The 240,728-nt window shown below is 44.0% G+C and overlaps 3 protein-coding genes across 10 annotated transcripts; 2 read left to right on the forward strand and 1 right to left on the reverse strand.

The window, feature by feature from the left end:
* The first annotated feature begins 28,525 nt into the window (after nucleotides 1-28,525).
* Nucleotides 28,526-149,822, forward strand: aig1 (androgen-induced 1 (H. sapiens)). Its single transcript, XM_068045569.1, has 6 exons — nucleotides 28,526-28,666; nucleotides 82,149-82,304; nucleotides 94,417-94,518; nucleotides 112,960-113,075; nucleotides 143,622-143,785; nucleotides 148,595-149,822. Exons 1-6 carry the CDS (start codon nucleotides 28,526-28,528, stop codon nucleotides 148,633-148,635), a joined length of 720 nt encoding a protein of 239 aa, XP_067901670.1. The 3' UTR covers nucleotides 148,636-149,822.
* On the reverse strand, nucleotides 76,460-206,852 carry adat2 (adenosine deaminase tRNA specific 2). Of its 8 annotated transcripts, XM_068045563.1 has the most exons (8): nucleotides 206,694-206,783; nucleotides 199,668-199,868; nucleotides 198,461-198,723; nucleotides 197,001-197,105; nucleotides 195,240-195,390; nucleotides 191,376-191,482; nucleotides 175,232-175,304; nucleotides 158,783-158,986 (listed from the first exon to the last, which is right to left on the reverse strand). In XM_068045563.1, exons 4-8 carry the CDS (start codon nucleotides 197,058-197,060, stop codon nucleotides 158,805-158,807), a joined length of 573 nt encoding a protein of 190 aa, XP_067901664.1. In that variant the 5' UTR covers nucleotides 197,061-197,105; nucleotides 198,461-198,723; nucleotides 199,668-199,868; nucleotides 206,694-206,783; the 3' UTR covers nucleotides 158,783-158,804. The 8 variants fall into 8 exon arrangements, with proteins under 8 accessions (XP_067901666.1, XP_067901663.1, XP_067901664.1 ...); XM_068045564.1 differs by lacking the exon at nucleotides 199,668-199,868 and having other exon boundaries at nucleotides 206,694-206,781; XM_068045561.1 differs by lacking the exons at nucleotides 198,461-198,723; nucleotides 199,668-199,868 and having other exon boundaries at nucleotides 206,694-206,851.
* A 222-nt stretch (nucleotides 206,853-207,074) lies between these two features.
* Nucleotides 207,075-234,549, forward strand: pex3 (peroxisomal biogenesis factor 3). The gene is made up of 12 exons (XM_068044180.1): nucleotides 207,075-207,528; nucleotides 209,332-209,463; nucleotides 213,076-213,157; nucleotides 214,994-215,037; nucleotides 215,651-215,775; nucleotides 217,299-217,365; nucleotides 223,188-223,242; nucleotides 225,501-225,669; nucleotides 227,436-227,506; nucleotides 228,405-228,527; nucleotides 232,661-232,757; nucleotides 233,986-234,549. The coding sequence occupies exons 1-12, from the start codon at nucleotides 207,456-207,458 to the stop codon at nucleotides 234,067-234,069; spliced, it is 1,122 nt and encodes a 373-aa protein (XP_067900281.1). The 5' UTR covers nucleotides 207,075-207,455; the 3' UTR covers nucleotides 234,070-234,549.
* Nucleotides 234,550-240,728: the final 6,179 nt, after the last annotated feature.

Consider the following 240,728-nt stretch of genomic DNA (forward strand, 5'->3'; position numbering starts at 1 on the left):
CTAGGGTTCTTGCTCCTCAGCACCATTCAAGCCCTTTTGTGGTAACTGCATATATATGGATGTCAGGTGATGGCGGGATTGGGTCCAACTGCCCTCTGCTGCCAATTTGCCTGCAAACACTGACTGTTAAATAATGGCCATTTGAGCAAGTTACATGAAGGTGATCTGATATGAGTGGAGCCATTACCCAGGAAGGATTCAGGAGAAGCAGGAAGAGGAATAAAATGGTCGGGAAAAGCAATAATGAAAGGAGATTTCAGTAACTGACTACCACGGGTTTCTTGCTCATATTTTACTTTTGACAGTGTCCAGGATGTCCTTTATTGTGTGAGATTAAACTAGCCAAAGCAAATACAGGATATTAAAACAGGCTGATTCATAGCACATACTGCAATGATCAAGCCAACATAGTAGAAGGTACAAGGCAATATGTGTTTTTAATGAATTCTCGTCATGTGGGCATCACTGGCAAGACCGACATTAAGTGCTCATCCCCAGTTGCCCTGAGTTAATACACCTGAGTAGGTGGCTCAACAACTGCGGAGGGCAATTAAAAGTCAACCATGTTGATTATATAGGCCAGACTGGGTAAAAACGACAGGTTTCTTTCCCTAAGTGAACCAGCTGTGTTTTCACAGCTTCATGGTCACTTTTACTGATGCCGGCTTTTCATTTCCAGATTTAACCTGTATTCTAGTTCTCAAAAAGCCGTGGTAGGATTTGAATTTATGTTCCAATGGATTATTAGTCCAGGCTGCTGGATTACCAGTACCAATAACATAACTGTTACATTCTGGGATTGTTCTCGGAGTGAAGGAGGTTGAGGGGAGAAATGACAGAGGTGTACAAGATTATGACAGGTTTAGATAAGTTAGACAAAGAAAAGCTGTCCCCATTAGCGGATGGTATAAGGATGGTATAAGGATGAGGGGACACAGATTTAAGGTTTTGGGCAAGAGATAAAGGGAGGATTTTAGGAAGAATATTTTTACGCAGCGAGTGGTAATCACCTGGAACTTGCTGCCTGTGAAGATGGTGGAAGAGGAACTAAAATTAGATGAGTAGTTGAAGGAAATAAACTTGCAGGGCTACAGGGATAGAGCAGGGAAATGGGACTGACTGGATTGCTCTACAGAGAGCCAGCACGGACTTGATGAACTGAATGGCCTCATTTTGCACTGCAATGACTCTATGACTACCGTAACCAATGTTGGCAGTATGCATTAGAGCAGAAAGGCCAAACAGGAACGAGATAAATGCCCATTTGATCTGTTTCTCTGTGTTGATTAAGGAAGAAATATTGGACAAGACACTTGCCTGCTCATCTTTGAGTAGCACATGGAGGTTTCCAATGTTCTCCTGACCAGACAGGAAAAACTGAAGACTATGGTACCTCCAGTTCCATGCACAAGGTAGAATTCCACCCACCAATGTTGACATACTGGGGACCATTCTAGTATTGGCAACATAAGTGAGACATGTTGACATATTTCCGTTTCTGTCCGGTCCTGCCTCTTATTCTCGTGTTATGAATAGTCAGGCACTTGGGGTTTCTGCTTTCTCACAGCAAACCTGGCTCTTAGTTACATTGAATTTTACAGCACAGCAACAGGTGTTTGTATACCACATGATGCTGCTGCTTATGTAGGGGGTTATTGCTGAGAAATATGCTGAATGGCTTAGCATTGGGAGGAACCTGTAGTATTGTTTTAATTCATGGCTGGAAATCACTGACAAGGACAGCATTTATTGCCCATCCCTAATTGCCCTTGAGAAGGCGGTGGTGAGCTGCATTCTTGAACTGCTGCAATCCATGTGGTATAGGTACACCCATAGTGTTGTCCGGAAGGGAATTCCAGGATTTTGTCCTCGCAATGATGAAAGATTGGCAATATATTTCCAAGTCAGGATGGTGTATGACGTCGAGAGGAAATTGAGTGGAACTCTTAGTTTAAGAGCACTCTTCCTACACACTGAGTGGAAAGGGGAAAGAAATCATGGTGTTTAGCATAGATCAAAGCTCGTTTTTAACTAAATTTTGCTGAACTTCAGTTATATAAACAGATCTTATGAATCACTTTGCTCCAAAGGTTAACTGGGTACTGGCATGATCGCTGCCATCAGTCAGGCAGGCTTCCTCAATCAGTGAAGATATTACTGGAGAGCTTGCCTGGTTCCATATGTAACCTTTACCAATGTATAAGTTATCCTTGATGTTAGTTATCTTATGATACACTCTGACCTGTCCACCACCACAACCTTTGCCTCTAATCTTTTCAAATAAGAACATTTAAAATCTGACTGATATGGCTGCCAAGGTTAGCCAATGTACCATTTTCAAATAACTCGTCACAATCCTTAGAAAGAGGGAAAAGCTATCAAGTCTGATGAAGCCATCCTTTTTTGACCAAACTCAACCTCAACTACCTCTCTATAGTCTTCTCACTACATCCCTTCTGTTTCACAAACGCTACTTAAATTCAATTTATGATTCCACTTCAGTAGCCATGGTAACTTATTCTACAACTTATTTACTCATTCACAGAAAAGGTTTCACTTTTCCTTCCTTCCTATTTGCAACTTCTGTTTCATTGGCTAAAGAGGTAAGGCTTCTGTGAAGCACCTTGGTCAAAGTTAGACTTGTACCCAGGTGGGTTTCCTAATGCCCTAACAAAAAATGGACAATTCCATGCTGAAATTGACTGCTGATGTAACTTTCCATTTGGAATTCCTTCCCCACTGATCAAGATGCACTAGGTCTCCACTCACTGAGGTGTTTAACACGGTTAAAGGATTTCACAGGATTGACCGAGAGAAATTATTTTCTCTAGTGGGGCGAGGCCAGGGCTTGGAGGACATAACCTTAAAATTAGAGCTCGGAGATTCATGGGTGATGTCAGAAAGCACTTCACACCAAGGGAGTGGAAATCTGGAATTTTATCCCCCAAGAAGGTTGTTGAGGCTGGCAGTCAATTAAAAAATATAAAACTGATTTTTGTTAGGTAAAGCTATTAAAGATTATGGAACGAAGGTGGAAAAATCGACTTAAGATGTAGAGCAGCCATGATCTAATTCAATGACAGAACAGGGTCAAGGGGCTGAATGGCCTCCTCCTGTTCCTCTGTTTGTATGATATAATGCATGTGCAACTTTCGCAGGTCACCCAGCTGTGAACATCATCTTGGGAAAGAACACATCGTTATCATCCTTCAGGCAGTATGTGTTAACGCCGAATGCAGGATCGCCAATGGACTTGCCAAATTTCTAGGATCGTGTTCCAACTACCATGCACTAGAAAACTCTTTTGTGGCAGAGATGTTTAACAACAGTGAGATGGCAGGTGACTGATTTGTGAACAATAAGCTCTGCTAGTATTAAGGCTGCCTAGGCTTGCAAGAAATTGCAAGCAATGTTAAGGGGAACTCAAACAAATGTTAAGGTGAAATCAAACAAATGGAGCCCATAGCGGGGAGATCAAGAGCGTTTAATGCATGGACATTACAACCCAGAAACAAGCCATTTGGTCCAACCAGTCTGTTGGTGTTTACCTTCTACAATCCCATATGTTCCCCCATCCCTTTATCCTCCTATCCTTCAACCACCTATTTAACCTATTTTTAAATGTTGCCATGGCCTCTTCATCAATCACTAATGCTGATATTACCTTCCAAAGTCTCGCGTTAAAAACAATTTCTCCAGCTCTCTGTCCTAAATCTTGTAGTATAAGTATGTAAAGGGTAATACCGAAGACTGTGAGAAAGACCCTTCCCACTCTATGAGTGATGATGCAACAGTCACATGAGATAGGCTTGAGAAGAAGAAGGTATAGCAGCATGAAGGATGCTAGTTTAGGTGGCTTGTGGAGAGTGTATATAGTAACTGTAACTAATAGAGTTGTTAGTTAACCTTTACCGGAGTCTAAGACTTTCTTTAGAATGCCCTATATTACTACTAATACAAATACGACTGAACCCAATATGGTGGCAGTGGTGAAAGTGATCAGGAGAATTTAAAGATCTCCTTACCTTTGAAAGAAACACAGATGAACAACATAGAAGTTTAAAGATAAACACTGGTCCGGTACATTCAGAAAACTACTTACCTGGAGAAGAGGCTGTGTGGAGCCCCACAGTTGTGGTGAGTCAGAGCACAGAAATACAGGCTGCACCACAGAACAGAAGCATGGTGGCCTGCAAGTAGAATCCAGCGATTGGGTGAGTCACGATACCAATGGTCTTGGATCAGTTTAAAAGCCCTTTGAAAAATTAAAGTAATTTTCTAAAGGCATCATGCTTGGGGAAAAAAAAGCAGGGAAAATTCAATTCTTCACTAGGGCTGAATGCGAGGGCTGAGAGTGGGAAATTCCCGAAAAGTGCAGGAACTCCTGAAAAGCACAGGAAAACCCTGGAAACAGCTGGGACACTTCCAATAATGCAAGCAAGCCTGAAAAAAAAAACCAAGTGAATTTCTCAAACAAAGGGGAAAACCCTTTTTAAAAAAGCCGATTAAAACAGCAGGGAACTCTCAAGAACAACTGGGACACCTCCATTAAGGCAACCAAGACTGAAAAATAAACAGAATTTCTAAAAGAAAGCGGGACACTCTAAAAAGTCAATTAAGAAAGAAATATGGATCCAAAATTAGGAATGTCGGAGAGTTTCCAGAATCAAGAGAGACCAATCAGATTCAAAACTGGCTACCATGGAAAAAAAGGTTCCTAAGTTTTAGAATCGCGTTGCAACTCCATGCAAAATCTGAAGTGGAACAAGTGAACGCCCTCTTATATTCATTCGGTGCAGTTGCGGACAACATAATTGTCGGATAAGGGATCAACAAGGCTGCCGATAAATTCAAAGAGGTACTCCAAGCCTTCGATAAATATTTTAATCTCGGTACCAGCAAAATCTTGGAAAGAGCCAAATTTAATAAGCAGGCACAGATGATTGGTGATTCTGTAGATCCCTATATTAATGACCTGTATAGATTGGCAGAAGGTTGCGAATACGGCAAATTAAGGGCAGAAGTAATCAGAGGCAGGATAGTCATCAGCATAGCGGATGAATCCTTGTCAGACCTGTTGCAATCCAAGGAAGACCTTACACTGGAAAAGGCCATTCAAATTGTAAAGTTCGCAAACAGAATAGGGACATCCTATGAGTTGAAGACAAACTGTGGATGAGAAGGAGTCCAATGCCCATACAACTGATTAAGCCTAAGTCAGCGTAACACTTTGAGGAACAGAAAAAGCATACAGATGAGAAGGTGCATGACATAGGAAAATGTTGTGGAGCCAGGAAGACCCACAGGTGAGAGCAGTGCCCAGCAAGTAAAGCTGAGTGTTTTAATTGTGGAATAACAGGACATTTTGGAAGATGTGCCACAGCAAAATTTAAAGTTACAAAGCAGGAGACCTTCACGCAAACAGCAGTGAATCAAGTGCAGCAATACCCACAAGTGCAGGAACCAGGAGAGTTCTTGGGAGAAATCAGTAATCCTGACCATGATTTCTGGACAGCAGATATCTACGTGAATGGACACCTCACGAATTTTAAGCTTGACACAGGGGCTAACGTCACGGTATTGTCTGACCAAGAACCTTGGGTGAAGAAACATTATCTGCAACTACCAGATATACAGTTGCATAGTCCAGGCGGGCCACAACTGCAAGTAAAAGGCAAACTCCAAGCAACACTTCAGCAATGAGGCAGACAACAGGTAGAACCTTATATGTCTTATGCAATCAAGAATATTCTTTACTGAGCAGGGATGCATGCTTGGAACTGCAGTTGATTGAAAAGGTCGCCGAAGTCAAGCAAACAAAAGGTAAACAATTCCTTCCAATCGTCAGCCAATGCGCTATTGAGGGCACCTGCAGATCATCCATTACAGGAAGATGTGAATTTTGCAGGTGACATAGAGTCATACTTACAATACACAGCATAAAATTGACCAGCAAGCACACAGAAGTTGAGGGAAATACGACAAGCACAGAAGAATGATAAAGAGTGCATTTGCATTAGACAATATTGTACATATAGGTGGCCACAAGAAAGTCCAGGAGGGAGAACAATGAAGACATTCCATGTTCGGGTGGCGCAGTGGTTAGCACCACAGCCTCACAACTCCAGTGACCTGGGTTCAATTCTGCATACTGCCTGTGTGGAGTTTGCAAGTTCTACCTGTGACCGCATGGGTTTCTGCCAGGTGCTCCGGCTTCCTCCCACAGCCAAAGACTTGCAGGTTGATAGATAAATTGGCCATTGTAAATTGCCCCTAGTGTAGGTAGGTGGTAGGAGAATTGTAGGGATGTGGTAGGGAATTTGGGATTAATGTAGGATTAGTACAAATGGGTGGTTGATGGTTGGCACAGACTCGGTGGGCCGAAGGGCCTGTTTCAGTGCTGTATCTCTCTCTGAATATAAAAAATACTTTACCATAATTGACGACTTATCAGTTTATAATGACAGAATTGTTATTCCTACTTCAATGAGATCCGATATCTTAGATCGCTTACACCAAGGCCATTTGCGTATAACCAAGTGCAGATCCAGGGCACAATCTTCGGTAACCCAGGATATTGAGACCATGATCAACAACTGTCAGACATGCAAGATACTGAGGCCAAAACAGCGCAAACTGCTGTTGACAACCCAATTTCCAACGAGACCGTGGCAAAGTCTAGGCATGGATTTATTCATGTTTGGTGGGAAGTCATATATCATCATCATCACCTTTTCCAGGAGGATAGAAGTCCGATGATTACATTCTACGACCACCGAGGTAGTTACCAGAGTCCTTACAGACATCTTCACGACACATGGGATTCCGGATGAAATATTATCAGACAATGGACCACAGTTTGCAAACGAATGTTTTTCCCAGTTTTCCGTGAAGATGGGCTTTCAGCATCTTACGAGCTCACCGAGGGATTCACAGTCCAATAGCGAGGCAGAGCGAGGTGTGAGAACCACAAAATCTTTACTCAAGAAAAATGAAGATCTTCCTATCTTACTCCTAGTTTATCGTTCAACACCACTGCTGTGTGGATTATCGCCAGCAGAATTACTAATGGGTAGGCAGTTAAGAACATAGCTTCCAGTATTGACACAACTATTAATGGCTGGATTGAAAATGCAAGGCAATGAGAAAGTGCGAGAAGGAGAAAACTCCTACAGAAGGAAACAAACCTGGAATTACAATCGGAGATTTTGAGCAAGAAGCTTACCCAAATTAAACAACAGTGAAAAAGTTTGGATGCGTAATCTGGAACGAGAAGGTACAGTAAACCATAAACATGAGGACGATCAGTGATCTTATGTTATACGAACGAATGAAGAACATATGAAGGAATCGGAGGAATATCATTCCTATTCTGCATAAGCAACAGCCAGTAATCCATCTGCAAGATCCAGATGAAGATGAACAAACCCAAACCAAACGGAATACTACAACTCATAGAAATGAAAAACCAAGTCAGCAACCCAGACTTCCTACGAGGACAGATTACAACCAGATCGGGGAGAGTTGTCAAACCTCTGATGAGACCAGATCTGTAAAGTCAAGAGACTTGCGGGGAGAGAGAGTAGTAGCAAAGTCATAAATGTATATATGTTTGGAAAAATGTTGAATAAAGACTTGGGGGCGGGGGGGTGGGGGGGGGCGATGTAGCATAAGGATGCAAAGGGTTAATACTGAAGATAGTGACGGAGAGCCCTCCCACTGTACGAGCAATGATGTAACAGTCACATGAGATAGGCTTGAGAAGAAGAAGGTATAGCAGCACGAAGGATGCTAGCTTAGGTGGCCTGTGGAGAGTGTATATAGTAACTGTAAATAATAGAGTTGTTCATTAACATTTACTGGAGTCTTAGACTTTCTCTAGAATGCCTGACAACTCTACTAACACAAGTACAACTAAACTCAACAAATCTCTCCCTTTTTTAATCTTGTATTGATGAGATAATAAAGACCTTATCAAATGAAGGAGGACAAAGGTAGCTCCCCATAAAAGACTAGAGAAGATCAAAGCGTGCTTCAAAGCCTTTAGAGAAGTGCTGAACTAATCAAAACTACAAGAAGCACAGATTCCTGAAAGAGCAATGACAGCACTTGAGGTGGAAATGGAGCCATCTGAGCTTGATCAGTCAGTGGGTCTATCGAGTAAATTATGGGCAAACTGAAATATTCACATTCACTAACTTCAACAGCTGAGTACATTAGGAAGTACTTTGTGTTACTGACCAGAATGATCACAAATTCAGTCTCCTGTCTGATCTGTGGTAACTGGCCTCAGTGGAAAGGCTGCAATAATTTGTCCTGCATTGGCTGTAGGATGGGGTGGGAAATCAATGAGTCAGCACTTTCAGGAGGGGAGGGGAGAAAGTCAAAAGGTAACAGTTACATATAAATGTCAGAATAATAAAGGTGCATGCGAATTACTCTCTTGTTCCTCTGCCAAGCTCCAGAGGATGTCCCAGCACATCCCTGAGGTAGTGCAAGTGTGTACAAACAAGAAAAGCAAATACTCCTTGGATTTCTGCCCAAAGATTCACAGATCTGTTCTCTATGTTTTGCTAGCTTGCTTGCTCTGTATACTGAGGCGATGGCGGAGTGGTATTGTCACTGGGCTAGTAAACTAGAGACCCAAGGTATTACTCTGGGGACATGGGTTCAAATCCCACCACAGCAGAAGGTGGAATTTGAATTCAATTTTAAAAAAAATCTGGAATCAAAAAGCTAGTCTAATGATGGCCATGAAACCATTGTCAATTGTTGTAAAAACCCATCTGGTTCATTAATGTCCTTACCTGGTTTGGCCTTCATGTGACTCCAAACCCACAGCAATGTGATTGACTCTTACATGCCGTCTGAAATGGCCGAGCAAGCCATTCAGTTGTATCTAACTGCTGCAAAGTCAATAAAAAGGAATGAAACCGGACGGACCACCCGGCATCGACCTAGGCACCGGAATCGTGTTGTGTGGCACTATCACTGTGCTAAATGACATAGATTTCGAACAGATCTAGCAATGCAAAACTGGACATCCATGAGGCACTGTAGGCCATCAACAGCAGCAGAATTGTACTCAACCACAATCTGTAACCTCATGGCCTGGCAGATCCCCCACTCTACCATCACCAGCAAGCTAGGAGATCAACCCTACTTCAATGAAGAGTGCCAGAGGGCATACCAGGAGCAGCACCAGGCATATCTCAAAATGATGTGTCCACCTGGTGAAGCTACAACAGAGGACTACTTGCATGCCAAACTGTATAAACAGCATGCAATAGACAGAGCTAAGCGATCCCATAACCAAAGGATCAGATCTAAGCTCTGTAGTCCTGCCACATCCAGCCGTGAATGGTGGTGGACAATTAAACAACTAACAGGAGGAGGTGGCTCCACAAATATCCCCATCCTCAATGATGGGGGAGCCCAGCACATCAGTGCGAAAGATAAGGCAGAAGCATTTGCAACATTGGGGAGGCGGTAGCATAGTGGTAATGGCACTAGACTAGTAACCCAGAGACCCAGGCTTATGCTCTGGGGACATGGGTTAGAATCCCACCATGGCAGATGATGGAATTTGAATTCTATTAATAAATCTGGAATTAAAAAGCAAGTCTAGTGGTGACCATGAAACCATTGTTGATTGTTGTAAAAACCCATATGGTTCACTAATGTCCTTTAGGGAAGGAAATCTACTGTCCTTACCTGGTCTGGCCTACATGTGACTCCAGACCCACAGCAATATGGTTGACTCTTAAATGCCCTCTGAATTGGCCTAGCAAGCCATTCAGTTCAAGGGCAATTAGGGATGGGCAATAAATGCTGGCCTGGCCTGCGACACCCACATCCCATGAACAAATAAATAAAAAACAATAATCAGCCAGAAGTGCCGAGTTGATGATCCATCTCGGCCTCCTCCTGAAGTCCCGAGCATCACAGATGCCAGACTTCAGCCAATTTGATTCACTCCGCGTGATATCAAGAAATGACTGAAGGCACTGGATACTGCAAAGGCTATGGGCCCTGACAATATTCCGGCAATAGTACGGAAGACCTGTGCTCCAGAACTTGCCGTAACCCTAAACAAGCTGTTCTAGTGCAGCTACAACACTGGCATCTACCTGGCAATGTGGAAAACTGCTCAGGTATGTCCTGTACACAAAAAGCAGGACAAGTCCAACCTAGCCAATTACCGCCCCATCAGTCTACTCTCAATCATCAGTAAAGTGATGGAAGGTGTCAACAACAGTGTTATCAAGCAGCACTTGCTTAGCAATAACCTGCTCAGTTTGGGTTCCGTCAGGGCCACTCAGCTCCTGACCTCATTACAGCCTTGGTTCAAACATGGACAAAAGAGCTGAACTCAAGAGGTGAGGTGAGAGTGACTGCCCTTGACAAAAAGGCAGCAATTGACCGAGTATGGCATCAAGTTGCCCTAGTAAAACTGAAGTCAATAGGAATCAGGGGGAAAACTCTCTGCTGGTTGCAGTCATACCTAGCACAAAGGAAAATGGTTGTGGTTGTTGGAGGTCAATCTTCTGAGCTCCAGGACATCACTGCAGGAGTTCCTCAGGGTAGTGTGCTAGGCCCAACCATCTTTTGCTGCTTCATCAATGACCTTATTTCAATCATTAGGTCAGAAGTAGGGATGTTCGCTGATGATTGCACAATGTTCAGCACCATTCGCGACACCTCAGATACTGAAGCAGTCCGTGTAGAAATGCAGCAAGACCTGGACAATATCCAGGCTTGGGCTGATAAGTGGCAAGTAACATTCATGCCACACAAGTGCCAGGCAATGACCATCTCCAACAAGAGAGAATCTAACCATCTCCCCTTGACATTCAATGGCATTTCCATTGCTGAATTCCCCACTATCAACATCCTAGGGGCTACCATTGACCAGAAAGTGAACTGGAGTAGCCATATAAATACCGTGGCTACAAGAGCAGGTCAGAGGCTAGGAATCCTGTGGTGAGTAACTCATCTCCTGACTCCCTAAAGCCTGTCCACCATCTACAAGGCACAAGTCAGGAGTGTGATGGAATACTCTCCAGTTGCCTGGATGGGTGCAGCTCCAACAACACTCAAGAAGCTCGACACCATTCAGGACCACGCAGCCTGCTTGATTGGCACCCCATCCACAAACATTCACTCCCTCCACCACTGACGCACAATGGCAGCAGTGTGTACCATCTACAAGATGCACTGCAGCAACGCACCAAGGCTCCTTAGACAGCACCTTCCAAACCCGTGACGTCTATCAACTAGAAGGACAAGGGCAGCAAATGCATGGGAACACCACCACCTGCAAGTTCCCCTCCAAGTCACCATCCTGACTTGGAACTATATCGGCGTTCCTTCACCGTCGGTGGGTCAAAATCCTGGAGCTCCCTTCCTAACAGTACTGTGGGTATACCTACACCACATGGACTGCAGCGGTTCAAGAAGGCACCTCACCACCACCTTCTCAAGGGCAATTAGGAATGGCCAATAAATGGTGGCCTAGCCACTGATGCCCACATCCCATGAATAATTTTAAAAAATCCCTGGCTCAAAATTACTATACACCTGTTAACTTTATGATAGATGCAAGTATCTGGAGCTGAGCAGAGAATAAAATGAGATTGATCCAACAGTCCTTTTGTTAAGTTCATTCTCGTGGAATGGGTGTCACTGGCAAGGCCAGCATTTATTGCTCAGCCCTAGTTATTCTTGAGAAGGTGGTGGTGAGCTGCCTTCTTGAACCACTGCAGTCCGTGTGGTGTAGGTACACCCACAGTGCTGTTCGGGAGTAAGTTCCTAAATGTTGACCCAGTGACAGTGAAGGAACAGCATTATAACTCCAAGTCCGGATGGTGTATGACTTGGAGGGGAAATTGCAGGTGGCTGTGTCCCATGTGCCTGCTGCCTTTGTCCTTCTAGGCCAGGGATCTGCAACCTGTGGCCCCAGAGCCGCATGCAGCTCATTGTGCAGCTCATTGAGGACTCGTGCAGCTCCTGACCTTGATCAATCGAACCCACTTTCATGATAATTAAATGGCTTGTTTCATTTTTTCAACTTTTATTAACATTCTACCTGTGAGAAATTAAGATCCAATTAGCATCTTTTTGTAAAAATCTTTAAAATGTTGTTGAAATGCATCTCTTTTTTTCCATTATTATTGGCATTTCAGTAACAGCATTTAGACTCTTAAGTTACTGCGTTTTGACTAAATTTTTTAAAATAAGTCTTCTTGTTCTTAAGGTTGCCGACCCCTGTTCTAGGTAGTGGAGGTCGTGGGTTTGCAAGGTCTTTAATCAGGTTTCTGCCCCTGCCACAGTACCAAAATAGCTCTTATCAAAGTCACGAATGGCATCCTATGTGACTGTGACAAAGGTAAACCTTCCCTCCTCGTCCTTCTCAACCTGTGTTTGACACATTTGACCACACCATCTACATGCTGCCTTCTTGAGTTTGGTTGGAACTGCACCGATCCGTGCAAGGGGAGAATATTCCATCACACTCCTGACTGAAATGAATGAGAGCCAAGATTAGATGGTGCCCTGTCGTCTCACTTACATGGTTTGCTGGTATAAACATCTCCTCAGCCTGGCAGCTCAGTGCCAAAGGTTCTACCTGGACTCAGTTTGGAGAAGTTTGACCTCGGTCTCCAGTAACTTAAAGCTGCTTGCAACTTAGCTTAAACTGGCACGGAATTTCTCAGAAAGGCCATAATGTTAGCTGAAAAACTAATATTGGCTCAGTCTGGTATGCTGTTCTGAAGCACATTGCTTTGAAGTAAATAAAGAGAAAGTGTTTCCATTGGTGGAAGAATCAGTAACAAGAGGACTCAAATTTAAGATAATTTGCAAAAGAACCAGAAGAAAGATGAAGAGGATTTGGGCGGCACAGTGGCGCAGTGGTTAGCACCGCAGCCTCACAGCTCTAGGGACCCGGGTTCGATTCTAGGTATTGCCTGTGCGGAGTTTGCAAGTTCTCCTTGTGACCGCGTGGGTTTTCGTCGGGTGCTCCGGTTTCCTCCCAGTCAAAGACTTGCAGGTTGATAGGTAAATTGGCTGTTATAAATTGCCCCCTAGTGTCGGTAGGTGGTAGGGAATATGGGATTACTGCAGGGTTAGTATAAATGGGTGGTTGTTGGTTAGTACAGACTCAGTGGGCCGAAGGGCCTGTTTCAGTGCTATATCTCTAAAATAAAAAAAATAAGAGTCTGAAACCGATTATCTGGTTAATATCGCATTGCTGTTTGTGGGAGCTTGCTGTGTGCAAATTGGCTGCCGTGTTACATACATTACAACAATGACTGCACTTCAACAGTACTTTGGCTGTGAAAGACTTGGGGATGTCCTGAGGTCATGAAAGGTGCTATAGAAATGCAAGTTTCCTTTCCTTCTTCTCAATGAGCAGGATTTTACCAGGAGCTTTGGGACCCTGATGTCAGGATTAAATTTACCTGCGCTTGTGGGACCTCGACATGGAGACGCCCTCAGAGAGGTAAGAAAAAAATTTAAAATCAGTGGGGGCCAAGTAGGCAGGCCCCTCCGGATGGCCCATTGGGAGAACGTCGGGAACAACACCCTTAATAGGGCCTTCAATTATTTAAATTGGCTGCATGCCTCCTTTCGGCAGCAGTTGATCCACATCCGGATTCACTGCTGGGAAATGTCCCCAGAGGCGTGACTGCAGCAGGGTGCTGTCCCACCGCCATTGTCTGTTACTTTTCTGGCCCCCACCCTCCTCCCAGCCCACCACCCCGGTTTGGGAAAATTCTGCCCAAAGAGTTTCTTTTGAAGTGCAGTTATGTAATGTTAGTTTAATTTTGTTAGGCAGGTTTACGCAACCAAGGTGGGTAGAAGTTAAGATACAGATCAGCCATGATCTAATTGAATGGCGAACTGGCTCGAGGGGCTGAATGGCCTCCTCCTGGTCTAATGTTCCACAAACATAACCACAACAGCCCGCATTTAAATAGTGCCTTTAACTTAGCAAAACATTCCAAGACACTTCACAGAAGCGCTATCAGGCAAAATTTGATGCTGAGCCACATAAGACCAAAAGTGTTGTTAAAGAGGTAAGTTTTAAGGAGTATCCTAAAGGAGGAGAGAGAGAGATAGAGAGGGGGAGAGGTTTACGGAGGGAATTCCTGAGCTCAGGGCCAAGGTGGTCCTTGGTGGCTCGATTAAAATGGGGGTGGGCAAGAGGCCAGAATTGGAAGGCAGTAGTGATACGGGCACACGGGGTTGGGATGCGTAATTGTAACTTTTGGGGATTGAAAAACAGGAGGCCAATCTGTTTTCCAGCCTTTCCCCCTTGAAAATTACAATGACTCCCTCCCCCTGCTATTTTCAGTCTAAACCAATGGGTAAAATAACTCTCCTCAAGGTTGAAATGCAACGTAACAGTTGGAGCCAAACCAGCAGCAGAAAGCTTTTTGGGACCAAAGATCATTTTTTCTGTTGGGACCAATTCACCTCTTTGTCAGAATTGTAACTTGAGAACCTAGATGATGGCAGAAAGCCTTTAATGAGAAAAAAATTCCGACATGTGAATATTTTCAGCTTTGCACACACGCAAACACATTCACCAATGGTGTGCAACATGGGATCATTTATGGAAAGATTATGAAATCATCAAATAAAATGCTCGCAGATTGTGGGGCTTTACATAAAAGAAATTGGAGCGTTCACTGAGGGTTACTGAAGTCAGCAAATTAAACTGAATGGAGCTGTGCAAACTCTGGGCTATGTGTGTGTGTGTGTGTGTAGGCGAGAGACACGTGGGAGAAGAAAGCTGAGAATGCAAAGCAGGCAGAGAGTGAAACTGTGAGTAATGACAGCTTAAAACAGGTGTTGAAATGGATAGGAGCAAGAGAGACTGGTACAGACTGACAAACACACACAAAGAAAGTCATACAGATACAGAAAGAGGGAGAGGCTAAAAGAGACATACACATAGCGAGAAATATGTACAGGTAGAGAAATATTAAAACAGCATGAAAGTGAGACAGAGAGGTTCATCTACACAGGCTGGCTGAGGTTGCAACGAGGAAAGGAAATCCTTCAATGGGTACTAGGCAAGGATAATGAGAATGTTTCAAGGGATCAAGGTTTGTAACTGCACTTGGTGCAAAAATGATGTTGAGCTGTAAAAATCATCTGTAAAAAATTGAGCTGTAAAAAATTATCAAAGCAAATGTGAGCCTTTTCGATGAGAGTTCGGGGCGAAATATTGGCTGTCAATGCCCATTGGCTGATGTACTTTTGAAGTGTAGTCATTGTTGTAATGTAGGAAACACAGCAGCCAATTTGCACACAGCAAGCTCCCACAAACATATGGACCGGATCATCTGTTTGTTTTTATCAGGTGCTGACTGAGGAATAGATATTGTCCAGGGCACCTGCAGTGTTGTAGTGTTTGGAAATTGCCATGGCATTGTGCATTGTGCACTCTAGAGGCTGCTGTAGAACAAGCTAGCAAAGAGAAAGTGAAACTAAAACAGACAGAGGCTGGAATATTACGCACGTTGGATGGGAGCTATCCACTGTCCGAAAGGTCGGTGGACATCCTGCCCCCGCTGGGCCTGGGGATTCAGTCCAGATTTTAAGTCCCCAGGCCCTTAATTGGTCTTAGGCGGGATTTCCACCTCATAGAGGCAGGAAGTCCCACCTAATGGAGCTGCTGGCCAATCAGCTCTTAGTCCCAGTAGCGCCACTGGGAGTGGTGGCCACTGCTGGGAGTGCAACCCCGCTTCAAGAAGAAGAGGAAGGACGGCCTCGGGACAAGGTAAGTTTTTGGGGCCTCGCCGGGGGTGATCGGCCGGGCCCTGGCGAGGCAAGAGTTGTCAATTGGGGGGATGGGGGGGTGTGTTGGACATTGGGGGCGGTTGGGGCATCGGGGGCAGCCCTCTGTCAGGCACAGGGTGCCTGATCAGGAGGGACCTTCCCCCGAGGCCATCAGAAAGCTGCCTACTTTTAACAGGCAGCTTTTCCCGGGCCTGGGCTGCCTGCCTGCCAACGGTAAAATCCCCGTGGCGGCGGGCGGAGGCCCTTAAATGGCCATTAACTGGCTACCTAAGGGCCTTGATTGGCCTAGGGCGGGCAGGCAGGCCGTTTTCCGCCGCCGCCACCCTAAGTAAAATGGCTCCCCAATCCCCTGCCACTCCATTTGACATTCCCCCACCCCCCCCCACCCCCTCCACCCCCTGCCACCATCCCGCTCTTTGGAGGGCGGGGGGGGGGGGGGGGGTTGTAAAATTCCGGACTGCGTAAGAGAGAAGCCTTTATGTTCAGCTGCTGCAGTCTTTGCTCTCAGTCTCTGCTTCATATCCTATACTAAACTGAGCTAAACCTCACTCAAGTCCCAAGGACATCACAGCACCGGTGAGAACTCCCCTGCTCTTTAAACAGTGATAAGGGATCTTTTACAGCCATCTGACAGAGCAGATGAAGACTTGGTTTAGTGTCACATTGGAAAGATGGCACCTCTGACAGTGCAGCACTCCCTCAACACTATATGCTTAGGTCTTGGAACTTGAATTCACAACCTGTTTGACTTAGAGAGTTCTATCCACTCAACTACGGCTGAAGCCATAACCAGTCTGAAACCAGACAAACAATATCTGTGGAGTGCTGTCGCACTCTGTTTAAAGTCTTGCTTTTCAATAATGCCTTTCATGCCCTTAGGTTGTCCCAGAGTGCTATGCAATCAATGAAGTAGTTTTGAAGTGTCAGCAATGGGTCACTCTTGCCTGTGAGTCAGAAGGTTGTGGGTTCAAATCCCACTCCAGGACTTGCGCACAACAATCTCGGCTGACACTCCAGTGCAGTTCTGAGGGAATGCTGCATTGTCAGTGGTGTCATCTTTTGGATGAGATGAGGCACCATCTGCCCTCTCAGGTGGACATAAAGAATCCTATGATCCTAATTCGAAGAAGAGCAGCAGAGTTCACCCTGGTGTCCTGTCCAATATTTATCCTTCAATATTGCTGAAAATAGAGACATGCTGTCGAAAAAGCTTTTCATCTTGCACTCATCAGGACAATCTGCAAGAATAACCAATGTAAGGGAAAACAACAACTACAAACATTGCCCCTGTTTCAGCTGAAAAAAATAAGTGACAGCCATTCACTGGTTCATTCCTCAGGGCAATGCCTTGACCAATCAGAGTCAAGCTGCCTGGATTAAATTTCAAACAAAGCTTGGCAGTTAGCTGTCAGTCACCATAAACTGGTGCATTCTCCATGTCAACCCTTCTACCAATCAGAGTTCACTTGCCAACCAATCAGCACTCTCTTCTCATGCAGTATAAGTTGCTGTTTATTCTTGCGTATTGTCCTGATGAGTGCAAGATGAAAAGCTTCGACAACATGTTTCTATTTTCAACAACGCTCAAGTTCTGTACTACTAAACAACTATTTATCCTTCAATAAACATCACAAAAAACAAATTAGCTGGTCATTATCACACTGCTGTTTGTGGGAGCTTGCTGTGTGAAAATTGGCTGCCACGATTCCTGCAATACAACAGTGATTACATTTCAAAAATAATTAACTGGCTGTAAAGCGCTTTAGGGCATCTTGTGATTGTGAAAGATGCTATACAATGCAAGACTGTTGTCTATGAGATGCACTCACTATTGCAATGCTTGGACAAATGGTGCTGCTGCATGAAGCAGGTTCAGGGTGAGTTGTTTGCACCCTCTCCCTCGAAAAACAACACAATATGGCTGCTGGAAGGTGGCAGTGATGCTCAGCAATGCCGGCGGGCTCCTCCCGTAAGACCTAGTTAAAACACATCCCCTTACACTCTCAGCCTTTGGTGATCCTTCCTACTATTGTCTTCTTTTTAGCATTTTATATAAATGTAAGTTGTCACTATTATCATTGTTTCAGCAATCAAAACTGAACATAGCACCCAAGGTGTGGCCTGACCAGGGCACTGTGCATTTTGCTTCGAAAGTATTGCTATGTTCATTTAGCAAGTTTTGAAGAAAGTACAATGGCAATGCTCTCCATAAAGATACAGGTGTACTGATAGCAGTTCAAGGTCACCAGACAATGGGAACGCAACAGCTCCTCTTCATTGTCAAAGGAAAACAATCTGACCCAACCACTCCTCAGAAAGGATTGGGGCATCCCTTCGAATCCATGTTGAGTAATTCCCCCTCCCCATGGCTGCCCCAATCCTGAAGCATTGTGTACCCATGTCAAGTTGTAAAAAATTAATTCAATAAATCTTGTAATTTGTGGGTGGGCACCAAAAAATGAAACTGCCAGGATCTTGGAAGGGACCCAGACATCCTTGCCATATCTGGCCTACATGTCACTCCAGTTTCACACAACGTGGTTGACAGTTAATGTCCTCGGGGAAACTAGGGTTGGGCAATAAATACAGCTTGACAGTGTTGCCCGCATTGTAAGAGTAATTCAGATTCATGAATTGTTTATCTGTAATGATTGGGCTCTTGTAATAAAGCCTGCTATTAAAAAAGAGGCAGCAGCTCTTTTACAAACCACTGGAGAAGAGTAATTGTCCTACACCAAGGGGATTCATTCAAGTTGCTGTGTTATTCTCTGGAAAAGATGTTGCCCAATTGGTGTTGCAAAACAAATTGTCAAAAATCTTTCTGTGCTTCCAGCAATTACTGTCAAGACGTTCGTGCTTCTCAGATTTGCCTCCAGCTGTACCCTGTTGCTGTTATGCCCCTGGATTAGCGAAATGGAAAACAAAACACCCAGGGTTCCTGCGACTGATCGCTACATCGTGACCCCCTTCTGAAAATGATCATCTTTCTTTGAGAGCATCTCCCAAACCCGTAACCTCTACCACCTAGAAGGACAAGGGCAGCAGACGCATGGGAACACCACCAACTGCAAGTTCCCCTGCAAGCCACACACCATCCTGACTTGGAACTATATCGCCGTTTCTTCACTGTCACTGGGTCAAAATGCAGGAACTCCCTTTCTAACAGCACTGTGGGTGTACCTACCCCACATGAACTGCAGCAGTTCAAGAAGGGGGCTCACCACCAGAGATGGACAATCAATGTTGGCCTTGGCAGTGGTCCTGTGAATGAATAAAAAAATTTGTACAGGCACCAGATAAGGAGAGCTTGAAGCTCAACAGTTGGGAGCATTTCCTAGTTTCATTCCAGGCGCACACAAGGATAATAGCCACTTGGATGAGGTGCTGAGGGCTGAGGACTGCTCATGGAGTCAATATGGAGTCAAGTGAGGGGGTCAATGTCATCAGGAGAAAATTTGAAGAGAAAGTTAAAATAGAATTGTAGAAATATACAGCACAGAAGGAGGCCATTCGGTCCATCAGGTCTGCACCAGCTCTTTCAAAGAGCAATGCAGTTTATGCCACTTCATGGCTCTTTCCCTATATCCCTGAAATTTATTTCTCCTTCTAGTATTTATCACTTTTGAAAGCTACCATTTCCATCACCCCATCCGGCAGTGCGTTTCAATTCCCAACCTCTTGTTATGTAAAGACGTTTCCTTTCATATCGCCTCTGGCCAATTATCTTCAATCTGTGCTCTCTATTTGGCGACTCTTCAGAGTGAGAATTTTTTAGGTTTGTCAGGAGAAAAAAGTTAATTTTTATCTTTGATCAGATTGGGTCCAACCTGAAACATTAGAACGAAGAAATACACTTGCATTTATAAATCGCCGTTCACATCCCAAGCCATATTATCACCAATGACTTACTTTTAAAGTTTGCTTTCACACAGCAAAGCTTTTTTTTTCTTTATTCATTCATGGGATCTGGCTGTCGCTGGCTAGGCCAGCATTTATTGTCCATCCCTCATTGCCCTTGAGAAGGTTGGTGGTGAGCTGCTTTCTTGAACCGCTGCAGCCCTTGGGATGTAGATACACCCAGAGTGCTATTAGGAAGGGAGTTCCAAGATTTTGACCCAGCGACAGTGAAGGAACGGCGATATAGTTCCAAGTCAGGATGGTGTGTGGCTTGGAGGGGAACTTGCAGGTGGTGGTGTTCCCATGCATCTGCTGCCCTTTTCCTTCTAGTTGGTAGAGGTTGCGGGTTTGGAAGGTGCTGTTGGAAGAGCCTTGGTGAGTTGCTACAGTGCATCTTGTAGATGCTGCCACTGTGCATCAGTGGTAGAGGGAGTGAATGTTTGTGGATGGGGTGCCAATCAAGCGGACTGCTTTGTCCTGGATGGTGTCGAGCCTCTTGAGCCACATCCATCCAGGCAAGTGGAGCGTATTCCATCACACTCCTGACTTATGGCTTGTAGATGGTGGACAGGCTTTGGGAAGTCAGGAGGTGAGTTACTCGCTGCAGAATTCCCAGCATCTGACCAACTCTTGTAGCCACAGTATTTATGTGGCTGGTCCAGTTCAGTTTCTGGTCAATGGTGAACCCCAGGACATTGATAGTGGGGGATTCAGCAATGGTAATGCCATTGAACATCAAGGAGGGATGGTTAGATTCTCTCTTGTTTGAGATGGTCATTGTCTGGCACTTGTGTGGCGCGCAAGTCCCACAAACTGCAAATAAATGACCAGCTAAAACAATCGATGGCGTTGGGCGAGTGGAGTGTTGGCAAGGACACCAAGGCAAATTGCTGCTCCTCAAGAGAGGTGCCATGGATCTTTCACATCTACCTAAACAGGTCTTAGTTTTCTTCTCATCTGAAAGACTGCACCTCTATCAATTCCAAACAAGTACCCAATTTGCTTACTCAATGTTAGCCCAGATTATGTACTCAACTCCTTGGGTTGATTGGGGTTTGAACTCACATTCATTTGTTTCTGAAGCTAAAGTACTCCCACAAAGCTTAACCTACCTTTCTTTGACTGGCATCTGTGCTGGGTCCACTATCGTTCAGTAGATACATAAACAATTTGGAAGCACTGTGTCAGAATTAGCAGATGATGCATTTCCGATATTTTCTGCTTGTATTGCAGATTTGCAACACTTTCTATTTGCGTCAAAAAAAAGTTCATCTGTCAGGCAATCGAGAGCACTGGCAGAGAAGACAGGAATATTTTTATCAGAGAACTCCGTGTGTACTCAATGAGAAGTGCACTGCTGTTATTGTAAAATATGGAAGAGACACACTCAACAGGTGTGCTGTCAATATTTTGATCTGGTGTTACAGCAATTTGATGGAGTGGAATCACAAGTGCAGCCACTTGCTGGGCTGGTAAAAACGTTTAGGCGCACAAACAGTGCGACAGTTCAAAACTGAACCCCTGACCAATAGACAGACATTCCAGTGGTTGTGGGCGATGATCATTGTCTGGCACTTATGTGGCGCAAATGTTACCTGCCACGTTTCAGCCTATACTGCTGTATGGGCTGCTTCATTATCAGAGGAGCTGTGAAAGGAATTTAGTGAAAGAAAGAAAGACTTGCATTTATATAGCACCTTTCACAACCTCAGGACATCCCAAAATGCTTTACAGTCAATGAAGTACTTTTGAACTGTAGTCGTTGTTGTAATGTAGGAAACGTGGCAGGCACTTTGTGCACAGCAAGCTCCCACAAACAGCAATGTGATAATGACCAGATAATCTGTTTTGGGGATGTTGGTTAAGGAATAAAAAAATATTGGTCAGGACACTGGGGTGAACGTCCTTGCCCGTCTCCAAAATAGTGCCATGGGATCTTTTACATCCACCTGAGAGGGCAGATAGGGCTTTGTCTCGTCCGAAAGATGGCACCGCCAACAGTGCAGCATTCCCTCAGCACTGCACTGGAGTGTCAGCCTAGATTTTGTGCTCAGGTCTCTGGAGTGGGACTTGAACCCACAACCTTCTGACTCAAACATGAGAGTGCTACACTGATCCATGATGGCAACGTATGATGTTATGAATAAAAGAAATCATGATTTGTTATATTTCTTCCTAGCCCAACCAGCTCTCTATCTAGATATTCCTCTTAAGTTAGTAGTTGAGTGAAATGCAATTTTCTTTGTTTTTATAATTACTAATTTCTATCCGTATTTCTTCCGTAATACTCCTTTCCCAATAATAGCCAGCATTTCCTAACTCTTCTTTCATTCTTTATCAATAACACATGTTCTCCATGTTTAATAGGTCTATAATGGGAGAGATTCTACATGCTATTAATTTCATTTCTGGGGCTATCTTTCAACTCACCTATATTTTGTTATACCTCACTTCAATATTATCTCTGTATATACTACTAATTCCAGTATGTTGCTTATGTTACCCTAAAGTAATTTAAACACATCCTTTGACATCTTTGCGAGAAAGAAGATAAATCTATGCAGTTTCTCTCATATTGTTAGACAGAGTTAAAGCTTCTTTCCTTACCTCTGTTCAAAGTGGAGGCCATGAGATGAATGCTCTTTGGGGACCAGGCCAGGTTGATTGATTTGAAAAGTAGACAGAATATAGGTGTCTTGTTTTTGATACTAATTATGTTATACACAGTCAAAGTATTATCAGGTATATGACACCCAGTCTGTTGGTGAGCACCTCATTATTAGCATGATATACAATATCCTCTACCATTGTGATATCTGCAATGACTGACAGGTTTGATATCGGAGGCTGTTGGATTGTTCAAGTCTGTGGAATATTCCCATAAGCTTTAGTTCTGAGTGGAAGTCAGAACTCTAAGAATGGGCTGGAAATTTGTACTATCCGAGTACAGCACAGCACGTTGAAGCTTTACAAAAGATATTTTCATCCAGAAATTCTATTGATTATCAAACTGCATATGGAAAACATTACAAAAAGGGATATTTGACCCTTCTTCATAGTCTGATTGTGCACACATAGATATTTAATGATTGAATTCACTCAGAGGGTTGAGAATCTTTGCAATTCACTACCCCAGAGAACTGTGGATGCTCAGTCATTGAGTTTATGTAAGTGAGAGGTTGATTGTTTTTTGGGTAAAGGGGATTAAGGGATATGAGGATAGTGCGGGAAGGTGGAGTTGATGTAAAAGATCAGCCATGATCTTGTTGCAAGGCGGAGCAAGCTCGAAGGGCCAAATGGCCGAATCCAGCTCCTATTTCTTATGCTGTTATGTTCTTAAATTAGGAAGGAGGTAGCAGAAGTATGAATATCTATTTAAAAAAGATAGAGATATAACATATATAAAAGTTGATCAGGTAAGGAAATAGTGTGAGGGGAATGGTGAACAACAAGTGTAATTCCCATCTTCAAAAAGGAAGATAGAAGCAACTAGGAACCATAGACCAGTTAATTTAATAGCAGTGGCAAGATCCATACGAGAATCTTTGCTAAAAGATCAGATAACAAAACATGCGCAGATAGAGAATACAGTTAAAAATATAGTTATCATGGATTTCTAAAAGTAAAGTCATGTTAAATCAACCTTATTGAATTTTTTAAAGAAACAGCAGAAAGAGTATACAAGATTAAAACAGTGCATATGGTATACATAGTCTTTCAGAAAGGTGCCACATAAGGGACTCGTGGCAAAGTCCAGGACATGTGGAGTCCGGAGTCATGTAGCAGAATGGATTGAATGAAAGCTACAAAACAGAAAACAGAGGATAAGATTGAAGGGAGGTTTATCAAACTGTTGAAAATAAGAAGAGGACCTTATAGGTATCTGTGCTGGGTCCACTATTGTTCAGTATATACATAAACAATTTGGAAGCGCTGTGTCAGAATTAGCAGATGATGTCAAATTGGGTGGTATAGTTAACAATGTGGATGACTGCACAAAAATATAGGAAAACATAAACAAGCTTGTAGAGTGGGTGGATAAATGGCACATTAAATTCAATACAGCAAAGTGTACCATGGTTCATTTTGAAAGGTGGAATAAACAGACCATTTATTTCTGGGAAAGTAAGAAACTAAATGGGATAGAGGAGCAAAGTGATTTGGGAATAATGATGCATATATCAATTTTGTGACTTCAGAATTGTCAGAACAGGTTATAGAGCTAGTAATCGCGTCTATCCCACTAGAGGACTTTCAAAAAAACCTGCTAGAAAAGAAGAAATGGCACATCATAGATGTATTACTCAATGATGGAAGGAAATTTGAAGTCATCATGGTTGGGCACCAACAGTTACAAGTGTTGGAGGCAGCTACGACAATTGCTATGGTAACCAAGGCTCAGAGGTCTGCTAGGCCTATGGCAAATGTGGCTTGACTCACCCAATACACAGTTGTCTGGTGTATCAGGACCACTGTTAGGCTTGTGCCACGTGAGGACATTGGGCAAGGCAATGCAGAAGGCCGAGCTCAAATATTGAACACAAGAATGGTGGCAGATCACACGCAGAGAGGATGTCTGCCAGACTGGATGGCAAACGCAATAAGATGTATGCAACACAAAACAGAAGCCCAAGCAGGTACATCAGATCAGCAGAGAGACAGATTGCCAGGAGGACACTGATAAAAAGTGCACTCGTGTGAACAGCCAGCAAACATTTCACATCATCGATTTGGATCAACGTGTCAACGCTATTACACAGTCTGAGGCATTTTTCATGATTGGGATTATATATCCACAGAAGAGTGGCAAGCATAAGCTCAGAGTAAAAATCGACACTAGAGCAAGTGCAAATATTCTGCCCATCTGTATACTGAAGGAAACGTACTTAAAGAAAAGGGAATCTCTGGTGCAACCCACCACGGCTAGGCCGACTGCCTACAACGGTCTCCAATCAAGTGCATTGTAACAATAACCTTACAGTGCAGCAATGGGTGCTCCGAATGGCTACCACAAGTGTTTTATATTGTAGACACAACAGGACCAGCTGTCGCAGGACTTCCAGTATGCCGAGGTCTATGAATTGTCACAATACATGAAGTCAGTAACGCACTGAAGGTGGCAGAAAATATCTAGGCTGAGTGTATGTCCAAATGAGCAGGTGGCATTGGTTGTATTGCCTTTGTGCCTCTGTCTGGGGCTTCCATGGAGGGGTAAGTAGCCACGTCTACAAGTGCTTTCTCTTGTCCCCTAGGATCTATCCATGCACCTTGGGGTTTGGAGTGAAGATTTGTGGCAGTGTGGACTGTCAGAGGATGAAGCTGCCAGGAAAATGAGCGCACACATGGAGGAAGCTCTTGTTGTGGTCACAGACCAGTTGGCCGTTGAGGGAGTGGAAGCCCTTCCTATTTATGGATCCCACTGGCCAGTCACTGGATGCCTTGACGGCCACATGGGTGCAATCAATGGTGCCCTGAACCTGAAGGAATCCAGCGATGGGGCAAATCCCACTGTCCTCTGTCCCTATGAAGCTCCATTTGCCGTGAAATTAATAAACTCTATAACTCTGGCAAAGATAGCATCAGTGTCCTGCCTGATGCAATGGTGTGCTTCTGTTTGTAAGATGCCACTAAGATTCACAGCTGATCCTTGGAAGGAACCAGAGGTAAAGAAGGCCAAGGCCACAGTGACTTTGACAGCTACAGGCAGGACATGGCAAGCAGTGCTGTGAGGTGTGAGGTCTTTGGCGACAAGGGCACAGATGTCTGTGACTATCTTTCTGAAGAGTCGCAGTCTCCTGCGGTACTGGGCCTCGGTCATCTCCAGGTAGCTCCATCTTCGACGGTTGATCCTGTGTTGAAGGTTTGGCCTCCACTGACTTCCTGCCCCTCTTTCCTCTCCTGTGCCCACCTGCTGTTCAAGGTTCTGCCCTTCCTGTGAAGGGTTTTGCTCCTCATCGCCACAGGGCCCAAAATCTGACTGTTGTGCTCCCATTGCCACCTGCAGCCTTCTCTTTGGACAGGTTGCCACCCTATTGTGATCGGCAGCCTTAACCTTTTCTCTTCTGCCCCCACGATGGCCAGGGGCTGGTGACGACCCTGTTCAATGCCGGAGCACTGAGCGCCCATTCTCCCACTGCCTGCGCACCTCCTTTCCAAATGTCGAGTTCCCCTTTGCCAAGCTGAACCTCTTATAGGTCGGTGGTGATTCCCTGGGGCAACCATGACTGGCTGCTCATTCTGTACCCTCCCCCCTTCAGCTGGTCCACAACGGAGCGCATGTGAAACTCGTGCACCCCCTTCAGAATTAGAGCAGTCCCTCTAACAAGCTGTTAACGAGTATTTTAATTGGTCTCAGTTGGGAGGTGGACAAGATCACAGTCCCACCCTCCCCCCACCCTGTGAACATTGATGGTGCTGGGAACAGCGTCTCGAAACTGACATGCCAGATGGCGTCCGTATTTTCGGGGCCCCCTCACCCCCCACCCCGGCCTCCATTCCTGACCTTGGGCGGGGTGGCACCAAAAGCTCAGCCCAATATTTCAGTTCAACAATTTATAATCAGATCAGTGCATAGACACTAAAGCGAATAATTTTTTTTATTCGTTCGTGGGATGTGGGTGTCACTGGCTAGGCCAGCATTTATTACCCATTCCTAATTGCCCTTGAGAAGGTGGTGCTGAGCTGCCTTCTTGAACCGCTGCAGTCCGTGTGGTGTAGGTACACCCACAGTGCTGTTAAGATGGGAGTTTCAGGATTTTGACCCAGCGACAGTGAAGGAATGACGATATAATTCCAAGCTAATGATCACCAGAGAATCAATAAGGCACCACTAGATACTAAAAGGTTTGTTTTCAATCTAAAATTGCTCATTCTGCACAGTTCTATCTGATGGGGGAGTCTGGGCAAACTGTATTCTGCAAGCAGAGAATTCTGTATTGTATTTTGTTCTGTTCTGCATTATGTTAATTTAATATCACGTTATTTATGTTGCCTAATACTAAGAGAAGTGTTTTCCTGCAAAGAACAACACAGCTTTCCTTTTGAGTAGCTGACATAATCTTTCTTTTATTCGTGGGTTGTGGGCGTCGCTGGCCAGACCAGCATTTATTGCCCATCTCTAATTGCCCTTGAGAAGGTGGTGGTGAGCTGCCTTCTTGAACCGCTGCAGTCCATGTGAGGTAGGTACACCCACAGTGCTCTTAGGAAGGGGGTTCCAGGATTTTGACCCAGTCACAGCGAAGGAACGGCGATATAGTTCCAGGTTAGGATGGTGTGTGAAATGGAGGGGAACTTGCAGGTGGTGGTGTTCCCATGTGCCTGCTGTCCTTGTCCTTCCAGGTGGTAGAGGTTGCGGCTTTGGAAGGTGCTGTCGAAGGAGCCTTGGTGAGTTGCTGCAGTGTATCTTGTAGATGGTGCACACTGCTGCCACTGTACGTCAGTGGTGGAGAGAGTGAATGTTTAAGGTAGTAGATGGGGTGCCGATCAAGCAGGCTGCTTTGTCTTGGATGGTGTCAAGTTTCTTGAGTGTTGTTGGATTTGCACTCATCCAGATAAGTGGGGGGCATTCCATCACACTCCTGACTTGTACCTTGGAGACGGTGGACAGGCTTTGTGGAGTCAGGAAAGTATGGACAAGGGAGTATTAATATTTGCAGTGGTCTGTCACTATGAAATACAAATTGAAAGCCACTGATGTTCCTTTTGGGAAAAATAAAATCAAATCAGGGAGACATTCAAACCAGGCATTAACATTTAGCATTATTAGCCTCAATATAGAAATCTGTGAGTGTGTGTGCGCGCGCAGAGCTGTTAAGACATTATCTTGCAACTGTAAAAAAGAGAGAACATGAATATTTATAATGAGTGGGTGGGAGTGATTACAGGAGCATAATCTCATTGAGGAGTTTGAATGACGTCATAACTACAAGATGAAATTTTCACTGTAAGCAGTCCTGCTTATTTTTTTTTAGACAGCATTGATATTTATAGTGTTTATTCAGTTATATAAAATAAAACCTCAGTGTGATCAAATAAATTAAATCTACAGAAGGAAAGAACTCTGCTTTGTGTATATTCTAACGAGCCACATTATACAATTGCCAGTCCTCTGGGGTAGGCAGACAATGTCTAGATATTAATTAGGTCCCTAGTTAACAGGAGGCTTGCTTTAAAAAAAATTCTGATAATTTGCTGGCTTTATTGTGAATATAAGCAAGCATTTATTCAGCAACAGTATCTAGTAACATGAGTTTTATGCATAAGTAACCACAGACATAACTACAGTAAAATTAAGATAGCATAAGATATATATTTGCAGATTTTGCATAAGGCATATATATATGGGGCATACATTAGATAGGATTAGATAGATAGATGTGGATATATTCACACACATACATATATATATTTATAGATAGATAGGTTAAAGGGTGGATGATAGATAAATTATGAATGAATAAATAGATAGATAAATGATGATGGATATTAAAGCTAGATGAATAAATAGATAGATTATGGATAGATAATTGATGGCTCAATAGATAGATATAACAGGAAGAAAACTTAATATTTATCCAATAACTGCATCTGTGTATACATATCAATACATCTGCAAGTATATAGATTAGGTTATATTTTATATGCCTGGAGAATAATGTATGTATTTTGTATGTTTTTTCTGTTTATGTCTTGAAGGCCTAAGTCATCCTGTGCCTACCAGCAGCCTGCCAACCCAGGTTTCCATGGTAACAGGCTCCCTCTGGGTCTGGGCGGTTACTAGGCAGCAGAGGAGAGGAGCAGCATCAGCAGCAGCAACATGGCTCTCATCCCCTCCCAGGTCCTGCGGGTCGCCATCCTGCTCTCCTACCTTTCCATCCTCTGCAATTTCAAAGCCCTCGACATCCCAGCTCACCAAACATACGGCGGCAGCTGGAAATTCTTAACATTCATAGACCTGGTAAGTCATGAAGAGCCTACACTCATGATTATTATTCTTATGGTGTCGCTGCTGCTATTTTTTTCTTCTTCTTTCTAAATGCAACCCCCCCCCCCCCTCCACACACACACACACACACAAAATTCCCTGCTCAATGAATATTTTTTCTTATTTGCTGTAGGTGTTTCTCCCCCTCTTTCCCTTTTCTAAAACAAACAGCATCTTCTAGACCATCATTATTCACAAAAGAGAGAAAGCATTTTTTAATTTTTTGACATTTTAAGTCTAATTTTTTGAATTTCAACCCTTTGCATTGTGTGGAAAGGCTAGCTAGCAGGCTTAACACTTTGAATGCCTCTCCCCTCAAACCTCATGCTGAGAATAGGAAATCACTGCTGTGCATTTGGGGAGGATAATGTTCACTAGTTTGCAGGAGGAAAGGTGAAGGGGGTTTAATTCAGAATGAAACTGTTGCAATGTTATTTTATATTGCCAATTATATTCACATAGGTCTTCATAAGGGTTTAGTGATACAATTTGCTTATGTGGAGTTTGCAAGAGCATTTATCGATATAGGGATTGGCATTGTTGAACATAAAAGGTATAATTGGTCTTGAGAATCAGGGTGTTTTGTTGGTAGCTGGGGTAGAGTGTCTGGACCGCCCTTACTTTGCACAGGAATGTCACAGGGTCAGAATGAGATCTTTGTGACTGAGGTGAGCGCTGGTTGCACCCCTGTCATTCCTTTTTGTGTCAGCCTTCCTATTTTATAATGCGCTCTGCATTTATCGCGAGGGGTGGTCTTGTTTTATACCCATTGAGGAAGGAGGAAATCCAGTGTGCTTGATTCTTTTCTGTCTGAAGTCATGATGGGAGGTGAGTGACGAGGTAAATACTGTAGTGATCAATTGTAATTGATTGAATGCGCACAAGCTTTCATGGCAGGCAACATCTGCAATACACGTGAATCATCCATTCTCTGTGTAAACATCAGAATAGTGCAATATATAAATTATAAATGGGAAAAGGAGAGTCTTAAAGAAAAACATAATCACTACAAGAACAGTCCACTGCATCTTAATGATAATTATGATTGTCATTAAAACCTTAGCCGTTAACTAACAAGGGCTCAATTTAACACAGACTACTGGACTGAAACCAGTACATTCAGCAGAACACTGGGACATTCATACAGGGACTTCAGTACTTCATAGTGACATTGAAGTTGCAATGCAAATTTGGGTCAGGGTCTGATCTGACTCTGGAAAGAAGTGCTGTAGAGCCCCCTGGAGGACACGACAAAGACTATGGCTCAAATTCAGTGTCATATTTGAGCTTAAAAAGTACTCAATGGATTCTGTAGACTTTTTGGGCACTTTTTAAACTTCCCCACGGTTGATTTAACTATCTAAACAGCTCCTGCCTGCACTTGTATGCTAACAGCTGGAAGAGGAGTGGTGCACATGCAATTAAGCATATGTGCACAGAGGTCTCTCCTGGGCTGGAAAATTGGAGTTTTACTGGGCAGTATAAATCAGGCACCATCTGGAATAGATAGGTCTCAGACCTGTGGCTGCAGGAAAAGTGGGTAAGCATCAGTGAAAGTATTCTAACACTGATTGTGTAACATGTGTGTGCATTTAAGGTGCAAATATAATTTTACAATTTTTCATTTATTTCTGTTGTGGCAAATCTCTTTGATTTTAGTCAGCTGAAAGTCTTAGCTCTACTTATTTCAAACCTTCACAAAGACAATTCTGGAATTCGTAAACCTGCTCCAGCTCTTTTGTCTATAGAATTCTTAAGGACCCTCATCACAGCATCTATCCACCTTGTGACTAATTCTAAAGTTTCTGCACGTATTAGAATTAGCATTAGAACATTAGAACATTACAGCGCAGTACAGGCCCTTCGGCCCTCGATGTTGCACCGACCTGTGAAACCATCTGACCTACACTCTTCCATTTTCATCCATATGTCTATCCAATAACCACTTAAATGCCCTTAAAGTTGGCGAGTCTACTACTGCTGCAGGCAGGGCGTTCCACGCCCCTACTACTCTCTGAGTAAAGAAACTACCTCTAACATCTGTCCTATATCTATCTCCCCTCAACTTAAAGCTATGTCCCCTCGTGTTTGCCATCACCATCCGAGGAAAAAGACTCTCACTATCCACCCTATCTAACCCTCTGATTATCTTATATGTCTCTATTAAGTCACCTCTCCTCCTCCTTCTCTCCAACGAAAACAACCTCAAGTCCCTCAGCCTTTCCTCGTAAGACCTTCCCTCCATACCAGGCAACATCCTAGTAAATGTCCTCTGCACCCTTTCCAAAGCTTCCACATCCTTCCTATAATGCGGTGACCAGAACAGCACGCAATACTCCAGGTGCGGCCTCACCAGAGTTTTGTACAGCTGCAGCATGACCTCATGGCTCCGAAACTCGATCCCCCTACTAATAAAAGCTAACACACCATATGCCTTCTTAACAGCCGTATTAACCTGGGTAGCAACTTTCCGGGATTTATGTACCTGGACACCAAGATCTCTCTGTTCATCTACACTACCAAGAATCTTCCCATTAGCCCAGTACTCTGCATTCCTGTTACTCCTTCCAAAGTGAATCACCTCACACTTTTCCGCATTAAACTCCATTTGCCATCTCTCAGCCCAGCTCTGCAGCCTATCTATGTCCCTCTGTACCCTACAACATCCTTCGGCACTATCCACAACTCCACCGACCTTCGTGTCATCCGCAAATTTACTAACCCATCCTTCTACACCCTCTTCCAGGTCATTTATAAAAATGACAAACAGCAGTGGCCCCAAAACAGATCCTTGCGGTACACCAGTAGTAACTAACGTACAGCCCTACCTGAAGAAGCATTCATCATGAAGAATTAATTCCTAACATCAGTCCTGAACTTGCCTTTTTCCAGTTTGTACCCATGTCCCTACACCATTGTGTTTTAACATTAAATCCTGTTCAGGATTAGTCTTCTCTATTTAATTATATTCTTACATAACTTAGATACAGCTCTAAGATCCCCTCTTATTCACTCCCTTTCTTGATTAACTCAACAACAACACCAACTTGCATTTAGATAGTGCCTTTGATGCAGTAAAAGGTACTTCATAAGAACATTAATCAAAACTTGACACTGAGCCACAGAAGGATATATCAGACGACCTAAAGCTTGGTCAAAGAGGGAGTTTTAAAGGAACGTCTTAAAGCAGAAGAAGAAGTAGAGAAGCAGAAAGATTTAGGAAGGGAACTCCAGAGCTTAGTGTCTCGGCAGCTGAAAGTACAGCCTCCAATTCAGCACTCTGAAACCAGGGACTGATCCTTTGGCCATTCTCTGCAACATTTCCAAAGCTTAGTTGCTTCGCTTGTGCCTTGGAAAGTAGAATTTAAGGCGTGGCATGAGCATGACAAAGTTTCACTGTGATGATCTCAGACTTATATTCTACTGATATCACAATATAACTCAAGAGAATTTTATTGCTTTGTTGCTTGCTTTTTCCAAATGACTGGACATTGTAAGTGCTGAGTCAACTTTTGCTCTCACTTCTCTTTCAACATCCCTCATTGTCACACCATTTTCTCTTCCAATATTAACACCTTTCACTTATTTTGCATTGAGTTTTATCTGCCACACTTCTACACTTTGGATTATTTGTCCAAGTCCTTTTTGTATTTCTTTGACTGCTATATCAGATTTTGTCAGTTCAGTGTCATCTTTAGTGAATTTAGCCAATTTGTTTCACTTTTCTGAATCCAGTTCATTTATGTAGATTTAGAACAGTAGGGGCACCGGAACCAATCTCTGGAGCCCTCCACCCAGTAAATCACTCCTTAACTGGTACTATGCAGCTTCCCTATTTCAGCCAATTTGTTATCTAGTTCCAAATTCTACCTACCCTAGTTACTTCCTTAAGCTGGTGTAGCAGCCTTTCATATAGAACTTTGACAGTGGTTCAGTATTTCACATTCTGAGACAGATAGTTGTGGGTTCAAGTGAAATTCCGGAGACCTGAGCATGAAAATCTAAGCTGGCATTCCTGTGCAATATTGAGGAAGTGCTGGATTGTTGGAGGTGCTGTCTTTCAGATGAGACATTAAATCAAGACCCTACTCTTTCAAGTGGGCATAGTAGGTCCCATGAAACTATTCCGAAGAAGAACAGGGGAGCTATCCTGGATGTCCTGGCCAATATTTATCCCTCAACTGACACCACAAAAACAGATTATCTGGTCATTGTCACATTGTTGTTTGTGGGAGCCTGTTGTGTGCAAATTGGCTGCCGTGTTTCCCATATTACAACAGCGGCTACACTTTAAATGTACTCCATTGGCCACGAAGCACTTTGAATGTCCTGAGGTTGTGAAAGGCACTATATAAATGGACGTCTTTTTTTATCAAAGGCTTTCTGGAATCTTGACATGAGGTGATTTTAAGTGCATATTTTCTACTGTAAAGCCAATATTATATACAGTCTCATGTAGCACTGAAGTCAAAGAAGTCAAACCATTCTCCAGTATATGTGTTCAAGGAGCAGTTTAAAAGACTGGGAAAGGCATGAAGTGTTGAAATAAAGGTCACAAAGCTCAGACATTTAGCTGAACAATATCATTGGTCTGCCACCACAAAAACAAGTAAAAAGGTTTAAATTATTTTGCAGCTTAAACACACACATTTACAAGTCTATTTTGAAGAAATGGTGGCTAAGCAACTCTGCCACATTTCCACCAATCCCGTCATTCTGCTGTGAAGTAACACGGTGTACTATTGCACCTGTGGTTCCTCAATATGATGGATTCCCAAACACATTCATGCAAAGGTCTGAGGGTAGATAACAATGCTTGTATTGATACAGCACATCCTCCTATCAAAATTTTGCAACATGCTTCATACAATTGATAACCTTTGGAGCACAATGAAGGTTATAGTTCATGTAGAATCACAGAATCCTACAGCACAGAAGGAGGCCATTTGGTCCAACATGTCTGTGCCAGCCCTTTGAAAGACTAATCCAATTAGTCCCACTCCCTGCTCTTTCCCCATATCACTGCCTATTTTTTCCTTTTTAACTATTTAACCAATTTCCTTTTGAAAGTAACTTTTGAATCTGCTTCCACTGCCCGATCATGTAGGGTATTTCAGATCACAACTTGCTGCGTCAAAAAATTCTCATGCCGCCCCTCCCCCCCCACACACCCCCGCCACCCCCCAGGCTTTTTTTTTAACCAATTATCTTAAATCTGTGTCCTCTGATTAGCAACCCTCCTGCCAATGGAAACAGTTTCTCTCTATCCACTCTATCAAAAATGCTCAACATTTTGACCACCTTCCCCTTAATCTTCTTTGTTATAAAGCAAACAATCCCAGCTTGTCTAGTCTCTTCACATGTGAATTAGATGCATTTCAGGGGAAATGATTGAAGGTTATGGTGAGAAATGGGTAAGAAGGGTTCAGATCTATCAAAAAGGGATTAGTTTGTTGACCCAGTGACTTTTTCCTGTTTGTAAAGTTTCTTTTATTGTGGATCAGATTTGTTAATGTACAGGTGATAACAGCATCATGCAAAATGCCCCAAAACAACATACAATTATGAATGTAGCTCTGCTAGAGTGCCTAAAAAATGTAATACTGGTAATACCAACAAGTCGGATTCAATGTGTACCATCTGTTTTAAAGTCATTCATCCATTAGCTCCCATGAAAGAAGGGAGGTCATGTTGGAGTTGTATAGAACTTTGGTAAGGCCACAGCTGGAGTACTGTGTGCAATTCTGGTCACCACATTATAGGAAGGATGTGATTGCACTGGAGGGGGTGCAGAGGCGATTCACCAGGATGTTGCCTGGGATGGAACATTTAAGCTATGAAGAGAGGTTGGATAGGCTTGGGTTGTTTTCGCTGGAGAAGAGAAGACTGAGGGGTGACCTGATCGAGGTGTACAAGATTATGAGGGGCATGGACAGGGTGGAGAGGGAGCAGCTGTTCCCCTTAGTTGAAGGGTCAGTTATGAGGGGACACAAGTTTAAGGTGAGGGGCAGGAGGTTTAAGGGGGATTTGAGGAAGAACTTTTTTACCCAGAGGGTGGTGACGGTCTGGAATGCACTGCCTGGGAGGGTGGTAGATGCAGGTTGCCTCACATCCTTTAAAAAGTACCTGGATGAGCACTTGGCACGTCATAACATTCAAGGCTATGGGCCAAGAGCTGGCAAATGGGATTAGGTAGACAGGTCAGGTGCCTTTAATACATCGGTGCAGACTCAATGGGCCGAAGGGCCTTTTCTGCACTGTATTATTCTGTGATTCTGATTCTATGAGTTCTAACCCAACTGGTGTCAGTAGTGGTTCAGTTGGTAGCACTCTTACTCCTGTGTCATGAAGGTTGTGTGTTTAAGTCCCACTCTAGGATTTAAGCACAAAAATCAAGACTGACCATCCAGTGCAGTACTGAGGGTCTGCTGCCCGGCAGGAGGTATCTTTCATGTAATATGTTAAACTGAGGCCCTGTTTGTCCCTCAGGTGGATGTAAAAGACTCAATGTGGAGGAAGAGCAGGGGAGTGCTCCCTGGTGTTCTGGTCAATAATGATCCCACGACCAACGTCACAAAAACAGATTATCTGGTTATTATCACATTACTGTTTATGGGAGCTTGCTGTGCACAAATTGGCTACCACATTGCCTGCATTACAACGGTGACTACACTTCAATAGTTCTTGATTGGCTGCAAATTGCTTTGGGACATCTGATGGTTGTGAAAGGCGCTATAGAAATGCAAGTCTTTCTTCTTTAGTCATCCCTTGCCACAATTTCAGTGGAGTGGCTCGTCTTTCATGGACTAATTGGCTAACTGTACTATGACTGACAGTATCAGGTGATAGTTAACAACGGTGAAAGGCTTTCTAACAAGAGCCTGTAGCGCAGCAGTTCATTACAACTGATGACAACGCTGTTCTATACGGTTCTTTCTATAATTACAGTGACGTGAAAACATATGGTACTTGCACGCCATTATATAATTAGTATTACAGCATCAGCATCATTACACAGCTGATGTGATAATTGCAAAACAATGGAAGCTACTTAAGGGAGTCATTGTAACACGTTGCAGTAAAGACAACCAGAGTTTACGAAAAGGGGAGATGAAGCAATTGTGCTGTGCAGTTTAGCAGGTTAATATATCCATCATTATACACATTGAAAGATTAATAGCTCCATCGGAATATTAGACTATCTTGTATATTTGCCTCCCTATTCGCGTACTAGCATGGGGTTGACAGATGGCAAGGGGATACGGTGATTAGACAGTCTTCTTTGGCCTCCTTGTCTCGAGAGACAATGGGTAAGTGCCTAGAGGTGGTCAGTGGTTTGTGTAGCAGCGCCTGGAGTGGCTATAAAGGCCAATTCTAGAGTGATTAGACTTAGCCCTTCCTAATTTTCATGGTGATTTTTCTATTAAAACTGCGAAAACCAGCTCCCGGTATTTTGAATGGTTAGTGCGTGGGCTAAGTAATCGAACTAGTCTGTGGCAGCAAGACGTCACTGCAAGTATTAGCATTTGAGTTGCTTACACCTCTAGCTTATTGCTGTGCGGCAGTCTGTATAGTGGGAGGATAAGTGAATTAAACTCAATGAGAAAGGGTAGAAAGACGCAACAAATAGATGTAACCTTTTAAAAACTCAGCAATGTCTGGATGATATATTTCATTTTGTATCTTGTTTAATTTCTGCAGATTTCTAGACCGTCAAAAGCCTGTAATATCAAAACCCATTTCTGTTTCAAAAAGATTGTAATCATTCATGTTTTCAATTTTTTTAACTGAGTCTATAAGCCTCAAGTTCAACAGCAGGAGTTATTTTAATTAGATTTTTGCTAACTCCTAAATGAAAGGGTACTTTTTTCCAACTTGTATCCGGTGAATTTTTAAGTTCATTAAGTTCAAACATTTCAGTACTATTTAGTGGAATGCTTTATCCATATTGCAATCCACTCAGTTTAAAGTAATTCGAGGTATGGTACAAAAGAACATAAGAAACAGGAGCAGGAGTAGGCCATGTGGCCCTTTGAGCCTGCTCTGCCATTCAATACCATCATGGCTGATCTTCTATCTCAACTCATCTTCCACTACTATCCCCAAGTCCCTTAATTCCATAGTGCCCAAAAATCTATTGTTCTCAGTCTTGAATATACTCAACAACTGAGCATCCACAGTTCACCAGTGTGGAGAATTGCAAAAACTTACAACTCTTTGAGTGAAGAAATTTCTCCTCATCTCATTCCTAAGTGGCCAACCCATTATCCTGAGACAGTGAGCCTGTGTGCTGGATTCCCCAGCCAGGGGGAACATTTTCTCAGCATCTACACTGTCAAGCCTCTTAAGAACTTTACATGTTTCAATTAGATCACCTCTCATTCTTCTGAACTCCAGGGAATATAGGCCTAGTCGACCCAATCTTTCCTCATAGGAAAATCCCCTCATCCCAGGACTAGTGAACCTTTGTTGCACTCCCTCTGGGGCAAGTATGTCCTTTCTTAGGTAAGAAGACCGAAAGGTATGGCAAGGACTGGTGCTCTCTCTGCCCTGTTACACTGTGGCTAAAATTGAACCTCAGAAGATCATTTCCCACTGTGCTAGTGCAAGTTTTCCACTTCCCACACCCCACCCATCACTGTGGCCTCTCGATGTGTATAAGGTAATGTCTAGCAGGTGCTGCGCACTCATCTGCCTCTGAAGGTGCCACTAAAATTAAGGGGATGAAATTTGTCTCAGATGTTAGCAGAATGTAAGCAATAACAAGGCTCTGCCTGATGTTCAATCGCCCGAGATGAAATTCACTCGCTCACCCCCTGTAGGACTCTTGCAGTTGGCAGAGACTTAACATGCAAGTTATCAGTGGGCCTGGATTTAAGACCCACTCTTAGTAATGAAAGCGTAGTGTGCTAACCCACAGGTCTACTCAGTCCCCTGGTGAGACAGTATAGTTGTTGTTCCAGTGGGTGATATTATGACCACGGTGGGATATTCCCGTGGAAACTGCCCACCCACTAATTATTCCCACTTTTTTTGAGTAGAAGCCTTAATAAGTTTGCTGTTAAGCCGGCCTGTTTCACTCTTTAATATTTGACCCAGTGGCACTTCTGTTCATTATATTTGTCTACTAAAAGGAAATGATTTAAAATCCCAATTTAAATGGACAGAAAAATGTTTCTTGGAATTTTTAAATGATTTTCAGGTAATGCATTTTTCCCATGTTTTCTGGATCAGATTATGGAAGAAATGTCGATTTAAGCAACTGAATTATCATGACCAATATCACAAGGGAATTAACTCTTTACAAGAGGTCAGCAGAATAGGAAGATTCTTAAAGGTGGGCTCTATAAAGTGCTGCCCACATGAGTCTATTACTACATCTAGTTGAAAGTGCTGTTCCATTTGGCAAGTTTTGTTATCTTATTGGAGGAGACTGCTTGGAAAATGCCTCCAGTCATATATTTCATTCTTTAGGTGGTACATGGTGAAGTAAGTCATGATGTCACCAACCTTGTCTATTGGCCCTGGCGCACATATCTGGGAGTGTCTGTGTGCAAATGTCTCCACAGAGACGGGTCAGAGGGAGCCAGTTGATGAGCTGTATCATCTGCTGCAATGATGCCAGCAGCCAATCTGAAATACTGTGTTAGTATCATTAATGGCATGTAAAGTTACCCATGCACTCAACATTTATGCTCTGTCTCCTTCCAGTGTAGCGTAGGTATCATCTATGCTATTTGTCAATATGCTACCCTCAGACATGAAACTACTGACAACATAACTCTCTATTTAGAATCATAGAATGGTTACAGCACAGAAAGAAGCCATTCATCCCAATGAGTCCATGCTAGCTCTCTGCAAGAGCAATTTAGCTAGTCCCACGCCCCTGTTCTTTCCCTGTAGCCCTGCATTTTTCCCCTTCAGGTTCTTATTCAATTCCCTTTTGAAAGCCATGATATAATCTTGCTCTACCACCCTTTCAGGCAGTGCATTTCACATCTTAACCACTCGTTGCATAAGAATGTTTTTCCTCATGTTGTCTTTGGTTCTTTTGCCAATCACCTTAAATATGTGACCTTCGGTTCTCAACCCTTCCAACAATGGGAATAGTTTCTCCCTAGCTACTCCACCTAGACCCGTCTATCAAATCTCCTCTACGGAGAACAACCCCAGCTTCCCCAATCTATCCACGTAACTGAAGTCACTCATCCTTGAACCATTCCCAAAAACCTCTTCTGTACCCTCTATAAAACCTTCACATTCTTCCTAAAGTATGGTTATCAGAATTAGACACAATTCTCCAGTTGAGGCCAAACCAGGGTTTTATAAAGATTCATCATAACTTCAGTCATAATTTCAACCCATGTCCTGTGGAGATGACAAACCCATCCAGCATCACTGCACTCTACATTTCCCAAAATATTTGATAGTGTCCACCATATGGCATATCTTAGTCACTGCTACTTGGTCCTCCTTACCTGCATTCAGTGAATTTCACCTCCCCCAACCCCGTCCCCGGTACTACTTCCTCAATCACGAACTGTGTTCTCTGAGATGTAGGTAGCTGTGTTGGTGCTTGCAAAGGTTGGTGACAGCGTAGGGTGGTGTGAGGTACTGTCTTATCCTGGCCCAATGATAATGCTCACGGGCTGCTCTTCCAGGACTACAATGGCCAAAAGTGACTAATGTTCTCTAAAGCGATTCCTTCCAACAAGGTGCTAATTATATTTTGTTCTATGTTTGTCTATATGCTTGAATGGAAGAGAGTGAGAGGGAGGATTAGTCAGAACAAATGGATTGTACTATGCCAGAGATTGAAGAGGTCTGTGGCTTCACCTTCTCTTCCCTTCTCAGTGCTGTCCAGAAGAGCCAACTGCACTGGAGTCAAGGACATAGGATTTCTGAGCCGTCTTCCAGCTCAGCTCTGCTCCTTGTATTAGGACAGCTCGACATGCAAACAGAGTAGTAGGCTTGACATGTTATAAGGAGCACATGCAAAGGATAGGCATGGCTTGTAACTGCAGCCCATCATCATATGCCTCAATTATATAACACCTCTCACCATCTTAAGACATCTCAACATGCTTTACATCCAACAAAGTGCTACTTTTTAAAGTGTAATGTAGGAAGCACAGCAGCCAATTTGCACACCGCAAGATCCTACAAATAGTAATGTGATAATGACCAGACAGTCTGTTTTAATGATGTTGGTTGATGGACAAATATGCATCATGCAGTGAGGTTATGTTGTACTGCCTTTGTACGTGAGGTGCGTTGAAAGTTGTCAGTGAACCAAGGCTTGTAATTGTGAGTTACAGCTGCTATGTGCATGAAGCTTATGTCAAGGCTTGAAATAAGGCAGCAGTGAATGTAAAACATTCTGCCTGGCAACATTTTATGGCATATATAGATGGGCCATGAAACTGGCAGATGGAAATGTTGGGTTGTCTTACCTTTACAGCATCCCCTTATTCCCAAATCCTACGCTAGTTGAGCCAACCTGTCATCCACTGCCAGCATGCTGGCCTTCTGTTCTCTGGAGATTAGCAGTCGCAAGTAGCAGTGCCTCCAATTTGCCAGACATCAAATATTGGTCTTTAGTGCAGCTTCACTCCATCACTAGTTTGCAGATTCCATTCCCCACCTCCATTCTGATTTTTTAAATTCTTTCATGGGATGTGGGCATTGCTGGCTAAGCCAGCATTTATTGTTCATCCCTAAGTCCCTTGAGAAGTTGGTGGTGAGCCGCCTTTTTGAACCGCTGCAGTCCTTGTGGTGTAGGTACACACACAGTGCTGTTAAGAAGGGAGTTCCAGGATTTTGACCCAGCGGCAGTGAAGGAACGGCGATATAGTTCCAAGTCAGGATGGTGTGTGGCTTGGAGGGGAACTTGCAGGTGGTGGTGTTCCAATGTGCCTGCTGCCCTTCCAGTAGAGGTCGTGGGTTTGGAAGGTGCTGTCAAAGAAGCTTTGGCGAGTTACTGTAGTGTGCCAGGCAGTGGATATTGCCAGTGCCAACTCAAACAGCATTTAAAAATATTTCCAGCCTTTTTGAAGGTGAACCCAATTTTTGCTAACATGCAACCATGCACCTTTGAGGGCATGCAATTTCCTGTCTTCTCCTGTGGCACTTTCTCAGCATTAGACTGAATATGGGTCAGTTGTTCACTGAAAATATACAATTAAGACGTTCCTGCATGGTCAGCCCTCTTCCAACGGGTTGGCTGCGTATTCAGTGACGCTTGTGTCCTGCTGCATTCAAACCCAGATGCAAATGTCTCTACTCTAACTCTACCAGTCAATATATTTCAACACACAGTACTCAATCTCTAGTACCCAGGAAGTTACTTCTTTTGTTGTCATGAGCTGCATTGTATGTTTCTCGGAAAAAACCCCACAAGTTATGATTTTTGTACAGGACTGCTTCCTCTCCATATATGGGCATGGCAGATCACGCTCACTGTTAAATTCCAACAGCTGCTTTCGCTTCAGCCACAGAAAAATCTTGCACTAAACACGGACTTTCCCAGCAACGCTCTGCCACCAATGCACTCAAGATGTTTTTTTTAAAAAAAGCAAATACGACAGCCCCTGCACTCACAACCACAACAGTCACCACAGAACCATTTCTTCTCCTGCGTGTGGAAAGACATTGGGGGCGAAATTGGTTTTCTGTTGGAGCATAAAACAAGCAGTAGCGAATCACAACTCAGCAAGCAATGGGAAAAGATCAGGCTGGGTGTTATGCTGGCTGTCTATTTACTATTGACCATTTAGAGCTACCAGCCAAAGATTGGTTTCTCCCTACATGCAATATCCCTTTAATATGCCACAAATTCACTCCACATCCTCTGTTATTTTCCAACCAAGTCAGAGCTCCAGAATGTAGTATTTTTCCATTTTCCGTCTGTAACTATTCTTAATTGTTATTCTGTTCAGGCTCTGCATACTACTAGTTCCATTTTATTTTAGTTTCTTTCATCATTCAATTTATTTTTTACCATGTGCCTGCCTATTGTCTTTTTTCATGTTTGTGCTTTTGGTTAGGGCTTTCATTATTCTGTCATTTAACACCCTCTCCGCACTAATGCTTTGTCTTTCACCACACCATTAACACACTCTTTGCCTTTGCCCCATGTCCTCTTTGTCAGTTATTCTCTGTGACCCTCTGTCCTATCAACACTTTCCATTTTGTTATCCTTTGCCCCAGCCCCACTTTATTTGCTCAAAACCTATTACATTTCTAACCTTTGCCAGTTCTGATGAAGGGTCACTGACCTGAAAAGTTAACTTTGCTTCTCTCTCCACAGATGCTGCCAGACCTGCTGAATATTTCCAGCACTTTTTGTTTTTATTTCAGATTTCCAGCATCTGCAGTATTTTGCTTTTATTACATCTGCATACTACTCATTGGTTTAAGTACAAATGAATCAATACTTGTTTCAAATTTTAATTTAAATGAAAAGCATTCTTCCTGCTATCTAATATACTGTGGCTAAAATGTTTCCAAATAAAGTTTAAACATAGAATGATAAGGACACTTGCATTGGGGTGGGTTTGTATGTAGAAGTATGCAAATATCACAACTAACATTCTAAATCTTATTTTTTAGTCACTGTACTAAGAGTGTTGCTTTTTTCTGATAGCCTGTCACAATTCTCACTGCTGACTGCATCGTAATCTCATGCCAATAGTCAACTAAAGGTGAAGCTAATACATTGCTCATGAAACGGGTCCTTTTATCAGTTAAGATAGAGTTAGACACACGTCCTTGGAGATAATAGACTTGTTAAATGGCCATCTTTAGTGTTATGGAGAAAAGAACAAGGAGATTTGATAAATGTCTTTAAAATTGTGAAGGGGTATGATGGAGTGAATGCGGAGAAACTGTTTCGAATTGTTAGTGAGCCCATAACAGATCCACTAACAGTTCAAATAAAAAATTTAGGTGAAATTTCTTTTCGCAGAGAGTGGTGGGAATGTGGAACTCACGGTCACATGGAGTGACTGAAGCAGTTACTGCATTTGAGGAGAGCTTGATTCATACATGAGGGAAATGGGAATAAAAGGATATGGGTGCAGGTTGGGAAGATATAATTAGTGGGAGGAGGCTTGAGTGGAGTATAAATCTCAGCATAGACTAGTCGGGCTGAGTGACCTGCTTCTGTGCTGTAGATTTTATATGCCATATAAAATCATACTGGAGTCGGGAGTCTGTTTTAAAGGAAGCTGTTCAAGATGATCTAGGAATACAAAGGATGTACAAATCAACAGAGATTTATGAAAAGCAAGTGATGTCTAACTAATTTGTTGAAATTCTTTGAGCGTGTAACAAAGTTAGTGAATGAAAATAATGTGGTTGACATCCAAAAAACATATGCTGCCCCTGACGAGAGACTTAAAGCTCGAACAAGAGCTCATGGTATCCACAGCGAATTGGTAGATTGGATTATGAATTTGCTAGATAATCAGAAACAGGCTAGTTATCTATAAATAAACTAATGTGTAGTTGTCTTTGGCAGCTGTGACCAGTGAAGTCTCCAGACGTTGATTCCAGTTTCTCTGCTCATCGGAATATTTATTAATCATCTTGCTGAAAGCATTGCACATAAAATGGCACATAACCTTACAGCTGATACTATGGAAATGAAGGACTGGAGCACTGCGAGTAGTTCTGCACACCACCCCTTAGGAAGAATATAATGGCCTCGGAGGGAGTGCAGCGTGGATGTACCAGAATTATACCTGGACTCCAAGGGCTAAATTACAAGGAGAGATTACACAAACTAGCATTGTATTCCCTAGAAGTTAGAAGGTTGAGGGGTGATTTGATTGAAGCTTTCAAGATATTATGGGAACAGATAGAGTAGACAGAGAGCAACTACCTCCCCACTGAAATAAAAACAAGAAATGCTGGAAATACTCAGCAGGTCTGGCAATTCTGATGAAGGGTCACTGACCTGAAACATTAACTCTGCTTCTCTCTCCACAGATGCTGCCAGACCAGCTGAGTATTTCCAAGCATTTCTTGTTTTTATTGCAGATTTCCAGCATCTGCAGTATATTGCTCTTATTAAATTAACTACTTCCACTGGTTGGGGAGTCTAGGACTAGGGCTATACTCTAAAAAGTTAGAGCCAGACCTTTCAAGAGTGAAATTAGGAAACACTTCTACACACAAAGGGTGATAGGTTTGGAAATCTCTTCCTCAAATGCCAATTGATGATGTATCAATTGTTAATTTTGAGATTGATAGACTTTTGTTCACCAAAGGTATTAAGGGATATGGGGCAAAGTTAGGTCGCAGAACAGCCATGATGTCATTGAATGACAGAACAAGCTCAAGAAGCTAAACGGTCTCTTCCTCTTCCTGTGTTCCTAAGCTTAGTAGAAAGTGTATTGCTTAAAAATCTGCAAAGACTTTAATAACATGGAGGATGCCAGGAAATGGTCATTAATATTGTGTAATGTAACAAAGATGATTGGATTGGTTTAAGCTATTGTTCAATAAAAGGTGAAAGAGCAAAAAGATTAATGTGTGATCACTGACCAACATAGACAGAATCATAAGACAGAAAGAAGAAAGGTCTTGCATTCATATAGCGTCTTTCACAATTTCAGGATGTCCCAAAGCCCTTTACAGCCAATTAAGTACTTTTGAGGTGTAGTCACTGTTGTAATGTAGGGAAACATGGCAGCCAATGTGCACAAAGCAAGCTCCCACAAACAGTGATGAACTTTAGTGGTATTGATTGAAGGAAAAATATTTGCTCAGACACAAGAGAATGCCACTGCATTTTCAGATAGCGTCATGAAATCTTTTACGATCACCCGAGAGGACAGACAGAGTCTCGGTTTAACATTGAACCCAAAAGATGGCACCATCAACGCTGCAGCACTCTCTCAGTGCTGCACTGTAGTGTCAGCTTATATTATATTACATGGCTGCAGAGGAGGGGTGTTGGGAAGGGGAAAGGAAGAGAGGCATCTTTCCAGTCCCACGGAGGCGGGCTGAGTGGAAGGTAGGATGGGGGAGGGGGCGTCAGGACAGTGGGCTGATGAGTTCCCGCCCCCTGCTGATTTTGATGGAGGCGGGGTGAAAGTGACAAAGATTACTCGCCCAGCAGCAGCAGGTGCCCTTGCAGTTGCCCCTCCTACAGCAGCAGCGCCTGGCTCTGCCGGCAACTTCAGGAACCCACCCACCATCCTTAATTGGACAGTGGATACGGAGGCTGTGAATTAGTAGGCCGCCTCATGGAAGATCATGCTGGTGGGCAGGCAGCCAGCATGTGCTGGGTCGTGACCTGGAAATGGTCCCAACCCGCAATTATTTTTAAAGATGCTAAGATTCCACCTGAAGTGTTTAGAAATGCTAATGCTCATTATACAAAATGGTATACATGCTTGAAGTTAGATTCACTTGAATAATTATTAACAACTTATTTCCTTGTTTTAAAATCAAAGTTCTGGACTTTAGTACACAATTTGCAAATCCTGCGTTGGATAGTACATAGATATATATTGAATTTTACAGCACCGGAAAAGGCCCAACTGATTCATGCTGGTGTTTATACTCCACGTGAACCTCCTCTCACTCAACTAACAACACATCCATATCTTCCTTTCTCTTCATATACTTATCTATCTAACCCTTAAACGCATCTATTCCAATCACCTCAGCCACTTGCAGCAAGTTTCACATTCTCAATACTGTCTCAGTAAAGATGTTTTGCCCAAATTCCTTATTGCATTTATTCATGCATCTGCTACTGCTTTCAAATTCATGAACTCTAAAGCAAGACCTGATTGACAGTGTTAATAGATGAATGTCTCAGTGTGCATAGTGAAGAGTTATTCCTACAAAATATTAACAACATAGAAACAGGCCACTTGATCCAACAGGTCTATGCCGGTGTTTATACTTCACACAAGCCTCAACATTCAAACCCACACAACAGGTTGAAACAAGAATTACTACTAACACAGAGATGTTAATGTTGATAACATACAAAGTCAAGATTTTCTTGCAGGATAGTTGAAAATTGCAACTCTTGGCCGATTCAGCATCCTATATGGTATGCACGGTGATGACTATATTGCTCTACATAACTCAAAGAAGCAACTTGGCTCTGTAGATTGTGAAGATTTCACCAGCTAAGCTGGATTGGCTCCATGTGGATTTCATTAGCACAAGATCACAACAATATATTAACTATCCTCTTATGATGTATTTTTCTTGCCTAAATCATACTTTACGTCAACACTGCTCTGCAGTAGGTGATGATGAATAGAATGAAGGTTAGGATAAAGGATGGTAAATACACTAATAATTATTAGTATGTGTGTTTGCAGTAGAGTAATCTGCACTGTGCATTACTTAAACTTTGTATAAATATTGTTTTAAGTTTTCACCTATTTTACACAAGTAAATTAGAGAATGGTCTCCAATCAGACTTCACTGCTGGTCAATGAAATTCTACAACCTTGAGTTTTGTGATATTTTGTTTTGTGATGTTCTTTCATCTGCACTTGCAGAAACATCTGATGCAGCCTATTCTGATGTGCTTTGTCTGTTTGCCTCAATTTTTAAATCCTCATCATTGTTTTTAAGGTCCTGCACATCCTCACTTCTCCCTTTCCCTGTAACCTCCTCCAGCCTTATAACCCTCCGAAATATCTGTGCTCCAATTCTGGCCTCTTGCGCATCCCTGATTTTAATTGCACCCCTATTGGTGGCCCTGCTTTCAGCTGCCTGGGCTTTAAGTTCTGGAATTCTCTTCTTAAACCTCACTGTCTCCTTGCCTCACTTTACTCCTTTAAGACACTCCTTGAAACCTGCCACTTATGACCAAAGCTTTTGGTCACCAGTCCTAATATCTCCTTATGCGGCTCGGTGTCAAATTCTGCTTGATAACACTCCTGTGAAATGCCCTGGGTCAGTTTACTACCTTAAAGCCTCTTATTACAACCAGCTGAGGAAGTGGTCCCAGGCTCCCCTTTTGCCCCTTCTCTGATTTGACCGCAACAGGGTTTTTTTCTTTTAACACAGTGATTTAGCTTTCCCCCTCAGTGAGCCCTTGCTCACTGTTCCTCGTATTATAACTGTAAATGAACCAATCAGACAGGTTTTCTTGATTTTAAAGAAGAAAGATGTAAGTTTATTAACCTTACCACTCTAAACCGGTTAAAATTACTAAAATATGCAATGTATTAATGCTTGCATTCATACGAGAGGCACACACACACACACACAAAATAGATACAGAAAGGAAAAAAAGAGTTGGGAGGTTGAAGTAAAGTCCATAATAAATGGAATTCAAATGCTGAGTTTCAATGTCCTTTGTTGAAGTTAAAGTCTTGAAGTTCCCGCTGGGGCCACGTGCACAGTTCAGGCTTGCTTCTCTGGTTCCAGAAAGCTGAAGAGAGGCTTTATCCAACTTCTTGATTGTTGTCTGTGAGGTTCTGTAGTCTTGCTGCAGCCGAGGTTCCCTGGGATTTTGCTGGAGAGAGAGACGGAGAGAGAGGTGCTTTCCTCTTGGAGTTCAGTTACTGTCTTTCTCCTTTCTTTCTGAGGCACAATTCACAAATTCAGTGTTACACCAGCAGGTATGTCATGTGACCACCTCTTTGTTTGAAAGCAGATGTTTCTGGAAGGTTGTTTGAAATTCAAAGTGCTTCAGACATACTTGGTTGGGGCGGGAGGGGGGGGGTGCTCTTTCAAAGTCAAATGGTATCGATGGCTTTTGATCACCACTATTGACAGAACCATTCTTGTTAATTGAATCAGGGAGCACCCCAATGTTCTAGCTAGACTGGGTAATTTACCTCTGTCTCTCAGCTGGCCTTTGGCTTCTCACATGCAAATTGTGTGTGGCCATCTTTAGCTGTTCTGTTCTGTTTTTTTAAAAGTTATTTGTAATAACGTCCAGTAAAAAGTTCTCAATCAAAGTTTCATGCGACAAAATTAATATTTTCCATTTGGCATGTGGGTTTTTCCATCACACGCTATATAAATACAAGTTTTTGTTGTTCTGCACCCAATCAGGGACGGGGCTGGTCATGGAATTCATATCATGGCCACTAAATGTCAATTCCATGAAGGCTCCCTGACCTCTTTTGATCCCACCTGTACCTGCTTTAACACCATTCATGGTATCTCCATATCACTCATAACTCAACCAACATTCGGCACATTATCGTCACTAAATTTAGTTTGTTATTGCTCTGCCCATTTCTCGATTGTATCTAGTTCTTTTGTAAGACCCTAGCTGCCTTCCAACTACATAACATTTCCCTCCCCTCCATATATTTATCTTCATACCAAAAGTCAATGGGGCCTTAATTTGAGATCCAATAACTTTCTTAGGAACAATAAAGATAATTATTTTTAACTTCTAATAAATTAAAGACTTTATTAGTAGAAGAAAACCTTTTCATTTGATTATTTTATTTCTGACAAAATCAGACTGATTTCAGAGCGCTGCTGTTTTCCAGAGGATAAATATTTCAAGCAGTTTATTTGAGGAACTTTATTTTGTAGCCATTCCACAGAAGGAAGATGCAGACCTACAAAACTACTTCAAAGCAAGTTTTACATATCAAAGACGAGCTATTCGGAATTTTCTTTAGTAATTTTGTTTAACCATCAAAGGGACATTTGGTAGTTCAATGCAAGGTTGTCTTTGTCCAGTGTGTTTGGCAGTTCAGCAGACATTGTGGATTATTCTCCTGCTGTTCTACTTACATTCAAAGTCAAATGAGTAGATTCAACCCTTAATCTACCTGCTGTGATACCAATGAATGGAGTTTTTCACCGACCTTGTCAAACTTTGTAGGAGAGCTTTCCTGGTGACTTAACTGTGAGGAAAACACTGAACACTAAACCATAAGAGTAAGAAAGATTCCAGGCTCAATCGCTGATCCCTGCTCAGTTAACTAATCTCTGCCAGGGGGTTAATGGAAATGGGGAGGGCAATGTTACAATTAGCCTTAACAGCTCTGCACTAGGGAAGGTAAATCAATCAGGGATTCCCAGAGTATCCAGCCACCTTTTTGGAAAGTGTACATGCGTGGCCGGTGGAGGAGAGAATTGGGTTGCTGCAAATTGCCATGGAATGTTTTCCTACATTAAAGATAGTATAAAAATGCAAGTTGTTGTTCTTGGATATCCTGCAATAAACTAGCCAATGGACGCGGGCAGTTAAGTTGCATGCATGAAGATTAGATATTTGGATGCGACACTGGAAGATACCAATGGAATCCATGAGGAGGGTTGGGGAGTCCGTATTCTAGAATCATAGAATTGTTACAGCACAGAAGGAGACCATTCGACCTGTCATGTCCATGCTGGCTCTTTGCAAGATCAACTCAGCTAGTCTCACTCCCCTGCCTTTCTTCTGTAGCCCTGCAATTTTTTTCTCTTCAGGTGCTTAACCAATTCCCTTTTGAAAGCCATGATTGAATCTGCCTCCACCAAACTCTCAGGCAGTGCATTCTTGATCCTAACCACTCTTTGCAAAAAAAGGTTTTTCCTTATTTCGTCATTGGTTTGTTTGTCATTTACCTTAAATCAGTGTCCTCTGGTTCTCGACGCTTCCGCCAATGGGGACAATTTCTCCTAGCCAAAAAAGCCTTGCTGTAATAGCAGATTATGTTGTTGACCAGTTGGTGCAATTGTTTCATTGATAAATCATTTATATTCCTCTGTTTACAAGTCTAATAAGTCTTGCAAGCAACATTACCAAATGACTGTCATTACCAATAACATCAAGAGCCCATTCCTGGTACTGGTTTATCACAAACAAACACAGCGCAAGTACTGCTGAAATTTGGCACGATTGCAGATTTTTACAGATTCTTAATAGAGCTGGACAATTTGTACAAAGTATTAAAGGGAGATGTTCAGAACATTGCAATGGTACACCTTTCTTGTCCTTGAGGCTGGTGTAGTACATTTGCAGTGTATTTTGAAAGCACACATTTGTTTCAAGCATTTAAATGAAAATGTATGTGTTTTTCAGACCTCCGACAGCAAGGCTGTATAAATTAGGTATATTTAGAAACATAGAAAGATTTACAGCACACAAGGAGGCTATTTGGTCCATCACGTCAATGCCAACTGAAAGTGAGTGATCCAGCTTAATCCCACCTTCCAGCTCTTAGTCCATAGCCCTTTGGTTACAGAACCTTAAGGGCATATCCAAGTGTTTTTTTTAAAATGCGATGAGGGCTTCTGCCTCTACCACCTTTTCAGGCAGCGAGTTCGAGATCCCACCACCCTCTGGGTGAAAAGATTTCTCAACTGTGCTCTAATCCTTCCATTAATTATTTTAAATCGATATTCCCTGGTTATTGACCTCTCTGCTAATGGAGATAGGCCCTTTCTATACATTCTATATAGGCCCCTCATAATTTTACACAACCCAATTAAATCTCCCCTCAGTCTCCTCTGTTCCAAAGAAAATAACCCCAACCTATCCAATCTTCCCTCATAGCAAAAATTCTTCATTTCTGGCAACATCCTCATAAATCTCCTCTGTACCCTCTCTGCTGAGAATTTTATGAACTCCTTTATTCAAAAAAGGTGGGGTGGGGGGGGGAGCGGGCAGACAGAAAGCAGGAATCTACAGGCCAGTTAGCTTAACATCTGTCGTAGGAAAAATGTTAGAAGCTATTATTAAAGACATTATAGCAGGGCACTTAGAAAAATTCAAGATTATCAGGCAGAGTCAACATCGTTTTGTGAAAGGGAAATCGTGTTTAACCAATTTATTGGAATTCTTTGAAGAAGTAACACGTGCTGGGGATGAAGGGGAACCATAGATTTCCAGAAGGCATTTGATAAGATGCCACATCCAATTTTATTGCGGAAAATAAAAGCTCATGGTGTAGGGGATAAAACATTGGCATGGATAGAAGATTGGCTAGCTAACAGGAAACAGAGAGTAGGCATAAATTTTCTGCTTGGCAAGAGGTAGCGAGTGGTGTGCCACAGGGATCAGTGCTGGGGCCTCAACTTTTTGCAATTTATATAAATGATGTGGATGAAGGGACTGAAGGTATGGTTACTAAATTTGCTGATGACTCAAAGATAAGTAGGAAATTATGCCCAGAATTTTACAGTGGGCAGACGGGAGCCGGCCTCCGACATAAAAATCGGTGGCGAACCCGCTTCCGCCTCACCTGCGGATCCATTCCATATTTTACGGGTCCCCAGGCTTTAATTGTTCCGGGGCGGGACTTCCACCGGCTTGAGGGAGGAAGTCCCGCCTCATTGAGCTGCTGGCCAATCAGCAGGCCGGCAGCTTTTAGTCCCAGCAGCACCACTAGGAGTGGTGGCCACTGCTGGGACTGCAGCCCAGCCGAAGATATAAGAAGACGTGGAGCTGAGAGAAAAGGTAAGTTTTGGTTGCCTCGCCGGGGGTAATCGGTCGGGCCACGGCGAGGCAAGGTTGGTAGGTTGGAAGGGGGGGGTTGCATGTTGGGTGCTGAGGGTGGATGGGGTAGCGGGGGCAGCCCTCCATTGGGCACCCTGTGCCTGATGAACAGGTTCCCCCCCCCACCCTGGGGCGATCAGCAGCCGCCTGATTTCCCAAGTGGCTTTTCCAGGCTCCAGGATGCCTGCTTGCCACGCATAAAATCCACGTGGAAGTGGGCAAAGGCCCTTAGGTGGCCGTTAAGTGGCCATTTAAGGGCCTTGATTGGCCTGGGGCGGGCGGGCTGTTTCTCGCCCCCCCCCACTCCCCCGCCCTACATAAAGGGGGGCGGTGTCGGGAGCAGGTCGGGAAAGCCTCCCGCTGCATTTTACGTGACACCCCCCCCCCCCCATCACCATCCCGCTCGTTGGGGTGGCATAAAATTCTGGCCTAAGTTGTGAAGGGGGCATAAGGAGGCTACAAAGGGATATATATAGGTTAAGTGAGTGGGCAAAGATCTGGCAAATGGAGTATAAAGTGGGAAAATGTGAAATTGCCCCATTTTAGCAGGAAGAATAGAAGAAGAAGCATATTGCGTAAATCGTGAGAGATTGCAGAACTCTGAGGTGCAGTGGGATCTGGGTGACCTAGTGCATTTATCGCAAAAGGTTAGTATGCAGGTACAAGAAGTAATTAGGAAAGCTAATAGAAAGTTATCATTTATCATCATTTAACAAAACTTACGATTAAAAGGGTGCAGAGAAGAGTAACCAAGGTAATGCCAGGCCATGGGAAGCAGAGTTCAAATGACTAAACATAAAGAAAACTGAGGAGAAACACGTGGGATAAGTCTTTAAAATAATGAAAGGTATAGATAAGGCGGAAGCTATTTCATTTGGACTGTAAACATAGAACCAATGAGCGCAGATACAAAATTCACAAGCCTTAGGCAAAGATTCGAAAAGTGGGGAAGGGAGGAGAAGGAACTTAGCATTTCTTAAACGAGTAGTGATGGACTGAGGGAAAGGGTAAAGCCGCAACAGATGGATATTGATTCGAGTAGGTTTATCAGGCAGAATGGCATCTCCTGATTTTGCATGCCGTTCTGTTCATTCCACAGGTACATTTTGAAATACTTTTTCATGAAAATTACAAAGACAGAGGAAGATAAAGTACACCAGTTTTCCACTGCCTGAAATTTGTCAGATGTGTGAATGAAGAACGGAATTCCGGAATTCCCAATTGTATGGCCACCGAGCTGTAGTGAAAATTGCTTTGTGACATGAATGCCAAATCATTCATACTGTTCTAACATTTTGAGAAAAGTTGCAAATTTTTCCACAGATATTGTGGGGTGGGATTCTATGCACAGTGTGATCAATCCAGTTCTGATGCTGTGACTAATGCTATTACTCAATTATACTATTAACAATATGGAGTAACTTGAAGTAATACATAAGATCAGATGAAATATAACAGAATGGAGCCCCCATTTTCATCTGTGGCATGCAATCAAATGCATTCCCTCTAGTTTTAGGGTAAGCCTTGTTAATGAGTAATTATGTGACTATCTTATATTGATGGCCTCTAGTTTTATTTTTTTTCCCCACAAGTGGAAGAACTCTCCCTGTGGTTACTCTATCAAAATCTTCCAGAATTTTAAAGATCTCTATTAGGTTCTCCTCACATGGCAATGGAAGTCCTGCTGGAACAGGTGCACTGGAGGAGGAAGGTTCTCTTTCCATAACAGGTTGCTGGGTGTTCAGAAGAGCATGTGTATTAGAATCATACATGCTAATGACACCACACAGCAAGCATTCCACAAGCAGTTTAATGAACTCACCAGGTCCACAGTCCACCATTACTATATAATAATGGCATATATTCAGCATGCATGACATGAACAGTTACTGGATTGTGAGCTTCTTTCGGGGTCAACTAAAGGGGATGTGGTAGATTGCCTTAAGATAATCTAATTTCTATATTATTAGGAAAGATTTTGCAAAATGGCCACATTGCAACTGAAATTCATCATCTTCTGCAGCATGAGCCACTCCAACTTTGGCATATGGTTGTCATTAATGATGACCTCAGTGGTGCTCAGCAGCATTCACCTCTCTCTAGTGCAGCTGTTGTTTGTCCACTGTTTCCATGATGGAATCAGTACTGATGTCACTGTCACGAGTAAATTGCATGATTGGACAATCTTATCTGGCCAACAGTGTTGTCTAACTGTTATATCTCAATCCTACCGATCTGAGTTGTTTCCATTTCGTTAGCATTGAAAGCTACTTACGCCCGATATCTTCTAGAACATGCAGAAACTGAGAATCTTTCTGCCTTGTTGCTGTGAAAGAGGACTGGGATAATAAGATATTGATGAAGTCTAGACTCCACTTGCGCTGAGATCACTGTTGATCTTCAGATGGTATGCAGTTTTTTCACTTGTCCTAATGCAATTAGAATTGTACCCTCAATACTTCCTGAGCATCCAATAGTCTTCACAAAGAGCCCACCCCAGCAGATGGATTTATTTATTTATCTCATCAGGTCGTAATCCTGACACCATCCTGACATGGGGCGGCACAGTGGCGCAGTGGTTAGCACCACAGCCTCACAGCTCCAGGGACCTGGGTTCGATTCTGGGTACTGCCTGTGTGGAGTTTGCAAGTTCTCCCTGTGACTGTGTGGGTTTTCGTTGGGTGCTCCGGTTTCCTCCCACAGCCAAAGACTTGCAGGTTGATAGGTTAATTGGCCATTATAAATTGCCCCTGGTATAGGTAGGTGGTAGGGAAATATAGGGACAGGTGGGGATGTGGTAGGAATATGGGATTAGTGCAGGATTAGTATAAATGGGTGGTTGATGGTCGGCACAGACTCGGTGGGCTGAAGGGCCTGTTTCAGTGCTGTATCTCTAAACTTGCAGGTGATAGGTAAATTGGCTGTTGTAAATTGCCCCTAGTGTAGGTAGGTGGTGGGGATGTGAGAGGGTAATGGGATTAATGTAGGATTAGTATAAATGGGTAGTTGATGGTCGGCACAGACTCGGTGGGCCGAAGGGCCTGTTTCAGTGCTGTATCTCAAAATAAAATAAAAATCATGTCTAATCTCTTTATATCAACGAAGATTACATCAGTTTCCTTATGCTGTGTCTTTCACTTCTGTCCATTGCATCTCCTGCAGTGGTAATAATCTGTTGGTCAGCCTCATCATCGGTGAGATTAACTTCATAAATTAATGGTTGGGTCACTAGCATCAAAGCGTAAGATGTAAGTGTAAGAACAGGAGCAGGCTATTCAGCCCCTCAAGTCTATTCAACTAGATCATGGTGGTTCTGTATCTTAACTCCATTTGCTCATCATGGTTCCTCACCCTTAATACCCTTGCCCAATAAAAATCTATCAGTCTCAGTTTGCCCCCACCCTTAATGACTTTTTGGGGGAGAGAGTTCCAGATTTCAGCTATCCTTTGTGTGAAGAAGTGCTTCTTGACATTACTCCTGAATGGCCTTGCTCTAATTTTAAGGCTATGCCCCCTTGTTCTGATCTGGCCCCACCCAGAGAAAATAGTTTTTCCCTATCATCCCAATCAAATCCTGTAATCATCTTAAACACCTCAATTAGATCACCCTGAGGACATAATGAATACAAGCCCTGTCTTACATTTTTAAAAATAAAAGCATGACCAATTGAGCCAAGCTGACATAGACATATTTCCTTCCATGTTGACAGTGGTGGAACGACAATGCGTGTGGGAGGGAAGGGTACACCCAGGGGACTTAAAAAAATATTGTTGACTGCTGGAATCCAGTACAACATAATTAGGTCTGAGTTGCCATGGTGAAATAACATTATCCAACTGACAGCGCATCCCAGACAGGTTTTGGACGGAATATATTCTGACTCTGTAAAACAGCACCACACTGGCCAGGAGTACTTAAACAAAATACAAGTGTATTTGTGATGTAGTTTCTGAATGATTAAGGGAACGCACTATAATTTCCAAACTCAAACCATTGAATGCGGTCGAGCTACTGGCAAGCCAGAGAGAGGAAGGGAGGTTTTGCAGAGTTTATCATAAAATACAAAGTTCCCTGGAAAACATTAAGCTGGCATGTTTAATAATAAAAATTCCTTTGGCTGAATAATGCACAGATATTTAATATTTTGTAAGAATAAAAATTTGTGTGCGTATCAGACAAAACTATGAGGGCTCCAGGAAACTGAACCTCAGGAATGCATGAATCATCTGAAGTCTTAGTACCTTCCATTCCTTCTCAGCAGGATGCTATACTCTGTCACAGGTTGGAGTGAATTTTCCACATATTTATGTATCTATCCTCTATGCATCGCATCAGGTGCTTCAGATGGCTTTGGTTATACACTGAATAATGTACAGGCTGGAGCTTTCTCCTGCACATTAAGAGTTAAGGCGAATATCATAAACTTGGTAGTTTACCTGACTTCTCTGATGGTCCAGCCCACTCAGGTGGTGATTACCTGAGTCATTCGGACCAGACAGGTCCTAGGTCTGGTCCCCGGGTCGGTGGTGAATTTGTAGTTGTCGTGACTGCAATGGACTGCTACACTTGGATGCAGTGGTCCAATCAGGCAATTTAGCATCACAATCAGGGAAATGAGGTGGGTACATCGTGTCCACCTTGATTTCAATGGGTGCATGAGTTTCTAGCCCTTTATGTCAAGTCTGCCAATTGCCAATGAAAGAATAAAAGCTTTATGAGAAATTGATGAAAACACGCGACCTCCACCACCTAGAAGGACAAGGGCAGCAGGTGCATGGGAATGTCATTAACTCCAACATCCCCACTCTTTGAAAGAGCTGGCATAGACTCGATGGGCTGAATGGCCTCCTTGTGTGCTGTTCTATTCTATGATTCTAAGCCACACAGAATCCTGGAACTTGCTACTAACAGCACAGTGGGAGCACCTTCATACGTACTGCAGTTGTTGGGCAATTAATGCTGCCTTGCCAGAGATGCCCACATCCTGAGAACGAATTTTTTAAAAAGGATCTTGTGCAACAACACAGTAGCATAAATATATACTGTCACATGTGAAGCAGACTTGATTATAGGAAGAGGCGCTGAAGCCACTTTAGCGATAAGCAGCCTGTTAATAATGATGTTATTTCCTGTGACTGAGGTCCTTTCATTCTTAAACTGACATTCTCCCTATTCTTAAAACTGTGCGCTGGGCACTTAAGAATTATTTAGATTTCCTGAGGTACTCTGACTCATGTATTTTTTATTTTTTGATCTCCTCAATAAGACATCGCCAACGTTTCTCGCTTCAACCTTGCCTAGCTGAACTGATTTTTAACATTCAGATAATTAATATATTTAAATTGTACTTAAAATAATGTTGTAAAGTTCATTATGAAGTAGTGTACTTAGTTATCCTGTATGACCACATAATTCCCTAGTCTCCAATTCACATTTTTTCACAGGAGTGCAGAGCATATGAAATAGAAAGATAGGTTAACATTTCGGATTCTCACAGCTTTCTCTGTCTGCCACTGCCTGACCTCCCCTGCATTGTTAACATTTTCACTTTCACCGTTTTAATCTCGATGTTTATGCGATAGGCTCAGTTGCTTGAACAGAGCTTTCCAAAACCTTTGCTATTCCAGGACATCACTTGGGAATTTGATTTAATTTTCTAGTCATTTGAGTGTCTTTCTGGATGTGGAAACAGAGAAAAAAATGTGGCAATGGTATTCTTCATTTTAAGGAAACATTTCCATGCACTTTCCACACTGTGCTGTTCCCAAACCACAAATTGCAGTAAACTATCAGCTCATGAGAAACTTATGGTTGGTTGAGTCCTGGTAGGAAAACAAAAAAACATAGCATTAAATCAAGAATATTGCACACCTGGAAGTGGGACACACATCTCAAGGTGGAATGGGTGGGTTGTCAGTTTAGGTCCTACTTCAAAAGAGTAAATATTAATTCACTTTTAAAATATTGCTCTACAGTTTTCTTTCTTTTCCTTTGTCTCGTTCCAAAGTGCTATCTCCATTCAAAAAGTATTGGTTGTTGCCAATGTATTGCAACCTGCCACTAGGAGCAATATGAAAGCAGCCTGAGGTGACTCTCTGTCCAGTTCTCTTTTATCTTGGAATACCACCCTCTGAGGTCTCTGCGCTCCTCCAAATCTGGCCTCTTGAGCATCCCCAATTTTAATGGCTCCATCATTGACAGCTGTGCCTTCAGCTATCCAGGCCCTAAGCTCTGGAATTTCCTCCTTAAACCTCTCCACCTCTCCGCCTCTCTACTTCTCTCTCCTTCTTCAAGACTCTCCTTAAAACCTACCTCTTTGACCAAACTTTTGGTCAGCTGTTCTAATATCTCCTTATGTGGCTCAGTGTCATACTTTGTTTGAAAACAGCCCTGGGAAGGGCATGTGGACATTATACTACGTTAAAAGTGCTATATAAATATAAGTTGTTGTTTGGTCATGGATTTAAATGTATTATAGTTCTCAGTTGAGTATCTTAGGCAATGTTCCCTCTAATTTTCCTTTGCTGTGCATAGGCCCTCGATGCATTGTTTGATGCACTGCGTGGGCCCAAACGCGCAGATCTTAAAGGGACTGCTATTTGTGCGCATCCTGTTTATTCCGTGTGGTGCATTCCTGATTGCTACGCAGCTGTGCACCCGTGCAGCTTAGAGGCAACGTTTGTCTGAGGGCTTTACAAATCTAAACACTCATTGCGAAAAGCCAATTTTTATGTATGTTTCTTACTCAATTCTGCATAATTATATTAAATTGCCATGAAATATTTATTTAGAGATACAGCACTGAAACAGGCCCTTCGGCCCACCAAGTCTGTGCCGACCAAGAACCACCCATTTATACTAACCCTACAGTAATCCCATACCAGCTACCACCGACCTATACTAGGAGCAATTTACAATGGCCAATTTACCTATCACCTGCAAGTCTTTGGCGGTGGGAGGAAACCGGAGCACCCGGCGAAAACCCACGCGGTCACAGGGAGAACTTGCAAACTCCACACAAGCAGTACCTAGAATTGAACCCGGGTCCCTGGAGCTGTGAGGCTGCGGTGCTAACCACTGCGCCACTGTGCCGCCCAGAGAATTTACTCGACTTATCCCTTCCTAATAACTTCAGTTTTAACAAGATATTTTTCCACAGACCAGTACAACTCCCCGACTTTGTTACCTTACCAGTTGTTTCAGTCTTGTTACAGGTAAGTCCTGTTCCACCAACTGAAACTTTTCACTATAATTCCGCACCATTTTGTACCAGTAAAGCTGGATGTTTGAGATCATTCTACTCCTGCTCCTCAGCACCTCTCCATGTTCAAAATAGGTAAAATCTCAGGACCCCTATCAATTAACATATCCCACACTCTCCTGCCTTCCCCCAATTTGGATGAGTGCAACTCCAACAACACTCAAGAAGTTTAACACCATCCAGGACAAAGTAACCTGTTTGACCCACCTCCTTAAACATTCACTCATTCCAACACCGACGCACAGTGGCAGCAGTGTGCACCATCTACAAGATGCACTGTAGCAACTCACCAAGCCTCCTTAGATAGCACCTTGCAAACCCACAACCTCTTCCACCTAGAAGGACAAGGGCAGCAGATGCATGGGAACACCACCATCTGCAAGTTCCCTTCCAAGTCACACACCATCCTAATTTGAAACTATAGCGCTGTTCCTTCACTGTCAGTGGGTCAAAATCCTGGAACTCCCTTCCTAACAGCACTGTGGGTGTACCTACTCCACATGGACTGTAGCAGTTGAAGAAGGCAGTTCACCACCATCTTTTCAATGGTAATTAGGGATGGGCAATAAATGCTGGCCCTACCAGCGATGTTCACATCCCATGAACAAATAAAAAAACTCCTCCACTACCCGACCCCTGCATGTCTCTCACACACTTCCCCTTCCTGTGACATAAACCCACCCCCCCCCCCCCCCTCTCCCTCCCTGACTCCCAAGGAAATAAAATGATAAACAACCATTCACTACTAACAGACAGGAAGAATTTTACATTATTCTTTTTTTTTTGAGGGTGGGGTGTCCAGGAAAGAGGTTAGGAGGATGAAAGTTGGGATTATGGGGAGATTTCAATGCCAACCACTGACACTCCCTCTCCAAGGCAGTGGGATGTTTATGGTTCTATGTTTTCCTTTGCAGAACTAACCATTTTTCCTGCAGTTGTTATCTGAATGTGACATATGTGAATCAGTACTCACTAGCATGTCTTTCAATTAGGTTTCCCAAAGTGGTTAAACTCACCATTGCTTTCAGGTCAGTGGCTCGGTAGCCCAGTGGTACTTTAAGTTGTCTTAAACTTTCCTATTTAGCAGGCAAAGGCTTAAGGTTACTTTTACTACAATACGAAGAGAAACGAATAATAGGAAAACATTAACAGACTTCACGACAGTCTTATTAACCTTTTCCTTACAGCTGTCCTTGATTTAGATGTACAAAAGATGTTATTTTCCAGCTAGTTATTGGCACGGTCTCCTTTTAGGATTGCTGGTTCCATGCAACATTCCATGTTTGAACCTCCTAGGCTTCTGGCTGTAATACTCCAGAACAGGATACTGGGAAGTATGAGATTGTACAACTGTGGTAGCTCAATGTTTCAACATGTCCCTTCTGTGGGCTGCCAACTGTCTGCTCCACAGAGCTTGCTTGATGATCAGAATTTAATATATGTGCTTAGGAGAGAGGGGAAAGAAGCAATTTGAACCCATTCTGGGGTGTCTTACATTAACACAACAATGTACCTCACCAGTAAACAATCTGGAATCTTCTCTTTTTGGCTTTCTTTAAAAGTCTCAGTCAGCCTAGATTAAATGTAACGTTTCCTGTTGTCACTTGTTACAAATGTGCTATATTTGCCTCTTTTTGTGGCAGATTTTGTGAAACTCCTGTTTTTAACTTTTTTAAAATTCATTCAGGGGATGTGGGTGTCACTGGCTAGGCAAGCATTTGCTGCCCATCCCTAATTGCCCTTGAGTAGGTGGTGGTGAGCTGCCTTCTTGAACCGCTGCAGTCCATGTGGGGTAGGTACACCCACAGTGCTGTTAGGGAGGGAGTTCCAAGTTTTTGACCCAGCAGCAGTGAAGGAACAGCGATATAGTTCCAAGTCAGGATGATGAATGACTTGGAGGGGAACTTGCAGGTGGTGGTGTTCCCATGCGTCTGTTGCCCTTGACCTTCAAGGTGAATAAATGAAAGGATGCCTATTTTTCTTTGCAATCAATGTCTGACTAATGAAACTGCAGAAATTCATGTGCAGTTTCCAAGACTGTGCCATTAACCATAGCGGAAACTGCCCTCCCCTATATTTTGTTAAAGCAACGGTTTAGCCTACTGCGACTGGTATCTCATGCTTCAAAAGTCTGCTTGTTGCTTTATCAGCTCATTCAAACTTATACAGCAGACCTGGGACAAAAAGACTCCACACTTTTTTGTAAAACCTCCTTTCTGAGATGGAAGCAATTTCCCAGTGGTACAACAGAAAACAAAAATAGTGATGTTTATATAGAACCTTTAACATAATAAAACATCCCAAGGTGCTTACCAGGAGCATCACAAAAGAAAATTTAACACTGAGCCACGTATTGCAATTTGATACCAGTCTAATCTTAAATGATCCCGATCAATCTGTAAAAGTAAAAGACCTCAGCTAGACAGCATTCTGCTAGAGCAAAGTTTCAGTCTGCCATTTGTAATGTCCTGAAATCATGTTACTGGGACTAATAATTTTGTTCAGAGAAAATTGCATTCATTTTGTTTTTTCATAAAAGAATAATGAGACCAATGAAGTGGAAAATTGACCAGGTGTTTTCAGTATGCAGAATATGTATTGTGTAAAAAGGAATCGTGAAAACAAGCTGCACTGAAGATTTCCAGGCCTCTGTGATTTGAGGCATATAGGCCAATTTAAACTCGGTCTGCCCATCCAATGGGAATGGGGCTGTAGCAGTCCTAAAAGGAGAAGGGGGGGGTGGGGGCTTCACTTCTGGCCCCGTGCCCCTCTCCAATTTTGCCGGTTGCCAATTTGCCCAGGGCATTTCCAGATGCCCGCCAGAAGTCAGTGCGGGAGCCTCATTAAATTATGCGAACCAGGGTCTTGTGATGTGCCTAGGGCCTCAATTGCAATTTTGAGGTACAAATGTGTGGGAGTGTGTACTGTAGGAGGTGCTGATCAACCCAACCAACAGTCCTTAGAGGGTCTGCTGGAGGCCGCTCACCAAACAGCCCAGGAAGTATCGACTTTTTCTTTTGGTGGGGTTATAGGAGCAGGAGTTACTCTCCTAAGCCACCCCCACCCCACTCAAAAAATCTGGGTCACTGCCAGTCTATCCTCCCAATCCCGTCCCACCCGGATCCTTCCTTCTATTGAAAAAATGTAACATCTCCGAAGACCCAAATTTAGGAGGATTGGCAAAAGAACCACTGGGGAGATGAGAAGATTTTTTTTTTATGCAGTGAGTTGTTGTGATCTGGTTGCGTTGCCTGAAAGGGTGGTGGAAGCAGATTCAATAGTAACTTTCTAAAGAGAATTGGATGTATGGTTGAAGGGGGAAAAAAAATCACAGGGCTAAGGGGAGAGAGCAGGGGAGAGGGATTAATTAGATACCTCTTTCAGAGAACTGGCACAGGCACAATGGGCCGAATGGCCTCCTTCTATCCTGTATGGTTCTCACAAGGAATGTAGGATTGTGGTAATGATGTTTAATGATTTAGGGAAACAACCTATACCTATGCATAAATGGAGCACATTAACAAAAATAACTCATTGCCTCTTCGTGTATCAACTGAACATAGGGCAGGAATTTGGGTTTTGGGTCGGGATCCCAACGTCGGGGCCAAATGAGGGTCCCGACCCCTCACTGTGTCGGGAACAGTCACTCGGCAGTCACTTATCCTGAATTGGCCAATTAGTGACGAGAGGGCATGCTTGCTGTCAAATTAAGGATGGTGGATGGGCTCTCAAAGCTGGAGCCTGCAGTTCAGGTAAGGGAGAGAGAGGGGGCCTCCATGAGGCACCCTTTCAGCAACTTAAAAAAATTTCAGCCAACATCGCGGAGGCAGAGCCCCTCCACAAGGCAGCCTGCGGTCGCAGTTGTAGCCAGGAAAGTGAGGAAGGCCTCAAAGCACAGGCACCCTGGTTTGCTGCTGGGAGGCCTCCTCCAGGCAGCTGGTGTAGCTCTCGATGTCTCAGAGGACCTGCAGGCCGATAGGTAAATTCCAGTCAGCCTCTGATAATTGGCCTTAATTGGCCATAAACTTACCTTAATTGGCTACCCTTCCCTTGTGGGCAGGTAGCTCTTCCATCCCCAATCCTGCCTCCAGGAAACTGGCCTGGGCACGATGGTTCTGGCAAACCAGCACACCAGCAGTAGCGCAAATGTATGTGCCCACTTGCCTCATCCATTCTAAGCGAAAATTCTGGCCATAAAGTATATATTTAACAGGTCATCATTCATGCATCAAACATCGAGCACAGAGTAAACCACAAGGTCAAAAGATCCTTGGGGGTGCATAATGAAGTGAGCCCCTCTATCCTATACAATCAGCTACTCTTTTTGCCCCACGTTTCGAAGGATTCACTTAGTTGCGAAGTTGTTCTATGTACAAAGAACTTCACAATTTCTCATATTCTTTCCCAGTTCAATCCATGCACTGTCAAATGTCTGGTGTCCAGGTTTTGTAGTAAGATTGAAAGGACTGGTCTGAGTCAGGCTATCTGTGCCTTTCTTCCAAACGGGCCCATCTGTTCTTCCATCTCTGCTTTAAATGCTGTTTCCAGTGGTGAAACCACATTTGTCATAGGAACAACTATCTTTATTGCCAACAGTGAGGTGGTGGATGGTGGGAGTACTATACTGTCCAACACCCCACTTTGTATTCTGGTGCTAGAGTGCAGTGTGTGTAGCCAGGTGTGAACAGTTAAGGCCACAAGGTCTAATAATTTAAGTTAGCACATATTTTGAGATCAAGGAGAGCTTGAGAGCTGAATACTTTCTTTTTAGATGGATAGCTGCTTGTAAATCATCCGGAAGATCGCACTCGATAAAGCATAGGCCATTTAAGACTGAGACGAGGAGGAATTTCTGCACTCCGAAGGTGGTGAACCTTAGGAATTCTCTACCCCAGAGAGCTCAATCATTGAGCATGTTCAAGACAGAAATCGATAGATTTCTGGATTCTAGTGACATCAAGGGATATGGGGATTGCTTGGGAAAGTGGCGTAGTGGTAGATGATCAGCCCTGACCTAACTGAACGGTGGAGCAGGCTCGATGGGCTAAATGGCCATCTCCTGCTCCTATGTTCCTATGATGTCACGCCACTTGCTCTTTTGGGTCCCCGACCTGGAATGCATCCTGATGGCAGGATCAGCAGAATAGTGGCAAGTAAAAAAATGACTGCCTTTCTGGGGGAACTTTTCCCAGCCCCTTGGAGGTGTGTTTGGAGGCAGGAGTTCCCGGGAAAATTTTAAAGTGTGCATCCAGTTGGCTCCCTGATGTTGTCCTGTCCCCAGCCACTTACCCCAGGGGTGGGCCACATGTCTGGACAGCAACCCACCCAGCAATGGCGGGGAGCCAATTGAGGCCATTATCGCACCAATTAACCTGCATTTTCTAGGGCATTGAAGTTTGTCCGAGGTGCATGGGTCCCTTGCTGTGTCTGTAGCTCGTTTCCTCACAGGAAGCAAGAGTGCAGTGGGAGATCAGAGCAAAGTGAAATGAATATGCAGAGTTATCTTTAAATAAGCATATAGGTTTCATTCAGCACATCGGCAGTCACATGCTTTCAAGTGGAAGCGTTTCTCCTGTCGATGGATCCATCTGATAGCTCAGGGTGCCGGGATTTGTCATTCGGTTCCATCATCAGTATCGTGCCTTCATCTGATGGCACCCTCTCCCTCTCTGTTCACCTGCGCAGCGCACATCATTCTTAAATAAAATGAAAAAGTGCTGCAAATACTCAGCAAGTCTGGCAGTATCTGTGGAGAGAGAATTAGAGCATTCTCAACGCTGCTTCCTGCCACTCTTCCCTTCTGATTGACCCTCCAGTGCGTGCCCGGCGTCCCAAATATTGGATGATGCTCCCGGAGACGCTTCTTCATTGGCCACTTCTGGGAAAATCACACCTGATGTCCCACCACTTGCTCTTCTGAGTTTCCCGACCCGGAATTCATCCTGATTGCAGGATCGGCACACAAGCAGCAAAATTCAGTTTTCTGTGCCTGTAAAGTTGATTTTTAATTGCAATTATAAACATAAGACAATACTGGGAGAGTAGGTCCTGAGAACCACAAGTGTTGGTATGGTCAGTGACAGAATGATAGCCACACGTCAATGTCAAGCCTAATTCTTTTTGAAAATTTGCAAATAAAGTGATTGAGCTGTGACTTCATGGCTGGACAGTGAGAGTGATAGAGAGGAGCTAGCAATTTGTCCAATGTTACAACTGCAGTCAATCCTGAATGTTTTGTGTTGGTGATCTGTAACAATAGAATGATGGAGTCACAGAGCTGACTTTGACAGAAATCTCTCTTCTCCTGTTGACTCCCATGACAGCAGGAGTATAAAGTCCAAATTTCCAGCCTGGGGCAAGGTTTGCCTCTCTTGCACACTTCTGTTACCCATTATTACTGAAGATATTTCGGTCTGAATTTCATTTTCACCTTGAGCACTGTCCATGAGGCACTGATTTTTGTGTTTGACAGCTTGAAGTGTTGATTAAAGGTCAAGATTGCTGCAGCAAAATTTTTTCAGCAGAAGAAAGGGCAAAGGCACAATTTTTCTTGTTTCAAGAAGGAAGCACGAAGCCGCCCAGCCTATGAGATAATTTCTGTCTAATTTCTCTGTCTCTATGTGTGGCCACAGACACCTCACTTGTCTGTCAAGTGTTGTATCCCCTTATTGCTTTGGCCTTGATATTAACCCCCACTCCACCATGATGAATGAGAAAGGGTTGGGCGGTGGGATTAAAAAGTGAAATATGCGTAACGTAACCCCAACCTGACACACAGGCACTCTCTAGATAACAGGACGTCATGGCGGGATACTTAATTAACATAACTATGCTGCAGTTGTGAGCTCGATTTGATATTGACTGCTGAGGGGTTGGGATCCCTTGGTAGTGAACAGGGAGATGGCAGCTTCCTGCTTCACAAGCTAAGTGACTCTTTCAGCAGCCCTTGTGGGTCAGGAGGAGCAGGAGTGCTCTCCCCCTCCCCCTGTCCCCCTCAAGAAAGCCTTCAGCCTCCCCAAAGCCTGATTTCAGACCTCTGCCAGTCCTCTTCATCACAGATTCTCTCCCCTCTTCCAGTCGCTGACTCTTTCTCCCAGTTACGGGCTCTCTCCCCTCTCCCAGTCATGGGCTGTCTCCTCACTCCCAGATTCCCTCCGCTCTTCCGCAGTTTCACGTGGAGTGGGGAGGGGGCAGGAGGTATGTTTATCAGCGTGGGGAGGCGGTGGCGGACGGGGTCAAATAAACGTCAAGAGTGTAGGGGATAGTGGGAAGGGTTGTACTTTAAATTTTGCGCAGTTTGTGGGGGGAAGGTCAGATGGTAAAGGTACGTGTTTTGCGGGGGAAGAGGGCAAATAGTTAATGTAATTGTCATTGGGGAGACTGGGAGTGGGGCAAAAGAAATGTATTTATTTAATTCCCTCCCCTCTCCCAATCGCGGGCTCTCTCCCTGCTCCTGCTCACAACTTTCTCCCTCCTCCTGCTCGTGGCCTTTTCTCCCCACTCCTGATCACATAAGCTGCTGCTCAAATTAATTTTCATGACTGTCCTCATTAGTGCTGAATGCTTTAAGAATACTCTTCACCCATTAGTTTTCAATGTGAATGCTGCATTCACCTTTCAATCAGGGTGTGAAACTTTGCATTGAAGTGAAAGTGAAAGCACATCTGTACTCCACCCAAGGATCCAGTATTTCTCCACCAATTAAAGGAAACATCACTAAATATATATTACTTCATGCATGAATTAAGTAGCTGTTCTCCTTGCCCCATTGAGTTCTGTGATATTGTGTTTTGGAACCTGAGGAATGATGATAGAAAGTGTTTTCTCTCTTCCTCTGACCCATATAATTTTAAATTGTTGGTTTTGAGCTAGTTCTACAGTTGTCTACAAAATAAAAATGATAAAGGGAGTGCGTTTGTTCTCAGTACTGGAGCAGTGGAGGGAGTTCCGAGACAAAGGAGGGGTGTAACCGAAGGAGTGTTCTTTGAACCAAAGTGACACCAATTTACCTTGTGGAGAGGGTGAATAGATAAGTGGGGGGATGATTTGAACTAATATGGCAGGGTGGGGGTGAGAGTCTAAGGGCTGGATATTAGCTTGGAGGCAGGAGGAAGCCAGGGAGCTTCAGAAAACCCAGAGGTTTGGGTTTCCTGATAGAGACCTGGAACTCACTGCCTGAAAGGGTGGTAGAGATAGAAACCCACCACATTTAAAAAGTATTTGGATGTCTACATGAAGAGCCGTGATCTGTAGGACTGAGGAGGTAGTGCAGGAAGGTGGGATTAAGCTGGGTAGCTTTTTGTCAACCGGACGGGCATGATGATCTGAATGGCCTCATTCTGCTTTGTAGGGCTGGATTTTAAGATCGGCGGCAAGCTCAGAAAACGGCGGCCCGCCCGAGCAGGCCGCATGCCAAAGAGCCGCCGCAAACTTAAGTGTGGCAGCCCACGCCCCTCCCCCCACCCGCCCCGAATCACATGGAGGGGATGGGATGTCCATCCCTGGCAATGGTGTCAGCTGCCTATGTGCAGGCGTGACGCCATTTCTAAAGGGCAGTCAGCCTTGCTGGCTTATTTTAATATTTAAAGACATATTCAATAAAATTAGATAAATACATTTCTTTTGCCCCTCTCCCACCCCCACAATAACAAATACATTAACTATTTGCCCTTTCCCCCCCCCCCCACAAAACACGTACCTTTACCATCTGACCTTCCCCCCAAAACTGCACAAAGTTTTAAGTACAGCCCTTCCTACCATCCCCTACACCCATGACGTTTATTTGACCCCGTCGGCCACCTCACCCCCGCACTGATAAACTTACCTTCTCCCCCCTCCCATCAGTGTTGCGCTTCATTTCCCCAGATGGGGATGCAATGGCGCTGGAGTGTCGGCTGTCCCGACGAAGATCGTGGCGGGCCCTCAACATCTGAGGTAAGTATATGTAAATGCATTAATTTTATTAATTTGACTATGGTGATTGTTGCCCCATTGCCGAGCGGCGTGGGAGCTGCCACGATGCCTTGCCACCGCCAGGAGGATCGGGCCAAGCCCTGCAGGCGTTGCGGTCCGTGGCGGGACTCATCCGTAGCCATCTTCAGGGCTCCCCGTCGCCATGGATCACGACATCGAGGGCTGCTTAAAATCCAGCCTGTAAATTTTCTATGATTTCCTACTGCAGAAGGCAGCAACTGAGCTGTGCCGAGAGCAGTTAGGTCTAATGAGGAGTTTGGTGGGGGGGATGGTGGGTGGGCGGGAGAGATCGTAAAGGGGCAATAGTGGGCTGGGGAGGTGTCTGATGGCAGAGTGGGAGCAGATGGTGGTTGAGTGTGCACCATCTATAAGATGCACTCCAGCAACTCGCCAAGGCTCCTTCCAAATCCGTGACCTCTACCACCTAGAAGGTCAATGACAGCCGGCGCATGGGAACACCGCCACCTGCAACATCCCCTCCAAGTCACTCGCCATCCTGCATGGGAATATTGAGGGAGACAAAACAGCGAACTACAGACCTGTTAGTCTAACATCAGTCGCAGGGAAAATGCTAGAATCTGCAATAAAGGATATGACAACAGGAAACTTAGAAAATAATGGTCGGATTAGGCAGAGTCAACATGGATTTATGAAAGGGAAGTCATGTTTAACAAACCTGTTGCAGTTTTTTGAGAATGTAACTAGCAGAATAGATAAGGGGGACCTGGTGGATGTGGTATATTTAGATTTTCAGAAAGCTTTTGATAAGGTCCCACAAAAGATGTTGGTAAACTACATTAGAGCACATGGAATTGAGGGTAATATGGATTGAGGGTAATATTGTAATATGGAGGGTAGCATGGATTGAGAACTGGTTAACAGGCAGGAAACAGAGAGTAGGAATAAATGGGTCATTTTTGGATTGGCAGGCTGTGACGAATGGGGTACCGTAAGGATCAGTGTTTGGGCCCCAGCTATTCACAATCTATATCAATGATTTGGATTTGGGTTAAAATGTAATATTTCCAAGTTTGCAGATGACACAAAACTAGGTGGAAGTGTGAGTTGTGAGGAGAATGCAAAGATGCTTCAAGGGGAATTCGGAGAGGCTACGCGAGTGGGGAAAAATTTGGCAGATTATCCACTGAGGTTATCCACTTTGGTCGGGAAAACAAAATACAGAGTATTTCTTAAATGGTGAGAGGCTGGGAAGTGTGGAATTTCAAAGGGACTTGGGTGTCTTTGTCCATGAGTCACTGAAAGCAAACATGCAGGTACAGCAAGCAATTAAGGAGGCAAATGTAATATTAGCCTTCATTACAAGAAGATTTGAATGTAGGAGTAAAGATGTCTTACTACAATTATATAGAGCCTGGAGCATTGTGTGCAGTTTTGGTCTCCTTACCGAAGGAAGGATATACTTGCCATAGAGGGAGTGCAATGGAGGTTCAGCATACTAATTCCTGGGATGGAGGGGACACAGTCTCAGAATAAGGGGCAGGCCATTTAGGACTGAGATGAGGAGGAATTTATTCACTCAGAGGGTGGTGAATCTTTGGAATTCTCTGCCCCGGAGGGCTGTGGAGGCTCAGTCATTCAGTGTGTTCAAGACAGAAATCAATAGATTTCTACACATTAAAAACATCAAGGGTTATGGGGATAGTGCAGGAAAATGGTATTAAAGTAAAAAATCGGCTATGATCTCATTGAATGGCGGAGTGGGCTCGAAGGGCTGAATGGCCTACTCCTGCTCCTATTTCTTATGTTCTTGTGATCCTCCACTGTCGCTGGATCAAAATCCTGGAACTCCCTTCCTAACAGCACTGTGTGTGTACCTACACCTGCAGCAGTTCAAGAAGGCGGCTCACCACCACCTTCTCAAGGGAAATAAAGTCTGGCCTCACCAGCAATGCTGACATTCCATGAATTAATAGAAAAAGAAAGTCTGATCGCGAAGGCGAGGAGAACAGACGTATCGTGGAGGGTGGGATGGGGGGCACGTTTACAAGGTATTTTAAAATAAATAACCCTTCTCTTGTGAGCGGATTGGTCGCCCGCCCCCTTGTCCCGCCTCTGTTAAAACAGTAAGTGGGCGGGTTCAAGCCGGGTTGGGTTCCTGTTTCAGATTTTTAATTTTTTAACCTCTCACCTGACCCAAACCCACTTGATTTCGGGGTTTAAAATTTGCTCCTTAGTGTGAGAAGAGAGGCGGAGCAGGATTAATAAATCATGTTGGAATTAGGAGCTACAGGTTTGGCTGGGATAATAAGTTAGAAAATATTATCAGAGGAGAAAGAGTTTATGGGATAGTGAGCGATAAAAACACTGTTGTAGAAAGGGCAAGAGATATCAAAAGCTTGTGTTGACTACCATGAATGGCTAGTGCCCTTGGCAGCACTTAGCTAACACAATGCCAATAGTCTAATTGAGGAAATGAGGGGAATATTTATCAATGTGGGCAGAAGTGAGTTCACTGCTCATAAAACTGGCAGCAAAGGAATCATCCTTATGTTATCTGTGATGGGAGTCACCCAAATTATTGCTTTAGTTTGTTGCATGTCCTCTTTGCCATCCTTATGTGTTTTGCAAGTGTTTGGGGTCGTACTCTATTGGCCGAGGCATACAGTATTAGAGCAGGGAAGTTCAACTAGAACTGTATAAAACACTAGTTAGGCCACAGCTAGAGTACTGTGTACAGTTCTGGTCATAGCATTACAGGAAGGATGCGATTCTACTAGAGAGGGTGCAGAGGAGATTAATGAGAATGTTGTCAAGAATAGAGAATTTTAGATATGAGGAGAGATTGGATGGGTTGGGGATGTTTTCTTTGGATCAGAGGAGGCTGAGGGGAGATTTAATTGAGGTGTTTAAAGTTATGAGGGGCTGAGATAGAGTGGACAGGAAGGACCTATTTCCCTTAACTGAGAGGACAATAACCAGGGGGCATAGATTTAAAGTAGTTGATAGAAGAATTAGAGGGGAGTTGAGGAGTAATATTTTTCACACAGAGGATGGTGGGGGTCTGGAGCTCACTGCCTGCAAGGGAGGCAGAGATTAAAAGCTCCCATCGTATTTGAAAATTACTTGGATGTGCACTTGAGGTATTGTAACCGACAGGGCTACAGACCAAGAGCTGGAAGGTGGGATTAGACTGGATAGCTGTTTTTCAGTCAGCACGGACATGATGGACCGAATAGCCTCCTTCTGTGCCGTAAATCTTTTTATATTTCTATATTGCTGCGTTTAATGTTACCAGCACCTACATATATATATATATAGAGCCCTTTCCTATCCTGAGTGGCGTGAAACAGGGCTGTGTTCTCGCACCCACACTTTTTGGGATTTTCTTCTCCCTGCTGCTTTCACATGCGTTCAAGTCCTCTGAAGAAGGAATTTTCCTCCAGACAAGATCAGGGGGCAGGTTGTTCAACCTTGCCCGCCTAAGAGCGAAGTCCGAAGTACGGAAAGTCCTCATCAGGGAACTCCTCTTTGCTGACGATGCTGCTTTAACATCTCACACTGAAGAGTGCCTGCAGAGTCTCATCGACAGGTTTGCGGCTGCCTGCAATGAATTTGGCCTAACCATCAGCCTCAAGAAAACGAACATCATGGGACAGGACATCAGAAATGTTCCATCCATCAATATTGGCGACCACGCTCTGGAAGTGGTTCTAGAGTTCACCTACCTAGGCTCAACTATCACCAGTAACCTGTCTCTAGATGCAGAAATTAACAAGCGCATGGGTAAGGCTTCCACTGCTATGTCCAGACTGGCCAAGAGAGTGTGGGAAAATGGCACACTGACACGGAACACAAAAGTCCGAGTGTATCAGGCCTGTGTCCTCAGTACCTTGCTCTATGGCAGTGAGGCCTGGACAACGTATGTCAGCCAAGAGCGACGTCTCAATTCATTCCATCTTCGCTGCCTCCGGAGAATACTTGGCATCAGGTGGCAGGACTGTATCTCCAACACAGAAGTCCTCGAGGCGGCCAATATCCCCAGCTTATACACACTACTGAGTCAGCGGCGCTTGAGATGGCTTGGCCACGTGAGCCGCATGGAAGATGGCAGGATCCCCAAAGACACATTGTACAGCGAGCTCGCCACTGGTATCAGACCCACTGGCCGTCCATGTCTCCGCTTTAAAGACGTCGGCAAATGCGACATGAAATCCTGTGACATTGATCACAAGTCGTGGGAGTCAGTTGCCAGCGTTCGCCAGAGCTGGCGGGCAGCCATAAAGGTGGGGCTAAATTGTGGCGAGTCGAAGAGACTTAGCAGTTGGCAGGAAAAAAGACAGAGGCGCAAGGGGAGAGCCAACTGTGTAACAGCCCCGACAATCAAATTTCTCTGAAGCACCTGTGGAAGAGCCTGTCTCTCTAGAATTGGCCTTTTTTGCCACTCCAGGCGCTGTTTCACAAACCACTGACCACCTCCAGGCGCTTATCCATTGTCTTTCGAGATAAGGAGGCCAAAGATATATATGCTAATTGGGTTTCAACTCAGAATTTTTGTGTGGATTTTAAGCTGATCGAGCTGAGATCGTTGATGGTACATAAAGAAACTACTTTTCTACTTTTTTCACCAGTCATCCCCAGAGCACTCAATAGACTGTTGGATGCAGAGAAAAGCTGCCTCCAATCAGCCACAGTAATGTGCTTTAATCCTAAATAGCAGAGTGTAAAAATGCCGGAAACACACAAGCCAGTGTTTCCTGCTTTAACCCTTGACAGCTCATGATTTCCCTCCCGTTAAATTCCTGTGGGCACAGAATTGCAGGCTGGTAAGCATAGAAATGGAAAAGAGCAAAGACTGACTAAGATAGTGACTGACCCCTTTACTTCAGTGTAAAGCTCCGGTTCACTGTCTGGCTCCACTATGCCATATCAATTTCCACTTAACAAACAAAAGGAAGATAAACTTCTATAGTGCCTTTCATGACTTCAGGACATCCCAAAGCACTTTACGGTCAATGAAGTACTTTTGATGTGTAGTAATTGTTGTAAGGTAGGAAATATGGCAGCCAGCAAGCTCCCATAAACAGCAATGTGCTAATGACCAGATAATTCTGCTTTTGTGATGCTAATTGAAGGACAAATATTGGCCAGGACACCGGGGAGAACTCCCTTGCTCTTCATCAATATAGTGCCATGGGTTTGACAGGGTAGACTCTGAGAGGTTGTTTCCCCTGGATGGGGAATCTAGAACATGAAGGCACAGTCTCAAGACAAGGGGTTGATCATTTAGGACTGAGATGAGGAGAAATTTCTCCACTCAGAGGGTTGTGAATCTTTGGAATTGTCTACCCAAGAAGGTTGTAGATGCTGCATTGTTGAGTATATTCAAGGCGGGATAGATCGATTTTTGATCTATCAGGAAATCAAGGGATATGGGGAGAAGGCTTGGAGTTGAGGCAGAAAATCAGCCATGACCATATTGAATGCTAGAGCAGACCCGAGGGGCCGAATGGTCTACTTCTGCTGCTATTTCTTATGTTCTTATGTATACATCCACCTGAGAGGACAGAAAGACAGTCAGTTTAACGTCTCATCCAAAAGATGGCACCTCTGACACTGTAGCAGTCAGTCAGGCAGGCCTGGATTTTGTGCTTGAGTATCTGGAGTGAGACTTGAATCCACAGATGTAACCTGCATCCATTGTTCAGACAACAACAGTGGGAAACATCATCGGAATGGATTAAATCAAGGTGTGGGTTCGTTGTCACATTTAAAGAAAAAATTGTGATATCAAGTAGTTCTGTATAAATATATTCTCTCCAGGCCTTTTGAAAAATGATGACCAATTCACCTGTGCCAAAGAATAGCAAAGCTGAGTATTTCAAACAGTGCAGCAGCTGATTTCCCCTCGATAATTTGATGTGCTGCCTGTACGCAATAACATCACCACTTGGAAAGTTTTGTTTTCAAATTCTGCATAGTTCAAATCTGTGCGTGTTCAGCAGAATTAGTCTTTCTAGTAGTTATCCTTATTACAGCAAGGCAAGCATCATTTGCTGACTCTATACTTTTAGTGGTCTTAAGAGTAACAGCATGTTGTAGGGACTAATTTATTACAAAGTGGCTTCAAATCTCTCCATGGCCTCATCCCTCCCTATCTCTGTAACCTTCTCCAACCCTATCATCCTCTAAGATTCCTACGCAACTCCAGTTCGAGCCTCTTGAACATCCCCAATTTTAATTGCTTCACCTTTGACGGCCATGCCTATAGCTGTCAAGTCACTAAGTTCTGGATTTTCTGTCCCTGAACTTCTCCACCTCTCTACCTCTCTCTCCTCCTTTAAGCCACCTACCTCTTTGACAAGCTTTTGGTCATTGGTCCTAATGTCTCATTATATGGCTCAGTGTTAAATGTTTGTTGAACCTTAGACATTCACCCCCTGCACCACCAGTGCACAGTGGCAGCAGTATGCACCATTTACAAGATGCATTGCAGCAACTTGCCAAGCCTCCTTCGACAGCACCTTCTAAACCCACGACCTGTACCACTGAGAAGGACAAGGGCAGCAGGCACATAGGAACACCATCACCTGAAAGTTCCCCTCCAATTTACACACCATCCTGACTTGCATCTGTATTCTCCTGTGAAGCGCCTTGGGATGTTTTACTATGCTAAAGGTGTGTCATGCACAGAAGGAGCCGTGATGAAATAAACAATCAAATGGAGGAATTATGAAGTTAAAAAATCAACTGTTAAAACTAAATCACAAGAACTTGGACACTTGAACTGCAGTCAAAATGGAAAATTAAATGGAAAAGGGCTACATGGCCCTTCTGTATTGGAAATCCAAAAATTCATCTGCAAGGATGGAGCTCATTAGTCTCGTCTGAAATAGGTCTGGGCAGAACCCCTTTGAAATTGAAAGAAGCTTTTGCATATTAATGACTTTTATTTATTTTATTTTGATTTATTTATTTAGAGATACAGCACTGAAACAGGCCCTTCGGCCCACCGAGTATGTACCAACCATCAACCACCCATTTATACTAATCCTACATTAATCCCATATCCCTATCACATCCCCCCTACCTATACTAGGGGCAATTTATAATGGCCAATTTACCTATCAACCTGCAAGTCTTTGGCTGTGGGAGGAAACCGGAGCACCCGGCGAAAATGCACGCGGTCACAGGGAGAACTTGCAAACTCCGCACAGGCAGTACCCAGAATTGAACCCGGGTCGCTGGAGCTGTGAGGCTGCGGTGCTAACCACTGCGCCACTGTGCCGCCGCACTGCGACATGAATGGACTAACAAAAGGATGCTGGAGACAGACTGACTCACAAGAAACCAAGATGAATAAGATGTGAAGCAGCAACATCATAACAGAATGAATCCCATTCAAACATCAAGCGATGGCCATAGCAGTGATATCCTGACCCATTGTGTGGTCACAACAGGGGAGATGGCCATGCATCTCCTAACAGAAACTCTAATATGATAGATTTTTACCTTAAAAAGGTAGTTCTCTGTAGAGAGAGCGGAGATCAAGCCAATATCACAAGAAGCTTGTCCATCCAAGAGCTGTGAGGGATTCAGCCAGGCAAGAGAAGAATCATGCTGAACAAGAACAGCCATCAAAGCAGAGATTGCACAAATTGACTTTGAGACTAACTATCTGTGATGGTAACAAACCACATACTACCAACTTCGGCCTGAATTATAACCACTAAAGATCTACAGCACCTCTGCAAGTTCAAGACTGCTAATAATTAGGCCTGCATCTTTTAAAAAAACTTTTCCTCCACATAAGACTCAATAATCTTCTGTAAACCACAAACACTGACCTCACTTTGGACTCTAAACTACCTTCTACCCTTTTCTTTCTATTTATTTCTTGTGTATGTGTATGTGGGTGAATGTGTGTCTGGGGGTGAGGTTGCACCCATTTTGGGAATTGTTTAAAAATAAATAGTTGTCTTTTTGATAACCTGCAAGAAAACCTGTCATTTGTCTGTTTATTTGACCTGAAAAACATTCAGGGGCTAATGCACCATTTTTAACAAAACACAATTGCATTCAGTTGGGAGGTGAACAGTGGGATCCACACACACCCCTTATCATGTGCCTTAACAGGTGCTATATAAATGGAGTACTGTGTACAGTTCTGGGCACCACACTATAGGAAGGATGTGACTGCACTGGAGAGGGTGCAGAGGAGATTCACCAGGATGTTGCCTGGGCTGGAGCATTTCAGCTATGAAGAGAGAGTGAAAAGGCTGGGGTTGCTTTCCTTAGAGCAGAGAAGGCTGAGGGGGGGACATGATTGAGGTATACAAAATTATGAGGGGCATTGATGGGTTAGATAGGAAGAGATTTTTTCCCTTAGCGGAGGGATCAATAACCAGGGGGCATAGATTTAAGGTAAAGGGAAGGAGGTTTAGAGGGGATTTGAGGAAAAAAAATTTCACCCAGAGGGTGGTTGGAATTTGGAACGCACTGCCTGAAGAGGTGGTAGAGACAGGAACCATCACAACATTTAAGTAGCATTTAGATGAGCACTTGAAACATCATAGCATACAAGGCTACGGGCCAAGTGCTGGAAAATGGGATTAGAATAGTTAGGTGCTTGATGGCCGGCACAGACACGATGGGCCAAAGGGCCTGTTTCTGTGCTGTATAACTCTAAATGGAAATTGCTGTTTCATTGTTGTTTTTCCACAGCAAAAAGAAATTTTCAAGAGAATGGATAGAGTCTTTTTTTTGCCCCATTTTGGACCGAATGCTGTTGTCTCAAAAAGAAATTAGCTCTATTTTTTTCCTCCCTCCCTCATTTCCCACCCTCAAACAAGTCCAGCACATAAAGGGACACTTAAGCCCTTCTAACTATCACGGGGGATGTCAATACCAAAACGTCTTCTGAAATGCTTATGCAACCCCTGTTTTGAAGGATTTTCATTAATGTTTTTCCTCTCCAAATTTCTTCTCTGCCATTACCTGTCCCACATTCATTTCCAGTATTGGAAGATGCGACTCATGTCTTTTTTTTTATTCATTCATGGGATGTGTGCGTCGCTGGCTGGGCCAGTATTTATTGCCCATCCCTAATTGTCCTTGGGAAGGTGATGGTGAGCTGCTTTCTTGAATCGCTGAAGTCCATGTTGGGTAGGTACACCCACAGGGCTGTTAGGAATGGAGTTCCAGGATTTTGACCCAGCGACACTGAAGGAATGGCAATATAGTTCCAAGTCAGGATGGTGTGTGACTTGGGGAACTTGCAGGTGGTGATGTACCCATGCATTTGCTGCCCTTGTCCTTCTAGTTGGTAGAGGTCGCGGGTTTGGAAGGTGTTTCTAAGAAGCCTTGTTGTGTTGCACCAATGTCTGTCAGTGGTGCACTTCCTGGTGGCCAAGACCCTTGAAGAAGTTGGTTGGACCAGGAGGGCTAACAAGTAAAGAAAAAAACAAGAGTAAATAGTCTTTAAAAACATGAGCAATCCTAGACTGTTGTGTTTGGTAAGCACCAGAAACTAGGTCAGGCACTTTGGAGGAGGGAACAGTGGTAGACTATCCACTCTTGGTCATTCTCACCATTGACTCGATTCTAGCAGTAGGAGTAGCTTTAAGAAGGTTTCCCAGCCATTCATTAGGTGGGAAGTCGGCAGGAGGAAAATAAATTGTGAACATGCAGAAAGGAAGGACAGCAAAAGACCAGACGATCCTATTCTATCAACGGTATAACTTCTGCACAACTTCAAACTCAAACAGTCCCTTCCCACACAACAAAGAAGAAAGACTTGCATTCCTATGGTGGCTTTCACAATCACAGTCACCTCAAAGTACCTTGAAGAGTAGTCGCAGTTGCAAAGCAGAAAACACGGCAGCCGATTTGTGCACAGCAAGCTCCCACAAACAGCAATGTGATAATGACTAGATAATCTGTTTTGTGATGTTGATTGAGGGCTAAATATTGGGTCAGGACACTGGGGAGAACTCTCCTGCTTTTCTTTGAAATAGTGCCATGGGACCTTTTACGCCCACCTGAGACGGGGCCGCAGTTTAATATCTCAACCCAAAGCCAGTGCCTCTGACAGTGCAGCATCCTTTCACTGGGAGTGTTCGCTCAGGACCTGGAGTGGGAATTGAATCTTCTGCCTCATAGTGAGAGTGCTACCAACTGAGCCACAGTTGACACATGAACTGTGCATTCTCCCAGGAGAGACGAAACAGAGAGAGAAAACAAGCTAGTCTAGAAAAAAATTCTGAGAGATTATTCTCATACCCCCAACGTTCGGGGAGACCACAGTGACTGGCAAATGCGTTGCCCAACATCCACCTACACTGCTTATATTGGTCACATTCAAAAACCCACCCTGCTCCCTGTTAAAAGCAGAACATTTTTTTTTAAAGTGCATCACACAAGAGTCAGAATATTATTCCTAACTGCAAGGGAAAAGCAAGGCACAGCTTACATTACTCAGCACGGTTAATGCATATTGGGCAGTAATATGATGCAAAAGGTCACTCTGGATATTTTACTTACACAAGCATTTTATGACCCAAGTTTCCATTGTAATTCTGTAGTGGACTAATTCATGTTGGAGGGAAAAGCTGCGATTAAGATTTTTGGTTAAATTTCATGACTATTCAAACATTTAGGCCTTGAAATTGCGCTGTGCAAACATTACATCCAAAATACAATTGCATTCATGTGCAATTGCTTTTACTGCTGTTTTACTGAGGCTAATGTTCACACTGTGTAAATTCATAGTCTTTTATAACTGTAATGGGTATGATCGTTTGGATAATGCCTCCCATTTCAGTCTGTTTTGCTTTTGTGCGGCTGCAAACAGAGCCCAACACAGCAAGCAGGTTTCCTGCTGCTGCTATTCACCAGCACTGGTGGTGCAATAATAGCACCCCAGAGGACAACCTGGCTGGCAGGGATGTAGGTCCGTGGTGGGTGGGGAGTACCCGATTGCAGGGAGGGAGAGACCAGCAAGGCAAGGGGCCTACATTATTCATCTAGAGCCCAGAGTGACACTCCTGCTCCTCCTGGGCCCCTGCAAGATAATCTTTCACATACCTTTTCCTCTTTGACCACCAGGTTTCTCTAAGCAGTGTGTCTGATCCACTGGGTAGGGCTCCAATAGGGAATCTGAGTCCCATGTACATCATGCAAACTTGACATACAGTAGCTCCACTATCTGGCCGCTAAGTAGCTTCATACATAGCCTGTAAAAATACCTTGGAATCCCTCTCCAGATAGTTTCTGAGACTGGGGCTCCCAATTTGGTTTTCCTACAGTTAAAGTTTCATTTTAACCTTTAACCTTTTCTCGTCAGGTGTTTCAGAGTTTAATTTACATTCTCTACAGGGCACAATTCCAGCTGGAAGCAGGACTCGGAAGGCAGAAAACCTTCACACAGTGAAGCCCCCAGCACACGTGAGCAGGAACAGGTAGTGGCGGCAGGGACAGTCTGTAGGAGGGTGAGATAGTCTCCCAGCTCTGCTAAGCAGGATGGAGAGGCTGGCGTCAGGGGCCAGCCTTGAAAAGAAAGCTCCGTGCGACACTCTAATGGTGATTTAGGGGATTGGTGCACCGTAGCTGAAAACAACAACAACTTGCATTTATATAGCAACTTTAATGTAGTAAAATGTCCCAAAGCACATCACAGGAGTGTTACCTAATAATATTTGACACTGAGCCACAAATAGGGGGACATTAGGGCAGGTGACGGAAAACTTGATCAAATGGATCGAAAGTGTCTGAAAGGAGAAACAAGAGTAGAGAGTCAGAGAGGATTAGGAAGGGAATTCCAGAACTTAGGGAGGCAGCTGAAGGCACGGCCGCCAATGGTGGAGCGATTAAAATCAGAGATGCAAAAGAGGCTGGAGTTCGATGAGTGCAGATATCTCATGGGGGTTGTGGGGCTGGAGGAAATGAAAGAGGTAGGGAGGGTGAGGCCATGGAGAGATTTGAAAACCAGGATAGGGATTTTAAAATCACGGCATTGCTTAAACAGGAGCCAATGTAGATCAAGTTCACTTCAAGTTTATGTGGTGCTCTGTCTTAGCTTGGGGCATGTGGCCACTTCCAGGGTTGCTGCTGGCAGGCCTTACATCAGGAGTCCATACCACCAGTCTTTGTAGCTTTGATGGGAGCTCAGGAGACTGCCATCTAGACTCTGGACTCCAATGTGTGTTCTGCTTTGGAGGGACTGGTTTAGTTTAGAGATACAGCACTGAAACAGGCCCTTCGGCCTGCCAAGTCTGTGCCGACCATCAACCACCCATTTATCCTAATCCTACACTAATTCCATATTCCTACCACATCCCCACCTGTCCCCTATATTTCCCTACCACCTACCTATACTAGGGGCAATTTATAATGGCCAATTTACCTATCAACCTGCAAGTCTTTGGCATGTGGGAGGAAACCGGAGCACCCGGAGGAAACCCACGCAGACACAGGGAGAACTTGCAAACTCCGCACAGGCAGTACCCAGCATTGAACTCGGGTCGCTGGAGCTGTGAGGCTGCGGTGCTAACCACTGCGCCACTGTGCCGCCCATGTGGACCATGTGGATAAGGGCTTTTAAGGTGCCACTCATCTGCAATATGTAGTGATAAATATCTGGTCATTATCATGTTGCGGGAGCTTGCTGTGTGTAAATTGGCTGTTGCTTTTCCTAAATTACAACAATGGCTGGACTTCCAAAAGTACAGCACTGGCTGCAAAGTACTTTGGAACATCCTGAGGATGTGAAAGGCGCTATATAAATGCAAGTTTTTTTTTCTGTTCTTCTGCATTCCAGTGGGAAAGTTGAGCCACAATCCCACGGGAATGGCAGTGGAGCAATAGGAATGGCTCATGTTGCCCTCTCTCAGGATGTCAGCCATCTGCTCCCTCACCATCCTCTCAGACAATACCTGCCATGGTACCAGAAAGCCAGCTGGGCCAGACTGCCCCAGAAGCAGACAGAATGCTATGAAGTTTTGCCTCTTCTGTAAAAATACACTGTTGTACGTCACAGGGAAGCTAAGTAGTAAAACTGATAGATTATATCTGCAATTGATGGGATGTTCCTTATCGGATCTTTATTGAATGCTATAACAACAACTTGCATTTAGACATTGTAGAATGCCCTCTTCTTCCAGTCACAGGATGTACAGATGCTCCAGAAAGCTCTAGCTTTGTAGTAGCTAGAAACAGTAGCTATCAATATGAAGCTTTGAAACTAAATATTTCGATATCTGACAGTAAAACTCCCAGCTGGAAAGCTGTGATAATGTAAACAAAAAAAAAACAGCTGCCCAGGCCCAAAGCTCTGGAATTCCTTCCCTAAACCTCCCCGTCTTTCTACCTCTCTCTCCTAGGAACATAGGAAGATAGGAACAGGAGTAGGCCATTCAGCCCCTCGAGCCTGTCCCGCCATTCAATGAGATCATGGCTGATCCACGGCCTGACTCCACATACCTGCCTTTGGCCCATATCCCTTAATATCTTTGCTTAACAAAAATCTATCTATCTCAGATTTAAAATTAACAACTGTTCTAGCTTCAACTGCTGTTTGTGGGAGCGAGTTCCAAACCTCTACCACCCTTTGCATGAAGACCTTCCTTAAAACCTACTGGTCAAACAGCACTTTGGGAGTACCTGCACCACGTGGACTGCAGTGGTTAAAGAAGGCAGCTCACCACCTCCTTCTCAAAGACAATTCGGGATGGGCTCATCCCATGAACAAATCTAAGAAAAAGCTACTCTAATATCTCCTTAAATGCCTCAGTGTCAAATTTTATTTGATAACGCTCCTGTGAAACACCTGGAGATGTTTTGCTATGTATAAGGGGCTATATAAATGCAATTTGTTAGTATTATAATGTACATTGCTCCACAGTACTCTCTGCTTTGGCAAATGAAATCGTTCATTACACTCACTGGATAAACAATTAGATGTTGTTAGTTATAGAATAAATGGTGACCAATGTGTAGTTTAGAGATACAGCACTGAAACAGGCCCTTCGGCCCACCGAGTCTGTGCCGAACATCAACCACCCATTTATACTAATCCTACACTAATTCCATATTCCTACCACATCCCCACCTGTCCCTATATTTCCCTCCCACCTACCTATACTAGGGGCAATTTATAATGGCCAATTTACCTATCAACCTGCAAGTCTTTGGCATGTGGGAGGAAACCGGAGCACCCGGAGGAAACCCACGCAGACACAGGGAGAACTTGCAAACTCCACACAGGCAGTGCCCAGAATTGAACCCGGGTCGCTGGAGCTGTGAGGCTGCGGTGCTAACCACTGCGCCACTGTGCCGCCTGTACATTATGACAGCATTTATATTTCCTTATTTTTAAGAATTTTAATATTTTTAAACTAAGAGGAGATTTGATAGAGGTGTTCAAAGTGATAAGGGGTCTGGACAGGGCAGATAGGGAGAAACTGTTCCCATTGGCGGAAGGATTGAGAGCCAGAGGACAACGATTTAAGGTGATTGGCAAAAAAAAGTCAAGGGCCACATGAGGAAAAGCTTTGTTACGCAGCGAGTGGTTCGGATCTGGAATGCACAGCCTGTGAGTGTGCTGGAGGCAGATTTAATCGTGGCTTTCAAAATGGAATTGGATAATTATCTGAAGAGAAAACCTTTGCAGGGCTGCAGGGAAAAGGCAGAGGAGTGGGACTAGCTGAGTTGCTCTTGCAGAGAACCAGCCTAGACATGACGGGCCAAATGGCCTCCTTTTGTGCTGTAACCACATCTATGATTCTATGTGTAAGTATAAATTAGCTTTGTGGTGTCACTTGCTCAACAGGTGATACAGACGGTTTTCTTTGGAATCTGTGTACTGACCGATCTCTCTAGTCTCCTGACTCAAGGCACTGATGACCAAGAGCAGCAGAGACAACTCAGGAAACTGATTTCTCTTCGAGACTGGCTGATGGCTGTCCTGGCATTTCCTGTGGGTGTGGTAAGTGGCCACTTTGTTTTTATTAACCTCCTTTCGTGCTGTTTATAGTTTTCACAGTCTAATGCACAGAGCTTCACTCACTCTGTATATTCAGAATTTGAGAGTGGGGATGGAATGGACGCAAATTTGAGCAGGCTGTGAATTGGACACCCGAATTCTGTGTCTGAATTCCAGATAGGCACTCCTGGTGCACAGAGCTTTGTCAGGAGCACTAAGTTGGAATGTTTGATCTTGTGTACCTCAGTCAAGGTGTCTCTTTAATCATTTTCTTTCCAGGCTAAGGAGCTTAATATTGCTTAATCATACTTTTACAGTTGAAATGATGCCCGCTGCTCTACTTCACAGCCTCTGCAACACATCACAAAATTTTTACAGCACAGAAACAGGCCATTCGGCCCAACAGATCCGTCACAGTGATGATGCTCCATACGAGTCTCCTCCCATTCTTCTTCATCTAATCCCATCAACATAGCCTTCTATTCCTTTCTCCCTCATGTGCTTGTCTAGCTTCCCCTTAAGTGCATCTATGCTATTCGCCTCAACTATTTGTGGTAGTGAGTTCCACATTCTCACCAGTCTCTGGGTAAAGAAATTTCCCTGAATTCTCTATCGGATTTATTAGTGACGATATTATACTTAAGACCCTTAGTTCTGGTTTTACCTGCAAGCGGAAACATTTTCTCCACGGCTCCCCAATCAAAGCCTTTCATAATCTTGAAGACCACTATCAGGTCACTCCTCAGCCTCTTTTCTTGAGAAAAGAACCCCAGTGTGTTCAACCAAACATCCAAGTCCCTTTTGAAACGTTGTGATAAAATTGTACACAGGGCTTTCCATTGTGGTGTGACTGGTGTATTATAAAGCCACGGAATAACCTCTGTGGACTAATACTCCATTGTTCTGTCTGTGTGTCTTAACATGAGTCATAATGGCACAGAAGGAGGCCATTCAGCCCATCGAGTCCATGCCGGCGCTCTGTAGAGCAATCCAGTCAGTCCCATTCCCCTGCTCTATCCTCGTCTCCCTGCAAGTTTCCCCCAAGTGCTTATCCAATTTCCTTTTAAAATCATTGATTGCCTCCGCTTTTCCGCAGTGTCTGGGTAGTGAAACTGATGAGTCTACTTGGGTTGCTGTTTTTTCTGTCAGTCAGTTCAGGGAGGGTCAATAAATGCTGGCCTTGCCAGTGATGCCCACATCCCAAGAACAAATAAAAAAGTCTTTCTCTATTTCTTTCATTTTCAATCTATGATATTCATTATTTTCATCCAATATGCAATGCTTTTTTTAGCATTAACTTTAATTTGCCATTTGTTTGTCTAATTGCTTAACTGATCTAAATCCTTCTACAAATAATTAATTGCACCCCCCAACGCTACTGCGTTTAGAGCTGTCTGCAAATGTAAAATCTTGTTATTAACTAAGCGTCTAAGCCATATCAGAGCAGCACTTTAAATCAGAAAGTAACTCCTTAAAACTCGAACATTCATAGTCTTTATTTAGTCTAAGAATTGTTTTATCCTTTGAAAGAACTTGGAGACTAAGTTACACTGGAAAATAAGGAATATCTTTCCTCGTTGTGAAGTTTGGATTAAGCTGTGGCTTTATGGAAATTTTCTCCTGTATTTAAATTTGATTTTTTAAACTGGTACCTGTTAAAAAATATTGTTCATTTGTGAGTCCATTACTACTGAAACCTGTGACCTCCATCACCTAGAACAGGGGTTGGCAACCTTTTTTACCTGAAGAGCCTTTTTTAAATAAAACATGCTTGAAATAAAACTAATGGCAGCCTCAAGATGAAAATTCAACATTTCTAAACCAATATTTGGCAAATCGCCAAGTGTCTCTGGTAGAATGCATAATTAGCATATATAATAAATAAAATACATGTATTGAATTTATGTATCAATAGAAAAAAACAAAATGAAAATAGCCCTAACTCTGAATTATAGCATTTTTTGACTTTTTTATACTACAATTTTGTCAGTAAAGTCATCTTTAAAACAAACTTTAACTTCAGGTGTGTAGAATTAAGATAATTTTTTCAACTATTGATTTTCATGATCAGAGAAAGCTTCCAATAGCACGTTCATCATAATTCATCGTCTCAGCTATAATAGAAACAATAATGGTCACAACCATAAAACCTATTCCTCAAATCAAAAGCATTACCTATAACCATGGTGTGACTATACCAATCGAGCAGCCTTAGTTAGAGCACAATGATGCTTGTTAAAATAATCATTTGAAACCATAAAGTGCAGCATAATGGCCTTTTATCCCCACAATAAAAACACGGCTCTGACTTTTCTTAACTTTAATTTTTTTAGGCTTTTTTTCATGCTAATGTGATCCAACTGGAAAAGGTAGGGAGCGGCAAATGAGATGTTAAAGAACTGCATGTGGCTCCGGAGCCAGCGGTTGCTGACCCCTGAGCTAGAAGGACAAGGGCAGCAGACACATGGACACACCACCAAATCCAAGTTCCCTCCAAGTCACACACCATCCTGATTTGGAAATATATTGGCTGTTCCTTCACTGTCACTGGGTCAAAATCCTGGAACCCCCTCCCTAACAGCACTGTGGGAGCACCTACACAACATAGGCTTCAGCGGTTCAAGAAAAAGACCCACCATGTCCTTCTCAAGGGGAACTGGGGATGGGCAATAAATGCAGGTCTTTCCAGTGATGCCCACATCCTGAGAATGAATTTAAAAGAACACATTTCAGCCAGTTAAATTGGTAATGGCCATGGTTCAAATACAGATTCAATTTTTCTTCCCTAAAGTTCATTTTACAAGCAATTGTTCAGAGGCATAAAACTTTCAAGATAATATTATGTAGAAACCTGTTCAAGAAATTTCTTGAGAATGCAAACATCTTCCTTCCTTTGGAGATGCAGATTCAAAAGTCTTGCAGATGATTGTTATTTTTAGGTTCCTCTGCCAGATTTTAATTGTCTTCTCTTGAAGAGTTTGGCTGGGATCTTACTGGCACAGGGTGAGTCCTGGCATCAGGACTGAATGCAGATCCCAAGCTGCAAGGAGGAGAGTGCATCTTGAGGAGCCTTCGAAGGACTGGTAGGAAATTCCTGGAGCAGGCCCCGGTGATTGGAAGAGTAAACCCTCCAGTGGCGGCGTTGGGACCGCAGGTGTGGCCATGTCCGGCAGGCGGCCCTTACTTGGGCCATGGAGACTCGGAAAGGAAGGCCCCCTCCCCCCCCTCACCCTTTCCTGGGAAGCCTCTGGGAGGCTGTCTCGATGCAGCTGCTGGACTCTCCATGTGGCAGGAAGCCGGCAAAATGCTGGGGGCCTGGTAAAATGGCCATCAATAGGCCAATTAATTGGCTGCCTGCCTTCAGTCAGTGGGCGGCTGAGCTGCTGCATTCCTGCCGCTGGGAAAACGGCCTGGTGGTGGGACTGCATCAGGGAGCTGTCCCAACACAGCTCCTCGGCCTTTTACTGGCTGCTCCGCCTCCTAGCCCGCCACCCGGAAAGGAAATTGGACGAGCACTATAAACTTGCAAAGTGACAGGGATACAGCAGGGGAATGGGACTGACTGGATTGCTCTACAAAGAGCCAGCATAGACCCGATGGGCGGAATGGCCTTCTTCTGCGCTGTAAATAACTCTATGAAGGGGATTATTTTTGTGAAAGTTTTGAACTTGAAGAGACAGCATCTCCCCCTCTCTCTCTCTCTCGCTCACAAAAAGAAGAAACTGCAACTGGAGTTCAATAAGACAGAAAACCACCGAAACAAGTTTGAAAGTGTGTACTGAGCCCCAACGAGATGGCAAGATCGAACTGCAATCAAAGACTTTACATCAAACTCAAAAGACAGTAAATGAACTCCAGCTATTGCTTCAAACCTTCCCCCTTGATTTTTTCTCCTTTTCTGTCTCTATCTGCGTGTGTGTTTATCGTGTATGCATGCTAGCGTGATCGCGTCGTGCATTTTTTGCACTTTTAACCGAATTAGAGTTTTAAGGTTAATAAACTTACACCTTTCTTGTTTATATCTAAAAAAACCTGTCTGGTTGATTACTTTGCCATTACAATGGAGAGCAATGAACAAAGATTCATTGAGGGGAAGCTAAATACACGGTGTTTTAAAAATTAATCCTTGTTATGGTCAAACCAGGAAAAGGCTGAGAGGGAACTCCTAGACCCCTTTCTCACCTGGTTGTAACAGAAATTTGGGAGCTTGTCAGGGATTCGACTCACAGACAAACGAGAAATTGGAAGTGGGAAGTCAAATTGATCCCAATCAAAAAGAGAAAAGATTTCAATACAGGTTTTTTTTGTGGTTGTGTGTGATTGAATACTAACATGTCTGCAACTGAAGCAAGTAGCTCCCCAAGCCAGGGTGAAGTAACTTAGGATAAGTTAAAAACACTGTCTATGGAAGAGTTGAGGAAAATGGCTGAACAGTGTGGGATCACTGTCCGTGCCAAGGCTAGGAAGTCTGAACTCCTAAGACTAGGGGCCAACCATTTTTCCCTCGTATCTAAAGAAGCAGAAACAGGGTTAGAAATAGACTCTGACAGGGTATTGCTAGCAAAGATACAACTGAAACAGAGAAAACTTGAATTAGAGGACAGGGAAAGAGAAAGAGAGAGACAGGAGGAAGAAAAATAGAGAGAGGAGGGAGAGAAAGCAAGACAGGAGAGAGAGAAGGAAAGAGAGGAGAGAAAAAGAACCTTCCAGAAGGATGTGAAGAAAGAGAAAGAGAGAGAGACAGCAGAAAGAAAAAGAGAGAGGAGGGAGAAAGAGAAAGAACCTTCCAGAAGGAATGTGAGGAGAGAAAGCTGAGGCAGCTTGAGTTAGCTGGGAGAGGGGCGGGTGTCCACAGAGTAACCCCAGTGAAAGCATGGCCAATATGAAGGATCATAATTCAGGTCTGGGTTCTGAATTGTTAAAATTTACTCAACAGATCCCAAATTTCAATGAGGGAGACGTGGAAACATTTTTTGAAAAACTTGCCAGGCAGTTAAAGTGGCCGGCTGAGACCTGGACTCTGCTGTTACAAAGCAAGTTTACAGGAAAAGCTCATGAGGTTTATTCCCTGTTGTCAGCAGAGAGTTCATCAAATTATGAACTGACAAAAAATGCTATCCTCGGGGCATATGAGCTAGCGCCAGAAATTTTGAACCCTCAAGAAGCAAGCTGATCAAACTTACCTGTAGTTTGAGAGAAGTAGCAGCTGGCTTTTGACCAGTCGCTGAGGGCTTTTAAAGAGCAGCCCAGCTATGAAAATCTCAGAGAGGTAATTTTGTTCGAGGAATTTAAAAACTCTCTCCCACTCTCCATAAAGACACATGTAGAGGAACAAAAAGTTCATAGAGCCAAACAAGCCACAGTTCTGGCTGATAAGTTTACTCTCATCTATTAGTCAGTTCCCAAGGGGAAAACCTTTCCTAGTCACCCCCACAAATCCGAAAAGGACAAAGGGTGGGAAGGTGATAGAAGCCCAAGCAGTCCTGGGAGAGAAAGAAAGAGACACAATGGGCCCTCCTCTAGCCAAAAAGGAATGTGCTGTAAGTAGGAGTGAGACCCGGAGACCTGTATGCTTCCATTGTAATAAAGCAGGTCATCTGAGAGCTGACTGCTGGAAACTACGGGGAAAACCTGTAGGGTTAATCAGGGCACACTCGCTCTGTGAAGGAGAAAGAACCCTGATGGAAAGCACAGCTGAACAAGCTGTGGCTTTAACTGCAGTAATAGTGAGACCCAGGAAGCCTACTGCTGCGAGTACAGGAAAATTTAATAGGATTCCTGAAGGTTATCAGGATTTTGTGTCTGAAGGAAGAGTAACCCCATTCCCCTCGAGTGGGGCAAGCAAGCCTGTAGTAATCCTCAGGGACACAGAGGCCACCAGATCCCTTTTACTGGGAAAAGGCCTGACCTTTCCCCCAGAGAGTGCAGTAAACACCAGAATGGTGGTGAATAGTATTGGAGGGCAGTGTACACCTGTAGCTTTACGTCAGGTGCACTTGGAGTGCGACCTAGTTTCGGGACTGGTGACCGTAGGGATTGTCCCTAGTTTGCCTGTGGACGGGGTTGACCTGCTCCTAGGTAATGATCTGGAGGGAGTGAAGGTGGTAGCTTCCCCAGTGCTGCTAGAGAGACCGCAGGAGGTCAGAGAGACAGGGCAATGGCAGGAGACGGACTCCTGCAGTTTCCCTGAATGTGTAGTGAATCGGGTCATAGTCAAATCAGCTCCCCCAGAGAAGACTGAATTAGCACTGCAGGCAGAGGACCATGTGGTCTGTCTGTCCGAGATTTTCTTTGGAAAGTTAGAGGACCCAGGGAATGAAGTGAATTAATCTTCCCTAGCTGAGGCTCAGCGAGCCGACCCAGTACTGAGAGAGTTGACCCAGTACTAGAGAGTTAGCACAGGCTGCCCAGTCTGAAATTGAAGCAATGGGAGTCCCTGATTGCTACTATTTAAAGAATGAGGTACTGATGAGCAAGAGGAGATCTCCTCACAGACCTGAGAGCAAGGAGTGGACTGTGGTTCAACAGGTAGTGGTGCTGCAGAGTTACCGGAGAGAAATATTAAGAATGGCCCATGAGATTACAGTGACTGTACATGTTAGTACATGAAAAACCAAAGCCCGCATAACACAGCAGTTTGCCTGACCAAAACTTCACAAAGATGTGGTGGAGTACTCGAGGAGTTGCCGGATGTGCCAGGTTGACGGGAAACCTTACCTACAGTGACATCTGCACCCCTAAGTCCTGTATCAGTGTTTGGAGGACCCTCCAGCAGAGGGCTGGTGAACTGTATGTGATCCTTGCCGGGAACAAAAGGGGACAGGCAGGCACAAGGCTGGCAAAAGTTTAGAGAGGAAAGGGGAAAAAGGGACAAAGAGGACAGCTTAAAGGAGATCCAAGAGGAATCCCAAATGGAAACCTCTACTGTCTGGTCAGCCAACCCCGAAATGTTTGAAAAAATAGACCCCACATCCTCCTATGTAAATGCAGACACCAGGCGCACCCCACCAGAGTTGCTAACAACATTTACAGAAACCTGCAAAGACAAAGAAGGTCCTCAAGAGGACAGAGAAACCATGAGGGTGATGCCTCACCTAGTCAAAATGCTGCAGGGGAGTGCAGTAGAATCTGGGCAAATACCTGCAAGCAGGAGTGTCCCAGAGGACAAAGGGAAGATTAGCAAAGAATCCTGCCCCACAGTCAGGAGAAAAGGGAACCAACCATCCCCGAAGGTGAAAAGCCCTTGCATGACTCATCACAACACTGAAAGAGAGTTCCGAATATTCACCCACTACGGACTCACATGAGCAGAACACCAACCTCGGGCTAATTAAATCTATCCCTCCCCATGCAGACCTCAACAGGAACAAAGACACCCTAGGCAGTAATGGAAATGTGCAAACTGAAAAATTTCCCCAAAAATCACATGTTCATCGGGATGCCAAAAAGGGCAGTTTAAAGCGGCACTGCTACCAAGAAAAGACAGGCTGTAACAAATGTTAGGATTTCTGAATGAATGAGAGAAATGCATGTGTGTTTTCCTGTACTTACTCTTCTCTCTTGTCTTTTTTAATGAAATGCTCTTCTAAAGTCGCGTTTCATTCCGCTGAATATGGAGGTGTGATGAAAGCCACACCTGCCAAGAATGAGGCATATTAATTTCGTCATATGGAACATTAATTTTAAACTGTTGCTGGACTGAAAAGATGATTTGTTTAAAAAGACCACAGCGGTGGCTGAAAACATACTGCTCAATTGTATTCTAAGAGACAATTGCCTGGAGAAGACAATGGAACTGCTCCCTAATTCAATTAACCAAATGGATTTTGATCACAAGACATTGACTGTGTGAAAGCCAGCATTCCAGCCCCCTACTGAGGATGTCTCCTAAGAATCCACAAACGATCCAGGTGGGGAGCTAGTCACATGACTGGCCTGCTGGCCCAGGTTTGGTTTGAATTGTGTTCACACAACAGTTTGACGTCAGACTGCAACTGAACTTGAGAGAGCTTTGCCCCCTCTCTCTCTTTCTCCTGCTCACGAAAAGAAGAAACTGCAACTGGATTTCAAGAAGACAGAAAACCATTGAAACAAGTTTGAAAGTGTGTACTGGTCCCCAACGAGATGGCAAGATCGAACTGCAATCAAAGACTTTACATCAAACTCAAAAGACAGTAAATGAACTCCAGCAATTGCTTCAAACCTTCCCCCTTGATTCTTTCTCCGTTTCTGTCTCTATCTGCGTGTGTGTCTATCGCATATGCATGCTAGCATGGTCGCGTCATGTATTTTTAGTAGTTTTAACCGAATTAGAGTTTTAAGGTTAATAAACTTACACCTTTCTTGTTTAAATCTAAGAAAACCTGTCTGGTTGATTACGTTGCCATTACAATGGAGAGCAGTGAACAAGGATTCACCTGAGGGGAAGCTAAAAACATGGTGTTTGAAAAATTAAACCCCGTTACGGTCAAACCCGGAAAAGGCTGAGAGGGAACCCCTAGACCTCTTTCTGACCTGGTTGTAACACCTAGCAAGATGCCGATGGCCAAGCATTCTGTTTCTGCTTGTGATGCTTATAAGGTGACCAATAATGCCAGAGTAGCACAGCACTCTTTTTAAGTGAAGTCCTCAGAGAATTTCCAGAAAATAACTGTTAATGTGTTGGTGAAGTCTTGACAAAGTGTCCCAGAAAGTAAAGGCCTGCTCAGGTCGGGAAAAAGAACCCGACCCAAACCCAACTAATCCACAGCGGACGCGAGCCCGAGCTCCTTAACAATCCTTCGGGCAGCCTTTCCTAGTGCTGGCTTCAACTCCTTTACTAAGATGGAGTCTTGCGCCAAATACAGGCTTAACTGGAGTTTTGGCTAAAGACTTCATCCTGGCCACCTTGGAGGCTCTTTAGCACCTAAACTATCTGGGGAAAATTACCCCTGAAGTGTTTTATTGAGTCCCCGTTATAATATAACCAATTCTGGTTACATCTAGCTATTTAATTTCTCAAAATAAAAACCCTAAGATCTTCCAAATAAAGAGAATCCTTGTCAGATGTGTGTGGTTGTGATAAGGAATTAATAAATCACAGCCCAATAGAAAGGGAGGGAGTAGATGGTGAGGGGATGGAAGTTCCAGTGATGGCTCAGTGGAGACAATAGGGGTTGGGCTACATACTACACATTGAATACACGAAGAAAGAATTCCCCTGTGTACTTCGTGCCTTGAAATCACAAATCCACTCTTTTGAAACTGATTTACGATTTTGTTACACTTAATGCAAAGAGGAAATCTCCCCACATAATTACTATTGCGCATCTCATACATTTTCAATGATTTTCTGAAATATAAATTAACTTCAGTCATTAACTTATTTTTGAAACTTTGTCGAAATTGTGCTATGTTTACCTTTTGTAGTCAAAAACCTGTTAATTAAGATTTTGTCTTATTTTTAACACATTTGTATCAGTCCCTTCTTCTTTGGCTCTGGTATTTAGTTGACATTTCATGGTTTACAAAAATGCGTGCTGTTTCATTTTCTGGAGTAATCTTGTTCTATTATCTTTCAAGACCAGATTGCTTTACTATATACCTGTAGACGTTGTGTCAATTTATTGTGTGGCATTGTAATGAGTATAATTTCAATTTATGTTATCATCTTTCCTTTATTTACTCTACTTTTATTCATAGTTCTCATTTTAAAATGCTGTGAATGGCCATTTCATTACAATCTACATTAGATGCTGCAATAAACTGGAGGACAGTGAAACTCATTCATTCAAAGCAGGTTTTATATCTAGTAGAAAAACTAAAAGGTGAACAGTAGAAAGTGAGGCATTCAATTCTGTTGTACATGATAGATAACTCAAGTTAATGTCACCAGAGAAAATACCATTCTAGTTCCACTAATAATTAGCTTAATTAATGGTTCACTAGGTGCAGGCAGGTTTAATAGTGTATGGAAAGTGCAGAGTCATGTTAATTATTGTACGTTCTCCCATACCATCACTAACAGCACATGGCATCTTCACTGTTTTATTGCTGTGACACTGCCACACACATGGCAATCTAGGCATGTCTCCTTATCTCCAGTACAGAGCTAAAACCTCACCCTATCTCCATCATTCAGTAATGGGATATCAGAACATAGAAACATTTAAACAAAACCAAAAACAGAAAATGCTGGAAATACTCAGCAGGTCTGGCAGCATCTGTGCAGAGAAAAACAGAGTTAACATTTCAGGTCAATGACCTTTCATCAGAACGGGAAAAAGATTAGATAGATTTTAAGCAAGTACAGAGGCAGGGAAAGGGGGGATCTTCTTCTCGTCGTGTCACTACACCTTCTCTCGCATCTCTTCCACACAGGGTCTGGCTTGAGAGTTGAAGACCTTCAGATCTTCGGGGCTGCATGGCTCTGGTAGTAGAGGGCATTCTGGGAGATATTTCATTGTATGGGATGTCTTTCTGCAGGCACAGTCTTCGTAAACCCACTTCTGCATCAGGAATTTGCAGTGGCTGACACCAGTCCTGAGGCAACTGAGACGCAGCCCAGGAGGCCATGTTTCATTGGCTCCTGATGAGAGGGATTCCTCTGGATCATTCGACAACTCGTGTGCGGTCGACTGTAGATGTGTTGACCAATCAGGAAGTCGGCAGCTGTGGGGCTTACAGTCTAGGGGATGGACAGTATTCCTCTGGATCATTAGAAAGGGAGGGGGTGGGGTGAATGAGGCACGAACAAAACAGAAGGTGATAGGGTGGAAGACAGGAGAGATTAAATGATGAAAGCAGTGATGTTGCGAGGCAAAAAGGAATGGTAAAAGGGCAATAAAAAAATCAAAAACAGTTTGTATTTATATGTCACTTTTAATGTAATAAACAAAAGGTAGCTCTAGAGGAGCTGTAAATGATTAAAACAGAATCATTACCAAAGGCTGCTGCCGAAGAAACAGGAGCAGTGGTTATGATCTAAAATCGTTGGACTCAGTGTTGAGTCTGGAATGCTGTAAAGTGGCAAGAAACATAAAAAGATTTAGGTATAGAAAGAGGCATTATTTGCCTGTTTACGATGGAGCAATCCCACCAGCCTGCTATCCAGAACTATCTCTCAATCCCTTTTTCTGCCAGAAATGCATAGAGTTGTAGCCCAAATGTATTTGTGCTGTCCACCTCAGTGGCCTTCCTTGGTAACTGGAGGATCTATTTTAACGTGGAATAGGAATTGGGCAAGTCGTGAGGCGGGCTGAGGGGGTTTCTTGGAAGGGCCTTCGGGAAGAATAGGGGAAGAGCCCGGGGTCGCCTATGCTTTCCTTGTGAGCCTCAGTAAAGCAGACCTGATCCTTCTGTCCCCACAAGGAAAGCTTAAAAAAAACCGTGCCTGTCTGAGCCCCTTCTGGCCTCCGATCTTCTTCCCACTGTCTTCACCTGGCAGGAAAGCCACAATGGCTTCCTTCCTCACTCAAACCACAGTTACATTTGCAGTCAGAGCTTGAACACATCTTCTGACCCTGATATCTAAAGAAAGACCCTGCCAGCTTCAGGAAACCATCCTTGCTGCCTGCTCAGAAGAGCAGGTTATCATAGATGACACTGGAACAATGTGGGACATGTTCTGGATGATTTCAAATGCTTACCTGTCCAATTTCTGTTGGGAGGTAGAATTAAAATCGCCCCCTTAGTGCACAATCCTGTTGAGTGAAAATATCCTTCTCCTTTTCATTCCTAACTCACTCATTTTCAAACTTGGGTTCCCTGGTATTGGAACACTATCCTTGGATCAACTATGTTAATTTCCTTCATCATCTTGAAAGCTTTGATTAGGTAACCTTCTTTGAAGTGTCCTTTTTTTTTAACAAATTCTATAACACTATTTTCTACTGAAGGCATTTTACAATATGGCGGCAATGCAGTTATGGCAAATATTTGGTTTGACGACAGGAGGCAGAAGCGATCATCACGTTAAATTACACAATAGAATGAATTCAGTATGTTGCAGAGGAACATTAGCTTATTCCAAGGTTTTGCTGGCTTCGCGTGTCATGTAAGAACCAGCTTCTACACTGCACGTATTCGAGAAAGAATAGATATTTTTATTTTACTCCCATTTCTTGTTTCTTTGCAGATGGTTGTGGTAATGTTCTGGGCCTTATACTTATACGATCGAGAGCTGGTTTATCCAAAAATCTTGGACAGCTTTATACCACCGTGGATTAACCATGGAATGGTGAGTAAAACAGGGACACGTTCACTGAGCTGCAATTTGACAGAACTGTTCTGACTGTAGATTGTTTTGTGGGAAGAGTAGTCCTACTGGTTGAACTCCTCAACGATATGTGCAAGGTGCTCAGTGGAGAGTGAAGTGAAGTTACCTGCCTTGGCAAAGCTTTCAGACTGAGCTTCCCTCCCATACAGCTCATCTGTACCTATTTTCAGGGATTCATTAAATCTAGCTGAATTTTACTTTTTATTGTATATCATTATATTCAATTTATGTGCCTTCTTTTTTTTTAAACAATGGACCAGAGAAACCCAGGGTGCCACCCTTACACAAAGTAGGAAGGAAAGGAGACAGGGCTGCCATCCATGATGGATCCGGCCTCTGATAGCCAAGTCTTACCCCTGGTTCTGTAGCAGGTCCTTTCCACCAAAGAATAAGGAACCTCAAAATCACCACCAAGAGTTCACTATTTATAATGAGAGCATGTGAAAGTTTTGTACTGTAAAACAAATTACAGATGCTGTCCTTGCAAACTTGAGTTGCATCTGGAGAGAATATTTTGTGACATGTGCCATTAAAGTGAAAGGTTCATATTCAACAGAATAGATACGTAATAATGAATCTATTAAAAATCCTCTCTGTGTCACCTCATCAGTGAATTCCACGAGTAGATTTATTTAGTTTACATCCTCATCTGTCACAGGTATTGGATGTTGTCGGAGCAATTTAAGGTTGAGAATTAAGGCTATCACGCAGAGCTGCATGTTTGCACAACATTAAAGTATCTTGGACTGTTTAACCTTTTCGTTCCAACGAATATTCATGCTAAATGATGCCAAATACCAATGATACTAAATGCACTTACTGACAAACAAGGTAAATTCATGGGCTGTGACTTTGGTATTAGTCGCATGAGGCAAATTGCCTCTCTTGGTACATTCCTGCTTTCTTGGCCAAGTTAATGAGGCTAATTCTAACTTGGCCAAACTCACGTCCATGAGACACAAAAGCAAACTACTGTGGATGCTGGAAATCTGAAATAAAAAACAGCAAGTGCTGGAAACTCTCATAAGGTCAGGCAGCATGTGTGGAGAGAAAAACAGAGCTAACGTTTCAGGTCTTTCAGAACTTTCATGAGATGAATATGGAATATATTTTAATATACAAACTGGAATCCTGTGCCATACATAGGATCCTATTTGAGAGGCAACTGGGTGGAGTTGGCAGAAGAGGTAGGTTTTAAACGAATTCGGTAGAGGGACAGAGGACCATGTACAAATAATCTGGGCTGCTTCTACTCAACTGCAGTCTGGGCCTCATAACAGTTCCAGCCTCCTTGCTCCCGACATGAGTATCTGGATGAAAATTAAAATCTACCCCTGTTCATGTGATATATCTTCCGGCTGCGACAAGAGACTATCCCTGAAATGTTAATCTTTCTTTACAGATGCTGTCCGATCTGCTGAGTGTTTCTGGCATTTTCATTTTTTATTTCAGATTTGCATAATCTGCAGTGTCTGTTTTTTGTTAAAATCGACCTTAATCTGTTTGGTTGTTGTCAGGCCAATTGATAACAATAGTTGCGATCTCCACTGAGTGAAAAGAACTCAAGGAATTACAAAGTATTATAAAGTTACAAAGCATTTACAGCACAGAAACAGGACTTTCAGCCTAACAGATCTAAGGCGGCGTTTATGCTGCACACAAGTCTTTTCCCACTCTCCTTCATCTATCCCAATCAACACATCCTTCCATTCCTTTCTCCCTCATGTACTTATCTAGTTTCCCCTTAAATGTATCCATGCTATTTGCCTCAACTACTCCCTGTAGTAGCAAGTTCCACTTTCAGTTTCTCCTGAATTTCCTATTGGATTAATTAGTGACCATTTTATATTTATAACTCTTAGTTCTGGTCCTACCTATAAGCAGAAATATCTTCTCTACATCTACCCTATCAAACTCTTTCATAATCTTTAAGATTTGTCACCACTCAGTATTCTCTTTCCCAGTATTCTCTTTACCGAAAAGAATGCCACCTTGTTCCGTTTATCCTGATAAGTATAATTTCTCAGTTCTGGTATCATTCTAGTAAATCTTTTTTTGCACATAACCCGAGTGCGTCTGGAGAACATGAATATGCGGAAGTCCGAGACCAGTTGTGAGGCAAGCTACTTTGAAGCTGCACACACAAAATAAGTTGAAGTTGGGAATTCTCCCATTTTTTCCATCTCTGCCTTTTGGGAAATCCTCAGGCTGCAATCCACAACAGAATCCCATTGGTCCATGGCTGTGTACCACTCTGCTATGGTGCACTGCACCGTTCTACTACCTGGCAACTACAGCTCTTTGCTTTATAGTTGGAAATGATGCAACATGAACCTCCATGCCCAGTAATGTACTATCTATCAATAAACAATGCTAAATGCTTGCATACTTTAAGTCATTCTCACTCTTAAGTTCAAGTTTTGCTTTAGCACATCTTAGAAAATGGAATCCAGTTTGCCAGGTCTATCCCACCCATCCCATCCACTCCTGCTACCCACCCCCACCTCCCCCCCACCCCCCCACTCCTGCCACACCTCCCCCACTCCGGCCTTGCCCAGATATTTATAACAAGGGACCGATATAATTTCAATCAAGTGCTGGGGCAATGGTGAAAGTTAGACATGCCTTGTCTGCCTTTATTATCAAAAACATTGATGGACAGTATTGAACCTTTACTAAATTGTTCTGTTTCTCAATCAGTATCAGAAAGGTACAATCTATGCAAAGTGTTTAGCTCGAAAAGGAAAGAAGTAAAGTTTGCTTGAACTTTATAGACTGCTCTTTGCACATATTTTGCATAATTTTCTTTGTACTTCATCTGTTTGTTTGTTTTTGCAGCCATGGCAACCACATTCACACCCATTTAGTTCAGGGAAATCAACAATCAAATGCAGATTCTTTGCATATGGTCAGTATCTCTGTTACAAATGAGTTTACCATATCCAAAACCTGAGTCACCAGGAGTTATGGGAAGTACCTCATGACTGTGAAGGCTCAGATGATGTAATGGACTGCAAGAGCAAAATATTAGTACTTGAACCCCTGAGATATGTTGGCCAGAATTTAACGTTGGGCGGGAGGCCCTGCCCACTGGCCGAAAAGCCTCCGCTGGGCCTGGGAGCCACACCTGGATTTTCCGCTCCCCAGGCCCTTAATTGGTCTTGAAGCAGGAAGTCCCGCCTAATGGAGCTGCCGGCCAATCAGCGGGCTGGCAGCTCTTAGTCCCAGCAGCACCACTGAGAGCGGTGGCCACTGTTGGGACTGCAACCCAGCTTCAGCAGGAACAGGAAGGACAGCCTGGAAAGAAGGTAAGTTTTTGGGGCCACACTGGGGACAATCGGCTGGGCCCCGGCGAGGCTAGGGGGTTCAGTTGGGGGGCTGGGGGAAGCAGTGTGTGTGTTGGGGGCGGTTGGGGCTTCGTGAGCAGCCCTCCATGGGGCACAGGGTGCACGATCAGGAGGGCCCCCGCCCCCCCCAGCCCACAAGCGGTAGCCAGGTTTTACCTGGCGGGGTTCTTGGGGCCTTTGTCGCCCACCCACCATGAGTAAAATACCAGCAGTGGCAGAGGAGGCCCTTAAGTGGCCGTTAATCAGTCACTTAAGAGGCTTGATTGGCCTGAGGAGGGCTGGCCGTTGTTATTTTCACTCCTTCCTACTGCCTCTATTTTGTAGCTGTTTACAGAGCTTACCTTGTGACATGGGTTGGTAATTGGTTGGGAGGTCAGAGACAAAGAAGAGGAGATATTGTGTACTCTGATGGGATGTGACAAGTGCTTTTCCCTGGGGATCTGTACTGGGACCTCAGCTTTTCACCATATGTATCAATCACTTGGACAAAGGACTGGTGAGTACTATATCTAAGATTACAGATGGTTTTAGGTTAGGATGTACAGTAAGTTGTGTTGGATAGGACCAGGAAGTAACAAAGGGACATAAACTGATTAAGTGAGTTGGAAAAATTATGGCAAATGGAATATAGGAAAATGTGATGTCATCCACTTTTAATCTGAGAAAGTCAAATTGGAATATTTTCTTAAGAGTCTAGGAGCTGCAGAGGAGCAAAGGGATTTAGGTGTTCATGTGCACAAATCACTAAAAGCTAGTGTGCAGGTACAAAAAGTAATCAGAAAGGCTAATGGAATGTTGGCCGTTATCTAAAGGAGATTAGAACTCAAAAGTGAGAAAGTGATGCTTCAGTTGTGCAGAGCCTTGATCAGGCCCCAATTGGTGTATTGTGTTCAGTTTTGAGCATGGCACCTCAGGGAGGATATAGGATATATTGGCCTTGGAGTAGCTACAGCACAGATTCACCAGAATTATAGCAGGACTTAAAGGGTTGACATGTGTGCAGGTTGCAAGGGCTTTTATTTCCTTGAGTTCAACAGGCCCAGTGGTGATCTAATTAAGGTGTTTAAAATGATAAAGGGATTCAATAGGTAAGAGACAGAGCATCTATTTGCGCTAAATCATAGGCTACAATTTTATGGGGGCCTTTGGGACAGATTTGGAGGAAGGAAGGCTGGGTCGGACACGCTCTGTTACCACCTCCGTGCGTGCCCCACGCCTGCCCGTTGCCATGTCATTTAGCCAGCGGTGGGAGAAGTGGCAGATGGCCTGCCTGACCAGAACCCAATTGAGCCACATAAGTGGCCAATTAAAGGCCTCTTCCCGCCTCCACTGGCATTCTACCAGCACCAGAGGGGTCCCTTCGCCACATGGGGAGACCACCAGGTAAACCCTGCCCAGGAAGGGGCACTCCCAGCAGCAGTGTCTACCCCTGTGGCATTGGTGCTGCATGCCCTCAGAGACCACCACCCCACTCCACACCCAATCTCGCCAGGGCCTGCCTAGTTGGCTCCAGTGTCCTCAAACCCCACTTATCTTACTTTGAGGGTGCACGTCCATCGATGCGCCCTTGTCTTCCAGGTACAGCCCTAGCAGTAGTGACCACTCCGGGTGGCACTGCTGAGCTGCCGGCCCTGTGATTGGGCCGGCAGCTCTTGGGGGCGGGCCGCCGTCCTTAATTGGATGGCAGCCCCAATGGCAGCCACTTAATTGGCTGCTGCCCATAAAATGCAGTCCCAAGTCCCACCACCCATCGAAGCATGGTCACCCGCCTCGCCTTCAGCCCTAGGAGCAGGACTCCTGGCGCCTCCGAAAATTCACAGCCGAGAATCATAGAGTGGCCTTCTTCTGTGATGTAACCATTCGTCCCGTCAAGCCCATGCCAGCTCTCTGCAACAGCAGTTTAGCTCCCACTCCCCTCCCCATAGTCCTGCCAATTTTCCTGTTCAGGTGCTTATCCAATTCCCTTTTGAAAGCCACGATTGAGTCTGCCTTCATCACATTCTTAGGCAGTGCATTCCAGATCCGATCACTGTCTAAAAAACCTTTTCCTCACAGTGCTTTTAATCTGTGTTCTCTCCTTCCTGATCCTCTGCCAATGGGAACAGTTTCTCCCTATCTACTCTGTCCAGACCCCTCATGATCTTGAACATTTCTATCAAATCTCTTCTCAAACATCTCTTCTCTAAGGAGAACAACTCCAGCTTCTCCAATCTATCTACATACCTGAAGAAGGGTGGAGGAATCCACAATAAAGAGTCTTAATCTTAAAATTAGAGCTAGGTCGTTCAAGAGTGAAATTGAGAAGCATTTTCTTTCACACAAAGGACAGTGTAATCAGACGTTGCCTCCCCCAACAGCCTGTGGATATTGGGACACTTGGAGCTTTCAAGACGGATATTGTTAGTCGGTAAGAATATCCAGGTAAGGATATCAAGATCAAAGGTAGGTAAATGGAATTGAGGTACAGATCAGTCATGATCTAATGAATGGTGGAACAGGCATGACGGGCTTACTCAATTCTTTTACAGTTTTGTTTTTGGTATTAGGGGACATAAACTAAAATTTAGACCCAGCAGAGGTGGTAGCACAGTGGTATACAGTAGGGAGGGAGTTGCCCTGGGAGTCCTCGACATCGACTCCGGACGTCATGAAGTCTCATGGCATCAGGTTAAATATGGGCAAGGTAACCTCCTACTGATTATCACCTACTGCCCTCCCTCAGCTGATGACTCAGTACTCCTCCATGTTGAACACCACTTGGAGGAAGCACTGAGGGTGGCAAGGGCACAAAATGTACTCTGGGTGGGGGACTTCAATGTCCATCACCATGAGTGGCTCGGTAGCACCACTACTGACCAAGCTGGCCGAGTCCTAAAGGACATGGCTGCTAGACTGGGTCTGCGGCAGGTGGTGGGGGAACTAACACGAGGGAAGAACATACTCGACCTCGTCCTCACCAATCTGCCTGCCGCGGATGCATCTGTCCATAACAGTATTGGTAGGAGTGACCACCGCACAGTCCTTGTGGAGACTAAGTCCCGCCGTCACATTGAGGATACCGTCCATCGTGTTGTGTGGCACTATCACCGTGCTGAATGGGATAGATTTCGAACGGATCTAGCAATGCAAAACTGGGCATCCATGAGGCGCTGTGGGCCATCAGCAGCAGCAGAATTGTACTCAACCACAATCTGTAACTTCATGGCCTGGCATATCCCCCACTCTACCATTACCATCAAGCCAGGAGACCAACCCTGGTTCAATGAAGAGTGCAGGAGGGCATGCCAGGAGCAGCACCAGGCATACCTCAAAATGAGGTGTCAACCTGGTGAAGCTATAACCCAGGACTACTTGCATGCCAAACTGAGTAAGCAGCATGCGATAGACAGAGCTAAGCGATCCCATAACCAACGGAACAGATCTAAGCTCTGCAGTCCTGCCACATCCAGCCATGAATGGTGGTGGACAATTAAACAACTAACTGGAGGAGGTGGCTCCACAAATATCCCCATCCTCAATGATGGGGGAGCCCAGCACATCAGTGCGAAAGATAAGGCTGAAGCATTTGCAACAATCTTCAGCCAGAAGTGCTGAGTTGATGATCCATCTCGGCCTCCTCCTGAAGTCCCCAGCATCACAGATGCCAAACTTCAGCCAATTCGATTCACTCCACATGATATCAAGAAACAAAGAACAAAGAACAAAGAAAATTACAGCACAGGAACAGGCCCTTCGGCCCTCCAAGCCTGCGCTGATCCAGATCCTCTATCTAAACATGACGCCTATTTTCTAAGGGTCTGTATCTCTTTACTTCCTGCCCATTCATGTATCTGTCTAGATACATCTTAAAAGACGCTATCGTGCCCGTGTCTACCACCTCCGCTGGCAACGCGTTCCAGGCACCCACCACCCTCTGCATAAAGAACTTTCCACGCATATCCCCCCTAAACTTTTCCCCTCTCACTTTGAACTTGTGACCCCTCGTAATTGAATCCCCCACTGTGGGAAAAAGCTTCTTGCTATCCAACCTGTCTGTACCTCTCATGAGTTTGTACACCTCAATCAGGTCCCCCCTCAACCTCCGTCTTTCTAATGAAAATAATCCTAATCTACTCAACCTCTCTTCATAGCTAGCGCCCTCCATACCAGGCAACATCCTGGTGAACCTCCTCTGCACCCTCTCCAAAGCATCCACATCCTTTTGGTAATGTGGCGTCCAGAACTGCAAGCAGTATTCCAAATGTGGCTGAAACAAAGTCCTATACAACTGTAACATGACCTGCCAACTCTTGTACTCAATACCCCGTCCGATGAAGGAAAGCATGCCGTATGCCTTCTTGACCACTCTATTGACCTGCGTTGCCACCTTCAGGGAACAATGGACCTAAACACCCAAATCTCTCTGGACATCAATTTTCCCCAGGACTTTTCCATTTACTGTATAGTTCACTCTTGAATTGGATCTTCCAAAATGCATCACCTCGCATTTGCCCTGATTGAACTCCATCTGCCATTTCTCTGCCCAACTCTCCAGTCTATCTATATTCTGCTGTATTCTCTGACAGTCCCCTTCACTATCTGCTACTCCACCAATCTTAGTGTCGTCTGCAAACTTGCTAATCAGACCACCAATACTTTCCTTCAAATCATTTATGTATATCACAAACAACAGTGGTCCTAGCACGGATCCCTGTGGAACACCACTGGTCACACGTCTCCATTTTGAGAAACTCCCTTCCACTGCTACTCTCTGTCTCCTGTTGCCCAGCCAGTTCTTTATCCATCTAGCTAGTACACCTTGGACCCCATGTGCCTTCACTTTCTCCATCAGCCTACCATGGGGAACCTTATCAAACGCCTTACTGAAGTCCATGTATATGACATCTACAGCCCTTCCCTCATCAATCAACTTTGCCACTTCCTCAAAGAATTCTATTAAGTTGGTAAGACATGACTGAAGGCACTGGATACTGCAAAAGCTATGGGCCCTGACAATATTCCGGCAATAGTACTGAAGACCTGTGCTCCAGAACTTGCCCCGCCCCTAGCCAAGCTGTTCCAGTACAGCTACAACACTGGCATCTACCCTGCAATGTGGAAAATTGCCCAGGTATGTCCTGTACACAAAAAGCAGGACAAATCCAACCCGGCCAACTACCGCCCCATTAGCCTACTCTCAATCATCAGTAAAGTGATGGAAGGTGTCATCAACAGTGCCATCAAGTGGCACTTGCTTAGCAACAACCTGCTCAGTGATGCTCAGTTTGTGTTCCGCCAGGGCCACTCAGCTCCTGACCTCATTACAGCCTTGGTTCAAACATGGACAAAAGAGCTGAACTCAAGAGGTGAGGTGAGACTGAGTGCCCTTGACATCAAGGCAGCATTTGACCGAGTATGGCATCAAGGAGCCCTAGCAAAACTGAGGTCAATGGGAATCAGGGGGAAAACTCTCCGCTGGCTGGAGTCATACCTAGCGCAAAGGAAGATGGTTGTGGTTGTTGGAGGTCAATCACCTGAGCTCCAGGACATCACTGCAGGAGTACCTCAGGGTAGTGTCCTAGGCCCAACCATCTTCAGCTGCTTCATCAATGACCTTCCTTCAATCATAAGGTCAGAAGTGGGGATGTTCGCTGATGATTGCACAATGTTCAGCACCATTCGCAACTCCTCAGATACTGAAGCAGTCTGTGTAGAAATGCAGCAAGATCTGGACAATATCCAGGCTTGGGCTGATAAGTGGCAAGTAACATTCGCGCCACACAAGTGCCAGGCAATGACCATCTCCAACAAAAGAGAATCTAACCATCTCTCCTTGACATTCAACGGAATTACCATCGCTGAATCCCCCACTATCAACATCCTCGGGGCTACCATTGACCGCAAACTGAACTGGAGTAGCCATATAAATACCGTGGCTACAAGAGCAGGTCAGAGGCTAGGAATCCTGAGGCGTATAACTCACCTCCTGACTCCCCAAAGCCTGTCCACCATCTACAAAGCACAAGTCAGGAGTGTGATGGAATACTCTCCACTTGTCTGGATGGGTGCAGCTCCAACAACACTCAAGAAGCTCGACACCATCCAGGACAAAGCGGCCCACTTGATTGGCACCCCATCTACAAACATTCACTCCCTCCACCACCGACGCACAGTGGCAGCAGTGTGTACCATCTACAAGATGCACTGCAGCAATGCACCAAGGCTCCTTCGACAGCACCTTCCAAACCCGCAACCTCTACCAACTAGAAGGACAAGGGCAGCAAATACATGGGAACACCACCACCTGCAAGTTCCCCTCCAAGTCACACATCACCCTGACTTGGAACTATATCGCCATTCCTTCACTGTCGCTGGGTCAAAATCCTGGAACTCCCTTCCTAACAGTACTGTGGGTGTACCTACTCCACATGGACTGCAGCGGTTCAAGAAGGCAGCTCACCACCACCTTCTCAAGGGCAGTTAGGGATGGGCAATAAATGCTGGCCTGGCCAGTGACGCCCACATCCCGTGAATGAATTAAAAAAAAAATCAGCAGTGAAGTTAGAAACACTTCTACAATCAAAACAAGGTATAAGTTTGGAACTCCCTTCCACAAACGGCAATTGATGCTGGATCAATAGTTAATTTTACATCTGTGATCGATAGATTTTTGTTAACCAATGGTATTAAGGAATATGGGCAAAGGCGAGTATAAGGAGTGAGGTACATTGTTATTTAATTTTCATCTACATCTAACTACAGGGATCAAACTTCAACTGGATAATGATAATTGGATCAGTCGCGAGCAGGCCTTTTACACAGGGACTAAAAACAGGTGCCACACTACTTACTGTCGCTGGGTATAGAGACCTAGTTCAGTGGGGTAAAGACACTCAGTAATATCTGTGAATTACTCCACTGGGAGAAGCTTTCTGTCTGTGAGCTTTGTTTCAATATGATAACCTTTAAAAAAAATCAGCATAACACCTGCTGACATCCTACAACTTTCATTTTCTTTACATTGAAGACACAAAGTTGCTGGAAATGTAAATCCATGAGAACCACTGTAAGAAATGACAAATACACTCAGAATGCTTGTATGTCTGTATAGTCCTCTGCCTAAAAGAACTGCAATGACCCTAATTGTCGCTACTGATGGATGAATCCCTTTGAAAAATATATATTTAAATATATTTATGCCATTAAAATGCAAATGATACAGGCTTTTCTTTTTCCAAACAGAATTCTGTTTTCCCGGGACAGGCACGACTTTTAATTATGGGGTGGCTGAGCAAGCTGCAGCTGTAGATTCCCACCCAGCTGTAGTCTGACCCAATTTCACAGGAAGTGCACATTACAAATAATACACAATAAGCTGGCTGGTGTCTCATCACTCTTGCTCATCTGCAGGGTGCTCTGAAGAGTTGAACTAAGGGAATTCATTTTGACTTCTTTTCAATATCAGTGTTACACTGCACCCAACAGAAGGGTGAAGATAAATTTATTCTCAATTGAAGAGCTACTCCTGGTACTGTAATGATCTGGTCTTTAAGTATTTGTTCATGCGCCAGAACCAAATTGGCAAAGTTTCAGATAGTATGTAATTAAAATTAGCTTTTTTCTCTGACCATGTGCTTAGTCTCCCAACTGGACACATTAGCCTGGAAATGACTATTCAGCATAAATACTTACATTGGTGGAAATTATGCATGGTGGAGTGAGGTCAGGAAATTGTTAGTTGCTGAGCTGGCTCATGTCCTGCTGAGAGCACCACCTTTGAAATCCCCAGACTGCTTCAATGCTGGCAGAAGATGCACTGACTTAGTTATTTCATGTTGGGGGGACTGAAACCCAGCAGCCATCACCCTCTATGACTGTGACCATGGCACCTTTTGCCTCCTCAGCCTTTCAGCTACCTCTAAAACAGTCAACCACTGCAACAACTCACCAAGGCTCCTTCGATAGCACCTCCCAAACCCACAACCTCTACCACCTAGTAGGATAATTGCAGTGAGCACATGGAAACACCACCATCTCCAAGTTCCCCTCCAAGTCACACACCATCCTGACTTGGAATAATATTGCCGTTCCTTCATTGTCGCTGGGTCAAAATCCGGGAACTCCCTCCCTAATGGCACTGTGGGTGTACCTGCACCACATGGACTGCAGCGGTTCAAGAAGATGGCTCAACACCACCACCTCAAGGGCAACAATGGATGGGCAATAAATGCTGGTCTTGCCAGCGATGCACACATCCCATGAATGGTTAAAAATAGTTCCATCCTCCTTCGATGCCTCTCTTTCATTCTTTCAGTGAAAGTATGCTCCCTTGGTTGTATTTTAACTATCAGATTGTGGCCAAAGCATCTCAATCAGTGGCTTCTCTTCCCACTCCTCTATTATTACATTTAGAGTCTCCTAAGGATCTATGCTTGGCTGCTTCCTCTTCCTCATCTACATGCCATCATTTGGCAACATTATTCCTCGACATCCATTTACCTTTATGTAAGCTACAGTGCCAGACCATTCACAACTTCCTATTCGAGCCTGAGCTGAGCTTCTGACACCCATTTTGTCTCCAACACAAAGACTGCCTACTTCCACCTCCGGAATAGCGCCCATCTCCGCCTTGCCTTTTTCAACTCCAAACTCCAATAGCCCAATGCTTTTCTTGGCCAGCGACCCATTCCCCCCATCCTCGGTAAACTTCAGCTCATCCAAAACTCTGCTATCCATATCCTATCCTGCACCATCCCACTCATTCATGGTGGCCATGTCTTCAGCTGCCTACGCCCCATCTTCTGCAACTACCCCCTTAAATCCCTCTGTCTCGCCACCTCTCTTTCTTTAAGAGTTCCTTTAAAATCTAGCTCTTTGATTCATAGAATGATACAGGACAAAAGAGACCATTCAGTCCATCATGCATATGCTGGCTCTTTGAAAGAGCTATCCAACTAGTTCCACTTCACCACTCTTTCCCCAGGGTCTTGCAAATGCTTTCTCTTCAATTGTTTATCCAATTCCCTTTTGAAAGTTTCTACTGTATCTGCTTCCACCGTCCTTTCAGGCAGCGCATTCCAGATCACAACAACTCGCTGTGTAGAAAATAAAGTATCCTCATGATGTATCTGTGTCTTTTGCCAATCACTATTCATCAATATTTTGCTCACACTCCTTAGTTGGCTTGGCATCCATTTATTTTTCTGATTATGACTCTGAGAAACACTTTGGGACATTTTTGTGTGTCAAACACTGTATAAATACAACTGACTGTTAGTGACGATGGTTTAATATCCATAATGTTTTAGAATAACGTTAGCAATGAGTTTTCGGAATGAGAGAAAATCAATCTTGTTTACCACACATTCTAATACAGCTGTCTCCTTAAGAGATTTTTTCCTCCGTCACAGAAAAATTCCTCTTCCCACAGACTATGTAGAATATTCCCATGTGGGAGATCCTTCCTCTTGTTGTCATGAATTTCCTTAGCTATATTCTGGTGATAACTATTAAGTTACGGACGGACAGTACTGGGACGATTTCTGACTTGTCTGCTTAAGATTTATTTTCAATATGGTGAGTTAAACTCCAATTTGTGTTCTGAACAGTTAAAGCCATTACTGTCTTACAGTCTCAGTAATAGTTTTACTGCACAAGAATGTTCATTCATGTCAAGTCCTGATTTCAGACTTTGCGTCAACTGTTGGAACCTTCTCTCTGGTCAGCCCCGGGTCACCTCAAGGCTTCCCAAAGTCAGCTTTGCAAAGTGCACACTTTGCCAAACATTCCTAGGAATTTCCAAACAGAAGAGGCTCCAGGGGCTTGAAAGTTGATAAAACTGAGGCCGCCCAACCCAGCAAGCTGAAGAAGCAATGCAAGTTTACCCTTTACCTTCCTCTTTCCCACATCCAGAAAGGAGATGGGTTGGATTCTCAAAGTATAGATCAACTTCCTCTTCTTCAGAAGGAGGCCATTCCGCACATCATGTCTGTGCCAGCTCTTTGAAAGAGCTCTCCAATTAGTTGCACTCCCCTGCTTGTTCCACATAGCCCAGCAATTTTTTTGTCCTTTTCTAGTATTTATCCAATTCCCTTCTAAAGTTATTATTGAATCTGCTTCCACCGCCCTTTCAGGCAGTGCATTCCCGATCACAACTGTGTAAAAATAATTCTCATTTCCCGCCCCCTCCCCCCCAACGTTTTTTTGCAATTATTTTTAATCTGTTTACTGACCTGTCAAGCCCTCATTAGAATGTTAAATGTTTCAATGAAACCCCACAGAATATAGACCCATTCTACTCAATCTCTCCTCATTGGATAGCCCTCTCATCCCAGGAAACAGTCGAGTGAACCTTTCTTTAACCCCCTCTAAGACAAGCGCATCTTTCCTTAGGAAAGGAGACCAAAACTATTTACAGCTTGGACACAACAAAATGGAACGTAAAGTCAGGTGGATGTAAAACAGGAATCTGGCACCATCCCACCTCAGGTCTGTCAGACGGCTTAGGTTGAAATTGGGGTTTATGACTTGCCGATTATTTCTCAATACGACTTCTCCAAATATTTATGTTTCCTGCAACCAACAGGGTCCAAATTCACAATGTACCTGCTGTTATCAGAGTGGACGCTGGCTGCACACTATTGTGTTGTCACTGAAATCACAGTAGGGTTTCTGTGAACTGTTTTAGTACAACTGTGGTTGACACAGAGCCACGGGCTTACAGGTTTTATGGTAATATAGGAAATGGCATTTTTCATACCAGCTAGTAAATGAGTAGACGCGTGCAACATTTCAGAAAATGAGTGGCATTATGTTTCAAAATGTATTTATCCTTGCCTATATTTGGGTGTGTTTTTCTATGGGTGGGTAATCAGGTTACAGCCTGATATAAGGAAGCCACAAGGAGTTCCGTGCAGAGTAAGACACCAAGAAGACGTTCAAAGGGTGCATTTTTTCTTTTAAGTGATTGCTGTCGTACAGGAGATAACAATTGCAGATAACATTCAAGACTGTGCGGTTGTCTGAAGGCATCAGGAAATTCTGCAACAGTCTCATTGCAAAAAAAATCAAATGTATACTCTGTGAATGCCGTGAAATCAGAAACAGAATTTGGAAGCTGAAGGAGGTGGCAGTTTCATGTCCCTTTGAAGGCATTCTGTGCAACAGTGTCCCTTGCAGTATGGTTTTTATGTTCTTTTAAGTGCTCATTTTTAGCTCCCATTTTTAGCTTCTTGCTCCTCTCTTTGATCTCCTCTGCACTGTAAAACCAGGGATCATAAATATAAGATAGTCACTAATAAATCCAGTAAGAAATTCAGGAAAACTTCTTTACCCACAGTGGTGAGAATGTGGAACTTATTAACATGGTAAATAGTATAGATGCATTTAAGGGCGAGCTGGATAAACACATGAGGGAGAAAGGAATAGAAGGATATGCTGACAGGGTGAGATGAAGAAGGATGGGAGGAGGCTCGTGTCGAGTATAAACACCAGCATAGACCAGCTGGGCCGAGTGACTTGTTTCTGTGCTGTACTTTCTATGTAGTTGTGTGTATTATTCATATGTTATCCCAACGAATGAGTGAACTTCACAAAGAAATATGTTTCATTCAGAAAAGGATTTTAATGGGTGAGGGAGGTAATGGGTTAACCCTTTACCAATGCTGACCTCCCCCATTCTCCTTGCTGAGAAAGCCGTTGAAGGCGGGAAGCACTGCCTTATTTTGTGATATTCCTTATTTTCCAGTGGGGAAAGTATCCCAAATGTCACTCAATGCCCTCTCGTGTTCATCCTGGTTGAGACAGAAACTTGGCCACTGGGGAAGCACTGCTACAGAACCTTTTCTTTCGTACTTCCATATTTATAGTAGATTGGCATGCCAGGGCAACCTGGTAATGGTTTGATGTTAAATGAATCCCATGAGTTTTATTAATATACAAAGTAACTTAATACATATCAGCAATGATTTCATGCATTTTTGATGTGTAATTACTGGAAAGGAATTTAACTAGTGGAGCATTTGACCCTTAAGAGCCAAATTTGAATGGTTGCTGGAGTGAAAACATATCGAGGGTGACGATGATTACTGACAAGCTAGTGTGCCAATAGCCAACAAATTACCAAGAGTGAAATTCCACAGGGATTCTCTTGATCATCCACTATAACCTCGCAGGGAAAGACACGAAAATCCTTTTGTGCAGTTTATTCCCCAGGCCCTCCATGGCTCTTCTGCCAAAGTAAGGGGCAGGCAATCGGCCTCCCACCATTCCCACACCCCAGAAACACCCCCATCCCACTGCAGTAATTCAGAACCAGCTGAAAAGGTAAGCAAATTCAAAGCCTTCAGCAAAGGCTCAAAGATGATGGAGAATTGCAAATGTAACACCTTTGTTCAAAGAAAGGATAAACCCAGCAACTACAAACCAGTCAGTTTAACCCTGATGGTGGGAAAGCTTTTAGAAAAACAGCACTAACAGTCACTTGGACAAGTGTAGATTAACTAAGGAAAGCCAGCATGGATTTGTTAAAGGCAAATCGTGTTTAACCAACTTGATTGAGATTTTTTGATAAGGTAATAGAGAGGGTTGATGAGAGTAATGCAGTTGATGTGATGTATATGGACTTCTAAAGGGCTTTGCTAAAGTACCACGTAATAGGCTTGCCAGCAAAGTTGAAGTCCATAGAATAAAAGGGACAGTGGCAGCATGGATATGAGGTTGGTTGAGTGAAAGGAAACAGTAAAGGTGAGCAGTTTTTATTTAGAATGAAGGAAGGTATACAATGGGGCTCCCCAGGGACTGGTAATAGGACCACTGCTTTTCTTGATATATATATATATATGACCTGGACTTGGGTGTACAGAGCACAATTTGCAGATGACCCAAAACTTGTAAGTATTGTGAACTGTGAGGAGGATATTGATGGACTTCAAGAGGACATAAACATTCTGGTGGAATGGGCGGACACGTGGCAGTTAAAATTAATTGCAGAGAAGTGTGAAATGATAGATTTGAATAAGAAGAATGAGGAGAGGCAATATAAACTGAAGGAGATGCAGGAACAGAGAGACCTGGGGGTATATGTGCACAAATCATTAATGGTGGCAGGGTAGGTTAAGAAAGTGGTTAAAAAGGCATAAGGGATCCTGGACTTTATAAATAAAGGCATAGAGTACAAAAGCAAGGAAGTTACAATGAACCTTTATAAGACACTGGTTTGACCTTAAATGGAGTATTGTGTCCAATTCTGAGCACCGCACTTTAGGAAGGATGTGAAGACTTTAGAGAGGGTCCAGAAAAGATTTACGAGAATGGTTCCAAGGGAAGAGGGACTTTAGTTACGTGGATTGATTGGGGAAGCTGGGGTTGTTCTCCTTAGAGAAGAGAAGGTTGAGAGATTTGATAGAAGTGTTCAAAATCATGAGGGGTCTGGACAGAATAGATAGGGAGAAACTGTTCCCATTGGCAGAAGGGTTGAGAACCAGAGGGACACCGATTTACGTTGATTAGTAAAAGTCACACAGGTGGTACGAGGAAAAACCATCTTACGCGGCGAGTGGCTAGGATCTGGAATGCACTCCTTGAGAATGTGGGGGAAGCAGATTTAATCAGGGCTTTCAAAGGGAATTGGATAAGCACTTGAAGAGAAAATAAATTGCTAGGCTGGGGGAAAGCACAGGGGAGTGGGATGAGCTAAATGCTCTCGCAGAGAGCCAGCATGGACTTGATGGGCCGAATGGCCTCCTTCTGTGCTGTAAACATGCTATGATTCTATTCTATGGTTCTAACTCCCAGTGCTCAAATCTGGGAACATAGGAACGGGAGGAGGCCATTTAGCCCCTTGAGCCTGTTCGGCCATTCCTAACTCTAAATACTCTCATTTGCTCCATATCCCTTAATTCCTTTGGCTAACAAAAGTCTATCCATCTTAGATTTAAAATTAATAATTGACCCAGCTTCAACGGCCGTTTGAGAGTTCCAACTTACACCACCCTTTCCGTGTAAAAGTGTTTCCTACCTTCACTCCTGACAAGCCGGGCTTTAATTTTTAGGCTAGGTCCCCTACAACTGCTCTGCTGCACACTTCCAAAAATTGTCAAAAATTGGATTTTCTGTGGTGGCTGCATGATTTCTTCGTGTAACTCTGGCGGACAAATGGAAAAATTTCCAGTGGGATGGTGTAATGTTACAGTTGGAGGCCAGGAGAACCCCTAGTGGAAACTACTGATGGTCATCTGCTGTTGTTTGTCCTTTGATGCCCTATTCATATTGCAACCTGCGCTACACATGCTCAATTGAAAACAGAAAATGCTGGAAATGCATAGCTGGTCAGTGAGTATCTGTGAAGGGAAAAGATATGTTATAATGATGGAGGGCATATACCGAAGGCAGTGGAATCTGTTTTTTCCCTTTACAAAGGCTGTGCTTTGCTGTGCTTTGTTTCTATTTCAGATTTCTAGCATTTGCAGTTTCTACTTTTGATTTCACTGTACATGCTCAAGGTGGTTTAATTGCTTGCTATTGTGCGGCGGGCGGTAAATGGGGAATGCAACATGCGTTGTGCCTGTAGTGCAATTACTGCCTGTCGAAAATAGTTTGGCATGCCAATAAACAACAATAAACTTTCCAGTTCTTTTGACAAAGCTCAGAAATTTGACCTTTATTTTCTGGTTTGTTTACTGCCATACCTATCAAATCTGCCCTCCCACACTATCTGGCTAAATTAATACTTGGTTTATATTTTTATATGATCATATAAATTTATATTGGACACCGCCAGCATTCAAGTTTGTTTGCCCAAATTGTCCTCAGTACTGAGACTGCCTGGAGAGGGGTGTCTCTCTATGTTCCTGCATCTCCTTCAGAGTACTGCTCTGTAGTGAACTGGTGTTTCATTGTGTTGCGTACGAGGCACAACATTTAGCCAGGGAGTGTGCGAGAATAAGCTCATTACCAGTCTTTTCTTCAATTATTTAGGGTGGTCGGTCTGAATTGCTAATGTGTATATATATATATATATATATATATTGTTTTTGGGTTCAGTATGTTTCCTTTCTCGTTTTGTTTCTCCCCCCAGCACACCACAGTCCTTCCCTTCATTCTAATTGAAATGAGAACAACACATCATCATTATCCCAACAGGAAGTCAGGCCAAGCTGCAGTTAGCATCTTTTCTACTGGATATATTTTATGGTAAGTAGCTCTACTTAACAGCACTACTTTCACATCACCGTTGAGTCATGCACTGCTATATTTGGATACAATGAAGGCAATCATTACCAGTTCATACTTTGTTCCTCAGTTGAGCTGAAGCCTCAATTACAGTTACATCTTCAGCCTTAAGGATGTTTTAGTGATCTGCTGCAGAAATCAAGAAGCGACTGTCACTGCAAATATTTTTAGCCCTCCAATTATCCTACCCTGTCTTTTTCTTCTCCCACTCCTGTTTTCGTCAGTGCATGGGTTACTAGAGGTTGCCAATTCTCCAGGACTGTCCTGGAATTAAAGATTAATCTCCGGGACACTGCTCCAAGCAACCTGGGACAAAAGTCATAGGCAGCCACTAAAAAAAATTGTTTACTGTTTCATGTTCTTTGTACAGTTTTGTTTAGTAGTTGTAAAAAGCATTGGAAACTGGCAGTGAGGGGTAAGTTTGTTTTGATTGAGTCAAGAACTGTCCAAGTGGTAAGGAAGAGACTGTTGCTTTCCAATAGGCGTGGGAAGGCAGGGCACTATGCAGATGGGAGCATGGGGGTGGGACAGTCGGAGGTCAGAGGTTACATGATGAAACCTCTTGTAATACGTCCAACCAGAGTTAGCATCCTAAAGAGTGACCAAGAGAGTGGGTGATCCAAGTCCCAGTGAACCTCCCAAACCAAAGAAGCAACTGAGAGGGTCTTAAACCTTACTTCTATTGGACTACTGCCTCCAAGGGTACAGAGACCCATCAGCTGTCAGCCATGCTTCAGTTCCTTTGTAGCACTCCCACCTCTTAGTCACAAGATTGTGGGTTCAGGTCCCACTCCAGAGATTTGAGCACAAAAGTCTAAGCGAACACTCCCAGGACACTACGGAGGGCACACTGTGCTGACGGAGCTGCCATCTTTTCAGTGAGATGTTAAACTGAGGCCACGTCACCCCTCTCAGGTGGGCATAAAAGATGTCATGGTACTATTTTGAAGAAGAACAGGGGGTTCTTCCTGATGTCCTGGCCAATATTTATCCTTCAATTAACACCACAAAAATAGATTATATGGTCATTATCACGTTGCTGTTTGTGGGAGCTTGCTGTGTGCAAATTGGTTGCCACATTTCCTACATTAAAACAGTGACTACACTTCAAAAGTCTTTCACTGGCTGTAAAGCACTTTGGGACATGCTAATGTCATGCAAGGTGCAATAGAAGTAAAAGTACTTTTTTCTGACAAGGTAGTTCTGCTCCCTGTTTCTTGAGGCAGCAACTATTGCCAAATGCAGTTGCTGGCAGCATTAGGTCATGATTTTGTTCTGACTGCACTCAAAGTCAAAGAAACTTAAAGGAAGGTTCCATGGCCAGAAGCACAGCATCACAACAGTGACTTTTGAGCAGTTACCTTGTTCTTCCAGGACTCACTTCCTGTTCATAAAAGCAATGCACCAACATTTTAAGCAAATTCTCTTTCATAACACAATCCAATTAGAAGATACTTAGTGATGAGAGACATAAGTAAGAGACCTAAAACAAGCACTGCCATTCAGCACATCCCACGCAAAGTACTGAAGTAGTGCAGACAAGGACTCTGTTAAAGGCTGATAGGCAGTGGATTATTTTAGACATTTTGAGCAATGATTAACTCCGCAGGTTGTAATCAAGGTGTAACAGCTAAAGATGAGTCAGCTCAGTTTTTGGTGCAGGGCGAGCAGAGAAATGACAAACATGCCTTTTCCATTGTTGTTTCTCCCTGTCCTGAAAGTGCTAACCCATGTTGGGGTGCAGATTCACAGACATAAATACTTCACCCATTGCCCTGATTTTAACTGTCCCCCAGCTAGCAGAAACTAGGCTGGGATGGGGCAGTTAAAATAACAGAGGTTACTTATCCCCTTTGATTGTACTGCCTTCCTGCCTGAACCCCATATCAGCACCCTCTTTTGAGAAGGCAAGCAGGACACCCACAGAGATGAAGCGTGATCCCATTTTGAATATGCAGATTGTGCCTGAAGATGTTAATTTAGTCAGTTTTGACGAGGGACTCTGCATTCATTTATTTAAATGAGGGCCTTCTATAAATCCCCAGCCTTACGTTCATCAGCCACTATCGGGCTCCCACGTTAATATTGAGGCATTTGACAGCTGACTCCAACAGGGAAAATACCGCAGCCCAACTTGATCCTATCTTCAGCCAATGACCTTGCACTCCACCCCACAGCTGGACACATAAAATCCCATGGCGTTCTTTGAAGAAGATCAAGGAGTTGTCTCCGAAGTCCTGGCCAATATTCCTCACCTGAACAATACCATCAAAACAGATAAACTAGCCATTCAACTCATTTGCTGTTTATGGGATTTTCGTGAACACAAAGTAGCTGCTGTGTTTGCCTACATAGCAGCTACTACATTGGTTGTGAAGCTTTCTGGGGCATTCTAAGGATATGAAAGGCGCCATACAAATCCATGTTCTTCCTTTTCAGCAATAAGGAGTGGGAACCCTAACAGATCTTTCTCCTCTGTAATCCCAGGATTTCAAAGGAACAAATAGGTTACAACACCATGATATTAGAATCATTATTTTCCCAAGACTACTGAAGGATGGAATAAAATTGTTCCTCTGCTACTGTAATTCAAACGTTCTATCTCATTTTCATTCCTTCCCCCTCTGACATTTAACCTTATCCACACCACTTACAGGGGACCAGGCATTAGCTGTGATAGCAAACCTTGTGCAGAACCACAGAGGCTGCAGTGATTTAAAGATAGAAAAACAAAGCCCCAAGCCCCCTAAAGATTCTGATCAGATTTTCACTTCACGTCTTACAGGATGCTCGGGGTTGCAGTGCCTAATTAAGTAGCAGTGTGAGAAAGCTCTAGGCACCAGAACAGTCATTGCCGAAACTGTGTTTGATGGGCAGGTTAAAACATAAATGCATCGCCTGCCTGCTGCTACGGTCACAGAATTCCTGCATCTCAAGAGACGATTTCATTGTGACTGTCCAGCCAAGAATATCTCATCTGAGGGTGGATATTTCAAAGTGCCAATTTTCAACTGAAGCACAGTTCATGAAACATAAGAACATTAGAAAATACTGAACAAGAGAAGGCCATTCAACTCATCAAAGAAAGAAAGAAAGACTTGCATTTATATAGCGCTTTTCACAAATTCAGGATGTCCCAAAGTGTTTTACACCAAATTAAGTAGTTTTTGAAGTGCAGTCACTGTTGAAATGTAACCAAGATATCTACTAGCACATGTACTGTCTGTCTACATTCCAAAACCTTGCCCTTGCCTATAAGTCCCCCCATGCCCTTTGTTACTCTAAGGTTGTGTATCTCTACCCCAGGGGTCTATGGAGTATAGTCAAAAATGAGATCGATAGATTTTCAGATACCAAGGGAATCAAGGGATATGGGTTTAGGGCAGGAAAGTGGAGTTGATGTGGAAGATCAGCTATGATCTTATTAAATGGTGGAGCAGCCTGATGGTCCATTTGGCCTACTCCTGCTCCTATGCGCTTATGTTCTTATCTCTTCACTCTCCAGCGAATGTTCCACTCACACAACTCCAAACATTTGTGCATTTCCCTATCCCTTCACCCTATCACTGGCGGCAGAGCCAAACCCTTTTTTGGATTTGGTGTCCATCTTCCCTACATCTATTGGCGAAACACTTGAAATGTTCTACATGTTTAATGGCATTATATAAATGCAAGTTAGTTTTTAAAAATTCTTTTATGGGATATGAGTGTCACTGGGAATGCCAGCATTTGTTGCCCATCCCTAATTGCTCTTGGGAAGGTGGTGGTGAGTCGCCTTCTTGAACCGCTGCAGTCAATATGGTGCCGATACATTCATAATACTGTTGTACTGAGAAATCCAGGATTATGACCCAATGACATTGAAGGAACAGCGATATAGTTGTAAGTCAGGATGGTGTGTTGCTTGGAGGGGAACTTGCAGGTTGTGGTGTTCCCACGCATCTGCTGCCCTGTCCTTCCTTCTAGGTGGTAGAGGTCATAGGTTTGGAAGGTGCGTCAAAGGAGGCTTGGCGAATTGATGCAGTGCATCTATGCGCCAGTAGTGGAGGGAGTGAATGTTTAAGTGCCAATTTTGTAATACGTAGTCAATACATTTTGTACTATATAATCTATTCTCATGAGTTTAAAAAAAACAAGGCCACGCAGAGAATCACATAGCACAGCAGGTGGCCATTTAGCCCATCGTGTCTGTGCTGGCTCTTTGAAAGACCAATCTAATCAGTCCTATTCCCCGCACTTTCCCCATAGCCATTCAAATCTTTTTTCACACTTTTGAACTCATGTTTATTTATGTCTGGTTTATTATTCCAGGCTCCTGGTATACTACTCCAATCGTATAACCACTGCACTATCATACGTTCACAGGTAGTTAATACACTAAATGGAAGTTGCTTTTACCAGAGACTAAACTGTGAACAATCTGTTGGCTTGCTTGGCTAATCTCACCCATTGTGTTGGAAACTCGTTTGAATTCGACCTGTCTTTGAAGTGGGGGTGGGGGTGGGGACGGTGGTTAAAATGGAGACACAACAACCAAAAAGGCAGCCTGAATTTCGGAAAGGGTACAGTGCCCAGGGAGCAAAAATATTGTGAAAGATACAGGACTAGTGGGAGAGGAGGTTCTGCTTGGATTGTAGCACAGAATGCAGAGGAGTTAGATTTGTTGAGTTGAGGTGATACTGGCCACTGAAGTCTTTATCTGCAGTTTGTGGAAACCCTCATTCAGAGCAAAACTGTTTTAGCAAAACTGATGGTTTTGACTCCATTTGTCAATCAGCAGGAACAACAACAACTTGTATTTATATAGCGCCTTTAATAAAGTAAAACATCCCAAGACACTTCACAGGAGCAGTATCAAAGTTTTTAACACCGAGCCACAAAAGGAGATATTGGAGCAGATGACCAAAGAGATAAGTTTTAAGTTGTAGCTTAAAGGAGGAAAGACAGGTAGAGAGGCGAAGAGGTTTAGGGAGGGAATTCCAGAGCTTAGTGCCTTAGCAGTTGAAAGCATGCCCGCCAATGGTGCAGTGATTAAAATCAAGGATGTGCAAGAGGCCAGAATTGGAGGAGCGCAGAGACCTTGGAGGGTTGGAGGAGGTTACAGAGATAGGGAGGGGTGAGGCATTGAGGGATTTGAAAGCATGCAAAGATCATTGAAACCACTAAAATAGTTCATTCTTTATAATAAAAACAGAAACTGAGTGTGCCAGTGCTGCGCCTAGCACTAGGATCAAGTGCAGTATTATCAAAAGGCAGCAAATTGCCTTCCTGCTGTCTTGGTATCGGTGTGGCAAACACATGAAGCACACAGCAAGGTCCCACAAACAACAATGAGATTAATGACCAGGGAATCTGTTTTGTTGGTTGAGTGATTAACAGTTTTTATAGTACTGAGAGGAATGGACAACATAAATACAAATAAATTATTATAATGGACTGGGTGCACAGAAAAGAAAGACTTCCATTTATATAGCACCTTTCAGGACCTCGGGTCATCCCAAAGTGCTTTACAGCCAATCAATTACTTCTTTGAAGTGTAGTCACTATTGTCATGTAGGAAATGCAGCAGCCAAATTGCACTCAGCAAGATCTCACAATAGCAATGTAATAAACACGAGATAATCTGTTTTAGTGGTGTTGGTTGAGGGATAAATATTGGCCAGAACCCCAAGGTGAGCTCCTCTGCTCTTCTTTGAAGTAATGCCATGGGATCCTTTACATCCTGAGAGAGAAGGTCTCATTAACGTCTCATCTGAAAGAAGTGGAAGATATAAGCACAAAACTAACAACCTCAGGGAAGATTTGAATTTACCCACAAAGTATTACGCGGATTAGGCTCCAAAGTAGATAAGCTCCCAGCTCAAGCAGTTGATCAATAAAATAAATCAGTGATTACCTGATTGGCATTGGGCTTGAGGATTGAAGATTGCGTGCAGTTAAGTGGCCAAAATGCTGGGAGGAGCATGAAAGTTCCTGAGCATCTGGAAACTTGGAAATGTCATGTTGCTGACGGCAACCAGCCAAAAAATACTAATGGTGCAGGATGTAAAGTTACATAAGTATATTTGCAGTTTTGCTTGTTTTACCTTTGTGGGTGTGAGGAAAGAAAAGGACATTGCAGAAGTATATTGCGGGACATTAAATGGGATTGGTAGAGGGTCTGATCAATCGTATAAGGTCTGTGGAAGAAGTGGGACTGATAAGCACTATTAACCTTTCGCATTTCAGGCTTTCTTCTATTTTTGGGGTACTTGTTATCTGTAATATATAGTAATATATATAGTAATGCCAACAGCATGCACTTACGTAATGTTGTTAACATAGAAAACAACTCAAGGCGCTTTTATAAACTGAGAACCATTCTACAGAATCATCCACATTTAGATACTGCAGAGCCAGATATTGGACCCAAATGCTTGAACTAGGTTCCGTTTGACTGCGCCAGACTTTGTGAAGTAAACCAGCTGCTCAGGAAATATGTATTCTTGATTAACAACAAACTAGTAAAATTCTTCATGTCACATGTATGGAATTGAATATTGATGTTTTAGTTTTAGTGGATTACAGATGCAATCTAGAATATCTTTCTTTTACTGTGCTGGTACACATGCCCTAGAGCAGCAGTCTCTTCAAAGGACATTAAATTGGATTGAATAAATAGTGCAGCATAGAAGGAGGTAATTCGGCCCATTGAGTCTGTGCTGGCTCTTTCAAAGTAACAGGTGGATAGCACCTTATTTTATATCCCATCTGGAGGACAGTGCCTCTAACAATGTGGGCTTCCTTTGGTACTGTGCTGGAATGACAGCCTAAATGCTCTGCTTAGGTCCTGGTGTGGGGCTTGAACCCACAACCTCCTGGACAAAAATGTGAGTGTTGCTAACTCATCCAGGCTGACGTCGAATGGTCTTTCCCCACAAGCAGTTATTTTTTTCTGTTTTTCGTTCTCGGAATGTGGGCATCACTGGCAAAGCCCGTCCCTAGTTATCTCGAGAAGGTGGTGGAGGACCTTTTTCTTGAACTGCTGCAGTGGAGCTTTGGCACAGAAGCGATGGGTCGAATGGCCTCCTTCTGCACTGTAACCACTCTATGATACAACTGAGTGCCTTGCTAGTAGGCCACCTTGGAGGGCAGTTAAGAGTCAATGGCGTTGATGTGGGACTGGAGTCACATGCAGGCCAGACTGACAGATTTCCTCCTCTAAAGGACATTTGTGAACCATTTGGGTTTTTACAACAATCTGACAGCTTCACGGTCACTTTTACTGATATCAGTTCTTTATTTCCATTTTTTAAAAACTGAATTAAAATTCTCAGACTGCCATGGTGGGATTTAAACTGCTAGTCCTTGGATTACAAGGCCAGCAACCTAACCACAACACTACCTACCATAACAACGATTTATGATTGCGGTCAGTGTGTAATATAAAGAAGAAACTTAGCAGTTCCTTAAATATTTCCTCCCCAACCTCTCCTGATAGCTCTGACTGGTGCTGGGATACGGTTCTATGAATGCTGACAGTGACAGAGTAGCAATTTATGGGGGAAGGGCATCACAGCTAAACTGAAGGTCTAAGCCTATGCATTTTCTGGAAGGGTGAGGGAGTCACTGAATAGATAGTGGAAGCAGGAATCATAGCTTTATTTTTTTGTCCTCCCTAATTCAGGATCAACGAGGCAATGGATACAACAAAGGCTATGGGCCCAGACAACATTCCAGCAATAGTACTGAAGACCTGTACTCCAGAACTTGCTGCGCCCCTAGCCAAGCTGTTCCAGTACAGCTACAATACTGGCATCTACCTGGCAATGTGGAAAATTGTCCAGGTATGTCCTGTACACAAAAATCAGGACAAGTCCAACCTGGCCAATTATCGCCCCATCAGTCTACTCCCAATCATCAGTAAAGTGATGGAAGGTGTAGTTGACAGTGCTATCAAGTGGCACGTGCATAGCAATAACCTGCTCACCGAGGTTCGGTTTGGGTTCCGCCAGGGCCACTCACCTCCAGACCTCATTACAGCTTGGTTCAAACATGGACAAAAGAGCTGAACTCAAGAGGTGAGGTGAGACTGACTGCCCTTGACATCAAGGCAGCATTTGACCGAGTATGGCATCAAGAAGCCCTAGCAAAACTGGAGTCAATGGGAATCAGGGGGAAAACTCTCTGCTGGTTGGAGTCATACCTAGCGCAAAGGAAGATGGTTATGGTTGTTGGAGGTCAATCATCTCAGCTCCAGGACATCACTGCAGGAGTTCCGCGGGGTAGTGTCCTAGGCCCAACCATCTTCAGCTGCTTCATCAATAATCTTTCTTCAATCATAAGGTCGGATGTGGAGATGTTCGCTGATGATTGAACAATATTCAGCATCATTTGCGACTCCTCGGATACTGAAGCAGTCCATGTCGAAATGCAGCAAGACCTGGACAATAGACAGGCTTGGACTGATAAGTGGCAAGTAACAGTCGTGCCACACAAGTGCCAGGCAATGACGATCTCCAACAAGAGAGAAACTAACCATCTCCCCTTGACATTCAATGGCATTACAATTGCTGAATCCCCCACTATCAACATCCTAGGGGTTACCATTGACCAGAAAGTGAACTGGAGTAGCCATATAAATACTGTGGTTACAAGAGCAGGTCAGAGGCTAGGAATCCTGCGGCGAGTAACTCACTTCCTGTCTCCCCACTGCCTGTCCACCATCTACAAGGCACAAGTCAGGAGTGTGATGGAATATTCTCCACTTGGTTGGATGGGTGCAGCTCCAACAACACTCAACAAACTCGACACCATCCAGGACAAAGTAGCCTGCTTGATTGGCACACCATCCACAAACATTCACTCCCTCCACCACTGATGCACAGCGGCAGCAGTGTGTACCATCTACAAGATGCACTACAGCAGCGCACCAAGGCTCCTTAGACAGCACCTTCCAAACCGACGACCTCTACCACCTAGAAGGACAAGGGCAGCAGATGCATGGGAACTCCACTACCTGCAATTTCCTCTCCAAGCCACACACCATCCTGACTGGAACTATATCACCGTTCCTTCACTGTCGCTGGGTCAAATTCCTGGAACTCCCTTCCTAACAGCACCTTGGGTGTACCTACACCCCAAGGACTGCAGCAGTTCAAGAAAGCAGCTCACCATCACTGTCTCAAGGGCAATTAGGGATGGGCAATAAATGCTGGCCTAACCAGCGACGCCCACATCCCAGGAATGAATATTTAAAAAATTGTGGCACTCCTGACATTATCTCTGCTAAGATCAGCTGGTTCAACACAATCAGGGATTCAGCCTGGGGCTTCTTTGGTCTGTGTGACTCAATACCACACCGAGAGATGCATTTGCCAATTTATTCATCACAGGAACTTGAGATTTGGTGGTTTACAGAAACCACAAGTGTTTTGGGCATACTAACTCATTCAACTATGGGACATGTGAATTTGGCTTCATATTGTTTCCCTCCTCCCTTTACTTATAACATTTCTCATATAGTACTTAACAATAACCATAGCTGTAGGTCATCTTCTACCCAAAACATTACTGCTACTATGAGCAACAATTAATAGTGCAACAGCCATCATATTAATGGTTGTTAAAGATCCTTGGTGATATGGACATCCCTTGGGAGAAAGCACTTCAATCTGTCGCTGAGACAGTGTGCTTTCATTACCTCAGTCAGGAGATCGAAGAAGTCAGAAAAATAATATGATATAAGGTATTTATGGAAACCCAACCGAAATAATCAGGCGACTGCTGGAAATTGGAATTTAACTGTGTGACTCCACTCGATGAAAATAACAAAATTCTTTATTGTATTTAACTGCCTAGGCCCTAGACCCTAATCCAGAGGGCTGTGGATGCTCAGTTGTTGAGTATGTTCAAGAAAGAAAGACTTCCATTTATATAGCGCTTTTCAAAACCACTGGACGTCTCAAAGCACTCTGCAGCCAATGAAGTACTTTTGAAATGTTGTCATTGTTGTAATGTCGGAAACATGCCAGCCATATTTGCAGACAGCAAACTGACACAAACAACAATGTGATAATGACCAGATAATCTGTTTTTGTGATGTTGATAAAGGCATAAATATTGGCCAAGACACTGGGGATTAATCCTGTGCTCTTCTTAAAAATAGTGGCATGAGATCTTTTACATCCACCAAGCAGGTAGATGGAGCCTTAGTTTAACATCTCATCCAAAAGACAGCACAACAGTGCAGCACTCCCTCTGTTCCATACTGGAGTGCAAGCCTAGATTTTTTTGTGCTCAAGCCCTGGAGTGGGAGTTGAACAAAGAATCTTGTGACTCACAGGCAAGAGTGCTTCTCAACCAGCCACAGCTGACAACTGATGTCAATAGATTTTTGGACAGGAAGAAAATCAAGGCTCACACTCCAGTGCTGGAAAATGGGATTAGAATAGTTAGGTGCTTGATGGCCGGCACAGACACGATGGGCCGAATAGCCTGTTTCTGTGCTGTATAACTCTATGACTCTATGACTAAGGTATGTGGGGATAGGAGCGGAATGTGTTAAAGGTAGAAAATCAGCCATGATCTTATTAAATGGTGGACTCGAATTGCTGTATGATCTACTCCTACTACTATTCCTTAGGTTCTTATGCTCTAAGCATTGGAATTCCATCTCCTCATGTCTCCTCCTTTAAGACGCTCCTTAAAACCTACCACTTTGATCAAGCTTTTGGTCACCTGTCCGAATATCTCCTTATGTAGCTCGGGGTCAAATTTATTAACACTTCTGTGAAATGGCTTGGTATCTTTTACTATATAAATGCAAGTTGTTGTATTTATATTTACCAAGTGCTTCACTACACTGAATCATCTGTTACAAAAGTGCTTCCATTATTTTTAATCTTTTTCTTTTTTGAATACTTGTGTCAAAACTGAAAAGATTCCACGGATGTGTTTTTTTTTACCAAGTTCACTGACAGGACAAGATGTTGTTTGAAAGCCACGGGTGCTGAAGGCCACCTGTGATTTGGGCTCAGAAAACAGCAGAACCCTTGGTGACTTGGGGGAAAATGGTCACAGAGAAGCCACATGTCAAGGTTTATGGAGGACAGGAGGTCAACTCTCTGTTTGGGGTTTGGACATTGTTTTCAGTTAGTTGTGGTGTGAACTGTTTGAAGACAGTTGGTGTTTTCCTGCCAAGGAAAAATAAATCACCCGGCTCACCTCCTTCTCTACCTTTTTGAAGAAATCCTACCAAGATTCAATGTGGACGAGCAAAAAACTCCCTGGTGCCATATAGCTCCTGAGGAGCTGGAAGAAATCCTGCGATTCAATTGTGTGCTGGTGGAAAAACCCTGATGCCACATTTATCCTAGAAAGCTTACTAGAATAATTCGTGACATCTCCAGAACGGGCTGCTTCTGAAACGAACCCAGTGACCCGTCTCCGTATACCCGGACGCCAGACCAAAAAAGGGACAACTGACTACCTTCTATATCATCTTTCTTTTTTGTCAAGAATTAGCAAGTATTTGGCCAAAGTAGCTTTTTAGACTTTTTTTTGTAACAGACATCTGCAGAGTGAATTTCTGTTTTTTTCCCAGTGAGGGTGTGAGTGTAATTGGGGAATTTTATTTTTAAAAGGGAACTTTCATATTTTAATCGGTATGTTAGAATTAGAATTAGAATTAGAACATTACAGCGCAGTACAGGCCCTTCGGCCCTCGATGTTGCGCCGACCTGTGAAACCATCTGACCTACACTATTCCATTTTCATCCATATGTCTATCCAATGACCACTTAAATGCCCTTAAAGTTGGCGAGTCTACTACTGCTGCAGGCAGGGCGTTCCACGCCCCTACTACTCTCTGAGTAAAGAAACTACCTCTGACATCTGTCCTATACCAGTTTCGTTACTGGTTAAGTCTTGTTTATAATAAACTGATAATTTTGTTGTTTATTAAGAAACCTGGTTGGTGTATTTTGTTCTGGAATAAAAAAAAAGTATATAATTGGCTGCATCGGTAAACATTTATATAGATTTTGTGACCTGTGGAGAAGTGGAACGAGAAAAGGCAGTGCACTCCTCCCGCCTCAGGCGTGACACATCTCAAAGCACCTCACAAAATGAATTACTTTGGAGACTGTTGACCTGTTTCTCCACCTCCTTCTCCCCTTCTTCCATTTCCAGGTCCTCGTGATCATCAATGCTCAGTGTTTCACCCAGCAAAAACCCTTTTGATTCACTAACTGCTTACTGGGTTGGTGCTAGATTGATGGGGTGTCATGGTGGAGTTGGTGAGGGTGTTTCTTTTTATTCATTCAGGGTAAGGCCCACATTTATTGCCCATCCCTATACAACTGAGTAGCGTGCTATTTCAGAGGGCGGTTATCAACCCATACTGCTGTGGGCTTAGAGACACATATCAGCCAGAATGGGGAAGAAATTACAAATTTCCTTTCCCAAAGGGGATTTGTGAACCAGATGGGTTTTTAAGGGAACCTGGTAGTTTCATGGTCATCATTACTGATACCAGCTTTTTAATTCCAAGCTTTATTTAACTAATTGAATAAAGGAGTATAGAAAGTGTAGGGGGGAGGGGGGTACTTAAAAAAGTAATTAGGAGGGTGAAGAGGATGCATGAAAAAACACTGGCGGGCAAGATAAAGGAAAATCCCAAGGCGTTTCATAAGTATATTAAGGGCAAGAGGATAACCAGGGAAAAAGTAGGGCCCATTAGGGACCAAAGTGGCAATCTGTGTGTGGAGCCGGAGGATGTAGGCGAGGTTTTAAATAATTACTTTTCATCTGTGTTCACTATGGAGAAGGACGATGTAGGTGTAGAGATCAAGGAGGGGGATTGTGATATACTTGAAAAAAATTAGCATTGAAAGGGAGGAGGTATTAACGGTTTTAGCGGGCTTAAAAGTAGATAAATCCCCAGGCCCAGATGAGATGTATCCCAGGCTGCTATGTGAGGCAAGGGAGGAGATAGCAGGGGCTCTGTCACAAATTTTCAAATCCTATCTGGCCACAGGAGAGGTGCCAGAGGACTGGAGGACAACGAATGTGGTACCATTATTCAAGAAGGGTAGTAGGGATAATCCAGGCAATTACAGGCCAGTGAGTGGTAGGGAAACTATTGGAAAAAATTCTGAGGGACAAGATTAATCTCCACTTGGAGAGGTGGGGTTAATCAAGGATAGTCAGCATGGCTTTGTCGGGTGAGATCATGTCTAATAAATTTGATTGAATTTTGCCAGGTGGTGACGAGGTGTGTAGATGCGGGTAAAGCAGTTGATGTCATCTACATGGACTTCAGTAAGGCTTTTGATAAGGTCCCGCATGGGAGATTGGTCAAGAAGGTAAGAACCCATGGGATCCAGGGCAATTTGGCAAATTGGATCCAAAATTGGCTTAGTGGCAGGAGGCAGAGGGTGATGGTCAAGGGTTGCTTTTGCAATTGGAAGCCTGTGACCAGTGGTGTACTGCAGGGATCGCTGCTGGGACACTTGCTGTTTGTAGTGTACATTAATGATTTAGACGTGAATATAGGAGGCATGATCAGTAAGTTTGCAGATGACATGAAAATTGGTGGTGTTGTAATTAATGAGGAGGAAAGCCTTAGATTACAGGACGATATAGATGGGCTGGTAAGATGGGCAGAGCAGTGGCAAATGGAATTTAATCCTGAGAAGTGTGAGGTGATGCACTTTGGGAGGACTAACAAGGCAAGGGAATATACAATGGATGGTAGGACCCTAGGAAGCACAGAGGGTCAGAGGGACCTTGATGTACTTGTCCATAGATCACTGAAGGCAGCAGCACAGGTAGATAAGGTGGTTAGGAAGGCATATGGGATACTTGCCTTTATAGTTGAGGCATAGAATATAAGAACAGGGAGGTTATGATGGAGCTATATAAAACACTGATTAGGCCACAGCTGGAGTACTGTGTACAGTTCTAGGCACCACACTATGGGAAGGATGTGATTGCTCTGGAGAGGGTAGAGAGGAGATTCACCAGGATGTTGCCTGGGCTGGAGCATTTCAGCTATGAAGAGAAACTGGATAGGCTAGGGTTGTTTCCCTTAGAGCAGAGAAGGCTGAGGGGGGACCTGATTGAGGTATACAAAATTATGAGCGGCATAGGTAGGGTATATAAGAAGAAATGTTTTCCCTGAGCAGATGTGTCAATAACCAGGGGGCATAGATTTAAGGTAAGGGGCAGGAGGTTTAGAGGGGATTTAAGGAAAAAAAATTTCACCCAGAGGGTGGCTGGAATCTGGAACACACTGCCTGAGGGGGTGGTAGAGGCAGGAACCCTCACAACATTTAAGAAGTATTTAGACGAGTACTTGAAATGCCATAGCATACAAGGCTATGGGCCAAGTGCTGGAAAATGGGATTAGAATAGATAGGTGCTTGATGGCCAGCGCAGACACAGTGGGCTGAAGGGCCTGTTTCTGTCCTGTATAACTCTATGACTCTAAATTCCCAGTTACTGTGGTGGGATTTGAACTCACATTTCCAGATCATTAATCCAGGCCTTTGGATTACTAGTCCAGTAACCTCACCACATTTCCCTTTGAGGCAATAGTGGCCAAGAGTCAGGACATTTCAATACTCTGAGAAAGCCAACACTACCTATGGTGAACCTTGTCAAGTTTTTACCACCCTTTTCTTGCCACCTTGCCATAGCCTCGTGTATCTCTACCTATTGTCTGCCGTGTTTATCTCAGGCATTCCTGTCCCATTCACATTTCTCTGGTGGTGGTTATGTATGATATTTTCCTTTTGATGGACTAAACACAATGTTGAAGTCACATACACTTATTTCCACCCCCCCCCCACCCCACCATTTTGTACTCCATGATGAGACCAGCGGAGACCTTGCCCTTTTACATCAACTGTTCTTCAAGATTAACAAAACCCCTTGGGACAGGCGATGTGAGTTCACAGAAAGCTCATGAGCTGCGATGATGCCTCACTGTTTCCAGAGATTCCCTTTTACGTAAGTCAGTTTCCTTGTCACCCAGGTGATGACTCAGCTGGAGTATTGTGTACAGGTCTGGGCACTGCACATTGGGAATGCTGCCAAGGCCCTTGGAGAGGGTGCAAAGTAGATTTACCAGGAGGATACCAGAGATGAGGGGCTTCAGCTATGTGGAGGGATTGGCAATGTTGGGATTTTTCTTCTTGCAGCAGAGAAGGGGAGACCTAATAGAGGTACTCAAATTAATGAAGGGCTTTGATAGAGCAAATAGGGAGGAGGGTGTACTCCCTCCAGCAACTGGTTTGGTAACTAGAGGTCTAGATTTGAAATAATTGGTAAAAACACTCGATGGGGTGGGGGTGGGGGTGGGGGGAGGGGTGGAAATGAAGAGAAAATTTTTCATGCAGAGGGTTGTTAAGACCTGGAACACACTAGAATCATAGAATGGTTACAGCATAGAAGGAGGCCATTCAGCCTGTCGTGTCTGTGGCGGCTCTTTGCAAGAGCAATTTAGCTAGTCCCACACCCCCGCCATTTCCCCATAGCCCTGCAAATATTTTCTGTTCAGGTGCTTATCCAATTCCCTTTTGACAGCCACGATTGACTCTGCCTCCATCACACTTTCAGGCAGTGCATTCCAGATCCTAACCATGACCTGAAAAGGTGGTGGAAGCAGAGTCGATAGGAATTTTCAAAAGGCAATTGGACATGGACTTGAAGGGGACTAATTTGCAGGGCTATGGGGCAAGACTGTGATAGTGAGCTAATTGGCTAGCTCTTTCAAAGAGCCAGCACAGGCATGATGGGCCAAATGGCCTCCTTTTGTGCTGTAAGATCCTATGGTTCTATGACAGAAGCCTCTATCATTTGAATAAGACGTGCATTGGGAACAGTGCCTTTACATACCACGGCCACTCTTGTGAGATCATTGAACCTCTTCCTGTACTGTGAGGTACTTCTTGAGGTAGTGAAGATTATACTTTATCAGAGAATCATAGAATAGTACTGCACAGAAGGTCATTTGGCCATGAGTTTGTGCCAGCCTTTTTGAAGAGCAATCCAGTTAGCCCCAATCCCAAGTCCCCCTGAAATTTTTTCTCCTTCAAGTATTTATCCAATTCCCTTTTGAAGGCTCCTATTGAATCTGTATCCAGCACCATATCAGGCAGTGCATTTCAAATCCTAAACACTTGTTGCAGAAAAAAGTTTTCTCCAAATTTTTTTTGATTTAGAGATACAGCACTGAAACAAGCCCTTCGGCCCACCGAGTCTGTGCCGACCATTACCACCACCCATTTATACTAATCCTACACTAATCCCATATTCCTACCACATCCTCACCTGTCCCTGTATTCCCCTACCACCTACCTATACTAGGGGCAATTTATAATGGCCAATTTACCTATCAACCTGCAAGTCTTTTGGCTGTGGGAGGAAACCGGAGCACCCGGAGGAAACCCACGCAGACACAGGGAGAACTTGCAAACTCCACACAGGCAGTACCCAGAATTGAAACCCGGGTCGCTGGAGCTGTGAGGCTGCGGTGCTAACCACTGCGCCACTGTGCCGCCCATTCTTTTGCCAATTCACCTTAAATCTGTGCTGCCTAGCTAATTACCCTTCAGCCACTGGAAACAGCTTCTCTTTATTTACTCTATCTCAACCCTTCATGATTTTAAACACCTTTATCAAATCTCCTCTTCACTTCCTACTCTAAAGAGACAACCCAAGCTCCTCCAGTTTATCCACATAACTGAAATCCCTCACCCCTGGAACCATTCGAGTAAAACTCTTTTGTACCCTCTCCGAAGCCTTATTGTCCTTCCTAAAGTGCGGTGCCCGGAATTGAGCACAATATTCCAGCTGGGATTTTCAGCAACCTGCTCCCATATGGCCTAATTAATCCTCTTAGTAACCTCCTACCCTCAGAATCATAGAAATTTACAGCAAAGAAGGAGACCATTGACTCATCGTGTCTGCATTGGCCGATAAGGAGCCATCAAGTCCAATCCCACTTTCCAGCTCTTGGTCCGAAGCCTTGTAGGTTACGGCACTTCAAGTGAATATCCAAGTACTTTAAAAAATGTTATGAGGGTTCTTGCCTCTACCACTTTTTCAGGCAGTGAGTTCCAAATCCCCATCACCCACTGGATAAAAAGATTTCCCTTGAATCTCCTCTAAACCTCCTACCTCTTACCCTAAATCTATGTTCCCTCGTTATGGACCCCTCAACTAAGGGGAATAGGGCCTTCCTATCCACTCCATCTAGACCCCTCATAATTTTATACACTTCAATTAGGTCTCCCCTCAGCCTCCTCTGTTCCAAAGTAAACAACCTTAGCCTATCCAATCTTTCCTCAAAAATAAAACTCTCCAGTCCAGGCAACATCCTCGTAAATCTCTTCGATACCTCTCTAATGCAATCACATCTTTCCTATAGTGCAGTGACCAGAACTGCACACATTACTCCAGCTGTGGTGTGACTAGTGTTTTACACAGTTCCAGCATAACCTCTGTGCTCTTATATTCTATACCTCAGTTTTTGGGTGGCACAGTGGCGCAGTGGTTAGCACCGCAGCCTCACAGCTCCAGCAACCTGGGTTCAGTTCTGGGTACTGTCTGTGCGGAGTTTGCAAGTTCTCCCTGTGACTGCGTGGGTTTCTGCCGGGTGCTCTGGTTTCCTCCCACAGCCAAAGACTTGCAGATTGATAGGTGAATTGGTCATTGTAAATTGCCCCTAGTGTAGATAGGTGGTAGGAGAATGGTGGGGATGTGGTAGGGAATTTGGGATTAATGTAGGATTAGTATAAATGGGTGGTTGTTGGTCAGTACAGACTCGGTGGGCTGAAGGGCCTTTTTCAGTGCTGTATCTCTTCTTTCTTTTTTCTTTTTTTTCTTCTTTTCTTTTGGGCCTCCTTATCTCGAGAGACAATGGATACGCGCCTGGAGGTGGTCAGTGGTTTGTGAAGCAGCGCCTGGAGTGGCTATAAAGGCCAATTCTGGAGTGACAGGCTCTTCCACAGGTGCTGCAGAGAAATTTGTTTGTTGGGGCTGTTGCACAGTTGGCTCTCCCCTTGCGCCTCTGTCTTTTTTCCTGCCAACTACTAAGTCTCTTCGACTCGCCACAATTTAGCCCTGTCTTTATGGCTGCCCGCCAGCTCTGGCGAATGCTGGTAACTGACTCCCACGACTTGTGATCAATGTCACACGATTTCATGTCGCGTTTGCAGACGTCTTTATAACGGAGACATGGACGGCCGGTGGGTCTGATACCAGTGGCGAGCTCGCTGTACAATGTGTCTTTGGGGATCCTGCCATCTTCCATGCGGCTCACATGGCCAAGCCATCTCAAGCGCCGCTGACTCAGTAGTGTGTATAAGCTGGGGGTGTTGGCCGCTTCAAGGACTTCTGTGTTGGAGATATAGTCCTGCCACCTGATGCCAAGTATTCTCCGAAGGCAGCGAAGATGGAATGAATTGAGACGTCGCTCTTGGCTGGCATACGTTGTCCAGGCCTCGCTGCCGTAGAGCAAGGTACTGAGGACACAGGCCTGATACACTCGGACTTTTGTGTTCCGTGTCAATGCGCCATTTTCCCACACTCTCTTGGCCAGTCTGGACATAGCAGTGGAAGCCTTACCCATGCGCTTGTTGATTTCTGCATCTAGAGACAGGTTACTGGTGATAGTTGAGCCTAGGTAGGTGAACTCTTGAACCACTTCCAGAGCGTGGTCGCCAATATTGATGGATGGAGCATTTCTGACATCCTGCCCCATGATGTTCGTTTTCTTGAGGCTGATGGTTAGGCCAAATTCATTGCAGGCAGACGCAAACCTGTCGATGAGACTCTGCAGGCATTCTTCAGTGTGAGATGTTAAAGCAGCATCGTCAGCAAAGAGGAGTTCTCTGATGAGGACTTTCCGTACTTTGGACTTCGCTCTTAGACGGGCAAGGTTGAACAACCTGCCCCCTGATCTTGTGTGGAGGAAAATTCCTTCTTCAGAGGATTTGAACGCATGTGAAAGCAGCAGGGAGAAGAAAATCCCAAAAAGTGTGGGTGCGAGAACACAGCCCTGTTTCACACCACTCAGGATAGGAAAGGGCTCTGATGAGGAGCCACCATGTTGAATTGTGCCTTTCATATTGTCATGGAATGAGGTGATGATACTTAGTAGCTTTGGTGGACATCCGATCTTTTCTAGTAGTCTGAAGAGACCACGTCTGCTGACGAGGTCAAAGGCTTTGGTGAGATCAATGAAAGCAATGTAGAGGGGCATCTGTTGTTCACGGCATTTCTCCTGTATCTGACGAAGGGAGAACAGCATGTCAATAGTCGATCTCTCTGCACGAAAGCCACACTGTGCCTCAGGGTAGACGCGCTCGGCCAGCTTCTGGAGCCTGTTCAGAGCGACTCGAGCAAAGACTTTCCCCACTATGCTGAGCAGGGAGATTCCACGGTAGTTGTTGCAGTCGCCGCGGTCACCTTTGTTTTTATAGAGGGTGATGATGTTGGCATCGCGCATGTCCTGGGGTACTGCTCCCTCGTCCCAGCACAGGCATAGCAGTTCATGTAGTGCTGAGAGTATAGCAGGCTTGGCACTCTTGATTATTTCAGGGGTAATGCTGTCCTTCCCAGGGGCTTTTCCGCTGGCTAGGGAATCAATGGCATCACTGAGTTCCGATTTGGTTGGCTGTATGTCCAGCTCATCCATGACTGGTAGAGGCTGGGCTGCATTGAGGGCAGTCTCAGTGACAGCATTCTCCCTGGAGTACAGTTCTAGGTAGTGCTCAACCCAGCGGTCCATCTGTTTGCGTTGGTCAGTGATTATGTCCCCCGATTTAGATTTGAGGGGGGTGATCTTCTTGATGGTTGGCCCAAGAGCTCTCTTCATGCCATCATACATTCCTCTGATGTTTCCGGTGTCTGAGGCCAGCTGAATATGACTGCATAGGTGTTGCTGTATCTCTAAATAAATAATAAAGGCAAGTATCCAGTATGCCTTATTTACCTGTCCAGCCACCTTGAGGGATCTGTGGACATGCACTCTAAGGTTTCTCTGTTCCTTTACACTTCTCACTATATTACTATTTATGGCGTATTCCCTTGCCATGTTAGTCTCCCCAAATGCCTTAACTCACACTTCTCCAGATTGAACTTCATTTGCCACTGTTCCACCCACCTGATAAGTCCATTGATATCTTCCTGCAGTCTACAGCTTTTTTCTTCATTATCAATCACACAACCAATTTTTTGTATCATCTGTAAACAGTCCCCGACAACTGATTGCTTCTAGCTTTTCATCCAGTAAAACATCGACATCTGTCTCTGAGAACCTTGGAGCCTTTCCCTTTGTTTACCAACCCACTCTACATGCAGTTATTCTGCAAAAAAAATGTCATCCCATCAAATAGCAGTGTTTTAAACTTTTAAACACTACAACACCACTCTATTTCCATTCCTCCCAGCAACAAAGCACAATGAGGAGCATCGTTACAGCTCCTAACTCATCCCGCATACATAATTAGGGACTCCAGAGTAGAAGGAAATGGGTGGGTCACAAAGGCATGTCAGGATGCCACCCCACCACTTACTAGAGCTGGTTAAACCCTGGGATTGAACTGGGATCTTGTTTTTCAACAGTGGCTGTGACTAGCCTAATACAATAAAATCCATGCTCATTGCAAAATAATGCAGCAAGAATATTACCCGTAAATAAATTGAGCAGCAAGTGTCAAAATCCTTTTATTTTTCTTGGAATGGTTCAACTCCATTTGCAATTCCTCATATAATGAAGTAGCCTGTGTTCATGTGCAGCAAGAACTGGACAATTGGGTTGACAAGTAACAGCTGTGCCATACACAAGGGCCAGGCAATGACCATATCCAACAAGAGCCTGACCACAAAAACAAGAAATGCTGGATTCACTCAGCAGCTCTGGCAGCATCTGTGGAAAGAGAAGCAGAGTTAACGTTTCGGGTCAGTGACCCTTCTTCGGAACCTGACCACCCCGGCTTGACATGGGCAATTTCACTGCCATCAACATCCCAGGGGTTGCCGTTGACCAGAACTCAACTGGATCAGCCACATCAATGCCGTACCTACTGGAGCAGGTCAGAGACTGCAATGAGTGACTCACCTCCTGACGCTCCAAAAGCCAAAAGATTCTGAAGGGGTTTGACATGGTCGACACGAAGAGGTTGTTTCCCCTGGCTGGGGAATCTAGAAAATGGGGGCACAATCTCAGGATAAGGGGTTAATAATTTAAGACTGCGATGAGGAGAAATTTCTTCACTCAGATGGTTGTGAATCTTTGGAATCGTCTACCCAAGAGGGTTGTGGATCCATCGTTGAATATATTTAAGGCTAGGATAGACAGATTTTTGATCTCTGAGGGAATCAAGGGATATGGGGAGCAGGCAGGAGAGTGGAGTTGAGGTAGAAGATCAGCCATGATTGTATTGAATGGTGGAGCAGACTCGAGGGGCTGAATGATCTACTCCTGCTCCTATTTCTTATCTTCTTATGTTCTTCCTATGACCTACAAGGCACAACTCAGGAGTGTGATGGAAAACTCTCCAATTGCCTGGATGGATACATCACTAGAGAAGCCCAAGACCATCTAGGATAAAGCAGTCTGCTTTATCAGTACACTGCCCTACCTTAAACATTCACTCCCTCCACCACCAGTGCACAGTGGCAGCAGTGTGTTCCATCTACAAGATGCACTGCAGCAACTCACCAAGGCTCCTTCGCCAGCACCTTCCAAACATGCAACCGCTACTACCTAGAAGAAAAAATGCAGCAGACACATGGGAACACCACTGCCTGCAAGTTCACCTCCAAGTTACACACCATCCTGACTTGGGACTATATCCCTGCAATTCCTTCAAAATCCTGGACATCCTTATCTTACAGCACTGTGGGTGTACCTAACACCATATGGACTTCAGTTACTGAAGAAGGTGGCTCACTACCACCTTCTCAAGGGCAACTAGGGATGGGCAATCAATGCTGGCCCTAGAATGAATTAAAAAAAACGTATAGAGAATAGTCAAGAAAATCAGGGTGTTTCCTGATTCTGCTTATGAAACTCTGCCAGAAAGGCTACTGATGTGGGCAGTATAAACAGGCAATAGGATGTGTTTCTGGAGGGATGCGCCAATGGCATAGGGCAGACATAAGAGGGGTTGAATAGAAAATAGAATCATAGAATGGTTACAGCACAAAAGGAGGCCATTTGGCTTGTCAGGTCATAGAGTCATAGAGTTTAACAGCACAGAAACAGGCCATTTGGCCCAACGGCCTGCGCTGACCATCAAGCACCCGTCCTAACTAATCCCATTTCCCCGCACGGCCCATAGCCTTGTATGTTATGCTGTTTCAAGTGCTCATCTAAATACTTCTTGAATGTCGTGAGTGTTCCTGCCTCTACCACCTCTTCAGGCAGTGTGTTCCAGATTCCAACAACCCTCTGGGTGAAAAAATCCCTCCTCAACTCCCCTCTAAACCTTCTGCCCCTTACCTTAAATATATGCCCCCTAGTTATTGGCCTCTCCGCTAAGGGAAAAAGTTTCTTCCTATCTATCCTATCAATGCCTCTCATAATTTTGTATACCTCAACCAGGTCCCCCCTCAGCCTTCTGTGCTCCAAGGAAAACAACCCCAGCCTATCCAGTCTGTCTTCATAACTGAAATGCTCCAGCCCAGGCAACATCTGGTGAATCTCCTCTGCACCCTCTCCATTGCAATCACCTATGGTGGCCAGAACTGTACACAGTACTCCAGCTGTGGCCTAACTATACAGCTCCATCATAACTTCCCTGCTCTTATATTCTATGCCTCGGCTAATAAAGGCATGCATCCCGTATGCCTTCCTAACCACCTTATCTACCTGTGCTGCTGCCTTCAGTGATCTATGGACAAGCACTCCAAGGTCCCTCTGACCCTCTGTACTCCCTAGGGTCCTACCATCCATTGTATAGTCCATTGCCTTGTTAGACCTCCCAAAGTGCATCACCTCACACTTCTCAGGATTAAACTCCATTTGCCACTGCTCCGCCCATCTATATCATCCTGTAGTCTAAGGCTTTCCTCCACTATTTACGACACCACGAATTTTCATGTCGTCTGCGAACTTACCTCCTATACCTCCTATATTCACGTCCTAATAATTAATGTACACTACAAACAGTAAGGATCCCAGCACCGATCCCTGCGGTACACCACTGGTCACATGCCTCCATTCACAAAAACAACCGTCGACCATCACCCTCTGCCTCCTGCCACTAAGCCAATTTTGAATCCAATTTGCCAAATTACCCTGGATCCCATGGGCTTTTACTTTCTTAACCAATCTCCCATGCGGGACCTTATCAAAAGCCTTACTGAAGTCCATGTAGACTACATCAACTGCTTTACCCTCATCTACACGTCTAGTCACCTCCTTGAAAAATTCAATCAAATTTGTTCGACACAATCTCCCCCTGACAAAGCCATGCTGACTATCCCTGATTAATCCCTGCCTCTCCAAGTGGAGATTAATCCTGTCTCAGAAATTTTTTCAATAATTTCCCTACCACTGATGTTGGACTCATCAGCCTGTAATTGCCTGGTTTATCCCTACTACCCTTCTTGAATAATGGTACCACATTCGCTGTCCTCCAATCCTCTGGTACTCTCCCCTGGCCAGAGAGGATCTGAAAATTTGTGTCAGAGCCCCCACTATCTCCTCACTTGCCTCACATAACAGCCTGGGATACATCTCATCTGGGCCTGGGGTTTTATCCACCTTTAAGCCCGCTAATACAGCTAATATTTCCTCCTTTACTATGCTAATTTGATCAAGTATATCACAATCCCCCTCCCTGATCTCTATATCTACATCGTCCCTCTCCATCGTGAACATAGATGAAAAGTAATCATTCAAAACCTCACCTATGTCCTCCGGCTCCACACACAGATTGCCTCTTTGATCCCTAATGGGCCCCACTTTTCCCTGGTTATCCTCTTGCCCCTAACATACTTATAAAATACCTTGGGATTTTCCTTTATCTAGTCTGCCAGTGTTTTTTCATGTCCCCTCTTCGCTCTCCTAATTACTTTTTTAAGTACCCCTCCCAATCTCCCCTACACTTTCTATACTCCTCTAGGAGTCTGTGCTGACTCTCTGTACTACTCTCTGCCTTTTCCTTATAGCTCTGCACATACTTTCTCTTCAGATAATTATCCGATTCCCTTTTGGAAGCCACGATTGAATCTGCCTCCACCACACTCTCAGGCAGTGCATTTAAGATCGTAACCATTCGCTGTGTAAAAAAAGTTTTTCCTCATGAGGACATTGGTTCTTTTGCCAATCACTTTTAATGGTGTCCCTCTGGTTTTCGACCCTTCTGCCAATGGGAACAGTTTCTCCCGATTTACTCTGTCCAGACCCCTCATGATTTTGAACACCTCTATCCAATCTCCTCTCAAGTTTCTCTTCCCAATGGACAACAGCCCCAGCTTCTCCAATCTATCCACATACCTAACGTTTCTCATCCCTGGAACCATTCTCGTAAATTTTTTCTGCTCCCTCTCCAATGGCTGCATATCCTTCCTAAAGTGTGTGCAAGAATTGGACACGATACTCCAGTTGACGCTGAACCAGTGTTTTATAAAGGTTCACCATAACCTCCTTGCTTTTCCACTCCAAGCCTCTATTTATAAAGCCCAGGATCCCGAATGCCTTATTAACAGCTTTCTCAACTTGTCCTGCCACCTTCAATGATTTGTGCACATATACCCCCAGGTCCTTCTGCTCCTGCACCACCCTTTGAATTGTGCCCTTTATTTTGTATTGTCTTCCCTCATTCTTCCTACCAAAATGTATCACTTCACACTTCTCTGCATTAAATTTCATCTGCCCATTTCACCAGCCTGTCTATGTCCTCTTGAAGTCTATCAATATCCTCCTCACAGTTCACAATATCTCCAGGTTTTGTGTCATCTGCAAATTTTGAAATAGAAAATGATTTTTTTTTTAAAATCACATACTGAAGCTGCATCTGCATCCCACAGAACTAAATTCTGCTCACATTCTCGCCAAAACTTCAGCAAAGGCATCCGCTTTAAAGACTTTGTCACAAAACATTTACTCTCTTGTGTTTCTGTCTGGTCACCGCCCAAGTGATTCGATAGGCAGAGTTCCATTTAGGGCATGAGAGCAAAGAAAACAGTGTAAACCTTTGTTGGCAACTATCTCCTGAACGTACTGTACAGTATGCCTATCGATGAGACAAACTTCTGCATAAAAGTTAATCATCCACCTGTTTAAATGTTTCTGCCCTGCTGGCATTACATTTTGTGCTCATAAATCTTTTGTACACGGACATTGTGAATTGAGGATGTTTGTTCTGGACTAAAGTTAGTAAGAAGTTTTGTGTCAGGCTAGATCTTTGCTCTTTAATCATTAATCACATGATGGGTTTAGATGAAGAAGACCTTTCGGTCCTTCCAGAATAGCACTCCAAACTGGTGAGGCATACACCACCCTCTATGTTTCAACGCTATGGTCTTTAACCACAAAAAAGGGAGGCTCTGCTGAGCCTGAAAGCTGCCAAGGAATCTCACTGACATTATTGAATCTTAAGGTAGCTCTTTGAAATGTCACGGCAAGTATATCTGATGCTGTGGAGGATAGCACACCATCAGGAAGGAAAAGGCAGGGTTTCACTCGCGGTGAACGATTAGTGTTTTATATGAGATTGCGGAACATCTTAAGGCTCGGGAATTTCACCTACACTGCTTTAATTGATTTATTTTTTCATGCTTCATGGGATGTGGGCATCGCAGGCAAGCCAGCATTTATTGACGCTAAAGGAATGGTGATATATTTCCAAGTCATGATGGTGTGTGACTTGGAGAGGAACTTACAGGTGGTGGTATTCCCCTGTACCTGCTGCCCTTGTCCTTCTATTGCTTCTCCTCCTGTCCAAATCCATCAGTAAGGCCTCCAGTGTTGCATCGTGATCCTGGAGCCCTCTCTCGGCCTTAGTGTTCCATTTTCCTTGTTTAGATTTGCAGCAATAGTATTCAGCAGCTGTAATTCAGTGCAGCTTTCCTTTAAGAGGGACAGACTGCCTTTAAGAACAGAAGGCTGGCCGCACCATGTGCTATTAGCACAGCGCTGCTTGGCTCCCTGCTGATGCTCAGCCCCATGCTGCGATGATATAAATGAGGTGGCAACACCAAGTTTGTCTGCTGCTTACCTCCAGTGGGATCAGCGCAGGCAGGTTGTGAATTGTGACCCCCCTACGCCCGAATAATGGGTGATAGGGAATCGGCAGCCCCATTTTACAGCTTTCCTGATTTTTGAGAAGTAATACGAGCCATGAGATTGGGAGCTCAACATATTCTGTATCCAACTGGTCTTCGTCATGTACTGCTGGTGACAGAAGATTACAGGTAAACCTGCCAAGCAACAGCATAGAATATGTGGGAGGAAAATGGATTTCTGTGAACCATGGATAAGCTAAATTATATTTTTATTTGTTTTAATAAAACAACACCTGAGGACAACAGCGTGAGCGGAGGTGGACTATTACACCCGTAACTGAGACAAATGGATTCAATAGTTATGTGACCTCACACAGGCCACTGTCACCCCCAGTATTGCATGTTTTCTACAAATCTCATTCACTAATGATGTTGAATCACCACACTTCCTGCAATTGTATTTTGGCGGGGGTGCGGAGCAGAATATAATAATACACAAAGGTATTAGATGACTTGTATGTTAGCCCACAGTGAAAAGAATTTAACTGTTAATCACAAAGAGCACAGCCTTGCTTTCAGCTTATTTCCTTTGAGGCTATGCTGAACTGTGAGATGAGCTTGTGTATCATTGTCTGTTAAGTGCTGCTTTCGCAGCTTTGATCTCAGTTCCAGTGAATGAGTCTATTTCTACGTCTGCCCTGCAGGAACCAGAAATCTGAGGTAGCAGGATCTGGCTGGGTAATTTGTTCGAAATGAGGCTTCATCACATGACCTCCAGCCTCCAACTGCACTGCCCGGTCAAACAACCCTTTTTCTTTCCCATCTCTGACATTTTAAAACTAATAAACAAAGCGCTCAAGAACAATGAAAAAATGCACAATTCCTTTAATGCCTCTATGGTTTTTCTACCGGGTTGCTCGCAGTATTGGCTTGGAGATTAATCTCTAATTCCTGCAGATTCCAAGACAATTCTGGAGAGTGGCAACCCTACACAAGAGAAGTTGTGGCCCTGGACAACCTATGGAAAAAGTCACTCAAGGTGAAATTCCTCCTTTCCCATAGTTTTAGCGACAACATCAGCACAGGTTCAAAGTAGAAGAACCAGTTTTGTATTCGTGCCAATGTTTTCAATACAGATATTGGCCAGAAACATTTTAGCTCCTTCACATATATTCAGGTAAGGCCCTTTGTGGTATAAAAACAAGAAAGTGCTGGAAAATCTCAGCAGGTCTGGCAGCATCTGTGGAGAGAGAGGCAGAGTTAACATTTCAGGTCAGTGACCCTTCATCAGAACTGGCAAAGGTTAGAAATGTAATAGGTTTTAAGCAAATAAAGTGGGGGTGGGACAAAAGATAACAAAAGGCAAGGTGTTGATAGGACATACCGTTTGCATACTGGTTTGCCTTTGCTCCATGACCTTCTGGTCAGTTATTCTTTGTAACCCTCTGTCCTATCAACACCTTGCCTTTTGTTCTCTTTTGTCCCACCCCAGCTTTATTTGCTTAAAACCTATTACATTTCTAACCTTTGCCAGTTCTGATGAAGGGCCACTGATCTGAAACATTAACTCTTCTTCTCCCTCCACAGATGCTACCAGACCTGCTGAGTATTTCCAACACTTTCTGTTTTTATTTCAGATTTCCAGCATCCATAGTGTTTTGCTTTTATTTTACTGTTTTTAGTGATGGTGGTTGCGGGACACTGGTGGAGAACTCCTCTGCTCTTCTTCAAAATAGTGCCATGGGATCTTTTATATCCACTTGAGAAAGCAAACAGGGCCTGGGTTTAACATCTCATCTATGAGACGGCGCCTCCAACAGTGCAGTACTCCCTCAGTGTCAGCTTAGATTTTGAGCTCAAGCATCTGCAGTATTTTGCTTTTATTTAAAGCCCTTTGTGGTTCTTTGTGCTCCTGTTCTGACTGTTACACTCTGCTCCCAGGCCCCCTGTAACCCTGCCCCTACTCTTGCATTCCTCACTCCAGTTCCTCTCACATCCCCCAAAGATACCTCAGGACATGCTATTCCCTCTGGCATCGGTCGTGGCTCAGTCGGTCGAATTCTTGCTTCTGGGTCAGAAAGTTGTGAGTTCAAATCCAAACCAGAGGCTTGAGCTCAAAATCTAAGCTGACACTCCAGTGTAGTACTGAGGGAGTACAGCACTGTTGGAGGCGCCGTCTCATAGATGAGATGTTAAACCCAGGCCCTGTTTGCTTTCTCAAGTGGATATAAAAGATCCCATGGCACTATTTTGAAGAAGAGCAGAGGAGTTCTCCACCAGTGTCCCGCAACCACCATCACTAAAAACAGTAAAATAAAAGCAAAACACTGTGGATGCTGGAAATCTGAAATAAAAACAGAAAGTGTTGGAAACACTCAGCAGGTCTGGGAGTATCTGTGGAGAAAGAAACAGAGTTAACGTTTCAGGTCTGTGACCTTTCATCTGTGAAGTTCTGATGAATTTTCTGAACTTTAAACATATTTTTATATTTGGCTGTAAAGTGCTTTGGGACATCCTGGGGTTGTATAAATGCACATTTTCTCTAATTTTCCTTCCCCTGTGCTGGGAGAAGCTGCAGTATCTGCTTGACACCTTCCTGCTGAGTACCACTGAGTGGATAGTCCTTCTTTCATCACCACCCACTCCCATAAAGTTAACTGTTTTAAGTGCTGATAATGCACTGAAATTGACAAACGTCCATCTTGTCCTCAAAAAGGTCAGCAAAGGATGTACACTGGCTTGTGATGAGGGATTTATTTATTTAGAGATACAGCACTGAAACAGGCCCTTCGGCCCACCGAGTCTGTGCTGACCAACAACCACCCATTTATACTAACCCTACAGTAATTCCATATTCCCTACCACCTACCTACACTAGGGGCAATTTACAATGGCCAATTTACCTATCACCTGCAAGTCTTCGGCTGTGGGAGGAAACCGGAGCACCCGGCGAAAACCCACGCTGTCACAGGGAGAACTTGCAAACTCCGCACAGGCAGTACCCAAAATTGAACCCAGGTCCCTGGAGCTGTGAGGCTGCGGTGCTAACCACTGCGCCACTGTGCCGCCCCAATGTTCACCATTAAGTCTCTAGCCTCTCAGTTAGAGATAGCATCTGAAGAAAGAGACATATAAATCCCAATGGTGTGAGACTCCAGTGAGGGCGCATAGCCCCATCAGGGCGCTGATACACCCCACTTCTTGGTGAAGGAAATCAGCAGATAGTGGGGCTCAGGAACATAAGAACGGGAGTAGGCCATTCAGCCCCTCAAGCTCGTTCCCCTATTCAGTGAGATCGTGGCTGATCTGTATCTTGATTCCATCTACCTGGCTTGGCTCCAAATACCTTTACACCTTTCTCCAGCAAAAATCTATCAATCTCAAATTCGAAACTGTCAATTGATGCCCAGCATCTACTGCTTTTTGTGCGGGAGTTCCAAACTTTTGCATGAAGAGTCATTTCCTGACTGCTCTCCTGAATGGCTCTGATTTTCAGGTTATGTCCCCTTGTCATGGCACCCCCCCACCTCCCTGCCCCCCCCTCTGCACACCAGTGGAATAAAAGTTCCTCGCCACCCTATCAATTCCTTTCAGCAGGAGGTGCCAGGCTTGCGCTGGTGGTCTCACTTTAGTACAGACAATCTTCACATCAGTTCCCACAGCAATATTCACACTCTTCTGACAAGTTCTGCTCCTTCTTCATGATTAATATTTCGGTTTGGTCTGCTGAAGTTTGCTTCTTAAAGTAGGTTGCTCTGGGAAAGGTTGATGCTGGATTTGCATCCTTTTAGAAGAAGCACTGATGTTTTAGCTGCATATTTCTCCCTGTATTACCGCTGAACCATCAAACGGTGCAGCACTAAATGAAGTCATTTGGCCCATCCTGCCTGTACTGTCTCTTTAAAAGAGCTGCCCGATTAGTTCCCTGCTATTCCCTCATAGCCTTCAAAGACTTTCAACTAGCTTCTCTGAAAGGTGCCATTTCTTCTCTTTTTTTGTTCAAAAAGGCTTTTGTTTCAGCTGCTGGGTTTTGCAATTGGACTTGCAATGACTGGATCATGACTGTATTTTAACCAGGGCCTGAGCGGGGGGGAATCCGCAATGGTTCCTCCTGCCAGTTTGGAGCAGGTCTGCAGCTGGTGATAGACAGGAGAGGACGCTCCAAGACAAATGCAAAACTTTGCTTTGTGGGACTAGGGGTGCAAGTGTCCTTTACTGTTGCTTGTCATTCATGCAGGAATGTTTTATTGTGTGCACTTCCTTGTTTCCACATCCCAGGATTTGTTGGATCCACCATGTGACGGGAATGTGGGTCTATCCACTTCTTGACCACCTGTCCAACTTTCTGAAGATCACCACTTTTGTTGCATCAATTGTTGCTATCAACGTATTATACGTGGTGGGTGAGATATTAAACAGTTTCATCTGGGACAAGTCAAGATGTAAGTACTGCTGTTGCTTAGATCCTGTTTCAATCCTCTCAGTTCAAAACACATTTACGATCTACAGGCCAGTTCATGATTCACTATGTGATGTTATATTTCCACTCCGAGCTGACTGAATAACTCAACAGCAGAGCAAAAATGGGCGATCTGCTACTGGAAGTAATCATAACAGCCATAACTAATCATTAATTATTCTTCTCATGCCACATATCTGTAATTTAACCCATTTCCATTTCTTTTCTCGGGAAACTTCTTTCCATTCTGTGCTAATCAGGTTTTATGAGGGTTTCAGCTCCTGAATCCATACAAGATTGTAAATATCACAATAATTATAAGCTACTTGAATGTTAGAAATAGCCTTATTTTGGTAACATTAAACCTAAGTTTTTAAAATAAACATTTGAAATAATTGTGGTTAATAATTAAGTCCATTTAAAAATAGCTTTTTTCCTGCTCTTCACTTTCTCGTTATCATTCATTTAAAAAAAAACTTGAATTTAATTTATTTTTCCATCTATCTTTCCCTAGTCATTTTCTTAAATTGAAATCTTCTATAGAAACAGCAAATGCTGGAAAAACGCGACAGGTCAGTCAGAATCCATAAAGAGAAAAGACAGGTTCATAGAGTCATAGGATGATACAGCACAGGAGGCTATTCAGCCCTTCATGCCTGTAACAGTTCTTTGAAAATGCGATCCAAATAGTCCCACTCCCCTGTTCTTCATCCATAGCCCTGCAAATTTTTTCCCTTCAAGTATTTATCCAATTCCCTTTTGAAAGTTACTACTGAATCTGCTTTCACCGCCCTTTCAAGCAGGGCATTCCAGATCATAACAACTCGCTGCGTAAATTCTTTTTCCTCATGTTCTCTCTTGTTGTTTTGCCAATTACCCTAAATCTCTGTCCTTTGGTTACTGATTTGCAAGTTATGTAATATATAAATGCCACAAGTTATGACATTGTTGTCGAGGGCCCTTCGATCAGAACTGCGCCTTGGTAACAATCAAGGATGGCAGCTCTTGGTTCATTTACTTTCAGTAGGAGTGCTGAATGCAAAATGTGAGGTCATTTTTGTTCCGTCAGCCCAGAGGTCCTGAGGACTATCCTGAGATCAGGAATTTTTTTATCCCTTGTACACTGCTATTTCAGACCACCACAGGTTTTCCGCTCTATAACAGAAAAACTATTCATCGATTTCTCTTGTCCCTGGTGCGTTTGCAGATTATCACTACATTTTAGTCGATTATAAAATATTTTGTGTCTGATATCACTTGGTACAATGCTATGGTAGCAATTTCTTTCCCACTGATCTATGGTGTCAGGGACACAGGTTTCCATTTTTAAAATGGTCTCTTTGAAAAAATATATGTGCTAGAGAATGGCACTTATTTCACTTCTTGGCAGCATCAAGCACAAGCAGGTCAAGTGTAACATGGAGCAGACCCAGAGTAAAGCTCTGTCTACATTTTCCCAGCAAGATAGGAACTGTAGGAGGCCATTCGGCCCATCATGCCTATGCTAATCGACAAAGAGCAACCCAGCCTAATCCTACCTTCCTGCACTCGGTCCATTGCCCTGCAGGTCACGGCTCTTCAAGTAGACATCCAAGTACTTTTTAAATGTGATGGGAGTTTCTACCTCTGCCAACCTTACAGGCAGTGAGTTCCAAATCCCTACCACCCTCTGGGTGAAAAAATGTTTCCAATCCTTTGCCCAATTACTTTAAATCAATGCTCCTTGGTTCTTGACCCCTTTGCTAAGGTAATTAGATCCCTCATAATTTTATACACCCTCTCTGTTCCAAGGTAAACAACCCGAACCTATCCAATCTTTCCTCATAGCCAAAATTTTCCAGTCCTGGCAACATCCTCTTAAATCTCCTCGATATCCTCTCCAGTGCAAACACATCTTTCCTGTAATGTGGTGACCAGAACTGTACGCAGTACTCTAGCTGTGGTCTAACTAGTGTTGAATACAGTTTTAGCATAACCTCCGTGTTCTTATATTCTACGCCTCGGCTCATAAAGGAAAGCATGCCATATGCCATTTTAACCACCTTATCGACCTGTCCTGCTACCTTTAAGGATCTGTGGACATACACTCCAAGGGCCCTCTATTCCTCCACATTACTCCGTATCCTCTCATTTATTGTGTATTCCCTCACCTTGTAGCACTTCCCAAAATGCATTACATCACATTTCTCCATATTAAATTCCATTTTCCACTTTTCTTCCCAACTGACCAGACCATCCACATCTTCCTGCAGTCCGAAGCTTTCCTCCTCACTGTCAACTACATAGCCAATTTTTGTATCATTTGCAAACTTCTTTATTATGCTTCCTACATTTGAGTCTAAATCATTAATATAAACGACAAAAAGCAAAGGACCAAGTACTGACCCCTGCAGGATCCCACTAGTAACAGCGTTCCAGTCACAAAAACACCCATCAACGATCACTCTTTACTTCCTGCCACTAAGCCAATTTTAGATCCAATTTGTCACTCTCCCTTAGATCCTAAGGATTTTTTTCATTTTTTGACCAGTCTGCCATGTAGAACCTTGCCAAAAGCCTTGCTAAAATCCAAGCAGACCACATCCATAAAAGTGGCTTCATCAACCCGACTTGTCACATCCTCAAAAAATTAAATCAAGTTAATCAGACATAGCTTTCCCTTAACAAATCCATGCTGGCTTTCCTTGATTAATCTATGCCTTTCAAAATAAAGGTTTATACTGTCCCTCAGAATTGATTCCAATAATTTTCCCACAATCAAATTTAAGCTAACTGGCCTATAATTAAACAGATTATCAATGGTACAACATTATCAGTCTTCCAATTCTTTGTGGGCCCATTCCTGTAGCCAGGGAGGATTGAAATATGATGGTCAGAGCCCTGGCAACTTCCTCCGTTGCGTCTTTTAACAACCTGGGATATATTTCATCCGGGCCTGGATATTTTATCCACGTTCAAAGATGTCAAACCCTTTAATACTTCTTCTCTTGTAATGTTTATCCAACTGAATATTTCACACTCTTCCACCTTAATTACGATGTCATCATCAGCCCCCTCTTTTGTGAAGACAACTGCAAAGTATTCATTAAGAAGTTTAACCACACCTTCTGCCTCCACACACAGGTTATCTTTCTGGTCCCTAATAGGCCCTGTTCTTTAAATAAAAGCAAAATACTGCGGATGCTGGAACTCTGAAATAAAAACAAGAAATGCTGGAACCACTCAGCAGGTCTGGCAGCATCTGTGGAAAGAGAAGCAGAGTTAACGTTTCGGGTCAGTGACCCTTCATCGGAACTGACAAATACTAGAAAAGTCACAGGTTATAAGCAAGTGAGGTGGGGGTGGGGCAAGAGATAACAAAGGAGGTCTAGATTGGACCAGGCCACATAGCTGACCAAAAGGTCACGGAGCAAAGGCAAACAATATGTTAATGGTGTGTTGAAAGACAAAGCATTAGTACAGATTAGCTGTTAATACTCTTTCCTTAGTTATCCCCTTGCTCTTTACGTACTTACAAAACATCTTTGGATTTTTCTTTATTTTACTTGCCTGTATTTTTGTCATGCCCTCTCTACGCTTTCCTAATTTCCCTTTTAATATGTCTCTCACATATCATCCTTTCTCACAGCTGTAATTGTTTGTTTAATCAATATTGCCAGCCCACCTCCTTTTTATCCCCCTTCTATCTGATCTGAAAACCATGTAACTAGGAACGTTAAGCTGCCATTCCTGCCTTCCCTGCCATGTTTCAGTAATAGCTACAAAAAACATAATTCCACGTCAATCTGTGCTCTCTGCTCATCTGCCCTCTTCACTATGCCCCTTGAATGTAGGTATATATCATTAAGCACAACTGGACTCCTTTTTTGTCTATTTTCCAAACTTTGCTCTGCCTTCCAAACTCTCTTGCTAATTTTCTACCTTCCATTTCCAGTTCTGTTTTTCTTGCTTCTGAATCTATGTTCAGCTTCCCATCCCCCTGCCTAGCTAGTTTAAACCCTGTCCAACAGCACTAGCAAACCTGTCTGGAAGGATATTGGTTCCAGCCCCGTTGAAGTACAACCCGTCCAGCCTGTACAGATCTCACCTTCCCCACAACCATCCCAAATCCCCAAGAATCTAAAGCCCTCCCTCCTATACCATCTCTCCAGCCATGTATACATCTGGTCTATCCTGCTATTTCTGCACTCAATAGCATGTCGCACCCATCTCCTATTATGTCAGTGTGAATTTTATGAATCCCATATTAACTATCCTTTCTGACTAAGGGCTAGATTGAAGGAATGAAAGTCTGCTCTCTTTAATGGCTTTGAAGTGTTTTAGATTGAAAGGTGTTTGGGTAGTTGTAACACAGATACTGCAGGATGCAAATTCAGAGTGTAAGACTGCCTATTAAATAGCAAGTTTCACTCAGAGTCAATCACAATGGTTTTAGGAAATAGGAATGTTGACTGTGAGGGCAAGTTCCTAAATTTAGCTGTGCTGCGATGCGGAGTTCACTTGTACAATGGAGCTGGGATGGACCCCACTCACCAACAGGGCCAATTTACTTTCTCAAGCCAGGGTGCAAGCGAAGGAGAAGAGCAGCACTAAATCCCATCTCTGTCAATACCCACAGCTGGGTCGGCTATGGCAGAAGCCCAGAGATGGATAGGACAGGTGGAGGACATGCAGGTGGTCTCCTGGCCATATTATAAGTACTACTGTGGTGTACAAGCAAACAAATAAATGAACGATAGAAATAGAAAAGCACTTCACTGAAACACTATTTGATCTGCTCTATTATTCTTAGATGTAGAAGAAAAGTTCAACACTAAGAACAAAATGGACTGACACAAGACAGAAGATATCACATCCAGAATCTACAGAATGAATACAGTTATTACACCACGTCAGAAAAAAGGAACAGATATTACCATGTCCAAATAGTGTTATGGAATCACAAGTCATTAACCTCATGAACCTCTGTCCAACCAACTTGGTTGGAGCTAAATCATCAGACTAATGAGATCATAGCATCAAAAAGGTCATTTGTTAATTTGTAATAAGCAACAATTCACTGTTGTCAACCTACAAAGGTTGAGCTTAAAGAGGTGTAAACTATAAGAGACAAGAGTGTAGACTTTCCATTTAGTGTTTTTTCAACACCAGCATTAACTCAGTTATTTTAAATGGATCGACACTGGCATTAAGTCAACAGCATCAGCAAAACCAGATTAAAATAGTCCTGTATTTTTGCACACTTCATCGCATTTGTATATTTCTAGCTCTCTTTCATGATGCTGCAATGATGTTGTATGTCTGAAAATCTTCTTAGCAGTACGTTTCTGGACATATTGGCACTTTGTTATAATATATGCAAGGTACAGTAGCCCTCTATTTTCTCGAGACAACTTTTACACTTTCAACATTAGACCTGCTTTCTTTTTTAAGTTAATTTTAAAATTCGCGTCTTTGTTTTCAAATCCCTGCTTGGCCTCGCCCCCTCCCTATCTCTGTAATCTTCTCCAGCCTGACAACCCTCTGAGATATCTGCGTTCCTCCAATTCTGGCCTCTTGACCATCCCTGATTTTAATCACTACACCATTGCTTGGGCCCTAAAGCTCTGGAATTCCATCCCTCAACCTCTCTGTTTTTCTCTCTCCTCCTTTAAGATGCTCCTTGAAACCTACCCTTTAACCAAGCTTTTGTTCATTTGTCCTAATGTGGTGGCTTGGTGTCAAATTTTGTTTGATAATCGCTCCTGTGAAGCACCTTTTACTATGTTAAAGGTGTTTTATAAATACAAGTTTTTGATGTTGCTTTCTCTAGTACCCACATTGTTAGTCTTCTGTACCTTCCTTTTGGGATGAAGCATCACTATTTTATTTCAAGGAAGCTAAGTACAATGCAGCACAATGTGTTAGAGATCCAGAATGTTGTGCCAATACATCATGGTCATGGGCTCCTGATTCCCCACATGACTCAATCCCAAGCTAGCAATGCTTTGGCTCTGGGAAGTAAGGGAATCTGCCCGCTCTTGTGGCTCAGATATGGGCCATGCTACGGAGCACAGGAGAAATACAAGTTCAATGAAACAAAAAGAAAGTAACTATAGTTAGTAACCACATATAACATACCTAAGCAAGTGCCTCTTCACAGCCCATTGGCCAGAGTGGGACAAGGAAGGCCCCATTAAGCCAAGACTGGGAACTTAACTCATGCCTCTGAACAACCCCACACCACCATTGCATCAGGGTACTGCCTTAATTTTATTTTTTTAAACCCCATTGTAATTTTATAGAGCTTCCGCATTGGGCGCAGTTGGTAATTATGGCGCAAATTGCTCCCAAAATTGTGCCCACTTCAAAAAGTGCTCCCCCCCACCCTGAGTTTCCACTGAAACTCATTTGCATATCGCCAAACGCTGAATCTGCCATAAACCAGTACAATTGGGCAGAGTTTAAAAATGTAAATTTTAGAAAAAAAAAATTGCTTTAAAAATATTCCTTGATATAGTTAAAAGTGGTAACTTGATGCCGTTTGATTAATATAGCTGGAAATGGATTCATCCCAAAAAGAAGCATTTTAAATCACAGTGCCAACCACTTGGGAGTAACCCAGTTTTAAATTACTTTAAAAAAATATACCAAACCATTTGCAGTAGTCAGTTCCTTAGTAATTTTTTTAAAAAAACCTTTTAAAACATACCTATTAGTGTCTTTCCAGCCAAAATGTCCTGCTTAATTTTTAGAGCCCACTCAAGGGCCTGCAAACGAGATCAATTAGCAGAAAATCACTACAGTTCAAGACTGTGGAAACTAGAGTTACGCTGAACGTATTTTGTGTTTAAAACTTGATAATTGTTTGTGCTGGTTATGCTGATTTCAGGCGAATTGCATGAGAAAAAAGCAGAGCAATTGAGTGGAAACCCCAAGTCCAGTATTTTACAGATTACCCGGTCATTCATCTCATTGTTATTTGGGGGAGCTTGCTGTTTGCAATTGGGCTTGTACATTTCCTACAATACAATGGTGACTACACTTCAAGTACTTCATTGGCTGTGAAGCTATTTGAGATGACCTGAAGTCTTGATATATATAAATGCAAGTCTTTCTCTTTTCTATCATTAGGGACTATTCAACTGATTTATACTAGTTACTTCAAGGTTTTCCTTGTAATTTATTCCCCCATCACCTTTTATATGGAAAAAGTTCTGTTGGACCTTCTCCCATCTTTTATTTACTGCCTTAATTTTAATTCCTGTCTCCTGAACTCTTACCTATAGGGAATAATTTGACTCAAAAACCATTTTACCAACCCCTCTTCTAATCTTGAAAACATCATTCATTGTTGTCTCAAAAGATCACGCAGTACCTTGTCTATATTATTGAATCGCAAGGGAGTGACAAACTGTGTGTGTGTGTGCACGATTTGCTAATTTCTTTCAGACTTGCAAGTGACATGTACTTGTAACCTCCCCCTCTCATGCCATTTATTGTTCTGAGTATTATCAAGGAATCTTACAACACAGGAGGAGGCGATCTGTGCATTCGAAAGAGCTATCCAATTAGTCCCACTCCCTCTGCTCATTCCCAATAGCTTTGCAAATGTTTCCTTTTCAGCTACTTGCAGTAGTTGTGGCGAATAGCATAGATGCCTTGAAGGGGGAAGCTAGATAAGTACATGAAGGGTAAATGAATAGATGGAAATATTGAAAGGATTAGATGAAGTAGGGTGGGAGGAAACTCATGTGAAGTATAAATACCAACCACTGGGCCGATTGGCTTGATTCTGTGCTGCAAATTCTACCTAAGCATATATCCATATATCAATTAAGTTGTTGAGTCAGGTGAGGGTGGGACTAATGTTGCAAGCAGCTCTGTTCAGTTGGAATGTCTTTTTTCTGAAGAATTAGCAATGGGCTTGCTATCTGCAAATGATTTGTGATGGCTCCATGCTGTTTGTGATTTTGACAATTATGGTACATTGGATTTCAAGGCTTTCTCCCCTCCAAGCTGCCATATCATAGAATAGGTTCAATTGAAGCATTCAAAAGGGAATTAGACAGTTATGTGAAAATGAAGAACGTGCAGGGTTACGGGGAGAAGGCAGGGGGAATGGAACTGAGGGAGTTGCTTTCAGAGAGCCAGTGCGGGCATGATGGGCCGAATGGCCTCCTTCTGCACTGTAACGATTCTGTGATTCTGAGAAAGGTTACAGTATAGAAGGCGGCCATTTGGCCTGCAGTGCCCACGTCAGCTCCTGGCAGAGCAACTCACCTAGTCCCACTCCCTTGCCTTTTCCCTGTAGCCCTGCAAATGTTTTCTCTTCAGATAATTATCCAATTCTCTTTTGAAGGCCTCGATTGAATCTGTCTCCACCACACTCTCAGGCAGTCCATTCCAGATCCTAACCACGTGCTGGTAAAAAGGTTTTCCTCATGTTGGCGTTGCATCTTTTGTCAATCAGCTTAAGTCGATGTCCTCTGGTTCTTGACCCTACCACCAATGGGGACAGTTTCTCCCTATCTACTCTGTCCAGACCCCTCATGATTTTGAACACCTCTATCAAATCAGCTCTTAATCTTCTTTTCCCCAAGGGAAACAGTCCCAGCTTCTCCAATCTATCCAAATATCTGACGTTCCTCACTCCTGGATGTTTGAGCAAGTGTTAGCTGCAGAAAGGCTCTGCCTGGAAATCCAGTAGAAACTCATTGGCTCCTCTACACGATCACCAAGAGGCTAACAATGTTGGGAGACCTCTGTTGCCAGTTACAGTTGGAACAAATCATGTCTGCCATGTTATATACAGAAGTATTTTTTGAAAGGCATTCTGATGAATTTTGGGATAATAGCTCTGGCTGGGAAGTACATGTGGGATTCATTTGAAAAATAAAAGGCTTAGTGTATCTGTCTATGTTAAAGCATTATTTGTATAAAAAGAAAATTAAAAGTGACTCCATTATCCAATGTTTACTTCCTGTTTGCTGAAAGGTCACTCAGATGTAACTTTAAGCAGTAAACTGATCTGCAGACCTGACTAAATCAGATGCATTATTTTATAATGCTGGGGGAAGGTTTGTCCTCTGAGGTCCGTGTATGTGGATGTCAGATGAGTGCAACATCAGCTTTGTTGCCCCTAATGGGACAAGTAGCCCACAAATGCAGTGATCACTTGGCAATAGGGTTGCCAACACTCCAGGGCTCTCCAGCAATTTAAAGGCTATCATGCAGACCCCCCCAACTGCCAAGAATGAGGCATATTAATTTTGTCATATAAACATTGATTTTAAACTGTTGCTGGAGCGAGGAAATGACTTGTTAAACAGATCAGCTGTGGCTGGAAAAAAGCATTTGCATACTAACAGACAGTGCTTGGCGGGACAAAGGGGTTATTACCTGTTCCAATTTAACCCATAATGGACTTTGAATACTAGGTATTGTGTGTAAGAAGAGACATTCCAGAGCTGGCTAAGACAAGAGAATCCACAAACAGAAGTGGTCAGACCAGCTAGTCACATAACCTGCTTGGCAACCTGGGCTTTTTTCTGAATTGTACGAAGAATTTGAACTGGAAAAGAATGTTTGCTCCTGGAGTGAAAAGACCTCTCCTGTCTGCTCCCACGTCTTTCTCACAAGTCTCTGGACCCACTGAGGACACATGAACCTCAAGAGACAAAAGTCTCCTACATCAAACAAGGTTTAAGAATACTGGGCCCCAACGAAAAGCAAGACCTACCTACAATCAAGGACTTTACAGCGAGCTCAAAGAACAGTAACCAAAACCATCTTCAGATATTGCCTCAAACTTTTCCACTTTATTTATTCTGCTCTTTTCTGTCTCTATCTGCATGTGCGAATTACGCATGCATGCTAACGTGAGCGGTTCGTGTAACCATAGGCGTTAACCAAATTAGAGTTTAAGTTAAATAAAGTTCAACCTTTTTTCTTTAAACCTAAGAAAACCTGTTTGGCTAGTTTCTTTGCCTTATAGTTGCATGTTTCAAGCCTGTGTCCGCAGTAGCTTGCTTTACGGCAGCGAGGTATGTCAGCCAAGAGCGATGTCTCAACTCATTCCATCTTCACTGCCTCCGGAGAATCCTTGGCATCAGGTGGCAGGACCATATCTCCAACGCAGAAGTCCTTGAGGTGGCCAACATCCCCAGCATATACACCCTACAGAGCCAGCGGCGCTTGAGATGGCTTGGCCATGTGAGCCGCATGGAAGATGGCAGGATCCCCAAGGATGCACTGTACAGCGAGCTCGTCACTGGTATCAGACTCACCGGCCGTCCGTGTCTCCACTTTAAAGACGTCTGCAAACGCTACATGAAGTTCTGTGACATTGACCACAAGTCGTGGGAGTCAGTTGCCAGTGATCGCCAGAGCTGGCGGACAGTCATAAAGGCGTGGCTAAAGAATGGTGAATCGAAGAGACTTAGCAGTTGGCAGGAAAAAAGACAGAAGCGCAAGGAGAGAGCCAACTGTGTAACAGCCCCGACAACCAATTTTATCTGCAGCACCTGTGGAAGAGTCTGTCACTCTAGAATTGGCCTTTATAGCCACTCCAGGTGCTGCTTCACAAACCACTGACCACCTCTAGGCGCTTACCTATTGTCTCTCGAGACAAGGAGGCCAAAGATAGGAAGAGAAAAGTGAACAAGGATTCACTAAGGGGGAGCTAAAAAAAAATCGGTGTGTTTAAAATTAAACCCTGTTACGGTAAGATCAGGTGAAGGCTGAGAGGGAACCTAAACCCCTTTCTCACCTGGTCGTAATAAGACTAATCTCCAAGGATACTGCAGTGAGCAACACTGGGAAAAAAATCATAGGGTCATAAAAAATATTGCATTTATAAAAAATGTTTTTTGCACAACTTCTATTAGTACCAACTTAATAGAATTCTTTGAGGAAGTGACAAAGTTGATTGATGAGGGAAGGGCTGTCGATGTCATATACATGGACTTCAGTAAGGCGTTTGATAAGGTTCCCCATGGCAGGCTGATGGAGAAAGTGAAGGCGCATGGGGTCCAAGGTGTACTAGCTAGATGGATAAAGAACTGGCTGGGCAACAGGAGACAGAGAGTAGCAGTGGAAGGGAGTTTCTCAAAATGGAGACGTGTGACCAGTGGTGTTCCACAGGGATCCGTGCTGGGACCACTGTTGTTTGTGATATACATTAATGATTTGGAGGAAAGTATAGGTGGACTGATTAGCAAGTTTGCAGACGACACTAAGATTGGTGGAGTCGCAGATAGTGAAGGGGACTGTCAGAGAATACAGCAGAATATAGATAGATTGGAGAGTTGGGCAGAGAAATGGCAGATGGAGTTCAATCAGGGCAAATGCGAGGTGATGCAATTTGGAAGATCCAATTCAAGAGTGAACTATACAGTAAATGGAAAAGTCCTGGGGAAAATTGATGTCCAGAGAGATTTGGGTGTTCAGGTCCATTGTTCCCTGAAGGTGGCAACGCAGGTAAATAGAGTGGTCAAGAAGGCATACGGCATGCTTTCCTTCATCGGACGGGGTATTGAGTACAAGAGTTGGCAGGTCATGTTACAGTTGTATAGGACTTTGGTTCGGCCACATTTGGAATACTGCGTGCAGTTCTGGTCGCCACATTACCAAAAGGATGTGGATGCTTTGGAGAGGATGCAGAGGAGGTTCACCAGGATGTTGCCTGGTATGGAGGGCGCTAGCTATGAAGAGAGGTTGAGTAGATTAGGATTATTTTCATTAGAAAGACGGAGGTTGAGGGGGGACCTGATTGAGGTGTACAAAATCATAAGAGGTATAGACAGGGTGGATAGCAAGAGGCTTTTTCCCAGAGTGGGGGATTCAATTACTAGAGGACACGAGTTCAAAGTGAAAGGGGAAATGTTTAGGGGGGATATGCGTGGAAAGTTCTTTATGCAGAGGGTGGTGGGTGCCTGGAACGCGTTGCCAGCGGAGGTGGTAGATGCGGGCACGATGGCGTCTTTTAAGATGTATCTAGACAGATACATGAATGGGCAGGAAGAAAAGAGATACAGACCCTTAGAAAATAGGCGACATGTTTAGATAGAGGATCTGGATCGGCGCAGGCTTGGAGGGCCGAAGGGTTGTTCCTGTGCTGTAATTTTCTTTGTTCTTTAATTGTACCAGAGGAATTAGTGTTTGACGGAGAGTCAAGAATCATCCAGTCCCATAATGAAGAGACTGTTTGCATGCTGATTGGAATGACGGACATGTTGAGTGACCAATCGCAAGAGTGGGTGAGGTGATGTGAGGCAGTTGGAGGGGGGAGACCAGGTGATGAAAGCTCCAGGAAGATGTTCAAACAGGTTTGGCAACCCTAGCTTAGATAATGGCTCCAGAATGTTTGTCCTTGCTTGAATAACCCAAACAGGAGCTGGTGTCTCACGGTAGCAGAGCAAAACACTGGAAAAAAAGGTCCAATTGTAGGGGGGAGCCCTGGAAGGATAAGCTCAAGGCACTTCTTTATTCAGCAAGAAAGCAAGATACTATGGATGCTTGAAATCTAAAGCAAAAGCAGCAAAGTGCTGGAAACACTCAGCTAGTCAGGCAGCATCTGTGGAGGGAGAAACAAGTGTTAAGGTTTCAGCTCTGGACTCTTCATCAGAACTCCACTTGAATCTGCCTTAGGTTTTACAGTATTCTATAATATGTACAAATGTTTTTGGCTGAGGCTTCAGGGTATAGGGGGAGCATGAAGAAAAGTTGATTATGACTGTTTTTGCAGTTCATTTCTTTTTGGCACTCATCTAGACGAGGGAAATCAGTGACGGAAAATGTGGCTGTTGTCAGCTATTTGTACCCAGCGTTAGCATTGAGTGGTCCACGCCACAAGTACACTTGTGAGACTGAAGTGTTATCTACTGCTATCAAAGACCTCTGAATTGGGTACAGCATGAATTCAATGCAGAGCAAAGTTTTCTCTACCTTGCAGCAACCTTGGAAAGACATTCGCTACACTTTCCACTTCCCAGCCGCCCTGTGGATTCCCCAGCTGTAATTACTGGTGAGTTGTGGGCAGTTTTTCCGCTGCAGAGCTTTATCTACTGGCAATTAGGGGTGAGACTGCCTCAGGCTCGTTACATTTGGCAGGGAGAGGTCAATTTCATGCCATTGGTTTAATACTGGATGTGAATCCAGATCCCGGTGGAGAGGGGAAAGTGTTTTGATTTATGCACTGCCCAGGCCCCCAGGGGGTTTAAAATTACAGACAAAATTCTCTTTTGTAATTAAAGGGGAGGGGAGGAGATCAGCCACAAACCAAGCTAGTGGAAACTAGTGCTCCTTCCAAGTCTTAACTTATTTTTAAGGATTAAAATGCCATGATATTAGCCACAGGGTCATTCTAAAATTCTTAACTTCCACTGTTTTGACAGAACTTTGAAACATGTTTAGCAGCTGTTGCCCAAAGTCTTACCCTGATAACTCAACTGGTAAATACATGACTAGTGTGAAGGTGAGTAATACAGAGCAGGCAGGTCCCAGGTTCTGGCCCTCATCCCTGTTGAGTGGTGATAGGGGGCAGCTGTAACTAGCTTCTGCATCCTCGAGTTAGGGAGTGGGAGTGGGTGCTGGCATGTCTCCTACTGGAAAGGATGAGGAGGAGAATGGAAAGCACTGGGCTCCATTATAATGCCATACACAGTTGAATAGGGAGGGAAAGGGAAAAAAAGATAGCCCCTCTGCCAGCGCAGCACTCCTGAATTACAGCACATAAGTGTCTACATCGATAATATACTTAAGTCTCTGGAATGAGCTTGAACCCACAATCTTCTGACTCAAAGCTAACAGTGATACCAGCGAACATAAGAAATAGGGGGAGTAGGCCATTTGGCCCTTCGAGCCTGCTCCGCCATTCAATAAGATCGTGGCTGATCTACTTCAACTCCACATTCTTGCAGTATCTCCATTTCCCCTATTCCCTTAGTACCCAAAAATCTATCGACCTCTGTCTTAAATATACCCAATGCCCAAGCATCCACAGCTCTCTGGAGTAGAGAACTCCAAAGATTCACAACATTTTGAGTGAAGAAATTTCTCCTAATCTCAGTTCTAAATGGCCGACCCTTTACACTTCTTTGCAGGTCTGTTTACAGGAAGTTCCTACACCGTATTTGCTGGCACTTGCTAATTCAACGGAAAAAGTAGTCTCAAGTATGAAGTTGGGAACACAGTGGTGATGAGTTTGACCTTGCCCTCACCCAATGTCTGCACACATACACTTTCCACCAGCCACTGGTCAAGAACAGGATTATTTTTCCCTCCCTTAGCTCAAGGGATTTTGAGGCCCAACTGCAGTCACACTCTGGCTTCTCTGCCTCGAGTTGGATGCCTCTACTCATCACAGAGCAGGGTTGAGCCCAGGAGTTTCAAGGGCTGTATCTCAAGGCCACAGCATGTGCAGTGTTAACCATGGATGGGGAGGGGGGGGTTCTTTTCTAGTGCATTGTTCCTGAAGAGTTTCAAGCATATGATCTTCCTATCCTAAAAAGTAAATTACTTCTAAAAGTTCATAAAAATACAGCCCATGTCTCAGGAATATCGGAGGATGAATCTAGTCTTCGATGGCAGCTCGTTTTAAACTTTTCCCTAGTTTCTTTCTCATGGCTTCTTTATCACCTGTTTTACACTACCTGCTAAGACCAATCATGTCTACTTCATCAGCAGTGAACTGAGAAAAATTTACCCCTATTTGTTGGTAAAATGTATCGAACTAAGACAGTTTTCACAGCAGTTGACGGCATATCTAATACAAACTTAATAAAATGCGGAGGCTTGACAGGAATAGCCTGCAGCTCAAAGCACTAAGAATTTCCTGGAAGTGGAGAAATCCCCATCCATCACCATGGGATACTGTTCACATGATTTGTTCTCAAGACGTGGGCAGCAGGGGCAAGGCAGCATTTGCTGTTTGTCCCTCACTGCTCTGTGCTCAGCTGTGCTATGCCTCCTTGAAGGTCATGATCAATGGTCCCATGATAGAGCTAAGCAGGAAGTTTTTTTTAATACAATTGGAGAACAACAGGTTTGAAAAACAAGCAATGCAGCACAGCAAATCGGGAATGAGATGCTCTTGATGTGTGTGCTTTGGCCACTTTGTCTCTTTCATGAGATGGTCTGCTGCCTTCTAGTTCGATGAGCTTGCCTCTTGCAATTAAAGGGCTGGCTGGTTTCATCTTTAGGGCTGAAATGAAAGAACAATACTGAACCGAATAATCTGTTGCTAGTGATTTGGGGCTAACAAAAGTGGAGGTTGATGGCAGGTGGCTTAGTTGGTAGCACTCTTACCTCTATTAGTTTGCATTCCATAGCTGGGCTTGGGCTCACTCAAATGCCGCAGAGTTGGAGGTGCTGAGGCTCCAACTGCCCATTTCAGCGACTGCTAAATATCACATGGCATAACATATTTAAAGTAGAAATGTCCTGACCTAAATTTCTCCCTCAACTAATATTACTAAATTCAAAATCACCATCACTGTTCAATGTTGTCGCAGAACATAACAGCCACTGAATTCCAAAAGTAATTCATTATTTTATTCTTTTGATTTGATCATTTTGCCTCTGCACCACAGAAGGCTGAAGCTCCTAATGAAGTGGCAGCAACTCGCCAATGCTTAGTCATTCTTCAGCTATGAGGCTAGATAGACAGTGAGTACTGTCAACCTATTCAACTGTGGTGAGGATCAGGCTCTTGCACAGGGCTCTCATAGCCAAATCCCGTTCTCACCTGATCTTAATGTGCACATACTTGACAGTGAGTCACTAGAAATCAATCAGGAGTGAGAACCTTGGACAATTTCCCTCTCCAGGCCATAAGAACCATAAGAAATAGGAGCAGGAGTAAGCCATTCAGCCCTTTGAGCCTGCTCGCAATTCAACAAGATCATGGTTGGTCTTCTGCCTCAACTACACCTGCCCATACTATCCTCATATCCCTTAATTCCATTAATACCCAAAAATTTATCAACCTCTGTCTTGAATATACTCAACAACTGACTATCATCAGCTCTCTGGGGTAGAGAATTCCAAAGAGTAAAGAAATTTCTCCTCATCTCAGTCCTTATTTTGAGCCTGTGATCCCGTCTTCTAGATTCCCCAGTGAGGGGAAACATTTTCTCAGCATTTACCTGCCAAGCCCCTTAGCAATTTTATATTTTTCAACTACTGAGGCTAACTGAGATTGGTCAGGGTTGACCCCTGGGATTTTCTTGCTCTATTTGGCCGAATGTTGCGCCATGCAAATACATTACCAATGTTACAATCATGGGGCACTAACTGAACAGTTGCAAAGAGCTAATTCTGTTTCAAAACCGAGCTGTTTTTAAACATGCGAATAAACATCTTTTTCAGAAGGATCCCAGTGCACTGGGGCCCATGGTGGATTTGTGGCTTGCAAGGGTAAATATTAGTGACAATGCAAGCCCCTTTTAAGAGTTGCTGTTCTGCAATTTTACCTAATGCATTCGTCCAACAATCAAATATGTTTTGTATTGCAAGAGAAGATAACGAGTCTCTGTAGAACAAACATGGCAAACATCCCAGGCAACCAATTCAGTGGAAAAATAAAAAGCTTTGTCTTACTTAAATTGTGCTCAGTGGAGTTTTTTTGCGCAAGATTACATCTTTTATGGCACCGAGCTGTTACTTCTTTGGTTTGCATCATGTATTTGTGAATGGGATCCAAGGCTACAGTCACTTTCAATTTTTAAAAAATTTCTTAAGCTAGTATCACATCCTGAGGTGGGTTGGGTGGGGGTGGGGGGGGGGGGGGGGGGTGCGGTTCTGACCCTGTTGCGCAGAGCTGCTTTTTTTTTGCGTCTGAGAACTGGCTCGTCAAATCGAACTTTGGCAGATATCGCAATCAGATGGAAAACAGGATGAAAAAGATGGTCTCAAACCCCAAAACACCGGGGTTTTTTTTTTAAGCTCAACCTGAGCCCACCTACCCACATTCTCACCTATTGGTCAATATTTAACCAACATCACTAAAAATAGATTACAAAAACAGAAAATGCTGGGAATACTCAGGTCAGGCAGCATCTATGGATAGAGAAACAAGAGTTAACATTTCAGGTTTATGACTGTTCCTCAGAAGTGGGAAGAGTTAGAAATGCAATTGATTTTAAGCAACTGAAAGGGGAGATGGTGGAAAAAGAACAAAAAGGAAGGTCTGGGATAGTGTGGAAAAAGGAGAGATTGAGCGGAGCCGTCTTACCACAATGCCATTTTCCAAACTCTTCTCCCTTCACGTGATCATGAAATTGCTCTTTTAAATGATATGGAAGTGTGGAATTTTAATTTCAGTTCTTTTCAAATATGTGCCTGCACTAATCATGTAAAAGTACTCAATAATTTAGAGATAGAAAGTGTAGTCAAAAGCAAATAACTACCATTATTATATTTTTCCACCAATGCATCTTACACTTATGGCAGTTCACCATATGCCAATTCATACCACTTGAGTAAGAAAAAAAATCACATCTAAATAGGCCATATTCAAGTCACTTCAATGCAGTTAAAAAGTGCCTTACATTTGTCAATCTCTGCTTCCTCCTCAGGTTGCAGTAGGGCAGCACATGGTCAGAACTGCAGACAACCCAGTCTACTTCACTGCTCTTTCACCACTGACAATTAGTATCTAGCCGTGGGTTCACAATGCAACTGCTGAAACCAGACAGGATAACACCAGTCAGTCTGCAAAATGGGAGTTTTGTACTTTGGCAGGAGTTGCTGATTGCTGCTATGCATAGAATCGTTTTTAAGTCTGTTCCGTTGTCATTCAAAACAAGCCTTTAATGAATCCTAAAAGAAGTTCAACATAGAATTTTACAGCACAAAAGGAGGCCATTTGGCCTATCCTCTTCCAAAGAGCTATCCAATTAGTCCCACTCTCCCCTACTCTTTTTCCTTAGCCCTGCAAAATTTTCCTGAACACAATTAACAAGCCACAGTCTCTGATTGCAGATGTGCGATATCATGCTCGAGTCCCACTGTTAAAATTGTTACTTTTCATTGTCAGTGGTATTTATGAGGAGAGTTAACACAGCAACAGTATAATCTGACGGTTTGAGTCTAGACAGGTATTGTATTCAATTCACAGATTGAAGTACCTTTGTTGAAATAACCTTGAACTCCTATTTTTATACTGAGTCAAATATGTCACTGAGTCATTTTCACAGCACATAACAAGTAATGTTCTCATCAAATAAACACTTGCTGCTTTCAACCTTTTGTTCCTTCTTGTGTTCATTGAGATAAGAGACCGTATTGTTGAGGAATTAAACATGCACCCTACTTTCCTTACACCCGCTGTTAACATCGTTCCCTGGTCAACTGCTGTAAATATTACAGCACATGGCTGGCCTCCTTCTATCTATGAAAGATAATGGACATGCAGCAAACAATCCATTTAGGTGGGGTGTCTTCTCTTGATGCACCTTGGCTGATGGCTGTGAAGGCTAAACCTTGAGAGGCAGGTTCTGCCACAAATGCTGCACGGGAAGCTGCCAAGTGACCCCGTGAGTTGTTGTTTTTGACGTTGGCGCCTGTTGCCAAGCTGCTGTAGCAACTGGTCATCGTGGTAGTGCACACCAGTCCACAGGATGTGTCGCCATTTCTCTTTTTTGCCAGCTAGTGACTCCCAAGTGCGCTGGTCGGCATTTAGGGCCTTCATGTCACGCTTGCAAGTCTCCTTGAAGTGGAGCTTTGGGCGCCCCACTGGTCGTCCGGCCCCGGCGACCTCATCATACAGAAGGTCCTTGGGTATGTAACCAGCTGCTGTAAATATTACAGCACAGAAACAGGTTTTTCGGCCCGATTGGCCCATGCCAATGTTTGTGCTCCACATGAACCTCCTTCCACCACTCTTCATCTTATCCGATCAGCATCTCCTTCCACTCCTTTCTCCCTCATGTTTATCTAGCTTCCCCGAGAATGCATTGATGCTATTCTCCTCAACTATTCCTTGTGGTAGTGAGTTCTACATTTTCATCACTCTCTGAATAAAGAAGTTTCTCCTGAATTCCCCACTAAACTTACTAGTGACTATCTTATATTTATGGCCCCTAGTTCTTGTTCGCCCACAAATGGAAATGTCTTCTCTGTATCTACCCTATCACGCCCTTTCATAATCTTAAAGACCTCTATCAGACCATCCATCAGCCTTTCATTTCTAGAGAAAAGAGCTCCAGCCTCTTTGATCTATCCTGATAGGTGAAAACTCTCATTTCTGATATCATCCTAGTAAATCTTTTCTTGCATCTTCTCCAGTGCCTCTATATCCATTTTATAATATAGAGACTGAAAATAAGGCTGCAGAATTTGCAACAACTTCAGCCAGAGGTGCCGAGTTGATGATCCATCTTGGCCTCCTCCTGAACTCCCCAGCATCACAGATGCCAGACTTCAGCCAATTCGATTCACTCCGTGTGATATCAAAAGACGACTGAAGGCACTGGATACTGCAAAGGCTATGGGCCCTGACAATATTCCGGCAATAGTACTGAAAACCTGTGCTCCAAAACTTGCCGCGCCCCTAGCCAAGCTGTTCCAGTACGGCTAAAACACTGGCATCTACCCGGCAATATGGAAAATTGCCCAGGTATGTCCTGTAAACAAAAAACAGGACAAGTCCAACCTGGTCAATTATCGTCCCATCAGTCTACTCTCAATCATCAACAGTGCCATCAAGCAGCACCCGCTTAGCAATAACCTGCTCAGTGATGCTCATTTTGGGTTCCACCAGAGCCACTCAGCTCCAGACCTCATTACAGCCTTGGCTCAAACATGGGCAAAAGAGCTGAACTCAAGGGGTGAGGTGAGAGTGGCTGCGCTTGACATCAAGGCAGCATTTGACCGAGTATGGCATCAAGGAGCCCGAGCAAAACTGGTCAATGGGAATCAAGGGGAAAACTCTCCGCTGGTTGGAGTCATACCTAGCGCAAAGGAAGATGGTTGTGGTTGTTGGAGGTCAATCATCTCAGTTCCAGGACATCACTGCAGGAGTTCCTCGGAGTAGTGTCCTAGGCCCAACCATCTTTAGCTGCTTCACCTTATTTCAATCATAAGGTCAGAAGTGGGGATGTTCGCTGATGATTGCACAATGTTCAGCACCATTCGCAATTCCTCAGGTACTGAAGAAGTCCGTATAGAAATGCAGCAAGACCGGGACAATATCCAGGCTTGGGCTGATAAGTGGCAAGTAACATTAACGCCACACAAGTGCCAGGCAATGACCATCTCCAACAAGAGAGAATCTAACCATCTCTCTTGACATTCAATGGCATTACAATCACTGAATCCCCCACTATCAACATCCTAGGGGCTACCATTGACCAGAAACTGAACTGGAGTAGCCGATACTTTGCATGTATTCACCGAGGAGAGGGACATGACGGATGTTGAGGTTAGGGACAGATGTTTGATTACTCTAGGTCAAGTCGGCATAAGGAGGGAGGAAGTGTTGGGTATTCCAAAAGGCATTAAGGTGGACAAGTCCCCAGGTCCGGATGGGATCTATCCCAGGTTACTGAGGGAAGCGAGAGAGGAAATAGCTGGGGCCTTAACAGATATCTTTTCAGCATCCTTAAACACGGGTGAGGTCCCGGAGGACTGGAGAATTGCTAATGTTCTCCCCTTGTTTAAGAAGGGTAGCAGGGAAAATCCAGGTAATTATAGACCGGTGAGCCTGACGTCAGTGGTAGGGAAGCTGCTGGAGAAGATACTGAGGGATAGGATCTATTCCCATTTGGAAGAAAATGGGCTTATCAGTGATAGGCAACATGGTTTTGTGCAGGGAAGGTCATGTCTTACCAACTTAATAGAACTCTTTGAGGAAGTGACAAAGTTGATTGATGAGGGAAGGGCTGTCGATGTCATATACATGGACTTCAGTAAGGCGTTTGATAAGGTTCCCCATGGTAGGCTGATGGAGAAAGTGAAGTCGCATGGGGTCCAGGGTGTACTAGCTAGATGGATAAAGAACTGGCTGGGCAACAGGAGACAGAGAGTAGCAGTGGAAGGGAGTTTCTCAAAATGGAGACGTGTGACCAGTGGTGTTCCACAGGGATCCGTGCTGGGACCACTGTTGTCTGTGATATACATAAATGATTTGGAGGAAAGTATAGGTGGTCTGATTAGCAAGTTTGCAGCCGACACTAAGATTGGTGGAGTAGCAGATAGTGAAGGGGACTGTCAGAGAATACAGCAGAATATAGATAGATTGGAGAGTTGGGCAGAGAAATGGCAGATGGAGTTCAATCAGGGCAAATGCGAGGTGATGCATTTTGGAAGATCCAATTCAAGAGTGAACTATACAGTAAATGGAAAAGTCCTGGGGAAAATTGATGTCCAGAGAGATTTGGGTGTTCAGGTCCATTGTTCCCTGAAGGTGGCAACGCAGGTCAATAGAGTGGTCAAGAAGGCATACGGCATGCTTTCCTTCATCGGACGGGGTATTGAGTACAAGAGTTGGCAGGTCATGTTACAGTTGTATAGGACTTTGGTTCGGCCACATTTGGAATACTGCATGCAGTTCTGGTCGCCACATTACCAAAAGGATGTGGATGCTTTGAAGAGGGTGCAGAGGAGGTTCACCAGGATGTTGCCTGGTATGGAGGGCGCTAGCTATGAAGAGAGGTTGAGTAGATTAGGATTATTTTCATTAGAAAGACGGAGGTTGAGGGGGGACCTGATTGAGGTGTACAAAATCATGAGAGGTATAGACAGGGTGGATAGCAAGAAGCTTTTTCCCAGAGTGGGGGATTCAATTACTAGGGGTCACGAGTTCAAAGTGAGAGGGGAAAAGTTTAGGGGGGATATGCGTGGAAAGTTCTTTACGCAGAGGGTGGTGGGTGCCTGGAACGCGTTGCCAGCGGAGGTGGTCGACGCGGGCACGATAGCGTCTTTTAAGATGTATCTAGACAGATACATGAATGGGCAGGAAGCAAAGAGATACAGACCCTTAGAAAATAGGCGACATGTTTAGATAGAGGATCTGGATCGGCGCAGGCTTGGAGGGCCGAAGGGCCTGTTCCTGTGCTGTAATTTCCTTTGTTTCTATATGGCTACAAGAGCAGGTCAGAGGCTAGGAATCCTGCAGTGAGTAACTCATCTCCTGACTCCCCAAAACCTGTCCACCATATACAAAGCACAAGTCAGGAGTGTGATGGAATACTCTCCACTTGCCTGGATGGGTGCAACTCCAACAACACTCAAGAAGCTCGACATCATCCAGGACAAAGCAGCCCGCTTGATCATCACCCCATCTACAAACATTCACTCCCTCCACCACCAATGCACAGTGGCAGCAGTATGTACCATCTACAAGATGCACTGCAGCAACGCACCAAGGCTCCTTAGACAGCACCTTCCAAACCCGCGACCTCTACCAACTAGAAGGACAAGGGCAGCAAATGCATGGGAATACCACTACCTGCAAGCACCTCTCCAAGTCACACACCATCCTGACTTGGAACTATTTTGCCGTTCCTTCACTGTCACTGGGTCAAAATCCTGGAACTCCCTTCCTAACAGCACTGTGGGTGTACCTAAAGTGTGGCTACCCGACCCAAACCCGACCAGACCCGACGACATGTATCGGGTTCGGGTCGGCTCGGGTCTCTCTTCCGGGTCCAGCATTTGGGCTCGGGTCGGGTCAGCTGGACATGGACAGTGCTGCCTTGCTCTGGGAAGTAATCTTCAAATGAACATTCAGGACGACAAGGCGGGAAACGTGCAGTCCGGACTCCGCATTCTGCAGTACAGCCCGGCTACCCGACCAAACCCGACTACATGTGTCGGGTTCGAGCATTTAAAAAAATTAAAGGATTCGGGCTCGGGTCGGGTTCAAGTTGGCTGTTGTCAGATTGGGCCTGGGGCGGGTTTCAATTTTATACCCTAGCAAGGCTTTAGGTGTAACTACCTCACATGGACTGCAGTGGTTCAAGAAGGCGGCTCACCACCACCTTCTCAAGGGCGATTAGGGATAGGCAACAAATGCTGGCCTAGCCAGCGACGCCCACATCCTGTGACTGAATTTTTAAAAATGACCAGACTGTTCAGGCTACTCTAAGTACAGGTCAGCTATAATTCAGTGACGCTGCTCTTATATGAACTAGCCCAGCTCAGATGCATTACAGGGTGCATATAAGATACAGTCCCCAGTGCAACTTCCCATGAATCACTGTACAGTATGGATTAGATACAAGAGGAAACTCCCTCTACAATACTGCATCACCCATTGCCACCCATTTTCCATTACAGAAAAATGTAGAACATCGCCCATTAACCAAGTGCAGCATAGACTGAATACAAAGTAAGATTCTCTCCCGATCAATCACTCCCAACTCAAGTATCATACAGAATCATAAATAGAATCAGAATGGTTACAGCACAGAAGGAGGCCATTCAGCCCAACGAGTCCATGCTAGCTCTCTGCAAAGGCAGCTTAGCCAGTCCCACTCCCCCACCCTTTCTCCATAACTGTGCACATTGTTTATCTTCAAATGCTTATCCAATTCCCTTTTGAACGCCATGATTGAATCTGCCTCTACCACCCTCCCAGGCAGTACATTCCAGATCCTAAGTACTTGCTGTGTAAAAGAAAAATGTTTTCTCATGTTGCCTTTGGTTCTTTTAACAATTACCTTAGATCTGTTCTCTGGTTCTCGATCCTTCTGCCAAAGGGAACAGATTCTCTCTATCTACTCTTTCCAGACCCCTCATGATTTTGAACGCCTTTTACAGGTTAAGTAAAATATAAAGCGTCCTCTACAACTTCTAATCAGCACTCCCAGTGCATATGTAGTACAAATTAGATACAAGAAAAAATCTTCTCCCAAATCGATATGGTACAGGTTAAAACCTCCGTTGTATTGTCACATTTGCATTTTCCACACCAAACCTTTGCTATACATAAATGACTTGGATCTTGGAATACAGAGGAGAATTTCAATCTTTGCCAACGATACCAAACTTGGAGGAGTGGCAAACAGCGAGGATCATATGAACCACCTGCAATAGGACATAGATAGGCCAGCAGAATGGGCAGACAAGTGAGAATGGGCAGACAAGTGAGAATAGACAGACATGTGCCTGAGAGTGTGGTGGAGGCAGGTTCAATTGAAGCATTCAAAAGGGAATTAGACAGTTATATGAAAAGGAAGAAGGTGCAGGGTTATGGGGAGAAAGCGGGGGAATGGAACTGAGTAAAGCGCTCTTTTCTGAATGGCCTCCTTCTGCACTGTAATAATTCTGTGATTCTGTGAAGTAGCTGATGGAATTTAATACCGGCAAGTGTGTGGTAATGAATTTTGGCAGAAGGGATAGGGTGAGGCAACATAGACCTAATGGTGCAGTTCTAAAGAGTGTGCAGGAACAGAGGGACCTGGGGGTAGAGGCCTGCCACCTGACCCGAACCCGGTGGGACCAGACGACATGTGTCGGGTTCGGGTTGGGTCAGGCCCATCTTCCGGGTCCGGCTTTCAGGCTTGGGTCGGGTCGGGCCGAGTCCAGGTCGAGTCAGGCCGAACACACACGGTTAAGTGCTCTGCTGGTAAGTATTAAAAATTAAAAAAAAACTTACCTGAGCTGGGAGTCTGGGACGAAACTGCATCTGCGCAGTGAGCGAGTGATGTCACTATGACGTCATCGCGCATGCGCTGCAGCTTCTTGCAGGTTCGGTGTCAGGAAGGTAAGTAAAGGGATGGTTGGGTCGGGCTCGGGTTGGGTCGAGTCAGGGCAAAATCGGAGGGGCTCGGGCCGGTTTTTGTCAGACCAAAAATCTCATTTCACTTAGGATACTAAAATAATCAAAGAGAGGGCTTTCCAGGTGCCAAGGGGGAAAGGACACAACTTTAAAAGAACCAGAGGAGAAATTAGATTTTTAAAAAACTCAGCGGGTTATGATGATCTGGAATGCAATGCATTAAAGAGCAGTGGAAGTGGATTTAATAGTAATTTTAAAAAGGGAATTAGATTTTCAAATGAGAAATTTCAGGACAATGTGGAAAGAAACAGGGTGTGGGACGAATTAGTTTGGAGATACAGCACTGAAACAGGCCCTTCGGCCCACGGAGCCTGCGCCGACCATCAACCACCCATCTATACTAATCCCACACTAATCCCACATTCCTACCACATCCCCACCCGTCCCCATATATTTCCCTACCACCTACCTACCTATACTAGGGGCAATCTATAATGGCCAATTAACCTATCAACCTGCAAGTCTTTGGCATGTGGGAGGAAACCAGAGCACCCGGAGGAAACCCATGCAGACACAGGGAGAACTTGCAAACTCCGCACAGGCAGTACCCAGAATCGAATCCGGGCCCCTGGAGCTGTGAGGCTGCGGTGCTAACCACTGTGCACTGTAGCTCTTTCAAAGAGCTGGCACATGCATGATGGGTAAAATGGCCTCCTTCTGTGCTGTACAACATTGTTCTAACCAGCTGTATGCCCCCAATTCCAGTTAATTGTACAGTTTTAAAATTCTGCTTTCCAGAGAGATTTTCACACACAGTGGCCTGAATTTGAACTGCCAATGTGTTGCTGATGGGAAACTGTACTGGCGAGTTATAATCTCCCACTTATCCATCCATGGCAGAATGAGGCCCAGGCGATTCTAACAGACCTGTCCAAACATTAGACCAATAGGTGAAGAAAAATAAGGTTTTCCCGATACCAGTGAAACAATTGCCTCATTACTCAATCACTGAGCCAGTTCCATGTGTCTATTTGTTTGTATGGTGAAGTAAGCACACAAAACAGCCGGAGCGAGAGATTGCTTGGCCAATGTGAGGTCTGTCTGAGTTCCAGAAGTCACCTTCTTCATACAGGTGACTGCAATTGACAGCAGCCAAACCTTGTGTGCAGCTGATGATATTTGAAGAAAAGTGCGTCTTTAGAATTAAGGCAGTCTTCCTTTCTGAGCCCTTTGATTCAATTCATATTCACTGTGTTCACAGACAAGAAGCTTCCTGCTTAAAATGTGCTTGATGTTCCAATTGCCCAATTTTGGATTATAACCTACGTTACAAAAGTGACTGCACTTCAAAAGGACTTTATTGGCTCTGCAAAGTCCTGAGGTTGTGAAAGGCACTATATAAATGCAAGTTCTGTCTTTTCTCTTTCTTTGCTTTCATTTACTCAGATATTCCGAAAAGCTGCTGCCCGCATCCGAACTTTCACCAAGTACCATCATCCACCGTCCCTGTGTTCGCTGACCTACATTGACTTCCGGTTAAGTAACATGTTGATTTTTAAATTCTCATCCTTGTTTTCAAATCCCTCCATGGCCCCGTCACCCCCCACCCCATCTCTGTAATCTCCTCCAGTTTACAACACATTGAGATTTCTGCGCTTCTTTAATTCTGGCATCTTGAGCATCCCTGACTTTAATCGCTCCGCCATTGGTGGCCCTTGCCTTCAGCTGCTGAGGCCCTAACCTTTGGAATCCCTCCCTGAACCTCTGGAATTCCCTCCCTAAACCTCTTTGCCTCTTTTCCCTCCTTTAAGACGCTCTTTAGAGCCTACCTTTGGTCATCTAATATCTCCTTATGTGGCTCGGTGTCAAATTTAATACAACTCCTGTAGAGCGACATGGGACGTTTCACTACATTAAAGACTCTGCATAAATAGAAGTAGCTGTTGCTTTTATTGGTTTAAGAGACAAATAGATCTGTGCTGACAGCCCAGAACCCACCCCACCCTCCTAACTGGAGACACAACGGCCTACAGCTTCAGACTGTCCTGCACAGATCTGGCCTCACAATCAGACACATGGCCATTCCACATCCTGTCCTCCAGCCACACACACCAGATGCAGCATTACTCATAGAGACACGACGTAATCATACACTTCCGTTCAACATCACGCCCAATCCCTCTTGTATCACAAGTGCCTCTGGGAAACAGATAAGGCAGACACACTCTGCTGATTGAATTACAATGAATGTTCAGCATGGAATCAAGTCATTGAGCCCAAATGGTTCATGTCAGTGTTTATGCTCCACACAAGCCTCATCCCACCCTCTTCATCTGACTCTATTAACATACCCATCTAGCTTTCCCTTAAAGGCATCTATGCTGTTCATCTCAACCACTACATGTGGTAGCGAGTTCCACCTTCTCACCACTCGCTGGGTAAAATTTCTCCTGAATTTCCTATTGGATTCATTGATTATCTTAGTAGTTTCATAGTAGTACCTACTTTTGGACTCCCCCATGAGTGGGAAATATCTCTACAACCGTTCTATCAGACCTTTTCAAAAACCTTTATCAGGTTAACCCTCAGTCTTCTCTAAAGAACATCTTTTTTTGAGTAAAAGTTCAAACAGAAAATTTTGGAAGTGCACAGCAAGCCATCAGTTGAAAAATAAAAACAAAGTGCTGGAAATACTCAGCAGGTCTGGCAGCATCTGTGGAGAGAGAAACAGAGTTAATGTTTCAGGTCGCTGACCTTTCCTCAGAAGTGATGAATGGTTATACACCTTAAATGCTAACTCCATTTCTCTCTCCACTGATGCTGCCACACCTGCTGAGTATTTCTGGCATTTTCTGTTTTTGTTCTAGATTTCCAGTATTCGTAGTATTTTGCTTTGGTAGTAGCAATTGTAAAAGACAGATAAACCTTTTAGAAGGGATGCTTCATCAATCAATAACGATGGAAGATCCAGCCCAAGTTGCTAACCTATCTCTTTCAATTCACAACATGGCCTCACCCTTCCTTATCTCTGCAACTTTCTCCAGCCCTACAACCCTCTGAACTATCTGTGCTCCTCCTGTGCATCCCCTATTTTCATTGCCCCATCACTGGTGGCTGTGCTTTCAGCCATCTGGGCCTTAAGCTCCGAAATATCCTCATTAAACTTTTCCGCCTCTCTCTCCTTCTCCAAGTCGCTCGCAAAAACCTACCTGTTTGATCATGCTTTTGACACCTGCCCTAATATGTGACTCAGTGTCAAAATTTGTCTCATAATGTTCCTGCAAAGCATTCTGGGACATCTTCCTATGTTAAAGGCAGCGTATAAACGCAAGTTGCTATTGTTTTCAGACACCAATGGACCTATTGTGTATTTTGTCACTGTTACGACCAGGTGAGCAAGGTTTAGGGATCTTTTGCTGTCTTTACCTAGTCTTATTCCAACAGGGTTTAATTTTTAACACACTGTGTTTTGAGCTCCCCTTTGTGCAAATCCTGGTTCACAGTTTCCAATTATAAGGCAAAGAACTGAGCACACACTGGCTTTCTTTGGTTTAAAGCAGAAAGAGGAAATTTATTAAAACCTTAAAATTAAACTCTAATATGGTTCACACTTACGGATATACGACATACTCACGCTAGCATGCACACGCGATATAAACATGCAAAATAGGGAGCGAAAAGAGAAAAGATAAGTAGAACAGTTTGAGGCAATATCTTGTTCTGTGTCTCAAGGTCGCTGTAGTCTGTGGTTGAAGATAGAGTCTTGCGTTTTGTTGGGGCCCAGTAATCTTCTTAAAACTTTGTTCACATGGCAAATCTTTCTCTCTCTGAGTTGCACGTGTTTTCACAAGATTCAGTTTCATGGGAAGAGATGAAGGCGGGCAGACAGGCAGGAGAGGAGATGTTCTCAGTTCTAGGAGAGGTCTTTACTCCATGAGCACAGCGTTTTCTGTCCTTTTTTTTGGGAGTTTAAAATTCAAAAAGCTTCCAGAGTGCTCAGCAGGCTAGTCATGTGACTAGCTCCTTATATGGAACAGTCTCTTCAACATCCTTTGTTGGAAGTTCAAATCCAAAAGCTCCAGCCAGCTAGACATGTGACTAGTACTAGTTTGACCACTTCCATGTATTGGAGAATCAGGGACTGGCTCCTTTTGTTTCCACATTGTCTTGTATTATGCAAATATGCTTCCAGTCACAGATTGCAATTTTTAAAGTTTTAATGTTCATGTGGCGAAATAATGTGTGCCTCAGTATTGGCAGGTGGGGTTTGCCTGACAGTCACTCTTAGTGCATTGTGGACTTTCAGTATTCAGTTTTTCAATTTTTAATCTTTACCGGTGGCATTTTTGAACCTTGATCCCTTCAAGATTTTATCTGCTTTCCAATTGACTAGTGAGTAGTGATTGAGTCAGATAATCAAGTGGTCTTATTAGAATGCAACATTGATCCTAACCTTTTTTTCTTCCATCAGGCTCCTGGGCTGCATTCTGCCAGCATTTAATACTTCCCTTTCTTCCAGTCTTTCTCTATCCCTTCAGTTATTCACACACTCTCTAGGAGCAATCATAACTCTATTTGCCTGGCAGAAACCACGCAGGTGGGCAGATAATGTCAGACGGGAGACTGATGTCCCACTCCAATCCTGCCATCTTCCACTTTAATCCACTCTTCCGAACAGGCGGGTAAGATACCCACCAGAAACTGGCAGGGAACATAGGTACAGGAGGCCATTCAGCCCTCAAGCCTGCTCCCCCATTCAAATAGATCATGGCCTGATCTGTATCTTAACTCCACTTTAGGGTTCCATAACCCTTCATACCCTTACCTAAAATAATTGATCAATCTCAACATATGGAATTTTTTATTTTTATTTATTTAGAGATACAGCACTGAAACAGGCCCTTCGGCCCACCAAGTCTGTGCTGACCATCAACCACCCATTTTATACTAATCCTACATTAATCCCATATTCCCTACCACATACCCACAATTCTCCTACCACCTACCTACACTACGGGCAACTAACAACGACCAATTTACCTATCAACCTTTGGCTGTGGGAGGAAACCGGAGCACCCGGCGGAAACCCACGTAGTCACAGGGAGAACTTGCAAACTCCACACAGGCAGTACCCTAAATTTAAATTCTACCAGCTGCTATGGTGGGATTTGAACTCATGTCCCCAGTGCATCAGCCTAGACCTCTGGATTACTAGCTCAGTGACCTTACCACTACACCACTATCTCTTTCAATTTTCAATTGATTCCCTGAACCTACAGCTTTTTGGGTGAGAGTATTCCACACTTCCACTATCCTTTGTGTGAAAAATTGTTTTCTGACACCACTCCTCTAATTTTGACTTTGTGCCTCCTTGTTCCAGACTCCACTGCCAGAGGAAATAGTTTCTTTAATCATCTTAAAACACCTCAATTAGATCACCCTTAATCTTCTATATTCAAGGAAATACAAGCTTAGTCTATGTAGCCTACCTTCATAATGTAACCCTTTTATCCCTGGTATCATTCTGGTGAATTAATGCTGCATCCCCTCCATGGCCAATATATCCATTCTAAGATGTGTCCTTCTTTAAATATGCAATTTGGGTGGACTGTTATTTTAACTGGTGGTCTAAGAAGGGGCAGTGATTTGGGTTTTCTCGCCAGGACATCCCAGTGGGAAAAGGATCCTGGTCCAGTAGAGGCCCAAACAACTAAGTAGTTAACTTTTTATTTACTAAGATAGAGTGAGCCCAGTCAGGGGCTGAGAGGGAGGTAGTCATTGAGATGAAGTGAGCCCAGTATTGCTGCATTGCTCTCAGGAGCCGATTTCTCCTCCTCACCAGCCCCCTACCTCTAACCCAGGGCCCAAACCCCCACAGTCATGACCGCTGAAATCAACTACTTCAGCACATAATACAAACTGAATCTAGAACCTTTAGGGCTCAGTTACTTATTACTTCCCCCAGATGAGATAAAGTACATTGTTCCATTATTATCAGTGTTCACGTGTTGGCTTTCTAACCAATCTGATTTATTACATGCAGATGGTCCATTGGTGCAATAGGACACACTCGGAGTAATTTCTGTTCACTTAAAGTTTTGATGAACTTAATAATTCATTATAACGCTGAAGAAAAATAAAAATTGTATTTGAAGCTTTGAATGGAACGTGCAAATATGATGTATTAATATCACTGGGTTGGTAGAGTCCAGATGTACGCCTACAATCTCCAATTGGTAGATTCCCAAACATGGCAGGCATGAGGCACAGAAGTAAGACCTATAATTGTACATCAAATAACCCTGTAATTCTGTCAGAAATTACCTGTGGATGGACATATATGGAGGGAAAGACTGGTAGAGCCACAGGGAGAGGCCGGCTGAGACGCAATGCTACTGCCCACACTTCCCGGCATTTTCTTACTGCCACCATCTCTTTCCCCAGCCAACCTGTAACTGGTTATTTCTTTCTACTGTCCAGTCAGTTTATTTAAACACTGAATGTCTTCTCCAAGTGCTTTTCTTTTAGCCGATGAGGCATTGCAGACTAACTTCTGGTGACGGTAACATCGTGGAGGCATTTTATTCCTTCTTCCTTACTTTTGATTTTGGCGCTGTTGTGCAAAAAGGATATTATTTTTAAAAAGCGCAGCTTGTAAATTGGTTTTGGTGTATGTATAAAACATATAAATGTTGTATTAAGGGGTAATTAGAGGATACAGACCATTGGGGTTTTCAGCTTTGTAAAAGGTCTTTAACAGTTGCACAGCTTCCTCAGCTCTGTAGCCCCCAATGCACTGCAACAAGAAACAAAGAAAGACTTGTATTTATATAGTGCCTTTCATGACCACAGTGATTTACAGCCAATGCAGTATTTTTGAAGTGTAGTTGCTGTTTGTATTGTTGGAAACGTGATAGCCAATTTGCACACAGCAAGTTCCCACAAACAACAATGAAGTAGATGACCAGATACTCTCTTTTAGGTGTTGGTTGATGGATATATATTGGCCAGAACAGCAGGGAGAACTCCCCTGCCCTTTTGCGAATAGTACCATGAAATAATTTACATCCACCTGAGGCGGGGTCGACAGGGCATCGGTTTAACGTCTCATCAGAAAGACGGCATCTCTGAAAGTGTAGCACTCACTCAGTACTGCACTGGGAGCGTCAGCCTAGATTTTGTGCCCTGGAGTGGGACTTGAACCCATGGCCTTCTGATGCAGAGGCGAAAGTGCTGCCCACTGAGCCACAGCTTGCACCAAGCAAGCAAGAGCAATCAACAATTTACATAAAGTTTGTCAAACAGCTTTCAATCTTGCCAGACAAAACTACTAATGCAGCATTTGAGCCCGTTGGGATGTTAAGCCATTTACGGGGCAATTTTCCCCAACATTTGGTGTGTAGAGGAAGCTGGGCATATCTCAGAGGCTGGGATTCAGAGCTGTCAGGTCACTTTAATTGAAAAGTGACAAAGTTCAGCCAATCAATTAATCGGAATTTGACAGTGAACCTCCGTCCAATTGTGAATGGTGGTGCGTGCTGGCTGACTGGCCCAATCTGGCAACATCAGCAGCCAGAAAATGATTTGCAAAAACAGGATTTTCCATGCTCCTGGCTAGAGCAAAAGGCAGGAAGTGGCTCATCCCCGAAGAAGAAACACGAATTAAAACTGCATTTGTGGCTCCAGGAATGCAATGTCACCCCCATCTGTTGACTTTGGGCATTACACACACGCACAAACACAACAAAGCAAATAATTTCTGGATACAGGCCGCCAGTGTGATCCAAATGTCAAGTCCAACATTGTGATTTCATCTCCTAAGTGACTGGAATTAAGCCCAGGCAGTGGGAGTTAATCGGAAGGTTAATTTCCTCAGCGCAGACACCGAATATGTGAAGACACAATAGGGGTGCTGAAAATACCGTAAGGGGAGTTTAATGCGACAGTCTGCTACATAACTGAATCTATTCCAGAGTCCTTGTGCACTCTCTCTGATAAAGGAATACTCTGTGTTACTGGACGCAGGCCCACAGTGAATTCAAGTACATCCTGCTATATTTGTTCTTTAAAATTTGGTTACAAGATTGAAAGATAATGGGAGCTGTAGACAAAACCCTTCACTTGGGAATGCCCCAACATGCTAACTTGAGGACAATGAGGCAGTCACACAATATGCTCCTTTCTCTACAGTGAGGGATGTTCCATTGCTATCAGATGAGGGCTAAGGTGCTTAAATGCATCGCATCAGCATCCCTCCCCATATCTAGGAGATGTAGAAATGGTGGCTTCAATCATGAGACCAATAGTCAGGTTTAAAATCAAAACTTCACTTCAGAATATTGAAAATTAAAGCAAAATCAAATCAGAATATTTTATAAAATGAACATTTCTATATATTAAAAACCTTGCTTCTGTCTGCACTTCTGTGCAAGGAAAGAATGTATCACTTTTAAATGGGGAACAAAATACATGTGCACACTCTGGGGTCCAATTATCCCCTGCCTGCTCTGCACCTAAAGACTACCTCTGGTCTCGACTTTCCATGCGCAACTCATTGACTAGAATGACCATGAGGCTATTGTATGTTGCAGTATCCTTTGATGGTCCACCTGCATTAAGTTTAAGCCTGTCTCAATTCAGTTCACCATAGGTACAAGCCCAACATCACGAGCAATGCCAGCGATTCAGCAGAAATCAGCACCAAGGTCAGATGCAGTACTAAACTGGCACTCTGTCAAAGACAGCGCAAGGCTCGTGTGTGAAATGGAAGAGCCATAGTTTAGTCATGTGCCAAGGTGGGACACAGAAGCAGCATTAACTCCCTTGTTATTGTACATCTTGTACAAATTCACACAGGTATATGGTGTCAAATGAGCAATCTAATAACCTAGCTTTTTTATTCAGACCGTTTTTGCTCTGAAATTTTTATTTTCTCACAGAAAATTGTGTGACCAATGTCATAGGATAGTAGATTATATATTTTCTGCTACATACAGTAACAGTTGGTGTTAGAAAACAGAGAATCTGACTCATTCCAAGTAATTCAACAGATCAACTAATCTGCAGTAGCTTTGCGGAATTTGAAATAATCATGTTAAACTGCCCCCAGTCTCATACACTGAAAGTGGTTGTGCTTCTGACCCCGTATCCTCCAAATATAGCCTGCTTTCAACATTGCCATTTGGCTAACCGTGCATTTGTTACCTGCAGAATCAACAGTTCTGCTACTTTCTTTTCTGACTTCCCATTCTCCACTTTCCGTAAACTTCAATTCATCCAAAATTCTGCGTTCTGTACTGAATCCTGCACTGTCTTACTTATCCATCGCCTCTAGGTTTTTACCTTAACCTCCTCCAGCCATACAATCCACTCCTCAATTCTCTGTTTCTCTGAATCTGGCCTTTTGATTCTTCACCCCACCACTGTGCCTTCAGGCATCTGGGCCCCACTCTCTGGAATTCCCTCCCTAAACTTTTCCATCTCTCTCTCTCTCTCTGCTGTTAAGACCCACCTCATTGACCAAGCATCTGCTCATCCATGCTAATCTCTCCTTCCATTGCTTTGGGAATTTTTCTTTGTTAAAAGTGCTTTATAAATGCAAATTGTTGCTGTTGCTCCAGTATAGCGCAAGGAATTAACCTATTGCTTAGCAAACACTGGAGATGGCAGTAGACTGAGATGAAGAGAAGTTCCTTCACTGATAGGGTTATGAGCCTTTGGAATCCTCTACCCCAGAGGGCTGTGGATGCTCAGTTGTTGAGTATTAAAGACCGAGATTGCTAGATTTCTGAGCACTAAGGGAATCAAAGGATTGAACCGGAAAGTGGAATTGATGTGGAAGATCAGCCATGAATTTATTGAATAGCGGAGCAGGTTGGAAGGGCTGTCTTGCTGACTTCTGCTCCTATTCCTTGGAGAATTAAGCAGTTGGCTCAGATAGGGTGACATGGCTTGAAGTACTGCTAAACTTTTCTCTTCTTAAATATAAAGACTGTTAGTGCATGAACTGCCCAACATAGCTTCCAGTTGTGACCCCTACCAGGTCTGTGCTGGGCTCAGTTGGGCCAGCAATAAAGCCTCTCAAAGGTGAGAGTGCTACTACATGAGCCGAGACAGACACCATCACTGGTGAAAAACCTTTGTGAAGAATTTTCCTGCTCTGTATTTCTAGCAAAGCCATATTCTAGATGTTGCCAGTAGTACTGAACAAAGGAAATTTTCACAAGCACATCGACAATGCCACTACAAAAAAGGGACCAGACGGATTCTTAACCCACAGTGGAGAAGTATGAAGATGGGAGGTCTCTAAACTTAACCTAATAATGCTGTGATCTCTAGTCCCATTAAAAAAATATATATGATGTACTGCTCAGGAATTCCTGACCTACACATGTACAAAGTTCATCTTAGTTAAAAGAAATTCTTAAAACAAAATATGCGCAAGAACTGGATACATCACTTCTGGTTCCACTTGCTGCAGAAAGCAGCACAAGGCACAGTAAACAATCTTTCCCAGGGGCTGCCAAAATTGTCAACCTAAGATTAATTAAATCAGTAATAAAAACAAGAAATGCTGCAACCACTCAGCAGGTCTGGCAGCATCTGTGGAAAGAGAAGTAGAGTTAATGTTTCGGGTCAGTGACCCTTCTTCGGAACTGACAAATATTAGAAATGTCACAGGTTATAAGCAAGTGAGGTGGGGGTGGAGCAAGAGATAACAAAGGAGAAGGTGTAGATTGGACAAGGTCACATAGCTGACCAAAAGGTCATGGAGCAAAGGCAAACAATACGTTAATGGTGTGTTGAAACATAGAACATAGAACATACAGCACAGAACAGGCCCTTCGGCCCACAATGTTGTGCCGATCCTTTGTCCTCTGTCAAGGACAATTTAATCTATACCCCATCATTCTCCTTTATCCATATACCTATCCAAAAGCCTTTTGAAAGTCCCTAAAGACAAAGCATTAGTACAGATAAGGTGTTAACGGACTGAATATTGAACAGCAGCAAGTGCAAACATGAAAAAAAAATTAAATCAGTACATAGCATGTAGCAGATCAGCACAGTGAAATGTTGCGACCCGGTGAGAAAGGCGTCTTGGGGTCCCTCTCAACCTTCAACTGATCTTACCGTAAAATTCTATAGACTCTGGAGCAGTTCCTACAGATCGGAGGGTGGCAAATGTAACCCCATTATTTAAAAAAAGAGGGAGAGAAAAAAACAGGGAATTACAGACCAGTTAGCCGTACATCTGTAGTGGGAAAAATGCTGGAGTCTACTATAAAGGATGTTGTAGTAGAACACCTGGAAAGCATAAACGGGATTGCACAATGTCAGCATGGGTTTACGAAATGGAAACAAAACTACTGCAGTATTTTGAGGATGTAACCAGTAGATTAGATAAGGGAGAACCAGTGGATGTGGTGTATTTGGATTTTCAGAAGACTTTTGATAAGGTCCCACAGAAGAGGTTAGTGTGCAAAATTAAAGCACATGGGATTGGGGGTAATATACTGGCATGGATTGAGAATTGGTTGACAGACAAGAAACAGAGAGTAGGAATAAACGGGTCTTTTTCCGGGTGGCAGGCAGTGACTAGTGGGTTACGGCAGGGATCAATGTTTGGGCCCCAGTTATTCACAATATATATTCATGACTTGGGTGAGGGAACTAAATGTAACATTTCCAAGCTTGCAGACGACACAAAACTGAGGGTGGGGGGAGAGGGGAATGTGAGCTGTGAGGAGGATGCAAAGCGGCTCCAATGTGATTTGGACAAGTTAGGTGGTGGGCAAATGCATGGCAGATGCAGTATAATATGGATAAATGTCAGGTTATACTGCAACGTATGAGGAGAGATTGGGTCGACTAGGCTACATTCACTAGAATTTAGAAGAATGAGAGGGGATCTCATAGAAACCTATAAAATTCGAACAGGACTAGACAGGCTAGATGCAGGGAGGATGTTCCCGATGGCTGGGGTGTCCAGAACCAGGGGTCACAGTTTCAGGATACGGGGTATGCCATTTAGAACTGAGATGAGGAGAAATTTCTTCACTCAGAGGGTGGTGAATCTGTGGAAGTCTCTACCGCAGAAGGCAGTGGAGGCTAAAACATTAAATATATTCAAAGAGATAGATATATTTCTTAATGCCAACGGGATCAAGGGATATGGGGAGAAAGGGGGTACAGGGTACTAAATTAGACGATCAGCCAAGATCTTTTTTTTAATGGCGGAGCAGGCCCGAAGGGCAGAATGGCCTACTCCTGCTCCTATTTTCTATGTTTCTATTTCCAGCATTTTCTGTTCTACTTCAGATTTTCAGCATCTGCAGTATTTTTCTTTGTATTCGGTGTGAGGGGAGATCATGAGGGGTCTAAACAGAGTAAGTACAGAGAAACTGTTCCCATTGGCGGGAAGGTCGTGAACCAGAGCATACAGATTTAAGGTGACCTGCAAAAGAACCAGAGGCGGCATGAGAAATCACTAGGGGGTATAGATTTTAATTAATTGGCAGGAAGATTATAGGGCAGTTGAGGAATAATTTCTTCACTGGACAGAGGTGAGGGTCTGGAACTCACTGCTTGAAAGGATGGTAGAGGCAGAAACCCTCATCGCATTTTCAAAATACTTGGATATGTACCTGAGATTCCGTAACCTACAGGACTACAGACCAAGAGCTGGAAAGTGGGATTAGACCGGACAGCTCTTTTTCAGCCAACACGGCCATGAAGGGTGGAATGGCCTCCTTCTGTGCCATATATTTTTCTATATTTCTACTAATTATTTAAAGATAGGAAAAAAAGCTATTTGGCTGGGTAGGGCAGTTAGGGGTGGGAGCTCATATGATGAAACTTCCAGGAATTTCCAGGAATATATCCAACAAGAGTTGGCAGCCGAGATGGGGGCGACCTGGTGTGCCCACCAATGATTGGAACTGCCCTGGGACACGTGTGGCTTCTTCCTGTCAGTGACATTACTTAAGCAGCCAGAGGCAACAAGAGCTAAAATACCAGGCTTCCACTGTGGGAATAACTTTCTTTTTCTAAAACCAACCAAGGGGTATGTTTAGAAATGAGATTTTCTCCTTTATCTTTTCTCATAGGCAAAGGGGACAGGTGATTTGAGCCTGGCAGAGCAGAAGAAAATACAAGCAGAAAATCATCACATTGGTTGCCTTGTGCGCCTTATTGATGTCCGCTGTCACGTGATTAGTGCATAACAATCAGATTAATTCTGCCCCCACTCCTTTTACATGGAACATCAGTACAGAAACAGGTCATTCAGCCCAACTGGTCCATTCTGGTGTTTTTGCTCCACACAAGCCTCCTCCCCTGCTGCTCCATCTCACCCTATCAGCATATCACTCTGTTCCTTTCTCCCTCAAGTATTTATCTAGCTTCCCCTTAAATGCATCTATGCTGTTCACCTCAACCACTCCCCGTGGTAGTGAGTTCCACATTCTCACCACTCTTTGGGTAAAGAAGTTTTCTCCTGAATTCCCTATTGGATTTATGTGATATTTACGACCCCTAGTTTTTGGACTCCCAATCAAGTGGAAATAGCTTTTCTACGTCTACCCTATTGACCCTTTCTTAATCTTAAAGCCCTCGATCAGGTTACCGCTCAGCCTTCTCTTTTCTTGACACTAAGTGTCTCCTCACTTTTCCTGCCTGTTATTCCAACCAAACTACCTCTTCATTCTTCCCTATTTCAGAGCTGTTTCACTCCTTTTGTCTCTGCACTGCCATTCCTCTGGCACATTTTCATCCATGCACAGCTTTTTTCCATTCACAACAGAGGAGTTTGCTTGGCTGATGTTCTTTTCACTGGATTCACTACCTGCTCACCCCCACCAATGGGGATTGTGACAGCAGTACGTATGATGTATGGGATGCATCGCTGTAACCTGCCAATGTTTCTTCAACCTCTTTCCCCTGCAGCCTCCACCACTGAGAGGGACAAGAGCAGCAATGTCAGGGGAACATCACCACCTCCATGTTCCCCTCTAAACCACACACTACTCTGATTTGGAAGGGTATCAATGTTGAACCAAAATCCTGCAATTTCCAACCTAACACCATTGTTGGGAACATTATCAGCAAGTGAAAAGCAACAGTTCGAGGAGAATTCCCACTACCAGCTTCTCAGGGCAATAAATATGGTCTTTCCAGTGTCAACACATCCAGGGAACAACATTCTTAAAAATCCTTTTCAAAGGCTGTTATACCTTTCAGTCGCCTGCTTAATTAATTTAGGACTCCTCACTTTGGTCTTTCACTTGTTAGCCTTCTTCATCTTCACTTAGGAAAGAACTCGCCTCTTTCTCTTTCCTGTTCTGACAAAGGGTCCACACCCAAAATGTTAACCTGTCTTTTTTCTTTTCTGAAGCGGACGCACCTGCTGCTTTTGCTTCAAATTTCCTGCAATCGTAGTTTTATTTCCCTCACCAGCACTGCCTCAGCAGCTGGCATTAAGCACCGCAGTGCTGAATAAATAAAGAATGGCTCACCGCTGATTGTGGCAGCACATTTCTCTACCACCCATGGAGCTCCTAAAGATTAGAGTGTACATTAAACTTCATAGAAACGTCTCATCAGAAAGACGGCATCTCTGAAAGTGTAGCACTCACTCAGTACTGCACTGGGAGCGTCAGCCTAGATTTTGTGCCCTGGAGTGGGACTTGAACCCATGGCCTTCTGATGCAGAGGCGAAAGTGCTGCCCACTGAGCCACAGCTTGCACCAAGCAAGCAAGAGCAATCAACAATTTACATAAAGTTTGTCAAACAGCTTTCAATCTTGCCAGACAAAACTACTAATGCAGCATTTGAGCCCGTTGGGATGTTAAGCCATTTACGGGGCAATTTTCCCCAACATTTGGTGTGTAGAGGAAGCTGGGCATATCTCAGAGGCTGGGATTCAGAGCTGTCAGGTCACTTTAATTGAAAAGTGACAAAGTTCAGCCAATCAATTAATCGGAATTTGACAGTGAACCTCCGTCCAATTGTGAATGGTGGTGCGTGCTGGCTGACTGGCCCAATCTGGCAACATCAGCAGCCAGAAAATGATTTGCAAAAACAGGATTTTCCATGCTCCTGGCTAGAGCAAAAGGCAGGAAGTGGCTCATCCCCGAAGAAGAAACACGAATTAAAACTGCATTTGTGGCTCCAGGAATGCAATGTCACCCCCATCTGTTGACTTTGGGCATTACACACACGCACAAACACAACAAAGCAAATAATTTCTGGATACAGGCCGCCAGTGTGATCCAAATGTCAAGTCCAACATTGTGATTTCATCTCCTAAGTGACTGGAATTAAGCCCAGGCAGTGGGAGTTAATCGGAAGGTTAATTTCCTCAGCGCAGACACCGAATATGTGAAGACACAATAGGGGTGCTGAAAATACCTTAAGGGGAGTTTAATGCGACAGTCTGCTACATAACTGAATCTATTCCAGAGTCCTTGTGCACTCTCTCTGATAAAGGAATACTCTGTGTTACTGGACGCAGGCCCACAGTGAATTCAAGTACATCTGCTATATTTGTTCTTTAAAATTTGGTTACAAGATTGAAAGATAATGGGAGCTGTAGACAAAACCCTTCACTTGGGAATGCCCCAACATGCTAACTTGAGGACAATGAGGCAGTCACACAATATGCTCCTTTCTCTACAGTGAGGGATGTTCCATTGCTATCAGATGAGGGCTAAGGTGCTTAAATGCATCGCATCAGCATCCCTCCCCATATCTAGGAGATGTAGAAATGGTGGCTTCAATCATGAGACCAATAGTCAGGTTTAAAATCAAAACTTCACTTCAGAATATTGAAAATTAAAGCAAAATCAAATCAGAATATTTTATAAAATGAACATTTCTATATATTAAAAACCTTGCTTCTGTCTGCACTTCTGTGCAAGGAAAGAATGTATCACTTTTAAATGGGGAACAAAATACATGTGCACACTCTGGGGTCCAATTATCCCCTGCCTGCTCTGCACCTAAAGACTACCTCTGGTCTCGACTTTCCATGCGCAACTCATTGACTAGAATGACCATGAGGCTATTGTATGTTGCAGTATCCTTTGATGGTCCACCTGCATTAAGTTTAAGCCTGTCTCAATTCAGTTCACCATAGGTACAAGCCCAACATCACGAGCAATGCCAGCGATTCAGCAGAAATCAGCACCAAGGTCAGATGCAGTACTAAACTGGCACTCTGTCAAAGACAGCGCAAGGCTCGTGTGTGAAATGGAAGAGCCATAGTTTAGTCATGTGCCAAGGTGGGACACAGAAGCAGCATTAACTCCCTTGTTATTGTACATCTTGTACAAATTCACACAGGTATATGGTGTCAAATGAGCAATCTAATAACCTAGCTTTTTTATTCAGACCGTTTTTGCTCTGAAATTTTTATTTTCTCACAGAAAATTGTGTGACCAATGTCATAGGATAGTAGATTATATATTTTCTGCTACATACAGTAACAGTTGGTGTTAGAAAACAGAGAATCTGACTCATTCCAAGTAATTCAACAGATCAACTAATCTGCAGTAGCTTTGCGGAATTTGAAATAATCATGTTAAACTGCCCCCAGTCTCATACACTGAAAGTGGTTGTGCTTCTGACCCCGTATCCTCCAAATATAGCCTGCTTTCAACATTGCCATTTGGCTAACCGTGCATTTGTTACCTGCAGAATCAACAGTTCTGCTACTTTCTTTTCTGACTTCCCATTCTCCACTTTCCGTAAACTTCAATTCATCCAAAATTCTGCGTTCTGTACTGAATCCTGCACTGTCTTACTTATCCATCGCCTCTAGGTTTTTACCTTAACCTCCTCCAGCCATACAATCCACTCCTCAATTCTCTGTTTCTCTGAATCTGGCCTTTTGATTCTTCACCCCACCACTGTGCCTTCAGGCATCTGGGCCCCACTCTCTGGAATTCCCTCCCTAAACTTTTCCATCTCTCTCTCTCTCTCTGCTGTTAAGACCCACCTCATTGACCAAGCATCTGCTCATCCATGCTAATCTCTCCTTCCATTGCTTTGGGAATTTTTCTTTGTTAAAAGTGCTTTATAAATGCAAATTGTTGCTGTTGCTCCAGTATAGCGCAAGGAATTAACCTATTGCTTAGCAAACACTGGAGATGGCAGTAGACTGAGATGAAGAGAAGTTCCTTCACTGATAGGGTTATGAGCCTTTGGAATCCTCTACCCCAGAGGGCTGTGGATGCTCAGTTGTTGAGTATTAAAGACCGAGATTGCTAGATTTCTGAGCACTAAGGGAATCAAAGGATTGAACCGGAAAGTGGAATTGATGTGGAAGATCAGCCATGAATTTATTGAATAGCGGAGCAGGTTGGAAGGGCTGTCTTGCTGACTTCTGCTCCTATTCCTTGGAGAATTAAGCAGTTGGCTCAGATAGGGTGACATGGCTTGAAGTACTGCTAAACTTTTCTCTTCTTAAATATAAAGACTGTTAGTGCATGAACTGCCCAACATAGCTTCCAGTTGTGACCCCTACCAGGTCTGTGCTGGGCTCAGTTGGGCCAGCAATAAAGCCTCTCAAAGGTGAGAGTGCTACTACATGAGCCGAGACAGACACCATCACTGGTGAAAAACCTTTGTGAAGAATTTTCCTGCTCTGTATTTCTAGCAAAGCCATATTCTAGATGTTGCCAGTAGTACTGAACAAAGGAAATTTTCACAAGCACATCGACAATGCCACTACAAAAAAGGGACCAGACGGATTCTTAACCCACAGTGGAGAAGTATGAAGATGGGAGGTCTCTAAACTTAACCTAATAATGCTGTGATCTCTAGTCCCATTAAAAAAATATATATGATGTACTGCTCAGGAATTCCTGACCTACACATGTACAAAGTTCATCTTAGTTAAAAGAAATTCTTAAAACAAAATATGCGCAAGAACTGGATACATCACTTCTGGTTCCACTTGCTGCAGAAAGCAGCACAAGGCACAGTAAACAATCTTTCCCAGGGGCTGCCAAAATTGTCAACCTAAGATTAATTAAATCAGTAATAAAAACAAGAAATGCTGCAACCACTCAGCAGGTCTGGCAGCATCTGTGGAAAGAGAAGTAGAGTTAATGTTTCGGGTCAGTGACCCTTCTTCGGAACTGACAAATATTAGAAATGTCACAGGTTATAAGCAAGTGAGGTGGGGGTGGAGCAAGAGATAACAAAGGAGAAGGTGTAGATTGGACAAGGTCACATAGCTGACCAAAAGGTCATGGAGCAAAGGCAAACAATACGTTAATGGTGTGTTGAAAGACAAAGCATTAGTACAGATAAGGTGTTAACGGACTGAATATTGAACAGCAGCAAGTGCAAACATGAAAAAAAAATTAAATCAGTACATAGCATGTAGCAGATCAGCACAGTGAAATGTTGCGACCCGGTGAGAAAGGCGTCTTGGGGTCCCTCTCAACCTTCAACTGATCTTACCGTAAAATTCTATAGACTCTGGAGCAGTTCCTACAGATCGGAGGGTGGCAAATGTAACCCCATTATTTAAAAAAAGAGGGAGAGAAAAAAACAGGGAATTACAGACCAGTTAGCCATACATCTGTAGTGGGAAAAATGCTGGAGTCTACTATAAAGGATGTTGTAGTAGAACACCTGGAAAGCATAAACGGGATTGCACAATGTCAGCATGGGTTTACGAAATGGAAACAAAACTACTGCAGTATTTTGAGGATGTAACCAGTAGATTAGATAAGGGAGAACCAGTGGATGTGGTGTATTTGGATTTTCAGAAGACTTTTGATAAGGTCCCACAGAAGAGGTTAGTGTGCAAAATTAAAGCACATGGGATTGGGGGTAATATACTGGCATGGATTGAGAATTGGTTGACAGACAAGAAACAGAGAGTAGGAATAAACGGGTCTTTTTCCGGGTGGCAGGCAGTGACTAGTGGGTTACGGCAGGGATCAATGTTTGGGTCCCAGTTATTCACAATATATATTCATGACTTGGGTGAGGGAACTAAATGTAACATTTCCAAGCTTGCAGACGACACAAAACTGAGGGTGGGGGGAGAGGGGAATGTGAGCTGTGAGGAGGATGCAAAGCGGCTCCAATGTGATTTGGACAAGTTAGGTGGTGGGCAAATGCATGGCAGATGCAGTATAATATGGATAAATGTCAGGTTATACTGCAACGTATGAGGAGAGATTGGGTCGACTAGGCTACATTCACTAGAATTTAGAAGAATGAGAGGGGATCTCATAGAAACCTATAAAATTCGAACAGGACTAGACAGGCTAGATGCAGGGAGGATGTTCCCGATGGCTGGGGTGTCCAGAACCAGGGGTCACAGTTTCAGGATACGGGGTATGCCATTTAGAACTGAGATGAGGAGAAATTTCTTCACTCAGAGGGTGGTGAATCTGTGGAAGTCTCTACCGCAGAAGGCAGTGGAGGCTAAAACATTAAATATATTCAAAGAGATAGATATATTTCTTAATGCCAACGGGATCAAGGGATATGGGGAGAAAGGGGGTACAGGGTACTAAATTAGACGATCAGCCAAGATCTTTTTTTTAATGGCGGAGCAGGCCCGAAGGGCAGAATGGCCTACTCCTGCTCCTATTTTCTATGTTTCTATTTCCAGCATTTTCTGTTCTACTTCAGATTTTCAGCATCTGCAGTATTTTTCTTTGTATTCGGTGTGAGGGGAGATCATGAGGGGTCTAAACAGAGTAAGTACAGAGAAACTGTTCCCATTGGCGGGAAGGTCGTGAACCAGAGCATACAGATTTAAGGTGACCTGCAAAAGAACCAGAGGCGGCATGAGAAATCACTAGGGGGTATAGATTTTAATTAATTGGCAGGAAGATTATAGGGCAGTTGAGGAATAATTTCTTCACTGGACAGAGGTGAGGGTCTGGAACTCACTGCTTGAAAGGATGGTAGAGGCAGAAACCCTCATCGCATTTTCAAAATACTTGGATATGTACCTGAGATTCCGTAACCTACAGGACTACAGACCAAGAGCTGGAAAGTGGGATTAGACCGGACAGCTCTTTTTCAGCCAACACGGCCATGAAGGGTGGAATGGCCTCCTTCTGTGCCATATATTTTTCTATATTTCTACTAATTATTTAAAGATAGGAAAAAAAGCTATTTGGCTGGGTAGGGCAGTTAGGGGTGGGAGCTCATATGATGAAACTTCCAGGAATTTCCAGGAATATATCCAACAAGAGTTGGCAGCCGAGATGGGGGCGACCTGGTGTGCCCACCAATGATTGGAACTGCCCTGGGACACGTGTGGCTTCTTCCTGTCAGTGACATTACTTAAGCAGCCAGAGGCAACAAGAGCTAAAATACCAGGCTTCCACTGTGGGAATAACTTTCTTTTTCTAAAACCAACCAAGGGGTATGTTTAGAAATGAGATTTTCTCCTTTATCTTTTCTCATAGGCAAAGGGGACAGGTGATTTGAGCCTGGCAGAGCAGAAGAAAATACAAGCAGAAAATCATCACATTGGTTGCCTTGTGCGCCTTATTGATGTCCGCTGTCACGTGATTAGTGCATAACAATCAGATTAATTCTGCCCCCACTCCTTTTACATGGAACATCAGTACAGAAACAGGTCATTCAGCCCAACTGGTCCATTCTGGTGTTTTTGCTCCACACAAGCCTCCTCCCCTGCTGCTCCATCTCACCCTATCAGCATATCACTCTGTTCCTTTCTCCCTCAAGTATTTATCTAGCTTCCCCTTAAATGCATCTATGCTGTTCACCTCAACCACTCCCCGTGGTAGTGAGTTCCACATTCTCACCACTCTTTGGGTAAAGAAGTTTTCTCCTGAATTCCCTATTGGATTTATGTGATATTTACGACCCCTAGTTTTTGGACTCCCAATCAAGTGGAAATAGCTTTTCTACGTCTACCCTATTGACCCTTTCTTAATCTTAAAGCCCTCGATCAGGTTACCGCTCAGCCTTCTCTTTTCTTGACACTAAGTGTCTCCTCACTTTTCCTGCCTGTTATTCCAACCAAACTACCTCTTCATTCTTCTCTATTTCAGAGCTGTTTCACTCCTTTTGTCTCTGCACTGCCATTCCTCTGGCACTTTTTCATCCATGCACAGCTTTTTTCCATTCACAACAGAGGAGTTTGCTTGGCTGATGTTCTTTTCACTGGATTCACTACCTGCTCACCCCCACCAATGGGGATTGTGACAGCAGTACGTATGATGTATGGGATGCATCGCTGTAACCTGCCAATGTTTCTTCAACCTCTTTCCCCTGCAGCCTCCACCACTGAGAGGGACAAGAGCAGCAATGTCAGGGGAACATCACCACCTCCATGTTCCCCTCTAAACCACACACTACTCTGATTTGGAAGGGTATCAATGTTGAACCAAAATCCTGCAATTTCCAACCTAACACCATTGTTGGGAACATTATCAGCAAGTGAAAAGCAACAGTTCGAGGAGAATTCCCACTACCAGCTTCTCAGGGCAATAAATATGGTCTTTCCAGTGTCAACACATCCAGGGAACAACATTCTTAAAAATCCTTTTCAAAGGCTGTTATACCTTTCAGTCGCCTGCTTAATTAATTTAGGACTCCTCACTTTGGTCTTTCACTTGTTAGCCTTCTTCATCTTCACTTAGGAAAGAACTCGCCTCTTTCTCTTTCCTGTTCTGACAAAGGGTCCACACCCAAAATGTTAACCTGTCTTTTTTCTTTTCTGAAGCGGACGCACCTGCTGCTTTTGCTTCAAATTTCCTGCAATCGTAGTTTTATTTCCCTCACCAGCACTGCCTCAGCAGCTGGCATTAAGCACCGCAGTGCTGATTAAATAAAGAATGGCTCACCGCTGATTGTGGCAGCACATTTCTCTACCACCCATGGAGCTCCTAAAGATTAGAGTGTACATTAAACTTCATAGAAATGTTTCAGTATAGATTTGAGAAGACATCTCTGAAAGTCAGTGGGTCCTCTAGACTTCACTGAACATCAGGGGCTCCACATTTTTAAAAAGCAGCAAACCATGTAAAGTGTGTAGTTCCACCGAAACGGATAGGTGCTCTTTCACAAATGGCAGTAAGGTTTGACCTTGCACAACGGATTATAGGAACAAGAGGAGGCCATTCAGCTCCTCGAGCCTGTTCAGACATTCAATTAGATCATGGCTGATCAGTATCTGAACTCCATTTATCAGCCTTGGTTCCATATCCCTTAATACTCTTGCCTAACAAAAATCTATCCCCACTCCCCCCAAGCCTCAACAGCTTTTTGGGGGTGAGTGTTCCAGCTTACCACTTCTCTTTGTGTGGAAAAGTATTTCCTGACATCATTGTTGAAAAGCCTATCTCTAACTTTAAGGCTGCCTTGCTCTGGACATCCCCACTGCAGGAAACAATTTCTCTCTATCTACCATACCAACTCCTTTGGATCACCTTAAACATCTAGATCAGATCACCCCTTAATCTTCTATACTCAAGGGAATACAAGTCTAGTCTATGCAAACTGTCCTCATAACTTAACCCTTTTAGCTCTGTGACAGAATGGCTTGCATTCAACTCAATGGCCAGACTGATGTTGAAGTTGTAGGCTTGCATGTCCCGAAGTAATGCTTCTGTATCTGCCTCAGTCTTAAAACTTATCTGGCCTGCGGGAATCCTTGTTTTTGGAGGCAGACAAGTTTCCTTCGCTTTCTGCTTGCATGGGGTGTCACAAAGTATTGACAGAAAGCTTCTTGGATATCACTAATAGCTTTGGAGACATAAACTTGCAACACATCTGGAAGAAAACGCTTCCGGTTGAACTTGGACTAATACAAAGACACTTAAAAATTGCTATTCTTGGGTTTCTGAAAGGAGTTACCTGGAAGGGTGCTCCGGTGTACTGTAAATCATCTGTGGGAATGTTCAGTACTGAACCACAGCCTCCAAACCGCTCATTCTGACAGCCGTACACAACCAGTGGGATGTCTGTGACATGGTTAAGCAGAAAAAGAAGCTTTTCTTCCACTAAAAACAAAACATAGTTAGGAAGGAAGAGAAAATACTTGGGATGGAGCCCTGTCTCCCCTCCTTCCCAAACCCCTTCTTGCAATTTTTTTTCCTTCTTCCTGCTGGTCGGGAGGGAGATACTGAGTGTTATGGCTATTAAACTGGAGTTACAGAATGATGCAGCACTGATCGAGGTCACTCAATCCATTGTACCTCTGCCTGCTCTTTGGCAGAGATGTCCAGTTAGTCCCAGTTCCTGCTTTTTCCTTATAGCCTTGTAAATTTTTTTCCTTTCAAGTATTCGCTTTTAATGTCACTACTGAATCTGCTCCCACCGCCCTTTCAGACAGTGCATTCAAAATTGCAACTCAATATATAAAAAAATTTACCTTGCGTGTCCACTGCTTCTTTTGGCAATTACCTTGAATCTGTGTCCTCAGGTTACCATTCAGCCATTGGAAACAGTTTCTCTATTTACTCTTTCAAAACTAGCACTGTAATTATAAGTTGAAAGGGACAGGTTATTTCTTATGTGTTTTCGTTGACAGACCTGGGGAAGGGTCAAGACTCATATGACAACTTCAAAATTAATTCATAGGCTATTCTTTCTTTTGGGCCTCCTTATCTCGAGAGACAATGGATATGCGCCTGGAGGTGGTCAGTGGTTTGTGAAGCAGCGCCTGGAGTGGCTATAAAGGCCAATTCTGGAGTGACAGGTTCTTCCACAGGTGCTGCAGAGAAATTTGTTTGTCGGGGCTGTTGCACAGTTGGCTCTCCCCTTGCGCCTCTGTCTTTTTTCCTGCCAACTACTAAGTCTCTTCGACTCGCCACAATTTAGCCCTGTCTTTATGGCTGCCCGCCAGCTCTGGCGAATGCTGGCAACTGACTCCCACGACTTGTGATCAATGACACACGATTTCATGTCGCGTTTGCTGACGTCTTTATAGCGGAGACATGGACGGCCGGTGGGTCTGATACCAGTGGCGAGCTCGCTGTACAATGTGTCTTTGGGGATCCTGCCATCTTCCATGCGGCTCACATGGCCAAGCCATCTCAAGCGCCGCTGACTCAGTAGTGTGTATAAGCTGGGGGTGTTGGCCGCTTCAAGGACTTCTGTGTTGGAGATATAGTCCTGCCACCTGATGCCAAGTATTAGGCTATAAAGCACTACATAAATGCAAGCTTTTTCTTTCTTTCTTTCATATCAGAACATAACAAATAGGAAGAGTAGGCCATTTGGCCTTTTGAGCCTGCTTCATCATTCAACAAGTTCATGGTGGATCTTCTACCTCAACTCCACTTTGCCACACGATCCCCATACCCCATTTCCCTCAGAATCCAAAGATTCATCAATCTCTGACCTGAACATACTCAAACGAGCATCCAATCCCCCGGGGTAGAGGATTCCACAGATTCACAACCATTTGAGTGAAGAAATCTTTCATCTCATTCCCAAATAACTGACCCCTCCCATTCCTTGACGTGACCCCCAGTTCCAGACTTGCCAGTCACGGGTAAAATCCTCCTAGCATCTACCCTGCCAAGCCCCTCAGGAATTTCATGTTTCAATGAGATCACCTCCCATTCCTCCAAACCTGGAGGACTGGAGGAACCCAGGTAGTGCAGAAGACAAGATAAGTCAGGAAATCATTTCTTTTTATTCATTTACAGGATGTGGGCGTCGTTGCCAAATCCAGCATTAATTGCCCATTCCTAATTGCCCTTGAGAAGTGGTGGTGAGCTGCCTTCTTGAATACACCCGAATCGCTTGCTAGGTCATTTCAGAGGGAAGTTGAAAGTCAACCACATTGCTGTGGGTCTGGAGTCACATAAAGGCCAGACCAGATAAAGTTGTCAGATTTCCTTCCCTAAAGAACATTAGTGAACCAGATGGGTTTTTACAACCATTGCTGACATGAGCTTTTTATTTCAGATTTAATTAATTGAATTTAAATGCCCCAGCTGCTAGGGTTAGTGGTTAGATAACAGCTTGGATTTTAAGATAGTAGGAAGAATGGATAATTAAAGGAGGCAGGGAGCTCCACAGAATTGTGGTCCTGGAAAAAAGGTGAGCTAGAGTAGGGACATGGTGTGATGACTCTTGATTTCAATGCAATGAGTATTCAGGAGGATTAAAGACCATGTAGTTGAGGAACATAAATGACTGCTTGGCTCTGGTGGTAGGACTCTCACCCCTGCGTCAGAAGCCACAAGTTGAAGTTTCCACCAGGATGGCGCAGTACTGCAAGGGGGCTGCATTGTTTAGGGGACTGGGGGTGGGAATGTCCTATGGAGGTGTTATGGTCAAGCCAATCTGTTCAGAGGAGAAGGGAGTTCCCCTGGTCAACAATCCCCCTCCTCCCCAACTAATACCATAAAGCAAAAAATAAAAGATTAGATCACTGTGATACGTGCTTTTGAGCTGCTTCGAGAGCTTAATGCACCATGCAGACCAACTTGGAGAATGCAAAAAACCGATAAAATTTAAATAACTGAAAAATTATGGACTAACTAAGCTTGAGGCCATGATTTTGACACTGCACCCTCGGTACAATTGCCCCCATTTTATTTATAATGCTACCCTCGACAGCTGTGGCCCTGTCCGTTCGTTCAAATGACAGGAGCATGCACTCGCTATACAGCAACATGTATAATTACTGCTCAACACAGTTAAGGATGAGGAGCGTTGCGTCCCACTTAATCACTCTCCCAAGTGGCTGCTGTGATGTGCAGTTCAACTGAATGCCAACCCAATACTGTAATTTATCGCTATAAATAGTCTGTTCACATCTAAATAGCACCGGAAAGTGACACTGCATTAGAATAATTAACAACCCCATAATGAAGTCTCATGTGCTGCAAGGTTTTTCTGGACAAAAGTATGTGTGTGTGTGTGTATATGTTCATTTGTTCTTGTCTTAAGAATTCTTGGGCGAAAATCTACAATTAAGTCTTTTTTTGTTGCAAATCTCTAATCTCACAGTGGTTCAAGGAAGACATGAAAGCAGTGATCCTTCCTGAGTTTGCCAAAAACATACAGGCAAAAATTAAACAAGTCTGTGGGATTGGGCAACTATTATATAATTTTTATACATAAACAATTATACACAGGCATGAAATTAAGCTTTTGTATAATAGCAGATCACCTTGTTAGTAACAACTTGCATTTATATAGTCTCGTTAATGAAGTAAAGCCTCCCAAGACATTTCACAGGAGCATTATCAAACAAAATTTGACACCGAGTCACCTAAGGAGATATGAAGTCAAGGGGTAGGTTTTAAGGAGCATCTTAAAAGGAGGAAAGAGAGAAAGAGGGGTTCAGGGAGAGAATTCCAGAGCTCAGGGCCTTGGCAGCTAAAGGCATGGCCGCCAATGGTAGAGTGATTAAAATTGGAGGTGTGCTGATACTCGGAGGGGTGGAGAGTTGAAGAAAGTTTGAGACAGGGAGGGCGAGGCCATGGAGGGATTTGAAGACAAGGATGAGAACTTTGACAATAACGCTCCTTTTTCCCAGTCTGCAATTTTCAGTGGAAGATTGCTTCTAAACTACTTTGTTCACTAAAGCATCAACACTTACCAACTTATACAATTTTCAGAAATCATGCTTACTTTTCCTTGTTTTGGGGGGAGGGGCAGGGGGGGGGAAAAAGAGATGTGGGGTATTTAAAGTAAAAATCCCTTCTTTAAATAGAGTTACGTCTCTTGTTGTTACATGATGCAATCACCAAAGGATACTCAGCAGCCGCAAGGCAGCAGCACACATGATACATGGTTCTACAGTGACATACAGGACTGTGTGTCCAAATACCTCCTCCAGGTCCCGGCCCTTTTGGTGACACCACTCCAAGACTTGGCCAATGGCGACCATCTCTGCATGACTGGTAGCCTGCGTGGACAGATAAAAATCCTAGAATGTAAGCAGCTGAGCTTGGAATACAAGAGCGAATGGAACCAGGAAAGACCACTTTGGTTAATCTGCTCAAACATAGCCATACTCTGCTAGATATCCAGCTGAATTTGTTGATGATATCTGTAATACTTTGGAAGTGATGCACCATTTAAGTGTGACGCAGAGTGCTCTTCCCATTCTTGCTTATTGCACAATTGGATTTCAGGGGTGTGCTGTTTATTGCTGCACAGACTGTTCCTTGTTTTATTTCCACCCCCCCACCCTGAAGGCAGTGGCTCAGGCTAGGAAACTAGGCAGTAGGGCTGAGGTGGGTCATGTTTCTGACGGTGACAGTGGTGGACAGGCTTTCGGGAGTCAGGAGCTGAGCTACTCGCTTCAGAATGCCCAGTCTCTGCCCTGCTCATGTAGTCACAGTATTTATATTGTTGGTGCAGTTCAGTTTCTGGTCAATGGTAACCCCCGGGATGTTGATAGTGGGGGATTCAGCGATAGTAATGCCACTGAATGTCAAGGCAAGATGGTTAGATTCTATCTTTTCAGATGGTCATTGACTGCCACTTTGGTGGCACGAATATTACTTTTGAGCCCAAGCCTGGATGTTGTCCAGGTCTCGCTGCATTTGGACACAGACTGCTTCAGTATCTGAGGATTTGCGAATGGTACTGAACATCATACAATCAGCAGCGAACATCCCCACTTCTGACCTTATGATGGAGAGAAGGTCCTGGGGTTTGAAACTCAGTTTTGGGTTTCATAAGAAACCATCTGACTCAGTCTCAGAAAGCAGTCAAGGTGCGGGATGGAGTCAATGGGAAGAAAGCAGTTTCTTATGAAAAGAATGGTTTTGGACTTCCTGACATTCAGTTGAAGGTAATTCTGGTAATTACTATCAGACAGTCTGATATCACAGAAATGGTTGTAGGGTCTTGGAGGAGAGAGAGCTGGGTGTCACCAGCATACATTTAGAGGTGATCCCACGGATTATGGATGATGTCTCCATGGCATGCTGGCCTGGAAGGGAGGAGACAGGATGGATTATTAGAGACCACTGGAAGTGGCTACAGAAGCAGGGAGGAAACGGCATTGCTGAAGATGCACTGGGACTGGTAGAAGTGGAATCAAGATGCCATGGAGGAGGGCCACGAAAGACAGGCATGGATTACAAGGTTTGTAAACCAGGTCCCATCCAAATTCTCATCCTTTCTGAGCACTTCAAAACTGCAAAACACTTTAAACTTTTCTCCATCTTACCATCAACAGACTTTGAAAACCCACGTTTGGCATTAGCTGGTCACAATTCCTTGAATTACCAAATCTCTACAAGTCCTGGTGTGTAGTAAATTATTGGCCTGCTCTTACCGCCTAGATTTTTCAACAAAGAAAAAGCTCTGGAGAGTGGTGGCAATTTTGACTTTGGGAGATGCGTATAATGGACAAAATCAAATTGGTCACCTATTATCCACCCCACCCATTCACTTTTATCGAAAGGTTGAGGGTGGAGTATAACGAGTGGCTAATTCAATATCCCCCAAAGTTACAATGATCCTGAGACTGTTCTGACACATTATTCCTCAGAGTTAACTTACGTTCTTAGTTTCGTTCACTTCATTCCTTCCCTGTCCCAAAATCTCATTCTGGTAAACCATCAGACATCCAACAGGCACCTCACCGTTTTCCAAAGCTTCTTTCGCCTGTAACTCAAACAAACTTAAAATTACTTCAAGCTCAGTAACACTCCCTCGTTTGATATTCTTGCTGCAGCCTCGACAGCAAGGAAAGTGGAGAAGCATACCAGTCTGCAATACTGACATCTCTTAACTTGATAAATGACCTAATAAAACCACATGAAGGAATATACTGTAGTTAAGGTAGAACTGACATTTCTAAATGCTTTCAAACTTTACAGTAAGCAAGCCTGTAATCAGATTAGACAAGAAATAAAATCAAACACTATTATTTCTCAATATTACACAATATTTTTCCAGTGGCATGTTAGAAAATGATCAGGTAGCTAACTTATCCCAGAGACTATAACCTATCGGCAAAGTACACCCAAAATGTTAATCTACATTAACAGACCTGCTGTATATTTTCAACATTTTTCATTTCAAACTCCAACACCACCCCCTGGTGATAAATGATGGTACTGATATTTCCACAATATATTTCCCCGCTTTTATAAAAAAATAATGCCCTCTACCTTCCGGAAGAGGTGAATGTTGCTGGAGCAGTTTCATGGAGGCAGGCAGCTAGCCTTCTGGAATCTCACCCAAGTCAACAGCCATGTGCAAGCTGAGACACAAGCTGACTGTTGCCAAGCACAATCTGGTCCCTGTTCAACATCCACACACCTGTATCTTCCAGCCAGATAGCAATCCAACCCAAGAGCCATGACTGAGTTTTCATCTCCAGCTTAAGCATGGAGAACTGGCCCTAGGTGAAACCAACTAAATGAGTCAGGTGAATTTGGTGAGCTTTCTAGCTGGTGGGTCTCAGTTCCACCCAGGGCAGTGTATTTACCAACTGGGGGTGCAGGTGCATGTATTGCAACCTTTGCAAATCCAGACTGGGATGTTGACCTGCCTGTTGAATTCAACTGTACTATGTTTCAACATAAATCATTATATAGATGTCAATACTTTATACATTATGATTCTAACAGCACAGCAACTCTGTAATCGTCCATTTCCTCTTTTCAAGAGACACCTGTGACTTACAAGACAAATGTATGCTAAGGTAATGATGAGAGACAGTCGTTCTGTTTAATATTATCAGCATACATTTATTATTCAAAATAGTCTGCAATCAACAATTGCCAAGATGCCAGTGATTGAGTATATTGGCTCGCAACATCTAATCTGCATGCCTTAGAAATTCCCACAACAGGGAGCTCTTGGAGCCAAGCGGTCTGCTCTGCTCCGATACTATATAAAATATTATGCATGATCTTGACTGCTAGCCTCTTAAATACAAGTTAAAAATTCAGTAGGCAAAATTGATGCGTTTTTATTCAAAAAAGTTGTCTTGCTCATGTCCGGGTTCCGACCTTATACCAGACTGCTCTTCAATGTTCATTTCAATCACATCCTGAGTAGCAAGTGTCCCAGTCAGACCCTCCATTGCTAGTCCAACATCCACGTCAGTTTTGTTGGCCATGCAGTGATACACCCAGCCTGATTCACTGCTGTCTCAACTTCTGCACGACCCCCTTGAGTGTGCTGGAAAATGCCCATCAAAGATAGTCAACTTCAATAGTAATCTTGCTGAAGGGACAATGGCACACAGCAAAGAAGAAAGGCAGGGAAGGTCCTGTAGGAAAATAAGATGAAAAGGTTACAAGAGAACATGGAACAAAAATGGTCTTTCTAGCCAATCCCATATCATGCCATAGCTACCATAAGCCAATAGGACTGTTATTGTCTTGAAGGCACTGCATGGTAGTTTTGAAAGTTGTGCCGCATATTAAACTCTTGGATCAGGACATGTAACTAAAGTGCTGACTTTTGATATTTTGCTTTATGTACACTGAAACCTGTCTATCTAGTTGCTTGTGCCTCTTAACAGGTTATACTCCATTTTGCGCTGTATATATGCAATTGTATTTTTTTCTTTACAAAAAGTATTTTGAGCTTCTGACTACGTTAAAACAAAGCGAGTTGCCACAGGTTTAGAAAGATAATGCACAGGCATTGATGACCAGGAATGTTAAGCAATTTCATCTCAGGCAGCCAACATTTAATCACACCCACAGTGGTGGTGACAATTATATTCATGTAAACACAGCAGCAGGTGTCTGCAAAACATATACTCCTGGAGAGGGGTTAGTCAGTTTGGCTACAGATCTGCTGGTGAATCCCTGAACAGGAAGGTTGCTGTCTCTCTGCTTCCTGTGAGATGTGAAGAGAAACCCATGGGCAGGAGGCAGTCAGGTTCTTGAACAAAGAACTGTGAGGGAGAGCTTTTGGGTCCAGAATTGGAACTAAAAATATAGATGGTTAGGTTCAATAGCTCCTGGGAAGAAGAGTGTGCCAAAAATAGGGTTCTGATGAACAGTTATCCACCTGAAACATTAACCCTATTTCCCTCTTGTCATAGATGCTGCCTGTTCTGAGTGTTTCCAGCACTTTCTGCTTTTATTTCAGATTTCTAAACCAAAAACAAGCCCACAATTTTTTGAACTGAGGGAAAGAATGAGGTTGAGTTACACAAGTGGAATGTGTATGAACTGAGAAACAAAGCTTAATGATTCATACCTGGTGTCTTCTTACTAAATGTTGAACAACTGGAGGGATTGTGGAGGCTGGAGGGAGCACAATGCTATGTATCGTAGTAGGTTGGCCTTCCTGCATCATGACATGATGGCGATACAGCTGCTCCCGCAAGGGCTTTGGTAATCTTTCATTTCAGCCGCCTAAGTCTCCTGACAGGCATCTGTCTCGCTGACCCAGATCAATCTGCAAAACAGACGTCATGGTAGCTACCTCCCATGGGTGTGACACAAAACACATGAATGTGCAGAAACTGAAGCAAGAATAATTGACAGGTCTTGCCTGCAGATGCCCACTCATCCATGGTACCTGGGGAGCCCTGCCATGCCACAGACTCCACCCGGAGCTCAGAGAGTGGGCCTATGAGATGGATACACAGATGCTGTTCAGTGCCTTGCATCCTCTCCTCCAACCAGTAGTTTATAACACTATTCCAGCAAACATTGACTTAGGAGTCATCGCAGAGCAAAGCCGTGGGCTGCCAGTCGGTCCTTCACCCTGACAGAGGCGCCAGTTGCATTGCTCCTGTTTGTTAATCGCTTCAGCGAAATCCCTGTTTTGTAGAATGCAGAGGAAGGATTTGGTCTTTTCCAGCCTGTACCCCACTTGCAGCCCAAGGGGCTGAACATAACACACAAGAAATAGGAACAGAAGGCCATTCAGCCCCTCAGGCCTGCTCTGCCATTTAATAAGATCATGACTTATCTGATTATGGCCTTAACTCCACTTTCCTGCCTTCCCCCCCTTAATCCTCAACTCCCATCTAGATCAGAAAGCTGTCTAACACAGCGTTGAATATATTCAATGACCCAGCCTCCACTACTCTCTGGGGTAGAAAATTCCAAATATTACCAACCCTCTAAGAGAAGAAATTCCTCATCTCGGGCTTAAAAGGGAGACCCCTTATTCTGAAACTGTGACCCCTAGTTCTAGATTCCCCCACATGGGGAAACAGCCTCTCAGCATCTACCCTGTCAAGCCCCCTCAGAATCTTATACATTTCAATAAGATCATCTCTCAATCTTCTAAACTCCAATGAGTATAGGCCCAACCTGCTCAAACTTTCCTCATAAGACAACCCTTCATCCCAGGAATCAGCCTAATAAATCTTCTCTGAGCTGCTTCCAAGGCGAGTATACCCCTAAAGTAAGGAGGCCAAAACTGTACACAGTACTCTCGGTGTTGTCTCACCAATACCCTGTACAGATGTAGCAAGACTTCCCTACTTATATACTTCATCCCTCTTGCCATAAATGCCAACATTCCATTTGCCTTCCTAATTACTTGCTTTACTTAACGTGCTCATTTTTTGAGGTTCGTGTACAAGGATACCCAAATCCCCCTGTACCGCAGCATTCTGCAGTGTCTCTCCATGTAAATAATATTCTGCTTTTCTATTCTTCCTGCCAAAGTGGACCACCTCACACTTTTCCACATTATATTCCATCTGCCAAATTTTTGCTCACTCACTTAACCTATCTATATCTCTTTGCAGACATTTTATTTCCTCCTCACTACTTATTTTTGCATCGTATGCAAATTTGGCTACAGTACACTTGGCCCCTTCATCCACGTCATTAATATAGATTGTAAATAGTTGAGGCCCCAGCACTGATCCCTGTGGCACTCCACTAGTTACAGTTTGCCAAACCCAAAATGCCCCATTTATCCTGATTCGCTGTTTCCTGTTAGTTAGCCACAGTTAGCTAGCTGCCGTTGAGGGTACCTGGCACTCCAACCACAGGTACTTAGCCCTCCAGCAATTGCTCCTAAACCCAAGATGGTGTGGTACCAGGCACTCCCGCACCCCCTCATCATGGGTACCTGGTCCTCCAGCCATGTCTCCCAAACCCGATAATAAAACAAATAAAGACATATATGTATACAGCATCTTTCACAACTTCAGGATGGCTTACAACCAATGAAGTACCACTGAAGTGTTGTTACTGTTGTAATGTAGGAAATGCGGCAGTCAATTTGTGCACATCAAGCTCCCAGAAAGAGCAATGTAATAAATGACCAGATAATCTGTTTTAATTTTTTTAAATTATTCATTCAAGGAACGTGGTTGTCGCTGGCTGGGCCAGCATTTATTGCCCATCCCTAATTGCCCTTGAGAAGGTGGTGGTCAGCAGTACAGTCCTTGGGATGTAGGTATACCCACAGTGCTGTTAGGGAGAGTGTTCCAGGATTTTGACCCAGCGACAGTGAAGGAAGGGCAATATAATTCCAAGTCAGAATGGTGTGTGATGCTTGTTAAGGGATAAATATTGTCCAGGACACCAGAGATAATTCCCTAGCCCTTCTTCGAAATAGTGCAATGGGATCTTTTATGTCCGCATAAGAGGGGCTTTGGTTTAACATTGTACTTGAAAGACGGCACATCCGACAGTGCAGTGCTCCCTCAATAACTGCACTGCAGTATATCAGACTAGATGAATGTTTCAAGTCTCTGGAGTAGGACGTCACCCACAATCTTGTGAGATAAGGAAGGAAACCATAATTATTTTAATATGAGTTGAAGTCCCTGAATATCCTAAGAAATAAATACTATCAGATAGTGTAAGAGAATATATGGCCCTCCTCACCATTCCTCACAAGAACACAAGAAATAGGAGCAGAGCCCAAATGGTGCATCGAGCCTGCTCTGCCATTCAATACGATCATGGCTGATCTTGGGCTTCAATTCCACTTTCCTGCCCACTTCCCATATCCCTTGATTCCCTGCGAGACCAAAATTTTATCTATGCCAGCCTTAAATGTATTCAATGATAGAGCATCCACAACCCTCTGGGGTAGAGAATTCCAAAGATTCACAACCCTTTGAGTGAAGTAATTTCTCCTCATCTCAGTTCTGAATGATTGACCCCTTATCCTGAGACTGTGTCCCCGTGTTCTAGATTCCTTGACCAGTGGGAACAATCTCTCAGCTTCTACCCTATCAAGCCCTTTCAGAAACTTGTCTCAATTAGATCGCCTCTCAATTCTTCTAAATTCACAGCTGAATTTGGCTGAATTTGGCAGAACTGCAGAGCTTAGATCTGATCCGTTGCTTATGGGATCGCTTGGCTCTGTCTATCGCATGCTGCTTCTGCTGTTTGGCACACAAGTAGTCGTGTGTTGTAGCTTCACCAGGTTGACAACTCATTTTGAGGTATGCCTGGTGCTGCTCCTGGCATGCCCTCCTGCACTCTCCATTGAACGAGGGTTGGTCTCCTGGCTTGATAGTAACGGTAGAGTGGGGAATGTGCCGGGCCATGAGGTTACAGATTGTAGTTGAGTACAATTCTGCTGATGGTCCACAGCGCCTCATGGATGCCCAGTTTTGCATTGCTAGATCTGTTTGAAATCTATCCCATTTAGCGTGGTGGTAGTGCCACACAACCTCTCTTTGGCCTTCTTGTCTCGAGACACAATAGGTAAGCGCCTAGAGGTGGTCAGTAGTTGTGGAGCAGTGCCTGGAGTGGCTATAAAGGCCAATTCTAGACTGATAGACTCTTCCACAGGCGCTGCAGATAAAATTGGTTGTCGGGGCTGTTACACAGTTGGCTCTCTCCTTGCAATTCTGTCTTTTTACCTGCCAACTGCGAAGTCTCTTCGACTTGCCACTCTTTAGCCCCGCCTTTATGGCTGTCCACCAGCTCTGGCGATCACTGGCAACTGACTCCCACGACTTGTGATCAAAGTCACAGAACTTCATGGTGCGTTTGCAGACGTCTTTAAAGCGGAGACATGGACAGTCGGTGGATCTGATACCAGTGACGAGCTCACCGTACAATGCGTCCTTAGGGATCCTGCCATCTTCCATGCGGCTCACATGGCCAAGCCATCTCAAGCGCCACTGGCTCTGTAGGGTGTATATGCTGGGGATGTTGGCCGCCTCGAGGACTTCTGCGTTGGAGATACGGTCCTGTCACCTGATGCCAAGGATTCTCCAGAGGTAGCGAAGATGGAATGAGTTGAGACGTCGCTCTTGGCTGACATACGTTGTCCAGCAAGGTACTGAGGACACAAGCTTGCAACACTCGGACTTTTGTGTTCCATGTCAGTGCGCCATTTTCCCACACCCTCTTGGCCAGTCTGGACATAGCAGCGGACGCCTTTCCCATGCGCTTGTTGATTTCTGCATCAAGAGACAGGTTACTGGTGATAGTTGAGCCTAGGTCGGTGAAATCTTGAACCACTTCCAGAGCGCGGTCGCCGATATTTATGGATGGAGTGTTTCTGACTTCCTGTCCCATGACGTTCATTTTCTTGAGGCTGATGGTTAGGCCAAATTTGTTGTAGGCATCCGCAATCCTGTCAATAAGTCTCTGCAGACACTCTTCTGTGTGGGATGTTAAAGCAGCATCGTCAGCAAACAGGAGTTCCCTGATGAGGATTTTCTGTACTTTGGTCTTTGCTCTAAGACGGGCAAGTTTAAACAACCTGCCATCTGATCTTGTGTGGAGGAAAATTCTTTCTTCTGAAGACTTGAACGCATGTGAGAGCAGCAGTGAGAAGATGATCCCACACAGTGTGGGTGCGAGAACACAGCCCTGTTTCACGCCACTCAGGATTGGAAAGGGGTCTGATGAGGCACCGCTATGCCGAATTGTGCCTTTCATATTGTCATGGAATGAGGTGATGATACTTAGTAGCTTTGGTGGACATCCGATCTTTGCTAGTAGTCTGAAGAGACCACGTCTGCTGACGAGGTCAAAGGCTTTGGTGAGATGTATGAAAGCAACGTAGAGGGGCATCTGTTGTTTGCGGCATTTCTCCTGTAGCTGGCAAAGGGAGAACAGCATGTCAATGGTGGATCTCTCTGCTCGAAAGCCGCAGTGTGCCCCAAGGTAGACACGCTCAGCCAGCTTCTGGAGTCTGTTTAAAATGACTCGAACGAAGACTTTCCCCACTATGCTGAGCAAGGAGATTCCACGGTAGTTGTTGCAGTCACCGCGGTCACCCTTCTTCTTATAGAGGGTGATGATATTGGCATCGCGCATGTCCTGTGGTACTGCTCCCTCATCCCAGCACAGGCAAAGCAGTTCATGGAGTGCTGAGCGTATAGTAGGCTTGGCACTCTTGATGATTTCAGGGGTAATGCCGTCCTTTCCAGGGGCTTTTGCACTGGCTAGAGAATCAATGGCATCACTGAGTTCCGATTTTGTTGGCTGTTCTTCCAGCTCATCCATGACTGGCAGAGACTGGGCTGCACTGAGGGCGTTATCACTGACATTTTCCCTGAAGTACAGTTCTAGGTAGTGCTCCACCTAGCGGTCCATTTGCTTGCGTTGGTCAGTGATCATTTCCCCTGATTTAGACTTGATGGGGGGGGGGGGGTGCGAACCTCTTGATGTTTGACCCAAAAGCTCTCTAAATGCTATCATACATTCCTCTGATATTTCCAGTGTCAGAGGCCAGCTGAATACGACTGCATAGGTGTTGTCAGTAGTCATTTGCACAGCGCCTGGCTGTTCTTTGTGCAGCGCTTCTGGCTACTTTAAGTGCTACAGATGTTAACTTGCTGGGGGCTTTCTTGTAGTTCAGCAGTGCAATGCACTTAGCGGCTATGACAGGTTCCAGCTCTTCAAAGTGAGATTGAAATCAGTCTGCATTCTGCTTCTCACGTTTGCCAAAGGTGGTCATTGCTGAGTCATAGATGGCGTCTCTGATGTGGGCCCACTTGGTCTCTGCATCCCCTGTAGGAGTGTTTTGAAGGGCTTTTTCAAGTGAATTTTGAAACTTATGTAACAGCTGTGGATAAGAAATTCTGTTAGTGTTGATGCGGGGGCAGCCCTTCTGCTAGGAGTGATGTAGCTTCTTTGGTTTGAGTCTAACTTTGCTGCACACCAGGGAGCGGTCAGTGTCGCAGTCTGCACTGTGGAAGCTGCGTGTGATTTGAACACTGCATATAGAGGCTCGCCTTGTGACGATAAGGTCTAGCTGGTGCCAACGACGTGATCTTGGGTGCCTCCATGAAACCTGGTGACAGGGTTTAGTATGAAAGAACGAGTTGGTGATGCAGAGGTTGTGATAGGTACACAACTCAAGCAGTCTCTGTCCATTCTCATTCATCCTTCAAATGCCATAGTGCCCAAGACAGGAGGGCCATAAGTCACGGTCGGCCCCAACCCTGGCGTTAAAGTCCCCCAGCAAGAACAAATGTTTGGTATTAGGAATGCTTCTAAAGATATTATGAGTTCCTCGTAGAATTGGTCTTTAACTTTGGGTGGGGAGTACAATGTTGGAGCATAGATGCTGAGTAGGTTTACTGGACCAGAGACAAGCAGTCGGATGGACAGTATGCATTCAGAGCCATTTGAAGGTGGCTCTATCATGCTGAGCAAAGAGTTTCTGATGGCGAAGCCCACTCCATGCTGCATACATTCCGCCCAGGCACGCACCATGGAGTGGTCACTCCATCGTCGCCTCACAGCGACCGAAACAACACAGAAGGCAGCAATTACGGGTTAGAAGTCCAGCTCAATTGGCGTAGAGATTGGGCACCATGGGGCTGCCTTTGTCGGTGGGAAAGGTCATCGCGTCTCACTGGACAGCTACCGCCCGCCTCAAACCGGGCAGCCCCCGGTCAGAAAGGTTCCGTCCCGCCACAGTCCACCTGCTTCAATGGGTGCTTGAAGCTCAGGGTCATCTCCCGCCAAGTGGACTGTAACACCGCACCAAACAGCACGACAGAAAAAAGGAAAGGTACCTGCCCTTCGTTTTGCAAGCTGGAACGTCAGAACTGTGTATCCTGGCCTGTCGGAAGACCTTACACAAATCAACGATTCGCGGAAGACCGCCAACGTTAACAACGAGCTCAGTAGACTCAATGTGGACATTGCAGCACTTCAGGAGACACACCTCCCTGTGAGCGGATCTCTAAGACAGCAAGACTACACACACGATGGAGGATATCCTCCAGCCCAACTCCTGCCCTTCACCCTCACCCCTTCTTCTTCGGCCTCCTTGTCTCGAGAGACAATGGGTAAGCGCCTGAATGTGGTCTCTCCCCATTCCCCTCACCGTGCTCAGTGCCTGCTCCATCCACTGCTGCTGTTCCCGCTGCTCGGGCATCCGGAAACCTCCTCCGCCACCCGCCGGCGCCATCAGGCTGATCCTCCGCTCGGTAACGCACAGGCCCCGGATTCAACCGCCCGGACCCATTACTGGGGCGGACTTTCCCGTTAAAGGAGAATCACTTTACACACGCGCACGGAGAAAACAAAATCACGCGCCAGATTCTCACTAATCTTTAAAATGAGTAAAATTTCTCATTCCAGCGATGACATTTCATTGGGAATTAATGTTTCTTTCTTTGTGGAGGGACTGGGGGGGGGGGGGCCGGAACGCGCGGCACCGGACCCGGTTGCTGGGGGCCGGGGGAGGGGGATTAGTGAGACACACGGGGAGGCCCGGGCGGCGGCAAAACCCGGAGCCGGATTAGTGTCAATTAAAGAGATAAATCCGGATTCAGATGCCCGAAATACCAGTTATAATAGCACAGGGAGGGCTCCTAGTGTCGGAGGAAACTCAAGCCCCGGAGCTGGTTTGATTAGATATCGGCAAAAGGAATATTGTTGGCGATAAATCCCGGATCCCTGGCGGTCTGTGGGAAAACCCGGAGCCTGACAGTCGGGCCTCGGTAAACGTGAGCTTCCTACCTCGGCTCGGAGCCCGTGGCCACCCTCACAATCCCCCCCCTCTCGGCCGGGTGCCTCTGGCTGCTTCTCCCAGGGCCTCGGCACTCGGGCTTCCTCCTTCCCCCAGCCACACACAGCAGCCGAGATGCTGCGGTCCCTCTGGAGCTTCATCAGGCGGCACAAGAGGAAATTCATCTTCACCGGAGCCTTCCTGGGAGGTAAAATAATCCAAATAAAACCCCTGGAAACAGGAGCCAGAAATGTTCTTTATTTTTATGTAGAGAAATAAATGCGTTAATCTGTTGTAACTCTGTCTGTGCAGGTGCTGGCCTGGGCTCAAACCCCAATCCAGGAGAAAGAATTTAATTTATATATCACCTTTCACATCCTCAGGCCGACCCGAAGCGTTTTCACAGCCAATGAAGCACTTAACATACTGCAAGCAAACGGCAATGTGATGATGATCAGTTAATTTTCGTGTGATGTTGATTGAGGGATAAATATTGACCTGCTCGTCTTTAAAATACTGCCCTGGGATTTTTTTTTATGTCCACCTGAGAGGTTTTGGTTTAACATCTCATCTGAAAGGCGGTACTTTGGACAGTGCAGCACTCCCTCAGTATTGCACTGGAGTGCCAGCCTGGATTTTTGTGCTCAAGTCTCTGGAGTGGGACTTGAATCCACAACCCTTTAACTCAGAGGTGAGAGAGTTAACCCCTGAACCCCCATGGTAGCACTCTGGAAGATTTATAGGATTTTACTTCAAGCTCTACTCCACGGACTGATAGCATCTTCCAGCACAGGAGGCGCCAATCCACCCATCACGCTTGCGCTAGCTCTTTGAAAGAGATGTTTGGTCTCACACCCCAGTCTTTCCCCTATAACCTTGCAAATTAGCCCCCTTCAAGTACATGTGCAATTGCCTTTTGAAAGTTGTGATGGAATCTACTTTCAGGTAGTACGTTCCAGATCTTAACAATTTGTGTGACGAAATTCCTCATTTCCTCTCCAGTTCTTCTACCAATAATTTTAAACCTATGACTGTCCTACTTGGAAGAAGAAATAATTTCTCCCTACTTGCTCTATCAAAACCCCTCATTATTTTGAATTATCTTTCCCCTTAACCCTCTCTGCTCGAATGAGAATAATCTCAGCTTCTCAAAAGCTGCCAAAATAAGCAATCGAGTGCCACCAGAATCGAGAGGATAGCATCCCACTTAAGTCAGGATTTTATTCTTAGTGTCTACAAGACACTTGCAATGCCCACTGGTCACGAAAGGCATCAAGCATACCAGTGGACACTGCACGCTCTCTCTCCATGGCTTGTTCGGGACAAGAACAAGACAGCGGAAGAGAGGCAGGCAGGCAGCTAGACCAACCGCTCCCCCCTGGACCCCATCAGTCCTGGACCTACAAATTGCTGTTTTACCAGTACTGAGGGAGTGCCGGTGGTGCTAACTTTTGGATGAGTTATTGATCTGAGACGCAGTCCCAATCAGGACGTAAAAGAACCCACGGCTACTATTTCTAAATATTCTGCTAGATGACGGAGCACGGAAACAGAAATTTAGGGTGATATTTTGGATCAGGTGCTCCATTGGAATCAGCACAGTCAGATTGGACAAGTACCTTTTTAATGAAATGGACAGAAGCAAAAGGGTGAAGAATACTAAGTGGTCAAAGGGGTGAAATTCCCCTTCTAATGCAGAGTAGGAGAATGACTTTTCAACAAAAACAATTTGAATTCATCTAGCACCTTTAATGCAGTAAAACATCCCAAGGCACCTAAATCTAATGAATAGCAGCTATGCATTGCTGTCTTCTTGTTTGTGTATTTTTAGTGGTTGATGGATCAAAACAAGAAGATTATGGATGTCCCAAAGTGCTGTATAGCCAATGAAGTACTTTTAAAGTGCAATTGCTATTGTAATGTAGTTTTTAACAACTTGGAAACCTTTTTTTTTGGAACATGGTGAGGTGCTTGAGGTAACAAGATTTGCATTTATTTGTTTCACTCCTAGGTGTATACTTGCTAGGGAAATATGCTCAAAAGAAGATTCGAGATCTCCAGGAGCGAGAAGCAGCTGAGTACATCGCACAGGCGCGACGGCAGTACCATTTTGAGAGTAACCAGCGGACCTGTAACATGACAGGTAAAGCACCTCTGTCACCATTAGGATGTCTTTATTTTTGCCTGAAGGAAAATGCAATGTGTTTGCGGTCTGGAGTTGTCAAAGGTAGCTGCTTGCAGCATCCCTGAAAATGATGCAGCCTCCTCGTGGGGTGACATTATGGAGGCATTGGTTCCTCCTGGAGTGTCAAGCCGGTAAAATTTGTGTTCAGATCATTTCCACAGAAGATGTGACCTGTTTATCGATGGAGGTCTATGTAGGGAAATAGAGCATTTTTTCATTTCAGGATGTCGGCTCCAAGATTAGACATAACACAGGCTAGATGTGAAGTAAAGATCCCTCTATTTTGTCACAACTGCCAAAGAATACTCCCCGATATACAGGGCACACACCCCTCCCCATGGAGAAACCCATCTTACAGAAGCACAGAAAACTTTTTTTGCAGATTGGTAACATTTGCATCATCTTGAATCGTGCAACTACCAAGACGGTGGAAGGCGAACTAGATGGACTTTGGTCTTTTCTTGCCTAATTATTCCTTTGTCCCCTTGCCGAGCCTTAGGGGCTCCCAAAGTATAGGGTTTAACTGGCTAAAACCTGGGAGCTTAACAACGCACAGAACTAATGAGCTTTCCACTGTCCAGCTAGGTTTGTTTTACCCAGTAGGACTGTGGTTTGCAGGGTTATCAGAGCTGTGTAAGAGGAATCAGCCCAGTGACACATATCTGTGTGTATTGCAGTCGATCAGATGATGTGCTTTTATCAGGACAGAATTATTATACCATGTAATACACAATCTATTATTCCACTAAGGTTGATTTGTGTCCCTTTAAGGCCATTAACTTTCAATGTTAAGTAAACAAGCTTTAATTGTTTGATAAGGGAATCTTGCAGGTTAGAATGTGCTTTTTAGTTTCAGACTGCAGCTCAGAAGCATGCAGCATTTAAAGATCATTTTACATCAGAACAAAGTGTAAAGTCTGGAATATGACAGCATCAGATGCTAGATACGCTGGTATTAATATAAGAATATACACTTTACATATTTAGTAAAATTTTGTTAACTAATAGAAATAAAATTGCTTTCACACAGTAACAAAGCCAGCTAACATAGAATTATACAAACCCCGCAATGGCTCAGTGAGATCCTCATCCTTGTTTTCAAATCCCTCTGTGGCCTCTCCCTTCCCTATCTCTGTAATCCCTCCAGCACCTCTACACAATAGGAAGGATTGCACTGGAGAGGGTGCAGAGGAGATTCACCAGGATGTTGCCTGGGCTGGAGCATTTCAGCTATGAAGACAGACTGAAAAGGCTGGGGTTGTTTTCCTTAGAGCAGAGAAGGCTGAGGGGAGATATGATTGAGGTATACAAAATAATGAGGGGCATTGATAGGTTAGATAGGAAGAAACTTTTTCCCTTAGCGGAGGGGTCAATAACCAGGGGACATAGATTTAAGGTAAGGTGCAGGAGGTTTAGAGGGGATTTGAGGCAAAATGTTTTCACCCAGAGGGTGGTTGGAATCTGGAACGCACTGCCTGAGGGGCTAATGGAGGCAGGAACCCTCACAACATTTAAGAAGTATTTAGATGAGCACTTGAAACGCCATAGCATACAAGGCTACGGGCCAAGTGCCTGTTTCTGTGCTGTATAACTCTATGACTCTATGACTAACCCTCCGAGATCTCTGCACTCCTCTAGTTCTGGGCTTTTGTGCATCCCCAATTTTCATTGCTCCACCATTGATGTTGCCTTCAGTTGCCTAGGTCCCAAGCTTTGGAATACCCTCCCTACATCTCTCCACCTCGCTTTGCTCCTTTAAGACACTTCTTAAAACCTAGCTCTTTGAGCAAGCTTTTGGTTATCTGACTGAATATGTCCTTTTGTGGCTCGGTGTCATACTTGGATTGATAATCACACATCACACATCCTATGATGTGTCTTTTACTTTTTTATTTTTTATTTAGAGATACAGCACTGAAACAGACCCTTTGGCCCACCGAGTCTGTGCCGACCATCAACCACCCATTTATACTAATCCTACACTAATTCCATATTCCTACCACATCCCCACCTGTCCCTATATTTCCCTACCACCTACCTATACTAGGGGCAATTTATAATGGCCAATTTGCCTATCAACCTGCAAGTCTTTGGCATGTGGGAGGAAACCGGAGCACCAGGAGGGAACCGACACAGGGAGAACTTGCAAACTCCACACAGGCAGTACACAGAATTGTTGGAATGCTTTATTACATTAAAGGTGTTATATAAATGTAAGTTGTATATCTACGGAGCAGTTGAGCAATACAGACCAATAAAATCCCAGGATTGATCCCAGTGCTTTACTGAATGAGCTTCTTTCTGGTTCATGGAGACTGGCAGTGTCCCTGGGTCAATGAGGGGAAAATTGCCCCGGACTCTATCTCCTAAAACCATAGAAACATAGGATGGTGCAGCACAGAATGAGGATATTCGGCCCATCAAGTTCTTGCGAAGAGCAATCCAGTTAGTCCCACTTTCCTCGCTCTTTTCCCCATAGCCCTGCAATGTTTTTTTCTCCTTCAAGTATTTATCCAATTCCCTTTTGGAAGCTCCTGATCGCAATCCAGGGAGCCCAGCTGGAAAGAGCAGTTGTGGAATTTGGGCAGAATGCAGCTTGGCTGTGACCACCCCAATTCCGGGTGGTCAGCTTGGCTGTGACCAGCAACCATCGCCCCCCCCAACTCCAGGTGGTCAGCTTGCCCGTTAACATTCTGGGTCAGGCCCGCTTGGATCAGCTGCCAGGAGGTTGACTTCCAGAGGAGAGGGGGAGAATTTTTTAAAAATTCATTCTGGGAATGTAGACATTGCTGACAAGGTTGGTTATTTATTGCCCATCCCCAGTTGCCCTTGGTAAGATGGCAGCAGACCTTCTTGAACCGCTGCAGGCCCTTTGCTCCCATAAACTGGTGAGCAAATGAAGTACATGAAATAATGCAAACATTTCTGTCTCCCTTATACAATGCAAATTGTAGCTTAGTTCATGATAGCTCATGTGTCATGCGGTGGTCAGGATCTGGAATGCACTGCTCGAGTGTGGTGAAGGCAGATTCAATTGTGGCTTTCGAACGAGAATTGAACGATTACCTGAAGAGAAAAAATTTTCAGGGCTAGGGGGAAAAGGCAGGGGAATGGGACTAGGGCAGTTGTCCTTGCAGTGAGCCAGCATGGACAGGATGGGCCGAATGGCTTCCTGTGTATTGTATATGACTCTGTGTCATGCCAGGTAATGGGTCCTTTAAAAACTTTTTTTTCACCCCTTCCTCTTCCCACTTCTTGATCTCTCTACGTCATGTACCATCTGTGCCGTTAGGGTGGTTTAAAGATGTGGCAGTATCCTAAAAATATAAAGAGACAACAGGAATGGAGACATAGTCATTTGCCTTGTCGAACATGTAGAATTTGCCTTGCCATAAGCGCTTCTGAAGTTCATTGTTCCAGGAGTAAAATTTCGGTGATATTTTGTAGACTTTGCTCATCATTCATGGCTTTGGAGTTAACCAGTATGCCCAGGATATACAGTGAGAAGACCTGACTGAGTAGGAAAGCCTTCGCTCAGCTCCTCATGTTTGTCTATCTTTGCATTGACAGTGCTATCGATGCTGCCGACCTTGAGGGAAGCAATCATGCAGCAGCTGAATTCAGAGACTCTCACAGGCCTGCTGAAAAACAGGTAATGCATGGGACAGAGCGAAGGCCAGTAATGGCGTGCTTGTGCACAAGGGGCATTCCTGAGCTGGTCTAACACACTAGTCAGATCATACTTGAGATTGTCTGCTGTTCCGATTTCCACATTGCAGAGGGGATATATCAGCATTGGAGGTGATGCAGAGAAAAGCAGCAAGACTGATTCCAAGTGCAAAGGTGATAGCTACGAAGAAAGATTAGAAAAAGCTCATCTGAACAGCCGAGAGAAGGGAATAGAGGGCTACAGGGACAGGGCGGGAGGAGGCTTGAGTGAAGTATTAACATCAGCATAGACCAGTTTGACCAAATGACTTGTTCCTGTGCTGCAAATTATCTCACCTGGAGTTACTGTGAGCAGTTCTGGGCACCTTCGGAAGGATATACTTGCCCTTGGGGGAAGTGCAGCATAGATTTACCAGAATGATACCTGGACTCCAAGGATTAAACTACGAGGAGAGATTACATAAATTTGGGTTCATTTCTTGGAATTTGGAAAATTAAGAGGTGATTTGATTGAAGTTTTCAAGTAATTAAGGGAAAGAGAAAGGGTAGATAGAAACCATTTCTGCTAACTGGGGAGTCTAGGAATAGGGAACATTGTCTACAAATTAGAGCCAGACCTATCCAAGAGTGGAATTAGAAGACACTTCTCGACACAAAGGGTGGTAGAAGTTTGGAACTCTCTTCCACAAACTGCAATTGATGCTGGATCCATTGTTAATCTTAAATCTGAGATTGATAGATTTTTGTTAACTAAAGGTGTTAAGGGATATGGAGTAAAGATGGGTATATGGACTTGGGTCACAGATCAGACATGATCTCATTGAATGGTGAAACAGGCTCGAGGGGCTAAATGGCCTCCTATTCCTATGTTCATATATGTAAAAAACTGTTAAGTGGAGGTTGGTGGGGAGGGGGAGGGGGGATACTGAATGATCTAAAATACTAAATTGGCCAGGAGAGATGGAGACCTTCGGAGATTTGGTTGCTGTGCTGGAAGAGTTGGATTGTTAGAGGGGTGAACTTCAATAAGCCAATGGTTTTTCCTCATGTTCCTCAAGCATAACATTTTCTTAAAAAATCAGGTTCCATTTGAAGTCAGTAAAGAAGTCATTTGCCCGATTTGATCTCTCTCTGAAAGCACTGACTTGTGCTGGGTTACTGGCCACCCGCCACGCGCCATCTCATGTGGTCGTTCTTCACACTCGAGACTTTGTGTGACGACAGACCATTTTTCCCAGCGTGGCCTTGAATGAGCCTGAACCAACTTAGCAGGGACCAGTGACTGAACTGGAAACTGTCTTCGTTTATTGCAAGTAAACGCAATTTATTATTGCATGCTGTAAAGTGTAAGGCTCCCCATCCTAAACTGGGAGATGCATAGGCAGCTCCACTGAAGGCTCAGCTCTCAGCAAGATGCTCTGACACCAGTAATTCATAGATTCATTCAGCACAGAAGGAGGCCAGTGGAGGGAACTCTTGATTTTCCTGTTCATATCCCCCGCAACCACCACCAGTAGAACAAATTATCTGACTTTATCATTGCTGTTTGTGGGAGCTTGCCGTGCACACATTTGCTGCCACATTTCCTACTGTACAACAGTGACTGCACTTCAAAAGTATTTAATTGGCTGTGAAGTGCCTTAGGATGTCCTGAGATTGTGAAAGGCACTATATAAATGCAAGTCTTGCTATATCCACTAATTTCCATTATCAACTAGAAGATCCTCTCAGTTGTGGCAGGAAATTGAGGTACCTTTAAAGTACAGATTGAATGTGTCTCAGTCAATTGTAATGTTTTGCTTTTATGTCTTTTTTTTAGACCTGCCAACAAGTTGGAGATCTGGGAGGATCTCAGGATCATAAGTAAGCCAGGTTTCTATTCTGTTTGATTTAACCAATGTTTGAGAGTGAATTGGGGTACTCTTACGGGGGTGATGTCTCTGAATACTTAGGCCTAGAGTTGTACTGAAATCTGAGCATAAGCAGGCAATGTTCAGCCCAGTTGTAAGGGCGGGCAGTGATTAACGTTAGTATTTTCCACTGGTATGGTAAGGATGCCTGTCTTAAAGATTGGAGTTAGCCAGGTTGGGCTAGTGAGCAGTGAACCTTTTCCTGAAGGATATTGATGGTGGAACTCCTACTTTTAAGTTGAAATTGCTTTTTGCTGATGAAAGCCCACTTAAGATTTGGGGACTAGATTCTTGGGTGTGTTTACAATATTGTAGTAGCAGTCAGATCCCTGAAGTAAATTGAAATGCTGTATTACTACATGCCCATGAACTGGTTCTAATTACAGCTCACTGAGAGCCTTTGTTATTGCAGCACTATAATATCAGTTGTGCTTCAGTATAATTGGGTACTGTACTATAGTGTTCCATAAACTGGAGATCGTTGTGACAGGTGAATGGTACAGTGGCTCATATTCTCAATCCTCTTTTCTTCCTTCCCCACTCTCCTCCCTGTCCTGCTCCTCAAGGTTTCAGCCGGAGCATCGTGGCTGTGTATAGTACCTGCATGCTGGTGGTCCTCTTACGAGTCCAATTAAATATCATTGGAGGATATATCTACCTGGACAATGCCACAGTTGGCAAGAATGGCACTGTAAGTTCACCCTGGCAACGTACTGAAGCAGCAAGTTAAAAGGAAAACAATCTGCAAATGGCTGATAATCAAACTTAAGAAAAGAAAATGCTGGAAATGCACAGTAGATCCCATCAGACAACTATAAACAGAAAATAAAAGTCAACAATAACTTCCATTTATATCGCCCTTTAACACAGTAAAATGTCCCAAAGCGCTTCACAGGAATGTTATCAAACAAAATTTGATGTGAAGCCACAGAAAGATATCAGGCAGATGAGGGTCAAAGAGATCGGTTTTAAGGGAGGAGAGAGAGGAAGAGAAGTTTAGCGAGGGAATTCTGGAGTTTATGGTCTAGGCAGCAGAAGGCGAGATCATTAATATGAGGCAATTAAAATCAGGAATACGCAAGAGGCCAGAATTGGAGGATGTGTAGGGTTGGAAGAGATTACAGTGATAGGGGTGCAGGGAGCCAGACAATGGAGGGATTTGAAAACAAGGATGAGAATTTTAAACATTTTGGACAGTGACCCTTTCTCTGAATGCCTTTGATGAAGGATCTGAGCCCAAATGTGAATATATCTTTTCTCTTTACAGATGTTGATGGGCCTGATATTTCCAGCATTTTGTGTTATTCAGCAGTGAGTTTAGATACTGATTGGTTTGAGTCACCATTCAGTGTGCAGAATTTCCACCTGTGTTTAGATTGTCCATGCTTAATTCACTGAAAAGCACCCATACAGAAAGTAACTCTTTGACAATGAAAAGCTGTTTGCCCTGTCAGGAGTGTTAATGACTAATTTGTTGATTATTTTATAGACCCAGTGCCCAGAAAATCACTAGTTCATCAGATATTGCAGTATGTAAGTAAAGACATAATCACTGCAGTACTTAATCCTGCCATGGGGTGACACTGAAGCCCAGAGTACATATCTGTGAGCATGTGTGAACCTGCCACATAAAACAACTGAATGGCAGTAATCCCTGTCTCAGTTTCTGTTGGTAGCTCCCTCACCTCTCAGCCTGGAACTTGTAGGTTCAAGACTCATTCCAGAACATGGGCATGTAATCTAGCCTGCATCGTTCTTCAGTTGAGACTTCAACCAAGATCGGAACCCACTTCACAAGCAAAATAGTGTGGATGCTGGAAATCTGAAATATAAACAGAAAATGCTGGGAAACACTCAGCGGGTCAGGCAGCATCTGCGGCGAGAGAAACACGAGTTAACATTTCAGGTCAATAATCTTTTATTAGCACTGAGACGTTAATTTGTGTCTCTCACTTCACAGATGCTGCCTGACCTGCTGAGTATTTCCAGCAATGGTCACTCATCACATTCTTATTTCTAGGATCTTGCTGTGCAAACACCCAAGCAACAACAGTCACTACACTTCCAACGCAATTAATTGTATGTGAAGCGTGTTGGGATGTTTCTAAGACATGTAATAAGGTGCTATTATGTTGCAAATGTGTTTTTTCTGCTGCAGCCTGTTGTCAGCCAGTATTACTGTGCCATTCATTTTGCATTTTGTTTGTGCTACAGGCCCCTTTAGCTCCTCCCGAGGTACAGCAGCAGTACCTGTCGAGTATACAACACCTTCTTGGAGACGGTAGGCATGTTCGCTGTTTTTGTCTTGTGCCTGGTTATTTCAAGTACAAATGGGGTACAGCATCACAGTGGTTATGTTACTGGAGACTTGGACGAATGAGTTCCGTTCCCATCATGGCAGCTGGGGAATTTAAATTCAATTAAATAAATAATATCTGGAATAAAAATCTAGTATCTGTAATAGTAACCATGAAACTAACGGATTGTTGTAAAAACCCAGCTAGTTCATTAATTTTCTTCAGGGAAGGAAATCTGCTGTCCTTACCCGGTCTGGCCTTTATGTGATTCCAGACCCACAGCAATGTGGTTGACTCTAATTGCCCTCTAACATGGCCCAGCAAGTCACTTAGTTAGAGATGGGCAACAAATGCTGTCCTTGCCAGCAATTCATAGAATCGTTGCAGTGCAGAAGGAGGCCATTCAACCCATCGTGTCCGCATTGGCTCTCCGAAAGAGCAATTCCCTCAGTTCCATTCCCCTGCCTTCTCCCCATAACCCTGCACATTCTTCCTTTTCATATAACTGTCCAATTCCCTTTTGAATGCTTCAATTGAACCTGCCTCCACCACGTTCTCAGGCAGCGCATTCCAGACCTTAACCACTCGCTGCATGAAAATGTTATTCCTCATGTCACTTTTGCTTCTCTTACCAAATACTTTATATCTGTGTCCTGTCATTCTCGATCCTTTGACAAGTGGGAACAGTTTCTCTCCATCTACTCTGTCTAGACCCCTCATGATTTTGAATACCTCTATCAAATCACCTCTCAGCCTGCTCTTCTCCAAGGAAAACAGTCCTAACTTCTCCAATCTATCTTCATGACTGAAATTCCCCATCCCTGGAACCATTCTCATGATTCCTTTCTGTTCTCTCTCCAATGCCCTCACGTCTTTCCTAAAGTGCGACGCCCAAACTGGACGCAATACTCCACCTGAGGCTGAACTAGTGTCTTATACAAGTTCAACATAACTTCTAAAATAAAAGCAAAATACTGTGGATGCTGGAAATCTGAAATAAAAACAAGAAATGCTGGATTCACTCAGCAGGTCTGGCAGCATCTGTGGAAAGAGAAGCAGAGTTAACGTTTCGGGTCAGTGACCCTTCTTTGGAACTGACAAATATTAGAAATGTCACAGGTTATAAGCAAGTGAGGTGGGGGTGGGGCAAGAGATAACAAAGGAGAAGGTTTGGATAATTAAAGTCCCACATTATAACTACCCTATAATTTTTGCTCATCTCTGTAATTTGCTTGCAAATTTGTTCCTCCACATCCTTCCCAATAGCTGGTGGTCTATAGACAACACCGAGCAATGTAACTGCACATTTTTTGTTCCTTAGCTCTATCCAAATTGATTCTGTCCTCGACCCCTCTGGGACATCCTTTTTCTCCAGCACTGCAATGCTCTCCTTAATCAATAACACCACCCCTCCCCCTTTTTTCCCTTTCCTATCTTTCCTGAACACCTTCTATCCAGGAATATTTAACACCCAGTCCTGCCCTTCTTTGAGCCACATCATATTTCCATGTGGCAGTCTGCGCCTGTACCTTACCAGTCTTATTAACCACACTCTGTGCATTCACATACATGCACATTAATCCTGATTTAGACTTTATTACTTTCTCCCTTACTCTGACCCCATGTAGTAACATTACTATTCCCTACTCTCGTGCTGTCTATCTCCCCCAGTATTCTGTGCATCTTGGTATTCCTCTCTGATACTTGCCCCTGGTTCCTACACCCCAGACATGTTACCAGTTTTGCTTCCCTCCAATCTGAGCTCCTTCTCAGGTTCCCATCCCCCTGAAAATTTAGTTTAAACCCTCCCCAACAACACTAGCAAATTTTCCTGTGAGGATATTCGTCCCAGTTCTGCTAAGATGCAACCTGTCCATCTTGTACAGGTCTCACCTGCCCCAGAACCAGCCCCAATGCCTCAGAAATCTGATCCCCTCCCTCCTACACCAGTTCTCCAGCCATGTGTTCAGTTGCTCACTTCTATTCCTATGCTCACTTGCACGTGGGACTGGGAGTAATCCAGAGATTACTGCTTTTGAGGTCCTGCTTTTTAATCTCCTTCTTAACTCCCTAACATTTGCTTTCAGGACCTCATCCCCTTCTTATCTATGTCATTCGTACAATTCCCACATCCCCTGAATAAATATAAAAATAAATCAAAAGGCATGGTGCTGGCCTAATTAAGTACTTGGCTGGACCCTGTGTGGAGTTCCTCTGTGTAAAGATTAGTGAAGAAAATGTAGGTCCCTTACAGTCAGAAATGGGGGAAATTATAAAGAGGAATAAAGAAATGGCAGAACAATAAATCACATACTTTGGTTCTGTCTTCACAAAGGTGGACACAAATAACCCCCCAGAAATGTTAGGGAACCAAGGGTCTTATGAGAGGAAGGAACTGAAGGAAATCAGTATTAGTAAAAACAAAAGTGCTAGGGAAATTAATAGGGTTAAAGGCTGACACATCCCCAGGGCCTGATAATCTACATCCCAGAGTACTAAAGGAAGTGGCCCTGGAAATAGTGGATGCATTGGTGGTCATTTTCCAAAATTCTATAGACACTGGAGTAGTTTCTACAGATCGGAGGGTGGCAAATGTAACCCCATTACTTAAAAAAAGAGGGAGAGAAAAAACAGGGAATTACAGACCAGTTAGCCTTACATCAGTAGTGGGGAAAATGCTGAAGTCTGTTATAAAGGATGTGATAGCAGAACACCTGGAAAGCATAAACGGGATTGGACAAAGTCAGCATGGGTTTACGAAAGGGAAGTCATGCTTAAAAAATCTACTGGAGTGTTTTGAGGATGTAACTAGTAGAATAGATAAGGGAGAACCAGTGGATGTGGTGTATTTGGATTTTCAGAAGGTTTTTGATAAGGTCCCACAGAAGAGGTTAGTGTGCAAAATTAAAGCACATGGGATTGGGGGTAATATACTGGCATGGATTGAGAATTGGTTGACAGACAAGAAACAGAGAGTAGGAATAAACGGGTCTTTTTCCGGGTGGCAGGCAGTGACTAGTGGGGTACAGCACGGATCAGTGCTTGGGCCCCAGCTATTCACAATATATATTAATGACTTGGGTGAGGGAACTAAATGTAACATTTCCAAGTTTGCAGATGACACAAAGCTGGGGGGGAATGTGAGCTGTGAGGAGGATGCAAAGAGGCTCCAGTGTGATTTGGACAAGTTGGGTAAGTGGGCAAATGCATGGCAGATGCAGCATAACGTGGATAAATGTGAGGTTATCCACTTTGGTTGTAAAAACAGAAAGGCACATTATTATCTGAATGGTGATAGATTGGGAAAGGGGGAGGTGCAACGAGACCTGGGTGTTCTTGTACACCAGTCACTGAAAGCAAGCATTCAGGTGCAGCAAGCAGTTAAGAAGTCGAATGGTCTGTTGGCCTTCATTGGAAGAGGATTTGAGTACAGCAGCAAGGATGTCTTACTGCATTTATACAGGGCCTTGGTGAGCCCACATCTGGAATATTGTGTGCAGTTTTGGTCTCCTGAGGAAGGATGTTGTAGCCATGGAGGGAGTGCAAAGAATATTTACTAGGCTGATTCCTGGGATGGCAGGATTGACGTGAGGAGAGATTGGGTCCACTAGGCCTATATTCACTAGAATTTAGAAAAATGAGAGGGGATATCATAGAAACCTATAAAATTCTAACAGGACTAGATAGCCTAGATGCAGGGAGGATGTTCCCGATGGCTGGGGAGTCCAGAACCAGTGGTCGCAGTCTCAGGATACGGGGTATGCCATTTAGAACTGAGATGAGGAGAAATCTCTTCACTCAGAGGGTTGTGAACCTGTGGAATTCTCTACCGCAGAAGGCAGTGGAGGCCAAGTTGTTAAATATATTCAAGAAGGAGATAGATATATTTCTTAATGCCTAAGGGATCAAGGGATATGGGGAGAAAGCAGGAACACAGGGTTCTGGATTAGACGATCAGACATGATCTTTTATGAATGGCAGAGCAGGCCCGAAGGTCCAAATGGCCTACTCCTGCTCCTATTTTCTATGTTTCTATGTGTAGTATTGGTCACAATACTATAGAACATAATGGGAAGGGACAGTCTCTCTTTGCCAGAGCTCCTCACACAAGGACCAGGGTTAAGCAACTGGCAATGATTGAGTCTGGGTATGTAGAATTGGACTTGTGTGTCTCGAAAACAAGCTGGCTTGCAAATAAAAACAGAAAATGCTGGAAATACTCATCAGGTCCGGCAGCATCTGTGGAGAGAGAAACTCAGAGTTTAAGGTTCAGCTTAAAGACCTTTCATCAGAACAGATGCTGCCTGACTTGCTGAGTATTTCTAGCATTTTCTGTTTTTATTTCAGATTTCCAAAATCCACAGTATTTTGCTTTTGCAAGCTGGCTTACATGTCATAAGCTGTCCCACTGCTCTGGCAGCTGAGGAAACTCCAGATTTGGGATGAGAGCTGTAGGGAAACATGACCTGGAGGGGTCCAATGTGGGAATCCTGTTTCCACTGGTAGAACAACCAGAGGACTCCGATTTCAGGATATTGACAAAAAAGCCAAGAGGGAGACGCAAATTTTTTATTTTGTACACTGTAGATTGTTACAATCTGGAATACATTTCAGTAATAACTTGTGAAAGTGAATCAACTTTATACTTGAAAAGGGAAAATTTGCAGGGGTACGGGGAAAGAGTGGGGGTAGTGGGACCAGTTGGATAGCTCTTTCAAAGAGCCAGTATGATGGATTGAATGGTTTCCTTCTGTGCTGTACGATTCTCTGAATCCACACTTGTAAATCCTGTGTTTAACGACAGGGCATGATTGGGTGCAGAGACACAGTTTACTGCTGGTGAAGCTCTCCACCATTCGATGGGCTGTGTCCATGCACCGGTCAGGAGCATGGTGACAAATATGGCGAGTGTTTCTACTTATCAGGATCTACTAATGCCTGCAGTCACATAAAAACATAAGAAATAAGAGCAGGAGTAGGCCATACGGCGCCTTGAGCCTGCTCCACCATTCAGTAAGATCAAGGCTGATCTTAGACCTCAACTCTACTCCCCAGCCCTGGCCCATATCCCTCGACTCCCTCAACGTCCAAAATCTATCCATCTCAGTTTTGAATATACTCAACAACTGAGCATCCACAGCTCCCTGAGGTAGAAAATTCCAAAGATTCACAACCCTCTGAGTGAAGAAATTTATCTTCATCTCAGACCTAAACGACTGACCCTTTATCCTGAGACTGTGACCCCATTTTCTAGACTCTTCAATCAGGGGAAACAGCCTGTCAGCATCTACCCTGTCAAACCCTCCAACAATATTGTATGTTTCAGTGAGATCACCTCCCATTCTTCTGAACTCCAGAGAATATAGGCCCATTCTACTCAGTCTCTCCACCTCTCAACCAATGACTTATCTCCTGGCAGGGGTGGGGCGGAGGGGTGGGGACAGGGCTGGTGGTAATCTGTGGGTGGCGTAGAGTGTAACACTATCATTGTGGCTCTCCTTTATTTACCTGAGCATTTCAGGGGCGGGTTTAGGCCACGCTGAGGTCAGACGTGTTAAACTGGCTCTGCGTGTTTAGCGAGCCGGAAGTGCAGCCGGTGACTTCAGCAGTAGGTTGCTGCATCCAGGAGAACATGAGTGCCCACAGCCACCAAGAATAGAACTTCGCCCTGACCCTTGCCCCTCAGCTGGTGCTGGGAGAGCTGTCGACTGAGCTCTGCCCAGCAGGAAAGCCCCTTTATTCTATATCTGAGTTTCTAACCATAGCTGTTTTTGTTCTTTTTCCTCTTCCATTTTGTCATATTTAGGTTTGAACGAACTAATTACGATGGTGAAGAAAGCTGTGCAGAGTGTGATTGGAAGGTAAATATAATGGTGCCTGTCAAATTCCGCTTCTGCAACTAATTGGAGCGCTGTGGGGAAGGGGGCAAGATGGAGCTGCAAGTCTTGTGCTCTGATTGCAGCACATACCCTGCCTTTAAGAAAGACTTAAAAGATAGGACTTGCATTTAAAAAGCACCTGTCACATCATCTGGACGTCCAGTGTAGTCACTATTGCAATGTAGGCAACACAGCAGCCAATTTATGCACAGCAAGTTCCCACAAACAGCAAGGAGATAATGACCAGACAATCTGTTTTTGTGATGTTGAATGAGGGTAAATATTGGCCCAGAACACTGGGGATAAACTCCCCTGCTTTTCTTCGAAATAGTGCCATGGGCTCTTTTATACCCACCTGAGAGCGCAGATGGGGGTCTCGGTTTAAGGTCTCATCTGAAAGACGGCAGTGCAGTACTCCCTCAGTACTACACTGGAGTGTCAGCTTTGATGTTGTGCTCAAGGCTCTGGACTGGGACTTGAACCTTCAACCTTCTGACTCAGAGGGGGCTACTCACTGAGCCACGGTTGACACTCCAGCTGTACAGCCAATGAAATACGTTTGAATTGTAATCACTATTGTAATGTCAGAATTCTCAAAGGTGCATCCAGCTTCTTATGATGGTGGCAACACTAGCAGAGACATTAGATTCATCTGCTGTATCATTTGATCCCAGATTGGCTGATAATTCAGACCCTGTTTGAAATTGATTCCATGTTAATTTAGAAAGTGTCTTTAGGTTCAGATAAGAATTTGCAAATATTACAGTCCCACCATCTTCCCCTTCATAGTGATTGTCTGAAAAGGAGATTCACAAGAGATTGGATGTGCTGGTTGCCATTACTTTAACGTCAGTTTTAATTCAAACAGGCTGAGATCGATAGATTTTTGCTAGACAAGGGTATAAAATGATATGGAGCCAAGGCAGGTGGCAGGAGTTTAAGCTACAGAGCAGCCATGATTGGGTTGAATGGCAGAACGGGTACAATGGGCAGAATGGCCTCCTTCTGTGATGATGCAGTGCGGTAGATTTTCATCTTTCATACCGGGCCATTGAATATCACCTGACTGGAGCGAGGAAGGAAAATGCAGCGGAAGTGGTGTTGCCAACTCTCCAGGAACTAAAGATTAATCTCCTGGATACATCTGCGAGCAAAATCATAGGGGCATTTAAAAAAAATGTGTTTTTCTTCATTTACTTTGAACGTTTTGTTTATCTTTCATAACATTATTGAAAATAGGGAGAAAAAAGGTTGTTTAACCGAACAGAGTTTATGGAAGTGAAGGGTCATGTGATGAAACCTCCAGGAATATGTCCGACCAGAGTTGGCAGCCTTTAGTGGAAGTCAAGGATTGCCCTTGCTGTTATGTTTTTTTAATAGTCTTTTCATGCACTTCCCTCTCCAGTAGACAGTTGTACTTGCACAATCCTGTGGTCTTTCTAAGAGTATTAATGCCCCCATACTTGCAGGGGGTACAGCTACAGAAATCATTAAAAGTATTTATGTAAGGTAACAAGGCCATAAAAATGCAAACAAAGCAGTGGCTTCATTGCTAGAGGGACATATAGAAAAGCAGCAAAGTTATGTTAAACGTGTATAGAAAGTTGGTTAAACTACACTTGGAATACTGTGCACAGTTCTGGTTTCCACTTTGTGACAAGGATATAGAGGCACTGGAGCAGGTGCGAAAAAGCTTTATAAGGATAATGCCAGAACAGAGAGGTTATACCCATTAAGTAAGGTTAACTAGGCTGGGGCTGTTTTCTCCAGAGAGAAGGCTGAGGAGGTGGCCTGATAGAGGCCTTTAAGGTTCTGAAAGGATTTGATTGGGTAGACATAGAGAAGATGTTTCCAATGTGGGGGAGACCAGAACTAGGGGTCATAAATATAAAATAGTCACTAATAAATCCAGTAGAGAATTCAGGAGAAACTTCTTTACCCAGAGAGTGGTTAGACTGTGGAATTTGCTACCATATGGTGTAGTTGAGGCTAATTGCATGGATCTATTTTAGGGGAGGGCAGATAAATACATGAGGGAGAAAGGATTAAAAAAAATGTTGATAGTGTGAAATGAAGAAGAGTGGGAGGAGGCTCATGTGGAGCATAAACACCTATTTCTGTGCTGTTAACACTTTGTAATTCTATGTAATACACCTGCATGTAGTTCTTTGTGATCCAATCCATGGATTGTGCATGTGGCTGAGCCAAAGTAGTAATATCTAATTTGATTCCCCACACAGTGTGTCACTGAAGCAGAGCGTGTCACTGCAGGAGCTGGAACGGTATCTGGGTGAAATCCGGCAGCTGGTGGAGCACCCTGGTCAGTCTGGTGAGCTGGACACCATCATGACCAGGTCCCCGCTTTGTTGGTACTTGATCCCTGATGAGGAGAGCGCCTTGGCCTCCCAGGTATGGTTTAACCCTGCAAATGAGCATGCGCGCCAATCGGGTATCGTTTATGGCATATTGCTGCAAAAACACTCTTCATTCCTTTTGTCAACAATTCTCCTCCCTCACTGACTCTTTGCTAGGGTACAGCCCCGGAGTCCATGGCAGGCACTTCCTCTGGTCCTTTGTCCAATACGCCATTGTTTAATTGTCAGCCTCAGTGGCTGATTGTCGGCAGGCTATCCAACTGCAGAGGGCCTCAATCCGACACTGACTTCCAGCCCATTTGAGTGGCAATAGTGGCAAGCGTTCAAAGGCAGGAACCCTATCCAGTTTATCCCTCCTTAACCCAGAGGTACTGAGCCCAGTTAGTTAGTTAGAGATACAGCACTGAAACAGGCCCTTCGGCCCACCGAGTCTGTGCTGACCATCAACCACCCATTTATACTAATCCTACACTAATTCCATATTCCTACCACATCCCCACCTGTCCCTATATTTCCCTACCACCTACCTAATACTAGGGGCAATTTTATAATGGCCAATTTATCTACCAACCTGCAAGTCTTTTGGCTGTGGGAGGAAACCGAAGCACCCAGAGCAAACCCACGCAGACACAGGGAAAACTTGCAAAACTCCACACAGGCTGTACCCAGAATTGAACCCGGGTCGCTGGAGCTGTGAGGCTGCGGTGCTAACCACTGCGCCGCCCTACTGAGTTGTAGCGACCCCACTGAGAACGTCTGACTCAGCACGCACAGACTGAGGATCTCAGCTGGATTCTTCCTAGTCTGTTTGGCTCAGGTACGCTCTGGACAGAGTCGCTAACATTTTCATGCTAAGTCACTTTTATTTCTTCCTCTTTAATGACATCACAGCACCCAGTATTGCCTGGGCGTGTTCACCTGTTCCTCCATCTCTACTCTGAAACCAGCTGTAAGGAAATGCAGGAGAGAGACCTTTGACTCTTTCCTCCCTGGTGTATGGCACCACTTCTTACTCAGCAGCTGCACTCCCCTGAGCTTGAGATCCATTTGGGTTGGGCCTGTATCCTGTCAACTCTGCTGCTGTGTGTTGGTACTGGGAACTTGCAGTTTTGTTTTATGAAAACCAGCAACACCGTTTCATTGGCATCTAAACTCTCACTCCTCTGGGGCAGGCTGTCTGACACTACAAGAGAGTATGGAACTACAGCCTTCTGGCTTAGTGGAAATCCACATCATGTTCCCTCTATTGTCCTGTTCAGCCAAGCCAACCTAACCCACAGCAGTCTCAAGATCCTGTCATCGCTGTGCCAATTCAAGAATTGGGTTTTAGAGAGTTAGGGAAGCTAAGATATAGCTGTTCTCCTAAGTACAATTTCCCAAATTTTGTTTCTCACAGCAAGATCAGGAAGGAGAAGCACCATATAGAGAAGTATTAGGCAGCTAAGGGAATTGGGTAGAGCAAGCGATTAGGAGGTGGAAAAATGTCAATGGTTCTTTAGAGTCCGTTCCAAGAATCCAATTTCTTACTGGCCAGCTTCACTGGCAGATATCGCATCTCCCAATGGCCAGCCTCACTGGCAGATATCGCATCTCCCAAAGGCGAGCCTCACTCACAGGTATCGCATCTCCCAATGGCCAGCCTCACTCACAGATATCGCATTTCTCATCAGTAGAGGCCAGAGAGCAGCTTGGCAGCCTGCTACCATAGCCAGGGTTAGTGTATGCTGACGGGTGAGGTTTGATAAAGGATTTGTCACTGAAATTTCAATTTTTCTATTTCTATCCATCTTCTTTCCACAGGCCTGTGGCTTGACCAAGAAAGATGTGACCACATTGAAACTTCTAAATGAAACTAGAGATATGCTGGAAAGGTCGGTATGAGGGAATGCTGAGGAAGCTAAATTCAGTTTCCTTTGTGACATTGCTGTGTTTTTTTCAGCTGTTAAAGTCTGACCAGGACATTGGGATTGGGATTGGGACCAGCGCGGGTATGATATTCTCACTGATTAGGACACTGCAGGTGAGAGGAGTACCAGGTTTCTCCTTACTCTTCCTTACACTGTGGGTGGGGATCTTGAATGGACATGAGTCAGCACTGACTCATTGGATCTACTGCAATGGTACTGTGACAAAGAGACCAGGAAGGCCACGGGATCAGTGTCTGGCTACTTCTCAGTTAGCGGAGCTCCGTTGGTATGTGGCTAGGATTACGTTCAGCTACGATAGGTCATGTAGCCAGAATCGGCTGACACTGTCTGTCCAGGCTCCTATCTGGAGAATGACCACTTGGGCACGGCATGAAAAGGCAACTGGGGCTGGCTAAAACCTAATCAAAGCCGCAGCACGAGTAAACCATAATAAACGCTAACACAAATCATTCCCTGTTTAATTGGTAAGTTAATAGCCTGAAACAATTTGTCACAAATATTCTTTATCATGATAGAGTTTTAATAATTTAACCAATGCTCACGTGTATGCTCAGCAGGTAAACTCTACACTTTTCATGTGACCTCTTTTTAACCGTGGTGTTTCCAGATCAAACAGTGCTGTTGAGAAAGGCAGAGACTCTCAAGCTGGGAAATTCAACCGAATTACTGTCTGGAAAGTAACTGAGCTGAATTTCATCCCCCTCGGCTCACTCGAAGCTGAGAAGCGATGACCTCTTCCACTTGCTGTTGGTTCACCTACATGTTAAACACTAACAAACTGAATTAAGACTAAAACATGATGTGGTTGTTAACTACCTGTTCCTTTGTGTAAATGTTACAGTCCAGACTTCAACACGGTTTTAAATTCCTGCTTGAATCGGGGATTTAGCCGACTGTTAGACAACATGGCTGAGTTCTTCAAACCAACAGAACAGGAACTAACTCAAAATGGAAAGATCAGCAGGTCAGTGCATCCCTCATTGCAACGTGACACACCATTCGGTAGGTGCGAGCAGGAGAGATGTGTCTATAGCTAACTGTACACAGCGAACCTTGGTTTGAGTTTAGGTTTACAAAAACAGTGAAGTTGTGTTAAACCTTTATAAATCACTGGTTTGGCCTCAGCCAGAGTATTGTGTCCAGCCTTGGGCACCGCACTTTAGGAACGATGTCAATGCCTTGGAGAGGGTGCAGAAGAGAGTTACTAGAATGGTACCATGGATGAGGGACTTCAGTTGTGTGAAGAGACTAGAGAAGCTGGGATTGTTTTCCTTTAGAGCAGAGAAGGTTAAGAGGAGATTTAATAGAAGTGTTAAAAATTATGAGGGATTTTGATAGAGTAAATAGGAGAAACTGTTTCCACTTGCAGGAGGATCAATAACTGGAGGATACCAGATTTAAGATAATTGGCGAAAGAGCCAGAGGGGAGCTGAGAAATGTTTATGTAGAGCAAGTTGTTGTAATCTGGAATGTACTGCCTGAAAGAATATATATTCGTCTGGCTGAGGAAGCAGTTATAGTTCGATGTCGAGGTTAACAGTCCATTCAGCAGCTTCAGCTAATGCAGTGTGAATGGTTGTGATGCCATCAGGAATGGATCTTTCAGGGAAGGAGTTCAATATGTGGGCAATGGTGTGACTTGGATGGCCACAGTCACAATTGTGACTTTGGCCTGAAAGAATGACAGAAGCAGATTCAATAATAACTTTCAAAAGGGAATTGGATAAGTACTTGAAAAGGAAACATTTTAAGGGTTGTGGGGGATTGGATAGCTCTTTCAAAGAGCTGGCACAGGCACGATGGGCCAAATGGTCTCCAGTGCTGTATGATTTTATGCGTTACTTGATGATGGCTCCTGGCCCAGCTTTACAGCTTTTTGAGTTGTAATTTTGTTTTGGGAAGCTTGAGAGAATATTTTAATGAAAGAAAAAATGAAAAAAAAAACAGAAATAAGCATACCTGTGAATCTGCTGAAACTGCCTCCCTCTGATCAGCAGGAGCGATGGGGCTGATAGTTACACATCTGCTACCCCTCCTAACAGAACATGGCTGCAGTCTGTCAAGACCTTCCTAGCTCAGAACCTGATGCTAAGACAGATTGGCAGGAGTCCCACTCTACTTCAGGAATGTGCAGGACAGGAAGAGACCATTTAACCAACTGCTCCACAACGTGGCACTGTTCTTCAAACTGATGGAGCCAGACCTGACTAGCACAGGAGAAATCCATCCGGCCAACCCCAAACTTCTCTCTCTTTTATACCCCTCAATCACCATCCCCTGCCAAGTGTAGCCCCCGTGCCACAACAACAAAAGCTAAACATTGCAGCTTTCTTTTTATTCATTCCTGGGATGTGGGTGTTGCTGGCTAGGTCCGCATTTATTGCCCATCCCTAATTGCCCTTGAGAAGGTGGTGGTGAGCCGCCTTCTTGAACCACTGCAGTCCATGTCAGGTAGGTACACCCACAGTGCTGTTAGGAAGGGAGTTCCAGGATTTTGACCCAGTGACAGTGAAGGAATGGTGATATAGTTACAAGTCAGGATGGTGTGTGGTGGGCGGCACAGTGGCGCAATGGTTAGCACTGCAGCCTCACAGCTCCAGCGACCCGGGTTCAGTTCTGGGTGCTGCCTGTGCAGAGTTTGCAAGTTCTCCCTGTGACTGCATGGGTTTCCGCCGGGTGCTCCGGTTTCCTCCCACAGACAAAGACTTGCAGGTAGATAGGTAAATTGGACATTATAAATTGCCCCTAGTGTAGGTAGGTGGTAGGAGAATTGTGGGGATGTGGTAGGGAATATAGGATTAATGTAGGATTAGTATAAATAGATGGTTGATGGTCATCACAGACTCAGTGGGCCGAAGGACCTGTTTCAGTGCTGTATCTCTATGACTCTATGGTTTGGAGGGGAACTCGCAGGTGGTGGCGTTCCCAGGCATCTGCTGTCCTTGTCCTTCTAGGCGGTGGAGGTTGCGGGTTTGGAAGGTGCTGTCTAAGGAGCCTTGGTGTGTTGCTGCACTGCATCTTCTAGATGGTACACACTGCTGCCACTATGCATCGGTGGCAGATGGGATGCCAATCAAGCGGGCTGCTTTATCCTGGATGGTGTCGAGCTTCTTGAGTGTTGTTGGAGCTGCACCCATCCAGGCAAGTGGAGTGTATTCCATCACACTCCTGACTTGTGCCTTGCAGATGGTGGACAGGCTTTGGGGAGCCATGAGGTGAGTTACCCACCACAGGATTCCTAGCCTCTGACCTGCTCGTAACCACAGTATTTACCTGGCCACTCCAGTTCACTTTCTGGTCAATGGTAACCCCAAGGATGTTGATAGTGGGGGATTCAGTGATCGTAGTGCCATTGAATGTCATGGGGAGATGGTTAGATTCTCTCTTGTTGGAGATGGTCATTGCCTGGCACGTGTGGTGCGAATGTTACTTGCCAGTTATCAGCCCAAGCCTGGATATTGTCCAGGTCTTGCTGCATATGGACACAGATTGCTTCAATATCTGAGGAGTCGCGAATAGTGCTGAACATTGTGCAATCGTCAGCGAACATCCCCACTTCTGACCTTATGATTGAAATAAGGTCATTGATGAAGCAGCTGAAGCTGGTTGGGCCCAGGACACTACCGTGAGGAACTCCTGCAATGATCTGGATCTGAGATGATTAACTTCCAACAGCCACAACCATCTTCCTTTGCGCTAAGTATGACTCCAACCAGCAGAGAGTTTTCCCCCGATTCCCATTGACTCCAGTTTTGCTAGAACTCCTTGATGTCAAGGGCAGTCATTCTCACCTCGTCTCTTGAGTTCAGCTCTGTTGTCCACGTTTCAACCAAGGCTGTAATGAGGTCAGGAGCTGAGTGGCCCTGGCAGAACCCAAACTGAGCCTCAGTCAGCAGGTTATGGTTAAGCAAGTGCCACTCGATAGCACTGTCAACGACACCTTCCATCACTTTACTGATGATTGAGAGTAGACTGATGGGGCAGTAATTGGCCGGGTTAGACTTGTCCTGCTTTTTGTGTCCAAGAAATACCTGGGCAATTTTCCACATTGCCGGGTGGATGCCAGTGTTGAAGCCATACTGGAACAGCTTGGCTAGGGACGTGGCACGTTCTGGAGCACAGGTCTTCAGTACTATTGCCGTAATGATGTCAGGGCCCATAATCTTTGCAGTATCTGGTGCCTTCAGTCGTTTCTTGATATCATGTGGAGTGTATCAAATTGGCTGAAGTCTGGCATCTGTGATGCTGGGGACTTCAGGAGGAGGCCGAGATGGATCATCCACTTGGCACTTCTGGCTGAAGATTGTTGCAAATACTTCAGCCTTATCTTTTGCATTGATGTGCTGGGCTTCCCCATCATTGAGGATGGGGATATTTGTGGAGCCACCTCCTCCAGTTAGTTGTATAATTGTCCACCACCGTTCATGTCTGGATGTGGCAGGACTGCAGAGCTAAGATTTGATCCATTGGTTATGGGATCGCTTAGCTGCTGGAAATCTGAAAAAAAAACAGTAAACACTCAGCAAGTCATACAGCATCTGCAGAGAAACAGATAATGTTTCAGATCGTTGACTCTTCCAATGTTGCCTTGATTTTGCCAGTGTCTGCTCCACGAATGCCCCATCTTCTACCTAAATCCTTAAATCACTATCCTGCGTCTTAGATGTAGGCTTATGATTATATCTTTTGCAATCAATAATATCTCAGAATATCTTCCCAGGGCTGCAGAAACTTGATTGTAAAAAGGGGGATTGTTTTTGGCTGGTTGAGTATTAGTTTTACAGATTATACTGAGAGGGTTCTGCAACTTTAGATTGCTTTCTTGGCTTGAGGTGAAGATGTCTATAAGGGACAGTTCACAGTGATTCAAGTATGGTGTCATGGTGTGCCTTAAAGCAGTAGGCTTGGGCTGTTCATCACCCTAATATCTGGCTGTTAATTGAGCTGAGAGACTGGCAAGCTGACAGCAGACAGGGGGTAACTTCCTCACATAAAGTTACTATACTTATTACACAGTGAGATCCATTGTGAGAATTGGTTTCACCAACAATCAATTGCCTCTCTCCTTTCACATTCATCCTTTTCTCGCCCTGGCAGCTTATCCAACACTAGACTTCCTCTCGCCAAGATCATCCCGATTATTAATGGGCAGATACATTCGACCTGTAGCGAGACACCCAGCCATTTTGTTCAGGTGAGTGTTGGTCATTTTGTGGATGCGATTCCCCTGCTCCCTGCATTCTCATTGCGTTACGATCGGTTTCCATTGCACCCTCTCTAATTCATTACTTCACAGTTCTAAATTCTGGAACTTCTTACCTTTCACTCCCCTTTCTCCGACAATCTACAGACTACAATCTTGCTGTCACTTAAATATTACTTCTCGACTTGTTTTGTTGTCCCTTTTACTCTTTTCAGCCGAGGCAGTATCTTCCACTCTGGGACTGCAGCTTCCCAGTTTTAAAGTCATGTTTTTAAAAAATTTGATATCCCTGGATCTTGCATACGAACATACGGATTTGGAGCAGAAGTAGGCCATTCGGCCCCTCTAGCCTGCTGCACCATTCAATCAGATCATGGCTGATCTGTTTATGTCTCGAATTCTACACTCCCATCTACCCCCGACAACTTTAGATTCTTGTTAGGCAAGGGAATCAATCTACCTTCGCCTCCACTTTCCCCCTGTTCAATACCCTCCGACCTGCCATGGCCTGAGCTCAGGCCAGTTGCTGTCAAATGCATAGTATTGGATCAAAGCCCCATTCTATGGCACTCAGAATTAAAGCTCATGCTGAGCACCTCTATGCAGAGTCAGAAACTGTGATTGTTAGTGTAACAAAACCTGGAACTAAAAAGGAACTTGAAAGTGCAGCCTGTACCTGAGATGGACTTGACATGAGCAATGAACAGGCCACCTCCGCCCCCAGTCCTTTTCCCTTCTCTTGAGCTACATTGAACAACATTGGCTTTCCATTTCCTCATGCCTCCAATTTAAAATTCTCATTTTTGCATTCAAATCTTTTCATGGTTTCGCCTCCTCCCAATTTGTGTAAGCTGCTCCAGCCCCATAACCCCATGGACTCTCCATTCCTTCAGTTCTGCCCCCTTGGCATTCTCCCTGCCCCTGCTTTGTTCCACCATTGCGAACTGTGGTTTTCAGCCACCCAGGACTTATGCTGTGAAATTCCCTCCTTTAACCTCTCCATCTCCGTCTCCTCCTTTAAGACGCTTCTTAAAACCACCTCTTTGATCCAGCTTTTAACCACCCCTCCTAAATGCTCCTCCCCTTGCCTGGCTTCCATTTGTGTCTGATTGCACCTCCTTGACGGCACCTTGGGATGTTTTCCTGTGTTAAAGTTGGGGGAGGTGGTTGCTGTATAAGTACATGTCATTGCTGACTGTTTGATGTCATTGCTGCCCAGGACCTGCTGCTGATGGACCAGGTGAAGGACTTCGCTGCCAATGTCTACGAAGCATTCAGCACCCCTCAACAGCTGGAGAAGTGACTCTTAATGAGCAGCTGTCACTCACTACGAGGGGCAGTTGGGCCTGACCTCATCGCTTGCCCGAGACAATGTGACGTGCTTGCCAGAGGTCAATCCTCTCAGTCCTGCAAAGCTCCCATGACGAGGCGCCAATGCCTGTACTTGCCACGCTGTCACTAACAGCTGTGTGGCATTAACCCTTTCTGAATCTTTACAGACATGATTACATTAATCTGGCTGTAACTATTTTGTATCATACTGTTATTTGTATCACTGTATTGTAGATTATAATCTGCGTGCAACTGCATACAGGATTCTCTCGGTAGCGTGGGTATATATTTTTACTCAGTATGTTCCAGCTCAGATTCAAACTGATTAAGTAAATAGTAATATATGTTGCTGGCTGACATCTTTCTTTGATGTTACTAGTTTGATTTCCTTGCTCTTAAAGCCTCTCGTTTTAGTAATGTCTTGTATAGTATTAAAAGAGTATCACACTAAGGCCATTTTTTGACCAAGTTGTCTTATTATGCAAATAAAAGCTGTAGAATTTACAGGGAATAAAAAGCACCTAATATTTTGTTAAATTCATTTTCAGGATGTGCGCATTGCTGATTTGGCCAACATTTATTGTCCATCCTGAGTAGGTGAAGTTGAACTGCTGCAGAGCGGTTTGATATAACCAAGTGACTAGCACTCTTTAGAGCGCAGTTAAGAGTCAACCAGGATGCTATGGGACTGGAGTCAAACATAGACCAGACTGGGTAAAGACGGCAGGTTTCCTTCCCTCAAGAACATTAGTGAATCAGTGGGTTTGTAGGGCAGTCTGGCAACTTCACAGTCATTGGATTAAACTCACTTTGAATCATTGAGTTGGCAATGGTGGGAATAGAACATATTCTAATGGAGTATTAGTCCAGGCCTTTGGATTACTAGTCCAGTAACGTAACCACAATGCAACTGTATCCCAGGAAATCCAAAATATTTAGTCATTTAAGCGTTTGATAAATTGCCACATAATAGGCTTGCCAGCAAAGTTGAAGCCCATAGAATGAAAGGGGCAATGGCAGCATGGATATGAATTTGGCTGAGTGACAGGAAACAGAGAGTAGTGGTGAATAGTTATTTTTCGGACAGGAGGAAGATGTACAGGAGGGTTCCCCAGGGGTGATACTAGGACCACTGCTTTTCTTTAATATATATAAATGACGTAGGCATGGGTGTACAGGACAAAATTTCAAAATTTGCAGATGACACAAAACTTGGAAGTGTTGTGAACTATGAAGAGGATAGTAATAGATTTCAAGATCAGACAGAGACAACATGGTTTTGTGAAAGGGAAATCATGTTTAACTAATTTATTGGAGTTCTTTGAGGAAGTAAAAAGCAAAGTGACTAAAGGGGAACCTGTAGATGTGGTGTATTTGGATTTCCAAAAGGCATTTGATAAAGTGCCACATCAAAGGTTACTACACAAGATAAGAGCACATGGTGTAGAGAGTAACATATTAGCACGGATAAAGGACTGGTAAGCTAACAGGAAGCAGAGAGTAGGGATATATGGGTCCTTTTCGGTTTGGCAAGCTGTAACTAGTGGAGTGCCACAGGAATTAGTGCTGGGGACTCAACTATTTACAATTTATAGCAATGACATGGATGAAGGGACCGAATGTATGGTAGCTAAATTTGCTGATGACACCAAGGTAGGAAGGAAAGTAAGTTGTCAAGAGGAAGTAAAGAGTCTAGGTTAAGTGAGCGGGCAAAAATTTGGCTGATGGAGTATAATGTGGGAAAATGTGAGCTTGTCCACTTTGGCAGGAAGAACAGAAAAGCTTATACTATTTAAATGGAGAGAGATTGCAGAACCCAGAGGGATAGAGGGATCTGGGTATCCTGGTGCATGAAACACAAGGTTAGTATGCAGGCACGACAAGTGATTAGGAAGGCAAATGGAATGTTTGTGTTTTTTGCAAGGGGAATTGAGGATAAAAGTAGAGAAGTTTTACTGCAGCTGTACAGGACCTTGGCAAGACCACAACTGGAGTACTGTGTACAGTTTTGGTTTCCTTATTTATCTTAGAAGCAGTTCAGAGAAGGTTCACTGGACTAATTCCAAGGATGAAGGGCTTATCTTATGAAGAATGGTTGAACCTATACCCATTGGAATTCAGAAGAATGGGAGGTGATCTTATTAAAACATATTAGATCCTGAGGGGACTTGATAGAGTGGATGTTTCCTCTTGAGGGGGAGACTAGAACTAGGGGACAAGTTTAAGAATAAGAAGTCTCCCTTTTAAGAGGGAGATGAAGTTTTTTTCTCTCTCAAAGGGTCATTAGTCTGTGGAATTCTCTTCTCCAGAAAGCAGTGAAGGCTGGGTCATTGAATTTATTCAAGGCTGAGTTAGATAGATTTTTGGTTGACAAGGGTTATGGGGGATGGACAAGAAAGTGGAGTTGAGACCACAACCAAATCAGCCATGATCTTATCAAATGGCAGAACAGGCTCGATGGGCTGAATGGCCTACTCCTGCTCCTAAATCCTATGTACATAGGTCATGGACAGGCTGGAGGCTTGGGTGCACATGTGACAAATGAAATTTAGTACAGAGAAGTGTGAAGCGATACATTTTGGTAGAATGAAGCGAGGCAATATAAAATAAAGGGCACAATTCTAAAGGGGGTGCAGGAGTAGAGGGAGCTGGGGGTATATGTGCACAAATCGTTGAAGGTGGCAGGGCAGGTTGAGAAAATGATTAAAAAGGCATAAGGGATCCTAGGCATAATAGAGGCAGAGAGTACAAAAACAAGGAAGTTATGATGAGCCATTATTAACCACTGGTTCATCCTCAACTGGAGTAGTGTGTTCAATTCTGGACACCACACTTTAGGAAGGATGTGAAGGCTTTAGAGAGGGTCCAGAAAAGATTTATGAGAACATTTCCAGGGAAGGGAGACTTCAGTTCTGTGGATAGAAGGCAAGATTGAGGCAGGATTTGACGGAGGTGTTCAAAGTCTGAAAAATTAAGACTGAGTACATAGAAACTGTTCCCATTGGTGGAAGGGTAGAGAATGAGAGGATGCAGATTTAAGGTGATTGGTGAAAGAACCAAAGGCGACATGAGGAAAACCTTCATGCAGTGAATGGTTAGAATCTGGAATACGTTGCCTGAGAGTGTGGTGGAGGCAGATTCAATTGTGGTTTTCAAAAGTGAATTGAATAATTATCTGAACAGATTAAATTTACAGGGCTATGAGGAAAAGAAGGAAGTGGAACGAGCAGAGATCCAGCATGATGGCCTTGTGTGCTGTAACCATTCTATGATTCCTATATACACTGGGTAAAGGGCCTGTTGACTGAGGATTGTGAAAGGAGAACTATTACAGATACAATTGCTTGGTTACTTTTTCTTTCATTCCTACTATCAAATTTTCAACTGCACAAAATCGCCCTCGGCAAAATCACGTGCACCTGCTATTTTAATTGCGGATTGATAAAGTGATGAAAAGACATGAGAATGAAGATAAAGAGAGAATAATTCCCTCCCTTGTGCCTACAGAGATGGCATTACTTATATCCCAGAGAGGGACAGGAGGAGGCTTTTCAGCCCTTCATGGCCGATCTGCACCTCAACTCTATTGACCTGCCTTTTCTCCATATCGCTTGATACCCTTACCCAACAAAAATCTTATTGATCTCAGATTTGAAAGTTCCAATTGACTCCCAGCATCCACAGCCCTTAGGAGGAGAGAATTACAGATTCCCACTACCCTTTGTTTGAAAAAGTGCTTCCCAATGTCACACCTGAATGACCTGGATCTAATTTTGTGGTTTCATTCTTGATTCCTACCCCAGAAGAAATAGCTTCTCTTTATCTACTCTATTGAATCCTTTTAATATTTTGGACACCTCGATCAGATCACCTCACTCTTCTATACGCAAGGGAATACAAGCTGATGCAACCTGTCTTTGCAATTTAATCCCTCTAAGCTCCACTAGTATTCTAGTGAATCTGCACTACACCCCACTCCTAAAGCTAACATCCTTTCTGAGGTACAGTGCCCAAAACTGAACGCATTTCTCCATATGGAATCTGACCAAAGTTCTATACAAGTGATCCAATAAGATCTACTTACTGATATATGTGCCAAGTAGTAGCTGGGAGAAAATGTGAACCTATATCTTCCTGACTGAGAGCAATAAATAGGTCACTGATTAAGACGTAAGAAGTATGGTATGATGGATGATACAAGAACAAACATTAGTCTTTGTTGAGCTATTGCTATCCATTCACACCACTTTACTATGCATGTTTCAATGAACAAAAATGTATTAGGAAACCTAATATAATGAGGTTACCTCATATTCATCACAACCTATTTTATCAATGAAACTAGTGTCCTCTTTAGCTTCAGTTGAAAAAGTAGGACACCTTGCTGAAGTCAGTGCTCAGCAATGTTGGTGTGGCTTTAAAGAGAAAGTGTCAATGTCACAATTCCTCTAAACTAATGGAAAGAAAATTAAATGGGTGTCAATGTGGATAAATGAGTGATATTGAGTTGACCACCTGTTATACATCCCACCTGACTATTCTTTCCATTTAAAAGCTGGACTCCAATTCTAACCTCTTGAGCATCCTCGATTTTAATCGCTCCACCATTGGCAGCCGTGGCTTCAGGTGCCTGGCTCTAAGCTTGGAATTCCCTCCTTAAACCTCTCTGCCACTCTACTTCTCTCCTCGTCCTTTAAGTTGCTGCTTAAAACCTACCCCTGACCAAGCATTTGGCCACCATTCCTCATATCTCTTTATGTGGCTCAGTGTCAAATTTTGTCTGTTAACAGTACCATGGGATGTTTTATTCCATTAAAGGCAATGTAGAAATGCAAGATGTTGCTGTGGTGATGCATAACAGGCTGCTAATCCAATATTGCCCAACACCCCTCCCCCATGTCCTTTTGTTTCATCCTTTCCATTTCTGTCAAATTGTAAAGTAGATTGATTTACCCTTTTGAGTATCATGAGGGTGAGTGCAGTCAGGCACTGCTGGGCTGTGGAGCTACCAACGAGTGCTCTTGTTGGCAGTAGTTCCTCTGGGATTTTTGATACATTGGCTATCAAAAGAAACAAGCCTTGAATCTGCACAGCAAGAGAACTGGGAGGCGCAATGGGTTAGACACTGATCTCTCTCCCCTCTGTGGAACTGGCTTCATATCCCGCCCTGACGAATGGAATGGTAGACTTCTCTGTCCATAGAGCCACCCCTCCTTATGGGTGGAACCATCCTGGTCTCGTGGAAGTGGGTTTGAAGGCAGGACCAGGAGTAAACTTGGAGATTATGGTGTCAGGTTGGTGGGCCAATGCGTTCCACTTCTTGCTGGAGATGAGTGAACAGCAGCGGCTGGTAATCAATAATGATCAATTAAAGATCTAATAACGGGGACAGGGAGGGCTCTGCTGGGATCATTCTGGCATTGGAGGGGACCCCACTGAGTGCCGCGCCTGGTTCTGTGCAGGTGACCTCCAGGAGGCAGGCCAGGTGACCATCGTAACCACAGGCTCCATGCCGTATTGGCAGAGCCATGGGTAGGAAAAGACACACCCGCGGCCCAAGCAAATCCTCTGGAGGGGTTTCCCCTCCTCCCTGGTGGGCCCACTGGCTTCTGCCCTCTTAATTTTTGAAATTTTATGCATGCTTCTGAGGCTGCGTCCATTTTGAGCAGCGCCCACCTCTCCCGGTGAGCCTGCAGCCTCAGGAACCCAGCCGCCATTCTTAATTGGACAGCGGACGCGGAGACTGCCAATTAAGCAGCCGCCTCCCAGAAGATCGCTCCAGAATGAGCACAGTGGATCTGCCCAGCATTGGGACTTGGAAATGGTCCCGACTCCTGAAAATAAACAATCACCAGAAGATTCGTCCAATGTCTCCTTTGTCCCTGTATTTTTATCTGATTACATTCCCATGAAGCACATTGGGATAATTTCCAAAGATGTTAAAGGCACCATATCAATGCAAGTTGCTGTTAATGTCAAAATAAAATTTAGGATTGAGTCATAATAGGCAAGAGAGAGAATAGGAGCTGCAGAAATGACAGGGTTAATAGGGTGGATGTAGGTAAAAGACATTTCCCATTTTGTACTCTGGTTTTCTCACAAAAATTATTGATGGGAAAACATTTCAGCTGCCATCCTCCTACAGGCACTGAGGTCACACAAATACCTTATACTTGAGCAAATGAATACAATTGTGCACAAGAGAAAGGTGCACAGTGTTTGCAGGTTGCACCCGGGGGAAAGTATCTGTTGCATTTAAACTGAGTGCTATTTTTGTCACTGGAATTTTTGTATATGATACATTCCATGCTGTTCCAAAAAATATAGCTCAGGCAGTTAAATCTTTGAAGGAATAGGTTAACGAAAGTTCCATTAAAATGAAATTGTTTGGAGTCTCTCTTGACCATCTCTCGTCAGCCTTGGCTCTGTGGTAATCCCCTTGCTTCTGAATCAGAAGATCATGGGTTCAAACTCTGTTCAAGCAACATTCAATCTATGCTGACACTACAGTATTGCACTGACAGAGGTGCTGTCCTTTGGAAGAGGTGTTTAACTGAGGACCAGTCTGCCCTCTCAGGTGACAGAAAAGATCCAGGGCACTATTCCAAGAGGAGTTGATGAGTTCTCCCT

The sequence above is a fragment of the Heterodontus francisci genome, chromosome 13 (assembly GCF_036365525.1).
Source record: "Heterodontus francisci isolate sHetFra1 chromosome 13, sHetFra1.hap1, whole genome shotgun sequence".
Lineage (NCBI taxonomy): Eukaryota > Metazoa > Chordata > Chondrichthyes > Heterodontiformes > Heterodontidae > Heterodontus > Heterodontus francisci.

Excerpts from the sequence above, each read along its gene's own strand:
- aig1 (XM_068045569.1), top strand. The coding sequence starts at position 28,526 with ATGGCTCTCATCCCCTCCCAGGTCCTGCGGGTCGCCATCCTGCTCTCC. Across the intron at positions 28,667-82,148 it reads TCTTAACATTCATAGACCTG|GTGATACAGACGGTTTTCTT; the intron begins GTAAGTCATGAA and ends CTTGCTCAACAG. Across the intron at positions 143,786-148,594 it reads CATCTGGGACAAGTCAAGAT|ATGTAGAAGAAAAGTTCAAC; the intron begins GTAAGTACTGCT and ends TATTATTCTTAG.
- adat2 (XM_068045561.1), bottom strand. The coding sequence starts at position 206,777 with ATGGCGCCGGCGGGTGGCGGAGGAGGTTTCCGGATGCCCGAGCAGCGG. Across the intron at positions 191,483-195,239 it reads TGCTGCCTTGCGGCTGCTGA|ACATCCCACTGGTTGTGTAC; the intron begins GTATCCTTTGGT and ends ACCATGTCACAG. Across the intron at positions 175,305-191,375 it reads ACACCGGAGCACCCTTCCAG|TGCATTGGGGGCTACAGAGC; the intron begins GTAACTCCTTTC and ends TTCTTGTTGCAG.
- pex3 (XM_068044180.1), top strand. The coding sequence starts at position 207,456 with ATGCTGCGGTCCCTCTGGAGCTTCATCAGGCGGCACAAGAGGAAATTC. Across the intron at positions 227,507-228,404 it reads ACTAGAGATATGCTGGAAAG|TCCAGACTTCAACACGGTTT; the intron begins GTCGGTATGAGG and ends TAAATGTTACAG. Across the intron at positions 228,528-232,660 it reads CAAAATGGAAAGATCAGCAG|CTTATCCAACACTAGACTTC; the intron begins GTCAGTGCATCC and ends TCGCCCTGGCAG.